Source organism: Thamnophis sirtalis, unplaced genomic scaffold, assembly GCF_051295495.1.
Source record: "Thamnophis sirtalis isolate CommonGarterSnake01/CBP01778 unplaced genomic scaffold, rThaSir2_p1.2 scaffold_1, whole genome shotgun sequence".
Taxonomy (NCBI): domain Eukaryota; kingdom Metazoa; phylum Chordata; class Lepidosauria; order Squamata; family Natricidae; genus Thamnophis; species Thamnophis sirtalis.
This window is the reverse complement of record NW_028261381.1, coordinates 13,095,149-13,383,506: the sequence shown is the minus strand read 5'-3', so window position 1 is coordinate 13,383,506 and position 288,358 is coordinate 13,095,149. Positions and strand designations below refer to the sequence as shown.

Genomic DNA, 288,358 nt, shown 5'->3' with positions numbered 1-288,358 from the left:
TGAATGTTTGCTCATGCTTGTAATGGTTGAGTTGTTTTACCTTGCTTGACATGCACAGTTTTGTTGGCCATTCAAAATGATGCCTCAAATCGTGACATTACTGCATTCTCTCTCTTAAAACCTCCACAACACAAACATTGTTAATAACTAATAATTTAAATCAAGTCACACTGCTGAATGATTGGATATATAACAGCCCACAAGATATTGTTAAAGGCTATATCCACAATTACAGTGCTGAACTAAATATATATTTCTATATCAGCATTTTATAAGCTATGTTTATTGTTATCTAATTATTGCGGAATAATTGAGACAGACAAATATTTGTTTCATCAATTATATTGATGTGTGGATCATTTCAAACTATGAAATGTTTCAAAGAATGCAAATTACAGAATATCTCATTGTTCTCATGAGAAACCTGTATACAGGAAGCCACAATACTGACAGAATTGCAGGATGGCAAAGAAATGAGATAAGGCTGTGTATTCTCCACATGTGATTACTGTAACACGCTCTACATGGGGCTGCCCTTGAAAAGCATTCGAAGACTTCAGTTAGTCCAGAATGCAGCCGCGTGAGCGATTGTGGGTGCACCTAGGTACACCCACGTTATACCTATCCTCCGCGATCTGCACTGGCTGCCCATTGGTCTCCGGACATGCTTCAAGGTGCTAGTCGTTGCTTTAAAATGGCATTGGACCTGGTTACCTGAGAGACCGCCTCCTGCCAATTACCTCCCAAAGACCGATTCGATCGCACAGACTAGGCCTTCTCCAGATTCCATCTGCCGGCCAATGTCGGCTGGCAACTCCCCGGGGGAGGGCCTTCTCTGTTGCAGCTCCGGCCCTCTGGAATGATCTCCCCGTTGAGATCCGGACCCTTACTACCCTCCCGGCCTTCCGCAAAGCTACTAAGTCCTGGCTGTTCCGGCAGACCTGGAGCTGTTGAAACATCCAGCCCCACTTTAATTGTGAATGTTCTTGTATTTTAAATTTTGTATTGTCTTATTTATTCCCCTTCCCTTTTTACTGTAAGCCGCCCGGAGCCCTTCAGGAGTGGGCGGCCTACAAAACTAATAAACTAAACTTATCTATTTAATCCATATGCCTCAAGATATATTAAGGGAAGCTTGATTGGAAGAAGGTTCTTTAAAATTGGAGGAAGAAATATCAATTACCTGTGCTACGCTGGTGACGTAACCCTGATAGTAAAAAATGCAAAGTATCTACCAACCTCTAGTAATAAAATTCAAACAGCAGAGTGAGAAAATGGGACTAAGATTAAATATGAAGAAGTCCAAACTAATGGAAACGGGTACAGTAACCAACCATAAAATCAACAAAATCATCAACAAAAAAATATTGACATAGAAATATCTATCTATCATTTAGGATCAACCATCAGTAGTAAAGGAACAAGCAGCCTAAATATACTCCACAAATTAGCACTAGGTAGAAGTAGCCATGAAGCCCTTAGAAAAGGTATTTGGATGCCATAATACATCTATACCAGTGGTAGTCAACCTGGTCCCTACCGCCCACTAGTGGGCGTTCCAGCTTTCATGGTGGGCGGTAGGGGTTTGCTTGTAACTCTGCTTTATAAATTTTATAAAGTAAAGTTACTTCCCTACTTTACAAATCACCATTACTGTGGAACCGGTGGGCGGTTAGAAAATTTTACTACTAACAGAGATACAAAAGTGGGCGGTAGGTATAAAAAGGTTGACTACCCCTGGTCTATACCTATAAAGATCAAAATAATGCAGGCATTGATATTCCTTAATGCAAGAGAAGTTGGACTTTAAACAAGCAGCATAGAAAAGGTATTGAAACTTTTGGAATTTTGGTGGAAGAAAATCGACAATACAAGAAAGCAAACCAAGGGATCATTAAATCAAACCTGAGTTGTCACTCGAGGCACAAATGATCAAATTATGCTACTTTGGATACATTATGTGAAGAAGATCCACTTTTCTGGAGAAGGAGCTGGGGAAAATGGAAAGAAAGAAAAGGACACCCAACAAAAAATAAGATGAAGTTTCTCTTTTATTACATTTGCCACAGATATGGATTCTGGCAGATGGCCCCTACTGTTTTAAGTCAAAACATTGGGGAGCTGGTCCATCTTTCTCTTCTTACTGGACTTTCTCTCATGAAGAAAAAGTTGGAGGAAATCCAGGCTTTCAAGCTAAACTGAGCCCAGAGTCCTGTTAAATGTCCATGTATGAAGCAAATCAACTATATCACTTGACATCTCGTTGTGAAACAGCTATGTTCTTTGCGATGTTGTCCATTATTATTTGGAACAAAAAAAACACAATGAAGATGTCCAAATCATAACCTCCCTGAAGCTCTGGTCATCTTTCTAAAGTTGCTGTACCTTATCCGCTTTTCCCCAATAATTATCCTATCAGTAGTTAGCTGCAGGTATTAAAAAGTGCTCAGGCTCAGCTTATATTCACTAACTCCAGCCTGTTGAGGCATATGGATCCCTCACCCTCATCCCTGCACTCAATTTTCTACCTGGATGGTCCAAATAATTACATATAGAACACATAGTTCTGGTTGACCTTGGGAAAAAAAACCTGGAAAAACACCTGGGCAATTAAGGTTCCTTAGGACAGTGGTCTCCAACCTTGGCAACTTTAAGACTTGTGGACTTCAACTCCCAGAGTTCCTCAGCCAGCAAAGCTGGCTGAGGAACTCTGGGAGTTGAAGTCCACAGGTCTTAAAGTTGCCAAGGTTGGAGACCACTGCCTTAGGATACCCAAGAACCTGGCAATCTAAAGCCAAAACGTAGCTTTGTTGATTTAAAATCTGCAATTACTTATTCGCTCATTTGTTTCTCATCTTACTCAACTAAGTTGGCCAAGTCATAGCTAGAGGAATGGATGTCACCAAATCTGGACTCTACATGTCTTAATGTGTAAGTGTTCCCTAGGTAGGGCCCTTTTTCACCCCTAAAAACACTTGATCGTTGATTTGCAAATTCAGTAGCTGTATCCCCTCCAATGGGATTGAGGTCTCCTTGGCTTCTAACCTAGCTTCTCTTTGTCTCTGATGGCACTTCTATTGCATGTCTTATATCACTTAACAACTTGGTGCCTTATCTATTTTCCAAAGGGAACTCTTTTTTTTTTTTCATTTTCAGTGGTTTTGACCAATTTCTGACCTCTGTTCATTTTAAAGTTTTGGTTACAAATTTCACTTTGCTTATCTGTGGCTAATGGGTTGATGAAGCTAATGGTCAGGGAAGTAGCATTATTTAGTGTGGGAAGTTATCATCCACCCCTCTCCCAGAAAAATGAACCATCCTAGGAAATATTGAAAAGGCAGAATATTTCTCTGGATATGAAAAGAAAGAAACATGTTTTAAAAGACAGAATAGTTGCCTGCCCATCCCCATTGTTAATGGGCTATTAAGAAGGCCAAGCTAGTCCCTTTTACATAATAAAGACTTCTCCACTGCAGCCCCAGTGGGGATGGAAGTAAAGTCATGATAATATTGGCCCTTTACTCAACTGACCACATGGAATCTGAGAACTCAACTAAACCTGGATTCAAAACACAGCCCAGAGAGTTGGCCCTATGGGAGTCTGACAACCAATCAGAATACATTTCTTACACAGGAACAGGAAACAGAGAGGTGGGACTGAACAGGCTATAAAAAGCCTAGCAAGCCCCTCCCTCAGCCCTTCTCTTCTTCTCCACCAACATTGAAGCATGTGATCACCTTTTCTGTTCAGGACTCAAGCCATGTGGTCCTGTCCAACAATAAACCATCTTTCCAAGCAGCCTCCATGTCTCCAGTGTCTTTTTCCCCACTTGGAGCCGAACCCAGAAGGACATTTCTTTCATCATTAGGAAGAGAGGAAAAAGGAGAGTGGTTTCACTATTTTTCTTCTCTCCTACCCTTGAGCAGAGTTGCTGAGATGCAGGGAGAGATATGCCCTGTCACGCCACGCAGAAAGGGAGGCCTCAATATGGCACCAGCAGGGATCCAAAAGTTGCCTGCCTTAATATATGAGCAAAAAGGGAAATTTGCCAACATGTTACTCAAAATAAACCTCTCCCATTTGCATTATTTAAAATACTAGGCTGTGTATTTATATTTATAGGGAATGTTTACAGCAGTTTCAGTTTTGTATAGAGATATTTATAAGTGCATGTAACTAGAGAGAGAGAAGAGGTGGGCATGAGGCTTAATCATACTTGGGGTAGAAACTATTGGGATTTAAATTAGTCACCAAAAAGTGACTGATGTCCCATTTTCCCTGTTCTGAGATTCAGAGACTAGAAACTGAGGATGAATTCCGAAGAATTGGACTTAACCACCCTAATAAGCTTTTCATAAAGCCTCCCTAAGGTAAGCATTAAACATATTTAAGCTTAGCGCTTGGAAAAGATGCCGACCCTTTCAAAATAGGTAACAATTGAAGCATAAAATAAATAATAACAACAACAGTGACAGCAGCAATGATCCAGGCTATATTTTAAACAGAAAAAAAGATTGCATTTATTCAAGTAATTCAAGGAATAATTTTCAAGGCGACCCACAGCTGCTGAATAACATCCCATTTCTGCCTCCTCTGCTTTGCTCTGAATGTAAATCTAATTTGCTGTTCTCTGGTAATACTCAGTCATAATAACCACCTACTTCCACTTGTGTGCAGCAAGTCCTTCTCGCAGCTAACACCACCGCCTGGTCATACTGAATCATCCTCTTTCTTTGGGACTCATCTTTGTAGCATTTATTGTCACTTGTCACTTATAAAGCCCTTCATGACATTGGACCTGGGTACTTGAGAGACCGCCTGCTGCCAATTACCTCCCAAAGGCCAATTAGATCCCACAGATTAGGCCTCCTCCGGGTTCCATCTACTGGCCAATGTCATCTGGCTACTACCCAGGGGAGGGCCTTCTCTGTGGCGGCTCCGGCCCTTTGGAACAAGCTCCCCGCAGAGATTCGGACCCTCACCTCTCTCCAGGCTTTCCGAAAAGCCGTTAAAACCTGGCTGTGTCGGCAGGCCTGGGGTTGATGAGTTCCCTTCCCCTCTCGAATCGTGTGACTGTTGGTTGTTTTTTAAATTCCCCTGTACCTTTTCTGTTGTAGTTTCTTTGTGTTTACCGTCCCCCCCCCCTTGGGTTTGTGAGCCGCCCTGAGTCCCTCAGGGAATAGGACGGCATATAAATAAAATAAACCTTCAACCTTCCATTTATGTATGCGCACTTAGATGGATACAAGCCTACACTGTGTGTGTAGCCTAAAATAACAGGGGCTACGTTTCTTGGGTTGGCCTGGGATGTGAAAATAGTATTTTGACTATGGCAGGGGACTATCTCCACCATCTCTGTTAAAAGCTTTAGATCTTGTTCTTTCAGTGGATGGATTCTAAGCCTTGAGTAGTTCCAATCTGCTTATGTTTTTTTCTTTCTTTGCGGAATTATTTTCAGCTCTTGGTAACACCGTTGTGTTCTCAGAATAGGATGCTACAAGACAATGCAAAACTTCAGGCAACAGACTGGAGAGGTGGCAAATCACACATCTATCCATAGCCTGGCTTGCTCCTACTGTGACCATCTGCAGTGTTGAGCAAGGGTAATGTGAGCCAAGTCGCTCACCACGATTTGCTCTGTGGATTCTCAGCAGGAGACCTTGGGACACATCCTCACGGCATCGTTTCCATGTCTCGGCATTTGAAGTTGCTATATGATCGTTCATTCTTGCCTCTTTGGAATGCTGGCAGGAACCCACCCCTGTCCTTTGGAACAGGACAGGGGTGGGTTCCTGCCAGTTATAACCTCTTCTATAGAAGAGGTTCCACAAATCTACAGTGCCGTTTAGAACCGGTTCCAGCTCCCTCCCCCGCCCATCCGCACATCATCAAGATGATGAGCAAGAGGATTCTGGGAGTTGAAGTCCACAAGTCTTAAAGCTGTCAAGTTTGAACACCCCTGTGTTTTTTTCTAAAGGGTTAGGGGTGCAAGGGTCTTGTAACTTGACAGCTTTAAGACTTGCACACTTCAATGCCAGAGTTCCTGAGCCAACATGACTGGAGGAGAAATTCTGGGAGTTGAAGTCCACAAGTCTTAAATCTATCAAGTTTTAACACCCCTGGGTTTTTTTTTCTAAAGGGTTAGGGGTGCAAGGGTCTTGTAACTTGACAGCTTTAAGATTTGCGTACTTCAAATGCCAGAGTTTCTGAGGCAACATTTTGGTTGCTAAGCAAGAGCGTTGTTAAGTGAATTTCACCACATTTTACAAGTTGGCCATGCCCACCCGGTCACATGGCTGGCAAGCCACTCCCACCTGGTCACATGGCCAGCAAGCTACTCCCACAAAGCAGGCCACACCTACAGAAGAGGTTCTAAAAAAATTTGAAACCCATCACTGGAACAGGACACCTCACGAATCAATCACTGTTACCTCCAGCTGACAAAAATCAGTATTCTGGGAGTGCTCCACCCCCTGATCTGCAGAAGCTCCTGGAATAACAAAAACCATCATGTTTCACACAGAAAGAGGATAAATTCATTGCCGTCTTCTCTCCCCATTCTTCCTCCTAACATTGGCAGAGATTCCTGCTGCTCTAAAGGGAATGCGGCCTCGATATTGAGATTTCATTCTTCCAGTATATATATTCCTATTGAAACCTGTGATGATGGCATAACATTACAGTTTTGCAGCCAGGCACTTTTCCCCAACAGCTACAACATAAGTTGTAGGTTGTAGTGTAGAGCCTATATGTACAGTTGATGTGAGAGTAGAGAATTATGATTTATCTCAGTCCAGTGCCAAAGAATAAATGTATGTTTAGAAAAGCAGGGTAAATATTAGTCAAAGTCTTTAATTTTTTTTATTATAAGCAGGAAAATTCTTTTCCAAGAATTGTGAAACGACCTAGAAATTGGCTACAGGGATTTAAGATACTTTAATCCATCTATAAAATTTGCTCGAGAGCTCTGAATTCAGTTACCTGGGAGGCAAGAGAAGGGGAGAATTCCTGCAGATGAAAATGCTTCAAGCAGAGTGGAGGTCTAGTACTTACTTCTCTAACCATTGTCAAACCATTCACTAAGGCTGCATTACTATTACTAGTCTTCTCACCGTTCCTATCACACTGCCATCTCCTCCCACTTATGACTGCAGGACTGTAACTTAGTTGCTTGTATCCTTATGATTGATATTGATAGTGATTGTTTCCTGATTGCTTATTTGTACCCTATGACTATCATTAAGTATTGTACCTTATGATTCTTGATGAATGTATCTTGTCTTTTTATGTATATTGAGAGCATATGCATCAAAGACAAATTCCTTGTGTGTCTAATCACACTTGGTCAATAAAGAATTCTATTCTATTCTATTCTATTCTATTCTATTCTATTCTATTCTATTCCATTCCATTCCATTCCATTCTATAGATATGTTTTGCCATGTCCAAGCTGAAAGAAAATTGTTTCAGCTATCTGGGGAAGATGACTGCAGAACATAGCATGGCATAGCATGCAATACATGGCATAACACAGTACATGTAAGTCAGCTGCTTGAGTGAGACTCACAGACTCTTAATCAGCCTGACGATTGTGGTTTACTCGATAAACTCATTATGATTGTCATATCAATCTACTATGTAGATGAAGTTTTGTTACATCGGTGAAGGAGTTGGTTATTTAGTTATGCCATCCCACTGTACAAAATTTTGAAAACTATCATCCATTCCCCACCCACCCCCAAATGTCACATAGCCTCTTTTCCTAGAACTCTCCGATCTGGGCAGTAAACACCTAGAGGAGACAAGATGACAACAGAGAGAGTTGTGTATCTCTTTATTGCTATCTAAATCAGTGGTTCCCAAACTTGGCAACTTTAAGACTTGTGGACTTCAACTCCCAGAATTCTCCAGCCAGCAGAGCTGAAGTCCACAAGTCTTAAAGTTGCCAAGTTTGGGAACCACTGATCTAAATGATGTGCAATTTTTTTCAGCTCAGATCTGATAATGGGCTTTTATAATTATAATGTGAGGACTTTTCATTATGTCAGAAAGTAATTTCCAAAATTTCCACTCTGTTCTGCTTTGATCAGATCCCTCCTTGGGAATTACATCAGGTTCTGCACGTAACTCTTTGGGAATAATTCAAAGAACCTGGAACAGATTCGGAAAAGGCAGCTGAAATAATCACGAGAGAAGAAACTAAACATTCTGAAAAGTGATTGAAGGAGTTAGTTATATTTAGCCTTGAAAAAGATGGCTGAGGGAGTCATTAGGATAGCGCTCTTCAAGTAGATGAAGGGTTGTCATGTGGACGAAAATCAAGATCTGTTATACAGAAGAGCTCTCTTACGTTATAAGAAGGCAGATTCCAATAAAATGGGAGGAAAAAGCTTTCTTAAAGCAATTTGACAGTGGCACTTATGACCCAGTACTCCATGGAAGTAAATGTATACATTAGATGTCCTTCAACAGAGGCTGAGCACCTATCTCTCTAGGATGCCCTGACTTGGATCTGTGCACCTAGTGGTCCCTTCCAACTCAAGATTCTATGAAAATCCTAAAATGTATTTTCAAAATATGCAGCCTTTGTTGAAAGGGTTATTGGAATTTGCCAACAGAGCACAGAGAAGCTCCACCTTCATGTCAGACATTGTGATGACTCCCGGTGGTGGGTTTGCACCGGTTTTACTACCGGTTCACTCGTGAGGTCTCTCTCTTGCATGCAACACTTCTGTGCATGCAGAAGAAGCGTCTGGGTGGGTGGGTGGAGCCTCCCACTGCCGCCACTACTGGTTTGGCCGAACCGGGCCAAACCAGGAGCAACTCACCTCTGATGACTTCCCTGGATGTTTATAGCAAGCAAGCAATAGTTAGACTTACATACCACTTCATAGGGCTTTCAGCCCTCTCTAAGCGGTTTACAGAGTCAGAATATTGCCCCCAACAACAATCCGGATCCTCATTTTACCCACCTCGGAAGGATGGAAGGCTGAGTCAACCTTGAGCCTGGTGGGATTTGAACAGCCGAACTGCTGAACTGCAGTCAGCTGAAGTAGCCTGCAGTGCTGCATTTAACCACTGCGCCACCTCGGCTCCCTAGATACCTCTAGATACCTTTCCCTAGATACCTCTCTAAATGTCACCTTGGGGGAGGATGAACCAGTTCCAAGCATGTCTGGAGGGGAGTTGGTCAATGGCTCCAGGCAGCCATCTGAGAGGGATTTGGCTGAAGCATAGCTGCAGTGGGACAGTCTGAAACGTCAGGTGGAGAAAGCATGCAGCTTCAACCAGTCAGTGATGAGTAAGAGGAATTGTCTTCTGCAACTAATCCATGAACACATAGGGCAGAGAAAAGACAGAAGCAGCCAAGGTCATCCACATACCTTGTGAGGAGAAAATCTCACCCTTCTTGTTGGGTTGTACCAGAAGGTGGCTTTTTAGACAGATGGAAGCAATGCTGGGAACAACATGTTCATTTCCTAGTTATGTGTTTTCTGGTCATTGTGATTCCTCCCTTGCTTTGGATTGACAGAATGCCTTGACTTGGATCATGCCTTGTGGACTTATTGGCCGTTGCTAGCATTGGTCAACTTGTGGCTCGACTTAATTGGGATAGTTCTGGGTTTTTGGTGAAGGGAGTGGCTGGGGAATGTTACGTGTGTGTAAATGGGACAGGACAGGACAGGACAGGACAGGACAGACATGTCCCATTGCTCTTCCTTCAGGCAACTATGTACACTGTGCATGGAGTGGCCCTTAGTGTACACATGTCCAGGTGAGCTGGTATGCCTCTGTTCCAGTGGTGGGTTTCAAAAATTGTTTGAACCTACTCTTTGGGTGTGGCCTCCTTTGTGGGAGTGGCTTGCCACCCATGTGACTGGATGGGAGTGGCTTGCCGCCCATGTGACCGGATATGAAGATGCTGACGACACTTGTCAGAACCACCTTAAATTACCTCACACACAGCACTGGCATGCAGAAGAATAGGATGTAAACTTGTTTTTTAAAAGGCATCTTTGGTTTGCGTTAAAACAACTTCAACACACGCAATGTTCTGATTGCACCACAAACGCAGTAGTCATCCTTACCTTTCACAGAGGCACTGAGTTTTATAAATATGAGCATGATAGTGTAGAATAATCATATCCAAGGACCAGTGGTGGGTTTCAAAAAATTTGGGAACCTCTTCTGTAGGTGTGGCCTGCTTTCCGGGTCCACTGGTGGAACCTCTTCTAACCGGTTCGGTAGATTTGATGAACCGGTTCTACTGAATAGGTGCGAACTGGTAGGAACCCACCTCTGCTCTGTTCTTAGGCGCTTTTCTGACTACACACTGTCATTTGCATTTCATCTGCAGTCATTGATTTTCATTCTCAACATATGAAAGAATGAGGACATTCCTTTACAGATGGTCAGGGTAAGTTGATAGGAAACTCCTGGAGTTCTGATACAGCACAAAGTCCTTCTAAAAGGTGTTGCATTTTTCATTAGATAGAGGGAGATACCTAACTTTGGGAAAACACCTTTTCTTAGAGTGGCAAACTAATTCTGTAACACTGCTTAAAAAACAGTGTGGATGCAGTCATCAAAAGTTGTACTTGAAAGAGCCTTTAGCTTTATACAGCCACTCCATTCATTTAATTAGCAATTATCTACATGCACTGAAACAACTGAAATTAAAAACATTGTTTGGTATGTGGGAGGGGGGGAGGAATAGCTGATCCTCCCACTCCCACTAACCAATTTACCTTATTTGCCTGATTTATACTGCTTACTGGACTGGAATGAAAAAAACTCACACAGAGAAAATAACCTGCAAATAATACATGGGAATCTTGGCTCTTCAACCAGTTTCTATTTGAAATCCTGAAGAGGTGGAGGGGGGGGGGATCTTATAGGATTTAAAATGACAGATACACAGTGATAACCCCACTGGATTCCTTCACTAATCATTGAAGATTTTAATTTTATAAACAGATTCTGAATTCCATCGTGTCAAGTCATATCAATCATTTTGAATGATTTCCCTGTCAGCTATTCATTAGAGAGGGATGCACACATCAGGGTGATACTCACTACAATAATGAAAACACCTTGGATGTCAGATCAGTAGTTTGCATTACAACCATATTACATTAACTGAGCAATCACGCCATTGGAAGCCCAGATACGAGTAGTAGAGTTCACAGATTGCACTAAAGATCATGTGTTCGGTTTAGCAACAGAATTGAATTTAGCCAATTGTGGCTCGTGTACCGAAATCATGATGAAACAAGCCAAAGCTGAGCTTGCTGTGTGAATCAGGTCAAACATTTGGATAGAATCTTTTTGTGTGATACCTGCAAAACAAAATCTTCCCATGCTGACTCCAGCATGAATCTCCTGCGGGGCAAAGCCCCACTTTCACAATTTACTATAAATTTAATGTGCACCAGGGGTGGGTTTCTCGCGCGGCGGCATCCTCGTGCATGCGCGCAGTGCACACATGCGTACTAGCACCTGTGCGATGCTCCAGCTGCTCCTGGAGGATCGCGCAGGTGCTGTATGCGTTCTGCGCATGCGTGGAAGCGCAGAACTCGTCAAAACCGGGTAAGAAACGCGGGTGGGCGGGTGGATCCTTCGGCGTTCCCGGAAGTTACTTACTTCCGGGTTCGCCGACCAACCGGTTCGCGGGGACCGCCGCGAACCGCCTGAAACCCACCCCTGATGTGCACGATCCCAGATTTAGTTCCTCAAAGGTGCTCTTAAAGGACCTCTAATCACAAAGAAGACAGCCTGTTTGATGTGGTTGTTAAGGGATCAGGCTAGAAACTGGGAGTTTAGTCCTGCTTTAGGCATAAAGCTAGCTGGGTCATCTTAGGCCAGTCACTCTTTCAGGCAAAGCAGGAGGCAGCGGTAAATCAGTGTGTGTGTGTGTGTGTGTGTGTGTGTTTATATTGATCAAATACTGGAGGTAACCTGTGGGAAATCACCTGTTGAAAGAAATGTCCTTCTGGGTTCAGCTCCAAGTGGGGAAAAAGACACTGGAGACATGGAGGCTGCTTGGAAAGATGGTTTATTGTTGGACAGGACCACATGCCTTGAGCCCTGAACAGAAAAGGTGACCACATGTTTCAATGTAGGTGAAGAAGAAGAGAAGGGCTGAGGAAGGGGCTTGCTAGGCTTTTTATACCCTGTTTAGTCCCACCTCTCTGTTTCCTGTTCCTGTGTAAGAAATGTATTCTGACTGGTTGTCAGACTTCCATGGGGCCATGCAGGGGGCTACTCTCTAGGCTGTGATGAGTTCTCAGATGCCTTGTGGTCAGTTGAGTAATATCCTTTCCCCCTACAGCTGCAGTGAGGAGAAGTCTTTATTATGTAAAGTGGGCTAGCCTGGCCATCTTAATGGCCCATTAGCTGGGGATGGGCAGAAAGCTATAGGCAACTATTCTGTCTTTTAAAACATGTTTCTTTTCACATCCAGAGAAATATTCTGCCTTTTCAATATTTCCTAGGATATTTCATTTTTCTGGGAGAAGGCTGGATGATAACTTCCCACACTACTAAAGGTGTACATGAGAAATACCACAAGTAATACACAGCTGCCATAACTAGCCTTATCCCCATGAATTTGTTCTTATGCACTTTTAAAGACCTCCCAGCGGGGGTCCTTTTTAATTTAACAAAACAGCAAATGAAAGGGCAATTCGATACAAGGTAGTCCTTGACTTAGGACCATTTGTTCAGAGACCTTTGGAATGACGAGAGGGACCCAAGTCCAAAGTTATGGTTGTTGCCATTAAAAAAAAACCAAAACAATTATTATTATTATTGCAGTACAAAGACAGCCCTATACAGCCCAGGCGCATAGTGAAGAGGGGTGTTTTGGTGTGTTCCAGATAAAGGAAGTGCTACTTTATGCTTTTTATTCCCCTCCGTCTATTTCGCAGAACTAAGCCTGCCCTATACATCACATGCGTGGTGCAAAGGAGCATTTTGGCATGGCTTTGGTCCCTTTAAGCTGCTTTCTGCATTCCCCCCTTTTTGCCATGCAAAGCCATATCGCCATATGGCAGCGGGGATGAGTGCACCTTGTCAGCAGCAGGAGCACAAAGTTAGTGGCAAAGGTCAGTTGGGGTGGAAGAGAGCAAAGTGGCAAAGATTCTCTAGTGGAGGCTAGTGAGAGTGGGAGGGAGTGGCTAGGACAGCCCTAAAGCTGTGTGGTCCTGAGGCTGATGGCTGTCCCGCAAAGCAGGGTGCAGGTAAGCCAAAAAAGCAGAGATGAGGGAAGGAGATAAGTTAGAAGGAATTGGAAGCAGTCCCTCCCATTGGGAGGTATTTAAAAGTGCGTAAAATAAATTCATGGGGATAAGGCTAGTTATGGTCGTGACCCGACAAATGCGCGAACGTCAAAAGCTCGCCGACAAAACCGCGACGCTAAAACCGCGATGTCAAAAGCGCACCGACAGAAGCGCGATTTAAGTTAAGGTAAGGTTTAGGGTTAGGTTTAGGGTTAGGTTTAGGGTTAGGGTTAGGTTTAGGGTTAGGTTTAGGTTTAGGTTTAGGATTAGGTTTAGAGTTTGGTTTAGGGTTAGGGTTACAGCGCGCTTCAGCGCTCATTCGTCAGCGTGGTTTTGTCGGCGCGGTTTTGCCACCGCGGTTTAGTCAGGCGCGCTTTTGTCGTTCGCGCATTTGTGGTGGAACCAGTTATGGTAGCTGTGTATTACCTGTGCTGTTTCTCATGTACACTTTTAGTAGATTTCTCACAGGTTACCTCCAGTATTTGATCAATATCATTCCCATACAATAGTAGAACGTATGGGAAGGGACATTAGATGAGGTATAGTTTAAACCAGGGGTCTCCAACCATTTCAACTTTAAGACTTGTGGTCTTCAGCTCCCAGAATAAGAATCTAAAATTCACTGTGCAGGAATCTATTGATTCAGAAAAGGGAAGGACATCGCTGTTCAGTTGCTTAACAACTCATCTTCTCACAAAGTCCTCCTAATCGCCACAAGCAATCTATGGATCTACTGCCATGAGGAGGAACCAGAAAAGCTTCTGGACCGGACAGAATAATGTTAAAATCCCTCATTTCAATTACATTATTTATTTCTACCACATTTATATGTCTGCCCATCTCGCAAAAAGCGATTCTGCGTGGCATATAAACAATTTTGAAGGTAGCTAATCATATTTTAGTCATAGGTTAGGAAAGTAAAATCTATTTTCTCTTATGACACATTTATTTGGGGGGAAATAAGATCATTACCCTTTATTAAGCATTAAGTAATGGTACCATGAAAGCTTTGGAGATTTTGTCCAAAGAATGCAAATTAGTTACAAAGACTGAGTGACAACGCATATATTAAAATATTTTTTACGTAAATGGTTTAATCCCAATGCCCTCAAGGTCTATTAAATTCTGGAGGCATTGAATATATTAGAGAGGACTTTTACTGAGACTAAATCAACCATTTATTGTTATTTTCCAGTTTGATTATGGAATTGATCGATGATTTTTTTCCAAATTGATTATTTTAATATACTATAAGATGCAAATAATACAATATATTATTTAGATGCCGTGGCATTTACACAATATTACTTAGAAATTTTAATGTTATAATTTTAGATGTATGTTGTATTTATAGTAAAAAAAGGGTAGTTACAAAGAATGCAGTTAAAAGGAATAGGGCAGTGATGGCAAATCTTTTGTTGGATACTTGCTTACGGCTGCTTTACTAAGCTTGCTTACTATCGGCTGCCATAGGAATGGGGGGGCATGATATTGGGGAAGGGAATTATATTGTACTGGAGGAGTCTTGTTCTCACCATCTTCTGCGCATGCTGATGGCTGATGTTTGGACTTGGTCAAGGCCAACCATTTTGCATACCAACTTGATGAGGCTGTAAAGAGCCGAGATGGCGCAGTGGTTAAATGCAGCTGTCAGCCTCTGCATTGCTGCTGCTTCGGCTGCCATTGAAACGGAGAGGGGGGGCATGGGATTTGGGAGGGGAATACTAATTGTGCTGGAGGGAGATTCTGGAGTTTCTGCTGCCTGTCTTACTGCGTATGCGGAGGAGGTTTCCCGCCAAGGCCATCTTGGTGATGCCTTTCAAAGTTATCTCACACCTGACACTTGGGAGAATTATGATTGGACTGTAACTGGGATGCCAAGGGGTGGGGAATGGGTTATTCTATATATCATTTGCTTTCGCGCCTAAATAATCAGTCTTCGCTTTGCTACGCTTCTGATCATTTATAATTAGTAAAAGTACACTTGATTTCTATCAATGGAGTCTCGTGGTTTTCCTTTCCTAATTAGCTAATGGAGGAGTGCTGACAGCAGCACTGCAGGCTACTTCAGCTGACTGCATTTCTGCAGTTCGGCTGTTCAAATCTCATTGGCTCAGGGTTGACTCAGCCTTCCATCCTTCCGAGGTAGGTAAAATGAGGATCCGGATTGTTGGGGGCAGTATGCTGACTCTGTAAACCGCTTAGAGAGGGCTGAAAGTCCTATGAAGCGGTATATAAGTCTAACTGCTGTTGCTATTGCTATTGCTATTTGAAGATGCCCCCCCCCCCCGTGACACCTTAGGGAGTTGCAGATTGGACACTGGGTTGGGGAATTGGGGGGAGGGTGCTGGGTAAACGTTTGATAAGTATATGTTCCCTTCTTTCTGGCTCAGATCGTGCTTTCCTTTTTCACTTCATATCTACTAAAAGTACTTTATTAACATGGAGAGGTTTTTCTTTCTTCGATATAGAAGGAGGCATGCCTGACATTAAGCAAGATCTCACTTCGCACCTAACCCGGAGTTAAAAGCTTCCGTGGGAAGAGCACCCAAATGTCTAATCCCTGCAACAGGCAGGAGAAGACGATGACAAGGGTCACAAACAGCCGAAAACCAGTTCCGTGTGCCTTTGGCATTTAGTCATGCTAGCCACATGACCATGGAGACATCTCTGGACAGCGCCAGCTCTTCGGCTTTGAAATGGAGATGAGCACCGCCCCCTAGAGTCGAGAACGACTAACACCTATGTGCGAGGGGAACCTTTACTTTTACCTATGAAGATTGCATAGCTGTCTGATAATTGGAAGATCACTGTCATGGGATTTTATACGAATAGAAAGGCAGCAAAAGTTAATGCAAAAATTGCAAAGGGAGGTTGTTTAAGTATGTCTGATATAATGTATTGTTGAAATCTGATTGAAAGAGTAGAAAAATTGAAAATGAGCAAAGTTTTCAAGGAGCAATAAGGTATAGGGGTAAAAATACCGCATTTTGGTTCTTAAACAGGTCACTGGGAATAAATGTGGACTGAATACAAAATCAAGTGACAACACAAAAGAAATATGTTGAAATAGTTGGTTCCTAAAGAAAGAATGAACGAGGATCAAACAACACAATAAATAGATGAAGGGGGTCAAGAGAAAGGGGAAATTTTTAAAAAGCTATGGTTTCCTAATTGATCTGTAGTTTCTTGGCCCAGGTCTGTTCTTGTCTCTTTTTGGATACTTAACAAAGAGTGATCCAGGCTAGAATCAAGGAGAAATTTTCTGATTGCAAGAACAATTGATCAGTGGCACGACTTGCTTAAAAAAATTGTGGGTACTCCATCACTGGAAATTTTCAAGAAGAGATTGTCTGGAATGGTATAGGGCCACTGGCTTGAGCCGTGGGTTGGCCTAGAAGACCTCCAAGATTCCTTCCAACACTTTTAATCTTCGTACTGTGTTCTGGATATTGGGTTTGCTCTTCACTAATCCCCCTGTTTTCAAAGATTACAGTCAGCAGCAATAAATCAGAAGGAGACTATAGCATCTTTTCAAACTAACAAACAGCTAGTTTTTGGGCTGGTCTCAAAAACCGCTACCAGAATCCTTTTGATTTTTGGCTATCCCGCAGCAATGAGGTTGTCTGGTTTTTTTTGCTGAAGGTGCTGCAATTCCAGAGTGTTCCAGTGTGTGGCACTAGTGAACCACAGATGGAAATATCGCTTGCTTTTACCATTTCACTATTTATCTTACTATTATGGCATTTAGAAAATCATTGAAAATTTCAGAAAAAATGAGATTTTGTAGACAATTAGATAACTAAGTAAGAAGAAATAAGAGTTGCGATTCTATGGGAGAAGTGTTGACTATTTTGATGAAGGTTCTGCTGCTTTGCTGAACTATAAAGCCAGACCGTGTTCCAGATTAACTCGCTGTCTCCTCCTCAGTAGTTTTTTAAAAATTATTTATTATTAGATTTTTTTTTATACTGCCTTTATTATTTTAGAAATAACTCAAGGTGGTAAATAAATGTACTATTCCCTCTCATTTTATTTTCCTCACAGCAACTCTGTAAGTTGGACGGAGAGAGAATGAGTTGCCCAAAGTCACCAAGCTGGCTTTCATGCTTAAGGTAGGACTAGAACTCACCATCTCCTCAGGCATTAATCAATAAACCAAAGTGGCTCTTCTTTAACTTGCTAAATTAATGTTGCTAAATTAATAAAAAATTCCCTCTGGGCTTATTCTTTGTTGGGCGTTTAAAAATTAATTTTGATTTGCGGTACATTCCTACTGGCATTCTGATTCTTTTTATATATATATATATTTATTCTTTTTCTTAAAAGAAAAAAAACAAAACAAAACAACACGTACAAAACAAAAGCAAGAAATAAAAATAACTTCCATCCATTTCATCAAGCATGTCGTTTGGTTACAGGCTTTTGTGCATCTATTCTTAAGATTAAGACTAACATCACTGGTTTTGCATTAAACATAACTGAATATTTCGCTGTCATTGAGCATTATGTGTTCAAATTGCCATTAATATTCTTTCATTTGTAACAATCCTTATTTCTTTGAATTCATAATTATTTATCAATTAACAATAAGTCTATAAAGCAGTGATGGGCAACCTTTTTGGCGTGGTGTGTCAAAAATCGGCAAAAAATCGAGCATAACTCGCGTTGTGTGTCACTTCGACAAAAACATAATTTTGCGCAATTTATAGTTGCTGCTAATGGTGCTCACAGTTCCCGTTGGCACTCCGCTGTTCCCTGCTGTGGTGCGGTCGTAACCGACAGTCCCAGGAGTAGACTCTCTGTGCCGGCCTGACTGGAGAGAGGCGCGCACTGTTCCCGCGCTCCTCTCCTGCGGGTCCTCCCTTGCCGCGCTGATGACGTGTGTGCACACGGCATGCATGCCTTACCAGCAGCCCCTGCGCTCAGAAAGGGGCGGCGGCGATACAGTAAGTGAGTGTGGGCGAGGGAGATCACACGTCCCGCCCCCCCCGTTCCTCCAGCACAGATTCTTTCATCCTCGGGGGCCGTGCAGGAGCCGAGGATGAATCGCATGAAATCCTGTGCGTGTCACCCCAAATGGCTACGCGTGTCAGCACTGACACGCGTGTCATAGGTTCGCCATCACTGCTATAAAGTATTATAAGTATCACCTATCTCCAAGGAGAAAAGGCGGAAATTAGAACAAAGAATCCCCATTAATTTGTAATATACATTCATATTTTCAATTGACCATAATGTCACCAATCATCCAGAGTTCCAAGAATAGTTTTCAATTGTTGGCATTCTGATTCTTATTTATGGGAGACGATATATTACAGGTTCCCAGAAATAAGAAATATTGTGCCTTTCTATAAGAAAAGAGACAGAACTGATCTGGTCAATTATTGTCTAAAACAGAGATATATGCAGCAAGCCAAATTTGGTCAAAATGATAAAACATGCATCGTGATAACATGATGCAAATACTGTCCTTTAAACTTTGCATGGCAAGCTTAAAACAAATGGAAAAGAGCTGGAATTTGCATTGCACATATTGTTATTTGTTCCCCATTGCCCCCCTGTGGACAGTTAAGGTTTGATGAGTTTGGTTACCAAATTAGACGTGCAGAATCTTTATTGAAAGTGGATAGAACAGATAAATATAGTTTTGTTGATTAAATGTATAAGTTGCCTATCTCATCGCTAAAGCAAGCAGGACACAGTGTAGAAAAATAGAAATCCGTGTCAAATCAGTGTGTTATCCATCACCAGATTAAAGCTCTCTTTGTGGCTTTTGACTTGATTCCCAGAGATAACTTTGGTGGAAACTGGAACATTTCTACATCTACTGACATCTGCTACTGTTAATTAAAATATTACAGAATGACATCTCAGTGTGAGTTGGATGTGTCAGTAGGATAGCTTGTCAGCTCCTATGCTTTTATAGACAGGAACAAGAAAAGGGTAGCTCTAGGCATATCTGCTATGGACATTTTGTCCTGTCCTGGAAAATTGAAATCTTAATTCAGTCATACTTGTCTATGGTTGTTGAATTTTGTGTTGGGGATACAACTCCAAAGCACCCACTCTTTGAACCTTTAATTCCACTGACCACAAGGGATATGAAGGGTAGAAACAAACAAAAAGGACATCCATTTTGTTCTTGTTGCAGTCACGTTCTCACTAACCTGCATGAAGCTGCCTCCATGACTGTTTCAGGGACATGGTCTCATGATATTTCCCTCTTCTGATACCCAACCCATTGAGAAGGCAACAAAAAGTTGTATTTAATTACTGTGGGGGTAAAGTGATGTTTTTCTGCCTGATCCCAACACAAATTCATTTGCTACAGGCAATTTGGTGTTGAAAATATCGAGAATTGTGAAGTCAGGGATTTGCTCTGCTCCTACTGACCATTTACATTGAAATGCCGTCTCTTTCAGGCTGCATCCCATTTCAGATGGGACTGGAAGAAGAACTGAATGTTTGACTTGTGCTTCTGGTTCTTAAGTTATCCTACATCCATAATTGGCTTGTGGGAAACTCCCACCCCCAATCCATAAGAATGAAATATTTTGGGAAATATTAAAAAAAAGGTAGGATAGAATATTTCCCCTACAGGAGAAATAGGGGAAATCTTAAGGGAGGCAGAAACCAGCACCAGTCTCCATGCCCCCAAGCAGAAACTGAGGAGGACAGCTATTTCAAAAGACCTTGCAGCAAAGTTTGACAGCTAACAAAGGCAGAATGGTAGGATTAGAAAGCAGCCCCTCACTCAAGATCCAACACAGGACGGAAGCCATTAGCCACAATAGGAATTGGCCAACACCCTTTCAGAACACAAGACCCTTCATTGCACCACCCCCAGAACAGCCCAAACATCAAAGCAGAGGTGGGTTCCTACCAGTTCGCACCTATTCGGTAGAACCGGTTCGTCAAATCTACCAAAACGGTTAGAAGAGGTTCCATCAGTGGACCCAGAAAGCAGGCCACACCTACAGAAGAGGTTCCAAAAAATTTTGAAACCCACCACTGGCAAGGATCTTGTAACTTGACAGCTTTAAGACTTGCATGCTTCAATGCCAGAGTTTCTGAATAGCTACTTGGACCGACCTAAGTACTAATTCATAATTTCATATCCGGTCACATGGGCGGCAAGCCACTCCCATCCGGTCAGATGGGTGGCAAGCCACTCCCACAAAGGAGGCCACACCCACAGAGTAGGTTCCAACAATTTTTGAAACCCACCACTGCTTCAAAGTCACAGAAACCTGTAAAGATCCATCTACTCATTCAACCATTTGGTCAGCTGCCCATAATCACATGTGGTTGGTGGTTTTGCTTCGTCAATAAATGAAAACCTTTCTTTCCAATCAGCCTCCAGCCTCCATTTTATTTCCAGTGCCTTTCTCCCAGCTTGGAACAGAACCAGATGGATTTTCCTTCCAACAGGCTGGGTTGCATTCCTACACAGATGTTCTGCTAAATACAGACCTCAGAGAATGAACTGGAGAATTCTACCCAAGGTTACCTCAAAATCTGCCTTACAGTTTGCTTGATGATATCTTTTCTTGACGAGTATAGAAAAGGTGTGGAAAGTAGCAGGCAATCTAGGTTTTAATCCCCCTGCACTGGTGAATTGACTAAGCCTATTTATTCAAAATGAACTCCTATAGTATTCTGTAGGGTAGATTCCCAGATAAATAGGAAAATGACTGCAACTTTGAAAGCTTAAAAAGCCCAAACCTATTATTTTCTCATACTCAGTACGGTACTTTTCTCAAAAATAATGTTTATTCAAAGCATTTTTTTAAAAAAATGTTGTTTATCCAGAATCAGTGTCTTGTAATAATGTTTTCCAATAAGAACTGTGTCTTTTAGATACAAAAAGATGAATAGAAGATATATTTGGAGGAACAGAATTGCATTTGGATTTGAGGCATTCATTCTTAAAATTCTTGTAGGAACCAGATTGAATGGAAATAGTTTGAGAAGAGACAGAGCTAATCAGCCATGTTGCCAAAATGCACTCTGACTTCCACTTCTCCTCCAGTGTATAAAGTGGTTGCTAACACACGAGAGAGTAAAGGCCACGTGGAGCTGTATACAAAATCTATGGGAAACATCTCTCTGGATTTCAAGATTTCAACAATCTTCACCTCTTTGTTTTTTTTTCTTGTTATTTTGAACTTAAGTTGCTTTGCATAAAGCAAAGCACTTAGACTTATATACCGCTTCACAGTGCTTTGCAGCCTTTTCTAAGTGGTTTACAGAGTCAGCGTGTTGCCTCCAAGAATCTGGGTCCTCATTTTACCAACCTTGGAAGGATGGAAGGCTGAGTCAACCTTGAGTCACTCAGAATCGAACTCCTGGAATGAGCAGTGAGTTAGCCTGTAGTACTGCGTTCTAACCACTGCACCACCACGGCTCTATCTTAATTCATTTGCATTTTACAGTCTGCTGGGACTTCAAAGAGCTTCTAGGCCAACTCCTTGCCAAGAAGGAAATCCACCGCTTGATTCCCCCCCCCCCCCCAACCCTTAAAATCCTCCATTAGAGTTATCTCCCACTCTGTTTTTAATCTGCTGTAAACAGCTTGGACCATTAGGAAGTTTTCCAGAAATGAATGAATAAATAATCACATCTTGTAGCTTGAACTCATTTTTTGTTTGTGTAATATAACAATCAAAATTACTGGCCTTAGATTTTTATCCCACCTTTTGTAAAGTATACAATAAATAATATTTATTTAATACATACATAAATATAAATAAAAAACTACTGAAGAAAAAGAAAATGATCCAGCTCCTTCACATCTTTCTCTTGGCTATGAACTATGTGCATACTTAAGATTTCTGTAAAACAAAATATGTCAAAGGAAAGGGTGAATACATATTTTATGTAAATACACACCTTGGAACATAAAATATTTGAACTTCAGCTAACACACACACACACACACACACACACACACCACAAACACCACACACACATTGAAGAAATGCTCAAATATAGCAATATTTCTATAAATTAATAAATTAATCTTGGTTGCTTTTATGTGATACTCTGCTGCCATGCAGTGGGGTAATGATGAAACTGGAGACTTGGGTTTTATATATTAAGCTATTGCATTGCTGTGAATTCATAAGTTACTGAGCAATATTATTAGAAGAAGTGGCTGACATAATGTAATGTATGGTAAACCTATGGGAGGGAGGAGATATTGTTGACGACTATATCTCACATCCTCGGAGTCATACACCCTCGTGACCGGACAAAAGCGCGCACGACAAAACCACGTCGCTAAAACCGCGACATCATCACCGCGGTGACAACAGCGCGGCAACAGAAGGGCGCTTTACAACAGCGCGGCGACAGAAAGCTGATTTAAGTTAAGGTAAGGGTTAGGGTTAGGGTTAGGGTTAGGGTTAGGGTTAGGGTTAGGGTTAGGGTTAAGGTTAGGGTTAGGGTTAGGGTTAGGGTTAGGTTTAGGGTTAGGTTAGGGTTAGGGTTAGGTTTAGGTTTAGGGTTAGGGTTAGGTTAGGTTTAGGGTTAGGTTTAGGGTTAGGTTTAGGGTTAGGGTTAGGGTTAGGGTTAGGGTTAGGGTTAGGGTTAGCGTTAGGTTTAGGGTTAGGGTTAGCTTTTGAATGCTAGTAAAAGCATTTTGCTGAGCACTTCGGAAGGTGCGGATTTGCCCTCCGCAGTTATGTCGGCGCGCTACGATCGCATTTTGCTTAGTGCTTCGGATGGTGCAGATTTGCCCTCCGCGGTTATGTCGGCGCGGAAAAGGGCTTCACGGTTTTGTTGGTGAACCATACACCCTTCTTCCGCTCACTTTCTTGGAGTGGAATCCACTGGGATGCAGACAGAAATCTTTCAAATTATGAAACTGGATGGATGTTCATGCCTCCAAAATAAAGTCTCAAGAATTAGGGAGCTCTCCAGAATAGAAATAAAGTCTCTCTCCCTCCCTGCCCCCTCTCTCTCTTCTATCAATCAATCAATCAATCAATAAGTGGACAATCCCAGATCCCACTCACAATTTTCTAATCTCCCAATGATATTTCTGAACACTTGGCAGCACCCAGGCTTTCTCTCAAATGGGAAAATGTAGAACACAAGGAACAACAAGATGCACACCACTGCATTTTGTATCAACTGCAGCTTCCAGATGCTCTTCAAGGGCAGTATCATGTACTAGTTACACCAAGGCCTTCCTGGCCATGGATACCATCTGATCTCTGAGTGCCACTCCTTCCAGGTCCAAAGATGACACTGGGAAAGGACCAGAGGGGGTATTCAGCAGGTTCTGACCAGTTCTGGAGAACCGGTAGCGGAAATTTTGAGTAGTTCAGACAGAGCCGGATTTAGATGAATAGAGGCCCTAGGCTATTCCTCTTATGAGGCCCTTTCACCTCCCATTTTTAAGTTTGTAAATTACATGAGAGACAATAAAATACATCATTACTGTGATATATCAATATATATCAATATATATAGCTGGCCTCGCGACGGAGGGCGGCTCTGCTCTGCGGCAAAGGCAGTGAGGCCAGCCGCCTCCCCTGCTGTGCTCAGCTGCCCGGCTCGGCCCCCTCGCCCTCACCTGCCTGGCCGCTGGTGGGCTCCACGTCAAGGGGGCGGCTACTGGGAGAGGCCGCACCTCTCGCCTGACCGCCGGTGCCGGGAACATGGGCGGGCTCCCCAACTGCTGCGGCGCTGGAACGATCTTAACCAATACATTTTTATGTTTGTTTATTAGTTATATGCATAGAATTTCTCCTTATTTTCGGTTCAGTGTTTTAATGTTCACTGTTTTTAGAATAGTGTGATTTTAATTTTGCTAACAATTTGAATGTAGGCCCCTCTTGATCTTGAGGCCCTAGGCTGAAGCCTAGTTAGCCTATAGGAAAATCCGGCCCTGAGTTCAGAGAACCGGTAAATGCTACCTTTGACTTCCCCTGGAGTGGGGAGGGAATGGAGATTTTACAGTATCCTTCCCCTGCCACACCCACCAAGCCATGCCCACCGAGCCATTCCATGCCCGCCAAGCCACGCCCATAGAATCTGTAGTAAAAAAAACTTTGAATCCCACCACTGGACAGGACCTCAGTAGCAATGCTTGATCCGCCTTTGTAAAACTGGAGATCATCAGCATATTGATACACCTCACCCTTATGGCAATGGAAAATCCCACCTGATAGCTTTATATAGATGTTAAAAATCAGTGGAGAAATTACTGAGCTTTGTGGAATCCTGCAAAGCAAAGCATGGGCTAGGGGCCGAAACCTTGAAATCAACACAGCCTGGAACTGATCCCAGAGGAAGGAGGAGAGCCAGTAGAGTGCATTACTTTCTACCCCCACCTCCTGTGCAGAAGGATACCATGGATAATGGTATCAAAAGCTCCAGAAAGCTCAAGAAGCAATAGCAGTAGACTTATATACTGCTTCATAGGGCTTTCAGCCCTCTCTAAGCGGTTTACAGAGAGTCAGCATATTGCCCCCAACAATCTGGGTCCTCATTTTACCCACCTCGGAAGGATGGAAGGCTGAGTCAACCCTGAGCCGGTGAGATTTGAACCGCTGAACTGCTGATCTAGCAGTAGCCTGCAGTGCTGCATTTAACCACTGCGCCACCTTGGCTCCAGGACACTACCCTCATCCCCTTCACACCAGGGATCATCCAAAAGCATGAATCCAATATTTGAGCCTGAAACCTGTCTGAAAGGAGTCCAGGCAATCTGTTTCATCCAGGGTCTCCTAAAGCTATTCCACGACTGCCTGTTGCACGATCACTTTCCAAAAAGGAAAGATTGGAAACTGGACAAAAATTGTCCAACGTAGTTTAGTCTAGTGATGTTCTTGAGAATGGGATAAATCAACACCAGCTTCAGAGATGAAAGGGCAGCCTCCTTTCTCAATGAAGAAATAACCACCACTAGAACCTAGCTACGTGTCATCACCTAGGAGATTTTCGCCATCGGGAGGACATGGATCTAATAGTCAGGTGGCTGACCTCACAGTCATGAGGACACTATCCACTTCCACAGATCCAACAGGATCAAATTCATCGCAGATAACAGAGCGAGATACATCTTGGGCACTTCGAAAGAACCTGTATTGACATCCAACTGGGAGCTGATCCAAGTCACTTATTATATGGGTAGTCCTGGACTTACCACAGTTCATTTAGTGACTGTTCAAAGTTACAACAGCACTGGAAAGAGTGACTTTTTCACACGACCAGTGCAGCATCCCCACGGTCATGTGATCAGAATTCAGATGCGTGGCAACTGCTTCATATTTATGACCACTGCAATGTCATTTGTTCAGCTTTTGTGACCTTCTGACAAGCAAAGTCAATAGGGGAGCCAGATTCACTTAACAACCATGTTATTAACGTAACAATTTCAGTGATTCACTTAACAACAAGAAAGGTCGTAAAACTCACTTAACGAATGTTTCACTTAGCAACATAAATTTTGGGCTAAATTGTGGTCGTAACTCAAGGACTACTTGTATTTACTAATGCAATATCTTGGGCGGGCTCCCCAACTGCTGCGGCGCTGGAACGATCTTAACCAATACATTTTTATGTTTGTTTATTAGTTATATGCATAGAATTTCTCCTTATTTTCGGTTCAGTGTTTTAATGTTCACTGTTTTTAGAATAGTGTGATTTTAATTTTGCTAACAATTTGAATGTAGGCCCCTCTTGATCTTAAGGCCCTAGGCTGAAGCCTAGTTAGCCTATAGGAAAATCCGGCCCTGAGTTCAGAGAACCGGTAAATGCTACCTTTGACTTCCCCTGGAGTGGGGAGGGAATGGAGATTTTACAGTATCCTTCCCCTGCCACACCCACCAAGCCATGCCCACCGAGCCATTCCATGCCCGCCAAGCCATGCCCATAGAATCTGTAGTAAAAAAAACTTTGAATCCCACCACTGGACAGGACCTCAGTAGCAATGCTTGATCCGCCTTTGTAAAACTGGAGATCATCAGCATATTGATACACCTCACCCTTATGGCAATGGAAAATCCCACCTGATAGCTTTATATAGATGTTAAAAATCAGTGGAGAAATTACTGAGCTTTGTGGAATCCTGCAAAGCAAAGCATGGGCTAGGGGCCGAAACCTTGAAATCAACACAGCCTGGAACTGATCCCAGAGGAAGGAGGAGAGCCAGTAGAGTGCATTACTTTCTACCCCCACCTCCTGTGCAGAAGGATACCATGGATAATGGTATCAAAAGCTCCAGAAAGCTCAAGAAGCAATAGCAGTAGACTTATATACTGCTTCATAGGGCTTTCAGCCCTCTCTAAGCGGTTTACAGAGAGTCAGCATATTGCCCCCAACAATCTGGGTCCTCATTTTACCCACCTCGGAAGGATGGAAGGCTGAGTCAACCCTGAGCCGGTGAGATTTGAACCGCTGAACTGCTGATCTAGCAGTAGCCTGCAGTGCTGCATTTAACCACTGCGCCACCTTGGCTCCAGGACACTACCCTCATTCCCTTCACACCAGGGATCATCCAAAAGCATGAATCCAATATTTGAGCCTGAAACCTGTCTGAAAGGAGTCCAGGCAATCTGTTTCATCCAGGGTCTCCTAAAGCTATTCCACGACTGCCTGTTGCACGATCACTTTCCAAAAAGGAAAGATTGGAAACTGGACAAAAATTGTCCAACGTAGTTTAGTCTAGTGATGTTCTTGAGAATGGGATAAATCAACACCAGCTTCAGAGATGAAAGGGCAGCCTCCTTTCTCAATGAAGAAATAACCACCACTAGAACCTAGCTACGTGTCATCACCTAGGAGATTTTCGCCATCGGGAGGACATGGATCTAATAGTCAGGTGGCTGACCTCACAGTCATGAGGACACTATCCACTTCCACAGATCCAACAGGATCAAATTCATCGCAGATAACAGAGCGAGATACATCTTGGGCACTTCGAAAGAACCTGTATTGACATCCAACTGGGAGCTGATCCAAGTCACTTATTATATGGGTAGTCCTGGACTTACCACAGTTCATTTAGTGACTGTTCAAAGTTACAACAGCACTGGAAAGAGTGACTTTTTCACACGACCAGTGCAGCATCCCCACGGTCATGTGATCAGAATTCAGATGCGTGGCAACTGCTTCATATTTATGACCACTGCAATGTCATTTGTTCAGCTTTTGTGACCTTCTGACAAGCAAAGTCAATAGGGGAGCCAGATTCACTTAACAACCATGTTATTAACGTAACAATTTCAGTGATTCACTTAACAACAAGAAAGGTCGTAAAACTCACTTAACGAATGTTTCACTTAGCAACATAAATTTTGGGCTAAATTGTGGTCGTAACTCAAGGACTACTTGTATTTACTAATGCAATATCTTGGGCGGGCTCCCCAACTGCTGCGGCGCTGGAACGATCTTAACCAATACATTTTTATGTTTGTTTATTAGTTATATGCATAGAATTTCTCCTTATTTTCGGTTCAGTGTTTTAATGTTCACTGTTTTTAGAATAGTGTGATTTTAATTTTGCTAACAATTTGAATGTAGGCCCCTCTTGATCTTAAGGCCCTAGGCTGAAGCCTAGTTAGCCTATAGGAAAATCCGGCCCTGAGTTCAGAGAACCGGTAAATGCTACCTTTGACTTCCCCTGGAGTGGGGAGGGAATGGAGATTTTACAGTATCCTTCCCCTGCCACACCCACCAAGCCATGCCCACCGAGCCATTCCATGCCCGCCAAGCCATGCCCATAGAATCTGTAGTAAAAAAAACTTTGAATCCCACCACTGGACAGGACCTCAGTAGCAATGCTTGATCCGCCTTTGTAAAACTGGAGATCATCAGCATATTGATACACCTCACCCTTATGGCAATGGAAAATCCCACCTGATAGCTTTATATAGATGTTAAAAATCAGTGGAGAAATTACTGAGCTTTGTGGAATCCTGCAAAGCAAAGCATGGGCTAGGGGCCGAAACCTTGAAATCAACACAGCCTGGAACTGATCCCAGAGGAAGGAGGAGAGCCAGTAGAGTGCATTACTTTCTACCCCCACCTCCTGTGCAGAAGGATACCATGGATAATGGTATCAAAAGCTCCAGAAAGCTCAAGAAGCAATAGCAGTAGACTTATATACTGCTTCATAGGGCTTTCAGCCCTCTCTAAGCGGTTTACAGAGAGTCAGCATATTGCCCCCAACAATCTGGGTCCTCATTTTACCCACCTCGGAAGGATGGAAGGCTGAGTCAACCCTGAGCCGGTGAGATTTGAACCGCTGAACTGCTGATCTAGCAGTAGCCTGCAGTGCTGCATTTAACCACTGCGCCACCTTGGCTCCAGGACACTACCCTCATTCCCTTCACACCAGGGATCATCCAAAAGCATGAATCCAATATTTGAGCCTGAAACCTGTCTGAAAGGAGTCCAGGCAATCTGTTTCATCCAGGGTCTCCTAAAGCTATTCCACGACTGCCTGTTGCACGATCACTTTCCAAAAAGGAAAGATTGGAAACTGGACAAAAATTGTCCAACGTAGTTTAGTCTAGTGATGTTCTTGAGAATGGGATAAATCAACACCAGCTTCAGAGATGAAAGGGCAGCCTCCTTTCTCAATGAAGAAATAACCACCACTAGAACCTAGCTACGTGTCATCACCTAGGAGATTTTCGCCATCGGGAGGACATGGATCTAATAGTCAGGTGGCTGACCTCACAGTCATGAGGACACTATCCACTTCCACAGATCCAACAGGATCAAATTCATCGCAGATAACAGAGCGAGATACATCTTGGGCACTTCGAAAGAACCTGTATTGACATCCAACTGGGAGCTGATCCAAGTCACTTATTATATGGGTAGTCCTGGACTTACCACAGTTCATTTAGTGACTGTTCAAAGTTACAACAGCACTGGAAAGAGTGACTTTTTCACACGACCAGTGCAGCATCCCCACGGTCATGTGATCAGAATTCAGATGCGTGGCAACTGCTTCATATTTATGACCACTGCAATGTCATTTGTTCAGCTTTTGTGACCTTCTGACAAGCAAAGTCAATAGGGGAGCCAGATTCACTTAACAACCATGTTATTAACGTAACAATTTCAGTGATTCACTTAACAACAAGAAAGGTCGTAAAACTCACTTAACGAATGTTTCACTTAGCAACATAAATTTTGGGCTAAATTGTGGTCGTAACTCAAGGACTACTTGTATTTACTAATGCAATATCTTGGAGTGTCCCTTAAATCAGTGTTTTTCAACCACTGTGCCACGGCACACTAGTGTGCCATGACATAGTGTAAGGTGTGCCGTGGGAGAATTACTTTATATATAGTCAATATAGGCACAGAGTTAAATTTTTTTAACATTTTCTAATGGTAGTGTGCCTTGTGATTTTTTTCATGAAAAAAGTGTGCCTTTGCACAAAAAAGGTTGAAAAACACTGCCTTAAATTGCCATGAGAACATCATTTATTGTACTGTTACATACCAATCTGTTCTGATCCCCCCTTCTCTGTCCAGGAACGAAAGCCACAAGCAAACATAAATCAGAATACTTTTAATCAGTTCAGGCTCTTGTTGGCTGCAAACCCAAAATAAACAAAGATAAGCATTCTGGCAGCAAGTTAGGCAGCAAATGCAAAAACAAACTCTCACAGCAAACCATTTCTCCAAGTTGGTTTCTCTGAATCATGAATGTGAACGAGAACATTGACTCCTGCAAACAGGGCAAGGCACAAACAGTCTCTTTTATAATCAGGAGAGGATTTTAATCAGCATCAGCTGCTCGTAATCATCTCCTGTAGTTACTCCGTTGTTCTTTAGGCTGAGTAGCCCTGCGTCTGCATGCATCCTGAAACAACTCCCAAATGTTTTCCTGAACATTCCCTTTGATCCAATGCTCTGCTGCCACCTGGTGGCCAACCAGTCTCTCCTCGCCTTGCTCGGAGTCTACACCCTGTCCAGGGTCCTCCACCTCCTCCAAGGCCGACTCATAAGACCCCTCGCTGTTGGAGTCTGGCGGCAACTCTAACGCCACCTACCGGGCCACAACACCAATCCCTTTAAATTTCTTTAAATATGCATATTACTTAAATAGACAAGATAGAAGAAAAGAATCAAGTCTGGTTACTTGAATAGTTTTCCTAGCAGGTCTTACCTGGTGTCAAATCTACTATTGTTTGGCCCTGGCCAAAGCCATTTTACTTTTATCCTGTCCTTCTCTTTCAGTATTTTCTTTTCAGTTTTATGCTAATAGTTTGTACTGGTTTTATTTTCATTGTTACTTTCTTCCGTATGCTTTTTTTTTTTAACTGCTCCAAAAATATTTTCATTGAGTTGCAGGCTATCAGCATTTAAGCAAGATCATTAGGGCTGGAATCGGGGCCTGATCTGAGCATTAGAGTCTCAATTTTAGAGTCTCAACCCAGGAATAAATCTTCATCAACCATACAGTAACAAGGAAAACCGTAGCAGCAGCAGCAGCAGCAACGTAAGACTGGTCAGGGTACGGATGTGAAATTTTCATTTAGCTCTTCCCAGGTTTTTATAGGTCACTGTAGCTTGACTCAGATTAAAAAGTAAAACCCTTTACTCTTTTGGTCAAAAATTAAATTTTAATCTGATCTATGTATTACTGTGGAATATGGAGGCCTGTTACAAGAGGTGGATTAACTAAGGGTCAATGCAGGACAGCAATAGGAAATCTTATTTTCTCAGATAAATTAGAGGTTACACAGCAAATATTAATATCCTCCGGCTCCCCTTTCCCAATGTAACACAAATAAGTGTCCTGCTTGTATTTCAGAAGAGGTACAGGGAGGCCCCAACTGATGACCACAACTGAGCCCAAAGTTTATGTTGCCAAGTGAGAAATTTGTTAAGTGAGTTTTCCCCCATTTTACGACTTTTCCCACCGTGTTTGTTAAGTGAATCGTTGCAATTCTTAAATTAGTAACATGGTTGTTAAATGGGTCTGGTTTCCCCATTGACTTTGCTGGTCAGAAGGTCGCCAATGTGGATCCCATGACTCCGGGACACTGCGACTGTCATAAACGAGTCCACTGTCAAGCATCCGAATGTCAATCACGTGGCCATGGGGATGCTGCACTGGTCTTCAGTGTGAAAATCGGTCTTAGGTCACTTTTTTGCCGTTGTAACTTCGAACAGTCACTAAATGAACTGTTGTATGTCGAGGACTACCTGTAGTCCTTGGGGGTATGATAGCATTCGGGACCACAATCTCCATCGCTCAGCAATGCAGTCATAACATATGATGTTATGTGATCATGTCACTGAGTGTCAGCAGTTGCAGCAGCCCCAATTGCATCACTGAATGACCTCAGTGCAGGATGTTAGGTGAGGATCTCACCCAGTGGTGGGTTGCAGGTGGTATGCACCAGTACGGGTGTCCCGGTGGCTGCCTGTAGCATACCGTTCCGGTATGGTGCTCTGGAGTGCCCGCCCATCGTCCTTACCTGTATTTGAACTCTTGGGTGCTTCACACGCGCATGGTGTGTACGGCACCTGCGCGACGCTCCACCAAGCAGCTGGAGTGTGCCGGAGGCGTCGCTGGAGGGTGGGCCGCATGTGTGTGCTGTGCGCATGTACGCACACACTGTGCGCATTCATGTGGTGGACACCGGGCCCCATTGCACCGTACTGGTTGCAACGGGATCCGGAACCCACCACTGATCTCACCTGATCATGACATCTACCTACCGCCAGGTTCAGCTTTTCCATTGTCTTGCCTTGTGGGAAGCCAGGAAGAAATATTAGAAATCATGATTATGTGACCACAAGGATGCTTCTGTAACTCCAAGACCCCTTTGTAAGTCTCCCTTGTTCATTGCCACTGGAACTTCGAAGAGTCGTGAACAAATAGCCATAACCCGAGAATTATCTCTATACCCCCCCCCAAAAAAAAACAACGCAAAAACAAATGAAGAGTAGCAGCTGCTGGGATGGTACATTTAACTGGGTTAAGAAAAATTAGTCATATGAATCCTTAATCTAATCAACAAATGATGGGGGTTGCTTTTAGTGCCAAACCATCTCCCCTCATCGGTGTCATGTGACAGGCTAAGTCAATCAACAGAACGTTAATTTCATTCCTTATTCCTAGATTTGCACTCTGAAAATGGGACTTCTGTAAGATCCCTTAATCTTTCTTCTCTAAGATTTCTTAAGGTATATTGGTCTCTTTACATTACCAAGCTGCCAAGCAAATCTTTCTTGTGACAGATCAGCTTGGCACCTTGGCCAGTGCTGAAGGAAATCCTCGCGAGGGCAACGGCAAGGATCAAAGGTTTTAGGTTTAGGTTTCGTTTTATTTATATGCCGCCCTATACCCAGCGGGACTCAGGGCGGCTCACAAACCCAAGAGGGGAAGGGAAACACAAGAACTTCAAATACAAGCATTTAAAATAACCAACAGACACACAATCGAGAGGGGAAGGGAACTCATCAACCCCAGGCCTACTGACACAGCCAGGTTTTAACGGCTTTTCGGAAGGCCTGGAGAGAGGTAAGGGTCCGAATCTCTGCGGGGAGTTCGTTCCAAAGGGCCGGCGCTGCCACAGAGAAAGCCCTCCCCCGGGTAGTAGCCAGATGGCATTGGCTGGTAGACGGAACCCGGAGGAGGCCAACCCTGTGTGATCTAATGGGTCTTTGGGAGGTCATTGGCAGCAGGCGGTCTCTCAAAGTAGCTTGAAGCGACACCTGCAATGGAAAAGCCAGCCCACACTTCTGTGATTTAGGGTGCTACTACAAGGCCCAAGATCACTTATGAAAGAGAAGTTGCTGGGACACCTTGATTTGAACAAGCCTAATGTGCAGTTGCAACTTCCAACAGAGTGACAGCGTGGCCGGGTGGAGGTAATAGCAACTAAAACTAATCATCAGCAGGCAGAGGGATCGACCTATAGCTAAGCTTAGAGCTAACAGCTCCATCTACAGTCCCCAGCGCTTTGGGGCACTGTATGCAGCGCAAACTGGTGCCTTGGTATCAGCTTAATCTTTATGAGGTCCTCTTATGATCTGTCTTCGAACAGAGGTTGCTGCATTCAGGAATTTTTAGGCTCTGAAAGCTCCAGAAAGCTCCAGTTAAGGCCCTAGACATGCATAGTATTGCTAGTCTGACTAAAAATAATCAAATACTAGGACAGTGTTTCTCAACCTTGGCAACTTGAAGATGTCTGGACTTCAACTCCCAGAATTCCCCAGCCAGCAAATGCCAAGGTTGAGAAACACTGTACTAGGACCTAAGGCACACTGAATGTAATAAGCACTAATAAGATAAGTGGAAATGTTAACCACAGGAATACAAACCAGTGGTCTGCTAAAAATTAACAGTTAGCGCTGGCAAACTCAAGGCTTTTATGATGAAAGGGATGTGTTATCTCATTCCCCCATTTCTTATTAAGAGTTTCCAACATCCGTTTGAATGAACTCAATCCATCACATTGGTGGCTATTTCCTGTTACACATTGTGGGAAGTTATCATCCAGCCCTCTCCCAGAAAAATGAAATATCTTAGGAAATATTGAAAAGGAAGAATATTTCTCTGGATATGAAAAGAAAGAAACATGTTGTAAAAGACAGAATAGTTGCCTGTAGCTTCCTGCCCATCCCCACTGTTAATGGGGCCATTAAGAAGGCCAAGCTAGTCCTTTTTACATAATAAAGACTTCTCCACTGCAGCCCCAGGGGATATGGGAGTAAAAGCATGATAATATTGGCTCTTTACTCAACTGACCACATGGCATCTGAGAACTCAACTAAACCTGGATTCAAAACACAGCCCAGAGAGTTGGCCCTATGGGAGTCTGACAACCAATCAGAATACATTTCTTACACAGGAACAGGAAACAGAGAGGCGGGACTGAACAGGCTATAAAAAGCCTAGCAAGCCCCTCCCTCAGCCCTTCTCTTCTTCTCCACCAACATTGAATCATGTGATCACCTTTTCTGTTCAGGGCTCAAGCCATGTGGTCCTGTCCAACAATCAACCATCTTTCCAAGCAGCCTCCATGTCCCCAGTGTCTTTTTCCCCACTTGGAGCCGAACCCAGAAGGACATTTCTTTCATCAACGTGAAGTAACTATTTCTAGTTTTTTTATTGTAACCTTTAAAATGAAAGAATAATTTCCATATGGCTATAAAGTGGGCTTGTAACTCCACCCTCCTAGGCTTCTTCATTCTGCCTCTGGAACAGGATCTATTAATAAATCAATTTGTGCTTCAATATAATTGTGCCTGGAACGTCAGTTTAAAGGTACCCTGAGAAAATTCTCTTTCACCCACTCTTGCTTAGCTGGCTCCTCAATTAAAATCTATTGGTGTAGATTCTATCTTCGCTATATGCCAGTGCAGGTAATCCTCGATTTACGACCACAATTGACCTCAAAATTTCTGTTGTTAAGTGAGACATTTGTGAAGTGAATTTTGCCCCATTTTCTTGTCTAGAAGACTTTTCTAAGTCTTCAGAAGGGCTGTACAACAAGAACAGGAGAATCTGGCCTCTGAACTTTGTTTGGAACTTTCTAGGCTGGTTTGTCTGCCATTCCCATGACACCTGCATCTCCTGAGCTTAAATTAATGTGGAGTAAAGAAACATATTGTATGGGAATACAGCAGGACAGAGATGGATGGATGGATGGAAGGAAGGAAGCAGAGGTGGGTTCCTACCAGTTCGCACCTATTCGGTAGAACCGGTTCGTCAAATCTACCGAACCGGTTAGAAGAAGTCCCACCAGTGGACCCGGAAAGCAGGCCACACCTACAGAAGAGGCTCCAAAAATTTTTTAAACCCACTACCGGTCCTTGGATATGATTATTCTACACTATCATGCTCATATTTATAAAACTCAGTGCCTCTGTGAAAGGTGAGGATGACTACTGCGTTTGTGGTGCAATCAGAACATTGCGTGTGTTGAAGTTGTTTTAACGCAAACCAAAGATGCCTTTTAAAAAACAAGTTTACATCCTATTCTTTTGCATGCCAGTGCTGTGTGTGAAGTAATTTAAGGTGGTTCTGACAAGTGTCGTCGGCATCTTCATATCCGGTCACATGGGCAGCAAGCCACTCCCATCCGGTCACATGGTCAGCAAGCCATTCCCACAAAGGAGGCCACACCCACAGAGTAGGTTCGAACAATTTTTGAAACCCACCACTGGAAGGAAGGAAGAAATGAAGGAAGGAAAGAAGGAAGGAAGGAAGAAAGAAAGAAAGGAATAAAGAAAGAAAGAAAGAAAGAAAGAAAGAAAAGAAAGAAAGGAAAGAAAGAAAGGAAAGAAGGAAAGAAAGAAAGAAAAAGAATTGGAGAAAAGGAAGAAAAAGCACTGCCATCATTGGTCAACTAGCCAAGTCCTAAAATTTACCTGGGAAAGCAGGCCTCTTTTTTTATAAGGAAGAAGCAATGGAGACACAAATTATAGGAAAGCTGACTAATAAGAAATAAAATCAACCCTCGTCTTCCATAATTTTTATTCAAGTTTAGTTTGATAGACCCCCGGGAAATAAAATTTCTCATTGCTTTTAGGGGGCCTGTTTCAGTAGGCTGGATGTTACATGATATTTCTGTATTTGCAGCTGACTCACACACTTTGATCTGCTTCCCCAGAAAAACCAGGTATTTTTCTCCTTGCATGCAGAGAAATCAAAGGAAAAGATGTGAGACCTTTCTGGCTCCTGATCAATCATCACAGCAACAAATCAAAGCCAAATCAACATTGATGCTGAGATCTGTTCTCTCAACCTCAGAGGTACATGTATATTTTGTGAAGCTCTGGAACATTTTATTTTTTATTTTTGTGTGAACCAAAATAAATCTCTTTTTCTTTTTGAACTACTTCTGTGGTGAGGAGAGAGAGAGAGAGAGAGAGAGAGAGAGAGTAAAGTTTATCTCTTTCCAACACCAAATTAACAAATATTCTACAAAGAAGGATAAGGTCAGGGCAGGAAACAAGTCATTCCAGAACAATGATGTGAAATATTATCAAAAAATAAGTCACAATAAGAAAAGGGCTTTGTTCTCTCTGTAAACTTTCTGACTGGATAATCTTACACATGTCTACTTAGAGATTAGCCTCCTGGAGGTAATATTCTGTCTGATTTATCAACAAAATTCAATAAACTGATGCTCAGACTTCATGATCAAATATCAGACTTCAACGTATAAATCAATTATGCCCTAACCAGTGGTAGGTTTCAAATTTTTTTAGAACCTCTTCTGTAGGTGTGGCCTGCTTTGTGGGAGTGGCTTGCCAGCCATGTGACCGGATGAGAGTGGCTTGCCAGCCATGTGACCAAGTGGGAATGGCTTGGCAGTCATGTGATTGGGTGGGCATGACCAACTTGTAAAATGTGGTGAAACTCACTTAACAACGCTCTTGCTTAGCAACCAAAATGTTGGCTCAGAAACTCTGGCATTTGAAGCACGCAAGTCTTAAAGCTGTCAAGTTACAAGACCCTTGCACCCCTAACCCTTTAGAAAAAAAAACCAGGGGTGTTCAAACTTGACAGCTTTAAGACTTGTGGACTTCAACTCCCAGAATTCCTCCTCTCACTCTTCATCTTGATGATGTGCGGACAGGCGGTGGGAGGGAGCTGGAACCGGTTCTAAACGGCACTGTAGATTTGTGGAACCTCTTCTATAGAAGAGGTTAGAACTGGCAGGAACCCACCCCTGGTCCCATATGGGCGTCTAGGGATATGCATTATATTACAGCTACACTGTCCCCCTCCTCTACACAGATGAATCAGGAGCAAAAGAAATATTGGCCAGGTTCACATATCACGGTACTCAGGTACTAAGTGTCACGTGAATTCAATAATTCAATATATTTTTTAAATTTTTTTTTAAAGAGCCGAGGTGGCGCAGTGGTTAGAGTGCAGCACTGCAGGCTACTTCAGCTGACTGTTAGTTACAGTTCGGCGGTTCAAATCTCACCGGCTCAGGGTTGACTCAGCCTTCCATCCTTCCGAGGTGGGTAAAATGAGGACCCAGATTGTTGGGGGCAATATGCTGACTCTGTAAACTGCTTAGAGAGGGCTGAAAGCCCTATGAAGCGGTATATAAGTATAACTGCCATTGCTATTGCTATAAAAAATTACTTTTTCACAACATGAGATATCAATCATTTTTGTCCAGGTGTTCAGTGTGCATATCATCTCATCTTTCCCTCATTGTAGCATCTAATAATGTAATATTTTGTTTTGTCTGTCAACATTCCCTCGGGGAATCCAGTTGCTCTGTTTCTCTATCAGTCTAATTTTACATGGTGACTCACATTCTTCGGTGTTCGGTATTAAGTCTGCCTTTTTGACTCGGGAAGTCTCCCTTTCACCTAAATCATTTCTTTTTCTTTTTCAAAATTCTTTCTAGAATTTTGCCGAGTACCATTACGGAAACGTTGGCAGGAGGACTGAGTTGCAAAACCAGAAACAAAACTTCCTAGAAGAGCTCATTTTCTCTGCAGGCTAATCACTGTAATTTAACAGTACCGAGACAAGCAATGACAAGCAGTGCAGTTTACTAAAAAATTGCCATAAAGTGTAACTTGATCTATTTAAAATATAGCATGTCTCTTTATATGTATTTACCGTGTATTTTATAGCCACGATTAATCACAGTCCTTAAGCACAAGAGCTACTTATTATATTGTTATTAATTAGGATCAGATTTGATCGGAGTGTGGTGACTTTGAGATCAAAAAGAGGAATGTTTAATTTTCTGGAAATCTGTAGGATATAGTGGTTAGATGGGGTGCTTCATGCTTCAGCTCCCATTAGCCCGCAAGCTTGGTGCTTGATGTCAGGCTAATTATTCACCTCAGTCTAATTTCCCTCACAATATCTTTATGAAGATAAACTGGCAGAAGGTTCCATGCTATCTAATATGGAATGGTGTAACTATGACAATATACACAATCCTTTTCCTGTGTCAAGTAGAATATTTGAAATGATTAATACTTCACTGTAGAAGGAATCAGGGTCACATATCTGTGAAATATAAAATCTACACAATTTCTTCCCGATGTCAGTTACTTGCTGGATGTTTTGGTTCCCACCTCTCAGAACTAATGAGATTCAGTGTGGGCACAAATGTTACAAAGGACAAAAGGAAATCACATTTCTTTACATTTAATAGATACCGGTGGTCCTCAACGTACGACCACTATTGAGCCCAGAATTTCTGTTGCTCACTGAGACAGTTGTTAAGTGAGTTTTGCCACATTTTACAACCTTTCTCGCCACAATTGTTAAGTGAATCACTGCGGTTGTTAAATTAATAACACGTTTGTTAAGTGGATCTGGCTTCCCCATTGGCTTTCTTGTCAGAAGGTTGCAAAAGGTGATCACAAGACCCCAAGACACTGCAACCATCATGAATAGGAACCAGTTGTCAAATGTCTGAATTTTTTTTTAATTGAAAATTTTTAGGAAAAAAACCTTTTACAAATATTTACCTCCCCTCCCCCGCCCTCTCCACCCGACCCCCCCCAACCTCCCCCCCCCGACTTTCCAGAACAAATATAGGGTATAAATCTTTAACAAAGATGTTCTAAAATAAACTTAAAGAAAGTTAGTATCATCTTTCATTTGAGCTTTAACTCCTCTTTTGTTAGGCTAACTCTATATATCATTCCTTGTTTCTTCAGTCATAAACTATCTGGAATTTCTTAGTCCCGTATTTATTTTGAATACAGTCAATCCATCTTCTCCACTCCAGTTTATATTTCTCGTCTGAGTGGTTCTTGAGATATGCTGATATTTTAGCCATCTCCGCTAAGTTTGTTACTTTTAATGTCCATTCTTGAATAGTAGGCAAATCTTCCTTCTTCCAGTATTGTGCCACCAACAGTCTTGCTGCTGTTATTAAATACAAAATCAAGTTAGTCTCTATAACAGTACAATCAGTAGTTATACCTAACATGAATAACTGAGGGGTAAACTTTATCCTTTTTTAAAGAACATTTTGCATAATCCAGCATATTTTTATCCAAAGTGCTTTAACCTTTTTACAAGTCCATCAAATGTCTGAATTTTGATCACATGACCCTGGGGATTCTGCAACAATTTTAAGTGTGGAAAACGGTAATACATCACTTTTTTCAATGCTGTTGTAACTTCAAATGGTCACTGTTCTGACCCCCCCCCTTGATGGCTCGTTAACAAACGCAGACAATTAAACTTAAAAGGACTTTGCTTTATCAGTTTTCAGTTCAAACTGGCTTCGAGCCCAGAAATAACATAAACATCACTCTCCGATAAGAATTCAAAACAAAACTCTTACAAGCAATATGCACTTCTTCTGAAGTCTTCACGGATCAGTTTACAAGAAACACCAAAGCACTTGTCCAAGTGTAACAGGCATAAATCACGATTAGTAATCAAACAATATTTTACCAAACACGGAACACACGAAGGAATGTTGACTCCAGCAACTGGGGCGTGGCAGCATCTGTCCTTTTATCCCCAAACCTCCTCCCACAAGCCCCATCTGCATCCTGAATTTTGTATCCCGAAAAAACTCTCAGCAGAACTGCTGAATCACAACCCTGAATTTTGTATCCCGAAAAAGCTCACAGCAGACATCTGCTGAGTCACAACAGGTCACTAAATGAACTGTTATAACTCAAGGAGTACCTGAATTCAGAGATACCAGCCTCTGTTCCTGAGCCTGCCTGTTGCTCCTATTCTTACTGAGAAAAAGAAGAAAAAAAGAGCTTGTAAACTAGACAAAAAGGCGGAAGGTCAAGATCAGGAAAGGATTTAGTTCCTTCCCTTTCTGCACCTCCTGCTCATATCTCAAGATTAGCATGTAGGTCACATCAGGAATGATTGTCAAACAAGAATATAGATAGAATTCTTTATTGGCCAAGTCTGATTGGACGCACAAGGAATTTGTCTTTGGTGTGTATATGCTCTCAGTGTACATAAGGAAAATAGAATACATTCATCAAGAATAAAAAGATACAGATCTGAACGGTTGTCAGCCCCTAGCACAAAGGTTAAAATGATAACTCCAGGGGTTTAGGACAGAGGGAGGGAGCTTGAGGCAGCTTGCTAGACCTGGAGAGCAGTCAAAGAACTGAAATTGGGATGTTCAGGAAATCCTGTGGCAAGAATGGATGTGGGCAGGAATCTTTTGTACTGTTTATGCTACAAATCTCTCACCATGTGCTCATCCTGGATATACCACCACTCACCCATGATCAGAAATTTGGGTAGATACCTAACTTCTCACCACTTGAAGTGGTAGCACATATGCAAAATAATTCAGGAAAGCCAAGTAGAATCTAAAAACAGATGGAACCCTCTTCAGTAAAAAAGCCACAAGAGGACAGCAGCAATTTTAAGATTAAAAGCACAGAGGAGTTTTTCAAACTGGAAGTCTTAAAATATTGTACAGCACAGGCAAAATAGGATTTCATCTCCTGCAGACAGAAAGAAAGAGATCCAGTTCTGGCTGGTCAGAATATTTTGAGTCACAAAATATTCCCTCCAATCCTGGGGGAAGGATATTGCAAAATCTCCATTCCCACCCCACTCTGGGGCCAGCCAGAGGTGGTATTTGCTGGTTCTCCGAACTGCTCAAAATTTCCACTACTGGTTCTCCAGAACCTGTCAGAACCTGCTGAATTTCACCCCTGGTCCCACTTGTGTTTCAAGTCTGTTATTGACACTAAAATTATATATACAATATTCATGCCACTGTCTATTGTTCAAAATAGTGCCAGACAGTGTACGCTATGGGGAGTGCTTGAAAATTGCTCTCTAGTTTGGTCACAAAGTGAATTCTGAGCTATTAGACCAATTGAGTGTTGCTTCTACAACCAAATTTTCAAAAATGCCGATCCAAATGAGTGTCCTCTTAGTCTTATCCTTAAGAAATTGCAAATTGTGAATCTGGTTCCAAAAGGATCTTGCAGCCCAACTGAGTCTTTTCAACCTAGATTGATTCTTTTACAAATTTGTTGAGGAGAAAGATAGTCTGGAAGCAGCTGATTAGCAAACTATTTCGGAATAAATTGGTACCAAACAGATAATCTGTTACTTTTTTTCTTCCTTGGGTTGTAAAATTAAAAGCACACTTAATTCATAATTATAAGAATTCAGTTTCAGTTTCAGTTTGACTTTATTTGTAGGCCGCCCTTTTCCCTGAGGGGACTCAGGGCGGCTCACAGAAACCAGGGAGAGGGGAATACAATACAATACAATACTAAGACAACAACACATAATAAAATAATACGCAACATGCATACAACATTCGGGCGGGGTAATGGTCCTTATCCCCAGGCCTGACGGGCGAGCCAGTTCTTCAAGGCTGTGCGGAAGGCCTGGACGGTGGTGAGGGTACGGATCTCTACGGGGAGCTCGTTCCAAAGGGTCGGGGCCGCTACTGAGAAGGCCCTCCTCCTTGTGGTTGCCAGCCGGCATTGGCTGGCCGATGGAATGCGGAGGAGGCCTAACCTATGAGATCTTATAGGCCGTAGGGAGGTAATTGGCAGAAGGCGGTCTCTCAAGTATCCAGATCCACTGCCATGTAGGGCTTTATGGGTGGTCAATAGCACCTTGAAGCGCATCCGGAGATCGACAGGTAGCCAGCGCAGCTCGCGGAGGATAGGTGTAATGCGGGTGAATCGGGGTGCACCCGCGATCACTCGCGCGGCCGCGTTCTGTACTAGCTGAAGTCGCCGGATGTTCCTCAAGGGCAGCCCCATGTAGAGCACATTGCAGTATTCCAGCCTAGAGATCACGAGGGCCCGAGTGACTGTTGTGAGAGCTTCCCGGTTCAGGTAGGGTCGCAACTGGCGCACCAGGCGTACCTGGGCGAATGCCCCCCTGGTCACAGCCGCTATATGATGGTCGAATGACAGCTGTGGATCCAGGAGGACTCCCAAGTTGCGAACCCTCTCTGAGGGGTGTAAAATTTGACCCCCCAGCCTGAGTGTTGGATTAATAGCCGAATTTTTGGGAGGAAAACACAACAGCCACTCGGTCTTTTCTGGGTTGAGCACAAGCTTGTTAATCCTCATCCAGTCCATGACGGCTTCGAGTCCCCGGTCCATTACGTCAACCGCTTCATTGATTTGGCACGGGGCGGACAGATACAATTGAGTATCGTCCGCATATTGATGGTATCTAATCCCGTGCCTACGGATGATCTCTCCCAGCGGTTTCATGTAAATGTTAAATAGTAGGGGGGATAAGACCGAACCCTGCGGCACCCCATATTTTAGGGGCCTTGGGGACGATCTCTGCCCTCCCACTAACACCGACTGCGACCTGTCCGAGAGGTAGGAGGAGAACCACCGTAACACGGTGCCTCCCACTCCCACCTCCCGCAGTCTTCGCAGAAGGATACCATGGTCGATGGTATCGAAAGCCGCTGAGAGGTCAAGGAGGACCAGGATGGAGGGATGTCCTTCATCTCTGGCTCTCCAGAGATCATCCATCAATGCGACCAAGGCGGTTTCAGTGCTGTAACCGGGTCTGAAGCCTGACTGGAAAGGGTCTAGATAGTCTGCTTCCTCCAAGGACCGTTGGAGCTGGAAGGCCACCACCTTCTCAACAACCTTCCCCAGAAAGGGGAGGTTGGAGACCGGGCGGTAGTTATTAAGGACAGCTGGATCTAGGGATGACTTCTTCAGGAGGGGTCTCACCACCGCCGCCTTCAGTGCGGCGGGGAAGTTCCCCTCCCGAAGGGAGGCGGTTACAACCGCCTGGATCCAGCCTCGTGTCACCTCACTGCAGTTAGAAACCAGCCATGAGGGACACGGATCCAAAGCACAGGTGGAGGAACTCACAGCTCTCATGGCCTTGTCCACATCCCCGGGGGTAACCTCCTGAAACTCAACCCAGAGCTGTTGAACTTGGTCCCCCTGAGTCTCGGCTGGAACTGCAGATGTGGAGTCCAAGTCCGTCCGAAACCGAGCAATTTTGTCCGCTAAGAATTGGGCATATTCTTCAGCTCTGCCCTGCAAGGGTTCCCCCGCCTCCCTTTTATTCAACAGGGAGCGGGTTATCCTAAACAGGGCGGCTGGACGGGACTCAGCGGACGCAACCAGGGAGGCTATATGTGATCTTTTAGCTGCCCTAAGTGCCCTAGTATATTCCCTGGTGCAGGTGGTTACCATTGCTCGGTTCGATGCGGACTTATCGGACCTCCAACGGTGCTCTAGGCATCTCCTCCGGCGCTTCATCTCCCGGAGCTCCTCGGTGAACCAAGGTGGTCTCCGGGATCCGCTGCCACGGAGGGGCCGCAGTGGCGCAATCCGGTCGAGGGCCTCTGACGCTGCCGAGTGCCACGCAGCAGCCAGAGTCTCTACCGGACTGTGGGTGAAAGTATCAGGAATAACCCCAAGCTCTGTCTGGAACCTTACTGGCTCCATAAGACGCCTGGGGCGGAACCACCTGGTCGGTTCCTCCTCCCTACAGTGGGGGTTTGGCCTCCGGAAGTCGAGCCTCAGTAGGCAATGGTCTGACCACGACAGGGGTACGATGTCACTCCCCCTCAGACCAAGATCACACATCCACTGCTCCGAGAGAAATACAAGGTCAAGCATGTGTCCCGCCGAATGGGTTGGGCCTCGGATTACTTGAGTCAAGCCCATGGCTGTCATGGAAGCCATGAACTCCTGCGCCCCATCAGAGTTTTCACCGAGCGTCGGCAGATTAAAGTCCCCCAGGACCATCAGCCTAGGGAACTCAACTGCCAGCTCGGCTACTGACTCGAGGAGCGAGGGGAGGGCTGCTGCAACGCTGTTGGGAGGCAGGTACGTTAGCAGCAAACCCACTTGACCCTTGAGGTCCAACTTTAACAGCAAAGACTCACACCCGACAATCTCCGGAGCAGGGACCCTACGAGGAACTAACGACTCCCGGATAACAGCGGCCACACCCCCACCCCTTCCCTGGGCTCTCGGCTGATGCAGCACCTGAAATCCTTCTGGGCACAGTTCTACAAGGGGGACTCCTCCCTCTGGGCCCAGCCAGGTTTCAGTAATACATGCCAGGTCTGCCCTCTCGTCTAAAATTAAGTCCCGGACGAGAGGAGCTTTATGTACCACAGACCTGGCATTTAGCGACAGCAGCCTGAGTCCAGGGTCCTGATTACTTACGCCATCTGGTCTCGGAGTGGGACTCACAGGGCCGGAAGGAGGGATCTCTGTAATGTAGCGAACCCTCCTTCCCCGGTAATGGCCTGCCCTGAAGTCCCCGCCATATCTGCCCCTCCCTGTTACGACCGTAATACCCCGACCCTCTCCCGTGTCTCTAGTTCCCCCAACCACCCCCATGGCCCCCACTTCTCCCGGCAGGTCCTCCGAATCAGGCATACTCATTCATTCACCCAAGCAGTCCCCACAAAAAGTTAAAACACATAAAAATACAATGATAATGGATAATAAAAGTGGGATCATTCACTCAAGCACATACAATCCCATGCACTCCTCATACCAGATAAAAATTGCGCGGATAAACGGTTGTGCAGATTGGTGAAGGCAGGATCTTAGAATTGGCCTTCTCGTTAATAAAGTCTAATGGGAGTCCGATAGAAAGCTGTAAATGGTCCAGAAAAGTATATGTCCAAAAAGAAATACTAACAATGTCCACTGGAGGGAGTCCAAGTTCTTAACACACTGTCTCTCTGATGTAATAGTGCTGGGTGATGGTAAAGGTTTCAGATAAATACCCGTAATGACCACTAGAGGGAGTTCAGTTTCCCAGCTAGCACAGCACTCCTGAGGCAGTGATAATTGTAATGGTGGCAGCTGATGGTAATGGCTGCCACAGGGAGTCCGTAGATTAGTTTTTCCAGTTTTTCTCCTAAGCCAAGCCAATAAATGGTCAGATCTTTTAAAGTCCTGCAAACACAGTGATGAAATCGTGGCAAAACGCCCTTTTAAAATGCAGGGAGGGATAGGAGCGAAGCTGTAATGGAGACAGGAAATCAATTCCTCTGCCTCCCGGTCCCAGTCCCAGTCCAGTCTAGGCATCTCTCCTGGGCCTCCCACTTCCTCTTCGGGGCATAAACCAGCCCCAAAATGTTGATCTATCAGTGAGGGGGTTCGGCACTCCTCCAAACGGCAGGGCCAAAGCCTCCGCCTCTCGCACAGAGCCGTCGCCGCCGCTTCCCAGCTGTTTAGAACGTCCGAGGTAAAGAGCCATGCCAGGGGGGGTCTTGTCGTTCCGGAGCTGTTCCTGGAGCCGCTTAAAAGCGGCCCCCACCCGAAACGACCACCTCCCTGGAAAGGCTGAAGGCTGATACCCAAAAGGAACCCCTCCGTTACCATATTTGGGGTCCTGGGCGCCACGGTTAGTCTCTTCTTGATCGCAAACATTCGGAGCGGTGGGGTTCGGCAGCCATTCTAATTCCCACGCATGCGCTTTAGAATCACTATTTGTCTCTTTGAAGGCATCTGTATATGGACTTGCCTCCTCCTCTTTGGATAATCTATACTGTTGTGTGATAATACTCCCTCTCCCCACTGGGTTGTCATTGGCAGGCAAGCTCTGAGATCACAAAGATATGTTGAAAAGAGCTTCCTGTATATAATTATTGCTAGAACAAGTGAAAATATAAAATCAAATGCTTAAGGGTGAAAATGTAAATAAGAAAACATTGACCTGGGAGTTAACCTCAGAAAATGCAATGGCACATATAATACTTATTTAGATTCAATGCTGGATTTTTGTTGAGAAATCCAAAGTTTAAGCAGCTGATGATGTTTTCAATTGTCCCGCTAAACATGAGGATGGTTATGGTTGATACTGCCATTATTACTAATGTATTAATGTCAAGTTGACATTTCTATCTGCTTCATGAATTTGAGGCAAAGAAGTTTCGTTGCCTATATGGTGAAAAGATTCTAATTAGGTTAGATGTGATCCCTTAGCCTTAGTCTCGGAGTAAACCTTATTTTCTCAATATGACATTTTAAGCTTTTATTTGCAAGCGTCGATACCAAAAATGCTATATTAGTTTAATGTGGCAGCTAAAACCCTTCTTTAAAAAATATATATCTTAAATATCTTTCATCATGCTCATTTAGGATAGTAATAATTTAAGCATTGTTCTATAAATGGTATGAAGAAGTACCTTCAACCTCTTGCCTTTTCTATGCCACTTTACCAGCTTATTCTCCTTCTTGAGTCTGTGGGTTGGACTTCAGTTCTCACAATCATTATTCAGCATGGCCAACAGATTGTGAAAGTTGAATCATAGGGTAGTTCCAGACTTTCTGATGTCCAGGTCTCTTAATTTTCACATTTGAATTGAAGCAAGACATGTGAGGGCAGATCTGAGCATCATTACCATGAATGTTACACATGCATGAGGACTGTGAGTAGTGCCTAATGTGAATCAGCATGCAGTCAGAAAGTGCCCTTCCTGGCCAATAATTAAGCAGAGATGTTTCAACTAATTTGTGTTGAACCGCTGCTGCTGACTAATATTGTAATCAAATGCTTCACTCTGCTTATTTACTTTCTCATTAAAACAAATAGTAAAATATAGCAATCTACAAGCTTTTCCTTTGCTCACCATGATGCCGCATACCCTACTCCTTTCTTGAGTCTTGTGTAGTATCACTTCGCCAGGAGACAATACAAGAGTTGAAAAGTTGACGTGTGAGGCCATACAGGCTACCCACTTAAAGAGTGCACTGTGAGATGAGGCTGCTTTTGTCGGTCTAGGACAATTGGCTGCAGCTACATGGCCCAGGCCACTTCATCACAGTCTTCTCGCCCCAGCCAATCCACTGCAGCCCCCCACTTAGCAATAGCAATAGCAGTTAGACTTATATACCGCTTCATAGGGCTTTCAGCCCTCTCTAAGCGGTTTACAGAGTCAGCATATTGCCCCCACAGTCTGGGTCCTCATTTTATCCACCTCGGAAGGATAGAAGGCTGAGTCAACCTTGAGCCGGTGAGATTTGAACCGCTGAACTGCAGCTAGCAGTCAGCTGAAGTGGCTGCAGTACTGCACTCTAACCACTGCGCCACCTTGGCTCTCACTTCCCTTCCTCAGGGCCAAAGCTGACCATCTCCTGCTGTATGGCCATGGTCTCCAAACTTACTGCTTGCAAAGAGAAATTCTTCATATGTACACAGACATTCGTCACACCTTCAGCAGAATGTTGAATGTTGATTTTTAATTTTATTTATATGCTGCCCTTTTCCCCCGAAGGGGACTCAGGGCGGCTCACAATTCAACCAGGGAAGGGGGATACAAACAAGAATTTAAAATGACATAAAAAACAATGCATGATTAAAACACAACAGTCATACCAATTCGAGACGGAAAACAGCTAGACTCAAGAGCAATAGTTGCTGGGCAGCAAAAGCATCAGTATCGGCTGATTGACATGGCACTCAAATTCATGCCATGTGAATCAGAACCTTTGGGTGGATCTCAAGCTGGGAAAGGTTATCCTATAATCTACCATTCACAAACTATTTGGTCAGAGTTATTTAAAAGGATCATTTTCAACCAAACTACTTTGTTTACCTTGAAACCCTTCTTTGCTCATCTTTGAAAATATGCTGATAGACAGAAGAATTTCTAATGGGTCTATACTTGAGACCTACCGTATTTACGTCAAATTTTAGTCCTACAAAAGAGCCCATGTATCACATTAAATTTCACTGGGTGTCTTCTCAAGGGGATACTTGATGGACATTCTTTTTTAGTGCATTAGTTTAATAATATTTAATAATGTTTTTATTGGAATTGATTAGCTTTGCTCAAAATCTATGGAGATTCTCAGTCATCCAGGTCATGGTTGTCCAAAAGGTGCTTTTTCAGGAGGCAACTGGACTTTCTTGGTTTTTCTTTAAAGACATTTTGCTTCTCATCCAAGAAGCTTCTTCAGCTCTGACTGGATGGTGGGGAATGGAAGGATTTATATCCCTTGCAGATAGCTGGTCATTTGCATCCTTTTAGAGAGCCATTGAGGCACTTGGAGGTTCATCTTGTCTCCTCGGGGTCACCTGAGTAGTGCAAATGGTTCCTGTAGTCTGCAATTTTTTTCCTGGAAATCCATTCATGCTCCTACACCATTTGAAGGATGTTCATCCCAAAGTGCACGGTTAAAAGTCAATGGCCTTTTTTTTCTTTGAAGACGTTTCACTTCTCATCCAGCTTCTTGAAGAAAAAAACCCAAGAAAAGCCCAGTTACCTCTTGAAAAAGCACCTTTGGGACAATCATGACCTGGATGACTGAGAATCTCCACAGATGTTTAGCAAGTTTCACTTTGGATGAACATCCTTTGTATGGTGAGGGAGTATGAACGGATTTCCAGGAAAAATTGCAGACTACAGGAACATTTGCACTACCAGGTGACCTTGAGGAACAAGATAAACCTCCAAGTGCCTCAATGACTCTCTAAAAGGTCGCAAGGAGTATAAATCCTTCCATTCCCCACCATCCAGTCAGCTGAAGAAGCTTCTCGGATGGGAAGTGAAACATCTTCAAAGAAAAACCAAGAAAACTCCAGTCGCCTCCTGAAAAAGCACCTTTGGGATATTAGCTTGACACTTAGCTTTTATTAGTTGATCATATTTTAGTGGGATAGGGTTGATTTTTAAAAAAAAAATATTGTGAGCTGATTTAAAAAGGCTTTTTGTCTGATAACAGAGTTTGCCTACTTTTTAAAATAAAAAGTAAATAAGCTTGATATTTTGAAGCTGGGAATAGACAATTCCCTCTGGATTGTGTGTGTGTGGGGCGGTTTCTGCTGCACCATCAATCTCTTGAGCTCTCAGTGTAATGGGATAATTATGTAGCAGTGTCAATGATTAATCAGGCCCTTTTCCTTGCTATAGCTTGGTCAATGTCATAAACATTCAGTCATTGACAGAAGTGCTCACACTTAGGCACGATTTGAAAGATCAGAATCTTATTCAAACACAAATGACCTTATAGTGTAATGGAGCATTGGGTGTTGCTGCTGGTAGCAAGCTAAAAACAATAAAAAATAGGAGGCATTTTTCCCCCCTACAGAGAAGAAATCAGTATCTTTTACAGCATCTATTAGTCATTTGTAGCTGTAGGCATCCAAACGAAAATAAATACTGGAAAGAGAAACAAGATTCATACTTGCAGTTTGTAAAATGATAACATTAAAAGCCTATAGTATATTTTATTCTGAGTTTAAAGGATTATCTACATTTCTCAAACTGATCATTGACTGAAATAAAATTCCTTCCTTCCCTTCCTCCCTCCCTCCTTCTCATATGATTTGGTAACTGTCATTTCTATTAATAAAATGTTGGTTTTTAAAAAAAATGTCCAACAAGATGCAAAAAAAGTAGTTCCCAAAATTATGCAAAAGAGATATTTGAGTCATGCAAATGTTGTATTACGTTAACTGATGCAAAAACTATTGCTTAATTGTAAAAAATTAACTACAGATAGATAGATTTTCATATTTCTTTAGAATTTTGAACCTTGATCAAGAATACCACATTTCCTCCTCCAGCCAAAGGAAGTCCTTGGAGATTCTCCAGAGTCCAGGCAATATACATTCATCCTTTTATATGGCAAAGAAAGTCATTTAAGCTCATAAAACCTGGAGTTCAAAGGAACCTAAGAGATCATCAATTCCCTTCATGCCACAGGATTCACTACACCCTGATAGAAGACTAGCCAACCTTAGTTTGAAAACTTCCGGTGAAAAAGAAGGAACCATTCCATGCGGTAATTTAGTCCACTGATTGACAGCTCCTGCTGTCAAGAGTTTCTTCTTAACATCTAATCTGTATCCACATCTTTGAAGTTTCATCCCACTAGTTCTGTTATTGCCCTCTGGAGCAAGTGAGAATCTGTCACAAGGGAAGGAACAGGACAACCTGTTAAGTCCTAGTTAAGATTTATTGCTCAAACCTATAGACAAGAATCTAGTCAACTAACGGTCAGTACTAAATTGACGCTAGATAAGAGTTAACGGAATTCAAGGGGTTGCTGGACTTGGATCCTTTGTGGGAGCATTATATTCCAGACTGATTCCTCCCTTGACTTTGCCTCCAGCTCTGCCTCTTCTTCTCCTACAGCAATAGCAATAGTTAGACTTATATACCGCTTCATAGGGCTTTCAGCCCTCTCTAAGCGGTTTACAGAGTCAGCATATTGCCCCCAACAACAATCCGGGTCCTCATTTTACCCACCTCAGAAGGATGGAAGGCTGAGTCAACCTTGAGCCGGTGAGATTTGAACAGCCGAACTGCTGAACTGCAGTCAGCTGAAGAAGCCTGCAGTGCTGCATTTAACCACTGCACCACCTCGGCTCTACAAAACCATCAACCAATGTGACTGCCTTTCAGATATTTGAAGACTGATGTCATATCTCCTTGCAACCTTCTCTTCTGCATGCTAATCATGCCTAAGTTTTTTAGTTGTTTCTCATATGATTTGGTTTCCAGTCCTTTCACTATCTTGGTACCCTTTCTCTTGATCTGCTTCAGTTTTATCAATGTATTTTTTTAAAAAATTGGGCTCTGCAGAACTAACACAATACTTCAGGTGAGACCTGACTAATGCAGAATACAGTGGGACCATTACTTCTTTATACTCCTCTTGAATCTCCTCAGAAGTATTGTGTTGGCTTTATTATCTGTTAGGTTGTAACTGTTGAGTCCTTGGACATACCGTGTTTCCCCGAAAATAAGGCAGGGTCTTATTTTCTTTTGACCCCTGAAATAAGCACTTGGCCTTATTTTTGGGGTGGTCTTATTATTTTTGAGGTGCAGGAGGTGGCAGGTGTGGCCACCTCATGGCTGCTGCTGTGTTGTAATATTTCCAGGGAGATCTTATTTTGGGGGGACGTCATTTTAGTGCATGTGCTCAAAAGCCCGATTGGGCTTATTATCCAGGGAAGTCTTATTTTCAGGGAAACAGGGTAACTATTCCTATAATTATTTCTGTATTATGGCGCAGGTGGTGGTTGATGTCAGAATTATGTAAACAGAATGTTCTTTTCAGGCAACTTGCTAAGAACAAAGTTACAAATATTTGTATCTGAAAGTGTCATTACAATACAGCGGTCTCCGTCTTATCCCAAACAAAACACCCTTCCAGAGAAATGTTATGATAGGAAGGGCTTTTAAGCCCTAGAAATATCAGTATTACAATTTCTTTGCCATTCATGTAGAATTATATTTTTACATATTTGTCCACATAACAGGTGAACACTTCCTGTACATGTATGCATATGTATATCTGACTACATGGATCCCATCATGATCTCCCCAGTGATTTGAACATGACGCAATGGATTTTAATGTACTAAAATATATAAGTGAAAAAACTCATTGTGCAATGCTGCTGTTTCTCAGCCACAATACACACACACCCCTAAGCAATGGTATCCTGTCAGGTGTGGCAACAGTTGTAGAAATAGCTACTGATCCATGATTAATTGCCTTTCTTGCACTATTCATGCCCCTTGCCTCCAACCTGATTTTTAATAGAAAGGATTCTTTCTTTTCAGATTATGAAACTTTCTCTGCCCAATAACTAACTTTGTTTTATCCTGTGAATCACCACTTTTATTTTTTCTGGCTAGGAAATAGTCAGCTGAAAGCTAGCACAATCAGCTGGTGGGAACTGTACAACAATATATCTTTCCTGTACGTACCATGTATTTCCTTTGCAGCAAGCAAATACATCCGCAGAACTATTGTAATTTGCTGGAATGTTGCTACATCTGAGGAAGTATTGATAAGGGAGAGAGAGAGAGAGATGGGGAGAAAATGAGTTAGTAACCAAATACAATTTGGATAGGAAACCAAGTATGCCAAAAAGCCAATGAAATTCAATAACTTGAAAAAAGATATCAGTGCCAATCATCTATTTTTTTTAAAAAAAACACAGTACTTTTTCATCAGTTTTGTAAAGAGATCAAGAATCTATATTGCCATTATTACTGAAACATTCTGGCAGAGACTTGAAATTGTTTGAAACATTTTGATGAAGGGATGAATATATTCTAATATATTCTAATATTCTAATCATAAGGAATGCATGCACATTTGTGTAGCAGCTACACCAGTTAGGAAAAAGATTGCCAGAGTTTACCAGCTTAGCAATACATACAATACACGTGACATTGTGGATATTGGTGTCAGGGCAACTATTGTGAAAATCTTCATACAAATCTTCACTTAGCCATGAAACTCTCTGAATGACACCTTGGGTCAACTTTTCATCTTCAACTGTAGAGGGTTGTAGTAGGGAAGGAGAACCATATATGCCATTGAACTTCTTAAAACCTAAAAGAAAAAGGGGAGGCATGTACAGTTAATACTTAAAGAACATACTTTACACATTTAAAAAGCATATTTTGCACTCGAGTAGAGAACAGCTTGCTTTTCTGCTAAATCAGAAGTCAGTCCAAATCCCGTAAAGCTCCCCTGTGCTGAATGGTATCCTACTAGTGATGTCCAATGAACCAAATACTCTGGTTGGCACAAAAATGCAAAATTGAAATGCAATATAAAACAACATGTTTTTATTTTAAGCATAGGCAATATGTGACCTCCAGATGTTTCTGAACTGCACTGAAGTCACCATGGCCAATGGTGAGGAAACACCAGTGTAGAGAAGGCAACAGGTTTACCTCCCTCCCCCTTGACTTAAAATGAGCATTCTGCCCTGTAACGCTAAGTTTCATTTGGTTTAGATTATTTTGAAATGAAGCCATGCACCAGTAATTTCCTCAATACTCAAAGCAGAGTACTTATTTACCATTAAATATTATAGCTACATAGTCACATCAGCAAATTTTAAGGCAAAACGAGAGCTTTGAAAGGAGTGTCAAAAGATTACGCTTTGTCTACATACAGCGGCGTTTTGCAGGCTAATTCATCCAGAACCAATGTTAGCTTACCAGATGTAATCTACTTTTATATACACATTTAAATCAGTCTTATGAGTACAGGCTATCAGGGAAGGTCAAGTCGATAAGATAAATTTATCAATGTTAAACGAGAACTTTCCCAATGAATGGACTGTGTCACTGTCTCGTGTGCGGAAGTGTTGCTACAAGAGTTACCTGTCATTGCTGTTCAATACTTTCTCAAACAGATTTCATTGGATAGGATGTAGTTGGGATTTGTTTGTTTTTACTCATATCTGTTAATATTTTTAGAGGTTTGCAATGTTGGAAGTAATAGGATAAGCTTAGTTAAAGTATTCTTCCAAGGACTGGAGCTTCCTTATAGGTAAGAGATTTTAACTCCTTGTTGGCTGGTTATAACATCAAGATTGCTGAACCCAAGGAGGAAAAAGGCCAGCATAATAATCTTAGTTTGTCAAGTCTGATGAAATTAGACAGTAACCTAGCACTATTAGCTAATACAAAATATTCAGGTCTGCCCCCCCCCCCCGGACTTGAAGTTACTCTTTATTTATTATGTAAATGTAAAACAAATATGTCAGTGATTTGTCCCCAACTAAAATGGCATGATCTTAGCCCAAATAATTACATAATTCATGGTGACCACTAGCATACATCCAATAAGGATTGTTCAATTAAAATTACACTCAAAGAAAAAGTACTTGAGATGTTTCCAGACATGTTGTTTATTATGAAAATGTTATGGCTCTTTGTGGAACTGAAGGCTAGAGATGTGTAGGAAGAAGTCATGACATTCTACCAATTTCACTGTTCCTTTTCTTGCCATAAAAATGGGAACAAAGATCAGTATAGCTGCATTATGGTTTGATTGGTGGGGCTCCAGTTGGAAGCATCCTCAGCCAAGCCAGCAGAACTATCTTTTTTTTGTCCCAAAGCAAGAAACAGAAAATTAATCACTGGTTGTTCTTCTTCCCTTTGCCCAGGTCATAACAGTGTGATGAAAGCAGAAATCTCACTTTTTCCAAGACATTTATATGATTATGGGCAATCTGTTATTATAGTTACAATTTAGAAAGTTATGTTAAAGTGTAATGACTTACACAGTCACCCACCTAAAGTACTTTTTAATCCCAGCTGTAGTATGCATTCCCTCACTTGAGAACCACTGATCCAACTTGGAACATGGGTCTTTGACCAACCTGTCAAACTCTAACAAATTTTTCAGACAAGTTAATATGGCAATTATTAATGTGTCCACAAATATTATTCAAGAGTGATTTTTCTTCTCATTGAAGTAACTGTCTTGGAAGCAACAAGATTTCAACAATAAGGTTGCTTAAAAATAACTGGAAAGCCAAAGAACTGAATATGATTATGGACATGAAGAAAATTCTTAATTGTAATTGAAGTAATAAAACAAATGTGTTCGTTTAGACTACAGCCACAGAGAGGTTGATTTAGATTAGAAAAAGTTCATGATTCAGAATTGAACAAATAAATAATGGCATAGGGAATAAGGGTTGTACTTTTAAGTTTTTATTTATTTATTAATAAATATAATAATAATGTGGTTTGTTGTACAGTAAACCAGCTGTTTTACTGGATTTGGCATTTTTATCTACCTATCGAACCCTTCTCAAGGTCCTTCTCACCTATCGAGATTAGGCAGGTGTTGATGTTTGATGGTGTTAAATATCCTTGTAGGATGTAAGCTGTTCTGAGTACAGCTGCCTTTTGAAATTGACTGATGGTGTGCAAAACTGTATAAAATATTGATGAAAAATTATCAAATGATTCAAAGTATTGATTGTACAAAGAAACAGAAGAAACAGTAGATCATATACTCTCATGCAAAAAGATCACACAAACTTTTTATAAACAACAACGTAAAACAGTTGCCAAAATTATTCATTGGATCATCTATAAAAATTATCACGTACCAGTAGTGAAAAAAAATGGTGGAAACATAGAATTGAAAAACTAGTAAAAAAATGAACAGATTAAAATATTTTGGGATTTTTGAATGCAGATTGCTAAATCTCTGCTCACAACACATTGGAAGATATATTCCAGAACTCTAAAATTACATAATGGTTTCAGGGATTTTTAGTTTGTAATGAATGGTTACATTTTTAGAAAACAGTGCTATAGATTTTTTATAGTCTTAGCTCTTACATTTCGCTGGAAAATCAGTATGTATGTCCACAAAAGAGAACATATATTCAACAATAGCTGTATTAAATTTAAGCATGTCATCTAAATTATAACTCAAGAAAGAAAGAAATCTAGATAGTTATGGATTGTCTAGTATCAAATGTGCGCATGTGCGAGACCCGGATGGCTGCCTGGCTTCTCGTTCCATAGAAGCCGGTGCTAAATTTTAAAGATTTCCAGAGCCTCCGGAGTCCACCAACAATATCAGCAAAGCCCCCTGGAAGGGCTTGGTCCCAGGAATTCTGTAAGGGCCAGCATTTCGTCGGCAGCTGCCTGTGGCTGTCCCTTGGAGCAGCGGAACCACGGCGGCTCGGATCAGCGATTTACGGCGTGAGAAGAAGATGGCGGCGCCGCGCTGCCGATCTCAGCGTTTTGCAACTTTGTAACTTCTCGCCGCTCTCTCTTTCTCTCCGCCGGCTTTGACGGACTCGGAGTGGTGTGGTGAGCTCGGGGGGCTCAGTTCTTTGTCATCTGAACAGCGGGGGTTTTTAGAACTGCCGGAAATCGTTGGGAGCTGTGGGATGGGCGGCTGGCTGTATTTGCCACCGCTGTAGCCCCCCCCCCTTCGGACTTCCCCCCCCCCCCCCGTCCTACTCTGTCCGTCCTACGCTGTTGTTCTACTGCCAGCTGCCTGCTTATCCTGTGGTCCTGCGATCCTCTGGGACGCTATCTGTTCGGCTGGGGATTGAATGGAGGATGGAAAACGGAGCCTTGAGTGGTTCTATTATTATTCTACGTTTGATCTGAAGAGAAAAGAGGCCTGGGCACTCCTCCTCCCCCCCCATCCTTTAGACCTTGCCGGTGAGCGCAGCGGCCGTAGCGGCAGCGGCCACATGGACATGGTGGAAGCGGAGGCGACGGAGGGCGTCCCGCGGCGGCTTCGGCGGCCTCGGCAGCGGCTGGGCACCCTTGGCGGCGAGTACAGCGGTCTCACGGTGGCACAGGGAGCGGAGACAGTTGAAGGTGTTTCGCGGCGGCTTCAGCAACGGTGGGGCTTTTCGGCCCCTTTTTTACAAGCTCTGAAGCCTGACGAACAGCTTGGCGGACAGTTTGGAGAGTTTGGGGAATTTATGGTGATTCTGACTGGGCTGACTATTTATCATCGTTGTTTAGAGTTGGGGAATTCAAACAGAGGCCTGGTCCGGCCTTGGCGAAGCGGGCGGCTGATTGGGTGTGCCGCAGCTGGAGCCTTTTCCGGATGCCTCCCCCCCTCCCCCATACTGATCTCAGCCTTACAGCAACACCATTGCTTTCAACAACATTGCTCCCCTTACCAATACTGTCCCTTCTACCAATGCTGTTACTGGTACTGTTACTACTCTTTCCAGCAATATAACCCCTTGTTCCAGCATTGCTCCCTTTACCAACGCTGCCTTATCTTTTTGACGCTGCTCTTTCCATCAACGCTGCCTTTTTACCAACATTGGTTCCCTGCCGCCTCGGACTCTGCTTACCAGATTTCCCTCACCTATAGACCTAGGCCCTATGTGCCTGCCTGCCTTAGCCCTGTCTATTACCATCATTACTACTGGTGCCTATCCCCAGAAGGAAACTTTGGTCTGGGCTGTGGATGGATAGTCGATGGCAACAAACTGAACTCGCACTTAAAAACTTTTTAATCAATTGCGCAACTATTTTAATTCTCACTCTCTCTTTGCTCTCATCTTTTTCTTCTTTCTTTGTATGGGCTATGCATGTGGTACGTATGAGATGAATGAATGTCCCACTTTTATGATTATATTGTTGTAAATTTTTGTGTTTTAACTATTACGTGGGGTCTGTTCGGGGGAGTGTATGAGTATGTGTGATTCGGAGGACCTGCCGGGAGCTGCGGGGGCTATGGGGGTGGTTGAGGGGACCAGAGACACGGGAGAGGGTCGGGGTATTGCAGTCGTAACAGGGAGGGGCAGATACGGCGGGGACTTCAGGGCAGGCCATTACCGGGGAAGGAGGGTTCGCTACATTACAGAGATCCCTCCTTCCGGCCCTGGGAGTCCCACTCCGAGACCAGATGGCGTAAGTAGTCAGGACCCTGGTCTCAGGCTGTTGTTGCTAAATGCCAGGTCTGTTGTCCATAAAGCTCCTCTCGTCCGGGACTTAATTTTAGACGAGAGGGCAGACCTGGCATGTATTACTGAAACCTGGCTGGGCCCAGAGGGAGGAGTTCCCCTTGTAGAGCTGTGCCCAGAAGGATTTCAGGTGCTGCATCAGCCGAGAGCCCAGGGAAGGGGTGGAGGTGTGGCCGCCGTTATCCGGGAGTCGCTAGTTCCTCGTAGGGTCCCTGCTCCGGAGATTGTCGGGTGTGAGTCTTTGCTGTTAAAGTTGGACCTCAAGGGTCAAGTGGGGTTGCTGCTAACGTACCTGCCTCCCAACAGCGTTGCAGCAGCCCTCCCCTCGCTCCTCGAGTCGGTAGCCGAGCTGGCAGTTGAATTCCCTAGGCTGATGGTCCTGGGGGACTTTAACTTGCCATCGCTCGGTGAAAACTCTGATGGGGCGCAGGAGTTCATGGCTTCCATGACAGCCATGGGCTTGACCCAAGTAATTCGAGGCCCAACCCACTCAGCGGGACACATGCTTGACCTTGTATTTCTCTCGGAGCAGTGGATTTATGATCTTGGTCTGAGGGGGAGCGACATCATACCCCTGTCGTGGTCAGACCATTGCCTACTGAGGCTCGACTTCCGGAGGCCAAACCCCCACTGTAGGGAGGAGGAACCGACCAGGTGGTTCCGCCCCAGGCGTCTTATGGAGCCATCAAGGTTCCAGACAGAGCTTGGGGTTATTCCTGACACTTTCGCCCACAGTCCGGTGGAGACTCTGGCTGCTGCGTGGCACTTGGCAGCGTCAGAGGTCCTCGACCGGATTGCGCCACTGCGGCTCCTCCGAGGCGGCGGATCCCGGAGACCTCCTTGGTTTACCGAGGAGCTCCGGGAGATGAAGCGCCGGAGGAGATGCCTAGAGCACCGTTGGAGGTCCGATAAGTCCGAATCGAACCGAGCAATGGTAACCACCTGCACCAGGGAATATACTAGGGCACTTAGGGCTGCAAAAAGATCGCACATAGCCACCCTGGTCGCATCCGCTGAGTCCCGCCCAGCCGCCCTGTTCAGGATAACCCGCTCCCTACTGAACAAAAGGGAGACGGGGGAACCCCTGCAGGGCAGAGCTGAAGAATATGCCCAACTCTTAGCGGACAAAATTGCTCGGTTTCGGTCGGACTTGGACTCCACACCTGCAGTTCCAGCCGAGGCACAGGGGGATCAAGGAGAACAGCTCTGGGTTGAGTTTCAGGACGTTACCCCCAGGGATGTGGACAAGGCCATGAGAGCTGTAAGCTCCTCCACCTGTGTTCTGGATCCGTGTCCCTCATGGCTGGTTGTTAACTGCAGTGAGGTGACACGAGGCTGGATCCAGGCGGTTGTAACCGCCTCCCTTCGGGAGGGGAACTTCCCCGCCGCACTGAAAGCGGCGGTGGTGAGACCCCTCCTGAAGAAACCATCCTTGGATCCAGCTGTCCTCAACAGTTATCGTCCGGTCTCCAACCTTCCCTTTCTGGGGAAGGTTGTTGAGAAGGTGGTGGCCTTCCAGCTCCAACGGTCCTTGGAGGAAGCAAACTATCTAGACCCCTTCCAGTCAGGCTTCAGACCCGGTTACAGCACAGAAACCGCTTTGGTCGCATTGATGGATGATCTTTGGAGAGCCAGAGATGAAGGACATTCCTCCATCCTGGTCCTTCTTGACCTCTCAGCGGCTTTCGATACCATCGACCATGGTATCCTTCTGCGACGACTGCGGGAGGTGGGAGTGGGAGGCACCGTGCTACGGTGGTTCTCCTCCTACCTCTCGGACAGGTCGCAGTCGGTGTTAGTGGGTGGGGAGAGATCGTCCCCAAGGCCCCTAAATTATGGGGTGCCGCAGGGCTCGGTCTTATCCCCCCTACTATTTAACATCTACATGAAACCGCTGGGAGAGATCATCCGCAGGCACGGGATTAGATACCATCAATATGCGGACGATACTCAACTGTATCTGTCCGCCCCGTGCCAAATCAATGAAGCGGTTGACGTGATGGGCCGGGGTCTTGAAGCCGTTATGGACTGGATGAGGGTTAACAAGCTTGTGCTCAACCCAGAAAAGACCGAGTGGCTGTTGTGTTTCCCTCCCAAAGATTTGGCCAATATTCCAACACTCAGGCTGGGGGGTCAAATTTTACACCCCTCAGAGAGGGTCCGCAACTTGGGAGTCCTCCTGGATCCACAGCTGTCATTCGACCACCATTTAACGGCTGTGACCAGGGGGGCATTCGCCCAGGTACGCCTGGTGCGCCAGTTGCGACCCTACCTGAACCGGGAGGCACTCACAACAGTCACTCGGGCCCTTGTGCTCTCTAGGCTGGAATACTGCAATGTGCTCTACATGGGGCTGCCCTTGAGGAGCATCCGGCGACTTCAGTTAGTGCAGAACGCGGCCGCGCGAGTGATCGCGGGTGCACCCCGATTCACCCGCATAACACCTATCCTCCGCGAGCTGCGCTGGCTACCTGTCGATCTCCGGATGCGCTTCAAGGTGCTTTTATTCACCCATAAAGCCCTACATGGCAGTGGATCTGGATACTTGAGAGACCGCCTTCTGCCGATTACCTCCCTACGACCTATAAGATCGCATAGACTGGGCCTCCTCCGCATTCCATCGGCCAGCCAGTGTCGGCTGGCAACTACAAGGAGGAGGGCCTTTTCAGCAGTCGCCCCGACCCTTTGGAACGAGCTCCCCGTGGAGATTCGTACCCTCTCCACCGTCCAAGCCTTCCGCACAGCCTTGAAGAACTGGCTCGCCCGTCAGGCCTGGGGATAAGGACCGTTACCCCGCCCGAATATTGAATGCATGGTGTTGATTTTATTATATGTTGTCGTCTTAATGTTGTATTCCCCCTCCCTTGGTTTTCTGTGAGCCGCCCTGAGTCCCCTCAGGGAAAAGGGCGGCCTACAAATGTCAATAAAACCTATAAATACAAATAGCTAATCATGCCCTCTGGGCATGCCCATCCATGCCCCACTGGGTCACCATTTTAGAGACATTTCTTGACCTAAACAGTGAAAGAGAATGAGCAAGGACAGGAAAAAAAACAGTGGGAGCAGGAGCAACTTCTGATTTCCTGACGGTTTCCCCATTGAATTTCCTTGTGCAAATCTGGAAGAGATCATCAGAAACCTTTTTTCTTGCCCTGTGTCCCCTCCCTCATCCCTCCCTCTGCCCTTCCCTTTGCAGCAGGCAGCTAAGTAATGCCTGGAAGTAATTTCTTGCCTATACACTAATTACTTTATCAGAATTATGCCATAAGTTGGGCATCTCAACATCTAGGGGCTGGTGGAACCACTGGATTCAAAGATCATGTTGTACTCTAGTAGGCATAATCAGTGACTCAATATCTATTTACTTGAGGACAAACTGGTATGTTGGCTCCCTGCCACCCCAGTCAACTTCCAAGTGGGCTCTTTACCATTCTGGGATATTGTTATGTTATGCACAATCCCAAACCTTGGACATCAAGATGCTTGGGGGCACCAGGATGGCTACAGAGGCATTACGGCTGATTTGTATTCCATGGGAATAGCAATAGCAATAGCAGTTAGACTTATATACCGCTTCATAGGGCTTTCAGCCCTCTCTAAGTGGTTTACAGAGTCAGCATATCGCCCCCCACAGTCTGGGTCCTCATTTCACCCACCTCGGAAGGGTGGAAGGCTGAGTCAACCTTGAGCCGGTGAGATTAGAACCGCTGAACTGCAGATGACAGTCAGCTGAAGTGGCCTGCAGTACTGCACCCTAACCACTGTGCCACCTCGGCTCTATATAGCTTCTCAGAAATAAGCATGCAGTTGTCTTTGCTCTATGTGGTTGTATCTTGATTGAACTGCCTTGGCTAACAAATCATAACCTGAAGGCAGTGTCTAATGATACAACTTCTTTTTTTCTTTGTCAAAATGTTTTTCTAAGTTAAGCTTTTAACAAATTTTAAAAACAACAACAACTCCAGAATAAAGATATAAAAAAGAAGAAGAAAGAATGTCTAAAACCATAAGTTAAAAATGTTATGGAAAATTTTTAGTGCACATTATCCCCTTTCTTTCCATTGGTTTTCCTGACCATTAAACCACAACCTAAATATGTGTACTCTACATTGAACAGGATCTACTTAAGTCATTTCATCAGCTATTTGTAGGTGTCTCGTGGCTGTTTTCCAAGAATACATCTTCCAAATGTTTAAATTTGCTTTCCTGTGCGATGGGTGGCATGTACTATAGTTATTCTGCTGACTACCGACTGCCAGCAGTTTGGCAGTTCAATGCTCCTTGGCTCAAGGTTGACTCAGCTTTCCATCTTTCCAAGGTCGGTAAAACAAGGATTCTGACTGTTGGGTGCAATATGCTGACTCTGCAAAGTGCTTAGAGTGCTGTAAAGCACTAGGAAGTGGTATATAAGTCTAAGCACCATTGCTATTGCTGCTGAAATTTCATTAGATTTTATTGTGGATATATACTGTATTTGCATTTTTATGTGTTCTTTTGCAGAAGAACACATTCCTTCCTTCATCTATCCTGTTTGAGTCTGGTGATCAGATTACCTTTCCAAATGTTTGCTTCTGGCATGTTTTCGAGGTTAAAATTGCCATGGTTACTGTTGAGACTTCTGTTCTCTTTCCTCTGAGGAATCTGTTGAAAGGAACTATTCCCAGAAGAACTGGAATAATCCTGTCAGATAATTGTAATTAGTACCAGTACTGTCTGTAAGTGTCTTTCTCTATGGGTGTATAGTTTTCACCATATGGAGTTAAAAACAACCTCAAGTATTATTTTAATATATCCAATCATTTACTGTCAAAAGCCACCTTGATAAATAGGATTTGACTGGTAGATTCATATGTTCTGAGAGCTACAGTATGTTCTACCCTGAACGAGAGGCAGATTGCTTAAAACAGTAAAATAAAAATTTGTATACCTTTTTCAAGTTAGTTACTAGTTTCTTCAACTTTTTGAAGATTCATCAAATACATCTGATGAGAAGATTTATATTTTTGTCTATTATTATTGACTATGCCAGAAAAAAACCCCTTCCACTTATCTTCCACATACATTTTCCACTAATGGATTAAAGTTTTTTCTTGCACTGCAAAAGAAAAATGAAACTCAACAAAGGATAATTTGCAATTTGGATTGCGTGGGCTCATCTATGGATGATATCCCCCTTCCCTGGTTTGAGTTGTGAGCCGCCCTGAGTCCCCTTCGGGGGAAAAGGGTGGCATATAAATATAATAAACAAACAAACAACAAAATCTTTCCAGTTAGAAAAACTCCTTGCATTGTCCAGAAACTTTTGATCCAGTAGAATTTGATTGATGGATCAGAGGTTATTTCTATGGTAGGTTCCTTAGTTGCTAGCTGGTGGACTCATTTAAATATTATTGGATACTAGTATGGTGATACTGAACATCAGTGGTGGGTTTCAAAAATTGTTCGAACCTACTCTGTGGGTGTAGCCTCCTTTGTGGGAGTGGCTTGCCGCCCATGTGACTGGATGGGAGTGGCTTGCCGCCCATGTGACCGGATACGAAGATGCCGACGACACTTGTCAGAACTACCTTAAATTACCTCACACACAGCACTGGCATGCATAAGAATATGATGTAAACTTGTTTTTTAAAAGGCACCTTTGGTTTGCGTTAAAACAACTTCAACACACGCAATGTTCTGATTGCCCCACAAACACAGTAGTCATCCTTACCTTTCACAGAGGCACTGAGTTTTATAAATATGAGCATGATAGTGTAGAATAATCATATCCAAGGACCAGTGGTGGGTTTCAAAAATTTTTGGAAGCTCTTCTGTAGGTGTGGCCTGCTTTCCGGGTCCACTGGTGGAACCTCTTCTAACCGGTTCGGTAGATTTGAAGAACCGGTTCTACCAAATAGGTGCGAACTGGTAGGAACCCATCTCTGCTGAACATGCAAAAAGGGCACAGCCTTAAGGAATATTACCTTATATTGCAATTTTTTCCATTCAAGAACTGTTTCTGATGAGAGAAAAAAATATATCCAACTTAGAGTGAAGGATAAATGTACAATTCATAATTTATAGGCAACATGGAATTATGCTATAGATATTTATGCTTCTGGCTCTTATTAACATATAGGGGATCCACATAAAGTAGAATCATGACCAGTTGAATATATAGAAACCAAGATGGTGCAACAAATAGAAAGTAATGGATTTTATAAATTTGCCTCAAAGAGGGTACTAATTGTACCTCAGAATTAGTTGAACCATTTCCATACTGAGCAGAATAGAAATCTACTTTATATATACATTTTCACCCTCTTCCCTCTAAGGTGGACTGTCAGACGAACAATGTCTGAATCCTCGGGGGGGGGGGGGACTCTTTTCTTTCTGTCCTGCCCATGTGCCAGTTGGCACATCCAAGTATAGGAGGTTAGCACCCACCCCTATCCTAAAAGAATGAAATAGTCTGAGAAATATTAAAAAGGCAGAATATTATGTTTTCCTGGATAAGAAATGGAGAAACATGGTTTTTTAGACAGGAAGAAGACTCACTCTTAATATCCTCCCCCACACTCCCCAGATGTCAGCAGATGTCAGCACTTAAGAGATAAAGAGATAGCTAGGTCTATTCATAAGCAAATGCTCTCACCCAAGATCCAACAAAGATAGGATTAGCCCTCTCCCATCTAGCAACAGCATGGCACCTAGGGAGATTACATCACCATGCAAGATTCAACCAAACTTGGGACTCAAGGCACTACAAAGTTATCCCTGCATGGCCCCATGGGAGCTGACAACCAATCAGAATACATTTCTTACACAGGAACAGGAAGCTCCAAGGCAGGGCCCAAATCTCTCTCTCCCTCCCACCTATGTGCCTTTTCTTTTGCCAGGATCTCAAACCATGTGATCCTGTCCACCATTAAGCCACCTTTCCAAGCAGCTTCCATGTTTCCAGTGTCTTCTTCTGGAACTGAACACAGATGGACATTTCTTCCAACACAAGTTCAGATGCAGCTTTTAGAATCTCGCTATGTATGAAGAGATGTCAAGGTTGCCAGTGAAGGTTGGGGGCGATGGATGACAAATGGAACACCATCAGGAGTTCCGCCTCCTTCTCCTGCCCTTGCTGGTTTTCCATATTTAAAGATAAACACATACATTGTTTTTCATATCTCACTTTTTGAGGTAATAATCATCTTCCTGACCAGATTTACCTACTTGTTTGACCTACCCTGGCTTCCTAGGTTGGAACTTTGGCGGAAGCTACGAAGCCTTCCAAAATGTTCTTAGAATGGCTGGAGCTTATTTTGCAGTAGATGCCTCCCTTTGAGAAACTTGAATGTTCCATGAAGTTTGCAATTTGGGCTTCTGCTAGTGGCATTGTCTATTTTCTCTCTGATATTTCTGCTTCATACCATTTAATTTGCATTTGGGGGGGGGATTTTTTTGACATTATTCTTCTGTCCTGACCATGCATTGGAGATTATGGTCAATCATCTGGAGTAGTGGCCAATGCCTTTCAACTCTTGAACTGATATGAGTATAGGATACCTAAATAAAATAGCTATAATGACTAATCATAGTTTTTCTGTTTATGTAAAAGTGCTCAAATTCTTTCTAGCAAAAAGGAAGTTCAATAGGGACATACATGACAACATTTAGTTAAACATTAAGCTATCTGATGTAGCACATTATATTTGTATTAAAGCTTCAATTGTCGTAGGTGCACAAAGCTAATGTAAACTATGCTCCAAGGGACTGGAACATGTGCTTATTCTTCCATGACTATGTGGTCTACTGATGCGGTAAGTATAAAGTACAAATGGTTTCTTCTTAACAAACAATAATCCGTGCTAAAGAGCACTATTTATTTCACGTTACAATGTTTTATATATGCAATATTCCTCAATAACATTCTGTTAATACTAATTAAATGAAGATTATATTTTTCCTAACAGCACTGCCTATTTTGTAACAGACAAGACGAAATTTGCTAGATTAGCATTCTACATGGCCAATACATTTCCTCTCACATTCTTACTGCTGTATTGTAAGGCCACGTCTATAGGGAAAGTGTTTATTCCATAACCACAAATAATATATATACATACATATACATAAATACATATGTAATATTTGTATGTGTGTAGGGGTATGTATGAAGTAATGCTGATAAATTATTTTACAGAAGATTACTAGTGTGAGGAAACAAATACTAATAGTCAATACTCAAAAATAAAAAGTTTTCAGGCAACTTTAAAAACATTACTACATAATGCCTCACATTGAAGCAATTATCTGAATTTTGCAGTCTAATTTTCAGAATCCATTCTTTTGCTTAATTAAGGAATACCCTCATTGCATCTTTTATGCGTCATATCATACATACCTTTTACAAAATGAACCTGTTGGCAATCTGCTGACAAACAATGACTTTGTAATTGTTGGATTTTTAATCTTTGTATGCCATCCACAGTTACAGTTGTGAAACGGGTGGTCATCACTGTTCCCTCTAAGGTGAGCGCCTGCGCGGCCGCGCACGTTGCAAAAAAAACCCACGCAGCAGTTTTTATCTGCCGCGCAGAGATTTCTTAAGAAAACGTGTGGAAGTCCTTTGCAGGCGGCTACAACTGAATCCGGCAGTGCTGTTGCTTGTTGGAGGAGGAGGAGGCGAACCAGCCTGCCACCACCGCCCACCGCCAGCCCCGCTGCTCTTCCCGCCCCCTTCTCAGCCCCACAGTCCAGCGGTCGCAGCAGAAGCAGCCCCGGGGCTCCGCTGCCGCTCCCCGCATTTTCTGGACAGGGTCTCGCAGGAAGGAATCCCCTCTCCAAGGGATTCCCGTCCAGAAAATGCGGGGAGCGGCAGCGGAGACCCGGGGCTGCTTCTGCTGCGACTGCTGGACTGTGGGGCTGGGAAGGGGGCGGTGGGGCTGGCGGTGGCCGGCGGTGGCAGGCTGGTTCGCCTCCTTCTCCCCCAACAGCACTGCCGGATTTCCGCCCAACGCTGCGGGGGCGCCAGCGGGAGCTTTGGCGGCTTCACCTCAGCCGCAGCGCTGGGCAGCAAATGTGTTGGTGCTGTTGGAGGAGGAGGAGGAGGAGGCAGCAATAGCACCTGAGGACAGGACAAGAAGCAATGGAAACTTGTCAGAAGGAGACTCAAGCTGGAAATAAGGAGAAATCTGACAGTAAGAACAATTAAAATCAATGGAATCTTAATTCATTTGCTACAGGTTTTCAAAAGACTGGACGGCCATTTGTCTCAGATGATATAAAGACTCCTGCCTTGGACAAGGGGCTGGACTAGAAGACCTCCAGTATCCCTTCTGATTCTATGATTTTAAAAACCACAAGCTTTTTACAGCTCGCTTGCAACTTTACCAAATTTAATTCAGCCATTTCCTTTTGTTATTAAATGGGTATTGCTAGTTCAATGCACATGCGCTCCACTTTTAAGATGCTGAAAAAATCCCCATAACCTGCAACAAAATTCATTCTTCCACTCTTATCTTGCCCTAACTTCTGATAGGTTCCTGAAATATAGATCTACAAAATTTAGTGAAAATATTTCTATCTATTTTAATACAGACTCGTAAAACAGATTGGGACAAATGACATTAGTGCTCTGGGATAATAGCAGGTTTACTCTATTTGGATTTTCAGATAAAAGGTATCTTTTGTGCTAAGTTCTAACAATGTAGTTCTCTAATGTAACTATGAAACAGTCCAAATATATAATTCCCCTCAGGGAGGAATTCTGGGAGTTGAAGTCCACAAGTCTTAAAGCTGTCACATTTGAAGACCCCTGGGTTTTTTCCCCCCTAAAGGGTTAGGGGTGCAAGGGTCTTGTAACAACAGCTTTAAGACTTGCGTGCTTCAAATGCCAGACTTTCTGAGCCAACATTTTGGTTGCTAAGCAGGAGCGTTGTTAAGTGATACTGATATTATATAACACTTTTAATTAAGCGGGTACCTTGAATAAACATAACTTTGAGTTTCAAATAATACTGATTTTGTTGTTGTCTTAGGTGACATATGTGAAAAAAATTCAGGTGCTCAGGCATGAAAATATGCCGCTCAAACACTATACTTTTCCGCTCACACTGAAAAAAAATTAGAGGGAACATTGGTGGTCATAGCAATTACTTAAATCAATCAATCAATGGCACTTAGCATCAGAGGTGGTATTCTGCTGATTCACCCAGGTTCGGGCGAACCGGTAGCAGCAGCAGTGGGAGCTCTGCCCACCTGCCCAGACATCATCACGGATGTTCTGCGCATGCAACAGTATGCATGGATGCACTCCCAGTTCTGAACGGTAGCGAAGGTAAGAGGATTTCATGCCTGGAGTCCATGCACATTTTACTCCACTGACCATTGCCGACTATAGGGGTGGTGCTCATCTCCGTTTCAAAGCCATTGACCCAGTGCTGTCTGAAGACATTTCCATGGCCATGTGGCCAACATGAGGTTATGAGGCTTTGCTATCTTCCTACCAAAATGATACTTATTCATTTACTCTCATTTGCATGTTTTCAAACTGCTAGGTTGTTAGTAACTGGGATGAGGATGGGAGCTCACCCGTCACTTGGCACTTGTGTCTCAAACCTGGCCTTCTGGCCTTTCTTAGCATATGATACACTCAGAATTTATATTTGGTCTATTCTATAGAAATTCAAATGTAAACCTCTCCCTGACTTCCCCTAGCAAGTAGCATTGGGTTTAGTTTAGTTTAGTTTATTTGTCTTGTATGCCGCCCATTCCCAAAGGACTCCGGGCGGCTCACAATAAACAAGGGAAAGGGGATAAATAGACAAAACAACACTTTAAAAATATGCAACATTCACAGTTTCCGTGAGGCTGGATATTTCACAAGCCCCCCGGCCTGCTGGAGCAGCCAGGACTTGGTGGCTTTGCGGAAGGCTGGGAGGGTAGTGAGGGTCCGGATCTCCACGGGGAGATCATTTGTAAAAATGTTGAACTGGTAGAACCACTTTATTCAGAATTATATATCATTGAGCTGAAAAAAGGAAAATGATAGGTCTGAGTATTTGAATCTGAAGATCAGCTAGCAAGTTGGAATCCCATAACTGCAGGATGCTGCAGCAAGTCAATTTGAATTGGTTGCCCATGGCACAAATTGTCATCATGTTACCTCAAGGTAGTGTCTTAAGTAAGCAAAAACAGGTTGTAAGTCATTTTTGCAAGGCCGTCATAACTTGAATAGTTGTTAAATAAATGGCTATAAATCAAGGCTACTTGTAATCACTACCATTGTTTTGTCTTATTGAGCTAGAGAATAGTTTTTGGCACATGGTATTGTTAATTACTGAATGTTATTAGTAATTACTGTTGTCAATGTCTATGTATCCTCAGTGTTAATATAAATATAGTGCAACTTATCAAGTTTCTCCTTGTCCCCAGAAGGTGGCAGCACTTTGAAAGTCAAACTGTAACTATGGTAACTGTAGGGTGACATTACAGCTGTTCATTCTATAACACATTTGAAATCAGAAATAGAAAGTGCTATATATGTAATATGTGCTCAGATTAAAACCTGCAGAAAACTGTTAACTCCTCTAATGCCAAGACATTTTGAAAAATATCAGTTCCACTCAGTAGACCAGATCACAAAATCAACTCTCCAGGAAGATTCAAACCATGCCTTGAGATAAACTATAATAACAGAATATAATCTACTGCAAATCTGTTTGTGTTTTATTTTCCCTCTTATATCCTGGTCAATCAAGAAGGTACCTGCCTAAGTGTCTTTGAATTCCAACTTTAAAAACACGTTTCAGTCTTCCTGGTTTATATAATATTTCTTGCCAAGGTCATCATCTCCCTGACAAACCATCATGTGATTATTTTCAGTTTGTCTCAACCTCTTCTCTGAAAGTCCTCCCCATTTATGCAATGGAATATTTTAACACACCTTATGCCTGCAAATTTTAATAAATTTTGCCCAGAATCATATTTTAAAAAAAATGTGAAATCTAACATCTGTATTCTGCTTCTAAACGATTCTCTACCTTTGTTTCCATTCCAGACAAATTCTCATCATTAAAAAGGGGAGGGAGGTTTATACAATGTATTAATAGAAATGGATTCGGAAACAGAATTAGTCAAAGATTGTATGATAAAGTGGGCACAAAATTTTGAAGAACCAATAATGTTGGATACATGGGAAAAGATATCGGTAAGAAATGTAAAATTCACATAAGCCCAAAATTTGAGAGAGAATTTTTATAAGATGTTTTATAGATGGCATTTAGATCCTAAAAAACTGGCCTGTATGTATCCGAATTTACAACCTAAATGCTGGAGATGTCACTGTGTTGATGCTACATATTACCATATAGGGTGGACTTCTAAAAAGTTTAAAGCATTTTGGATAAAAATATGGTGGATTATGCAAAATGTTCTTTAAAAAAGGATAAAGTTTACCCATCAGTTATTCCTGTTAGGTATAACTACTGATTGTACTGTTAGAGAGACTAACTTGATTTTGTATTTAATAACGGCAGCAAAACTGTTGGTGGCGCAATACTGGAAGAAGGAAGATTTGCCTAGTATTCAAGAATGGATATTAAAAGTTACAAACTTAGCAGAGATGGCTAAAATATCAGCATATCTCAAGGACCACTCAAATGAGAAATATAAACTGGAGTGGAGAAGATGGATTGACTAAATTCAAAGTAAATACGAGACTAAGAAATTCCAGATAGTTTATGACTGAAGAAGGAATGATATAATCGGTTTAGAGTTAGCCTAACAAAAGAGGAGTTAAAGCTCAAATGAAAGATGATACTTTTTTAAAAAGTTTATTTTAGAACATCTTTGTTAAAGATTTATACCCTGTATTTGTTCTGGGAAGTCGGGGGGGGGGGAGGTTGGGGGGGTCTGGGTGGGGATGGTGAGGGAGGGGAGGCAAATATTTGTAAAAGCCTTTTTTTTCAAAAATTTTCAATAAAAAAAGGGGAGGGAGGATTTTCAGACAAAGAGAGAGATAATAAATGTTTTAAGTATTACCTTTGTCAACTCAGTTCTTCGTAATATGGAATAATTACACTTTTGAGCAATATTCCCTAACATGCCCCAATTTTGCTCTTATCCTTTATAGGATATAGGGACTTTATAAAACTTAGAAACTATAAAGACTATAATCGGGAGACAATAACCAGTTGCTATAACAGTAATTTGATTCTGCAGTTGGATGCTGCAAGGGCCTTCTAGTGTGTCTGTCTGCCTGCAGTTCTCCTGCTGGTTTATTCTGCTGGTCTGACTCACTTTCTTGATAGATTTCTTTCTAACAAACTGATGACAGTCTTCTCATTTAGGCTTTTTTTTTTTTTTTTTAATAATCAGGGCTTTGACCATCACTCTGCTCTGTCACAATTTTTCCCCAAGCTGATGCTCTCCAGAACATATTGCAGTACGATTCCATTATCCCCAGTCAGCTCACTTTGATGACTCAATAGCATCTGTGGTGATCTTTTACCTGCAACCAAGAATTAAGATGATGGAAGGCCGTTCTGCAGGGAGACGTCTCAGGTGGCCTCTGAATGACTAATTTATTAGGGCATCAGCTTTCGTGGATTGTAGAAAAGCTGATGTCATAATAAATCTAAGTCTCGAGATTTTTCCGAGCTTTCACAGCAATAAATAGGCACAATTACTTATCATGGTAATCAAGAAAGGAAAGCAATGCATGGACAGCAGGGGTCAGGTATTTTCCTCCTGACCCCTGAAACTCTTGCTGGCCCTTTTCTGAACTATTTCTTTGGGCAATACTGTACTTTTCCCCATCCTTTGGGCAATACTGTACTCTTCTCCATCCCGTTCCCCATTTTCTCCTATCTTCAGTGAATGCAAATGACCAGCTGCCTGCAAGTATAAATCCTTCCATTCCCCACCATCCAGTCAGAGCTGAAGAATTTTCTTGGATGAGAAGTGGAAAACAAGAAAGTCCAGTTGCCTCTTGGGGAAAAAAAAAGCACCTTTGGGACTACCGGGACTTGGATGACTGAGAATTTCCATAGACATATATCCCCAGTGAAATGATGAGCCAGAAAGCTGACCCGTGTACAGTATTCCTGGTTTTAGATTGAATGCAACTTTAATCAGGTGTTCATTGCCACCTCTTCAGAGTATGCTGTGAAAGCTATCATGCCCTAGAGCAGTGTTTCTCAACCTTGGCCACTTGAAGATGTCTGGACTTCAACTCCCAGAATTCCCCAGCCAGCGTTCGCTGGCTGGGGAATTCTGGGAGTTGAAGTCCAGACATCTTCAAGTGGCCAAGGTTGAGAAACACTGCCCTAGAGCACTAAAGCCCTCTGAAGGGATCCGCGGGAGCAAAGAGCAGCCCCCCCCAATTCGCGGGACGCGTCCCTTGGCTCCGCTCTCGCTGCCCTTCCCCTCCCCTCCCGCTCGCTCAGCAGGCCCAGCTCCAAGTGCGCCACATCTTCCAGTCTCTGGGATGGGCGGAGGGAGGAGGAGGAGAAAAATAAAATGCTTCTCTTAAACGGACATGCCGGAGAGCCAATCGCCTTGGAAAGCGCCCGACGGTTACAGCCGCCGCCGCCCAATGGGGTGGGTCTTGAGGCGGAGTCCGTGGGGTGTGAGAGCAAAGCGCGGACGACTGGCGGCGGCCGAGGCACTTCCCTTCTTCGCCGCCGGAGCTGACGGACCGCCGCCGGGAAAGGCGGAGAAGACGAAAGGAGCTATCATGATGCGGCTCCGCAGCCCTGCGCTGCTGAGGGACCTGCTCTGGCTCAGCCAGGCCGGCACCGGAGGGCTCAGCTGTTGCCGTCGCTCGGCGCTGAGGTGGCTCCATCCCGCCTGGCCCGGCGTAGCCAGTAGCCGCTTGCCTTTGCGGCTCATGCCCGGGGCTGCCTCCGCCGCCGCCGCCGTTGCCTCCCGCTCCTTGTGCACCAGCTCCGAGGGCATCTTGGAGCAGACTGGCAAGGGCCCTCCGGCCCAGCAACCGCCGGCACCTACCGCGTCCGCCTTGATGCCCGTCTCGGCCCCCGGGCAGAACAGCCACAACGCGGCAGCAAGCAAGGAAGCAGGCGTCTTGGGGGAAAAGTGAGTGGCGGCGGCGGCGGCAGCGAGGGGCGGGCCGTTGGCGGGACCGAAAGCCAGCCCTTGGGAGACAGAAGGAAGGATGCTCCTGCCGGCTGGTAGTGGGCGCATGCCTGCCGGCGCTGGCGTCTTCCTCCCCTTGACATGTGACAGGATGCTGCCTCGTAAATGTCAGGACAAGATAGGGCCATCATCCCACGTGCGGGGTGGATTTCTAGGGAGGCAAAGCCGAAGATGGGACTGGGAGAGGTTGCCACGACAACCACGGGGAGAGTTGGGGGGGGGAGTTTCTTGGCCATCCCTTCCTTCCTTTGATGCAGTTTGTCCCAAAGGAGCTTTTTTTTTCAGGAAGCAACTAGGCTTTTTGGAGACATTTCGCATCTCATCCAAGAACCCTTCTTGAGCTCTGAATGGATGATGGGGAATGGAAGGATTCCCCCATCCAGTCCAGAAATTGTGGAGCTTCATCCCTGGAGGCTTTCAAGAAGAGACTGGACTGAAATAGTATAGGGTCTCCTGCTTGGGTGGGAAGTTGGACTAGACCGCCTACTGCCAATTACCTCCACCCGACCAATTAGATCCCATAGATTAGGCCTCCTCCGAGTCCCATCTGCCGGTCAATGTCGACTGGCAACTAGGAGAGCCTTCTCGGTGGCAGCTCCGACCCTATGGAACGATCTCCCCGTGGAGATTCGTACCCTCACCACCCTCCAGACCTTCCGCACAGTCCTTAAAAACTGGCTATCCCGTCAGGCCTGGGATTAAAGACTGTAACCCACCCAAATAGTATGAATGTCGTGTTTTTAATGATGTATTGCCTTATGTGTCAATTGTTTGTTTCCCTCCCTTCGAGTTGTAAGCCGCCCTGAGTCCCCCCAGGGAAAAGGGCGGCATATAAATAAATTACTCTAAAAAAAAAATTACTCTAAAAAAAATTACTCTCTAGATGACCTACAAGGTATTCAGCAGATTCTGACAGGTTATGGAGAATCGGTAGGGGAAAATTTTTGAGTAGTTTGGAGAACCGGCAAATACCACCTCTGGCTGGTCCCTGGAGTGGGAATGGAGATTTTGCAGTATCCTTCCCCTGCCATGCCCACCAAGCTACTCCCATAGAACCGGTAGTTTAAAAAAAATTGAATTTCACCCCTGCGTACAAGGCCCCTTCCAACTCTGTTAATCTCTATCAGTCAGAGCTGAAGAAGCTTCTTGGATGAGAAGCAAAACATCTTCAAAGAAACTCCAGTTGCCTCTTGAAAAAAAGCATCTTTGGGACAAGCATGACCTGGATGACTGAGAATCTCCATGGACTTTGATGCATTTATTTTCCTGGAGATTAAAGTCGCTTTCATTCTCTATTCAAAGTAAAGTGTATGTGGTGGTGGGAGGAGCACTGGCCCTGTGATGTTTTGGGCCTTGTAGCAGAAAAATGATCATTGGAAAGATCTTCTGGGCACTGATTTGGGTGGGTTTTACTTAATCAGTGGATAATTCCAATTAATTTATCTCTTAAGTTAGTGGGGGTGAAATTGGAGTTTGGGATAGTGTCAGCGATGCTTTAGTCTTGCTAGATTTCATTTTAAAATTTAAATGCTACTATTTATTTGAACATTTATATTCGAAATGTGACTTACTTAGAGATTTTATGACTTTCAGCTAAGGGTCATAAGGTGATTCATGAATCAGTCCTGTGAAAGAGTTCTACTGTTTTCAGTTTTCACTTATTTTATTGTAAGGGTTTATTAAATGATGTACAATTTCCTTTTTTTGGTACATATTTATGAAATGAGATCTAGGGAGGAGAAAACATTTCCGCTATGCAATGTGTAAAAGGGAATTCAAGAAACAGCAATCTAAAAATACCATGTTGGTGGAGTTTTTTAGAATTTTCCTACCCAGCATTTATATCTAAGAATTAAAATCTAGGGTACAATTAAACAGTTACAAAGGATTGTATCTGAAATGTTGAATGTAGCTTTTAAAAATCTTATAGTTGAATTACTCATTTATTAACAGTCTCATTTACAGAAGAGATAAGTAGTGAAATACACTTAGGTCATGTTAAAAATGCTCAGTTGTTTTCAATTTTTCTTCCCAGGAAAGCATTTTATTTCAGTCAACGTTTCTGAACAGAGGAATGTGCATTTTAATTATTTGTCCCTTCATATAAAACCACTGACAATTGACAACATGAATACTTGTGTATTGATTAGATTTTTTAAGGTAATACAGTTTTACATTTAAAAGCAAAACTGTTTTTACTACTTGCTGTGAATCTACTGAACTATGATTGCAGCTGCTATGGATATTTTTATGATTCATCTTTAAAATGGTTTTCAGGCCAATCAATGAGCAATGATCTGTCTGAGGGCGGTGGGGAGGAAGCTATTGACTCTGTTATTTCAGTGAAATTAATGTTAGAAAATGCAGTTTTGCCTGCAGTTTTGGGAAAATCATAAGGTTTGAGGAATTAAGTTCTTTGATTTGATTTGTTAATTGGATGTAAAATTCTGGCAGGGGAACTTAGAATTAGAACTCCAAAATTGGATATTCTAGCTCTCTATTCCATAATTCAGATATAAAATCAGTGGTGGGATTCACTTACCTTCCCCACCGATTCACAAATATGAGTGCACATGCCACATCTGTGCATGCACTGCCTTCGCATGTGCAGAAGGCCGTGCATTACATCAGAGGTGTGTGGGCAGAGCCTCCCGCATCCGCTGCTATTGGTTTGTCCAAACCGGAGAGAACCAACAGGGAACCTCCCCTCTATAAAACTAACTTTTACTTTTTAATTCTTTATAAAATTAGATTATGAGTTTTTGTTCAAGTGCTGCATCTCTTGAACATTTTAAACTTGTTAGTACTTTGCTGCTGCTAAAGCAGCTGGGCCATTCTGTTTAATACATTTCAGTTATATATATTGTCTGCAAATCTTGTAAAGAAATTATATTCAAAACACAACTCATTAGTAATCAACTGATTGAGAGTATTGATTTATTGTTTGGCCCAAGCATTCCACTAAAACATTTTCCTTCCTATTTTCAGATTTGGGTTATTCCACAATAGTAGTTTTTCATGGGATTTTGGATCAAAATGTACCTAGTAAGCAATTATTGACCAGATGCATTTGGCAGTTTTCGAGGCCAGAAATGAAGATACTTGTTTGATATCCTTAAAGCTAAAATTTCAGAAGTGTTTTACCACTCTAATAAGGCAATCTCATATTGTGCAAGGATGTTCAATAGACCGTAGCATACCGATAGAGGAGAATATTTGTAGCTCAGGGTTGAAATAAGGGGTCCCTACTGCTTTCTGAGCTTGGTCATTTCATTACCCAAACTAGGTAACCCAAATGAGCAGAAATTAACACCAAGATTAATGTTAGACCAACAATCAAGAAGCAAACAGTATCCCAAACAAGGAACTGTCAAAGAAGCTAACAGTAAACAGCCTAATCAAAGAACCATCAAGACCACTCCCACCAACACTGATAAGGCAAGAATAGAACTAGACTAGAATATAAAATGAGAGTAAACCCCACTCCCTACTAGGAACAGATTTCATGGACAAAGTTTTTGGCTTGAAAAGACTTAGATTTGGTGAAATGCAAACACTGTGCTCCAGCATAAGAACTTTATGCCCTCTATGAAACATAGTGCTGGTATCATGATTTGGCCTGTTTTGCTGGCTCTGTCTCAGGGGGGCTTTACCATCATCAGTGGAACCATGAATTCTAAATTGTCTCAGCAAATTCTACAAGAAAGTGCTAGGCTATTTGTCTGTGACTATATACTCAACAGAAAGTGGATCATGTAGCAAGACCACAACACAAAATACACAAGTCGTATAACCTAAGCATGATCAACAATTAAGAATAAAGTTAATATTTTGGATTGGCCAAGTCAACCTCCTGACGTTTATCCTATAAAAGTGGAGAAGGACTTGAAGAAGGCAGTTCATGTGAAGAAACAAAGCAACATCCCTGAGTTAAAGCTATTCAGTTAAAGGAACAGGCTAAATTTCTTATGTACAGGCCTGATCAACCATTATCAGAATGTTTAGTTGTATTATTGCTGCCTAAGGGTGGGATGGAAGGCACACCAGCAAAGATTATTTTTCTAACCTTTAGATGTAACTTTAGATCATTTTCCTCAATAAGTAAATGAACAAGTATAATATTTTGACTCATTTGTTGAATAGGGTTCTCTTTATCTAGTTTCAGAACTTGGGTGGAATGGACATTTTAGGGTATATTTTAATCTAATCAAGTATTTAATAGATAATACTTGTTAAACATGAATCTCAAGGTAATATTCATTTTGGTAACTTTAAACTTGCCCCAGAGACTTAATGGAAGCTTTAAATATTGAATTATGTCTACTGAAATTACATCTATACATTTAAGCATGTTTTACTCAAACTATTAAGGTATTTTTGAGAAAGATATCAATCCAATTAGTTTCTACAATTTCTTAAAAAAAAGCATAACTGCTAATCTCTTGCAATAGTTTACAGATGTACTGTGTCATAAAGAGAGTAAATTAGTTTTGTTCCCCAGTTAATAGTACAATCAGGGTATAAACCACGTTATTGTATGACATAAATAAGCTTTGGTAATGACATGAAAAATATTCAGAATAGCTATAATATCATCAGCAAATAAGGGTAATTTATATCCATTGCCATGTTTCACCTCATCTTAACATCTTTAGGGTCACTAATACTGTAGAAGAAAATCAGGGAGGCAAGAGGTACAATTGCCAGGCCCCAATTTCACTTGATAAATTGAGAGTTAACTCTTACTAGGTGAAGATAAAAATTTGAAATCCTGTGAACAAAAGATGCCCATATTTCTTGAACGGCTTCTATACAAGCCTCATAAAATGATAAAGGGAATGTGGACAGAAAATGATTGATTGTTGACCTGTAACAAGTCCTAGTTTATGAAAATTATGTACTATTCAACTGGAAATTTGTATCAATTTTTTAACATTGTTGTTAAATATAATATTGAATATCACTAATGCCGTTTTCAGCAGTTCAGTTCTTAGGTCACAGAAAAAGCTGTTTCTTGCAACATGGTATCAGACTATTGTTGCACATTTGTCTCTTTTAAAAAATCTGAATCAATTTAGATACTGACTATTATAAGTATTGTACCTTGTAGGCAAAATATTTTTCAAGGCTATTTTCTCAGGGTTACAGATGTCTGGAACCATAATAAGCTTCTTGAAGAGGAAGTGCACAAATGAAAAAAAAAAGGATGAATATAGGTTTAAACTGAAAGAAGCTAAATGTCCAAAAAATGAAGTACTCAACCTAATTATGCTAAGGTCAAAAAAAAGTATAACTGTTTTGAACGTCCTATAAGGCTAGGGTTATTGATCTCCACTTTTCGCTTTTCAACCTTGGGAAGAATTACATAGAATAGAAATGCCCCTATGCTTGCATTCATTATTAGAGAAAAAGTAATATCTGGATAAATCATGATTTTGAATCTATAGTATTTTCAATTTGATAGCTTTCTCAAAAGTTGTAAAATGGTCTATGATACTGGATTTCAATAATTTAATACATCCACCCACATAAATACATGCCTGTGAAGGATTGTCGCTTGTTTTTAATCTGTAAGTATCCGTTATCACAAATTTAAAATCAACTTGGAATGAGAAGACTTCCTGAATGTTTTATTCTTTATAGTTTAACAAAACCTTCTGCCACTCAGCAATTTTGAAAGTAAGTTAATATTTAAATTATTTCTGGTCAGTTGCCCATGTACTTGAAGTGGTTCAGTTTGTAGAATAAAATGAAGGTCTTCTAAGGTCTTAATTCTGGATTCATGAAAAGTAACAAGGAGTCTCTTCAGGGTTTTCAGATCTTTGTCAAACATAAAACCTGGAGCTTTTATTATTTTAAAGTTACCATGTATTCCATATACACCAGTTTTTAAAATTTCAAATTTACTGTTGTTGGGAAATAGACTGCCGTTTCAATATTAATTCAACGTTAGTTAATTGTTACTAGAAAAGCAATACGTTGAAATTAATGCAGGATTTTTATCCAATCTAGTGGAGCTTGGAGGAGTAGCAGGAGGAGGAGTCTTTAGCTTTTCTTGTCTGTCTGGGATAATCCATCTCCTCCCCCCCTCTCCATTTTCTGGAGAGAATCACCTTGAGGTGATTTAGAGAGAGCCGTCCTCTTCATTTTATGAGGCAGATGGCTAAAATATTACATCAGTGTTATTTAAAGTAACCTGTAAGTGTTTGAGCATAAATAATTTACAATTCAGCTATTTATATGAGTAACTCCATCCATAGGATCGGAGTGGGGTTAAAGAAAGCAAGTAACTAGAATGCCCTGAAAGCTGGAAGACGCCGATTTATTCCAAAGGTGCTTTTTCAAGAGGCAACAGGACTTTTTGGTTTTCTCTGAAGACATTTAGCTTCTCATCCAAGAAGACAAAGAAGCTTCTTGGATGAAAAGTGAAGGGGACAACCATGACCTGGATGACTGAGAATCCCCATAGACATGCCCCCTATTTCTTTGGGTAGTTGGTTCTGTTGTCAAAGTCCTCTTGTTAGGGTTGCCCACCCCCCCATCCTCAAATTGGTTGCAATATGCCTTTTCGTATCTTAAATCCTTTTTGTGTGTATGCTGCGTAATGAGAGAATGCTGCAGGTTTTGACCTCCTTCTGTATGATCGTTCTCATCCTCCCACACAGTTGACTTTTGTCAAGGCTAAATATTCCCAGCTCCTTTAATCCGTCTTCATAGGACTTTGCTTCTAGCCCCCTAATCATCTTTGTTGTCTTCCTCTAAATCCCTCTTAAAGTGTTGTGGCCACACAGTGTTCTAGTTGGGGACTAGTCGAACCGGAATAAAGTATAATGATTAATTCTGCAATTTTTAACTTGTATGTTTGTAGGTGGGGTCTAAACTAGCACTTAACTTTTTACAATCAAATCACACAAATATTAATCTGAGTACTTTTCACAAGTACTATGACGAACCTATATTTCTCATCTTAACACCTGTGCATTTCATTTTTTTACTAAATGAAAAAGTTGGGATTCATATTCATTAAATGTAATTCAACTGGCTTCTATGACTTGTCAAGATTATTTTGAATATGGTTTCTGCCTTCTAATACATTCAGTTTCTTATCTAATTTTGTGCTGTGTGGCAAATATGATAAGCATTCCCCTATCTGTTCATTTATGACAGTGAGAAAAATATGAAAGAATGTTGATGCTATTCTCCAATGCAAAGAAAAACTACTAATGAGCATTTTTGAGTATGATTTGAACCAGCTGCAAATTGACTGAACTATCATTCTATTAAGCTGACAAATACATAAATGGCATTTTTATTGAAGTCCAGATATACTATTTCTATAGTACATTATCCACACCTTTTAAGGAAATTGGTAGCTAATTTGTCAGCAAGATTTGTCAGACAAGATTCCTAATGACTCCTTTTATTTATTGATATGCTCTATTGATTATGATCTGTTCTAGAGTCTTCTCAAATACTGTTTGGATCAGGGGTCCCCAGGTCACAGCCCACTATCAGGCCGTGGCCTATTTGCAATTGGGCTGCGTGAGCAGCCTGCACATGCAGAACTCAACTTGTGCGAGTGGCAGACTGGTGTGTGTGCACATGTGCGCACAGCTGAACTTGCACGTTCAGCTGCTTGTATGTGCGGGCCAATCCACCACTCATGCGAGTTGAAATGCACACATGTATGCGCTGGCCCAATGCACAGTGTGAGTTAACCCGTGTGCATGCTGGCCTGCTGCTCGCACAGCCCTGTTCCTCTCTTCCATGCACCAGGGTGCCAAACTGCAAAGGTTAGACCTTTGGTTTAGATGACAGGCTGACTGAAGAATAGTTTGCTGCATTTTCCTCCCCCCCCCCCAGCATCTTATTTGCATTTAAAATGCATTAATAAAGAATTGTGTTTTAGATGTACAGATATTTCTAATTACAATGATTTTGAAAAAAATGAATTTTGAAATTTTACAGTTTAATATCATATCCATATATTGATGCTAATTTTTTTGAAAAATTACACTTTTAGAAATTGACAAATTTCATTAGAATTTAATAGTACCAGTAAAAGCTTTTCAATGTCAGCTCCCTAGTTTCCTTTTCCATATGAATGTAGATGTAAATGTTGTGCCTTCTTTCTACTGTATCCTTTACTGTTGGTTCTATTATGTTCCCCAGTGGCAGCATGTACTGTATATAAGAATAATCTTTGTTGTGGTTTGTGGATTCTTTTACACTTCAATTTTTGCTTTATCACACTTTTGTATGCAGAGAGGCCCAATTTAATGAATTTTATATGCAACGGAACAAATTTGCAATGCATGGTTCTGTCTGTGCATTGGTGTTTTTTCTTCTATGTAACCCTGTGCTACTCATCATCTTCTTCCTCCTGAAGGGAGAGATGGGAGAGAGGAAAGATCCTGAATTGTCCCTTAATGTTTCCTTTGTTCACATGCTCTGCTATCTCCATGCTGAACAGCTGCCTCTGATCTGTTGGATTGGGGTTTCACTTCAGCAAGTTTCAGAATTAGCCTGGATTGATATTTACATTAGAATAAACTATATCATAAATTTTGCAATATGGCAGTTGTTTATGGCGCCAGAAATTTATTTAGCTTCTTTACTACAAAAGTTTTGCATGAAATTCTACATAGATACAGTAAATAGCTAAAATATTCCCATAAAAAGTATTTCAAAGTTTAAATATAACACCACTACCAGCAACCCTACTTGCTTACCAGCAGGTGGGATCAGGAAGGGAAATTGCATTAAAAATGTTAAATTAATGGAAGAAACATAAATTGGCTTCTATGTTTGAAAGCATATGTTTTCTAGTATTGAATATGATCCAGGATTCTTTCAGTTGCATTCTTTGCAATTCCAATAAAGTAATACTAATCCTTCTAGTATTCCTTCATTTTAGTTTCATGTCAAATAATTAATTTTATGATGAAAGCCCACCACATTTTTTTGCAGTAATCGTTCTTTTGTATGCATTTTGTTTCTTATCAATCATTTCTTGCAGTTTGTCAGTCTACCAAATATCAAATATCAATTTACATATTTCTCATTAATGTAATGCCACCCACTTAAGTGGCCCTCTTCATTTAATTATTTTTATGCTGGTCCAGGGTATTTTTATGTATTCATTACATCCTGTTTCTACTTGTTTTGTTGAAAATTGAATTCATCTTCCAATACTTTTTTTCTTTTGTATTTTTCATTTTTTTCTTCAAGATCCATTCGACATTGCTAAATAATCATCTATCCCACATTACAAACTCATTGCTGTAATTCATAATTCTTTCAGGGTTTTTTATCATAAACAATCACATTTATTTATTCATTAAATTTCTACACTGCATATCTCATCTAAGTCACTCTGGTGATTTACAACAGAACATTAAAACTAATAGGTAAAGGTAAAGGTTCCCCTTGCACTTATGTGCTAATTGTTCCCGACTCTAGAGGGCAGTGTTCATCTCCGTTTCAAAGCCGAAGAGCCAGCGCTGGCCAAAAATGTCTCCGTGGTCATGTGGCCGGCATGACTAAACACCAAAGGCGCATGTAACGCTGTTACCTTCTCACCAAAGGTGGTCCCTATTTTTCTACTTGCATATTTTTATGTGCTTTCGAATTGCTAGGTTGGCAGAAGCTGGGACAAGTAACAGGAGCTTTACTTTATTCATTACGTGGCGCTAGGGATTTGAACCGCCAAACTGCCAACCTTTCTGATCGACAAGCTCAGCGTCTTAGCCACTGATCCACCTTGTCCCTTAATAAAACTAATATAAATACATAAATAAAAGTATATCTTAAAACAGTATTAAGAACAAGTTAAAACTTAGAAGTAAAATTAAATCAGGTTAAAAATTCAAATGCTAGGATGTTAACAAGGCAGTGGGATTATGTACAGGTCACCAGCCATCCCAAGGGCTGTTACAACATACCGTATTTTATACCCCCTTGCTAATTATAATAGGGAGTTTCCAAATAGCTTCATTGAGCTTTCATTCATTTCATTCTTTTGTCTCATCCAAACCCATCCATCTATATCACCTAATGCCATTTTTTTCTCCAAATTGTATGTATTCAGAATGTTGCATATTTTTTCTAAAACGTAACTCTGATTCTTTCATTATCATCATGCAACTATCATACCTCTGTGGATATGTGCTTTTATATGCATCCACTACAACATTCTTTTTCTATTTCCCATAATGCTATACTGGTTTTTATTTTCTTTGTCCAGCAGACAACTGGAATGGGTAACAATTGTAGCAGTAAGAAAAGTAAAAAAAAAGACAAAAAGGAACATTTGTGTTATTTCACATTAAGGTTTGCTACTCTATTTCTTGTCTTTGTCCTCCATATAATGACAAGGGAAAAAGAGAATGGGTGCTTTTTCATTTCATGTTTGCAGAAGTGTCATGGAAATGAGGGTAAGAGTAACATGGAATGGAGGGGGCAAAGAAAGAGAAGTTAAAGTTACTCAGTTGTTGCTGCCATTAGTAAAACCGGAGAAGATGGGAAGGTAAAGGGGTATACAGTGAGAAAAGACATTTGTCTTTAATTATAGTAATTGCAGTATATATGCTGGTCTATAATAAATATTTGATTTGATTTCTACTTTATTAAGACATTAATAAGGTTACTCTCCTATGTAGCATTTGAGCCAGATATCTCCTTAGAATCCCCAATGTATTTATGAGCCAATGCAATTATCTAAAAGCACTCAGTGTGCATGTTGTTCAATTGCTAAGTTGTGTTTGACTCTTTGCGGTCCAATGGACCATAGTTTCCGAGACTTTGTCCTCCACTGTCTCTTGGAGTTTGCCTAAATTCATGTTCACTATAGCAATGACACTACCTTAACCATTTCATCCTCTGCTGTCCCCTTCTCCTTTTGCCTTAAATCTTTCCCAACAACAGAGTCTTTTCCAACTCTGTGTGCATAGTGTTTTCAAAATACAGGTCTGTATAGTTCCAGAATTTTTGCAGTCTTTGCTTTTAGCTAACCTTGGCATCTTACTTACAGATTTTGCTGTCTCAGTATTAGTTTAATCAGTCTTCTGCTGCGGTCTTATTATAGGGCACAAACTTGTTACTTCTTTTCTAGCTAATGCCTTACTTCAAATGCTCTCAACTTGTTTAAGTAATGTTATTTCTTAATATAAGTCAAATTTGATATTTTGGAACTTGGTTTTAATATAAAGTGTTAGGGCCCAAACTTCATTCAGAACTGAGATTCAGAACTTCTTTAAAAGTCACTTTATGGCCTTGTAATAGATGTTTGAAGGCCAGCATTATCTTTGTTCTACCAAAATGACGTGCCGTGCCTTATGGCTTCAAATGAGCTTCTCTCTTTATTTTTTCAGTACAGACTTTGCAGTGAATAAACACTCACTTCCACATAGTAAAGATAATGGTGACAATGCCATGTCCACTTTCTGTCTTACTTCTTTTTGGTTATGCTGAATATGTATTTTTCTAAGTATTTAATGATGCTAAAACACTGCTCTTAGGCTAAACAAATATTACATAACATTATTGAGCTGTGAAATAGAGGGAGAAAAGCTTATACTGCAGTTTAAACTGATAAGCTTTATCCAAGAATAGTCCATTTGAGATATTTTCTGTAAGTAAAATAAATGTTTGCCATGCTTTCTGTATCAGCTAGTTCAGTGCCATAACTAAATACTGGGCTAATCTGGTTGATTTAACTGCAACAGATGTCAATGATATATAATCTATGAAGTTATTTAAAAACTACTTTAAGAAGTTGAACTAAGCCTTAATGTTTGAACATTTTAAACATGCACATTTCTTAAAAGTATATCTATGTTAAATGTTCTATGGAATTTAAAATTTGCAAATTAATCTTATATTTTACTGATTTTTAGTCACAAATTACCACCTGTATCAGTTTTTTAAAAAATTCAAAGAAGAAAACTTTGCATACTTAGATTTTTTTAGTTATCTAGCAAGGAGGCAAGATTGAAAGATTGAACTTGTGTATTAATTGGAAATTTACTATATAGCAAAATGTTGTTATATTGGCATATATAGTTACTTGTGTCCTATTTTGACAGAAAAAAAATAAAAATGTCTATGGAAGAACAAATATAGTGTTTAAATAATAATTAATGACACTATGTGTATGTGAAACTTTCACTGTAGGATTTATATTTCATTGTGTGTGTATATATGAAACTATGTTTCACTCTAAGATTTAATTAAGAATAGATTTTCATAGGAGTATATTTTATAGAATTGCATTGATTTAAGATCGTGACAAACTAATACTTGATTTCTCCCCCTATCTGTGTTCTCTCCTTAGTAAAGGAGGTTTGTTGCCTAGCTTGGAAGATTTGCTCTTCTATACTATTGCAGAAGGACAAGAAAAAATACCAGTTCATAAGTTCATCACAGTAAGTTTTTTATCATGTTTCTAATGAATGATGTGCTAGGTAAAAATAGTCATCTTTTTATTTTTGAAAACATACAGGTTTGGTAATGATCAGTTTATGGGAAGGTTACTAAAACTGAGTGTCACAGAAATTTTAAGTTTTAAAGAAGGCTGCCTTATCATTTTATTCACATTTAGGGAGTGTGGTTATATGTATTTTAAAACAAAACACAGAAAACAGAAATGTCTGTGAACTATCTATTGCAGTCTATTGGAAAAGAAGATCAGGTGGGAATCAGAACCGATGTTATGTGAATTAGTGTTCAGAAGAAGAAATATCCATGACGCCTTTTTTATTTTACAGGCTTTAAAATCTACAGGTTTACGAACAGCTGATCCGAGACTGAAAGAATGCATGGATATGTTAAGATTGACGCTTCAGACAACATCAGATGGTGTCATGCTAGACAAAGAACTCTTTAAAAAGTAAATACCTTAATTTATTTGCTACAACTTGTTTATAGTATGGAATAATGAGGCTAGTACAAAATGCTGTAAATGAGCACTGCTCAGAAATATTTTTCAATATTCAATTCCCCCACATCTGATTTCATGGAAAGAGGAAGAGCACAAAGGAGACCAAAAGTGTGCATTATGTCAGTAGTTGATATATTACCTTCAGTAAATGATATATTTGGATACAGTACTATTATTTAGATTTTAGAAGCACTTGTATTATCTCTGTAGTGAAAGACATATGGTATTTGTACTCATGTTATAATATTTTTTTTTGTATTTCACAGATGTGTCCAAAGCAACATTGTGTTACTAACTCAGGCTTTCAGGCGAAAATTTGTCATTCCTGATTTTGTGTCATTTGCCTCTCACATTGATGAGTTATATGAAAATGCTAAAAAACAGTCAGGAGGGAAGGTAAGTGTCTTATTAAAAATAATTGGTGGCAATATAGAGATGGCCAGCTGCAGTACATTGTTTGTGCCCTTCAAATCATCCTGAGATCATGCCACCAATCTTGGTAGAAAGATATAGAATGTTCTCCATATGATTTTCATTGATCTGTGGACTGAAGGATGGTTTTAAGTACAAATAATCTTCACTTACCAATTGCTCATTCAGCTTCTGTTCAAATTTATGGCAGTACTAAAAAAAAGAGAATTACAAGTGATTCTCAGAGTTGTTATCATTCTAATGTCTTGATGGTTATGTGATTGTGTTTTGGCATTTGGCAGCCAATGCATGCAATCTTTTCTGTATACTGTATAAAAGGCAAACACCACTCACTCATCACGAAATCTCCAGAACTGTAAAGCCTACAAATTTGAAATTTGGCACGTATGTTCCTCTTGGCTTCTAGGTGCTCGTTAAGAAAGGATTTTTCGAAATGACTATCAACTTATTAGTATTTCTTGTACAGTAATTAACACACTCTGATGCTAAGGAGTTCTACTCCCCCTTCCCACCTGAAAAGAACTCTGTTCCAACTGTCAGTTGCCTTGTATTAACACGCTCTGAAGCTAAGCGGTTCCACCACAAAACCGCGATGCCCTTATCCGCGCCGACATAAGTGCGGAGGCAAGTCCGCGGCGTCCGAAGCGCTAATAAAAAAACGACCCTATCGCCGTGACAACAGCGCGGTGACAGAAGGGCGTTCTACATGCTTCGTTCTTTGCCTCCAAAGGTAGCCCTCCTCCTCCAGCTGACAGCGGCAGCGGGCACGGGGCAAAGCGGGCTGCCCAGCAGCAGCAGCCCGCGGGAAGGGTCCAGCACAGCCGCGGGGGGCATCAGGAAGCGGAGGAGGACGCGGCAGCGGCGGCGGCTGAGGCTCTCCCGGGCCGGCGAAGCGGGCTTGCCCGGCGGAGGCAGGCTGCCCTCTTCTTCCTCAACATCATCTCCTTGGACGGGCGGCCTCCGCCGCCGGCGCCTCCCCCGGAGGAAGAGGCAGGGCGGGCGGCAGCGGCGGCTGAGGCTCTCCCGGGGCCGGCGAAGCGGGCTTGCCCGGTGGCGGCGGCCGCCCATCCAAGGAGATGTTGTTGAGGAAGAAGAGGGCGGCCTGCCTCTGCCGGGCAAGCCCGCTTCGCCGGCCCCGGGAGAGCCTCAGCCGCTGCCGCTGCTGCGTCCTCCTCCGCCGCCAGCGTCGGCGGCCCTGCTCGGCCCCCCCGCGGGCTTCCTGCTGCCCTCCGCGGCTGAGCTGGATCCTTCCCGCGGGCTGCTGCTGCTGGGCAGCCTGCTTTGCCCCGTGCCTGCTGCCGCTGTCAGCTGGAGGAGGAGGGCTACCTTTGGAAGCAAAGAACGAAGCATGTAGAACGCCCTTCTGTCACCGCGCTGTTGTCCCCGCGGTGATGACGCGCGATGATGACGTCGCGACTTTAGTGACGCGATTTAATCTCCGCTATTTTGCGTAGCGCGGTTTTGTCGTGCCACGAAGCTAAGCAGTTAAACATTCTACTCCCCCTCCCCACTGCTCCAACTGCTAGTTGCCTCACATTCCATTACCTCAGTTCAAACTGGCAGACATTCCACTGCTTCACTCAGGAATGGTCTGGCACTCCTTACAGTACTAAATGTCGGTACCTCACCAAAATGTCTATCTATTGAACTGCTTACGGACTCAAGGTGGTGGGAGCAATATTCCCGTATGTGTTTCAATCACCGACCACCACTGAGTCAATGGATTGTGAACCGAATTTCTCCTGCATAGCTCGATCACACAGTTTTGTCACGAAGCATGGGTATCCAGCTAGTATCCCATAGTCATTATTTGCTTCTTTCTTTCTTTGTTTTTCTTTGGAATCCGTTGGAGATTAATGTTTTTCCAAAGAAAAACAATTACCAACCTAATCCAAAGGGAGACTCCCTCCAAAAACTGAGACACAGAACAGGACAATGGCATCGCCCTCTTCCCTTACATCAAAGGCACCACAGATAAAATCAGCAAAATTCTCCACAAACACAATATCAAGACAGCCTTCAACACTGACCAAAAAATAGCCAATCTCTTAAGAAACTCCAAAGACAAGATCCAGCTAGAAAACCAAGAAGTCTGAAATACCATGCAAAATCTGCCCTGCAACATACATAGGACAAACGAACAGGAGAATAAATGCACGCATCACAGAACACAAGAACACAAGAACACAGTAAGAAAAAAAGGAAAAACTTTCTCCCTTTTCCAGCACCTTAAAGCTACAGGACATGAAATTAATTTTGAAGGAACCAGGTTAATCTCCAAAACAGAACACTTCAACAAGAGAATAATTATGGAAGCTATCAAAATAGAGAAACACCCCCACAACATGAATAAACGTGACGATACCTCCCACCTACCAGACATCTGGAAACCAGCCCTAGTCAACAAACGAGCACCACCCACCACCCAGGCCGTTACAACACAAAACAACAATGGACACACAGTCAGCACCAATCTACCAATCATGATACAGCCACACATCCAATCAATCCACTTACTGAAACAACCCCAGCACTTCACACACTCCCATCAAGATTTATAGAAAGACAGCAGCTCCGATCACATTTTAAGCCGAAAACACCAGCCTGAGGATGGCGAGTGAGACCTCGCCAAAATGTTGCCAAGACAATCTCAATCTTACACGGAAAACACACACAAATACATACATACATATATACACGCGCGCGCGCACACACACACACACACACACATCCAATATGCACAGAGGTATTATTCCCCCCTCTCAATCATTTTGTTGTTTTTCTCCTTTATGTGTACAAATAATTAAAGCAAATCCAATAGAATATTGGAATATTTAAGACAGTAAGTTAGTTTTGGTTATGTGTTGGATTTTTAATTATAACCAGTGAGTGAATGGTATTTTTCCCCCTTCTGTTTTTTGTAGAAGCAAGTATTCTGTCTCTAGAATATTTTTATACTTGCATGAAAGAACAGTCATAATATTATGTAAGATGCTATCATCTGAAAAAAAAACCCAGACTACGTTAATCATTTCATATAATACCTTTCTTATGAAAATATTTTTATTATATAGTCATTTTATTAAAGTTTGCAAATTACAATAATTAAAAACTAGTGTAAACTAAAAAAAGAAAAAATGGAAGATGCAAAAAGAAGAGAAAAAAGGGAAAAATAAAAAAATAAATAAAAATTGGAATATAATAAAGAAAAAATTACTTTTAATCACAAGTGTAAACAATTTTAGTAACTTATCACCTTCTTTTAAAATACAATAAATTGTCTCTTCTTCCCATACCCCTTCTCTTCTCTATTGACAAATCCATATAACTTTGTCATTTCAGTCTTTATGTCATCAAAAGTCCATTAAGGTAACAACATACCCATTTTAGTTTAGATCTAAAAAATCAATTTTCTATTCTTTCGTTTTACTTCTAATCAATTTTAGTCCATTCAAATAATGACACAGGTCTTGATTTCTTTTTTTTTTCTTTGTCCTTTCTCACAAGAATCCTCAAAACTTTAACAAATTATCCCAGCCATTCTCTTGGTTTGTTATTTTTATATCATTTTTAATTATTAGGACATCAGCTGGATTCTTTTCTAAAATCATTTTAAAGTCATTCATGTAGCCTATCATTTTAAAATATACTTTCAAATCAATCTTGATTGTGTCAGATAATACATGTTTCTTTTCTACAGCGTTTTTAAACACTATAGAGGTAGACACACTTAAGATTAATTTCTGTTCAAAAGTATTGTTCAATGTGTCCATAGTTAAAATATTTGCTTCATTGCATATTAGTCAAGTTTGATTCTTGTTCTTTAATTAAGTAATTAATTATTTAGCTAGTTTTTAAATTTTTTTATTAAATCCTCCCAGTTTCCTTTGGTGCGCAATTTTTAAAGTTTTATCTTGGTATGCTTTTTAAGCAATTCAAAATAAATGCAGTGTCCCAAGAAAAAGATTCTTCATAATTAATTTCAAAATCTGATTTCAAATTTATATGGACTGTTAGTCTCTCTGTAATTTTCAAATCAAAGTTTTAATTTTTTTGCTGTTTATTTCGGGAAAAATAAAGCAAGACCCTAAATTTGTATTTAAAACTTATTTCACTAAGGTTTGAAGGAAATTCGCCCGTGGTATGAAACCTGATGACCCCAAAGTATCTCATAGTTAGATTTCAAGCCATTTCCAAAAGTGATTAGAAAAGAAAGTATGCAAACTTTTGTCTGCATGATAACTCTGCAATTGATAATGTGTAGCATGCTACATTTTTATTATGCTTTTAGAAAGCTATTTTGGCTTATTCACATAATGTTGAACTATAAATCATGCCTTATAAAACATACTAGTTGGGATCAAATATTGACAGTGGCAGCATCTAACAACATTATGTGTACAGTAAAACTAGTCCTAGAGTGGCAGACCCAATTGGGCTGATAATAGAGACACCAGAGACTTGCAAATTATTCATTGATATATTTATGAAAGAAAAAGTGCAGCTAACCTTGAGTGAATTCTTAAAAATAGTTTCCATGAACTTTACAATTTTTCATATAAAGTGGACAAGAACAAAACCATAATGAACCTGTTTTTTGTTTTTGTTTGTTTGGTAGATTCTGCTTTTAAAAAATTGGGATAGTTTGGGGGAGACGTTAGATAAGTGTTTGTGCCTTTTAGTATTTTACTAGCTTTTTACTAGCTGGATTTCATGTATTCATTATTGGTAGCTATATAATCTAATTATTTTATATTGGATTTGTTTTGTGTAGGTTGCGGACTATATCCCACAACTGGCTAAATTCAGTCCTGATTTATGGGCCGTGTCTCTTTGCACAGTCGATGGGCAGAGGTATTGTAGCTTAAATATCTGAACCGATGAAATAATTTCAGTTATAGAAACAGAAGCAGAGACACCCTTTGAGGAGTTAAATTACAAATATAAGATAGTTCTGCATAATCCATGATGTATGTTTCTTATGGTACTAGAGAAAAGATAGGATTTTTAGTTCTGCTTAGAGCATTCCAATTTTTAGTAGAAAATAGGATGATGTTTCAGAAGTTAAGAGTTCCTTTTTTGAAATGATTCTATTACACCCCCTGTTCCTCAAAACAACGTCACTGTTGATAATTTACAGGCTTTTTGTGCATTGAATAATCCTAATTTAATTACTCATGCTATGCTACAATGTTATTAATTAGAGTTTTATAATCCATTCCTGGGGGTCATGCAAAACTCTTCACTTTTTTCACACACCCATATACAAATTGTCATGATTCCTTTCTTGATTTAGTGATATAGATATTACTGAATTTTATTGACATGCCCTGTTTCTCCAAGGCTAGAAAGCATAAAGCTACATTTTCACAAGCTAAAATCCAGTTTTGGACAAGAAATGGATTGTTGCAAATAATTATCCTTGGAAAATGTTATTCTAAAAAATAGAAGATACAATAGTATTAGAAATTACTTGTTAATGAGAGTTATGACAGATTTCTATGAACTATGAGAAATTAAAATTTATCTTGTCCACTTAATATTTTTAAATATGATCTGATTCACAGACCTTAAGCATGTTATCTTGGATCATCAGAAAAGGTCTTGAAAATGAAAAGGGCATCAAATATATAAGAATGTTTAAAGGAGAAATTAAAGTAGGAATTAACATGAATCTAATATAAATGCTCAGTGTTGTGCAATTCAACATATATTATGCAATTCTTGAATAGCCATTTTGAAACCACAAAGTTTTGTTTCCATAAAGATTTGAAGTAGTAGAAACTTTTTAGTTTGAGCAGATAATTTGTACAATTAGGAGAAAGAAATTCATTTTTTCTATTGGTTTTAATTATGCAAAGTGTCATTTGCTTATATTTGATCTTATTTGCACAATTTATTTAAAATGTTTTTAATGTTTGCTGCTCCATATAATATTGACATGCATGCTTAGTAAATATAAACAACAAAACATTTACTGGCTAAAAGGAATCACTGTTCAGCTTTGTTGAATGACCATAATTTCTGATAATATGATAAAGAATAATGACAATAATTTTTCTCTACATTATGCATGCTTCCATTGAATGATACAAATTGCTTATTATGTTTACTAATATTTTGTTTTGCTTTGTTTTATTTTATTACTGAATGTATACCCTGCCTTTCTATTCATACCATCCAAATTCTTTGGATGTTGAAATATTTTCATATGGTAGTTATCTCAATTCCTTGAATATTGAGTTTGTGTAGCTATTTAATATTAAGAAGATAACTTATTTATTTCTAAACCTATTTGCTTATGTTTACTCTGAGTATTGCAAGTCTCTCAAATAACTGTTCAGGATTTGCTACCATGCTTCCCCGAAAATAAGACAGGATCTTTTATTTTCTTTTGAAAATAAGCGCTTGGCCTTATTTTCAGGGAGGTCTTATTATTTTTGAGGTGCAGGAGGCTGCGAGCATGGTTACCTCATAGCTGCTGCTGTGTTGCAATATTTTCAGGGAGGGCTTATTTTAGCACATGCACTCAAAAGCCTAATTGGGCTTATTATCCGGGGAGGTCTTATTTTCAAGGAAATAGGGTAAGTGGTTTTTCTTTTATTTTTAATGTGGTGGAATGTGTTTTCCACCATATTAAAGATGAAATAGACTCTTAGGTGATCTTTGGTACAGCAGTGGTTCATAATTCCCCCCCCCCCAAGTCTTTGCTTTAAGATACACATTTTTTTATTTCTCAGGAAAAATGTGAGTGAATGCAATAAATAATATAGTATTTATTTTACAGGCATTCCATCGGAGATACCAAAGTCCCATTTTGTCTTCAGTCCTGTGTAAAGCCTTTGAAGTATGCTATTGCTGTTAATGATCTTGGTACTGATTATGTACATAGATATGTTGGTAAAGAACCTAGTGGACTAAGATTCAACAAACTGTTCCTCAATGAAGATGGTAAGTTATGTGTGCAATTATTATTTCTTAATATGATATGTAGTGAAATAGATTTGTGTGACAGAGGAGGTTAGTAGGTCTGGACATCACACGTTAAACTATTATTTTGTGCCTTACAAGTCAGTGTTGTCTCTTAGTCATTACCAGGACAAGTCTCTGCAGTTTTCTTGGTGAGATTTGAGAAGTGGTTGCTGTTGCCTGCTAACTAGGGCTGAAAGAGATTGATTGGCCAAAGATCACCTGATTGACTTTGCCTAAGGAGGGATTAATCTTCAAAGTCTCTACGTTTCTAGTCTGGTATCTTATCCAAATTGGCTCTCTACACCTTAAGAAGAATTCATCAAATTGCAACAGGTTCAGGAAGGATCATAAAGGATAATTGTGGGTCTAAAAATAAGTCCTTTGCTGGATGTTTTCAGCTAGAAGCTAAATGGATTTCTGTCAGAGATGTTTAATATAGATTCTGACACAGATCAAGGGTTTGGACTTGGTGGCCTAAATGGCCTATTTCAGTTCTCATTCAGATTATGACAGTTATGACAACATACTATTTCAAAAGATGGATGGGGAGTCTGTGGCTGGTTATATGTTCCTAAAATGCCTTTAGCAGACCAGGGCAGAATGGCAAATGGTCAGGAGTGCTAGGTTATTTTGTTTATAACATGTGAGGGGGCAGACTTAAATCATTCCAAATGAAACACAAACATACATTTTGGTAATGAGAACTAGCATTTGAGAATGCATTGTCACATAGCATATCATGTTGTTGCTGTTCTAAAATCAATGAGTATTATGCAGTGGTGGGTTACGACCAGTACACCCCGGTACGGGCTTACTGGTGCCTGCCGGGAGCACTGGCTACCGTTCTGGTACAGTGGTCCGGAGGGCCCATCCGCCCACCCATGCTCCTTACCAGTATTTGAGCTCTTTGGCGCTTACGTGCACGGAGCGTACTGCACCTGCACGACGCTCCCCCAAGCAGCTGGAGCATCGCAGGAGGTAGAGATGCATGTGTGCACTGCGCGCATCTGTGTGCATTCATGTGGTGGACGCCAGGTCCCGTTGCACCATACCGGTTGCAACGGGATCCGGAACCCACCACTGGTATTATGTATGGTATATTGTGTATGGTGCTGACCTATATGTTCAGTGCAAGATACATATTTTCCTTTATGAAGAAAATCACATTTCTTTTGAATTTTCTTATTGTCGGCACTTTCCCCCACTAATTCATCCACTGCAGATAACAGTACCGAATCAAAGAATTGCAAATGTTTTTGCAGTTGTTTGGAAACTGGTTCTGCTGTTCTGCAATTATTTCATAAAGTTAATTTGTGATCTCATTTGATTCTGTTCAGTATAATTCTGAACAGTATATTGAATGTATGGTGGAGAAGTGTGCATATTTCCAATCATTTTAATAGGATAAAATTAAGAGACTGCTTGGAAGATTATGCAGTGTTCCACCATGCAGTTGATTTCGTTGTATTTAACAGGAAATACTGCTGATTCAGAACATTAAAATGACTTATATCAGGTATTCAATCTAATAATAAAATTAATTCAATGACCTGCTACCTGCATTTTACATCAATTTTATTTATGCTCTGTAAATACTGTAAAGGCTCAAGAAATGTTTTTGGATATTAAATGGATGTGTGGCATTAGAAATATTTTCTTCCTTTCATGGTATCTTTCTCTTTGTGTGTGAAAGATTTTTCCTATACTTGAAGTATGGCATGTATAGATTTAATGAAAGATAGGAAATATTCATGAATTAGCTTCCAGAGATATCCCCAGAATTGTAAAATGAATCTGATACTTCTTTTTTTTTTGTAACACTATATACTCTTGGCAGATATTCACTAGTTCTATATTTTTTTTCTTTTCCTTTACCCCATACCTACTCTAAGGGTGTCATTAACTGTTGAATATAAACAACTGTTCCAAGCCTTGAGTTCCAAACCATTAGCTTCATATAACTAACTAAGCTTTTGAAAGCTAGGATACAGTGGCACCCTTGGCAAGATTCCATGTGTGCAAAGGTTTGCAGTCTGTTCCAAAAGACATGCCTCAAATGTTATGTCTAAAAATTACTACCACATGCTAGCTCATAATTTTATTCAGACTAGCGTGCATATGCTTTTATTGACCAATGCTAAATAAAGTATACTGGTATTTCTATATCAAAATGTCATCTTTGTTTTCAAAATACTGACCAAGAATGCAATCTTGAAAGTAGCTGAAATTCAGTATCCCTGCATTTGAAACCCTTTTAAATATTTTTGAAACCTTTGATATTTTTTTCAAAGATCCTTGAACCCATTTTGTACATGTTGTCTTAACCACTGATTACCAGCCTTTTTATAGGCAAACTAGAAGACAGTAACTTTTGTACTTGATATTGTGTCTAGGTCAATAGGAGCTCTTTTTTTACATACAGAATCATGTCTAATTGGTACAATAAAGCCCTTTCACATTGTACCTTAACTGGCCTTAGCAGACACTCCCTAGTTCAGTGTTTTTCAACCACTGTGCCGCGGCACACTAGTGTGCCATGACATAGTGTAAGGTGTGCCGTGGGAAAATTACTTTATATATAGTCAATATAGGCACAGAGTTAATTTTTTTAAACATTTTCTAATGGTGGTGTGCCTCGTGATTTTTTTCATGAAAAAAGTGTGCCTTTGCACAAAAAAGGTTGAAAAACACTGCCCTAGTTGACTGGGTAGGTACAGGCAGAAACAATTCATAGAACTATTGATCCTCAAGATACTCTAAGCCAGTGGTCTCCAACCTTGGCAACTTTAAGACTTGTGGACTTCAACTCCCAGAGTTCCTTAACCACCTTTGCTGGCTGAGGAACTCTGGGAGTTGAAATCCACAAGTCTTAAAGTTGCTAAGGTTGGAGACCACTGCTCTAAGCCACATATAAATAGTGACAGCACTTTGGATTACATTTGGAAATCTACAAATCACCAATGCAGTTCCTGCAGCAGAGTTCTGACGGGGCAGTTCTGTGACTAACCAGTGAGCACTCATGCCAATGCATTCTGGATGAGCTGCCATTGCCAGGTGATTGTCAAGGATAGACTCATGAACAGCCAATTGTAGTAATCTAATCAAAAGTTAGCAAGGGTGTCTTGTACCATGAAAGGCTATAGTTGGCACACTAGCCAAAGGTATGCAAAAGCCCTCCTAGCCATGACCACCATCTGCTCTTTCTGAGGGAGCACAGCTTCTACAAAAGCCAGAGATAGTACAGGTGGCCTCTGACTCAACAACCTTTCCATCTTATTTGGGCTGAATTTGTGTAAAAGATAAACCAGAAAATCTATTGAGTTTTTAAATAGCAAATTTTCATTGTTGATTTCAGATGATTAATGTTAGTAGAAATTTGATGGTCAAAATTGCCAAACTCTCTGATTTCATCTTTTAAATGAGCCTATAGAATCCTGAACGTATGTTGTTTGCATAACAACGTGCAAATGCCTAATGAACTGGAGAAAAAAAATGCAGATATTTAATTGTCTAAAGGTGAAGCATGATTAAATTGTCTGCAAGAAAATGTACATCTGGGAAGTGGATTAACTGTTTCCCTTCACGTTTGTGATTTCAGTTAAAAAAAACTTAGTAAAATATGGGATAATATGCGGAGATGATTTAGGTTAGTGACCCCAAACCTTTTGGGCACCAGGGACTGGTTCTGGGGAGAGGGTTTTTTCTACTGAATGGAGGGTGTGTGGTTTCATGTACTACTGCATCCCGCAGATGGGGCTTCATTTGTTTACATGATCTGGATTCTGGCATGCTGTAGACCGTTGCCGGTTTATAGACTGGGGTTGGGGAATCCCTGATTTAAATTGCCATGACCATGACCTGAGTTTGATAACAATCTCCCTTATTTTAACCAAATGACAAAATTAAAAGCATAAAAATGTATGAATTTGAAATATTTATCAAATCCTTAATTGGATTGAAGTTGTCCAACTAATAGTTATGAACAATCATAGTTGCTATTTCATTTTGGGATTGGATATACAGTAATATAAATGTTAGAATAAAACTGGAGGAGGATGTAAATAATGGGCAAAAGTTAATGTGATATTGGAAATCAGGTTAGTATTAAGCAAAGAAAGAAAACATCAGGATTCATCATCTTAATTAGATAGAATACGTATCTTTCTGTGAGAAAGATAGCTATGAATAGTATGACTAATTTGTGCGGAAGCTTTGTTCATTTAATTTATTGGGAAGATACATTTTTGTGATTAGATCCTTTTTTTATTATTTTGCAGACAAACCTCATAATCCTATGGTGAATGCTGGAGCAATTGTGATCACCTCTTTGATCAAGGTAAAATATGTACAGTGAATTATTTCTGGCTGTACTGTAAATAGTTTGTAAGAAATTATAAACAGAATTAGATTACATATAGACATGGGATTTTTTTCCTATATTGCTTCTTGCAGCCCATAGAAGCATCTAGTCATTATCACATGTGTGCCTCTGAAATTGTTTTCAGTGCTTGTTTTTCAGCTGCCTGTTGCTCCCCAAATTCAAAAAGGAGTTTTGGGATACGGAGCAAGATAATGTTTAAGGGGGAATGTTGCTGGTATGTTTCTATTTCTCTTTCCCCACCTCTTTCCCTTCTACTTTACAGTTTGAGACATTTTAATAAAATCCCAAGCTGCTTTTGAAACGGGGTTTGATAAAAGTTTCTTTCTTTGAAAAAATTAATATAAACATACCTTTTTAGGTTGTGGAATGAAATATTTTGATGTGAAAATATTGTATTAGACAAACTTGAGAGGTTTTTTTAAAATAAAGAATACCACTCACTGATAAAGTTATAAATTAAATCTTTTAGCAGTTTTAATACATAGTTTCATGTTTTGGTAAATTTATTTAAGAATGAGTTAGACTTATGCTTCTATTGAGAGAACTATTTTTTCATTAAATAATTCATTTTATATTTCAATTTATACATTCACCAGATATAAAGTTAAATCCCTTGGCACTTCTTTAATATTAAATATTGTTACTTTTGGAAGTAATACTTTTTTACTTAGAAAAATATATATTTAAAATGTTTGGCTTAATAATGAACAGTGTAGAGCTTTTAGACAGATTTCCAATTAAAGAATACATACTTTGAATTGCAGGTTATTGTTAATCTTTAAAAGTATATATTTACCGGTGTATATATTTATATATCACTAAGCTATCTCAGAAAGAGTTTTAAAGAATATTGTCCCTTCTCCTTAGTTTTGTAGTAGAGAAATCACAATTGAGATTTTAAATATTTGATTATATCATATCCTTATAGTTAATTATGAAAGGCTATTTTATTTTTGGCTCATGATTTTCTGCTTCTGTGTAAAAAAAATTCCTGCTTTAAACATTTATCTTTAATAGCTGTGGGTGAAGGAAAATGGCCTTAAATTCGACAGGTAAATTTATTCATGCTTATTTTTTTTCTGGGGGTTTAAATAACTTAAAATTCAGTTTGGCAATAAGATTTTAAAATAAGTGGTAGATAGTTCATCAGACAGCTCAGTGCATTTCTTGTTCTCACAATAGCCTTTTATACAGTAACCCAAGAAGTGCACACATATTTGGAAATTCATTTTATTAAAATTAATGAATTGCCAATCAAATGCATATTTTATTGACAGCCAAAAACTCACTTTAGGTTTCAGGCCAATACAGTATATTGCAGTTTTCCTTTTTACTGCATGCAGTCATAATATAAAAAGACAGCAACAATGTTACAAGTCAGTATTGATTGCATTAAAACTTTGCATGTAGTATCTGCATGTCTAGCAGACATAAACCACCATATTGCATCATTATTTGTTTATAGTGATTGTAAGACATTTATGTGTTATATCTTCTGGGAAGCTATTTTATAAAAGTAGAGTAAATTTCCAAGAAATTAAATTAAAATTAAAGTTTCTCATCTTTCCTTTAAGTTGATTTAAATCTTACTCTCATAAATTAAATATATTTTGAAGTGCTGTAATGTGTGCGACATTTTAACAGCCTCACAAAGTTATAGAACCTAGTTGTCCATTTTCATAGGAAACACCATTGTAAACCTTCTCTTTTTAATTAATTAGCTGAAAGCATTTCTGTCGTGTTCATGCACTGGTCAAATAAACATTTATGTGCATTTTGCATCTTCAATGGAAGATTAAATCGTAGAAATTCAGTAATTTACCTGGAAGAAAGGCAATCCTGAATTTATAACAATCCTTCCCAAAAGAAAGAGTAGACTCCGTGTATGTGTATGTGCACACATACACACACGTACATAAATTCTGTGCAATATCCTGTTTTCTCATTATATCAACCTAAGGTCCATTTTAATGTGACCCTCCCTCCCTAAAGCCTTACTCCAAACAAAGGTCTAGATCCAGGACAGAACAAAACAAAACCCTTCTAATTAAAGTTAATTATTTGTTTAAAAAAATGGGTATGTATAAAATTCACTTATTGCCATCTGCATATAGAACCATTTCCTCTCTCACACTGAAATTGTGCTTATATATGCGAACAAAATTTAGGTGAGGTGAACCTGTGCCAGAAAGCTCCCCCCATCCTCTGCAAGCAGGGGATACGTTTTAGGCTAATCTCCAAAGGTATTAATGTTTTTAGCAGGAACTTCTGCTATTATTTATATCTTCAGCTTTTCATATTTTGTTCTGTTCTTATTGCTCGAAAGTTGGAAAATCCCCTTAATTGACAGATTTGCAAGTGCATGTCACAAGTGCAGATGAAATTCTTAGGTATGCACAAATATTTGATAATAATTCTTACCATATTAGTGCAACATATTTTTTTACTTCATGGTAGCCTTTTCAATGAACTGATGCTTTAAAATAGCAAAACAAGGCCTGTTTAATCCCACTCATTTTGAATTGCAATCCAAATAGTTATACAAAGACTTAAAACGTGAATAGCTAAATTATACCCACCTATCTATAGGTCTTTTATTTGTATTCCATAGTGTTGCTAAAGATAAAAATAAGAATAAGTTATTTTCTGGAGCACGGTTCTCATTTTTGGATTATGCTTTCATCAACTTCCATAGCGACCAAGGCTAATAGGAGTTGGAGAGCCATAGGTTACCCCTACTGTTCTATAACATTTTTCTTGTCTATTAAAGAGGGGTTTACGTGCAGAGACACATCTTCTCCCTTACATCTTTCTTGCTACTATTATGGAAAAGGGAGTTTAAGATTTCTTTCTGGCAGCTTGCCAACTAGCTGGCTGGCAGTCTTTCGGTGAATAATATAACTGGGGAATGATATCACTGGGATAGCGGTACTAAACTTCTTATTAAGGCTACAGCAGAAACCTTCTTTTTCCAATGCAGTTGGACCCAAAATACCAATTGCAATTGGCATGTGGAGGAGGTCCCATTGGCGCCAATAAGCATTGCTTCTGTTTAGAATTGTAGCTGAGGCAGCTACAAAAGTGCCTCTTTTTCTATGTGCTGTAGTATAAGCGAGAATTGTGCTGCTCCCTTCCTCGCGGCCAATGGCAAATAAAAAATTAACCAGCTCTGAAATGTAAGATCTAGTCTAATGTATGGATGCAGCTATATTGAGGTTATAAAATAAGAAGGTGGGGTAAATTAATATGCCAAATCCAATCTAATCATCTGGCTGACTATGCAACAACCAATCATAATAATACCGTTGGCATTGACAAAATCACCACCAGTCAATTGGAATAACATACATCCTACAATGATACCTTTAATATTATTATTAAACAACATTTCTCTATCCCTTAATAGGCAGGCAAAAATGCCATAGCCAGTCTAAATATCTGGATCACTGTGCAATAATGGCAAGGGAGATTGTTCCATAGCAGGTGCTATGGCAAAAAAGATTCATCTTCTGGTCCCTCTAATTGTCATTTGCTGACCGATGGTAACCAGAATATGCCCATTCTGCTGAAAAACAATGGGAAAAAATGGTCCCATGAATAATGTGGTCCCAAGCCATCAATGACTTTAAAGATGACAATGAGTACTGATATATTTGGCATATCATTGGGTTTTTTTCTTTATCTCTTACTAAATAAATAAAGTTGAGAATATTTAATATTTTTAGTTTTGGCTTCTTGGCATATAATTATGGTATGGCCATATAGTTATGCCCATTGCTACCATCTCAGAATATAATTTCCTATATTTTTGAACAGGGCGTTTTAAGTTTTTTTCAGTCTGTGGAACCTGTAAAATATCTTTCTTGTGATCAAAGATTAGTATAAAATAAAATCCAATAGTTAAAAAAAGCAGATTGCATATAAAAAAGAACAAGTTGCAAAATCAACTGAGCTTATCAATTGGTCATCTGCATATTTTGCATATGAGGTAGCAAAATTTAGCTACATTTAGGGTAACGGGTATCCAAAAGGAGAATTTTTAATAAAATTGTGGAATGACCATTTAAGCAGCAAATACACTTAAATGTGGGGTTATGAATATGGGCTATGTGTCAGGAAAAATCAGGTAATATATTATAGTTTAACCCTTTGCTACATGGACAAAATCTTAGAAAATCATGCTGTTTTTTAAAAAAAAATAATCCAGAACCTCTGATCAAGAGGCAAAGCTCTATTGGTAGAAGATTAACTGTGCTCATGCCCTTAGTCTCTCAAAGAATCCATCAAGTTTTCATGGAACCATACAGTACTATGGAACAGAGTTTGAAAATATATTCTTTTAAGATGTTCACTTCTTAATTCATATGTGGAATCCCAAGCTTTCCACTGCATATATATGCCCTAATCAACTTGTGCTCTCGGTGAATTCACTGTGTTATATCTAGATATATACAGCTTAAATGAATGTGAAATATTGACTAGCTTTAAACATAAATGCTGTATTTAAAACCAGCAGTTGGATGTAAACCACTGTTGTTAAACTTAACACTTTCTAAGTTAGATTGTGGAAGAACTTGATGACTAAATCAAAGTATCTGAAATATGGTGGCAGAAAAACAATTTCTTGCAATGTTCTGCCATGGTATTCAAATATGATATGACATAGTATATAAAAATCATGGGATATATGATGCTATTAGAGAATAAAATTTCAGCACTTTCACTAAATTCATAAAATATGATGATTCCATATACCTATTTAGCTTTCTTGTCTATTTAGCTTTCTTGTGATAATAAGGAAGTCGGTTTGCCATTTTTAGAATTTTTGTCTCAAAATTATGTTAATAATAATATTTGATATAGTAAATCCCTTTAAAATATATTACCAATAAAGGTATTGTTATATATAAACCAATAAAGGTATTGTTACTTTACTCTACAGTCCAGCCCTTTATATTTTATATAGATAGGATATACACTATTTTACTATAATAAAACTAATTCGTTGAATAACTCTTCAGAAATAAGTTGACAATTTAGAAAATCCACACAAATAAATCATATGAACTGCTTAAATCAGCAGTTCTAAGCACAAATTTTAACATAATTTGATATTTGGTATGTCTCTATACTATCTTAAAATTGAAACATATACAATTATTTTATAATTTTTAAGTTCCGATTGAATGCTGGTAGATTTTAGTATACATAAAATATGATCCCTACTCCTTATTTAATATTAATATGAGTATAATTACATAAAATATGCATGCATGATGTGTCATTGGATGGTTACAGTCTTACAATAGTCTGTATTATAAGGCTTTTATTTTGTATATACACAATAGTGTGCATATACACATAAATATACATGCAAGCATGCACACTATATTGTAAGTGTGTATATGTATATATTATGTTTGTGAAGTTAAATATTGCATGGAACGTTTGTAGACAAAATAATTGCTTGTAAGTTTATAAGTAAGTCTCCACAGATTGGAAAAGTAGCCTTTCCAAAATAAAAGTTGCTTTTGTTCTTTCCATCTTCAAACTGAAGACATATTTTCTATATTGTTAAAGCGAGGATGTGGGAAATTAACCATTGCAGTATTTAGTATCCTAAATACTTTATTTTTATGTTTTCTTAAAGAAAAATGTGTCATGACCAAATGAAATGACATTGTTGGGAACATGGACTTTAGATGCTATTGGAAAAAATCCAGTATTTAAATGTTTAAATATGCTTATTTATACTTGTATTAATGGAATTGTAAAAAATATTGTTTTCTTGGGTATCAAAATACTCTGGAGCTTAAAGCCAAGAAAATTCTGAATATGATAAATGCTGAAATAAGTTTGCTTTGCTTATATGCTCAGACTCTTGCTTGGTTTATTGATTCTGCTAATGGTGTCAAAAAATTTATTATTCTGGGGTTGCTTTTTTAGGGGTGGGGAGAGAATGAGATGTTACTATTGCCTTGCATTAAGCATCTTTCTCCTTTTGTCAGATGTAGGGGAGAAATGCAAAACTTGTTTCAGTTTAATTGTTTTAACCATGCAACAATGATCAGTATAGCATCCCATAACTAATGCCGACCCCCTCCCAACTTTCCCAAGCAACATTCACTGTGCATTTAAAAGGTTTTTGTGGTTTAAATGTTGTTACATATTTTACAGCATTAGGATCTATGGAATATTTTGACAACTGCAACAGTTCAATGAAGTTGGTAATTTCTTCTTTTAATTATTTTTCATTGAACAGATTTGGAGTTACACTTTTTTTTAAAAAAAGTTTGTTTTTCTAATGCTTTTCAACACATTGCATAATCTTTTAGCATATGAAATAGCCTTTGACTCTATAGGTAGCAGCATTTTAATTTGATTGATGTTGACACAATAGTATGGTATTCTTTCAGCTGGTGATCATACGTGAATGACTGTACATCACTAGATGAGCTGGTGCTTGTGGCTTCACGGATTGTCTGCAAGGTCCTAATCCACTAGAATGGGAAATGAGGCTGGCTTTATACATTTCATTGAGTAGAATGCTGGTACATACAGGCTTCAAGGTTCCCCCACCCCCTTAAACTAACATTGTGAAAGTAATGTTTCATGGATTGTTTAGATGGGGCCTTTAAACTTGAATTTGTCTGCTTTAAAAAATGGTAATTCCAGTAAATGTTTAAATATCTAGCAGCTTAAACATTAGGGATACAGATAAAACTGCCAGAATATTGATACAATAATAAAGTTTGTTTCCAGTGTCACCTTAATCTCATTAAAAAAAAAACCACATCTGCCCTGTTTAGTCTCATCTCTATAGAACCTTTTAGCTATGATTTCATATTACTTTTTAAAAAAAATATGGATCTGGAAACCTAAACGTTTCTGAAATTAAAATACCAAATATAGGGGGATGGAAATTACACATGCTTTTTAGGGTATATTTTTTACTTGAAGAAGTAACCTTTTCCAGGTACAAATATAACAAGATTTTGATCCTCCGACCTCATTTAAGCCCTTTCCCACTTTGTGTTAAAGGCTTGCTCCCTCCCCGCATATTTTATATTCAGACTCTTTGCTTCAGTCAAGGTTCATTAATACACAAGCATGCCTATGTGCACGCAAATTTAAACTTTACACGTTTATTATAGCAAGTTTGTTATGTTTTCTTAATACAATCCTTTGAATTTAAGAGCAGCATTATGTTTCGCAGTCTACCAGGCTCTGTGCTACCAAACTGGGAGTCAGTAAATATTCATTATTTTGTGATATTTTTTCTACTCTTTTAAGTATTGAGTTTTGATAACTAAAAAAATGAGCATTTTTGTTATCCCAGTTTGTTAACATTGATGGCTGAAATATAAAGATACTAATAGGATGGGTTTTTTTTAAGTGAGAAGCATGCACATGCAGCTGTTTCTATCAGCACATTTAGTCATACCCAAACTTTATTTTAATGCAGTTGTCTTTTTATTAGTTCTACCTAGCATTTAAAATAGTTCTACCTAGCATTTAAAAGCTACCTCCACAAAGCAGTATTAACAGTATTAATTACAATAGCTTGTAATTCAGCAAAAAAATAATAATCATGAAAAATTAATGGATTTACTGATTACATTTCAAATAAAATTAGGTTCAGCTCTACTGTTGTACATTGGTAATGTTTTTAACAAGCAATGTTAAAGTATTGTAATGCTTTGTATAACAATTCAGTAATCTAACTCTAGGCATATAGACTAACAAATAAAACACTAGGCTAATAATCCATAATAGCATTTAAGTAACAATGAAAAAATTAATCTATAATTAAAGTTCCCTTGTATTAATAAACTTTGTAAATGTGTCTTCTTTCCTTTCAGCAAGGAGTAAATAATGCTGAGAAGTTTGACTATGTAAGCAAACCTTTTAATAGTTACAATTTATTTTCTGTAATTTTACAAAATATTTATAAACTATAGTGTAGCATCACTGGAGGCAAGCCTCACTCATTTTTACAGGTGCTTTTTTTTCTCTTCTGTGAAATTTAGAAGCATTTGCTTTTCAGTTTTAAACTAACCGCAGAATGTCATTGAATTTCAACTAGACTAATGTCTCAACTCAGAAAATGTATGTAGTATTTTAACTGAAGTTAAGATAAATAAATATTAATTTTTAATTTAAACTAACTATAAGTTTATTTTAGACATTGCAGTAAATAGTAATTTATATTAAAGCAGAAAATCTCTTCCTTCTTTCTTGTGGAATACATTTGTTCTTATAAAATGACAGCATTGCTTAATATCTAAATCTAACTTGGTTATTTGCACTGAATACTTACTATAAAGTGCTATTTGATACATTTTGAAAAAATAATCATGCTTTCTTTAGGTGATGCAGTTCATGAATAAAATGGCTGGAAATGAATATGTCGGTTTCAGTAATGCCACGTAAGTATGTTTCCTATATTAATTTTGACACTATGAGCAATAGTTAATATTAATGTTGTACATAACATTTTATTTTATTCGTCAGATCTTTGCTTCAGCTAGAACTTTGGGTATGGGAAAATATTTTCCTTTATGCTGGATTTCTTTTTTTCTCTCAGAAAAGTTTTATTTTTTTATTCTCTTACATACCATTTTAAATATACATTCACATAATTATTCTTCTTTACATTTATCATTCTCATACATTTATTATTTCATTTAATAGGTTATACATATACAGTTTGGGTTTCTTTGTTTACCATCCCTTCCTGTTGCAACACCACTTTATTTTCCCTTTCTTTTCTCTCTCTCTCCCTTCTCTACTTTCCTCCTTACTCCTCTGCTTTCCCTTCAACTAGGACTTTGGGTATAGGAGAAATATTTTCCTTTATGCTGGATTTCTGTAGAAGTACTTCACCTTATGGCACTGTCTGTTCCAAAAACCAAGGGAAAGGGGAAGAAAAAAATCTCCTTCCTTTCCTCCACTAAGAGTTGAGGATATAGGAGAAAGAGAGGTTATTTCTCTTCTACAAGTTTGGTGAAGACATCAATTTTGCCTCACCATTGTTGCCCCCTATAAACAACCGCAGCTCTCTGTAGAGAGAAAGTAAGTTCTTTCTTCCCCTCAAAACGTTTTTCCAGAAGCAGCACAAGGCGTGCTTTTCTGTAACAGTTCAGCTTATAACACAGCAGTATGAATTTGCTGTGTAATTTCTGTCTATTGGAGTGATGATGGATAACTTTCTGACTTATATTGCATTCCTATGTTTCTCTTAACATCTAAATAATTTCTATTGTATTCTCAAGTAGTTATAACAGATATATTATCAATATTTTAGTTCCATTACTGAGTTGTAACTTTATTTACAAAAATTATGTAGTTTAATACTGAATAGTGAATGCAATGTCTTTTGCATTGAGGCTTATAATATGCTACAGCAGTAATTTGTTCTTTTTAAGGTAATTTCCACACAAATAGTTTGTGCCTTCCCAAACTACACACGCTGCTAGAGTTAACAACAATTAAATATATATATATCCTATCAACTGCATTGTTAGTAAGTATTTAGTGTTTTGATGTCCATTTCTGTTCCTTTTCTCCCTTAGATTCCAGTCTGAAAGAGAGAGTGGAGACAGAAACTTTGCAATAGGCTATTATCTGAAAGAGAAAAAGGTATGCTTTTCAGTTATATTTACTCCCCTCCCTTAAATGTATCTAATGTCAATTGAACAAACTACAAATAACATTTTATTTCTTCATAATGACAGTTAAGGTAAATACAATATTGATATAATAAAAATGCAGCGATAGTGTAATCCTTCCATTTTGGTGTCTGTGATTTACACAAATTGATTGATGGGACCTGTACAAAGCCTCATTTAAAGTGTATATCACTTCTTGCATATCACGTTACTTAGCATGGCTTGCACTGAAGCCTTCAGTTTGTTTTCAAACAATGTGTTTTCCCAGTCTTTCTGCATAGAGTTGTTTTTGCACCTGGTTGCAGGTTCTCTATGTTCAGCATTATGATATTTAGCAACATCTTTATAAATGCTGGTGCTGAGGGAGTAAGCTTTCCTTTTCAGATGGCATGAATTGTGCCTTTTTGCTTCAGCAAATATCTCTTGTTTTGGATATTCCTTCAAGAGAGATCTTGTATCCAAAGTTTAGCCTGAGTCACTATTCTATCTCAGAAGTATCAGCATTCTCTGGCAAATCTACCCAACTTTCCTGGTTTTGGTGACTATGAGGAAAAGGGCAGGAATCATAACCTGAGTCAAATGCAAATCTAAGTAAACAACTACCGCATTTTTTGGAGTATAAGACGCATCAGAGTATAAGACGCACCAAGGTTTTGAAGAGGCAAACTAAAAAAAAAAGTTTTTGCACTCTGCAAACCCTCCCAAAACGGCCCGTTTTTTGTGAAAATGGGCCTGTTTTTTTCCAAAAAAAGGGCATGAATACCCTTTAGGAGGCTTGTAGAGTGCTCTGGCGGGCAAAAAGGAGCAAAAACATCCAATTTTTCATGAAAACTGGCCTGTTTTTTTGTAAAAGAAAAAAAAGGAGGGCATGGATAGCCTTTAGGAAGCTTATAGAGTGCTTCTGGGGGCTGGGAGGGATTAAAATTGAGCAAAAAAACCCAGGCTGTTTTTCACTCATTTCTGCCCTCCCCAGCTCCCAGGAGCTCTCTGAAACCTTCCTAGAGGCTATGCACGGCCATTTTGGTGAAGGGGGCGGGATTTCAGAAGGCAAAAAATGCTGTATTCAGTGTATAAGACGCACCCAGATTTTCAGTCTCTTTTGAGGGAAAAGGTGTGTCTTATACTCTGAAAAATACAGTAAATAGATTACCTCTTTAAAAAAATCACAATTACAAGCAAGCAACTTGTCATATATCTACAAAGAAAAATCTGTGGGTGATTCTTTTTAATATGCATGCATGAAACAAAAGATGGATATTCCCATTAGGTTCACAGAGATAATTACTGAAATCCTTGTAACATTACTCATTATATTAACAGTAGTTATCTTCCAGTTTTAGTATACATATGATAACCTTTATTGCTGTATCATGATGTACTAAAATATTCTATTATTTTGAAGTGTTTTCCAGAGGGAACGGATATGGTTGGCATATTGGACTTCTATTTCCAGGTAGCTAATTAATCTCTAGAATATTTGTTATCCTTGGAGAAGAATATATAGGTTAAAATTTTATTTATATAAATATTTTCACAGCAGAGGATCCAATCTTTTGTTTGGGCCAAGTATGTTAACTAAATGATTTTCCAATTGAATATGTTTTAATAAATTAGAATTTCTCATTCTCTGATCTTAATGCAAATTAAGAGTTGATTGCAATCCCTGACCTAAGAATTATATATTTTTGTAGTGAGAATGTAATATGTTTTGCAGCCAGTTTTGTAGTACTATTCAGAGAAGAAATTGTTAATCATATCCTTAGTACTTTTACACTGGTTAGGTTAACTAAAACATACTTTCTTATCATTAATGTTGTTTCTGATTAAAATATGAGATTTTCCCCCTACTCATTAAGTTAAACATGGTAGCTTTGAATTTTACACACTAGTAAATAATATAAATTGTCCTGGTTCTGTCACATTATTGTTTGTACTACTCATCTCTGCAGAAACAGGAATACATAGGTTTTTTTAATGTTTCTTTTAAAAATATCAGTCTTTTATCAATACAAGCTTCACTGATTAGCTTGTACTGATTAGAAGACAAGTTTTTTTTAAAAAAAAATTTACGAAGCTGTTTTATGAGTTAATCTTGTACCATGATAATCACTTTTATTTAAAAACTTTGCTAGCATCAGATGCTCACTTCAAGCTCACTGAAATAGGCCTTAATTCCCTAATCTGGAAACAGTCTATCTTCACATGCTGTATTGTTCATAGGGTAATAGGCTCTTTATGGGTTCAGGCTCCCTTTTGTAAGGTAGTCCTTTCATCCATTTAATTACATAGCCTTCTATTTGCATAGGTTGATCAATGTTTCCTTGTTCTCTTCATTTTTCCTAAGCTGTGCTCCATAGAAGTGACTTGTGAATCTGCTAGTGTCATGGCAGCCACCCTTGCCAATGGCGGCTTTTGCCCCATCACTGGTGAGAGAGTCCTAAGTCCTGAAGCAGTTCGGAACACTCTAAGTTTGATGCATTCATGTGGCATGTATGACTTCTCGGGACAGTTTGCCTTCCATGTAAGTGTTTGTTTAGAGAGATCTGTTATAAAAAATGTTTAGTAGTTCTTTTTAAAAAAAGAAAGAAATAACTTATTAAAACCAGTGCTAACAGCAATTAGCAAATTCACCATGGGCTGTAAAAGGCATTTCCTGTCATATAGGCTAGTTAGAACTCAAATGACAGAAATGAATCCAGAAAAACAAAAGTATTTTGAGATATCACCTAAATAATCCCTGGGATGTAAATGTACGCTAATTGATACATTTTGAAAATCTATTGTTACCTTGACAGATAATATGAATATTCAATGAATGCCAACTAAGTATTAATAAGTATATACTAACGGTTTAAATTGTGTGTTCATTTAGGTGGGTCTTCCTGCAAAATCTGGAGTTGCTGGTGGCATTCTTTTGGTTGTTCCTAACGTTATGGGCATGATGTGCTGGTCACCTCCGCTAGACAAGATGGGCAACAGCGTTAAGGGGATTCACTTTTGTCATGTGAGCAAGCCTCCTTACTCAAATTGTTACTAGTCTGTAGCTACAAGTATAATGATCATTAACATTTACACCTATCTCAGTGAAGGTAGGGAGGTTTGCATTTTTCTTGAGCAGAAATGCTTATGTGTTCATTGTTAGAATCAAAGCAGATAAAGATGGAAGATTTTTAAAGCAAAAGGATGGATAATTACACATCCCAACAAGCTACACACTAAGCAAAGATAAAAAGTAGGTGCATTTTGAAAGTGGAAGAAATGTTGACAAAATGCATGCATTTCTTTTCAATCCTGATTTGCCATTTTATTTTTCTTTTTGGTCCCCCTATATTTATAAGATACTTAGTAGTCATCTTGACAAAGGACTTTACTTAGAGTTATGTGTAATCAGTAATATCAGAGTGTAGCTGAATGAAACAGTCAGTTGTAAATTATGATAGCAATAGCAGAACAATAGCATTTAGACTTATATACCGCTTCCCAGTGCTTTACAGTCCTCTCTAAGCAGTTTACAGAGTCAGAATATTGCCCCAACAATCTGGGTCCTCATTTTACTGAGCTTGGAAGGCTGAGTCAATCTTGAGCCAGTGAGAATTGAATTGCCAAATTGCAGGCAGCCGGCAGTCAGCAGAAGTAGCCTGCAGTACTGCATTCTAACCACTGCACCACCACGGCTCTTGATAGTGGACATGAATATAAATATAACACAATGATGTTTTTATTATTGCAGGAACTGGTTTCTTTGTGCAACTTTCATAATTATGATAACCTGAGGCATTTTGCAAAGAAGCTTGATCCTCGGAGGGAAGGTGGTGATCAACGAGTAAGTTGAAAGTATTTTATAAAAGTAATGTGTAACATGTACATTATGCATAGCAACGTCCAAACAGGATTGGTCAATGACATGTATTATATCAATACTCTGAGTTGTGTGTGTTCAGATACAATTCGGACCATATTTGGCACATCTAGAACTAACTACTAAATACTAAGCGCTAAGCTATATTACATTATTCACTGGCTTTTACTGGTTTGTTTACTTACTGGTAGTCCTCAACTTACAAACCATGATTGAGCCAGAATTATGGTTGTAAGTCATGCCAGTCATTAAGGAACCTATCGTGTGACTGCACCCAATTTTACAACCTTTTTCGTTGTTGTTAAGTAAATGCCGTGGCCATTAAGCAGATGCTACGGCTGTTAAGTGAATTCATTGTACCCAATGGGCTTTTCCCCCCCCCTGGAAACTGGAAGCAAATGTTAGTTTCTGGCAAAAATCAGAAATTGTGGTCATGTGACTGCAGGACCCTGGCCAATGGCCATGAATGTGGGCCAGTTGCCAAACAGCCCAAATGCAATTGTGTTGCAACTTTGAAACCTTGTTATAAGTAGAATCTGGGGAGGTCTGCCGTAACTTCAGATGTAAGATGAAGACTACCTGTCTAGTAATAATTTGACATTTGACTGAAACTTTAGTTTAGTGAAATAATTGGCATTATATAACATACCTGAACGTAATATATTTAAAGTATCCTCAAACAAATCTGAGAACAGTCCATGTATCCTTACTAGATGGATTTAAAATCATTCTGGATTAAATGCGATGACGCAAAGCTAGCATATTCAGCAGTATATTTTCACTTCATAAAAATTTACAGATTTTGATCTTAGACGAAAAATAAAAATGTATATTTAATACAGATTACTTTTATTTTGGTAACACGTTTGATCCACATATTAGTGAGAAAATATCTCCAGTACTGTTCTTGACTCTCAGAGTAGCAGTGGGTAATCTCTTGCTTGTTGCTGAGTGGCTTCTTGGTCAACATTTTTTTTAAAAAGTGTACTGCCTGAGATACAGAGCTTTGTATTAACTTTCAAACATGTCAGTCAGCTTGCTGGTCTGACCATGGCTCTGATCCTCATTGGGAAGAAATCTGTATTTTTGAATGGCATTAATACCATTCGAAATACCAGCAGTAGTCATTACTTAGACTTCGGATTTCCATTTGCACTATAGAATGTGTAAGTTCACAGACAATTTTTATGTTTTGCCCTTTGGATCGAGTTTGGGATGGGAAAAAGATTGGAACTTAGAATTTTGGCTTTGTACCGTTAACATGTTTCAGTCCTTTACTCATTTCTCTAACGTTTTTGCTAAAGCTTTGGCATAAATAATTATTGCCATAGTAGTTTGAAAACCATATTTGTCTAAGATAGAGGGAAGGCTGAATTGTCCAACTTGAATTAAATTGGGAAAAGCTGGATTGTAGGAGTGCTATTAGCAACTCAGGAATTCTACTATGAAAGTTGCTGTATGGCTAATTAATACAATCAGCATCCTGTTATGAATGAATTGGGTTAAAGAAGTATTTCTTCCCTTTCACCAAATTAAATAAATTATTTACTGTAGTTTGAAATTAAAAAGTGTGTGGCATAATAATGTCAGGTTGAGAGAGATCTCTGAGAGCCAGCAACTGCTAATTGATAAATAAAAATAATGCTAGAATGTTTTATTTCATTGATAATTTAATGCAAACTATATGTTGCTTAAACAATTAGCATTCCTTTGGACCACTGGACTATGAGAGTCTTCAGCACGAACTTGCATTAAAAGAGACTGTGTGGAAAAAAGTGTCACCCGAATCAAATGAGGACATCTCCACAACTATAGTGTATAGAATGGAAGGCCTGGGAGAACAAAACTAGTGCACTGGGCTCTAGTTTCAGAGAGTTTGATTTCATTTTTAAACACACTCCAGTTTGTCTAGATTACACTCTGGTTTGTCGAGATATTAGATTTATTATTTTGACTTTGGTCAGTTGTAAATATGCTTGAGTTACCCCAAACTGGTATACCAATAATTTTATACTAATTGTTTTAATATTTTTTTTTTACAATTTGAAACAAAACTGAATGTCTGCTATTTAAACCTGTGTCATACTTAAGGAATGAATTGTAAAATGGGAATTTTAAGGGGTGCTGTAAAAGTGAGAAATCTTGCAATGCAATCAAAATGCAAATAGCATAATTGTTAACCAAGAACATGACAACCAAAGATATAGGAAAATTTAAGTCCTGGATCATAAGTAGATATTTCTTTTTATTGTTAATAATTCTAAAAATTACCTTTCATCTTTTTCATGAACAGTGTAAAAACCTGGTTCCATTTATTCCAATTAAATTCAGTTAATTTCAGTGTAACCGACTGTAAATGAAGTTAAGTGTTCAAGTGCTGCTTTGCAACACTAGCAAAAATAATTTTTATATAAAGCATATTTGTAAACTTATTAAGCTTGTGTAAAAATATCAGCATGTTGTTATTAAGAAAGCCATGTTGGATTAGACAAAAATTCGAATTCTAGGATTCTGTTTTTTCAATGGCCACTTAGCATTCTTTTGCTATTTTTCACTAGCAGTTGATATTGTAAGTCATTCTACTTCTGATATAAAAGGTAGTGTATAAGCAATTAGGACTAGCATCCAGTGATAGCCTCATTCTTCATGAATGTTTCTCATTCATTTTTAAAACCATAACAAGTTTATGACCATCCCTATATCTTAAGAAATAAATCCCATAATACAACTGCTCTGCTCTGTGAGGAATCAATTCCTTGTGTGGTTGGTGATCTTGGTTTCTGATATTATAAAAAGGAAGAAATAAATATTTATTTCACTGATTTTTATACTCTCTTTATTTTTACTTTTCTAAGCTAAAAACTTATATTAATATAATATTTTATACATATTGAACTATTTCTAGTAAATCTAGTAGTGTGTTCGAAAAACGTACTTTTATTGAGCCTTCAGCTTCTGAAAATAATGATTGTTTGATTTGTTTTTGCATCAAAAATCAGCTACAAAGGCTAGTTTCCCCTACTCAGTCATGTGTAATTTCAGTAGCCTACAACCCTAAAAAATTAGCACCCAACTATAGATGAGGTACAGATATGCTCAGGATCCACTGCCAAAAACCTCCATTTATTTATTACATTTATATGCTATCCATCTCCTCATGGGGCTGAATTTTAATACAGTTGCTTCTGTGTTGGAAGCGTATTGTGCTGTTGTAGGATATGTTTCCTCTGTCAGCCAAGCAAAATATAAATTACTGGGTCAAACTTTAATTTCAGCACAATTTGAGAGAAGAATCATAAATGCGGTAGGCTAGAAAAGAGATTTTCTTCCTCCACTTCCTAGCATTTTTCCACAAATGCAGGGATTGATTCCCCCCCCCCTTTTTTTTTGCATCAACTGAATATTGATGCATTTGGTCATGACAGAGTTGACCAACTGGCTTGTCACTTGATCCTAATGTGGACTGAGAGAGAATGAATGGCTCAAATTCATACAGTCTTATGTTTTCATGCCTAAACCAGGATTAGCACTCATAGTCTTCTGTTTTCCACCCTGGTGCCTTAACCACTAGATCATATTGGATATCATTTGTTTAGAAAACAAATAACACTCAATATAGATAATGCTGTGTTATATGGACCAACAGTCTTGATATGAGTAAATATTCTATATATTCATATAATAAGTGTTATCTATTCTCATGTCGGGTTCTTTCTATATTTACTGACAAGGCTTTTAGTCAACAATATTTTCTTCTGCAAATGAAAACTTGTGCTCAAGCTCAGTGTTAATTACTGGCTTTAAAAAAAATCAGCATGGTTATGGTATTTTCCTTATTTAGACTACTAAATATCTCAGAAAATTTTTAGGAAGGAAAATAATATTAGCGTGTTCTAAGCCAGGAGTGGGGAACCCTTTAGGTGTTGCTGAATTATAACTTCAACATCTCTTACAATGGGTAATGCTGCCTTTGTTGGGAGAATTGTAAACCAGTAACTTGGATGCAGCAAAGTTTCTCTATTCATAGCATGATAGATTTGGAAGGGGAGAAAGATCCCGTAGTCCAGGTCTTGCAGTGTACAATTCCAAGATCCTTGAGAGCGGGCTGTCTGACTAAGAGCTCAGAACCTTCATAGGCAGATCATTCCATTATTGTACAAATTCTATTTTCAGGAATTTTTCCCTTACATTTAAATAACAGTGCAACTTCTACCTAGCCCTGATTTTTGTGGCAGTGGACCATCTTCCCTAAAGCAATCTAGAGCAGGGGTCTCCAACGTTGGCAATTTTAGGACTTGTGGACTTCAACCAGGGGTGGGTTTCAAAAATTGTTCGAACCACCTCTGTGGGCGTGGCCTCCTTTGTGGGAGTGGCTTGCCGCCCATGTGACCGGATGGGAGTGGCTTGCCACCCATGTGACCGGATGGGAGTGGCTTGCCGCCCATGTGACCGGATGGGAGTGACCTGCCACCCATGTGACCTGGTGGGAGTGGCCAAGACGATGTTATTACTAGATATTACTAATTAATAGATATTATTAATATTACTAGATCATTATTAATGCATAGATAACTGTGGGACATTACACACCCACCCACACCCACAAACTATGACAGTGCTAGGAAAACACCAAAAAAATAAAAATCCCCCCCCCCAAAAAAGAAAGACTGCCAATGAAACCAGTTTTTTTTTTCCTAAGCCTAAGAACAGGAAAGACAAAGTCACTGGAATAAAAACCATCAAGGCAATGTGGAAAATTATAAAGGACAGGCACTCACAGAACCATCAACCACCTCAGAATTACCTAAACAAGTAAGGTGACCAGATTTTCAGATTGGTAAAGAGGGACACCATTGACCGTGGGGGGGGGGGGGAGCTAGGCCGCGGCAGTTACTGCCAGCCTGCAACCTTGCTAGGGATGTCTGGTCACCTTAATTATATACATCCTCTCTCTCTCTCTATCCATCCATCTGTCTATCTGACTGCCTATCTAGTTATGGTATCCCTCTCCCTCTTTCCCCCCTCTCTTTCTCCATCCATCTATCTGCTTGCCTACCTATCTCTCTCTCTTTCTCTCTATCCATCCGTCTATCTGCCTGCCTATCTGTCTATCTAGTTATGGTCTCTCTCTCTCTCTCTCCCTCTCCCTCTCTCATTATCATCTATCTCAGTGCTTCTCCACCTTTTTATAAAAATATTTTTTTATTTTTTTTGTTACATAGACGACACATACCCACAACAATAAAAACAAAACAAAACAAAAAGAAAAAAACCCATCATCACATATAGCATGTCGTTTGGTTACAAGTGTTTTAACATTTATCATTCTTATACATTTATTATTTCATTTAATAGGTTATAATATACAGTTTGGGTTGCTTTGTTTACCATCCCTTCCTCCTGTTATAACACCACCTTATTTTCCCTTTCTTTTCTCCCTTCCTCCCTTCTCTACTTTCTTCCTTCCTGCTCTCCTTTCCCTTCCTTCTTCCTGTACCTTTCTCCTACTCCTGCTCTTCCTCATCCCCTTCCTACCCTCTCTCCTCCTCTTTCTCTCCTTTCCATCCTCCTCTCCTTACCTCTTTCTTTTCACCCTCCCTCCCTTCTCTACTTTCCTCCTTCTTCCTCTCCTTCCCCTTCCTTCTTCCCTTCCCTTTCTCTTACTCCTGCTCTTCTTCTTCCCCTTTCTACCCTCTCTCCCCCTCTTTCTCTCCTTTCCATCCTCCTCTCCTTACCTCTTTCTTCTTTCCCCCATCTTCCTTTCATTCTCTCCTCCTTTCTCCCTTTCTCCCAACTCCCTTTCTGGGAGTTGAAGTCCACACACTTTCAAGTCTCCAAGGTGGAGAAAGACTGATCTATCTAATTCATATAATTATTTCTCCCTCTCTTTTTCACTCTCTTTCCAGCGCACACACGCAAATGCATAGGGCAGCCCACCTCACACACAGGTAACTCCGGGCGGTTTACGGGAAGAGGACAGCCGACCACTCAACCACGCGGGGGGGGGGGGGGCAGGATTTCGCCAAGAAAAGTTAACTTTCCTGCGAAAGGGGCCGGCAGCCTCTCAGCTCTTCCCGGCCGGGAAGACCTCCCCCCACTTCCACTCCTGCGACCCTCCTCCCGCCTCCTCGGAGCTTCAAGCAAGCTAACTGGGAAGGCTGGGGAAGAAGAAGAAACGGAGGCGCGAGGTCAGCGGTCCTTGGGGGCGTGGCGGAAGCCCTGCAAAAGCGCCCGTTCCCCAGCTCGGCTGCTGTTGTTGCTGCTCATGGCAGAAGGGGAGGAGGAGGAGGAGGAAGAGAAAGCAACGGGGCGATCCCTGCAGCCGCCGACGCGGGAAAGGTGCGCTTTGACAGGGCTGCCACAGCCCTGCAAAAGCGCCCGTTTCCCAGCTCGGCTGCCGTTGTTGCTGCTCATGGCAGAAGGGGAGGAGGAGGAGGAGGAAGAGAAAGCAACGGGGCGATCCCTGCAGCCGCCGACGCGGGAAAGGTGCGCTTTGACAGGGCTGCCACAGCCCTGCAAAAGCGCCCCTTTCCCAGCTCGGCTGCCGTTGCTGCTGCTCATGGCAGAAGGGGAGGAGGAGGAGGAGGAAGAGAAAGCAATGGGGTGATCCCTGCAGCCGCCAAGGCAGGAAAGGTGCGCTTTGACAGGGCTGCCACAGCCCTGCAAAAGCGCCCGTTTCCCAGCTCGGCTGCCGTTGCTGCTGCTCATGGCAGAAGGGGAGGAGGAGGAGGAGGAAGAGAAAGCAATGGGGTGATCCCTGCAGCCGCCAAGGCAGGAAAGGTGCGCTTTGACAGGGCTGCCACAGCCCTGCAAAAGCGCCCGTTTCCCAGCTCGGCTGCCGTTGCTGCTGCTCATGGCAGAAGGGGAGGAGGAGGAGGAGGAAGAGAAAGCAACGGGGCGATCCCTGCAGCCGCCGACGCGGGAAAGGTGCGCTTTGACAGGGCTGCCACAGCCCTGCAAAAGCGCCCGTTTCCCAGCTCGGCTGCCGTTGCTGCTGCTCATGGCAGAAGGGGAGGAGGAGGAGGAGGAAGAGAAAGCAACGGGGCGATCCCTGCAGCCGCCAAGGCAGGAAAGGTGCGCTTTGACAGGAATGCCACAGCCCTGCAAAAGCGCCCGTTTCCCAGCTCGGCTGCCGTTGCTGCTGCTCATGGCAGAAGGGGAGGAGGAGGAGGAGGAAGAGAAAGCAACGGGGCGATCCCTGCAGCCACCGACGCGGGAAAGGTGCGCTTTGACAGGGCTGCCACAGCCTGCTAAAGCGCTCCTTTCCCAGCTCGGCTGCTGTTGTTGCTGCTCATGGCAGAGGGGGAGGAGGAGGAGGAGGAAGAGAAAGCGACGGGGCGGTCCCTGCAGCCGCCGACGCGGGAAAGGTGCGCTTTGACAGGGCTGCCACAGCCCTGCTAAAGCGCCCCTTTCCCAGCTCGGCTGCCATTGCTGCTGCTGTGGGCGGAAGGGGAGGAGGAGGAGGAGGAAGATAAAGCAGCGGGGCGGTCCCTGCAGCCGCCAAGGCAGGAAAGGTGCCCTTTGACAGGGCTTCCTCTCCGGAGAGGTGTTTTTTAAAAAGAAAAACCCTGCAGGCACCCAGCGACAGGGGCTAGGAACCCGGAAGTTAATTACTTCCGGGTTCACTGACGAACCGGATCGCAAGAACCGGTGCGAACCGGTAGGAACCCACCCCTGACTTCAACTCCCAAAAGCAAAGCTGGCTGAAGAATTCTGGGAGTTGAAGTCCACAAGTCTTAAAATTGCTAAGGTTGGAGACCCCTGATCTAGAGTACTCTTTCTTGAGGCTGCCCTAATAGGAATGTCCTCCATTCCTTGCATTGTTACTTTTGTTGTTCTCCTCTTAATATATTTGAACCTCTCAGTATCCTGGAAATATGATGTCCAGATTTGTGCACAGTAGTCAGATTGGTACCATTGCAGAGTAGAGGAGAATAAGGATGCCATGTGCTTTGAGTACAATGCTTCTTCTAAAGTACCCAGACCTACCTTGGCCGTTGTAACAACTGTCTCACACTGTTTTCTCATGTTCATCCTGCTTTCAGTTACAATGCCTAAGCCCTTTTTGATAGTGTTCTTCCAAGCCATGAATCTCCCATTGTGTATATGTGCTCTGCATTTTTATTCCCCGAATATAATAACTTACATTTTTCACCATTGAAGGGTATTTTGTTCATTTCAGCCCAGTCCTCCAGCCTGTCCAGATTTTGCAAACTCCTTCTCTCATCCTGGGTGGTGGCCTATTTATGACATCTGGAAATTTGATCTACATGAGGAAAGTTTGGTCAATACCAGCACTAGAATGTGCTCTTGAAGCACTGAGGAATATAGGAAACAAAACTGCAGTGCTAAGTTACATTTAAAGAAGTTATGATTTATCAATCTCTACAACTCGTGCTCTTAGAAAAGTATCCATATTATAATGACTGCAATGTTCAGATTATCATGTCATTGGATTGGAAGTGATCCAGACAGATTGATAAAGATGAAACTGATCTGATTGGTTGGTTTTGAGTGGTGTCTTCAGTGTAATTTTTAAGAAAACTGCTTTTAAACAGAATGAAGCTTATACTGACATATTGCTGCCCCCATAAGACTTTTAATGTGTTGCGTTTGTATTTTGGATGTGGTGAAATAATTTACGAATCCTTGTTTTAAAAGGCATGGTAATTGGGGGTGGGTGGGCATTGTTAGTATCAAACTATCAAAATGTTATTTATGGTCCAAGGCCAAAACCAGAAAGTGAGAAAACAGACAATAATTAATAAAATGTGGACATTATATTGGACTAAGATGGGCAAATGATTTTGGCCATTTGATGTTACTAAAATTCTGTCCTCATAGTGCTTACGTAGTGACTTGGCTAAAAGTGGGAATGGTGATAAGAAATAAGTACTGTTTTTCTTGAAATGAGAAAACCTGTCTGAGTTTAAAATTAAAGTACTCCATTTTAACCTTGAAAGACTTCATAAGCTAGTAAAAAGTCTGTTTCAAATTTGATATGGGGTGTTTTGAATTCAGAGGAGTTCAGATTTGAAACATTCTACATCTTTCATCTTAAAGACTTCTAAATTATATCCACCAGAGAAATTACTACATTCCAGGAGAAATCAACATTAAGGGCAAGACCTCAAAAATTGACAGAATATTATTGTGTTTATTCTGTTATTAGTACAGCTTAATGCATTTGTGTTCATAGCAGTATCAGTTCTTCGTATTCAAACATTTGTCTTGTATTCTCCATTCTACCCTATGACATACTTAATATTTCATTAAAAATACAATGTATTTAAACTTTGTTTGATCATCTTTCTATTATTTTTTTTCTTCTGAGTTTTAAATATTTGTTATGTGTTCCCATTTTTCATTTAAATTGTATGTTATTTATGTACTTTGAGCCAATACACTTTGTATTATAATAAATTTTTATTTTAAGCAGAATATTTTGCATTTTTGTTCTTTTACATATGCAATCTAAGACATAATTTGATACCGAGAATGAAAAGCATTCTTGTAGATTTTGAATAAAAAAGATAAAGAGACACTTACTGTTTGCTTACATTATGTTTGGGTGTTATAAATTGATAACAGATTTTTGTTTTTCTTTTGGCAGTGCCTGCTGCCTTTCTTATCTTGCCACCTTTCATCAGCTTGGAGGGTGACTTGAAAACACATTTGTTTGGGCCTATAGCACAGCATGCTCTTGCTAGGCGCACAACTCCCCATCCCCACTAACTGCTGCTGTTCCCTGGACATGAGCAGAATATTTAAAGCATATCCAGGCAGAGAAAAAAATACCCTTGCAGAGGATTAGAGAAGCATATATTTACACACACACACACACACACACACACACACACACACACACTCATACTATAGAGCCGAGGTGGCGCAGTGGTTAGGGTGCAGTACTGAAGGCCACTACAGCTGACTGTTATCTGCAGTTCAGCGGTTCTAATCTCACCGGCTCAAGGTTAACTCAGCCTTCCATCCTTCCGAGGTGGGTGAAATGAGGACCCAGACTGTGGGGGTGATATGCTGACTCTGTAAACCGCTTAGAGAGGGCTGAAAGCCCTATGAAGCGGTATATAAGTCTAACTGCTATTGCTATTGCTATCACATGCTCAAGTAAAAGTGCCTTGCATACAGGTACCGATTGAACACTTTATATCTGAACCTATACATTGATCTTGATTCATACATTTATACATGCTTTAGGCCATCTTTATAAGATATGATTATTTGAAGGCATTTGCATGAGTAGATAAGAGCTAATCTCTCATGGATAAGTTTCTTTTGTTTTTAACCAAGTGGTTTCCAACTGCTGATTTTCTCTTTTTGGCAGTGAGTTTCCCTTTGTAAATCTTTTTTTTTTTAAAGATTCTGTCTGCCTGTATATTTTTGTGTATAGATACAGTATGATTCTTTTGAATCATAATCTTAGAACAAAATAAAGAGAGTTGTCAATCCTTTGAAACTACTCTAATAGATCGGTGTAATTGTAGTTAAATTTGAATATGACATATTTTCTGCATTAAATATTCTGCTTTTTGTGGCTTCTTCATAGCTCTGTCTTTTAATAGTGGTTTACTTTCACTTTGGAAAATGTAAGGTCTAGAAAAAGGACGTGGGTGGTGGTGGATGAAAAGAAGTCAATAGAAACACCTTGGAGCAACTACAGCTTATCTTTTTCATGTCTTGATTCATATATGTCATTGAGATTACAGTCCTCTACCCCCTTATCCAGGAAAGTCTATGCAGTTTTATAACTAAGAAGGCAATATCAATTATGACACAGAGTATTTTGTGATATTACTCTCTTTATTTCAATAAATACTTGAATTCACTCTATATTAGTTTAATAATTTATTTTGGTTTTTTGAATTAGTTGTTTGTTACAATGAGAAGATATTTATGAAATGTTATAAGCACAGAGAAAGATCCAGTATAGTGTAGTGGTTAAGGCATCAGACTAGAAATTGGGAGACAGTAAATTATATTCCTATGTTAGGCACAAAGCCAATTGGGAGATTTCGGGCCAGTCATTTTTTCAGCCCTAGGAGACGATGGCAAATCACTTCTGAAAAAGTGCTTTACAAAGAAGACAACAGCAACTTACCCAGACAGTCTCTAAAAATTGTGCCTAAGGACTAGACATAAATGTACAGAAAAGGGGAATCAAAAATCTAGAACTCTTTCCCACAAAAAATTTACCGTATATACTCGAGTATAGGCCGACTCGAATATAAGCCGAGGCACCTAATTTTACCACAAAAAAACTGGAAAAGTTATTGACTCGAGTATAAGCCTAGGGTGGGAAATGCAGCAGCTACCGGTAAATTTCAAAAATAAAAATAGATACCAATAATGTTTTTGAATATTTATTTCAAAGAAAAACAGTAAACTAGCAGTGTATTCAATGAAATACTTCACTCACCTCATGATGCTGATGTCCCACTGTGATGATGATGTCCCGTGCAGCCGCGGGAGCGATGTCCCGCCTCCTATGACACACGGCACAGTGATTCCTATCATTGGATCACTGTACCAGAGGAGGTGGGACATTGCTATGTGGCTGCTTGCCATAACAAGGAGGAGGTGGGACATCGTTGCAGAGCGGCAGGAGGGGGAGGAAGGGGAATCGTAAAACAGCCCTGCATTACATTAGAATGTGAGGAGGGGGGATGGTGCGCAGCGCGCTGCGCGGCAAACTGACACAGAGGGAGGGGAAACTCACAGGGGCGCCGGGCCATTCACGAGCGTCACCCAGCGGCATGGCCCCGCCCCTTTTTCTCCTCCATTTCGGGCAAATTTTTCACTGACTCGAGTATAAGCCGAGGCGGCTTTTTTCAGCCCAAAAAGTGGGCTGAAAAACTCGGCTTATACTTGAGTATATACGGTAGTTGTGATAAAACAAATGAATATTTCTTAAACTTTTGTACTGAGATCATTGTTGCTTTACTTATTTACTTATTACTTATTTATGCTGTGCCAAGTGCAACAAGATTCATTGGGTACTGATAGTATGCCAAGAGATTGGGGTAAAGAAGCAGGGTATAATCAGGGTATAATCACTGATTTGCAATGCAGAATTCCATAAATAGAAATGCACATTGCTTCCATATGCTGGATTTCCGTCGTTATTCAAATAGCAAGAATAAATGCTGCTTGGAAAATGTTGGGTGTGTATGGCAGAGATTTTGTCAGGTGTTTTCTTTGGTTTTCCTTTGTTGCTACTTTATTTAAGAGAGAACTCATGGATCACAATATTTAATTTTTAACAAGTAGGAAAAGTTATCCCAAATCAACTTTAAATCATATGACATCCAAGGATATTGGCTTAATTACTGGATTCAGGTTTAACGTTAAACTAGGCAATGGTTGCAGCATATTTTTTTTATGTTGACATTTACCTCTGGAGATGACATCTGTAAAAGTCCAAAGAGTTTTCAGCTATTTTTTAAAAAAAATATTAAGCATACTCTTCTAAGTAGTCAGCAAATTGCAAATTCAAAGTGGTATGTAAAGCACTGCTTAGCACATTTAATCAAAATCATAGCTACTTGTTTGACTTAGGCAAAGAACAAAAAAATTGCATATTCTTAGTACCACAATCATTGCATTGAGTTCCCGACAAAAAAGGGATGTGAATAATCCTAAATAATTATAGCATCATAAGAATAGATTTCTTTCAATACAAAGTATCAAATCATTTTTGAATAAAAAAATAATGGAATTATATTTGAAAATAACATATATCTTTATGTGTTTGTTCACTTGAACAATTCTACCATATTTTAAGACAACTTTTAACTAAAGGAAGTCCATTTGTCCCCCCCCCCTTGGGGAATTATGGATTCCTGCAATGCAGAATAAATTGTTAAATCTAATAGTTCATATTCAGTTAGACATTTCACCTATTTCATTAGAGATATGTGGATGGTCATGTCTGAATATTGCTTGCCCAATATATCTCTTATGTGTTTAAGGTACATGCTGCTACATTAATTTGATTCTTGCTTTTATTACCAAAAGCTATATCTCTATTCTTGCTTAAATTGCCAACAACAATATATATCGCTACATATCTTTCTTTATTAAAAATTTTAAGGGAAGATAAAAATTAACAAGAAGTGATGTTTAGAATAAAGGAAGAGAAAAAGATAAAGACAAAAATGCAGAAAAAGAAATAAAATATAAAAATGATTTTATTATTTTCTTTTACAAAAGTTATAAATGTATATTAACATCTTACATTTTCTATATATTTTTTCTAATTATGAAAACCATATTTCATTTTTTTGTTTCACACAAAAAGTCAGGAGTTTTTAGTCAACATTAAACTTAGACAATATTTTGTCTCTAATTAAAGTTGTCAATTTTGGCCACCTCAGCAAGTTTCATCATTTTCACCATCCATTCCTCCATTGTGGGTAAAATTGACTCTTTCCACCTTTGTGAATATAATAATCTTGCTGCAGTTGTCATATATAAAAAAACACTCCCATGTTTTTCTCCAAATATTAATCAATTGGTCCTAAAAGAAAAATTCAATTCAATTGCATATTAATCTTTACAATCTTCTGTATTTAATACATATATTGTCTAAAAGTTTCTAGCTTTTTTGCACTGAATTGATAAAACATCTCTTCTTATGTTTTCATTTCCAGCATAAATTCATAGTACCTTTATACATTCTATACATTTTTTCCAGTATCATTTATCAACGATACATCATTTTATAAAAATTCTCTTTAAGCCACATATTCTCCCATTGTTCTATTTGTAACCTAAATGTTTAGCCCATAGTTGTCCAACCATTTGGCTTGCCTGGGCCGGATTGAATGAATTGTCTTGGGTTGCAAATAAAACATGCAATCTAGTTAATGTGTATAAATAACAGACTTCCTTTATTTTTTAAATATTTTTATTTTATTTTCTTGTGGTGCTGCATTACTTGTTGTCCAGAACCACATGCAGGCCACGGGTTGGGCATACCTTGTTTAGCCCATTTTATCATACCTTCTTTCATTTGTTCTTTTTCTGTTTCAAAGTTTAATAGAAGTTTGTACGTTTTATCAGTAATGTGTTCATTGTTTGTATACATTTCTGTTCCAAATTCAGTCTTATAATGTTCAAAACCAAAAATTCTTTTATCGACTTTAAATCTTTCTAATTACTGGACATAAGAAAACAATTGACATGTATACTCTTCTATCTCTAGCTGTTCTTTTGATTTGATTTTACATTTATCCTTGTCAAAATTCTATTATAGCCAACAGTCAATATCTTCTGGCCAATGAAATTGTATTCCTTCATGTGGCCTCAAAAATTGAATTAACCTTTTATATTCACGTCAGTGGTTTCACATTGATTAATGCCATCACTTGCCATATGTTCACTTGCATTTATGTTCACCAAACAACTCATTTCTGTACTCTTTAGAATTAGGTGGGACTTTAAGCACAGAGGCAAACACAATACACAAATTCAGCTGCTGAGGAAACGAACCAACATTAATTGAAAGTACAAAATCATTTAAATAATGTCAGGGAAATAGCAGTTAGCAATAGCAGTTAGACTTATATACCGCTTCATAGGGCTTTCAGCCCTCTCTAAGCGGTTTACAGAGTCAGCATATTGCCCCCAACAACAATCCGGGTCCTCATTTTACCCACAACAATCCGGGTCCTCATTTTACCCACCTCGGAAGGATGGAAGGCTGAGTCAACCCTGAGCCGGTGAGATTTGAACAGCCGAACTGCCGAACTAGCAATCAGCTGAAGTAGCCTGTAGTACTGCACTCTAACCACTGCGCCACCTCGGAAACCCAAAGGTTTCAAAAGTAACTGGACTTTTTTTTTTCTTTGAAACATTTAGCTTCTCATCCAAGAAGCTTCTTCCATTGGGGAAATTTATTGTTAGGAAATTCATTCTCCCCTCACAAATCATCACACATGTATAAAACGTTAGCAATAGCAATAGCAGTTAGACTTATATACCGCTTCATAGGGCTTTCAGCCCTCTCTAAGCGGTTTACAGAGTCAGCATATTGCCCCCAACAATCCGGGTCCTCATTTTACCCACCTTGGAAGGATGGAAGGCTGAGTCAACCTTGAGCCGGTGAGATTAGAACCGCTGAACTGCAGATAACAGTCAGCTGAAGTGGCCTGCAGTACTGCACCCTAACCACTGCGCCACAAACACTCCTGAAGTCATGAGAGGATCTATGATATTGGTATGAGATAGCAGGTATAAAAATATTTGCAAGCTGAATTGAGGCAATAGCCCAAACTTGCTCATCACAACAACAACTGAGGGAGTCGGGTCTGTAAGTTAGAAATGAACTAGGTTAGGTTTGATCTATCTCCTGCTGAATCCTAAATTACATATACAGACTTGTACATAATCTTTTTAGGTTCCCAGCTAGAGAATAATTATTTCAGGAAACAGCAGTTGATTTATAACATAGCTAGCCATTATAATCTGGACCAAACTTGTTTTCCAAATGGAGTAAAACTGAATGTTTGCAGTGTCACCAGGTATTTCTCATGCACTATCTTTGACCTTAGTTTCTTTACATAATTTCTTAAATTCCAGGTTTTGATTTAAGAAGTTTGGTAGATTTTATTTGGGGGGGGTTCTTTCTATCGTGCTCGACTAAGCCGCGCCTGATTAAACCGCATCGCTGATGTCATCAACAGGGCGACAACAGCCAGCGCGGAGAAAGAAGGGCGCTTTAAATAGTGCTTTGAAAGCAAGCCGATTCAACTTAAGGCAAGGGTTAGGGTTAGGGTTAGGTTTAGGGTTAGGTTAAGGGTTAGGGTTAGGTTAAGGGTTAGGGTTAGGTTTAGGGTTAGGTTAAGGGTTAGGATTAGGTTTAGGGTTAGGTTAAGGGTTAGGTTAAGGGTTAGGTTTAGGGTTAGGTTTAGTGTTAGGTTAAGGGTTAGGTTTAGGGTTAGGTTTAGGTTTAGGGGTTAATTTTAGGTTTAGGGTTTACAGCGTGCTTCTGTCTCCGCGCTGTTGTCGCCCTTTTGATGACGTCAGCGACACGGTTTAGTCGAGCGTGGTTTAGTCGAGCACGGTTTTGTGGTGGAACCTCTTTCTATATGGAGGTATTTTAAATCACAACTATCCTTCCAGATTTGCATAAAATTTAATGCTAAAACTATGTAAAGTAATAGTTTTGTCTTTGTCAGTATGTTTAATAATCAACAACTTTCTTACTTCACCTGCCTTGATTATGAAAGAAACTGGTTGTCCTGTTTGGTACCACAAAATAATTATACATTTTCCCTTCGGCTAAAGGGACACTTGTTTTTGTTCTGCAGACCTATATAAAAACATAGTGTATATTACTCATTTACTTATGTTATTTTGAGGATATTTTGTCATATTTACATGGAGTAATTCTCCAGGGCATTATTTAGGAATACAAAAATTGGGACTGATCAGCACTTGAGTGCTCTGGAGACACCCTGCTGACCTATTCAAGAGATAAGCTTTTCCTGAAGAGGTTCACAGAGGAAATACAAATGCCTGCAGAAGAAAAAGCTTTAAACAAGCATGCATGCATTAGGACCGTTTGCAGCACCGTAACAGTCATTTGAATGACGTTATTGGAACTATGGCATAAGCCATAGTTAATTGTGTATATTCATACATAAACGCTCACTGAACATTTGTTAAATTGATTGAAACACTGACAACTGGGATAGCTACAATATACAGTAAAATAAAAAAATCCAAAAGTAAAATCAAACATTAAAACTAATGAAAATGAATTAATTTGTTTTTTAAAAAACTCTGTTCCTTGCCTTTTTAAAAGACAAGTTAAAACCTTCAAACAGATAAGTATGGTCCAAAAGGCAAGATGGTGGCCACCATTGTGCAGTTGAAGCTCCACCCACTTTTTAAACTGTAGCTATTCTCTTGACATTTTTAGTACACTGTGGACACCCACACCCTCAACTTGATAAAGCATACATTACAAAAAATTCATAGCTAAAAAGGAGTCTCACCTCTAAGTTGGGAGATGAACTAATAAAGGGAAACCTCCTCAGATAATCTCAAACAGCAGGCAGTGGGACCAGCGGGTGGAGGGGGTGTGTGAGGGAACGGGGACTAATTGATAGACAATGTTTGTAAGACAAATACATATAATCTTACTATTTATTCATATATATGTGAAATGCAGAAAAGATTTTGGCAGCTCCGAGAGAGAAAACATATTTCTTTGCCTCACATCTAATAATATCACACTAGTGAAATTAAGGGGTGGTGGTGATAAATGTAAATTATTTCTAGATTTTATTGCTATTCATTTCCAGACTTAGAGGCCACCTAAGGTCTTGAAGACTCTGGGTGGGTTGCAAATAAAAAGGATCAGAGATACAATAAAAAAGAATCTGTCTGACAAGAAAAATAGTCCACTGGGTCCGTTCAAGAGATATAGTAAACCAGGGGTGGGTTTCAAAAATTGTTCGAACCTACTCTGTGGGCGTGGCCTCCTTTGTGGGAGTGGCCTGCCAGCCATGTGACCTGGTGGAAGTGGCCAAGACGATGTTATTACTAGATATTACTAATTACTAGATATTATTAATATTACTAGATCATTATTAATGCGTAGATACCTGCGGGACATTACACACTCACACCCACACACAAACTATGACAATGCCAGGAAAACACCAAAAAATAAGCATCCCCCCCCCAAAAAAAAAAGACTGCCAGTGAAACCAGTTTTTTTCCCTAAGCCTAAGGATAGGAAAGACAAAGTCACTGGAATAAAAACCATCAAGGCAATGTGGAAAATTATAAAGGACAGGCACTCACAGAACCATCAACCACCTCAGAATTACCTAAACAACGAGGGTGAAACACACTAAATCTGGCAAAGCTGCCTTGCAAGAAACCTGACCTGCCTTGGAGTCTGCAGCAACTTGCACAGTAAAGGCAATTAAGAACTTCTCTCGCTCGTGAGATTTTCTTTACTGTGCAAAGGCTTGCTTTAAGGCTGCAGGCTCTGAGGCTGCAGGCACCCAGGGAGGGGGGCAGGGGGAAATGCTGCCCATCTGTCCCCTTCCAAAGCAACCTTGCAGGCTTTCAAGATCACCCAGAGAGGCGTTTTTTAAAAAGAAAATCCTGAAAAGCCACAAGATCTGGAGAGACGGGCAGTCGGTCTTTTTTGGGGGAGGGGGGAATCCCCAGAACCAGGAGCGCAACCTGCATGGCTTGTTCAAAGAGCAAAAGAAAGGGACAGGAGAGGAGTTCGGCTGTTTGAAAAGCCCTGCTTGGAACTCCTCTCCTGTTCCTTCTTTTGCTGTTTCTACATGCCGAGTGGGTCGTGCTACTTTGTCGGCAAGGGCGCTTTGCAGCGACCGGCCAGGAGCGCTACCGGCGTTCCGGGAAGTTAATTACTTAGAGGTTCACCGACCATCCGGTCCGCGCGAACCGGGGTGATCCAGGAGGAACCCACCCCTGTAGTAAACAATGACAAAAAGCCCACACCCTCATAACCTACCCTAACACGAGGCCTGGAAGAACAACCAGGTTTTAAAACATTTTCTAAACATCACAAGGATGGGGATTATCAAACATAAACTTACTATGTATTTCTGGACAGATCTGCAAAAAGTAATGGTTGTAAAAAAAAATCACAGAGATGCTTGGAACTCTCATCTGTTGGGAGGGTGATTTTACCTAAATTGACTTCAAGAACATAAGCATTGATAAAACTATAGACCAAAAAAATGACATGCTTTGAGAAAGAGATATTTCAGTTTATCTCTTCGAGACCATCTGTCAAATGTGAAACAGATAACTTTAAGTGAATAATGGGATTAAGGAAAGGAAGTTACCCAGAGCTATTTCAGGAATCTGAAAAGGAAAGCTCATTCTTATTCTCACGCACTTGTTCTGATGGTCCTTCCTAGTCGATTAATTACTTAACTGTGTGAGGACCAGTGGAAAAATTAGTTTTTCAGTGCCATTATACATTTTAACAAGGCAGTTGTTAAGTGAGGATTACCTGTATTTAGCTTGGGTAATGAACTAAAGATTTTCTTGTAAAAAATTGCATCCAAGATCCCTGTCCTAGAGAAGTACCACATTTCTCACATCTTTTGTAAGCTAACAGCTTGACTAAAAGACATACATACTTTTGGATAAAGAACAATAATTTCCAAGGAGGGAGGAGGTGTTATGGGAAGAAGCATTGAAATAGCCTGGGTCCAACTTTATAGGTTTTAAAATCTGCAGTTTATTTCATCACAAGCAGCTTGATAAGCAACACAGCACTTTTAAGATTATTTGTAATGGGATATCTGAGTTCTTCAAGAGATCATTCTATAGCAACCGGGTTTTAAGAAAAGGAATACATCATATCTATCTGGAACTGTGGCTTCTGAATCTTAATTCCAATTTCATCCCTTCCATTATTGACTCCAGATAAGTAGATATTCAGGGAGGCACATGACACAGAAATAGACATATTGACAACACCCTGACTAATCTCATGATTTTCTTATAGAGACTTAAGTACCATTTGAGACAAAATGAAGCTCTGAGGACAACATCTTAATGCCTGTTTAAAACAAACTCCACCCTGAAAGATAGAAATGGGACCACTCAAAGCAGTAGCTCCTCTTATCTTGAAACCTTTCTCAACAGGAAAGCTGTTGAGAAAATCAGAGTTACCAACTCCTCTGTAGATATTCAGAGAGACAATCCATCAGGTCAGTCATGGATACTTCAGTCCTGAAACCCACAGTCAGTTTGAAATGGATCAAGATAATCTGCCTTTTCTAGCCCTGCCCATAGCTCACAAGACTAACCCTCTTCTTACTTTACCTAGCTATGGATTTTTAGATGTTTAGACATTGGTTTATCATTTCCTGGCTCTGAAATGGTTCACCGACAAAAGGACGAACGACAAAACCGCGCCTGACTAAACCGTGTTGCTAATCCTTAACCTAACCCTAAACCTAACCCTAACCCTTAACCTAACCCTAAACCTAACCCTAACCCTTAACCTAACCCAAAACCTAACCCTAAAGCTAACCCTTACCTTAAGTTGAATCGGCTTTCTTTCAACGCGCTATTTAAAGCGCCCTTCTTTCTCCGCGCTGGCTGTTGTCGCCGCGTTGATGACGTCAGCGATGCGGTTTAGTCGGGCACGGTTTTGTCGTTCACCCTTTTGACAGGTCACGCTCTGAAATATCCAATGTAACTGCTATGGAAGAGAACTAACAATTGCCTCAAATATGCCTTCTCTTGATTTCTCTTAGGGAGGGGTTTACGATAGTATTACCCAATACAACTGTCATAAATCCCCGGTAAGAAGCTACAAGTCAAATTAGAGCCCTACAGGACGAGTAATCAAAAGTATGGCTCTGTCCTTACCTCGCCAAATTTGAATCCAGTGCAACTATACAATAGTTGTGAGGTTAGCCCTTGAATTAACTATTCATTGGTGGCATCCAAACTGACTCGCCACTCAGTTAGATAACAAATCTGTACCAGAGGTGGGTTCCTACCAGTTCGCACCTATTTGGTAGAACCGGTTCGTCAAATCTACTGAACCAGTTAGAAGAGTTTCCACCAGTGGACCCGGAAAGCAGGCCACACCTACAGAAGAGGTTCCAAAATTTTTTGAAACCCACCACTGGCAAGGATCTTGTAACTTGACAGCTTTAAGACTTGCATGCTTCAATGCCAGAGTTTCTGAATAGCTACTTGGACCAACCTAAGTACTAATTCATAATTTCATATCTGGTCACATGGGCGGCAAGCCACTCCCATCTGGTCACATGGGCGGCAAGCCACTCCCACAAAGGAGGCCACACCCACAGAGTAGGTTCCAACAATTTTTGAAACCCACCACTGATCTGTACCAACTCACAGACATAAGGCTCTGGAAGAAAAATACAGAGAAAAATGCTTTGTGCTGCACATTGTAATGTGAGATTCCCCAAAGTGCTCAATTTTGGGAATACAAGGGTTAATGGGACTATCTGAGGGGTCAATTATTGTCATTGTTATTGGTGGCACTATTAGTTAAACTAGTATTTATTAATACTATAATGCTTTCATGTAAATGTTTGGGGGTTTATGAACAATTTGAAACTTTATGAGGGGATTGATAAACTGAAAAAAAATGGAAATCCCTGCTCTAATAACATATACTGTACCTTCAAAAATCTTTGTATTGCACCTCAACTAAATGCATGGTAGTTCTTTCTCCATTTGCAATCGTTTTGTAAGCCTTGCTGTTCCAGTTCCTGAAGCTCATGGGGCCATCTTTAGCGCAGGTCAGAGAGGGTGCCTCCCAAAGACCCATTAGATCACACAAAGCAGGCCTCCTCCAGGTTCTGTCTACCAGCCAATGTCATCTGGCCACTACCCGGGGGAGGGCCTTCTCTGTGGCGGCTCCGGCCCTTTGGAACGAACTCCCCGCAGAGATTCGGACCCTCACCTCTCTCCAGGCCTTCCGAAAAGCCGTTAAAACCTGGCTGTGTTGGCAGGCCTGGGGTCGATGAGTTCCCTTCCCCTCTCGAATTGTGTGGCTGTTGGTTGTTTTTAAATGCCTGTATTTCTGTAGCTTTTATGTTTTTCCCTTCCCCTCCTTGCGTTTGTGCGCCGCCCTGAGTCCTGCAGGGAATAGGGCGGCATATAAATAAAATAAAACTCAAACTCAAACTGCTTAGAAACAATAGTGTAGCAAATCCTTTAAAAAATCCTCCATTTTCATTTATCAACCAGGGCAACTTTACTGTAGCTGTCCTGCTTGCACGCCCACCTATTAATTCACTGGTAAACATTTAATATTTGTCTAAACCTCCACAATAGTGAGACTTGTATTTCTAACACATTGAGAAGACAGATGACATAAATACCCTTTTTAACATACTATTTAAATCTGCAGTTATTATTGGAGATACAACATTGTTTACAGTAGCTTTTGCTTTTTTGAGAGCAATGGCAAGCAGTGGTTTGGCTTACAGGCTATTTGTATTCATTTCTAATTGCTATTTCTGTGGCTGCCCAAACATGTTAGATTCTATGTGCCAAAAAGAATTAATATCAGCAACATGGATAGTTAAAACAGTGCAAGATCAGAAGATGTGGAGATATCTGGCCCTTGGAATCACCAAGAGTCGGACACGATTGAATGGATAACATCATCATCATGGATAATTAAGACAACCAATAAAGATGGCGAGATTGGGAGATAAAACCACAAAAATACACAAGAACCCATTCAGATTGAATAGTGGACTCCCTTGTGTCCAGGGAATGTTTTCTCAGAGAGCAAACACAGCAATTGTGACAGCTTGTGTAATAGGCACAATATATAACCACTTGTGTTGGGTATTTTAAATTGTAAAACATAATTTCTTACTCAGAAAGTCCAAAAGCGAAAATATATTAATGTAGTGTGTTGAAGAATATGTGAGGCTAAAGGCATTCACTGCAATGCAAAAATGATATATTATTTCGTGACCCGTCAAAACCGCGCTCGACTAAGCCGCGCCCGATTAAACCGCGTCGCTGACGTCATCAACAGGGTGACAACAGCCAGCGCGGAGAAAGAAGGGCGCTTTAAATAGCGCTTTGAAAGCAAGCTGATTCAACTTAAGGTAAGGGTTAGGTTTAGGGTTATGTTAAGGGTTAGGGTTAGGGTTAGGTTTAGGGTTAGGTTAAGGGTTAGGATTAGGTTTAGGGTTAGGTTAAGGGTTAGGTTTAGGGTTAGGTTTAGGTTTAGGTTTAGGGGGGTTAGGTTTAGGGGGGTTAGGTTTAGGGGTTAATTTTAGGTTTAGGGTTTACAGCATGCTTCTGTCTCCGCGCTGTTGTCGCCCTGTTGATGACGTCAGCTACGTCATCTGTTTAGTCGGACGTGGTTTAGTCGAGCACGGTTTTGTGGTGGAACCATATTATTTAATAGTTGCAATCAGCCATTTGCAAGGCAACATAATGCACAGTCTAACCATAGAGATCTTAGACTTCCAATAGTCAAAGCTCTAGATTGGGTCTGTCCAAATGACAGACCATTGTCTGCCAAGAATCTCTGTGTGGCATATTAGTGCTCTTTAAAAAATAAATCTGCTGCTGCCAATCATCAGCACTATCAAGAAGGATCTACTGCCTTGAAAACCTGCCAATTCCTCCAGGCCTCATCACAACACTGTCAGCTCCATCGCTCTTGTAGCACCACTACATCTGTTCAGTACTCCATTCTTTGTGACCCACAGTTATTTTTAATTTGTCATTGTGTCCCTCTTTTTCCTTTATATGTTGTGAAAGCTTGTTTTAGATCAGTGTTTCTCAACCTTGGCAACTTGAAGATGTCCGGACTTCAACTCCCAGAATTCCCCAGCCAGCGAATGCTGGGAGTTGAAGTCCGGACATCTTCAAGTTGCCAAGGTTGAGAAACACTTGTTTTAGATGGACAAGAAAAACCGGACAAGATAGAAAGGAAGTTAAGTGAAAAATGAGAGCTTTTCGAAGAAGACAAATTCATTAGGAAACCTTAAGGAATTGACATTCAGGGAAGAACTTAGTTTCTGCGCCAATCTGCTTCAGCTTCTGTTGATTTTGAAAGAGTATGTATGTCCCTTCTGAAATTGAATTTGGTAAATCAGTAAGATGTCAGCCAATAAAAGGGGGAGGGAGAAAATCTTCCTGGACTGGGGGATAATCACACCTGATTGAGAGACTAGGATCCCTTGCTGGATATTAAAATCAAGAATATTTTCCCCACAATTCCCACGACTCTAGTTATTCCTGGGTGCAGACATTTTGCATCAATTAGTGGCAATTCTTCTTGATACCTTTGAAATTCAACCTGACTTTTTCCCCTTGATGATCCCGAGTATATGTAATGAGGATCACATTAACAATAACAGAATAGCACTGTATCACTATTAATGACCCAGATTTTACTTTGCTGCTTAAACTTCAAAGACCTCTGGAAAAGCCATACTTGGGGGAATCAGCCATTCCAAAGAAGGGCAATGGCCACCAGAAATGATCACCTGTCACCTCCTTGCCTTGGTTCCACCACAAATGCGCGAATGACAAAAGCGCGCCTCACTAATCCGCGGTGACAAAACCGTGCGACGAAGGAGCGACGAATGAGCCCTGAAGCGCGCCGACAACAGCCTAACCCTAAACCTAACCCTAACCCTAAACCTAACCCTAAACCTTACCTTAACTTAAATTGCGCTTCTGTCGGTGCGCTGTTGTCGGCGCGCTGTTGTCGACGCGCTTTTGACATTGCGGTTTTAGCGCAGCAGTTTTGTCGGCGCGCTTATGACGTTCGCGCTTTTGTCGGGTCACGCCTTGCCTTCTACCATTGTATATATGCATAAGACAGGAACTTCTCTAGTCACTTGGATCAAACAAAGTTTTAAGAGTGACCCGTGTAGAAGTCTCAAGTACTGTAGCCTATTAATTCCTATGTTGTGATTCCTGAAGTATCTAATAGTAACAGCTTTCATTCCAATTGATGAGGCAGACACACATGAGGATGGAGCTTCTTTACATGAATAAATAGGGGCTTGTCCCTCTAAACCATGCCATCTTCATCCTCTCATCATTAGTAGTTCATCAGTTTTCAAAAGAATTTGGAACGAGCAAGAAAAATGTTACCATCTTCTGACCTTAATAATTAACATTCAAAGAGATTTAGAAATCAAAAGTGTTGCAATATCATCTTCCTGTCAGATATTCTTGGCTTCCAGAAATTCTGCTCTACTTTCATTAATCTTATTGGACTGAGGGCCAGAAATAGCTCTATAATCTACTGTGGCTGATTTTATTGCAACTGGCTTTCTGTTTTCAAAAACCACAATGAGCTAAATAACTTTTTCTCCTTTTCTGACTGCCAATGCACGGATAAATGCTAGACAAACTTAATTCCCAACAAACTGTTTTTTTTAAAAAAAACTCTAGACATTTCCAGCAAATTCTGAATGTCTGCTTCCAAAATATTTCCTCCTGAATAGTGCAGCCAGCAATGAGAAATAAAAGTTGCCCCCGTCCCGTCCCCACACAGCATTTTAAAGTGATATCTAGGCCATTTGTAGGGAAGCTGAGGGGGAGAATCAGACTCACAGCCCTTATTGAGAGTCTCTGAATAGATGTCACCAGGCCAGCAGAATGTCAGAATCCCACCAGACCACTGGAAAGGGCTCAGGAGCCTTTCCCGGTTTAGCATTCATTCAGCTTCCCCAACTAAACAGTCCAGGAATGAAGAGATAGTGTGCGCAAATCCCTGCTTTAGGCAGCCCATTGAAACAATGGAGGAAAAAAATACACCCCAAAAGCCTTTTGGATGAAGTCATTGGTTTTCAATGAACAGACAGCAAAGGTTTTCCTGTTTTGTTCTTCCAAGCTTTGTAGCGTTGCAAACAAATCCATGCATGAAGAAGCTGAATGTTAGGCTAGCAAGTTTTCTTTTTAGCTACTCTGACTCCAAGCATGGATGAAACATAATCCAGGTTATTAAATGTACTGGAAAATAAATTCTTTCCCCCTTTTTTTTTAAAAAAAGAAACCCACAGTAGGTATGTATTGCTGATTAAAATCCTGGAATTCTTGGGGATTGCCTTTATTTCACTATTGGATGGAGGGACTTAATTACAAATGTGGAATATTCATAGCCAGCCCTTTGGTCCAACTCACAGGAAACACATTCATCTCAGAAAGGATAGGATCTATTCTTTGCATAGCTGAGTTAATCCCACTTTGAGCTGGATTATGGAAGGCATCTCCTGTTAATAATAGGTGCAAAGTCCTTGAGAGGGCACCAGCTGTTGAAGCATTTCCTACTTCTGGTTGCTTGCTCCCAACCGAGTTCACTTGATAGCTTATGAATTGGGCTGTGGGCTTCATATGCCCCTGAAATCAAGGATGGTTTTGTGAAAGCGATGCCTTTAAAGAAGGCCACTGTTTTAGTTAGAGTCAGTCTCTGTTTCCCCAGTTTTTTTACCTGGGTTTGTACCCCAAAGAGAAAGTTAAGGATGTGTAACCTACAGCAGCCAAGGATAAGTAAAGTGAGGCTACAGTCTGCTCTCTTATCATGCTTGGCTTAAGTTTCCAAAAGAGACTTTTTAGACTTTTTTTAAAAAAAAGGAAATTCGAGTCTGCAAAACAAAATAGTAACTTAACATTGTATTGGTTTACAAGCTTTAGGGACGCAGTGAGTCAGTGGCTAAGATGCTGAGCTTGTCGATCAGAAAGGTCGGCAATTCAGCGGTTCGAATCCCAAGTGCTGCATAATGGAGTAAGCTCCCATTACTTGTCCCAGCTTCTGCCAACCTAGCAGTTCGAAAGCATGTAAAAATGCAAGTAGAAAAATAGGAACCACCTCTGGTGGGAAGGTAACAGTTCTGCATGCGTCTTCAGCATTTAGTCATGCCGGGCACATGACCACGGAGACATCTTTGGATAGTGCTGGCTCTTCAGATTTGAAACAGAGATGAGCACTGCCCCCTAGAGTCAGGAACGATTAGCACATACAGTATGTGCGAGGGGAACCTTTACTTGGTTTACAAGAATGCTTCTAGAACCCACAGATGTGGATCATAAGCATCCATGAAGGGGTCAACAAAGGCAAGAAAGCAGCTGAAACCCCACAATTGAAACCGTGCCTCTTTTTTAGATATATTCTGCATGCAGCATATGTTTAACAGGGTTAGAACTTTGACTGCATGGCCATGGCCATCATCTTCATTGGTTGACTGTTCCTCCCTGCAAAATCCTCTTCCCACTTGTGTTGCTGAGGAGCTCCAGAGGAGCTAGTTCGCCTTCTGATAAGTGGTGTTGTGATTCACTACGCTTACATCCCAATTGTTTTGTGAATAGGTAAAGCAGCTCACAGCAGCCATTTTGGAATCGCAGCCACCAGATCCTTTTTAGGATTCCCCAAGGTGACCCAACCCAAAACAACAGAATGTGCTTACTCAATGAATTTAGTAAATTGGGACAAATTATAAATTATGAATGTTCAGGAACACCACACTTTCTTATTAATATTAAATATTTGGCGTGGATTAGGATTCCTTTGTATCAAGAAAATTCGAACGAACGCTATGCCAGTCTGTGAGATAAGTATAAATCCCTCTAATCAGACATTTATTTGTTCTGCTTCCCTTCATTTGACAGAGTGATGAAATGGAAAATCTAGTTTCTGTGTTTAATCTGAAATCTAAAGGACGGGAACATTTCCTAAGAGCCAAAAGAGGAGTTGGCAAGAAAGCAAAGCAAAGGTTAAATGGCTGAAATGGCAGACATTAAATTGTTAGAAAAGTAATTCGGCTTTAAGAAAGACAAATCCATACTAAGGATTTCTTTTTATCTGTGTAGAGCTTCAGGTTGGGGCAAAGAAAGGGATAATTCAGTTTTGAACACAACAGGGAAGTGTGTTCTAAAGACATTTATAAAGACTAGCCGACCACATTAGGCATTACAGTCATATCTTGATACTTGACTGCTTTAAAACTCATCAGATTTCCTACTGGACTCATTTTTCACACAAATATTTATTTTATTTCTTTTAAAAAACACAAATATTTCATCATTCGTCAATCATTAAAACATTGAAGTACAATTTTTTTTGTATGCCCCTCCCTCCCTCCACCCCCCAACCCCCCTCCTCCTCCACCCCCCCGACTTCCCAGAACCCGTACACGGTATGGATTTTTAACTAACACAGTCTAAAATCTATTGAGAAAAAAGAAATAAAGAAATTAATGACATTCTAGATTGACCTTAGCTTCTTCTTACTGAACTAACTTTTAACAGTTTAAATCATTTCTGATCTTAAGCATAGGCTAACTGGAATTTCTTGGTCCCGTATTTATTTTGTATATAGTCAATCCATTTTTTCCAGTCTCGTTTATATCTCTCATTTGAGTGATCTTTAAGATATGCCGATATTTTAGCCATCTCGGCTAAGTTTGTGACTTTTAATGTCCATTCTTGGATTGTAGGCAAGTCTTCCTTCTTCCAGTATTGCGCCACCAACAGTCTTGCTGCAGTTATTAGGTGAAGAATCAAGTTAGTCTCTACTACTGTAAAGTCAGTACATATACCTAGTAAAAATAACTGAGGAGCTACTGGACTCATTTTGATGTGAAAACTTTGTCTCAGTACTTATCATTTGTTTGGTACTCGACACACAAGGTAGACACTTGTCAGTGAGAGCTGCCTCATGACTCACTACCATTTTGGTGGAAACCAAAGATCATGCGGTTTGTTTCGTACTTGTCGTTTTTAGTACTTGTCACGTCTCCTGGAACCAATTAACAGAACTAGTTGAGAATTTCTGAGCAGCTTCTTGGAAGAAAGTAACAGGAAAAACTAGTGCTTTCTTGGATCAATGTAGTCTGCCTTATTTATTTAATTCTGTTTATTTAAAATATTTATGTTGCCACCTATCTTCTAATCTCCAAGGAATCCATATAATGAGTTATAACATCCATTAATTTTTCAAAAAAACATCTGTGCAGTAACTATATCATAGCAATATTAAGAAGCGGTATATTGAAAAAGCAAGAAAATTAACTCGCTGATTGATAATTGGCTTTGTATATCATGCGTCAATAACTCAGTTTGTCTCAATTTCTTGTTTAACATGTTGTTTTCCATATCTTTTTGAACTCCTTTTTCTGTTATTCTCTTGCAAATTTAAGTAGCCTGCCAGGCAATTGTTTTGGTTCTTCTGTGCAAGTACAAATTCTGATTTTCAGAGGTCAATGCGTTTCTGAGTACCATTTCAGTTGAACTAATTAACATTAATTCTGGGACTAATTTAATCCTGAGTTTTCAAATAATAATATTCAAAACCTGCCTCCTTTTATAGCCTACACATTTACCGTATAGCATTTTTAGTATTGTGGGTTGGTTTGAATTTCTTTATTATGGGTTTGTTCAACATTATTTTATAATGTCCTAGGTGAGATGATTCCTATAAGATTCGTGTTTCATAGAAACTTCAACTTTTTACAGCTTCTATTCTCTGAGCAATATAAGTAAAGAAACTGCTAGGTTGCTACTCCAGAAGGTTAGAAAAGGTTGAAATTCTGGGCCAATTTTATTTTAATTAACTCGGTCTCTGGGAAACACTAAAGCTTTGTGAATGTAGTGTTATCTCATCTGCCTCTACTAATTTGTCCTTGACTTTGGGTATCTAAGGCAAAACGGACAAGGGCTGTTTTATCTCTTATCTGCCCATGCAAATAAATAAGCCACATTTTGAATCATGTTTACAAATATATCCCGTTTTGGTAGTGACTGTAATTTCCCACATCCTTGGATTTCATTCATGGTTGCAAATTCTTCAATATATGAGGTATAAGACAAAGAACTGAGCTGTTTAGGAGCTACACATTGTTTATGATAGGAGCTGATTGCAGGCCGTAACAACTGGCAATTTGGCAGCAATACATGTAGCATTTTGTAGAAATGCCAGAAAAAAAAGACCAGCTCCAAAACCAACTCATTAGAAGGAAGATTAGGAGAGAATTCTTTCCAGCCTCTCTTGTCTCCACATTGGGGTAGATAGGCAAATAGATGTCCCAAAGATGCTTATTCAACAGGCAACTGGACTTTCTTGTTTTCCTTTGAAGACATTTCCAAGAGCCAAGGTGGTGTAGTGGTTAAATGCAGCACTGCAGGCTACTTCAGCTGACTGCAGTTCTGCAGTTCGGCTGTTCAAATCTCGACGGCTCAGGGTTGACTCAGCCTTCCATCTTTCCGAGGTGGGTAAAATGAGGACCCGGATTGTTGTTGGGGGCAATATGCTGACTCTCTAAACCGCTTAGAGAGGGCTGAAAGCCCTATGAAGTGGTATATAAGTCTAACTGCTATTGCTATTTTGCTTCTCATCCAAGAAACTTCTTCAGCTGAATAAGCTTCTTTGATAAGGAGTGAAACGTCTTCAAAGAAAAAACAGTTTCCCTCTTGAAAAAGCACCTTTGGGACAACCATGATCTGGATGACTGAGAATCTCCATAGACATTTAAGCAAATAGATATTATTTATTTGCATGATCATGATTTTCATGGAAAATATTGGAGTTTCTCCGACAATCGCAGTAGACTCTATAAAATATATAATAATGGAGATGAGCTCAATCACAGAAAAAAATGGCCTTTTTCATTCTCAAACTCCTCCACTCAGTCTAGATGGCTTCATGTCTCTTTATATATGGAGAAGGGGACTGTCCCTTTGTGCAAAAGAGAAGCAGAGAGTGATTTGGCATGAAGGACAAGCTTCACAATAGGGAAGGAGAGAAATCAGGAGAGCATGAGTTCTAGTCCCACCTTTGATATGAGAGCCAACTTTGGGGCTGTCATTCTCTGTCAACCCAATCCACCTCACAGGGCTGTTGTTGTGAGAAAAATTGAGGGAGGAGGATCGGGTATGTTCATTTCCTTGAGTTATTTTTTAAAATAATAAAAGGTGAGAGAAAAAAAACACAAATAAACCAGATGTTTCTGACCTCACAAAGAAGTTCTACCAGACCGTTTTTCCAACCTTGATACCGCATAGGACTTTAAAATCCCTCACCTGGAGCAAAGGTCTCAACTGATTTTCATAAGCTTATACAAGCTCTCAGACGAGTTAATGAACTCTCACAAGATCATTTAAAGATATTTGGCGATTCAGCATGTGATTTTCTTTTTTTAATGCCCAGGCCATTGCTGGATGTTATCTAGGAACGGGAGTAGTTCCTGAGGGTGGGAAACTCTACTTGCATAAAATATTTTATTTTGTGAAAGGAATAATCTTGCCATAATTTAGACCATAACACATTGTTGTGAAGCACAAAATGGCCAAAGTTAAGTAGATCAGTTGTCATCATAAAAAACAACAACCACCGTAGACCTAAAGTTTACATCCTGTCCCAGAAACAATTTGCATAGAGCCGCGGTGGCGCAGTGGTTAAATGCAGCACTGCAGGCTACTTCAGCTGACTACAGTTCTGCAGTTCGGCTGTTCAAATCTCACCGGCTCAGGGTTGACTCAGCCTTCCATCCTTCCGAGGTGGGTAAAATGAGGAGCCGGATTGTTCTTGGGGTCGATATGCTGACTCTGTAAACCGCTTAGAGAGGGCTGAAAGCCCTATGAAGCAGTATATAAGTCTAACTGCTATTGCTATTGCATTTGAAGAGTGAATTATCTCTTGGCTTTTGTTTTTTTCATCTTTACGAGAAGATAGAAGTGAACAAAAGATGACTACTTTGTATAATTTATACATAGCTCTGCATCTGAAATGCTCTTCACCTAATCAGATGGAATTACGACAAAGTTCATCTACATCAGGCATTTCCCACTTGTACCCTGGGCAGCTAGTAATGTGGCCCCACAAGATCATAAACTTTTAATATCATTATGTGATTTATGTACATTAAAGAAAGTGTGTATTTTATATGTGGCCCAGGACAATTCCTCTTCACTCAGTGAAGCCCAGGTAAGCCAAAAGGATGGATGGCCATGATCTATGTATATGCAAGGAGGTCTTTTGAGATGTATCACTTTCCGAAACACTGTAGTAGAATATGTATAACCCTAAATTGGCCTTTAAGACCCAATCAGGTTGACAGAACGGTTTTAGGTATAACAACGGTTATATTATATCTCCTTTCAAATTCCCCCAAAAGCCTGCCTCAAATCAGAAGCCTCTGTAACAAATAGAATGACAGTAAAATGACGCACCTTTTAATGTAAGCCACAAACCTTTGGGAAGGACATTATCACCCACACATTTTCCGCCTATGCCAATAACTTCATAAATATTTTTTTCCTTTCCTTTCTTTCAGGTGAAGTCTGTCATCAATCTTTTGTTTGCTGCATATACAGGAGACGTGTCTGCCCTTAGAAGGTAAAATCGATCTTAGAAGGAAATGTTTGCTTGAGACGGTTACACTTTTAAAAAAACATCTCTGTTGCAATTCCCAGTTCCCTTGCAGAAGAGAGTTGATTTCTTAACATGCCCATGTATCTCCCCTGCTCCTCCAAAGTTTTCTTCCATTGTGAAGACAGAAAGACCCCCCAAGTCAAGCTTGATTACTGCTAACAGCGGGACTTACACACACACAACACACACACAAACACTGCTGATTGTGGGGCATTTTAATTTCTTTCTCAATCTACTACCTGGCTCAAATTGCCTAAGGCTTTTCCATTCAAGCACTGTCTGGATTTGATCTGCCTTGCTTTGGAGGAATCCTGTCAGCCTTAGTCTAGACAGAAAGCACAACCAGATAGATTAATTTTACTTTATTGCAATTCTGTTACATTAACAGAATCCTGCGAGTCTCAAAATGCATCTCTCTCTCCCAGCCGTAGCCCCATTTTTACAGACCAAGAAACTCTTCTGAGATGTTTGCCCTGCCCACATTCCTTTTGCATGCTAAACTGCTTCTTGTCTGGTTGTGGCTCTTCCTCCTGTCTCCTAAGGTCATTCCCACATATTATCTCAAACCTGCCAAGCAGAGGTAGTTTTCTACCTGTTTGGACTGGTTCGCCCAAACCGGTAGCAGAAATTGTGGGTAGGCTTGCCCACCCGTCCTGGCTCCTATTTAGGGCCATTTTTTCTGAGCAAAGCGCATGCGTGGAAGGCCGGGCACATGTGTGGACATTTGCAAACCAACCCCGCTGCAAAGGTGATTTAAGCATTACTACCTGCTGTCCATAGACTGCTTGTCTAGTGGGGAAATCAGTTCAAAATATATGTCAACTGCTCTGAAAGCTGGAGGTGGGAAGTGGGACATTTGAGAAGCAGAACAGTCAGATCAGAGGAAAATCTAAGGAAATGGGCCATAGTAAAAACGATGTGGTTGTTCTGCCTTTATTTTAGCACCTTAGTTGATCAGGCTGCCTCTGTATTATCCCAGTGATTGAAATAAATAAAAATGGATTGCTTGGTTACTCTGGAATGCTTGGAAACTTACTGTGAACTCAGTCTGCCCAAGGCCCCCAGATTTTGCTGAGTTCCAAATAGAGTAAACGCCTGTAAGCTGTCTTTCTATATATGGCTGTCTGATGGCTGGGTAAGCCATTATTAGTTAAAGAAAAAGAGGATTTGATACAGTGGTGGGTTTCAAAAATTGTTCGAACCTACTCTGTGGGTGTGGCCTCCTTTGTGGGAGTGGCTTGCCACCCATGTGACCGGATGGGAGTGGCTTGTCGCCCACGTGACCGGATATGAAGATGCCGACGACACTTGTCAGAACCACCTTAAATTACCTCACACACAGCACTGGCATGCATAAGAATATGATGTAAACTTGTTTTTTAAAAGGCATCTCTGGTTTGTGTTAAAACAACTTCAACACACGCAATGTTCTGATTGCACCACAAACGCAGTAGTCATCCTTACCTTTCACAGAGCCACTGAGTTTTATAAATATGAGCATGATAGTGTAGAATAATCATATCCAAGGATCAGTGGTAGGTTTCAAAAATTATTGGAACCTCTTCTGTAGGTGTGGCCTGCTTTCCGGGTCCACTGGTGGAACCTCTTGTAACCGGTTTGGTAGATTTGACAAACCGGTTCTACCGAATAGGTGCGAACTGGTAGGAACCCACCTCTGATTTGATAGCAAAAGGAGATGTTGAAAAAAGGAGAATTTGTAGATGGATGATAGACACAATGGGACGGGGAAAGAAAGCATGAAGAACTAAAATTAATTCAGTGCTTGGTTCAGTTTTTCCATTTTTCTCTATTCCAGCTTAACCACAGTTAAGCATAATCCTAATTCTGGAGTTCTAGCATAACGTAAGAGTGAAGAAGACTTCCAATTTTAATCAGGACTGAACAATAGTCCAAATATTGTGACCGAGGACCATGCTACAATGCAGTTCCCACCATGGGGCCAGAGGAAAGAGATTTCCTTGGCATCCTGTGGGCTCCATGCCCACCTGGCATTTTTGGTTTGGTTGCTGTCTCTAACAATTCTTTTCCAATGGGCAAGCGCTCCATCTCATGGCAACCAGCTTTAAACAATCCTGATGTGTCGTTGGGCCAAATGTTTAGGGGCAGCCGATAGTTTAGCTCTATGTTATTTGTGATCAGGTTCTTCTCTTCCATTTTTTTTTTTTTCAGATTTGCCTTGTCGGGTATGGATATGGAACAGAGAGACTATGATTCTCGAACAGCATTGCATGTAGCAGCTGCAGAAGGTTGGGACCATGAATATATAAACTAGCTATTACATTTGGTATGGGGAATATAATGAATTTATGCACTTATATCTCTTTTTGTATTTTAGGTCATGTAGAGGTAGTTAAGTTTTTGCTGGAAGCTTGCAAAGTGAATCCTTTCCCCAAAGACAGGTGAGCATCTGCATGAAAAGTATAGTAGATAATTTTTTACGGTAGTTTTGTTAAAGTGATGCGTGCTAGCACTGGCTTCATACATAAGCAGCATGCTCCAAGAAATTCATACCCTAAAAATCTGATGTTTTTCACAAAGTGTAATGAAACTTCTGCCCCTTTAAGTTAGCCATCAATTAAATCTCCTGGGTCAAGTTGTGGAAATGGAGCAAGCCTTGGGCTTCTGTGCAGAGCAAAACATGGAGTCCTTTGGGTGGGAGATGTGAAGCGATCAAAGGCAACAGTAAAGTTTATGTGGGCCTGTGTTGATTCCTGTCAGCTGCCTGGATAAGTCTCTGCAGTTTTCTTAGCAAGATCTCTGAAGTGGTTTGTCATTGCCCTCTTCCTAGGGCTGAGTGAGAGTGACTGGCCCAGTGTTCCCCCAGATAATGTAGTTAGATCTTAAATAAACATACTCCAGAATATTATTTTGTCAGCATGCATGCCTCTCCTTGCAAATTAACAGTTACCCCGTTTTTATTGAGCTTCAGGAGGCAAGTCTGAACCGCCTGAGTTCACTGGATTTAAGTTCATCTAAATGAAACACTGAGTTGGAGTGCCCCACAGTTAACATTCCTGAGATGCGTATGTGCAGTTACACCATTCTTGGTTTACCAAAATTAATCATTAGCTTTAATTTGAATTTCTCCTTTAGTTTTATGGCTTTTCAAGACTGCTGCAGACGGAACAGTCTCGTCTAGCATCAATTCATTTAGCAAATAGGAGTTAAAATAAACAAACCTGGAGACCTTAGAATTGGGTCATATTAAGTGATATTAAGACTTCCGTTGGGGATAGAACACCACCTTGGAACAAAAAATAATCGGTAGTGGGAATTGGGCAGTGGGATGTTCAGGCCTGGTGAAGTTCACTTCCCCCCCCCCTCTCTCTCTCCCTCCCTCCCTCCCTCCCCCCCTCTCTCTCTTTAGCACAGCAGCTATTTCTTAAATGCCTGCTTCCAAATTATATATCATAATTTTCCTAGAAAGGCAAAGTATTTTAAGAAGCTTCTATTTTAAGCTCAATTGCCATAAACAAAAAAAAAATACAAAATATGGATAAATTAAAAGGAGGTACTTCTTTTGGTTTTGCAAAAATAGTGAATGCCAGTTCAGATATAGTCTAAGACTAGTAATTCTGGGCAATTGTCTTCGTCAAGCCAACCAGCCTAGGTTTCTGGATAGCATGACAATCATTAAGCTATCCCAAATAATTTCTGGAGCCAGTTTGGTGTAGTGGTGTACGTTAGAAACTGGGAGACGATGAGTTCCGGTCCTGCCTTAAGCACGAGGCCTGCTGGGTAATTTTGGGCCAGTTCTTCTCGCTCAATCCTAGGAAAGCAGGCAATGACAAACCACTTCTGAAAATCTTTGCTAAGAAAACTGCTAGGACTTGCTCAGGCAGTTGCCAGCTGTTGACAATGATTCGAAGCTACACAATTAATTAATACTAATACCCCAGATTTAATAAGTTGGTAGGAAAGATTTTTTTTAAAAGTCTAGAAAACAGATGTTGCAGTACCAAATGACAGCAAAAGAGAAGAGAAAGAACTGGAGAAAATCCCAATATACAAAGACCTGCAAATAGAAGTATACAATGACTATGGCAGACAAAAGCAAAGATAGTACTAAAAATAATGGACATCTTGGGTGCAATTCCATATCATCTGAAGCTCCACTTGAACACTATTGGCACTGACAAAATGCTCATCAGTCCATTGCAAAATCAGCTTTACTTGGAACAGCTTACATCCTTGTGATGATACTTTTATCCCAGGTTTTGGGGGAGGATTTGATAGGTGGATAAAAATGCCAAATCCAGTCTAAACCTCTGGTAGTATTATCTGGCTTTGTCAAATGACAGGCAACGTTGTTGATTTGCTTCATTGTCCAGGAGAGGAAGACAATGATCTAGGTATAGAAAGGCAATATGGGGTTGGGTAATAAATCTGTTAGAATAGGCTGTCCTCAAAATCAGAATCAGATAGTTTTCTTGGCTGATGTGGGGCTTTTTGATTCACAGTCAATGATATCATAGAAACCCTGAAAGATATCTGGGGTAGAGAAATGATGTGAGTAACTGCTCCTGCTTGCGAAGTCAAATGCGTTATTTGATTTTCTGAGGGATCGAGACCATAAAGCAGCAAGACCAAATAATAGACAGTAGAATAAGATTCAGAGGAATCCAGTCAAGCAACAAACAAAGCTCACATTAAAGACTGTGCTTTGTCTTTAGGGAAGAAAAAATCGTCGTTCTTTGCTGTTACCATTGTATCCATTAATCATCCCATTGTAAGACGTCGCTTACATCAAAGTCCTAATAAAGCTTAAGAAGACATTGCAGTTGTCTTCAAAATTGCATTTGCTAAAGCCTGAGATAAAATTGTTCCAGTTTCATTCATTTTTCATTTTCACTTTATTTGTATGCCGCCCTTTTCCCTGGGGGGACTCAGGGCGGCTCACAGTTCAAAAGGGGGGAGGGGGGGACACAAACAATTTACAACATGGAGACAAGATGGAGTTTACTTCAACCTGGACTGTTTGGTAATAGCAATAGCACTTAGTCTTATCTACCGCTTCACAGAGTCAGCCTATTGCCCCCAACAATCTGGCTCATTTTACTGACCTTGGATGGATGGAAGGCTGAGTCAACTTTCAGCCAGTCAGAATCGAACTGCCGGCAGTCAGCAGAAGTAGCCTGCAGTACTGCATTCTAACCACTGCATCGCCACAGTAATAGTGGTTCTTATGGTACACCTAGGATTTTTGCTGTCCTTCCATCACATTAAAATAGGACTTGACATGCATTCGTTCAGACTGAAGATGAAGAGAGGATACTTGGTAGTAGCACAATACAAATTAAGTATGATTTACCCTGATTAAGCTACCCAAGACTGGCCTGGCCAAGTGAGTACAGAGTGTTTCATTGAAGGAAGGAGCTGAATCATCAGATTTCAAGAGATCTATTGTACAGAAGCCCATAAAACAATGTTAACTTCCAGTCAGTCTCTAATATGTAGGGAGACAAGCTCAGCTGAAACTCCATTTTGGGGAGCCAGATGGGCACCCACTTTTCAGGGAGGGGTTTTCTCTACAGGCAGCATTCATTTTAGAAGCTAAACAGAGAGAGGTGTCTTCATTAGAAGGGGAGGATAGAAGTCTTTGTATAAAATACATCACCGTGTTAATTTAGAGCCTGTTAGAGATTGAGATGCCTTTAACATACCTACCACCTCGTTACATTTTCTTCCAGATGGAACAATACACCTATGGATGAAGCTTTACACTTTGGACATCATGACGTCTTCAAAATTCTTCAAGAATATCAAGTTCAATACACCCCTCCAGACAACTCTAGTAATGGAAAAGAAAGTCAAACTGTACAGAAAAACCTGGATGGCTTACTATAACACTCTTCTGACTGAGATTCCATGTGAATAATCTATTTAATTGTGGGAAATGATTATGAAGAGTGAGAGTGTTTCTGTTGGATAGTGATGTATATTTTCCAGAGTACTGCTTTGTTCCAATGTTACAGCAGCTTTCTTTGTTGCACACAAAAGACAATAGTTTCTTTTTCAGAAAAAAATAACTATTCATAATGTGAGCAATATTACCTTGTGCTACGTGCAAGTGATAGAAATTATTGTCGGCTATACGCACAGGGGTTCTTTTGGGGGTGGCGGGGAAGGGAAATCTCCATGAAGCTTTACTCCATGGTCATACTCATGAAGCACTCCAAATATTTTCCCACCATACCTGCTTTCATCATGTAATTTCGTATATATGGACTGACAGATGCTGCCTAGGCTTAACTCTTGTTCCAAGTGTGTTTTTATCAGGGAATCTCTTCCAAGGTTTATTTGACCAAGCAATGTAGGAAAATGTAAGGCAAGAATATTTCACCTGTAGACTCTTTGCCCTGCTTCCCATCCCACCACCCTTCCTCATTCAACTGGTTGAAAGTTTTCCCCTTGGTGAACTGTGACCAATGGCGAAACATTGTGATCACACCTCATTTGGTTTGGTCGTAAACTGTATGTATACATGCTAAGCTGGATGTTGCTTTGTGAACACGTGCTAAAATTCATTTATGCTAAGACGATTTTTTCAAATGGGAATTCACCTTTTAAGTAGATGGCATCTCAAGGTCATTTTGTGTGTGTGTGTGTGTGCCTTGTGCCCTACTATTTCATTCACAGGGACACCCTCCTTCGCATTTGTCGTTTCAGTTAAAAGTTTGGCCATATTGACCCCGTTGGATTAACCTTCACTAGAAAAGTTCACTTGCAGCTGACCAGATTTTTTGCTAGAGCAGAACATTGGCCACCCTTCATATCCCAGATGCCATTATGGAAAACTCATTAATTCATACCTCCTGTGGCCAAGCACATAAATAGTTATTTTGAAAAAAAATGTTATCTATATTGTGCAAAGTCGGGAATGTTGCTCCAGACACACAGCCCCATTGTAAAAGTGCTAGAATGTTTGTTGACCAGTCAACATTTTAGTACGTTGTAGTTTACTTTATTATTTTTGCTTTAAAACCAAATAAAAATGGTGAAGAATATAACCAACACATAAAAAATGGCCATATTACCTAACAGCTTATTTTTCCCGTAGCCATTACCAAAAAAACAAAAAAAAAAAAAAACAAAACCCCCACCACCCAATCCTTACTTAGCACCTACCAATCTCTTGCAACTATAGTATAGCTTTTCCTTCTTATGATTTGTATTTCATAAGTCATTGTAGCTCCTGGAGTTAGTTTATATAAACTATGTATATGTACATTTACATTATCTTCACTTCAGTTCTGCTGTTGCCTTTCATGGTTTCATTCCAAAAATAATGCAACAGTGAATTTTAAAGATTTTATTTATTACATCTACAAGTGAGCTTTATTTGTACCTTAGTACTACAGTCATCTTATTCTACTATCTATCTCATTTGTGTGTGCGTGTGTTTGTGATGCAGTGGACTGGCACCATTTTTAGCTTCAGGGCAGGATTATCAGTGACTTTACTGACCTGATGAGCAATTGTGACTGATTTGGCTTGACATTTGGCTTTATTATAGGGAATAAACCATGATGAATGTATTCTTTGCTTGTCACCATTTTCCCATGACTTAAACTTGAGTGTAACCATTCTGAAGGTAAGATTTATTTTCAGGATTACAAATCCAAATGCGTTGCATTTTAAAATAATAAATAAGCCAAATAAAATAAAGTTAAATAAATAAAAATAGAAAGCTTGCATTTTTTTTTTCATATTCAGTCTGCATTTTGTGAAAGCATACTGTGTTGTAAGGTTGTCAATTGTGGCACCATTGCCCTAAAACTTAAGTTAAGTCTACCCTTTTGTTCTTAATATATAGGTGGGCAATATTTGTTTTTCTAAAGAAGCATTTGGTAAATTATGGGAGTTACGTACACCGTGTTGCGGTTAATGGGACCAGCATGAAAAAAAGTTCATAGAAGACTGCAATAAATGCCCTTTATTAATTACTTAATGATACTTATGATCATTACAGGCAACATGACACAAAATATACCATCTTGAATTTCCTAGCACTTTGATAATATTTGTGTGCAGAACCTTCTTTCCTTCAACAACAAAGACCACATTACACACAATTTAATACTATAACAAACACCAGCGGTGTTCACTCGGATTGTTTTTGCCAATTTCTGTTAAAAAGCATGGGAAGCAGTCTAGGAAAAAATATGTTAAGCCTACCAGTTCTGACCTGTTCGATATGTGATTGAAATTTATTTATTTATTTATTTGTCTTGTATGCCGCCCACTCCCGGAGGACTCCGGGCGGCTCACAAAAGACAAGGGAAAGGGGGAAAACGAGACAAAGACAACATATTAAAAACAAAAACCAACATTCACAATTTCCGTGGAGGTAAATGCTTCTCAGCCCCCCCCCCCCTCCCCGTCTGCTGGAACAGCCAGGACTTGATGGCTTTGCGGAAGGCCGGGAGGGTAGTAAGGGTCCGGATCTCAACAGGGAGCTCGTTCCAGAGGCCAATGACCTGAAGAGGCCAAAAAGATTCAGGGACACTTCGCTTCAGGATTTATATTATATTAGACCTTGCCTTTAAAATCATAATTATTTTTGTGCATGTGAGAACCCCCTTATTCTCTTATCCCTATTCTCTGCACAAGTAGGGCTTTCTGTGCAGCTTCAGAGATTTTAAGAGTTGCTTTTCTCTTTCAATATTTCTTGGGAGCTAGTAACTTGACCAGCAGTCTTTCTCCTGAGATCACCGATTACAGTGAGCCAGCACCATCTTATGATCTGACAAAAGAAGTGCATGTGTAAGCTGGAATTAATTACAGTGTTTGAGAGTTACTGTTAAAAGGAATGTTAACTTAGACTTTAATATTTGAGAGAGAAACAGGGGCAGAAGGTTGAAATTATTACAGTCTTACAGAAATTACTTCGTTTTTACCTTTTATCCATCAGAAGGGCAGCAGAAATTGTTGGATTGTACTGACCAACTAGAGTAGGGGTAGGGCCCAGCAACTCCTAAAAGTTGAGTGGTATAGCAGCAGAGGTGGGTTGCTCCCAGTTCAGCCCAGATCAGGCGAACTGGTAGTGGCGGCGGCGGGAGGCTTCGCCCACCTGCCCAGACGCTTCTGCGCATTCACAGAAACGTTGCGTGTGCGAGTATAAGCACGAGCGAACCAGTAGTGCCGGGATTTGTAGCCGAGGTGGCGCAGTGGTTAGGGTGCAGTACTGCAGGCCACTTCAGCTGACTGTTATCTGCAGTTCAGCGGTTCTAATCTCACCGGCTCAAGGTTGACTCAGCCTTCCATCCTTCCGAGGTGGGTGAAATGACCCGGACTGTGGGGGCGATAAGCTGACTCTGTAAACCGCTTAGAGAGGGCTGAAAGCCCTATAAGCGGTATATAAGTCTAACTGCTATTGCTATTGTTATTGTAATCGACCCCTGTGTGGCAGCAATAACTACCAAGCATCTACCCCAAGATAAAAAGATAATCCTAGATTGTTCGGACTCAGAGGCCCTCCAGAGGAGTTGGAGACCCGTACCTTTTCACACATGGGTCCAACTGAACCTAAGCAAAATTATATATGAAAGCTGAAAATATTGTTGAACACAACACCATGAAAACAGCTATGTACAGGATTACTAGATAAATATTTTTAGTAGCAAGTAAGCATTTCTGAAGGTTCAAGCCACTTTTGCCATACCAGAGTATACAACAGAACAAGCTATAGAGCCCCTTAAGAGACTTAAGTGATGAGATTCCTACGGGTTCTAGGAACTGCAGGTAAAGAGGACACACTCGGATTTTATGCCAGCTGGCCTGGCCAGGGTTCTGTACACATCTGTAAGAAAGAAAACATAGATGAGCTACCAGGTTAAAAAAATCCTCACCACTCCATGCAATCAGCGTTGCAGACAAGATACAAGCTTTCAGGATAACTTAGATCACAAGTGCACTTAACATACAAGCTGGGCCGTTGTAATTTTGACTTCAGGTGGAAGGTCCTAACTGGCAGGAAGAGATAGAGGGCTGAAACCTCTTAGGAACAGCCGAGGTGGCGCAGTGGTTAGGGTGCAGTACTGCAGGCCACTTCAGCTGACTGTTATCTGCAGTTCAGCGGTTCAAATCTCACCGGCTCAAGGTTAACTCAGCCTTCCATCCTTCCGAGATGGGTGAAATGAGGACCCAGACTGTGGGGGCGATATGCTGACTCTGTAAACCGCTTAGAGAAGGCTGAAAGCCCTATGAAGCGGTATATAAGTCTAACTGCTATTGCTATTGCTAAATAAAGTACCTGCAGAATTCATCAATTGCTTTGTGTCAAGGAGGACGTAATTACATCATAGACTGTACTATTCATCAAGGATAGCCATAGTGCTTATGCATCTCTTGGTTGGAGATGACAGGCTTGTTACAAAAGCAGCTTAATCCATTGTTAGACCATAAAGCAACCCAAATGTCATTTACTCACCATAATTTCCGCAGAAGATACCTCTTGCACTACTTGATCAAATTCTTCTGGGGACATAGGCAGAAGGGCTTCGGGGCCAGGCAGTCTGGAAGGGTGACTGAAGGATAGCAAAGGACAAAAACAATTAGTTTCTAATGAATTTGGGACATGATCCGTTAGTCCTGGCACAACAATTGTCTCCACATCCCTATTTCTAGGCTTAGCCTGTGGATAACCATCACTATCGCCTACAAACCATTCTCATTTCAATCACAGCCTTCTCGCCACACCGAAACACAAATGACTTGCTTTGAGCCAGCAGCCTATTCAGCCTGTTAGTCGACATCAAACCAGGTTTCTACCGGAATCTATTGAATGTTTATTAAAGGAGCAGGGCAGGCACACTCGCATTTCCTGCTCGAGGCAACACAGAACTTGTGCTTTAGGATTTTCGCAAATAAATTCAGCAAGGTGGCGGCAAGGATAAAGTACCTTTATTCCAGCGATGTCACTATTTTAGCCAATTCAATTTTTTTAATATAAAAAAAGTTAGGTTTGTGAATATTTTATCCCCAAAGGCCATCATGCACAAAACGTACAGGTGAAGACAGCTGGATGCTAAGGTTGCTATATTTGTGATAGAACTTATCCTCCCTGCTAGCTTAAAGACCCTGAAATACTAAACCTGCCCATGACTTATGGCAGTGGTTCCCAAACGTGGCAACTTTAAGACTTGTGGACTTCAACTTCCAGAATTCTCCAGCCAGCTCTGCTCTCTCTCTGGCTGGAGAATTCTGGGAGTTGAAGTCCACAAGTCTTAAAGTTGCCAAGTTTGGGAACCACTGACGTATGGGGTTGCGTTACCCCAAAGGAGCTGCAAAATAAACATTAAATGCATGATTCCATAAACCTGCTTAGGCTTTTTCCTTCACTGTCACATAGCAAAAGGTTCCTTTTTTTTCTAAAACATTGCCGACTGTAGATTCTTCAGACAACCCCTTCCCAAATTAAAAAAAAAACCTAATCTTTGTTCTCTGAACCAGTTAAAATCACATGCAAATTTGATACGATTAAATTTCCTTTTGGTTTTCCTGGCAGATTCAGAACAGGTGGGATTTAAGGAACATTCTTAAATTGAAATCTCTCTGCCCACCTACAGCCAACAAGGTCATCCAAGGCCTGTAAAGAGCTATTCTTTCTTCTTCCACCCCCCCAAATCCATACGATGCACATGATTTCCTGTACAGGTAGTCCTCGCCCTAACAGTTCATTTAGTGGCCGTTCAAAGTTACAATGGCACAGAAAAAACGTGACTTCAGACCATTTTTCACACTTATGACCACTGCAGTGTCTCGGGGATCCCTTTTGCAAACATCTGACAAGCAAAGTCAATGGGGAAGCCAGATTCACTTAACAACCATGTTACTGACTTAACAACCGCAGTGATTCACTCCCAACAAACGTGGCAAGGAAGGTCGCGAAATGGGGCAAAACTCAATTTAACACACATTTCTCACTTAGCTACAAGAAAGTTTCAGCTCAATTGTGGTCTTAAGTTGAGGACTACCTGTATACTAGTCCGATTTATTTGCAGGCCAATTGTTTTAAGGATCTTTTACGATAGAAAACCAGCTTACAATATTATGATCATTACATACAAACTGGGCAAGGTACAAATGCATAAGCGTTGTACATAAGCCCTGTCCATATGTTTAGCATCTAATTTAGGGACGGGTTTAAAAATATTTGCAGGAAGGGAATTGTTTTATTGGGTTGCTGTGAAGAGGACATTGCAAAAAGCCAGGGATGATGCAGCACAGAAGAAACATACAGCCAACAATTGAATTGAGGGGGAAACGAATAGAGACTTGACATGGGAGGCTAGCATGTAGCAGTCAAGCAAGAGTAGAAAGTAGAAAGGAAGGCTATTGAAAGCTGTGGCACGACATAACCGCGAAAGTCAAAAGCGCGCCGACAACATCGCGGCGCTAAAACCGCGATGTCAAAAGCGCGCGACAACAGCGCGCCGACAGAAGCGCGATTTAACTTAAGGTAAGGTTTAAGGTTAGGTTTAGAGTTAGGTTTAGGGTTATTTTTAGGGTTATGTTACAGCGCGCTTCTGTCGGCGCGCTGTTGTCGCGCGGTTTTGACGGCACGGTTTTGTCACCGCGCTTTAGTGACACGCGCTTTAGTCGACCGCGGTTTTGTGGTGGAACCACTGAAAGCAACCAGCCAGCCTTTTCACTGTGAATGCTCTGCTCACCATCCTCCTCCTCTTTAAGGACCCTGACCTGGGACGACTCCTTGCCATTTCAATCCCTCCCCTTCACCCTCCCCACAACCCACCTCTTTCTCCAGCTAGTAAATTATAATATCGCTGCCAACCTTATCACACACTCAGCTACCCTGAGGAAGTATATAAATAAACTGAGGAAGTAAAAAAAAAAAACTCTTATTAAAAACCAGAGGCAAATTATATCATTATCCAAAATCCACAACTTTTATTTTGACATGTGATGCAAGAACAAAGTGTGGGCAAGCAGAGGTCATGCCCTGCAAACTTGATTATCGGTGCTGGTGGTAAGGGGGGGGGGGGGCGAAGGGAAGGTGGTCCAATCTTAGGTTGCAGAATCAGTACAGGCATAAACCAAGACCACCGTTTGGCTATGCTGGTTCCCAGAGGCCACGCTGAACGTACACGACCGTAGCACCTGAGCAATCTTGGGAAGAATGCTTCTAATTCTGTCACAGTGTGATATTGGTCAGTGCTAAAGGTGACACCCCAGTACTTTCAAAGTGTACTCTGTTCTCTTCTTGGCAAACTCACACTTCAGATACAGAGATTAGTTCAGTTTTGATGTATCCTTTGGCTCCACTAATCACATCCATGGGCTCCGAAGCTAGGGAGAAGCACAGAAAAAGTTTATTTTTGCATCTGGAAAGCAGGAAACACTCAGACTTAAGCTAATGTCTAGACCAGAAGTTCTCAACGGGGGGCCATATGATCCTTCGATATTTCAAGTGGCAACTGGTGAAAAATATATGTCTGTCTCTACATGGGGCAGCCCTTGAAGAGCATTCGGAGACTTCAGCTTGTCCAGAATGCAGCCGTGTGAGCGATTGTGGGTGTACCTCGGTACACCCACGTTACACTATCCTCCGCGAGCTGCACTGGCTGCCTATTGGTCTTCGGATACGCTTCAAGGCGCTAGTCGTCACTTATAAAGCCCTTCATGGTATCGGACCTGGGTACTTGAGACTGCCTACTGCCAATTACCTCCAATAGACCGATTAGATCCCACAGATTAGGCCTCCTCCAAATTCCATCCACTGGCCAATGCCAATTGGCGACCACCCGGAGGAGGGCCTTCTCTGTGGCTGCTCCGGCCCTCTGGAATGAGCTCCCCGTGGAGATTTGGACCCTCACCACCCTCCAGGCCTTCCGCAAAGCCCTTAAAACCTGGCTGTTCCGACAGGCCTGGGGCTAATGATTTTTTGTCCCCCCTCGAATGGTATGGTGGTTAAGTGTTTTAAATTGTGGTATTGTTTTGTTCGTGTTCTTTTTTCTTATTTATATCCCCCCCCCCCCGACTTGGTTGTGAGCCGCCCTGAGTCCCCTCCGGGGAATAGGGCAGCATAGAAATATAATAAACTCAACTCAACTGTCTGTGTGTGTGTGTGTGTGTGTGGTGTGTGTGTACATAAAGTGCCAGGGGACCCTTAGACAAGCGTCTATTATACTGGAAATAGTGTCTTGTTGACACCAGAAAATGCACCTCTTACTGTCCTATATCCGTGGAGGTGGCACCGATGCAATGATTGAGAAACACTGGTCTAGACAGCTCTCCCAACTTCCATTTATATTAATTTAGATGAGTGCAAAAAGTAAAAGAAAAAAAGCTTCATAAAAAAGAATTCTGGCCACGAGGCAAACATCTTTCAAACTTTTATCAATGTAGACATGAGCCAAGCCCACTTTTGAACAACAAAACTGAAAGCAGCTTGTGTGGCAAGCAATGCTTTCAAATGAAGGTCAGTGGATGTTTTGCATGGCAGCAATCTTACTCCTTGCCCACCCCCCATGTCTAGATTCCAAAGAACTCTTGTCGGATTCAGGGGTAGAAGCAGGGAAAACTGAGACTCCTAATGTGGTCTCCAAGGGTATTGCCAAAATCGAGGCACACAAGCATGCACATCTGGACGTGAGACCGTTTACCCTTGTGAAAAAAGAAGAGAGAAAACTACTCACACTCTTTGGGTCTGGAGTAATATTTTCCGAATGCATTGTCTTTGAGAGTGCCTGGATACAGGTACTTCAGTGGGTTCTCGGGAAAATTCTCTGCGGCCATCACTTTGTAATTTCGAATGATATCTGGTAGGCTGACTGCAGAGAGTTCCTTTTTTGTATAAGGTTCCACAGAGTGGAAGGATTGATCTGGGGCAAGGCGAGATGCATTGGGGGAAAAGAAACAGAAGATAAATGTTACAAGTTTTTCAATGTACAACGAACATATTTTTCAATTATGGTTTTATGGTTTTATTATTTATAGGCCGCCCTTTTCCCTGAGGGGACTCAGGGCGGCTTACAATATATAGGGAGGGGAGTACAAGACAGTAAGACATAAAACAATACATAGTAAAAATAGTATACAACATTCATCATTCGGGTGGGGACGGATTACGATCTTTATCCCCAGGCCTGACGGGATAGCCAGGTCTTGAGGGCTGTGCGAAAGGTCTGGACGGTGGTGAGGGTACGAATCTCCACGGGGAGATCGTTCCAAAGGGTCGGAGCTACTACTGAAAAGGCTCTCCTCCGTGTAGTTGCCAGTCGACACTGACTGGCGGATGGAACTCGGAGGAGGCCTAATCTGTGCGATCTAATAGGTCGCAAGGAGGTAAAGGTGCTTTTTTTCAAGAGGCAACAGGACTTTCTTGCTTTTTCTTAGTAGACGTTTCGTTTTTCATCCAAGAAGCTTCTTCAGCTCAATATTTTTCAATTGTTTTATTTGGGGTTGGCTTTTAACAGAAGCTTGACAATGTAGAAATTTTATCAAAAACTCTTGCCAGAATTAGAGCAATGAAGTTGCTAGAAAGTCTATAGATGGAAGATGGTAAAATTACAGGATTACCACTGTTCCTTCTAGTTCCTGATTCACACTTTATATTCTCTTTAGAATTTCTTGTAATCTGTAATAATTTGAACCCTCTCCAGGATCTTTTCTGAAATTCTTTCAGAGAGCTATTTGTCTGTAGCAGACCACTGCCATCTTGTGGCCTGTCCAGAAATTGAATTTTCTTTTTAATTAATTTGCCACCTATTGTATTACTGTGATCTGAGCAGAATATATTTTATATCCTTGGGCATGGAATTGTTTGCATGTTAATATTTAGGCAGAGTTTTATTTTTTTTAAAGAAAAAGTTGTATTTAATTTATGTTTTGGGAGATGTGGCCATCTTCCTGGGGGGAAAGGTAGAGAAAGTACTGAAACTTACTCATCAAACCTCAATGCCATAGAACCAGGGAATAACTATACACATTACCGTATTTTTCGGACTATAAGATGCACCAGTGTATAAGACGCACCAAGATTTCTAAGAGGTAAGTAAGTCCTCTCCAGCCCCCAGAAGCATGCTGCAGACTACAGCAGGGGGAAGGCTAAAATGTCTCCGTTTTGGGATGTGGGGGCGGGGCTTTGGGAGGCCAAAAATTGCCGTATTTAATGTATAAGCCGCACCAACATTTCCGTGCTCTTTTAGGGGGGAAAAGGTGTGTCTTATAGTCCGAAAAATACAGTATTTAAACTTCTGCACTTTGACTTTTTAATGGCCAGAAAGGCATAACAGGATATCAGTCAAATTTCTTTTCTTATAACTAGGGTTCTCAACTGGGGTTCTCAATCTCCCAGAAATGGCGGTAGCAGGAACAACAAAGTTGGTACTTCAGTGCAGGAGGTGAAGTCAATGTGAAGACCAAGAGGACTTCTGACCAACAAAGCTCTGAGATCTCCAACCCTTCACCCCAGTGGTGGGTTTCAAATTGTTTTGGAACCTACTCTGTGGGTGTGGCCTCCTTTATGGGAGTGGCTTGCCGGCCATGTGACCTGGTAGGAGTGGCTTGCCAGCCATGTGCTTTCGCTCTCTCTCTTTCCTTCCTTTTGTCTCTCTGTCCCTTTTTTCTTTCATCTCTCTCACTTTTTCTTTCTTCTTTCTTTCTTTCTTTCTTTCTTTCTTTCTTTCTTTCTTTCTTTCTTTCTTTCTTTCTTTCTTCCTCTTTCTCTCTCTGTGTGTGTGTGTGTGTGTGTGTGTGTAGCAGTGGTGGGTTTCAAAATTTTTTGGAACCTCTTCTGTAGGTGTGGCCTGCTTTCCAGGTCCATTGGTGGAACCTCTTCTAACCGGTTCGGTAGATTTGACGAACCGGTTCTACCGAATAAGTGCGAACTGGTAGGAACCGACCTCTGCTTCACCCTATGGGTTCCAAGCATTTTACCGCAATCTCAAACATTTGCTTAATCTCAAACATTTGCTTAAACATATATTTATGCAATTCAGGCAACCATGAATTGAGAATAATTTTGGATTTATACAGTTTACATGCACAAGCATTCACTAAGGACTGCATTTGGGATTGTTGCAGATTTCCTTCCTATACAATATTCTATTAGGGAAGCCTCAGGACCTAGTAGTATTTTCATTCAAAATGATATGATTAATTAAGTAGCTCTGTGGATTTTAATTTGATGCTTTTCCTTCTGTAGTTTTACTTCTGTTCTTCCTTCAGTAAGTATTATGAGGCTGTCCCTGCTACTTTTTTTTTTTTTTTTTAAACTGGATCCATTCTCTTCTGTTGAGGGGTTTCTGGAACTCAAATTGTCATGGTAACATCTAAAACAGTTTGTTGGTCTGAATGCTTTTGAATGTCCACCTAACCTTTGCCGGAAGAGCAAGGTTGGGCTCTCCTAGTGCTCCTGTCCTTCTTGTTGGCACAAAGTAGGCCAGGACAGCATCCCTGCCTGAATTGTTGGAAGAAAGTTGCTTCCCTGTCATGGCCTCTGCCAGTCATTCTTGAGAGCTCATGGGCCCTGGCCTGACTCAATATTTATTTGATGGATTTTTATGTATGAGTAAAATATGTAAGAGAGAGATTGAGGGAGAGAGAAAAATGAAAGATACCAAATTTACCTTGCTTCCCCGAAAATAAGACCTCCCCGGATAATAAGCCCAATTCGGCTTTTGAGTGCATGTGCTAAAATAAGCCCTCCACGAAAATAGTGCAACACAGCAGTAGCCATGAGGTGACCATGGCCGCTGACTCCTGTACCTCAAAAATAATAGGACCTCACGGAAAATAAGGCCAAGCGCTTATTTTTGGGGAAACACGGTAGTTATCTCCAATTCCATCCGCCAGCCAATGTCGGCTGGCGACCCCCCCGGGGGAGAGCCTTCTCTGTTGCAGCTCCAGCCCTCTGGAATGATCTCCCTGTCGAGATCCGGACCCTTACGACCCTCCTGGCTTTCTGCAAAGCCACCAAGTCCTGGCTGCTCCAGCAGGCCGGGGGGCTTGTGAAACATCCAGCCCCGTGGAAATTGTGAATGTTGTGGTTTTGTTTTTAAAGTGTTGTCTTTGTCTAGTCTTCCCCCTTCCCTTGTCTATTGTGAGCCGCCCGGAGTCCTTCGGGAGTGGGCGGCATACAAGACAAATACAATACAATACAATACAATAATACAATTTTATACAAAGAAAATCTACACATAACCTTGAGTAGATAAAGAGAATGCTATTGCGTTATTCCGCTATACTGAATAATATGAGATTTTCTTAAACAAAGGCAACTATGTTCTTATCCCATAGAGTTGTGGAAATTAATAAGGATTTAAACTGACTGGGAGAAACCAGGTCTGAGCTCGTTAAACTGTGAAATTTTCCAAGTCGGAGACAAAAATTTCCTTCCTAAAAGCACAAGAGCTCCAAGCACAAAGGGGATTCGCAGGCTCGTCACAACACAAAGTCTTTCCTCTAGGTTTTACTTACCGTTTGCTGGTCCTTCCACCCAGGTGAAAGTGATTGCTCCGTCTCGACTACTTTCACTGAACCTCAAAAGGAACGTCCCAGTCTCCATATCCTTAAGCAGCATGCGCTCTTGGTCCTTGCTAACAAAGCCCATGATGTGCCTGCAACATGGGGAAGAAGAACATTATTCCTATCAAAGGAGGGCCTCTGCTTTTTAGAGCCGAGGTGGCGCAGTGGTTAGGGTGCAGTACTGCAGGCCACTTCAGCTGACTGCTAGCTGCAGTTCGGCGGTTCAAATCTCACCGGCTCAAGGTTGACTCAGCCTTCCATCCTTCCGAGGTGGGTAAAATGAGGACCCGGATTGTTAGGGGCGATATGCTGACTCTATAAACCGCTTAGAGAGGGCTGAAAGCCCTATGAAGCAGTATATAAGTCTAACTGCTATTGCTATTAAACGCGGAACTAGGATCTTGCAGTGTCTTTCTGCCAAAAGGGGGAAGAGGGAGCTTAAATATTCAAGGACTGCATGACCCCGGTGGCAGGCCTCCCCGTATATTATAAAGCTATGAGAAAGTCCCTCTCCCCATGTACACAGAAAGAGTTTGGTTCTTAAAGGGAAGAATTCAGAAGAATTCCAGCAAGGGAACTACAGGTAATCCTTGACTTACAACAGTTCGCTTAGTGCAGTGTTTGTCAACCTTGGCAACTTGAAGATGTCCGGACTTCAACTCCCAGAATTCCCCAGCCAGCAAATGCTGGCTGGGGAATTCTGGGAGTTGAAGTCCAAACATCTTCAAGTTGCCAAGGTTGACAAACACTGGCTTAGTGACTGTTCAAAGTTATAACAAAACTGAAAAGAGTGACTTATGACCATTTTTTCACATTTACAACCTTTGCAGTATCCCCACGGGCACGTGATTTACATTTGTTTGCTTGACAACTGACTTATGCTTATGACGGTTGCAGTGTCCCGGGGTCATGTGATTCCCTTTTGCGATCTTCTGACAAATCAATGGGGAAGCCGGATTCACTTAACAACCATGTTGCTAACTCAGCATCTGCAGTGATTCACTTGGCAAGAAAAGACGTAAAATGGGGCAAAACTCACTTAACAAATGTGTAACGTAGCAACATAAATTTGGGGCTCAATCGTAGGTCGTAACGTTAGGACTCACCTGCAACAGTTCTACTTTCAATCTAACTAACCTTGCTACTGCAAGGTTGCGCCGAGGTGGCGCAGTGGTTAGGGGGAAGTACTGCAGGCCACTTCAGCTGACTGCTATCTGCAGTTCGGCGGTTCAAATCTCACCGGCTCAAGGTTGACTCAGCCTTCCATCCTTCCGAGGTGGGTAAAATGAGGACCCGGATTGTTGGGGGCGATATGCTGACTCTGTAAACCGCTTAGAGAGGGCTGAAAGCCCTATGAAGCGGTATATAAGTCTAACTGCTATTGCTATTGCTACTGGAAACTCTGCAAGATTAATTCTGGGTAAAATAATTTACTTTTCCTTCAGGCAGCTGCCTACATCCTGGCAACACATTTTATGTTGTGCCATTAAAAAAGCATTTGGCCACGCTTGTGGGTTTCATAATAGAGGAAGATTGCTGTTAACCTCATTAGAAAATGGTCTTTTAGGCTTTGCAGAAATCTAGAGGCACTTTAAAAGAACAGTGGAAAAACACTATAATGGTTCTTTCATTGTGACGTTAACTTTATAATCCATCCCAGATTAGTCTGAAACTCCCATATCGTTTCTCTACTTCTTCTAAAGCCTTTTTACATGCAGCAGGCATATGGAACAATGCTCTTTCTTAAGCACCATCATAACATCCCACATTGAAACTGCCCAGGTTCCAAGTATGGAAGAACCCTGTAAGTTGCCATTAGCGATGTAGTTTCTATTAAGGGAAAGAAAGCAGAAGAAATATTTCCTTTCCTGGCAACAGCACTGCAGACTCTCCCTAAATCTACCATGAAGCCTCAAGCCTGAAGAACAGATTTTCAAAACTAACAGGGACATGGAGGGAAAGAGAAAGAAACCTCATTGTGCAGAAGAAAAGAAAAACAGATTCCATTCACACACTACAGGATTCTTCCTTTTAGGGTTCTAAAGTTAATAAGAGTCCAAGGGAGTCTTTTTTTTTTAATATTACTGGCTGTAAATATAGTTTGACTTCAATATGTTGTGAAGTCCATCTGGAATCAATCCGGATTTGTTTGGCTTTCTTTTTGGGCCCTGAGCAAAACACACTTACCCATCGTTCCAGAGGCAGATCAAGTGTTTCCTGATCAGTTCAAGGATCCCTTCAATCCACAGCCAAAAGGCAAAATTTTTATCATTCAGGTTTTCCTGAAATCAAGAAAAACCAAAAGCTGAAGTGGTAAAAAATTGCTCACGGATTTAGCATCAGTCATCCCAAGGGTGTCAGTTTTTAATTTAATTTTCATTTCTTGCCACTTGCTTGGTGTTTTCACATTTGTTTGGTGTACTCATTTTTCTGAATATTTAAGAAAGGGGTGTCCAAATGATTAATAAGTTGCAGCTTCAAGGCCTCCATTATCCCAAAATTCCTGTCCTTCCATTTTTTCAAACCATGCTTCCTACAATGAATATTAGACTGTGGAGTCCTTGATGCACTCTGAGTTCAATTGCCCTTTTGCAGATTTTTTGTTACTCGAGTAGATAACATCTTCATTGAATTAAACCACCCCCACACACAAACTCCCCCCCCCCAAGTGCATCTAGAAGCTAAAAGCTTCCTTTGTTTTCTGTTTGCAAGAGAAACCTCCTATGCACTCTTATTTTTGTACATGAGTCGGTTGTTTCTCCCGAGAAATCCTCAAACAGCAAAGGCTTTATTAAAATGTCATGGGAAACATCTATTAGCCACATTGAAGGTCAAGTTGGACACCAACGTCTGTTCTAGGTATCGTCTTCCATGGCAAGCAACCACTAGAGTGGAAGACAATTCAGCAGTCCCAACGGAAGGGCTAGGAAACCAGCGCTCATCCAGATAGTATTAGATCCCCATCTCCGATCAGCTCAAGTTGGTATGGATGCTTGTAAGGACTGCTAATTGTGATAGCAGTTCCTCCCAATTTCAGCTCTGTTCTTTTGCCATCCATTAAGTTGTTCCAGAGACAGGGTCCCATTTCTTGCTGTTGATACTAAACCATAATAGGTGGGTCTATACATCACATGAAGCCTAAAGGAAAGTTCATCATAGACTATACATAAACTGGAACAGCCTATAATCATGTCTACATCAGGGACGTGCAGTCAGGAGAGACAGGAGAGGCAGAGCCTCACCACTGTCATCATGAAAAGAAAAAAAAATGTAAAAGGAAAAAGGCAAGAGCTGAGGTCAGGCTGAGCTAGTTGCTGCCAGAGTGACCGTGGATGACTCTGCTTAACTGTTCAAAAAAGCCTCTAAAAAAGCGCCCTCTACAGGAGGAGGCAGGAGAACGACGTGCCTCATCTAGTCTGACTTTAGGCATTTTATGATCACTCGAGCAGAGTTAAGCAAGGATTAAAAGCCGAAAAATTCCTGACTCTGGCAGCAACTAGCTCAACCTGACCTCAGCTCTTGCCTTTTTCCTTTTACATTTTTTTTTCTTTTCGTGATGACAGGCAAGAGCAGAGTTGAAATCCTCTCAGAAACAGCTGGAAAAGGTACCTGTGGGTGGGAGGGAGGGGGAGGAATTCAAACTTCATCCTCAAGTGTAGACTCCCCCCGCCAAGTGTAGTTTAATTGCAGACAGAGCCACTTTGCCTGTTCAAAAACACACACACACACAGTTGGATAAAAATATATAAGCCCAGCTTCACTGATTACAAGTTTGAAAAGGCAACGTGGCTCCGCCTGCAGTCAAAGGCTCAGATAGGCTCCCCTCCGGCTTCTCTGCCTCTTTTCTCACCCCAGCCTGCAAGCAGGAGGCGAGTGGGTGGGTGGGTGGGTTTTATTGCGTTTCAGGCATTTCCCACCCAGACAGCAGGCTACATTTGCAATGGTGGAGGGGAATTGAGGGAGGGGGTATGGCAAAGGAGCTGCTTTCAAGCCATTGGAAAATATATCCAATCCAACTTCTGTGTTTGTGTTTGTTTGAGAGAGAGTGAGTGAGAGAGGGAAGAGGGTAGGAGACAAAGTCCAATCCAACTTGTCTGTGTCCGTGTGTCTGTTTGAGAGAGGGGGAGAGGGAGGAAGTAGGGGGAGGGAGAAGAAAAAGAATGAAGGAAACTTTTCCGCAAAGGAGAAAAACAAATGCTGTCACTTTAAATTGGAACTGAGCATGCCTGGCTGTGGAATTCTGGGAGTTGAAGTCCACAAGTCTAAAAAAATTTGAAACCCACCACTGTGTCAGTGCCTCACCAGCCATAAACCTCACCGCACGTCACTGGTCTACATTGATGGAATGTAAACGCTCCAAACTATTCAAGAACAACATTTTTGTTCTTACCCCAGGTATGATTCAGCCAGAATCAAGAATAATTCAGATGCACTCTTTTATAGTAGGAAGAAAATCCAACGAGAAATGGTTTATATGAAGTTACATTGATTTCCATAACATTAGCTGAGGAACAGCGACTCATACCTTGCAGAATCTTGCCCATGAAATAAGGCCATCTGGAGTACATCCATTTGCTAAAAGGAAAAACAAAACCCAAGATATTTCCATCAGGTCACTAACATTTATGCATTTCTAAAAAGAGCCGAGGTGGCGCAGTGGTTAGGGTGCAGTACTGCAGGCCACTTCAGCAGACTGTTATCTGCAGTTCAGCGGTTCTAATCTCACCGGCTCAAGGTTGACTCAGCCTTCCATCCTTCCAAGGTGGGTGAAATGAGGACCCAGACTGTGGGGGCAATATGCTGACTCTGTAAACCACTTAGAGAGGGCTGAAAGCCCTATGAAGCGGTATATAAGTCTAACTGCTATTGCTATTGCTACTGTACCAATGCAATGCTGAGATTAAATCCCATGGAAAAATTATATTTTGAATTTTAAGTATCGCTATCTAGAAAAGGTCTGAGGAACATGCAGCTTAAGGACCACTTTCCTCAACTTGTTCCCATCCAGATGTGCAGGCCTACCCAATACCCAAAAGCCGTAAGACATCTATTCAATTATTAGTGCATTGTTCATGACTGATTTTGAAGAATGTATGGAGTTGGATTTTAAATTTATATTTCATAAATTTGGAATCTTCAATTCAGCATTTCCTTGGCTTGTGGGTTTTGTTTTATTTTGTTATTATCCTGAGAGGAGGTCTACACATTCTCCATCCAAAAAGATTAGATAAAATTAAAACCAGAAGCCAGGGAGAGCTAAAATCTCTCATCACCATGCCTTTATGCCAGGGGTGTCAGAGTCAATTTCATTGAGGACTGATTCAGGGTTGGGTTTGATCTTGGGGAGCCGTGGCCACCTCGACGTCACTCAGAGCCGAGGTGGCGCAGTGGTTAGAGTGCAGTACTGCAGCCACTTCAGCTGAAGTTCAAATCTCACTGGCTCAAGGGTGACTCAGCCTTCCATCCTTCCGAGGTGGGTAAAATGAGGACCCAGACTGTGGGGGCGATATGCTGACTCTCTAAACCCCTTAGAGAGGGCTGAAAGCCCTATGAAGCGGTATATAAGTCTAACAGCTATTTCTATTGCTATGTCAAGAGCAACTATGGCGGCCCAAGCGCTCTGCCAGCGAAAATGACCTTGGGAGGGTCACACACGGCTCTCCCGACCTCAGTTTCCACTGGCAGAGGGTTGCAGGAGGCCGTCGCATCTGAAATCAGAGCTCAGGAGGGCTGCATGTAGCCCTCCTAAGCTCCGTTTTTGCTGGCAGACGCACCATGGGCTGGTCCTTCGGTGTTTCCGGGGGGGCTCCATGGGCCAGTTCTAAGCACCCCATGGGCCAGATTGGGCCCACAGGCCTTGAGTTTGACACCCCTGCTCTATGCTATATAGCCAAGAGGTTCCACTACTGAAATTATTTCCATCTTTTGCATTTTGACCTTTTAATCACTCAAAAATGAACAAAAGATGAGAGGCTAATCATTAATCATTGCAAAATGGACAAAAGATGAGAGGCTAGCTGAAAGATAGGTGGTGGCGGCAGGAACAATTAAGCACTAACTCTAAAACCAGAATCAATGTGAAGATTCAGAGGGCTTCTGGAAATGATGATTTGAGTCTCGTTCCAGTTTTCACTCTATAGAGAATTTATAATGCCACTTACAGGGAAGAAGAATGAGGTAAGGGAAGGTGGGTAGAGGGGGGAGAAAAAGAAGAAGAGGAGGGAGGAAGAGAAAGAAAGAAAAGGAGAGAAGGTAGGAAGGAGAAGAAAAAGGGTAGGAGTAGGGAAGAGATAAGGGAAGAAAGAAGGGGATGGAGGCAAGGAAGGAAGGAAGTAGAGAAGGAAGGGAGGGAGAAAGAAAAGAAAGAGAAAACAAGGTGGTGTCTTAGGAGGTGCGAAGGATGGTAAACAAAGCATTCTAAACTATACCTTATAACCTTCCAAATGGGATAATAATAATGTAAGAATGGCAAAGAAAAAGAATAATTATGTGAATGTATATCTATAATCTGTATGTAAGAGAACAAATGACAGTAAAAATATATAGCATAATATAGGTAAATAATATCTGGTCATAAGTAGCTAAGTTTAAATAAATAAAGAAATGTACATACAAATGGATAACGAATTATGAATGAAAGATAGAAATGTATAGTAGGGAAAACACTAACTGCAAAGAAACCGATCGGAACTGCTGTATGATATACGATGGAACTTGTTGTTCCTATGTTGTTTTTAAGTTATGTGTTGGTTTTTGTTGATGTGTTTATGTGTTTAAATAAAAAAAATTATCACCCTATAAGGCCACTTACGAAGCAACTTCTCCCCGATCATTTCCAGCTGATCTGTACTGAGTCCCCTTTTTGTGACAGAGGAAAACTGCCAGCTCAGCACTTCAGAAAGCTGTGACCATCTTGCACATGGTGGATTAAGGAAGAAGGACAAATTCTAAAATGGAAGCAGATTAGGATACATGGAGCAAATATCTCTCACCTTTCTTTTAAGGAGTTCGGGTGACGTTTCCACTTTCCTGCACTTCTGTGAGGTGGACAGATTGTCTACTGAGCTTATGTTTCATAACAAGGAGAAGGCCTTTTTTTGGTAGCTGTGTCTGAACCCAAGAAAAACCTATGCCACCTGCTTACCCATAAACCCTCCAGAAGCTACTTTTTAAGCGTGACCCGACAAAAGGGCGAATGACAAAACCGCGTCGCTAAAACCACGACATCATCAACGGGCCGACAACAGCGCGTCGACAACAGCGCATCGACAGAAGGGCGATTTACAACAGCGCGTCGGCAGGGCAATTTAAGTTAAGGTAAGGGTTAGGTTTAGGATTAGATTTAGGGTTAGGTTTAGCGTTACGTTTAGGGTTAGCGTTACGTTTAGGGTTAGGTTTAGTTTTACAGCGCACTTCTGTCACCGCGCTGTTGTTGGCGCGATTCAGCACTCATTCGTCGGAGCGCTTTAGAACACGCAGTTTTGTCACCGCGGTTTAGTTGGGCGTGGTTTTGTCGTTCGCCCTTTTGTCGGTGAACCCTTTTTAAGAATGACTTTTGGAAAGACAGTTACTCACTTAAATACGGCATCTTTAAGAGCTTGATGTTTGTAATAGGTTTTAAAAGCAACTGCTTTGAACTGACCAGATCTGAATGAAGAGGAAGCTGGCTATATAATGTTTTAAAGGAAGAACAAAATAAATGGGGACACTAGAAGGTCATTTAATGCGCTTCAGGAATGAGATGGGATCTGAATCTACATCAGCACCATCCTGCTCTGAAATGCCGTGAGGCATTTCCAACTGACAATCTCCAACGTCTCTGGTTTTTAACTTCTGTCGTTTGGAAAACAACAACAACAACAGATGGGCAAAGGCATTCTAACTACCACACAGTGGCGCTTGTGACTGGCTGAGATTTGATGTTTAAGTAGGAAGTTTTGCCACACAAAATGCGGCACTCAGATGCTACAAGGAGCACTGTTAACTTGGCAAAAAACAATCTAGGATTGCATAAAAAAACTAAGGAGTATGTTGGCCACTCAGTAAGTCTAAACCAGGGGTTCCCAACCCTTGAGTCGTGGCCTGGAACTGGGCGGTGGGCAACTGGGCAAGGGCACATAATTCTATTTGTGCATGCCCGCCACTTGTGTGGAACCATTCCCCTCCCCCCCCGACCGCCACTGGTCTGCAGAGCTGGAAAGGTTGGGTGTGGACCACTGGTCTAAACCAATCCATGATGCCAAAGCAAGCAGTATTAACAAATCTAAAACCAGATACTAACACACTCAGTAATCAGACAGTTGTACTTTACTTGTAGAAAAAAAAAATCAGTAGAAATTTCCAAAATTCCTTGTACTCAATCACAAAATCAGAAAACTCCACTCTTATTAAGCAGTTTCAAAGATATGAAGATTCCTGTATTAATTCATTTTCCCCCCTCAAACAGAAAACCAAACTATTTTTGTTCTCTTTTTTCAAAAAGTGGAATATTTTGGAATATTCCAAATTTTGGAAATATCAATGATTTGATAGGAATAGGCATGCTATCTCCCCTCTTTCAGAAATCAACCATTTTTACCTATATAATTATAAATCAAGACGTTTTTCAATATCTCCTCAAAAAGCCATATAAACATCAATTTTGTAATAAACAATGAACATAATAAGCTGGATTTTTTTTGGTGAACAGAAAAAAAGCAACTATAGCAATAGTGCATCTATTTGATCTGATTAGAGAATTCATATTTTCCTACCAAATATTAAAGCATTTTATGATATAAAATGCTTCCAGTGCAATGTCATAAATTCTGTTATGTTCGACAAGACTAAATTCCTTGTAAAAGCATTTATGGCAGAAGCTTTAAAGGGAGCCAGACTGAATGCAGGGATTCTTAGCAATTTCAATCTTAGAAAAGGTGCTTGTTAAGTTACCTTTGGTTCATTCATCAGCATATTGTACCATAAAATGGAAGCCCATCCACTTGGTAATTGACTGACATTTGAGATCACAACAATTGGAAGGGAATGGGTCTGGGAAGGGAAAATCACAGAGACAAGTTAAGCAAATATTCATAAATGGCAAATATTCCACAGGCAGAAAAAATGAAGCTAGATTCACATATCACATGGTCATGGCTTTTTAAATAGTTTTGAATACGCTAGGAGTGCAAAACCACTTTATAATCCGTATACGTAAACTGTGGATTCAGCCAAAACTTCTATCCAGCCTCTCCAAGTATTTGGCTTTTAATTCCATCCTCCTCTGCCATACAGAGAATGACCATTGACTTACCTGAACGGCCCTTCTATGTGCGCTGCAAGGGGAATCCAAGCATGGGTTAACTTTGTCCATTAGCCTAGAGACTGAGTTACGTAATTGTTGACCACGCCCACTCTGACTAGGGTAGTTCAGTTTTGTACGAAGGCTCAGCCGATCCAAGAGAAGCAAAGGAATCAGCAGACTAGAAGGTAAGTAGGTAAGTAAACACAATACGTGTGTGTGAGATTGAGACAGTGCCAGTGCCTGGACCAGCCGAAGCCAAGGGTGGGTTTGGATTCCCCTCACAGCGCGCATAGAAGGACCATTCAGGTAAGTCAACGGTCATTCTCCTGTGCGCTGGTTGGGGAATCCAAGCATGGGACATGCCAAAGCAATGAGTTTCAAGGGTGGGACGCAGGCTGGTCAGGGGCCATGGATGATGCTACAACCCTCTGTAAGACGCGTCGCTCAAAGGAAGCCTCCGCCGAGGCATACATGTCCACTTTGTAATGACGGATGAAGAGCGACATTAATGACCAGGTCACCGCCCTACATATGTCCTCCTCTGAGGCCTGTGTTGCCCATGCTGCCGTGGTGGCTGCACTCCTGGTGGAATGGGGAGGGTGCCGGTCGAGATTGGGATTCGTATGCGAGGGCAATGCACGCTTTCAACCAGCGCCCAATGGTGTTTGAGGACACCTTCTGTCCCATGGATGCCGGCTGGTAAGACACAAAAAGCACCTCTGATCTCCTGAATGATGCCGTGCACTTCACATAGTGACGGAGCACCCTGCGACCATCAAGATGGTGCCACTTCCATTCCTGAGGGTGTGACGGATTGGGACAAAAGTCTGGAAGGATGAGTTCTTGCGCCCTGTGGAACAAGGAGTTAACTTTTGGCAGGAATGCCGGGTCCAATCACAAGATGACTCTGTCTTGATGGAATATACAGAGATCCTCCCGTACTGAAAGTGCTGCCAGTTCTGAGAGTCTTCTAGTGGATGTAATCGCCACTAGAAAAATGGTTTTGAGAGTCAACAATCTAAGACTGACGGTACGAATGGGCTTGAAAGGCTCAGCCATGAGAGCTCTAAGTACCAGGAGCAAATCCCATGTAGGGTAACGGTGGACTACTGGTGGCTTGAGGTTAGATGCGCCCTTCAAGAAGGACTGGACCCTCGGATGGTGAGCAAGGGAATATCCCTGGGCGCCTCCCACCACAGTCGATAATGCCGCAATCTGTCTATGTAGACTGCTGGACATTAGCCCTTTATCCAAACCCAATTGTAAAAAGTCTAAAACCCGTGGAACAGGAGACTTAAGTGGGTCCACAGATACTGTCTGGCACCACCTGCAAAAGGACTGCCAGGTAGCTTCATAAATTCGTGTCGTGGATGGACAGCGAGCAGCTTGGATCATGGTGATGACCTTGTCAGAGAAGTGCTGACACATCAGGATCGCCCGCTCACGTGTCACACGGCTAATTGTAGCAGCTGAGGGTTCAGATGGATGAGAACCCCCTGCAAGAGCATTATCCGGTCGTCTGGTATTCTCCACGGTCGGGAAATTGAAAGATGGACCAGGTCGGCATACCAAGGGCATCTGGGCCACATTGGCGCGACCAAGAGAACTTCCACCTGCTCCAAAAGAATCTTCTGGATGACCAGCGGTATAAGTGGGAGAGGTGGGAAGGCGTATAGGAGACCTTCCGGCCAGGGGCTACAAAGGGCGTTGGTGCCTTCTGCTTCCAGAACATAATACCTGGTGAAGAACCTCGGCAGGTGTGCGTTGTACAGTTGAGCAAAGAGGTCCACCTGGGGCCGACTGAAGCAGTGAGCCAGTTCCTGGAATAGAGTCGGATGGAGCTGCCACTCCATCTGGTCTACTGTGGTTCTGCTCAGCAAATCCGCCTGTACACTGGCTGTGCCCGAAATGTGCTCTGCCCGGAGGGATAACAGGTGAGTCTCCGCCCAATGGTGAAGACGTTCCGCTTCCAGCATCAAGGCCCGGTGGTTGACATGTACCTTGGAAGCTACATTTTCTGTGAGAACCAACACGTGCTTGGTCATCACCAGGTCTCGAAAGTCGCAGAGAGCTAGCAGATCACTCAAAGCTCTAGCCAGTTGATGCTGTTCCTCAATTCCTGGGCGCTCCAGCGACCCTGTGTCACTCGGCCCGAGGCATGGGCTCCCCATCCGAATAGACTTGCGCCTGTTGTTACTACAACGCGATCTGGCTCCTTGAAAAGGCACCCCTTGAGGATTTTGGAAGAAGTCCACCAGCGTAGCAAATGAAGCACCTTGGGAGGCAAATGGACCCTGGTCTGTGAGTTGCTGGTGTGAGCCCTCTGAAATGGGAGCAAAAACCACTGGAGAGGACGTGCGTGAAACCTCGACCATGGGACAACGTCTATACATGAGATCATCTTCCCCAGAAGCTGGGAGAGGACCATGAGGGCATTTGCACCTGACTCACCAGGGTCTGAAGGCTTTGGCGTCTTTCCTGGGAAAGCGACACCATGCACCGTTCAGAGTTGATGACGGTCCCGAGATGGAGGAGGGACGTGGTTGGGTGCAAGTGGCTCTTTGGAAAATTCAAGAGGAGCTGTGGAGTTGTAATGCTTCGATCGTGGTCTGCAAATCCTGTCTTGCCATATCTGGGGATGACAATAGGATCAAGATGTCATCTAAATAACAGTTGACCCTTATCTGGATTGACCAGAGGGATGCTGCTATTACCGCCAAGAACTTCGTGAAGGTCCGCGGGACCGATGAAAGGCTGAATGGCAGGGCACGGTATAGGAAATGGCGCCCCAAAACTGGAATTGCAAGAACCTTCAATGTGGTGGGTGTATCGGCACGTGGAGGTATGCCTCCTTGATGTCCACAGAGGTCAGTAGGTCGCCCTGCCGGATACAGGCCAGAATGCTCTTGAGCGACTGCATTTTGAACCTCTGGTATTTCAGGTAGAGATTGAGCCATCTTTCCCCGTCTGGAGGGGAGGGCAGAATGCCAGCAGCTGAAATGACACAGCTGACTCACTCAGAACTGCGCTGCGACGCCAAGGCTCCCAAAGCGCTGGAAACGGCGACCCATGCCTAACAATTGTGTCCACTCCCGCCGGAGGCAAGGTCGCACTGCCTTTCTCGGCAGCAAGCAAAGAGAATGGGAGGCAGTACCAGCGGGTTTTTGGGCCCCGTGCCGACACGAGAGCGGCGAACCGACTCTCACCACGGCCACTTATCAGGGAAGAGAGTTTTTTTGCGTCTCTCTAAGGCTGGACTGAGTTAAAAACTGGACTACCCCAGCCAAAGGAGGCGTGGTCAACAATTATGTAACTCAGTCTCTAGACTAATGAACAAAGTTAACCCATGTTTGGATTCCCCAAGCAGCGCACAGGAGAAGATGAGAGTTATGGCTCTAAACCAGAAGTATTGAACTCAATTTTATTGAGGGCTGCATCAGGGTTGTATTTGACTCGGGGGTCGGTGGGGCAGGGCAGGGCCAGGATAGGCATCTGGGCTCTGTTTTCAGCCACAACAGCCTCCTGCAGCCCTCTGCCAGGGAAAATGGAGCTCAGGGAGGCTGCACACTGTTTTTGCTGGCAGAGGGCTGCAGGAGGCCATCGCAGCCGAAAACAGAGCCGGGGGGCACTGCACGTGGCTCACCCAAATTCGGTTTTCCCTGGCAGAGGCACCATAGGCCAGTCCTTCACTGTTTCCAGGGTGGCCCCACGGGCTAGATCTAAGTACTCTGTGGGCCGGATCCAGCCCACAAGCTTTGAGTTTGACACCCTTGCTCTAAACCAACAGAACTGAAAGTTTGATATCAGACTGTTAACTTCACAATATACAATGATGTCATTTCATCATTAGAGCCATTCAGGATTTAAACAAAACACAGATCTTCGCATCATCCAAAGATCTGAGCAACAGCTACAAAGAATAGGGTAATGAAATAATAAAAACTAATTAGAAGGTCACATTGAACATCTTTAGCCTAGCCCCCAAAGAAGAAACAGAGGTTTGGGCTTTAGTTCCAAAACATCCTACACCAATCAATACAGTAAGCCAGGCAAGGACAATCTGACTTTAGATGTAAGGCTGCTTTAACCACTGAGGACCATTTTTCCCAAATTACCACATGCCAAACTTTTCTTAATTTTACTTAAGACTTGTGTCCGCATCATAGAATACAGCAACAAGGACTGTGCATTGAAGAAGCAATGATTATAGCCACTCTCACTTTCCATTTATCAATTCAGTGAAATGGACAAGAGCAACCAAAGTGAACCATCCAATTGCTTTTGAGGTATGACAACATCATCTCACAAACATGATCATTAATCGGCACCATTTACATTAAGACATTTGACGTAATAACTTCTCCTGTCCTTTGTATGGTAACCCTGACATGCACACCATCACTTCCGGTAATAAAAACAGCCTCCAAAATATTGCATCCAATGGTACACTGCAGCAAACATTTTGGTGCTTCTGCCATGATCATGTGATGGGTCCTGTCATTGGACACTGCAGACCTAGAAGGGCAGCCTTTCCTGCTATGGCACTCGCCCTCTGAGGTTACATTGGCCCCATCCTATTGGTTTTTAGAAGGGTCTGATGATGGGTTTGCTATGGCGCCTGGGGATCTGGTAATGGAATGCAGCCCATGGTAACAACACTGTTTTTAAGATGGATTGCCCTCGCCTGCAGAGGAGGTCTTGTTTTAATGGTTTTTAGAATAGAATTCTTTATTGGCCTAGCGTGATTGGACATACAAGGAATTTGTCTCTGGTGCATACTAACAACCAAGGGATAAGTCACGGATCATAATTTGTTAAGATCCAATCACTTTCATTTCATTTCATTTATTAAATTTATAGGCCACCCAATCCCGGAGGACTCCGGGCGGCTTACAAGGAAAGAAGAAAAAAGAAAAGCAAAATAAGTAAAAAAATAGTTTAAAATTCACAACACACATACATTCTAATCGGGGCTGGACCTTAACACTAAGGTCAACAGCCCCAGGCCTGCCGCAACAGCCAGGTTTTAACGGCTTTCCTGAAGGCCATGAGAGTGGGTAAGGTCCGGACCTCTGGGGGTAGCTGATTCCACAGGGTCGAAACAGCCACAGAGAAGGCTCTCCTCCGGGGGCCCGCCAGCCGACACTGTCCGGCTGATGGTATCCGAATGAGGCCCACCCTGTGGGATCTTATCGGCCGTTGGGAGATGTATGGCAGTAGGCGGTCTCGCAGATAGGCTGGTCCTAAGCCATGTAGGGCTTTAAAGGTAATGACCAACACCTTGAATTGCATCCGGAGACCAATTGGCAGCCAGTGCAGCTCGCGGAGGACAGGTGTAATATGGGTGTATCTCGGTACACCCAATATCGCTCGCGCGGCTGCATTCTCGATTATAAGTCATAAATCATAAGATACAAACCACAATTGATAAATCATAATATACCCATAGGAGAAGGTTGTAGGAAAGATGAGTGGTGAGAAAGGTGCAAATTTTAATTATTATTTTTTAAAATTAAAAATAGTTTGAATTGCTTTGTTTGTTTGCATTTTTACTGTACGAGCCACCCACAGACAAAAATGTGAGATGGGCAACTATACAAATTGAACAAACCCGTGGCCGTAAAGCCTGCACACTGCGTTTTGCAGCCCTTGAAAACTCTTTTGACTAAGAGTTTTGACTGTTAATCAAAACTGTTGACTCTTTCTGACTGTGAAAAATTGGTAGCGCAGCTTCCTGGTATTTTGATCTTAGAAACTAATAAATGTTGTAATAATCCTAAAATAATTCTATTAGAGATGCGTCACCTGCAAGTGAAATGACCATCCTTACTTTGTCATCTTTGATCTTCCTTCAAATGTCAAGTGTGGCCCCTTGGCCACCAAAAGATTACCCGCTTCTTCTGAAATGAAGTTATTGATATGCTACTTTATGCCTTTAATTTTTAAAATCTACTTACTTCCAATTCAATTACAACTGTGTTCTGTTCCCATTTTGTCTCAAAACAGAGCGAATGGAGTTCTTCGGTTACAATGAGAGGGCCCTTAAAAAACAAGAGAGGAACTTTAATGTACTTTACTAACTTTAGCTATTTGACAGCCTTATATTTTAGTCTTTCTAATATAAATAGCTTATTTATAAAATAGCTTATCTATAAAAAGAGAAAAATTGCAATCCCAACTGAAATTAATTACAGAAATTAAACAACCCCTTCTAAACTATTAAAGCAGCAGTTATAATCTGGAACTTTAGAAAGAAGAATGAGACTTATTAAGAAGGAACCTTTGCTAATAAATTGACTTTTAGGGCTTTCTTTAAGCACTAAAAGCAATAGCAATAGCAATAGCAGTTAGACTTATATACCGCTTCATAGGGCTTTCAGCCCTCTCTAAGCGGTTTACAGAGTCAGCCTATTGCCCCCAACAACAATCCGGGTCCTCATTTTACCCACCTCGGAAGGATGGAAGGCTGAGTCAACCCTGAGCCGGTGAGATTTGAACAGCCGAACTGCAGAACTGCAGTCAGCTGAAGTAGCCTGCAGTGCTGCATTTAACCACTGCGCCACCTCGGCTCTAAAAGCACCAATATGGCCTGACAGCACCAAATCAATTTCAAATAACAAGGCATTCTATTACCTATGGGGGTCATTAATCAGTTACTTTGTTAGATGTGGGGTCATTACAGGGAAATCCCTTTCATTTAATGCATTAGGTACCAAAGAAAGTAAGAAAGGGTCACCTTGTTCCTAAAAACTGTGAACAGGGGTTTCCAAATCGGCAACTCTTAAGACTTGATGACTTCAATTCCCAATTTCAACTCCCAGTTTCTCAGCCAGCCATAACTGACTGGAAAATTCTGAGAGACTTGAAGTCCACAAGTCTTAAAGTTGCCAAGTTTGGAAACCCCAGCGCAGAATAAGGATTTAATCTTATCTGTTTTGAACCTGTAAATAGGTTAGAACAGGAGCGATCAGCGATGAGGTTTGCAGGAATTCTGAGGTGCGTCTCAGGAAGGAGATGACAAATCTTAGTACTCCAGATGGCATAGAGTGAAATTGATAGGTGGAATTCTCATCTGAATTAAGGCAAACCCAAGATCTGATGTAGATATAAATTCTTAGCCAATTTGGAGTTGGGATTCCTTTTTATCCCATTTTTAAAAACCATTCAAGTATCTTTAAGAGCATCTTAAGGGATTAGTATCAAACTGTTCTATGTGACAAGTTGAAAAAAAAAAGAACGGGTGAATCTATTGCTATTAACACAATTAGTTCATTGATTTAGTTTGTCACACATGAGATAACAGGTATAAGTATAAACATGGACATGAGCACATGAAATGAGTACAAAGAAATGGGGACAGTAGGACAGAGACGGTAGGCACACTGGTGCGCTTATGCACGCCCCTTGCAGACCTCTGATGCACATATTGGCTTTTGTTTCTGCAGCATGGAAGCCTAAAACACAGAATTCTGATTTAGGAGTTTTTAAATAAGCTATACAGATTCACTAAAGTGCTAAGGCATATTTTCCTTACCTCATTAGATCTTGAAACATTCTTCTGCTCTTTTAATTGCTGCAAAAGAACAGAATTTGGTTAAACCACATACCTTTCAACATTTTTTTATGCATGGTTCAAACATTTCTTGCTCAGTGTAGCCCCTTTCACTATCTTCCATATGTTATGGGTCCATTTCTTCATATAGGACAGTGATGGCTAACCTTGTCATCGCGTACCGAACGTGTGTGCGCCCGCACCCATAATGCAGTATGAGTGTAACCCCCTCCCCATACTCCTCCTGCGCATGTGCACACGTTCCCCCCCCCCCGGGGCAACCCATTTTGGGCCTAGTAGGTCTCCCTGCAACTTCCTGGGAGCAAAAATGGGCCATGGGGGGCAGGCGCACCCTCTGCATTCATGGCAGAAACCTGAAAATCAGCTGGCTGGCGGGAGGGGCACATGCATGCGCAGTGTGCCCACAGAGAGGGCTCTGTGGGCCATCTGTGGCATGTGTGCCATAGATTTGCCATCACGGATATAGGAGTATCCCACATAAATCCATTCCAACTATATAGGCAACTTTTAACAATTTCCCTATAAACCCACCAGGATGAGATTCACCAAAAGGCTTCTGATAGAAAACTGAACAGCAGATTGAATCAATCAATTACTGGTATTATAAAAGTGTATCGTGGAGATTTTGATTTTTAAACTTTTTAAACTGCAGAAAGAAGAATGGGAATTATTTTGAGAGTAACTCACATTCTCACTATTTGAACTGGCAGATAATATTAATAAATCAGATTCTTTTCAAAAAGATTGTCTTTTATCTCAAATAATTAATTTGTTCAACCCTGGGGGTGGTCTGGGTATGGATTAAACCCCGTTTCCTGAAAGATTAGATGATGCCTGGCTGCTATATGTTTTTAATCTTTGTTTTATATTATGTATGTTGTGTTTTTTTGTAAACTGCTTCAAGCCACATAAAAGTGAGGAGGACAGCTATATATAAAGTAAATAAATGTCACACACGAGATATGAATTGTGCAAATGACAGTTAAAAAGACTACATACAGGAGTCTTTATCTATTATCTCAGCTATCCCCTTTGCTTGTAAATATTAGACCTGCTAAGTAATTTTTAAAGTCACAATATAGAAAATGTGAGCAGTTTGATTATCTGTGCATACACTGCAGGGGTGGGTTTCTCGCCCCGTTCCAACCGGTTCGGTTGGAACGGGGCCGGCGGCGTCCTTGTGCATGCGCGCAGCGCATGCATGCATACTAGCGTCTGTGCGATGCTCCAGCTGCTCCTGGAGGATCGCACAGGCGCTGTATGCGTCCAGCGCATGCGTGGAAGCACAGAACTCGTCAAAACCGGGTAAGGAACGCGGGCGGGTGGGCCCTTCGCCGTTCCCGGAAGTTACTTACTTCCGGGTTCGTCGACCAACCGGTTCGCGGGGACCGCCGCGAACCGGTTGAAACCCACCCCTGATACACTGCAATAACCTATCCTTATAACCTTTTGGTTTTACTTCAAACTATCTCTAAACTATAACCAAATTGTAAGTTATCAAAAAGAAAGAAAGACAATTTCATTTAGAGAATGATTAAAAGATAAAATACTACGCATTTCAGACACCAGGCAAAACCTGTTCCCAAAAAGGTTTGACAGAGTACTTAAAAAAAATAACTGCAAATGTGTCCAATAACTGATAAATTGCTAAGAGAATCATATTAAGAAATTTTTTGAATCTAATGAAACTCACAACTGATTACTTTAAAAAGTAAAACATCTCCAGTAAATAATATTACTCCTACTCCTACTCCTAATAATACAAGAATGGATATGATTCAAGAACAATGAATTCTGAACCAAAACAAATTCCCACTATTAGATCGCTGGGTTCCATTACAAATGGTCGCTCTGGGTCTAATTCTACAAAATGGTGAAAAGTACTAAAACTAAAGACAAAAGGAAGAAGGACAAAAGGATAGAGAGAACTTGAAATAATCTTTGAGTCCATTCAAAGAAGGATAAACTGTCATCCCTATTCAAAGTTACCGTATTTTTTGGACTATAACACTCACTTTTTTGTCTCCTCAAAGGGGGTGAAAATGTCTGTGCATCTTATAGACCCAATATTGCTGAAGCCTCGCTGAAGCCTCGTCCACCCGCCAGCCATTTTTTTGGCCTCTGCATGCCCCTTTTTCAGGCCTTCTTTCGACCTGTTTTTGAGGCTTTTTGGGCCACTTTTGAGGCTTTTTTCAGCCTGTTTTTCCCCCAAAAAATGGACCTAAAAGCCTCAAAAACAGGCCAATAAAGCCTCAAAAACAGGCCAAGAAAAGCCTCAAAAACGGGCCAAAAAAGCCTCAAAATGGATTTTAAAAAGCCTCCAAAACATGCCAAAAAGCCCCTAAAACATGCCAAAAAAGCCTTGAAAATGGGTAGAAAAAAGGCTGGAAAAGGGCCAAAAATGAGGCGCGTGGACGTCAAAACCATTTTTTTTTGTTTTCCTCTTCTAAATTTAGGTGCGTCCTATAATCTGAAAAATATGATATAGGACACTGCACAAAATAGTTCTTACTTCAGAGCCAAAATCTTAAATCATGAACTTCTCCCCCATGTCCTAATGAATGGAAATCATGGTAAGAAACCATTTGTAGCATAAACTGACATCCTTGTCTCAGTCAGGGATCACTAGGATAAAGTGCTTTTAACTGGAGTTGACTATTTAATTGAGTTCATTGTAGGTTATTGTTTTTCTTATTACGGTTTTTATTTGTTGCCGTTTCTCTCTATATTTATATTATTACGCTGCTCAGTGCTATCCAGAGTCTACAAGATTGAGATAGGCTTCAAAAGGTTTAAATAGCTCTATAAAAAAAGCAACACTAAGTGCAAAAAAGATAACTAGCAAGGAGACAAAACGACTTCAGCATATCAAATAACACAGAGGTGCCAGAAGCACCTTACCAGGTGTCTAAATTCTGCTGATAGGCTCCCATTTGACTCTTCCATGTTCAATACTTTGGTATTTGTTCCCAAGATGTTGAATTTTCTAAATCTATAAATGAGACAAGTAACAAACCAATGATATAATCCTATTTGTTGTTCAACAAAAAATGCAAGAACAGGCACAAACTGATTGAACGTACCCTTTCACTGTGACTTTCTCACTGACGTCTCTGCAAAAGAAAAAAAAAGTCAGTTTATAAAGTGACAAGGCAGCCATTGTTCTAGAGCAGGAGTGTCCAACTCAAGGCCTAGGAGCCATATCCAGCCCTCGGGGTGCTTAAATCTGATCCATGGGGCCACCGTGGGAACAGCAAAAGATCGGTCCACAGTGCCTCTGCCACCAAAAATGGAGCTCGGGAGGGTCGTTCACAGCCCTCCCGAGCTATGTTTTCACTGGCAGAAAGTTGCAGGAGGCCATCGAGGCCAAAAACGGAACTTGCAAGGGGCATAGGGGACCCTCCCAAGCTCCATTTTTGCTGTTAGAGGGTTACAGGAAGCAGTTGCAGCCGAAAATTAAACTCGGGAGCCCGTTTTTGCTGGCATAGTGTTCAAGCCACCAGAGGCACCCCGGACACAAGTGATGTCCAGCTGGCCACATCCCCCCAAGGTCAAACACAACCCTGATGCAGCCCTCAATGAAATTGAGTTTGCCACCCGTTCTATTTGTTGTTTGTTGTTATGTCGCAAAGTCGTGTCCGACCCATTGCAATGTTCCTCCTGGTCTTCTTGCCTTTGCCATCCACCGTTCCATAGAATTTCACAATTATACTTCAGTATTCTCAAAAAATAATTCCATTAAACTTTTTTATCAAGTTATCTCTATGTAATCTGGAAAAATCTCCACCTTTTTCCTTTCACACTTAACTGCTCAGCTTAAGGACACTGTGAAATCTGCAGTTGTAAGAATTTTCTGTAAACCAATTCACACATCATTCTCACTTAAAAGCTTGATGTGAAACTGGAGCCTCTTTCACTTTTCTACAACGGTCATTTTTTGAAACATTTGGCATCCAGTACAGAGTGTGGTTACTTTTAAATAAATTCATGAATTCCTTAGCTCACTGCAATCAGAATGAGAGCCACAGGATCTGTAGCTATTATTGTTACATTGATGGGTGAAATGCTATTCCTGTTATAGTTTCCAAATCACATAGCATATATAAAGGCATTTTTCTTCAAAGCAATGGAGTCATCCTGGCACCTTAAATGAACATTTTATTTTCATTTAAACAATGGGAAATAACATTTTTATGGGACATCATGAAAAAGGTTAAGAGCTGTTCAGCAATGCCTTGAGAGTTAATAGATCTTCCTAAATGGATGTATTTAAAAAGAGGCTAGAGGGACATCTGTCAAGAATGCTATAGTACTGAATTCCTTAACTGAGCTGAGAAGGTACTAGGTCAGGGGTCCATAACCTGTGTGCTGTGGCCTAACGGCCACTTGAGCATCCAGCTGATGCACACATGTCTGCACATGTGCATGGCCCCAGAGCCGAGGTGGCGCAGTGGTTAAATGCAACACTCCAGGCTACTTCAGCTGACTGCAGTTCGGCTGTTCAAATCTCACCGGCTCAAGCTTGACTCAGCCTTTCATCCTTCCGAGGTGGGTAAAATGAGGACCCGGATTGTTGTTGGGGGCGATATGCTGACTCTGTAAACCGCTTAGAGAGGGCTGAAAGCCCTATGAAGCGGTATATAAGTCTAACTGCTATTGCTATTGCTAAGTGTTGCATGTGACTGCAGTCCACCTCGCGTGAGCCTCGTCACGGACATTCAGGGTCCCACACGTGCAAGTCTTGTTGCAAGCACTTGTGGCCCAACTCACACGAGCCTCATCAGGAACATCGCAGGCACTTGCCTGTCTGCACATGTACCTACCCATCCCTCAAAATCATCCCCTCTCTCCCCCCCCCCCAGGTAGCCAACCCAGAAAGGTTGGGGAACTCTATACTAGATGATCTCAAAGCTCACTACAAATCCTTACTATCAAGATTTTTTCCCAGATTCTCTTGTTTAAAAATAAATTAAAAGTATTTAACCTTGATGAAAGAGGGGTAACCAAAAGCTTTAGCTACTATAACTAACTAAATAAAAACTGTACAACTGTAAGAAATGGAAATCATAGGAGTTCGCTACCTGCCAGATATAGGTTGCAACAGAGTGTAGTGTCTAAGTTTGGAAAGTGTGGAAATCAAAGATCAGGGATGAAGATCACTTACTTATCAAACTGAACTTGCACTTTCAATTTATAATTCAGCTCTTGGAGCTTCACCAGCAATCTGGAAATTCAAGCAACACAAAGGTAAGAATAAAGAAAAAAATATGTGTCCTGTCCTGATTATCTTCCTTAAGCCCTTCAAGAAAGCATTTTCCTTATGTACAGCATAAGGTCTCATTTGGATCTTCGCAACAGAAGATTCTCTGATTCTTGAAGATCACAATAAACAGAAATGGGAGCAAATGAAATGATCCTTTGGTGGTGGTGGTGGTGGGGGGTTAACAGATGGTGAGGATTATGGGGAGGGCTAAGTGGTGGGATTCAATTTTTTTTACTACTGGTTCTGTGGTGGGATTCAAAAATTTTTACTACTGGTTCTGTGGGCGTGGCAGGGGAAGGACCTTCTCTGGGTGCCTTCAGTGGGAAAATGCCGGCTGGCGACGCCTAGGAGTAGGGCCTTCTCTGTTGCCGCTCCAGCCCTATGGAATGAGCTGCCCCCAGAGATCCGGGCCCTGCCCACTCTCATGGCCTTTCGCAAAGCTATTAAAACCTGGCTTTTCCGGCAGGCCTGGGGCTGTTGACCCCTTGATTGAGGTCCAGCCCCCTTTCGATTGGGTGTTTGTTGTGTTCCTTTTTAAAACTTTGTTGTGTCCCATTGTTTTTAAAAATTCTTTTTAAATTTTTTTCATTTCTGTAAGCCGCCCGGAGTCCCTCGGGATTGGGTGTCATAGAAATTCAATAAATGAAATGAAATGAAGGATACTGTAAAATCTTCATTCCCTCCGCACTCCAGGGGAAGGTTACTGCAAAATCCCCATTTCCTCCTAATCAGCTGGGACTCGGGAGGCAGAGAATGGGGGGGAGGGGGGGGTCAGAGGTGGTTTTTACCGGTTCTCTGAACGACTCAAAATTTCTGCTACTGGTTCTCCAGAACTGATCAGAACCTGCTGAATATCACCTCTGGGAGGGCTGCAGAAAGATTCCCTGTCCCCTTCTGCTCAAATTCTTACAAAATTAAAAAAACTTAATAGAAGAGACTCTTTGTAGCTCAGGGTTGACATGAGGGGTCCTTGGTGTTCTCTGAGCTTCCTTGTTTTCTTGCAGACGTTTCATTACCCAAACTAGGTAACAACTAGCACTGATGGACGTTACCTAGTTTGGGTAATGAAACATATGCAAGAAAACAAGGAAGCTCAGAGAGTGCCAAGGACCCCTTAAGATTAAAATAAGCATCTGTCATCAGTGGAGGCACCACTGAGTTGAAAAGCCATAATGTGCACACCAACCTAGTATTTTATTTATGAGGTAACTGTAGGAGCCAATCCTAGTGTGATTAAGCATGGGTAAGAGCTCTGCACGCAAACTCATTCAATGCAATCCCTAGATGCATCTGCTAAAAACATATGGAAGACAACTGAGTCTTGCTCCCATATAAATAGATGAAGAATTGTATCCCATGGCACCAGGGGTGGGTTTCTCGCCCTGTTCCAACCGGTTCGGTTGGAACGGGGCCGGTGGCGTCCTCGTGCACGCGCGCGGTGCACGCATGCGTACTAGCGTCTGCGCGACACTCCAGCTGCTCCTGGACGATCGCGCAGGCGCTGTATGCGTCCTGCGCATGCGTGGAAGCGCAGAACTCATCAAAACCAGGTAAGGACCGCGGGCGGGCGGGCGCACCCTTCGCCATTCCCGGAAGTTACTTACTGCCGGGTTCGGCGACCAACCGGTTCGCAGGGACCGCCGCGAACCGGTTGAAACCCACCCCTGCATGGCACGGATGAGATCATATGAAGCTATAGTAGGTTTCACTTTGGTTTCATGTGTTTTGCAAAATCCAGCCTTTGTGATTCCAAGGGAAGATCTATGACCTATCTCTGCTTGAGGTGTGGAGCCAATCACGAAATGAGCCTAAGAAACAGAACTTGAGTTCCTCAATATCTTCAAGAGAAGAAACAGCAGAATGCAGAATCAGGTCTGCAGCAAAATCTACATCTAAGTAAATGTTACCATGCCCTAAAATATTGGCAATTCGATTTAAAATGATATTCTGCCGAGAAACACTTTTTTTCCCAGTATGTTGTTAGGATGCCGCATATTTTTTCTTCCTAATTGACTAAACTAGGAAATCATAAAAATGTTCTGAAAGAAAGCAGTACCAAACCATTTCGGTAAACTTGCATGGATCAAACTTGACTTAAGATTAAGATTTAAGATTTAATTTATTTGTATGCCGCCCTTCTCTGGGAGGGACTCAGGGCAGCGAACAACTCAAAAGGGGAAAGGGGATACAAACACAATACACGTAATTAAAATACACAAGAGTCATACGGCCATACAAGTCGAGAAGGGAGGGGAGCTCATAAACCCCAGGCCTGCCAGGTTTTGACGGCTTTCCGGAAGGCCTGGAGAGGGGTGAGGGTCCGAATCTCCGCGGGGAGTTCATTCCAAAGGGCCAGGACTTGAGGGAATCTTCCCTCTTACTTTAGTTCGGAATTAATCACTCCCTTTAAAGTTTTTTTTAAAAACCACCATACATGAATCACATCAGGTATAAAACAATTTACCTCAACTTTACTGTAAATTGTACTCCAGTCTTCAGAACCAACGGCCTCTGAGGATGGGTAGGCATGCAAGGCTGTCTTTCTACAACAAAGGAGCTGGACAGAGAAACAAGAAGTACTGTTGAATTGTTTCAAAAAGGGAATAGAACATTATGCCAAAAATGAACAGATCCTCAATCTTCTATAATGCAAATGTGAACATTAAACAAATAATTCTTTTCAAATTATTTATTTGGAACAAACATCTGGCATTCTAGGAACAAAATTTATATAAACATATATAATCTCTAAATAGTTATATAGTTATATAATCTCTAAATAGTTAAAAATAAAAATATAATTTTAAATCAAATTGTATTAATACATTTCCATGGTTCTCTAAACCAGCTGACCTCAACCGTTGCAGCTTGGTGGCTCAGCTTGCGCGGGTAGGGGATGAGGGGAACCAAGCCATGCCAGCAGGGACTAGCCCATAGGTGCACACAGATTGACTCTGTGAGGTGTGCTGGTGCGCATGCACATGCAGCTGAACTCCAAGTTGAGCTGCCTGCACATGTGTGGTGGCCCATCAACCACGTAGGTTGAGCTGAGCATGCGCCCGTGTGCACTGGCCTGTGGCCCATTTGCGAATAGTCCACAGCCTGGTAGTGAGCTGCGGCCTGGGGGGGGGGTTGGGTACCCCTGCCCTAAACAAATCTTCCCAATCCACAAATTTTTGTCTAGGTGGGGGAAGCCTGGTCCATCCCTTCACAACTCTTTGGCATTTTTCTTCTAGTCTTCTAGAACAGTGGTCTCCAACCTTGGCAACATTAAGACTTGTGGACTTCAACTCCCAGAGTTCTTCAGCCAGCAAAGCTTCAGCCAGCAAAACAAAGCTGGCTGAAGAACTCTGGGAGTTGAAGTCCACAGGTCTTAAAGTTGCCAAGGTTGGAGACCACTGTTCTAGAAGACTCTCTATAGTTTGTAAGGAAATCACTAACCGTAGGAGACACCTTTCAATTTCTTTTAAATTTGATTCAAATCTAAACTTATCTAAGTGTCAACCCTGAAGCCATTTTGGAGCATCTTCATGGCTGTCACAGCTATGCTGGTTGGAGCTGTGGGAATAGGAGGGGGGAATAGAGATAGCTGGAGACATGTAGCCAAAATAAAATTATTTCTCCAGGGGACCAAGGACGTTCTCACCAGGTGCTGGGGAGGCGTAGACTGAAACCAACTGGAGTTGGATCTGTGACTGGATTGGACCATGTGCTGGACATGTGGACTGGGGGAAAGGAAATTGACTTAATTTGGATGGGGAAAACTGCAGGACTTTCGGAGTCAGGTTTTCATCAGATGTGCCAGTACGACATGCCTAATAAATGTGTACTTTGAGGAACACCTAGGCCTCAGAGGTCCGACTGGGTTGGATCTGTTACTTGGACCCTGACACTAATTTAAACAAAACTGCATGATTTCAAACAAAAATCATTTCACTAGATAGGTCTGCAAAGACTTTCTGGGAATAATGTGACTGCTCACATTTCAACCAAATAATGTAATCAGCAAGATAAAAGGGGCAGATACTTCAGTTTGGATGGCAAGATGAAATACGCTTTTCTAAACAAGGAAATGCCCATTCTGACCCATCTAACACAAGAAGAAAAATACCTTTGAATGAGTTGCTTGAAGAGACTCCATGTCCGCTCAATAAGCCCTTTCTTCTGTTGGGTAATGGGATCGGTGTCATAGGTGAATTTCTGCTCCAGCTCCTCCAGTTTTTTAAGCTGTTGAAGAATCTGCTGAAGACTCTCAGCCACTGAGGTAAACCTATCATTGCAATGATTGGATGTGAAGATTGCTACATTTCTCCTTAGGTTAACAAGCACAGAAACCAGCAGTCTTTAATTGTTTAGGGACAACACTAACTTTACAAGGCTCTTGAAGCACATATCTCAGAGCATTCATGGTATGCTTGAATCCATATACAACTGTTTGGACCCTGGATTCCACTTCTGAATCACAAGCCGTCCAACCATTAGTAATGTCCACTTCTTAGGGACATGAGTCACTTAAGGAGTTTGCCCAGATGTAGAAATGCAACTGTTGGAACATTTGCTGAGAAGTTATTAGACCTGGTACCATTGGTAGTGTTGGAATCCAAGTGTCATAATTCTCAAACAGCACAGTCAACGCAGTGCATTTTATCAACAGAAGAATATAAGCACATATTTTAAAAATGTGGAAAACATAACAAGAAAAGAGGAATAGCAGAATTCTGACACTTCAGGAAGGTCCTAGTTTTCAGAACAGAAAGTTTTCTGTGGAAATTTTCGGGTACTTTCCCCCTTCTGGTTGAATTAATTCTGAAAATTCCCGATTGTATTTGCCATGCTTCAGAGACCTACCAGTTTTGAAGCTGATCTAGACAAGCGTTGGGTGGGCCGCCAATGCAAGCCATCTGTTGCCGATGCTTCCATTCAACCAGCTCTTCTGTTATCAGAGCATTTTGGGTATTTTCAATCACAGGCAATGAAGAAGATATCAAGTGTAGCACATCCTAGAGAGAATCCAGCAAGAAACATATTCAAGCCATTACCCTACTTTTAGATTGATCCTGGCAAGTTCCATTTGAAACGTCAAGGAATGTATATCTTCAATTTTTTTAAAAAGAGCTTTAACATTCACATGATGCATAGTGGGAATTTCCTAGAATATGGGATGATGTTCTAATCTTTAGCCAAGGGACATACTTGTGTTGCAATAAATGCATCAAAAAGATGCAGATGCAACCCTCCACACCCTAGACCAGTGTTTCTCAACCTTGGCGACTTTAAGTCCCTTGGACTTCAACTCCCAGAATCCCCCAGCCAGCAGAGCTGGCTGGGGGAATTCTGGGAGTTGAAGTCCACGGGACTTAAAGTCACCAAGGTTGAGAAACACTGCCCTAGACTGTAGAAATAACTACAATTTATTGGTAGAATTTAATAGGTAGAAACAACACAAGGAAGAAGCACCAGGTACAATTTATGTTCTAAGTTCTTGACTGAATTGTGGAATATATAGCTAACAAATAAGAGGAACTAGAAATCAACCTACAAAGTAAGGAACCTTTCAATTTTTTAAAAGCTGTGGCAGCCAAAAAGCAGCAGTGGATAGTGCAGTGGCATCAATAAACAAGGCAGGAATTGAAATCAGAAGGAAGACAAAATGAATGTTAAATTTTTACTTGTCAACCCTACCATGTAGTGCAAGAAATCAATGCCACAGGAAGGCTACTACTTTTTAAAATACTAGCTATAGCTAATAGAATACTGTAAGTCTGATGGAGCTTTATTGCCCCCGTCTCTATGTTCAAATGAATTAGGGAGCTGAAGAGCCTGAAGTGCTTTCATATTACCTTCTGCTTTGTTTTTGTTTTTTTTACGTAAGCCCTGTTTTTTTCACTTAAATGTTGCTTACATCTGGCTTATCTCAGTCAAGGACAATTTATCCTCTACACCAGTGATTCTCAGCCTGTGGGGTGTGTGTGTGCGCGCGCACGCACACATTATCATCACAGGGAGGCCTATGAAGGTTTGAAGAAATGTTATGATTTAAATCTTGAGTTAATCTTGGGGGTCCTTGGCTATGGACTATGGCCACAAAAGGTGTTTACAAGGGACGGGGGGGGGGGGTCCGTGGTGAAGAAAAAGTTGACAACCACTGCTGTACACTAAAATGGAGAACAGCAATGATGGTGGATTGCACTACTGTGGCATATGGATTTTAGTGACCTGAAATAGCTGCTGTTTTGCTAGTGTGAGTGAGTACAAGGGGAGAAGCTGCTCAATGCTGGCTTTGAATGGCAGCTGTAATATCACAAGGGCTGATGAGCCAACCTTGCTGCTAGCCAGCACTGTTGTGGCAGTTCCAATGATCAAGCCTGCTCCTCTTTAGATTTTGGGGACTAGATACGGTACCTGAGGGGGAACCCACCTCCTCAATTGCTGGGGAACATGCTGTTGGCCTGACTAAAAACTGGAATGGGAGAAGAGGATTGCATGGAGTGAATCAAGAGGCTACAAAATAAAGATGGAGAGAGAAGTTAAGTGTGAAGAGGAGTTTTTTGGTTCCTGGTTGGGAAAGGGAGAAAAAAAGATTCACAAGGTGGCTTCAAAAAGGAAAATGAAAACCCAGAGGGGTGAGAACTCCTCCCCAAAGGGGAAGGAGACCTGGCTGTCCCTGGGGAAGGATTAGGCAGAAGACTCAGATAAGTTTTTTCCCCTCTGTGGAGAGCCAGTAGATGTTCTACTGAGCAGAAGGTCGAACCAATGGAAGCCCAAATTCCAGCCCATCCTTTTTACCTGCTCTCTTGTTAAAACACAGAAGAGGGGGAGAGAGTTGGAATGAAAGGGGAAGAAAACAGCTAGCAGGAGAACTACAGGGGGACCTCTGTCTCTGGGAGTGAAACCTAGAAAAGCTGTTATCAAGTGAACACCAAAACTATATTGTAAAAACTTGTGATAAAAGCCCTCACTGTAGTAACAAAAAAGGCCTCCACTGGCTTATTTATTTGTGCCCTTTGCCAGCCTTTGCAAGCTAATCTTCAGTTCAAAAAGAACCCTGTTACACTGTGGCAACCATCTCTGAATGAATTTCCTTGTATGTTCTCTTTTTCCTTGAGTTGAAGGTGACAATCATGGTACTACATCCTCTAAGACAGGGGCATCAAATTCGATTTCATTGAGGGCCACATCAGGGTGGTTTCACCTCGGGGAGTCCTGGCGGTGTGGTCAGGGTGGGCATGTCCAGCTCGACGTCACGTGTGTCGGCGGCGCTTGTGGTGGCCTGAGCGCTCTTCCAGCAAAAACGGGCTGCCAAACTGTTTCCAGCTGTAACGGCCTCCTGCAACCCTACTGAGCCCCGTTTTTACTGGCAAAAGGCACCACAGGTAGACCTTCGTTGTTTCCGGGATGGCCCAGCGGGCCAGATTTAAGCACCCTGCAGGCTGAATCTGGCTCATGAGTTTGACATTCCGCCCCTAAGATCATCTTTTCCCAATAATGCTTAGGTTGAATTGACAGGCAGTGACTGCTTTAAAGGCTCCCAGTAACTTCCAAAGCTCATGATAAATTAGAATTTCCCTGGTCCTATCCTCTAACTATTATACAACACTGTCTCACAAACACTTTGGACTCCAACCATCGGTTCTTCACATCCTTTAAAGGGAGGGGAAACAAAACAAAAAGTGCCTGCTATTTAGACCAATGAACAATCATAGCTCTCCAAAGAAACTCGCTGCATCACCTGTCTCTTATTGTGAAGCTGCAAATACATGGTGTGGAGCTGTACTTTTTCCTTCTTATAGTCATCCTGGGTCATGTTGTGGGATTCACATTCTGCAAAAGAGATCATGTCAGAACTTTATATGTCTTTTATATGTAAAATAGCAGAACTGTAAAAAAACAACAAGGAAATAATCCAATAAACAGTATCAAAGTCCTCTCTGGTATAAAGGGAGTGAGGCATCATCGTGACCATACACAATTTTCCTTTTTTTGGCCAGTCTTTAGGCAAGACACGGTACAATCATTACTTGATGAGCCGAGGTGGCGCAGTGAAGAGCCGAGGTGGCGCAGTGGTTAGGGTGCAGTACTGCAGGCCACTTCAGCTGACTGTTATCTGCAGTTCGGTGGTTCTAATCTCACCGGCTCAAGATTGACTCAGCCTTCCATCCTTCCGAGGTGGGTGAAATGAGGACCCAGACTGTGGGGGCGATATGCTGACTCTGTAAACCGCTTAGAGAAGGCTGAAAGCCCTATGAAGTGGTATATAAGTTTAACTGCTATTGCTATTGCTACTTGCCAGTTTCACCATTGATTTTGCTTGCTGGAAGCTGGCTGGCCAAGGTCGCAGATGATAATCATGTGATCACAAGATGCTGCAATTGTCATGTGAGCTGGTTGCCAAGCACCCAGAGGTGGTATTTACCAGTTCTCCAAACCAGGTCAAATTCCCATTACCAGTTCTCCTAAACCAGTCTGAACCAGCTGAATACCATCTCTGGCTGCCAAGCACCCAGATCACAACCATGTGACTGCAGGGATGTTGTAATAGTTAAGTGCAAGGACTGGTCATAAGTCACTTTTTCGGCATCATAACTTTTAACAGTCCCTAAATAAATGGTCAAAAGTCAAGGACTACTTAGAAGGCTACCTCGCCAAAGGACAAGACACTAGGAATGTCTATGTGAAAAAGCAAAGCATTAAGGGAGAAACGTACTTAAATCTAGGCCAAGAATAGGCAATTTGCAGCACTTCAGATACTGATGATCTGCAACTCCCAGAGGAGGAATTAAAATATGGCATTCCAAATATTAAAGAGCCAAGGCTTAAAATTTGCAACAAGATCCCATGGATTCTGACAATCTGGAACTAGGGATTAGATTATAATGTCTCCCATCATGGTAATGATGAGAGCCAAGGCTTTGCAGGGCGAGACCCCACCAAAATCCAAGCTACAGACCATCAACTGAAACTGGAGGGAGATGGAATACAGGAAACCACTGAATTCAATACTGTTCAGAAGGCTTACACCTTGCTGGTTAACTTTTCATAAGAATGTTACTTAGGTCTACCGCATTCTGCTTCTTCTCTTTGCTGGCATCCTGCCATAAACGCAAGGGGGGGGGAAGGAATTTGGGGTAGTTCGGGTATGGGAATAAGAAGACAAATGGCAGGGGAGATACATTGATAAATATAAGAGGTGCCAAACCGGAATAAGCCAGCCACCAGGACACCTGGCCTGGGAACAGAATGTGAAGCTACATCGAGAGGCACCAAGCATCCAAGCCGTTCCCAAAACATCAAAACGGCCTATCATTGGACAGGGGACAGGTCAAGGGGGGGCAGGGAAAGGGGGGAAGAGTATAACCTTTGCACAGGAATACTCAGATCTAGCTTTACTTTCACTGCAACCACTTAACTTTTATAAAAGAACCTATCACTTCAACCAAATGGAGTCGAGGGTCTTTCTTTCCTAAAGACCTAAGTTGGGGTAGGTCTGACACACCTCACTCTTTGTGCTTAGATTATTTTGCCTGTTTTATGTTAACCAAAACCTGGTCATCCTGCATCAAAAACTTTGGGGCTTTGATGAGAGAATGGATGCTGTAACTCTGAATGGTACTTTTAGCTCTAATAGGACTAGTGAAACAGTTTGAACCTAACTCTGATTTTAAAACCTGGATTTTCCAATATGTAAATTTCTTTATTGCAACTCTAACTTCTTAAGCAATGAAGACATTCAACAAAAAGAGCTTAGCTACTGCTTCCATTGTTTGCTTTGAGCTCAGGATGAAAAATAAATGAACAGCTTATTTGGAATTCTCCATGAAAGAGTATTAAGAAGAAGTCAAGTTTCATTCCAGTTGACCATAGAAAACTCAAAATTGGGATGTTTTGAGTTGTTTTGTTCTAAGCTCAAAGGGAAATGTTGGGAGTTTGTTTCAAGTCTAGTTCAGTCAATCTATCCCCAGGTAACATACAGCTGGGAGAGAATGGATGTTGTAATCCAACACAAGTGGACGTGGAGAGGAACCAAGCGAGGGAGGATAATTTGGGTTAACATGAGTGCAAGCAGCAGATCTTGATGTTTGTAAGATCTGGACTTTCACAAAATGGAAACCAAGTCTGTAACAAATGTTTAACGGACTAAGATTTCAACTGGACATAATTTCATTGTCAGGGAACAACGTCTAACATAGGAAAGAACAGATTTCATTAAAAAGGCTAGAAACTGGCTCCTCACCTCTGACTTGAAAGGTTTTAAATTTGAAATCATATTCATCTTGAACATCCTCGAGATTTTTTATCATTTGCTCTATTTCCTAGAAAACAAGTAAGCTCATCAGACATTCAAAATCACTTAAAAGCAAAATGGTGGCATTTATCAAAAGAAATGTAATGACTTCAATGATTTATTTTACTATACTGTTATCAAAATAGGCCTTTGCTCCCCTATTTTATCTTTATTACAAAGTCTTCAGATAGGTTCAATCAAAAAATATGGCCAAAGCCAGGTTGGCCAGTGAATTTCAGGCTTATCAGAGTAATAGATATGAACCAAAGGATCCTTTGTCCCAGTTAAACCAGAATATTCACTGGAATAGTCAGGAATAGAAACCTGCTGCTGTCTTAATATCAACCACTGATTATACTGAGGTTTGGATAGATTTAAATTCAAGATCTCTGGCAAATGCTACCTTGTAATAGGCATCAACTAAGTTCATCAGGCTGGAGAAGGCTATGTTACATGTATCCCTTTCCTACCTCTGTGAGTGTCCCACAATCAACTGGTGCTAAAAAATATGACTACTCTACAAGTTCTGTCATGTGACAATAGAAGTAAGTAGATTTTGATAATAGCGTTGGGAGACTAAAATCTGTCCATTGTTCCCAGACAGCCACTCAATCCTTCTTCAATGCAGCTTCTCTCTGCACATTCCCCAATCTCTGCATCTGAACCAATAATGCATCTCCCTTTGGGTTATGATATGGCAAAAATTAAAAAAATCCCAAGGACCAACTCTTTTAACGTACTATGACACGGTTCTTCACATTTGTGACTTTAGCGTCCAACTCTTTCACTTTGCTCAGCATCGCAGAATTTTGTACGCTGTCTACTTGCATCTGGAATTTGAAATGAGAAAAAAAATATATCAAGAATTAAATGTATCATGATGTAGAATCCATCCTCATAAGGAAAATCTCCACAGCAGGAATATTTCATGACCTTTCTTGGGTTAGTTCCTTGCTTTCCATTCTGAGGAAATGCTAAGTTTGGGTAGACATGTTAATATTTGAAAGTGAAGTCCATCATCTGTACTGAGGCTGCACAATGTTCAATACAGGATGCTCTCTTCCAGGCATATAGAAGATAACCTACCTGATCTGTGGCCTCTGCAGCTTTAAGGATATTCCTTTCTTCTTGGAGACATTTGGAGATCATCAAGGCCATATATGTGGGTTCTTCCACAAAAGTATTCTGGATTATAGCATAAAATATAAGTGAGGGACTTACAGGGTGGATAAAAATTGATGATTTTTTTTTAAAATAAAAAAATCAGGTTTATAATTTTTTTATCAAATTTATTTTAATAAAATGCTTCTAAAGTAAAAAATCTATCTAAAGATAATTTTCTATTTAAGATACATTAACAATCTCCCCGTGGAGATTCGTACCCTCACCACCGTCCAGGCCTTCCGCACAGCCCTCAAGAACTGGCTAGCCCGTCAGGCCTGGGGATAAGTCTACTTTCGCCCCTCCCGAATGCTGAGTGAATGTTGAGTTTTACTGTTTAATTTATTTTTGTTCACATTTCTTTTGTATTGTCCTACACTCCCTTTCCTTTTTGATTGTAAGCCGCCCTGAGTCCCCTCAGGGAAAAGGGCGGCCTATAAATGTAAAATGTAACAACAACATTAATAATTTAGTTTATTCAGCCTGAAATGGAGCTTAGTTATGTAGCATGAGGCTGTATGTTCTGCAATATTTACATTTTTGGTAAACTCATTCAATGAATCCAAGCTCTGAAAGCTGAGATAACATGCGCCGCATTGATGCATTCACACAATTTCATAGTAACCATGAGATAAATCATAAAACAAAGTTCAGGAATATTCCTTTATCCCATTTTTTGCAAATCTATGTACACTACAAACTGTACGATTGTTTGAAGAGAAATGCATCTATCTACCACCAGGCTCTTAAGTGTGAGGAGGAAGGGCAAGCAGTAAAAATGAAACCTTCTAAGCAGCTTATAAATATAATATTAAAGAGCACCTGTCATTTCAAATCCATCATGGCAGCGCCTGTTAGCGGACATCCACTTCCTGCCTGCCTAACTTGTTGTGCCACTGCCACATCACCAGCTGTCCCATTAAAGTGAATGGGACTGTCGGTGAGTCAACAGCGGATCAGAGGAGAAACAGCTGTGGGACAGAGATGACAGTTGCTCTTTTAAAAAATTATGATTTAAATCGAGTTGATTTAAGTCAAGCCTTTTTACTAGTGATTTAAATCGTGATTTAAATCAAAAATCACCCTGTGGACTTCCAATATTTTTTCAATATGCTCACTATCCCAGAATACCATGAAAGCAGGCCTCGAGCCTACACTCTCCGTTATGTATTTCCATTAAAGATATGAGAGTCAGAATCCTATCACAATTGACATATTTGTAAATCCTAGTATCACTTTTTTCTCTAAGACATCCTTCAAACCTCGGAAGGGATACTTGATATTCAACTGCTGCATACTAAGAAATGCTTTCTGTTACTGCATTTATTAAAAAGCAGCTCCTCAAGTTTAAAGCTGAAAAAGGAGTGTGTCCGTCACACCAGAAAAAAAAAATTAATGAGAGACAAAGGCCCTGTGTAAGATCTAGCTTCCCACCATCCAGCCAAAATTTCCTTCTTCGTAATAATATATGCGTGTATCACACATGGAGGTATGGTTATGAGACGCTATACTACAAAAATGTCAAACAAAAATGACATAAAAGAATACAACACTGAAGACTCAGAAGCTTACAACTGTAACAAACAGTTATAAGCTATATGAACATACATTCCCTTTCTTCTTTTAAGGAAAAATTATGATGGAAGATAAAAGATAAAAGAAAGGGAAGGACTCATTCATGGGCTCATTGTTATATTCTGCTTAAGGATGGCACAGCAATTTAAAAAAAAACAGTTCATTTCATTACACTGTAGAAATAATCCTCACACTACCAACAGAATTATTCTAAAATATTTTCACAAAGGCAAATTAGAAAATGCTGTTGTACACTGACATGGAGGTTTCGTTTACTCTTTCTGATGTTGTGTTGTAATAAGAAATTGTTCTCCTGGGTAAAACGGCTATATTGATCATCCAGCTGTGACAGAAGATTCTGGAAGAGCAACGTAGCCATCGAAAAATCTTCAGCAGCATGGTCCCTAGAGGAGGAAGCGTGCGAACAACAGCTTTAGCATATCTTCCATCTCTTTATATTGCACAAACCCCAACATGCTTGAAAAACCCAATTTATTTATTTTTTGCCCTTCTGCTTAACAGTCACAAACTGACCCAACTTTCCAATAGTCCCCAATGTACTCTACAGGTGAAACTCGAAAAAGTAGAATATTGTGCAAAAGTTCATTTATTTCAGTAATACAACTTAAAAGGTGAAACTAATATATGAGATAAGACTCACTGGATGCAAAGCATGGTAGTTCAAGTTGTGATTTGTCATAATTGTGATGATTATGGCATACAGCTCATGAAAACCCCAAATCCACCATCTCAGAAAATTAGAATATTACATGCAATCAATAAATATCGGACCACTTGAAAGTATAAGCATGCATATGTACTCAGTACTTGGTTTGGGCCCTTTTTGCAACAATTAATGCCTCAATGCGGCGTGGCATGGAAGCTATCAGCCTGTGACACTGATGAGGTGTTATGGAAGACCAGGATGCTTCAATAGCGGCCTTCAGCCCTTCTGCATTGTTATGTCTCTCATCTTCCTCTTGGCAATGCCCCATAGATTTTCTATGGGGTTCAGGTCAGCCGAGTTTGCTGGCCAATCAAGCATAGTAATCCCACAGTCATTGAACCAGGTTTTGGTGCTTTTGGCAGTGTGGGCAGCTGGAAAATGAAGTCAGCATCCCCATAAAGCTTGTCTGCGGAAGGAAGCATGAAGTGTTCCAAAATCTCCTGGTAGACGGCTGCGTTGACCCTGGTCTTAATGAAGTACAGTGGTCCAAAGTCCTGTTGCTCAGTGGTCCAAAGTCCTCTTTTCTAATGAGAGCAACTTTTGCCAAAAGCACTAAAACCTGGTTCAATGACCGTGGGATTACTGTGCTTGATTGGCCTCTCCATTCTTCCTCCATACTCTGGGTCCTTGGTTTCCAAATGAGATGCAAAAGTTGCTCTTACACAATAGCTTACACAAATTAATAAATCTTGGCTTTCTAGCCTTACCAATCTTGGCTTTCTAGCCACGGTGCCAAGTATTGCCTGATCTCCATGGGAAAGTTATCATCATAGAGCTGATGCACATGTTCCAAGAATTTAGAATCCAGCTGTTGCAGTTTGCACCACTGACTCATCCTGTGGAATCAAATGTAATTAAATATAGGTTCTATTTATTATTCCATGCAATCAGTAAAATTTTCAATTAGTTAAGAAACTCCATTATCTGAAAGCAAATTTCCTTCTTTCTTATTTACATAACCCCACACTAACACACAAATCCTCTTTCATTAATGTTAATCAGTGTGTGTGTGTGAGAGAGAGAGAGAGAGGGAGGGAGGGAGGGAGGGAGGGAGGGAGAGGGAGGGAGGGAGGGAGGGAGGGAGGGAGGGAGGGAGGAGAGAGAGAGAGAGAGAGAGAGAGAGAGAGAGAGAGAGAGAGAGAGAGAGAGAGAGAGAGAGAATGAATGAATGAATGAATGAATATGTTACCACTACCCATCATTTGTTCCCAGAATTGTCCTATTTGGAAATAAGACTAAGGACTCAGGGTAGCAAATTAGCTCTGAAAGTTCTTATTAATAATACAGGAGAAATGTAAGATACAGGAAAAATAACTATTAAAAATCCAATCAATGTAATGTTATTCTCAGTGGACCAAGAACAAGCCATCATTACAACTACCAAAGGGGAACCAGTTGGTCCAACAGTTGGTCTAACAGTCATTACGGTAAGTGCAAAGGCTATAATCAAATATCAGGTTTTGGATTCCTCTTAATAGCTTCTCCTAAACAGCACCAAATGTTACCAAGATTTCTCCCAAATTATTCTAAACGCCTTCCCTTCCCCCACCCCCAATGCCACTTTCAAAAATAATCTGCAAAATTCAGCTGCAGGATAGCCTGGTGAAAAGCTTGGGATTTCACAGTTCACAAATGACCCAGTTATTTCAGGTAGGCAAGAATTTTTTATTTTTATTTTCTGGGACTCCATGATCACGCAGACTGGGACTGCAACATGAAATTAAAGGATAGATTGCTCCTTGGGAGGAAAGCTATGGCAAACCTAGACAGCATATTAAAAAGCAGAGATGTCACCTTGTTGACAAAGAAACATATAATCAAAAGCTTTTTCCCAGCGGTAATGTACGGCTGTGAGAGTTGGACCAAAAGGGAGGCTGAGCCCCGAAGAACTGAATTATGGAGTTGGAGAAGACTCTTGAGAGCCCTTTAGACTCCAAGATCAAATCAGTCAATCCTAAAGGAAATCAACTCTAGCTGTCCTTTGGAAGGATTCAATTCTGAAGCTCAAATACTTTGGCCACCTAAATGACAGGAGGGGCTCATTGGAAAAGACCCTGATGGTTGAAGGCAAACGGAGAAGGGGCCGGTAAAGGATGAGATGGTTAGATCTCAACAATGCAATGGACATACATTTGGGCAAACTCCAGGAGACAGTTGAGGAGTGGGGGGCATGGTATGATCATGGGATGAATCAAACACCAGGCAAATCGACCCTCCTGTCCTGTTTGGCAAGGAGGCGTCTAAACTCTGGCATGGACAGGGGGTTCTTCTCCACAGCCAGCTTTTTTCAGCCCAGGCTGCAAATCGAGTGCAAACATTGGCAGTGTCGACTATCGCATTGGTCACCAACTGGTGGTCCGTGGACCACTGATGGTCCGCAAGAAAATGTCGGCGTGGTCCGTAGAAAAATTATTTGCAGTTTCTAAACGTTGCACTAAACACTATTTATCTTTTTAAAAACTTCATATTAGTGGTGCAGGGGATTTAAAATTATGAATTTAGGGGTCCCTGAGCTCCGAAAGGTTGGTGACCTTGGAGGACTAGCGCACAACCGTCTGCACCCCTGCCCTAACCAGCACCAGCCCATCTCACGAATAACAAGCTTAATAATCCTAACAGAGAAAGAAAGAAAGAAAGAAAGAAAGAAAGAAAGAAAGAAAGAAAGAAAGAGGCAGGGAGGAAAGAAGGAAGGAAAGAAGAAAGAAGTTAGGAAGGAAGGAAGGAAGGAAGGAAGGAAGGAAGGAAGGAAGGAAGGAAGGAAGGAAGGAAGGAAGGAAGGAAGAAAGTAAGGATGGATGGATGGATGGATCACCTGGCGACCGATAATAGGATTTTGAGGTCTTGAGATTCCAGGTCTTCAGATGCAACCCGTGGAAGATCTTGCAGGGAGGCATGCAAAGCTTCCTGCACGAAGGCTACACCTAAGAACGCCGACTTAGGGCAGACCTACCTGGCGCGTCCAGAACCTTCAAAAGAACCGGAGACCCCGAACTCTCTCCAGCCTACTTGATTTCCGATAAAACGAAAGTACCTTTAAACGGGAAGTAGCGAAGCACGACAGGAGGGCTTGGACCAATCCGCGATAAGCTATTTGAGGGAGTGGCCAATCAGAACCATTCGGTTCCAAATGGCTGTTACGGGGAGGTGTCCTCCTCCCTGTTTTCTATAAATCGGCACTAGGACGGGGGGGGGGGGAGAAAAAGAGGCGGGGGGGTGAGAAAGTCGCGGGCTTTGTAACCTTTGAGGCCAGCGACCGTTTTCATTTTCGTTTGAGAAATAAACAGTGTTTACTCGATTTGAAAAGGTCCTCGGCCTGCATTGTTATTATATGCACCATTAGCTGGGCGTGAAATCCTATTGAAGGCTATATGGCATTACCTTCTGCGACTGACTTGGTGAATGCTTATTTTAGAAAGATGCGTGCAGGAAATTGGGCACAGATGCAAGACAGTTTCAAGAGAGAGGCAGGCAGGCGCGAACTTGGATGATAAACAGTATCCGGAATATTTTTTCAGAGGCACTAAGGCTTCCCAAATGAATGCCTGCTATATCGACACATTGGTGCCTCTAAGGCAGTGGTCTCCAACCTTGGCAATCTTAAGCCTGGAGGACTTCAACTCCCAGAATTCCCCAGCCAGCTAAGCTGGCTGGGGAATTCTGGGAGTTGAAGTCCTTCAGGCTTAAGATTGCCAAGGTTGGAGACCACTGCTCTAAGGCAGGTGTCTTCAAACTTGGTAACTTTTAAGACTTGTGGACTTCAACTCCCACAATTCTCCAGCCAGTTTTTGTGTCTGAGGCCCGATGCTGGGAAGCCTTTTTGTATTTTTTTTAAAAAATATATTAAATTTTAAACTTTCTCTTTACTCTTTTCATTTCTCTTATGCTTGCTTTTTTATCTGTCTACTTAAAAAAAATTAATAAAATTAATTTAAAAAGTCACACACACAAAAATAGCTCCACTGAACCTAAACATTCACCTTAGTTTCAACCTTTGGAGAGTATATATCGCTGTGAGGTGATTTTTAAACCCGATACTCAGTTGAGGAAGAAGGTGTCATCTCGGTCACTGAAGAAAAAACACCTTCAGCCACAAGCCGTGATGTTACCCTTTAATCAACCGAAGTCGGCCGCATACTACACCAAAACCAAGCCAAAGCCCTTTCTTGCAGAAAATCCCAATTCACACTTTGACCAGCAAGCGGCTTAAATTCTCCCACACATCCTTATAGCAAAACGCACATAGAATCCAAACTGGAACTTGGAATCTAAATTTGCAGCCCAGAAAGAGGAGAGGAAAAAATGACAGGTGTAGATTTTCTTTGTGCAATTTACGTTCGCTAGACGATCCGAGGTCATTTACACCAGCCTGGCGCCTTGGACTACAACTCCCATGGCCAGGCTGATGGAAGGTTGCCCTAGTCCAGTGTTTCTCAACCTTGGCAACTTGAAGATGTCTGGACTTCAACTCCCAGAATTCCCGAGCCAGCATTTGTAACTCTGAAAAAACGATCATAATTGACATTTTTCAGGGCCGTTGTAACTTTGAATGGTCACTAAATGAACTGTTGTAAGTTGACTGCCTGCACAAGATGTTGGTATGTCAAGACTTCATCAGCAAACTCTTGTGTCACAGCATATCTGCAGCCTAAGATTAACTCCCTGCAACTACATGGTAGGACTGACTCTTGAAGAACAGTGCTTAAAGTTTTCATTGCACATTCCTGGGCTCAAAAGCAGAATGTGTGTTTCCTACAGATAGTCCTCAACTTACAACTGCAATTGAGCCCAAAATTTGCACTGCCGAGCAAGACAGTTGTTAAGTGAGTTTTGCCCCTTTTATGAACTTTCTGGCCACAGTTGTTAAGTGAATCACTGCAGTTGTGAAGTTAGTAACATGCTAAGTCAGTGTTTCTCAACCTTGGCAACTTGAAGATGTCTGGACTTCAACTCCCAGAATTCCCCAGCCAGCATTCGCTGGCTGGGGAATTCTGGGAATTGAAGTCCCAGACATCTTCAAGTTGCCAAGGTTGAGAAACACTGCCCTAGTCCCTTTGCCAAGGGACCAAGGTGGCGCAGTGGTTAAATGCAGCACTGCAGGCTGACTGCTAGATCATCAGTTCAGCGGTTCAAATCCCACCGGCTCAGGGTTGACTCAGCCTTCCATCCTTCCGAGGTGGGTAAAATGAGGACCCGGATTGTTGTTGGGGGCAATATGCTGACTCTGTAAACCGCTTAGAGAGGGCTGAAAGCCCTATGAAGCAGTATATAAGTCTACTGTTATTGCTATTATTATTGCTACTGTTATTGCCTGCTGGGGAAAGATTACCAGCATCTACTTGTAGCCCCAAAGGTGCTTTTTTTTTTCCAAGAGGCAACTGGACTTTCTGTTTTTTTTCTTTGAAGACGTTTCCCTTCTCATCCAAGAAGATTCTTCAGCTCGAAGCTTCTTGGATGAGAAGTGAAACGTCTTCAAAGAAGAACCAGAAATTCCAGTTGCCTCTTGAAAAAAAAAAGCCCCTTTAGGACAACCGTGAGTGAGCTGGACGACTGAGAATTTCTATAGACTCCTACTGCAGCGTGATCAGTTTTATTTCTTCCCTGCACCGGATTTCTCCGGAAAATATGGAGAAGCCGGGAAGCTTCGGTTCTCCCCCTTCCCCCTACAGAGACTTCATGCGAAGGTAAACATTTTCTTGTCTATCTTTTGACCCCCCCCCCCAATCCACCCAACTTTTATTCTTTTCCTTAATGAAGAAAGGCGGATCTGCGGTCAGTTACCACGGTGGCGGGAGGGGCGAGCTATACCTAGAACAGCCTAAACACGTGTTTTCTAGGAAAGAGAGCCGGGTCTCGGAAAGCCGCCTGAAACGAAACTGAAAGTTAAAAAAGGATCTGGAAAGGAGGGGCGGGTGGCTTGGCGCTTTTTTCTTCTTCTTTTTTTTTGGCAGAAGGGAAAAAGAACGTTGCTTTGCCAATGTTTCCAATCTTTTAACACAACTTCCCTCTCTGCATGGGCGTATTAAGATTCGGCGAGTCCCATAACAATCCTGTCGAGACGGCGAATGAGAAAATTGACAAATGAGACGACGCGTTGTGATTTGCCTTGTCTGCTTGACCATAGATGGGGGCATCAGGCTTTGGAAGGGAGGCGCTCCGACTTATTTGTACTGCACAGGGATCGCTCTCCAACATATATGAAGTATGTATCATGTACAGTAATCAGGAATAAAGGCGAGAGTCTGAGCAGGTGGATGCTTTTTGCTCACCAATTTGGACATCTAAAAAGTTCTGCACCCTTTGAAGTATCAGCCTCATGTATTACACAGTTTCTTTGTTTCAGAGTGTATAATGGGTACCTTGTATATCTATCTATCTATCTATCTATCTATCTATCTATCTATCTATCTATCTATCTATCTATCTATCTATCTATCTATCTATCTATCTATCTATGATTCAATCTACAACTAAGGAGAAATTTCCTGATAGTTAACCAGTGAAATGGCTTGCGTCCAGAAGTTGATGAAGCAGGTGGTCCATCACCAGGTTATTAAGAAGTGATTTGTCTGGAATGTTATAGGATCTCCTGTTTGGGCAGGGGGCTGGACTAGAAGACCTCCAAGGTCCCTTCCAACCCTACTGTTCTGCAGTCTGTATACCTTTTGCCAATAAGTGATTTAAAGTAAAACAGACCTGCATGAAGGTCCCTAAAGGGATGTTTTATGTAAATTATCAGTTTCCTTTTGCTGCTTGATCAGGTGGGAAGTTTCCATACCAGCAGATTTGAAAGATGTGCAAGGCTAAAGTTTAGAGTTATCCTCTTAATCAGAACCAACACCTCAGCATTTATACACACACACACACACACACACACACACACACACAGACATGTTGTATTTGTGCTGATAAATAAATAAAGGGAGACTAGTATAGATCTATTTCAAGCTATTTAGCTCTCATCAGCTAGCCATACCCTTACTGGGAATCGAATGGAAGTAGTGATCTTCCTCCCATATTTGGGCATACCGGGGGTTGTAAAATAAATCTATCTATATCTATCTATCTATCTATCTATCTATCTATCTATCTATCTATCTATCTATCTATCTATCTATCTATCTATCTATCCATCCATCCATCCATCCATCCATCCATCCATCCATCCATCCATCTATCCATACATACATACATACATACATACATACATACATACATACATACACACATACACACACACACACACACACACACACACTTTTACCCAGCTTTTCTATTATCTCCTTGCTCAAGTGAATATATTAAGGACTCACTATAACATGAAGGTGTTAGCAAATACTCATAAAATAAAGTAATGCCAATTGTATAGTGCAAGGAAGGCTGTTGGACAAAGAATTCCCAGTTTATAGATATAAGGCTCCAGTCTCTTGAAATTCCTGCTGAGAAACATGTATCTGTTTCTTATCCCAAATGCCATAAGAGAATGTCTGTGGGAATGGGAAGAATTCTGCAAAATATCCCAATCTCCAACTATTTCCTTTCTAGCTATTTGCCTTCTTCCCTTACTTGTAGCCCCGAGAACTCAAATAGGACCGCCTCCTGCCACATACCTCCCAACGACCTATAAGATCTCACAGATTGGGCCTCCTTCGGATACCGTCGACTGGGCAATTCCGGTTGGTGACTACTCGGGGGAGGTCTTTCTCTGTAGCTGCTCCGGCCCTGTGGAATGATCTCCCCGCAGAGATCCGGACCCTTCCCACTCTCTCGGCCTTCCGTAAGGCCACTAAAACCTGGCTGTTCCGGCAAGCCTGGGGCTGTTGACCCCAAAATATGGTCCAGTCCCACTTGAAAGTGAGCGCATGGTGTGTTCTTAAATCTATCTTTTCTTTTCTCCTATTTTTTTTTTTAATTTGTATTGTTAGCCGCCCGGAGTCCTGCGGGATTGGGCGGTATACAAATGTTATTAAACTTTGAAATAGGTTCCATTTGCTGATCTTACATCTTACAGTAAAGGGAAATGGGATGCGGCATCCTACCTAAGGTATGTTCCCCACAATGTTTCCTCCAACTAGCCCCTCCAGCTATGTTGCATTATAGTTCTCATAATTCTCAGTCAGTGTGACCACTGGCTGTGTACAGCCTGGGAACACATAGCTGTATCAATCCAAGGCTGTTATACCAAATGGTGGAAGGATGAAGCTAAGATGGTCAGCTTTTATGTATCCAACACTTACAAGTTTAGCAACAGGGATTGACTGGACAGTTTTGACTCTCGTGAATGAAGGCAAATATACGTGTCCAAGGACAATGTTGGAGGATCCAGTCTGGGTCGGTCACCCGAACCCAAGATTTAGTTTTCCAAGCTTTTGGATTTTTGCTGGAGTCTTTTGACTCTTTCCAGGACAGGAGAGATGCCAGGATGCCACAGTGCTCATAATGAACCAGCTACCATTTAGTACTCCCCCTTCCTAACTAACAGAAGAGCGGACATATCAGGTCTTGTCTGATATGTGCCTCAATGTGCCCCCTCATTTCACGTGGGGTAGGGGGAGACTCCATTCTTCTCTGTAAGAACATAGCACTGCTGCTATTCTGGCCTGTCTGGTGGAGACCACCAAACTCCTTGCAGAATTGGACCTTTGACCAATTCTGCTATTCAACCATTGCATCAGAATAATTGGAGCTTACTAGGAAAAAATCATATATCTAGATAGGGGAAAATATAAAGCAAGATAAGGGTTTTATTCCTAAATATGACAATAAAATGGAGTTGCTAATTGGTTGAACGTAACAATGGAAAGATAACTAAAAGTCCAAAATATATGGAATATGGATAAATGCGAAACTGATATGGGGAGGTTGTAAAGCAGAGGTTTGTGTTTCACTTTTATAGATGAGAATTAAACTGAGTTAGCAATAGCAATAGCAGTTAGACTTATATATGGCTTCATAGGGCTTTCAGCCCCCTCTAAGCAGTTTACAGAGTCAGCATATCGCCCCCACAGTCTGGGTCCTCATTTCACCCACCTCGGAAGGATGGAAGGCTGAGTCAACCTTGAGCCGGTGAGATTAGAACCGCTGAACTGCAGATAACAGTCAGCTGAAGCGGCCTGCAGTTGCGAATTGACTGAAAATGACAACAGAAGGATAACTAAACATGGATTAAAATATATGAAATATGGATATATATATAGATAGAATTTTTAAGATGATGAATAAAATGAGATGTTTGCTGCTTGTCATTTTACATAATAGATTAAAGGAATTGTAATGAACATTGAACAGTGAAGTTTGACATTTATAGACAATTTAAGGGTAATCTAATCTAAGATATGGAAAAATGGAGAGGGAATATGGAATATATCTACAATGGGAAATTACTGAGATTTAAAGACAGAATCACAAATTGCGGAAATGTAAGGATGTATAATTATATAAAGATAATGATGAGAATAGCTGGAAATTGTAACCAGGTCTACATCTCGGCCAAAATTAGGCTGGGGGTGGGGTTTAAAATAAAATGACTATATATGTATACTTTTTTGTTCTATCTTTTTTTTAAGAAAGGAGGAGAATATATGTTAAAATTAAATATGTATATTGAAAAGGAATTATAAATACCATCAACATAAAATGGAGCTTGCTCAGAAGCTGAAATACACCAAGTAAATGAGATGAAGAATGGGAAGAAAAGGAGAAAAGTAATGGAAGAAGAGAGGAATAGGAGAGAGGGCAAGGAAGGGGGAAGAGGAGGAGAGAAAGAAGGAGTGGAAAGGGGGGAGAGGAGAGAGGAAGAGGAAGTAGAGTAGGGAAGGATGACAGAGGGAAGAAAGGAGGTAGGGAGGGGAAGAAGAGAGGGAAAAGAAAGTGATGGATAAGGACAAATATGGTGTACGGAGAGCAGAAGAGCTAATAATTGTGTTTTGGGAGTTGATGGTAAGATGAATTGATGTAAAGAGCCAGTGGTGGCGCAGTGGTTAGGGTGCAGTACTGCAGGCCACTTCAGCTGACTGTTAACTGCAGTTCAGCGGTTCTAATCTCACCGGCTCAAGGTTGACTCAGCCTTCCATCCTTCCGAGGTGGGTGAAATGAGGACCCAGACTGTGGGGGCGATAAGCTGACTCTGTAAACCGCTTAGAGAGGGCTGAAAGCCCTATGAAGCGGTATATAAGTCTAACTGCTATTGCTATTGCTAAACATTTAATAATACAAAATGATTCTGGCTATGCAATAGTATACATGTGATTATATGTTATGAAAATGGAAAAGAAATTTACTTAAAAAAAAGAATAATTGGAGCGGAGAGACCAGGTGAACCAGAAATTTTTCAAATGGCATAATGTACAGCCATGCAGAGAAATACTGTGTTTCCCCAAAAACAAGACAGGGTCTTATTTTCTTTTGACCCTTGAAATAAGTACGAAATAAGTACCCCGAAATAAGTACTTGGCCTTATTTTGGGGGAGAGGTTTTTATTTTTGAGGTGCCAGAGGCAGCAGGCATGGTCACCTCATGGCTGCTGCTGTGTTGCAATATTTTCAGGGAGGGCTTATTTTCGGGGGAGGGTATATGCACATGCACTCAAAAGCCCATTTGGGCTTATTATTATTATTATACAATTGTATCACAGCGGCCAGTTGTTTCGCCGGATTTGGCATTGGTTACTAGTCGGGCCCCACCCAGGGGCCTAGGACGTCGTAACGTATTTTCGTAATATACGTGCAGATCCAAGCAGTGCGGCTTTTTGCATTTGACTGATGGTGATTTTGTCAATTTTTAACTGTTTTAAATGTAATTCAAGTGCTTTTGGAATAGCACCCAGTGTGCCAATTACCACTGGAATTACCACTGCTGGTTTGTGCCATAGTCGTTGAATTTCGATTTTTAAGTCCTGGTATCTTGCGATTTTTTCATGTTCCTTCTCAGCGACCCTGCTATCACCTGGTATTGCGATGTCTATGATTGTGACCTTATTTTTCTCAACCAGTGTGATGTCTGGTGTATTATGTGCCAGTATTTTGTCGGTTTGTATACGGAAATCCCACAAGATATTATTATTATTATTATTATTATTATTATTATTATTATTATTATTTTAATCTGGAAAGGTCTTATTTTGGGGAAAACAGAGTAGATTTCAGCTGTGGTAGTTGATACTTGGAGCAGAACTTGGAATGGGCAGTAAGAGAAAGGTGGTACTGGACCTTGGTTATCTAATGCAGAGAAAACACACTTATGCAAGCAGGTTTGCAACCCCACCCCGCACACCCTGTGAGAAAATGGCTTACCTGGCATAAAAGTTTAAATTTACAACTGAGACGCAATTAGCATTTGGGACTTTCCTAGTTCGCTACTTTCATTATTACCCATTGTGCTGCCTTAGTGTTTTGAACGTTGCTGACCAATCTTTCTATCAGCGGCAAAAATTGACATACTTTTCTTTGTAATCGCAGTTTATGAAAAATAGCCTTTATGGGAACCTCTGAAAGCGGAGATCCCTTTGATGGTGATAACCTTGGCAGTCAAAGCAAAGGAGACGGCACTTTCTTGCAGGCCGTTGCTTCTTATAGTCAGTTGGTCTTGATAACTTCTGTGAAGGGCTCCTCCCATCTGGCTGATCATAGCAAAAAGGGATTTTCCAGAAGCACAAAAGAGTTTACAGTACTGAGAAAAATCAGGACAGCACAAGAACCTGACCTACTTGACACAAAACAGTCACGCTAAAGTCAGCCAACTTTGCTTTCTCAGCATTTGAAGTTTTGTAGGCATCATGAAAGAGAACATTTTTTATTTCTATGGCTAACAATTGTTCTGCACAATGAGATCTTAGAATGCTGTTGGTTTTGCTGTACTGTACCGAGCTATTCTATAATAATAAAGTTAAGAACCAAAACAATACATTACTGTATCATTTTCACCTCAAAACATAGTTTATCTCAAAATTTTCCCAGAGGCAAAGCGCAAATAAAACAATTTTGGCAAATTGATGATGAAGAGATCCTTTTTCTAACTGCCCGAAGGGCCCAATTCTAGATACACTGCAATTTGCTTTAAACTAGTTTCAGGCCTGTTTGAAAGTCACAATAAACCAGCTTCACTTTGAGTTTAGATGTAAACTGTAAACTTTGAACCTTCACAGCGGTAAACTTTAGGGATTTTCATAAAGTCATATGTCAAAAAGGCCAAATGCCTTCCCCTTTATGCACTCTTCACTTTAGAACCTATGAATAGTTTTCATAGCAAATTTGTCTTTCTTACTATTGCTGCTGCTTTTGTAAGGAAGTCATAATTGTTAACACACATTGTACTAAACGGAATGTCCTGATATAGAAACCCCTTGTGTGACAGTCAGTGACTTTTATCATAGCAGTGGCAAAATTTAGATGAAGATTCCCATGGCAAAGAGTTTGATAAGTGGCATAGATTAGATGGTTGCTTCCAGGGGTGGGTTTCAACCTGTTCGTGGCGATCCCTGCAAACCGGTTGGTCGCCGAATCCGGAAGTAAGTAACTTCCGCGAAGGGCGTGCCCGCCCGCCCGCGGTCCTTACCCGGTTTTGACGAGTTCTGCGCTTCCACGCATGCGCAGGACGCATACAGCGCCTGCGCAATCGTCCAGGAGCAGCTGGAGCGTCGTGCAGACGCTAGTACGCATGCGTGCACCGCGTGCATGAGGACGCTGCCGGCCCTGTTCCAACCGAACCGGTTGGAACGGGGCGAGAAACCCACCCCTGGTTGCTTCCCTTCTTTACTTCACCCCTCAAAATGATCTTTATTGTCTCATAAAGACAGCCTCTGCAAAGACTAGTAAAATGACCTGTGATAAAATCAAATGAAGACACCCCCCCCCCCTTTGCTAGAGTGGCTTTTCTCTAAAGATGGTAGCTAACCTTGAGTTAGGGTAGCACAGTGAGAAGGAGAAAGGCTCAAAAGTATAACCTGCTTGGTGGTGGTGGTGGTGGTGGTGGGGAGAAGTAATTGGGATTTTCTTTTTTTGTAAAAATTAAAGAAAGATAAGCTTGCACTAGTTTGAGTGTTCCTTAAAATGTTAAGAAACCCATAATTAGAGGGTGTTCTTGGAGTTACAGGTAAGTAATTAAGGGTGTCTCATGTTGAACTGGGAAGTGTACTATTATCTCAATTATTCCTGTCATTCCTAGTTCTACAGAATCATTATGTGATTGTAATTTTTTTTATATATATTGGGGAATTGTAAGAATGGGTGGATTGGAGAGCTATAAACATCATAAGCAAGCGAAAAAACCAAACAAGTAACTCAATAAATAAAGTTAGAAAGTGTTTATATAAAATCAGATTTTTGTGCAACAGCATTGGAAAAATATAGCATAATCATGTAACATGTACACAAGTTTAAAATATTGGGAAGAATTTCATTTCCTGATGAGGAACATCACTTTCTGAGGAAACTAGATAATCTAGGGATTATCTAGTTTCCGCTCTGGATTTCAGATGACTGTTAATTTAATTTTGTTATTACAGTAACCTGGCTTTAAATACAAATCTACAATATGATGTGTTTCACTTTCAATCACACTGCTGTTGAATTTCCATAATATGCTGTCTTGAAACTTTGTCACTTGTAAACAATTTGGTATAAAAGCATATTGAACTATCACAAAAAATTAGGATATATTGAAAAAGCCTAATTTTGTTTTGTGGATTGGACTAAGCATCTGACCTAAACTATTAAACTATGAAAATATTGCATTAATCTTGCATTTAAGTAACTTGGGTATCTCACTTCCTATTCTTCACACATGAAATAATGTTTTTATTTTCAGGTTTGAATAAATCAATTTCTCTAATATCTAAATTTCATTTCATTTTGGAAATGAAAAATATCTTAATTGAATAAGCCACAAGTGGATAGATCCATGGAACAAAATTTTGGTTAATGTGATGTTCAATATATACATGATAAATCAGATTAAATTAACATTAGAGTTTGTGTGATATGCGAATTCAACCTAGTTATATCAATGAAAGTTTGAATAGTACAATATATGAGATTCATTCTAGCCATGTCAAACCAATATCTGAACCAGATCAAATATTTTTTTAAGCAAATTAGGAGTTACAATCAAGATGAGAATTCTGTATATCGCTTGGGAAAATATATTTACAGTATAGGAAAATTAAGAACATTCTCTTATAAACACATATTAATACACACAAACTTGTTCATTTGCATTTCAAAATCTTCAGTATCTGAATGTCATTCAGCTGTATACGGAGAATTCAACTATAAGAGAAAAAAGATACAAGTTTGTTGGAATTAATAGATTTTTTTTTCTTAAATGCAATGTGAACCGCAGCTTCTTAAAAATAATTATAATCCCAAGAGGATTCAATTTATTCTTGTAAGTAATTTAAAAAAAATGAAAATGCCATGGACATAATGATTGATACTCCTTAAAAGTTTAAAAGACATTGGATTTGAGTGACTTCTCAAAGAAGCTACTTATTTTAAGTAGTATCACAGATGTCTTCAATCTCATATCGGTCATTCCGCTTATCTGAATGGAGAAAAATACTCAGGCATTTTGTGTCGTTGTGTACAGCATAGTGAACATGGACAGGAAAATGAAAGTAGGGAGACGTCTGAGGAGGAAGATAATAGCCAAGCATGGTAAAGGGAAAGGCTACAAAACCATCTCCAAACAGTTTCATGTTCCTGTGATTTTGGATGTGAATATTATCAATAAGTTTAAAGTCCATGGGAATCAGGTAGTCAGCCTCCCTGGATGTGGCTGCAAGAGGAAAATTGATATCAAGAGAAAGATTGACTGATGGGAGAAAGGACCAAGGAAAACTTCAGAACAGATTGTGGCTGACCACCAAGATGAAGGTACAGGCAGTCCTCAACTTATGACAATTGAGTTCAAAATGAGTTTTGCCCCATTTACCTTTCTTGCTTCTACTGTTAAGTGAATCACTGCAGTTGATAAGTAATTTGTTTGTTAAGGGAATCTGGTTTCCTCATTGACTTTGCTTGTCAAGAAGTCGGAAAAGGGGATCACATGATCCTGGGACACTGCAACCTTCATATATATGAACCAGTTCCCAAGCATCTGAATTCTGATCACATGATCATGGGGATGCTGCAAAGGCGATAACTCTGAAAAACACTCATAAGACACTTTTTTCAGTGCTGTTTTAACTTTGAAGGGTCACTAAATGAACTGTTGTATGTTGAGTACCACCTGTACAACAATATTGAGTTATACCATCCCACACTGCCTGAGTGAAAATGGCCTTCATGATAGAAGACCTCACTTCTGAAAGACAGACACAGAAAGGCCAGGCTGGAGTTTGATAAAATGCATGTTGACAAGCTACAGTCCTTCTACAGACTTTGGGCAGATGAAACAAAAGTGGAGCTTTTAGGTAGGTCTCAGCAGCTCTAGGTTCACAGAAGAAGAAGAAGAAAACAATGTCTTTAAGGACAAAAACACCATCCTTGTTGTAAAACATGGAGAACGCTCCCTAATGTTATAGGGTTGCTTTGCTAACTCCAGCACTGAGTGCTTTGAATCTGAGCAAAGCACAAGAAAACTAGAAGGTTATCAAGGCATTCTGGAGTAATGCTCCAGTGTTCGAAAGCTCTGTGTTAGTTCTAGGTCATAGGTCCTTAGGCAAGATAATAATTTAAACCAGTGTTTCTCAACCTTGGCAACTTGAAGATGTCTGGACTTCAACTCCCAGAATTCCCCAGCCAGCGAATGCTGGCTGGGGAATTCTGGGAGTTGAAGTCCGGACATCTTCAAGTTGCCAAGGTTGAGAAACACTGATCTAAACCATATAGCTAAGAAAACCAAAAATGGTTAAAAAGCAAACATTTGTTTGTTCTGAAGTGGCCTGCTATGAATTTGGATCTGAATCCTCTAACCAGAACGATTTGTTCAAGAACAACGGGACAAATTGCCAGTTGAGAAGTATGGAAATTTTATTCAGAGTTGCAGGAAGTACATTGATTGCAGTTATTGCCTCAAAATAGTGTGCTGCAAAATATCTATGGAATAGGTTCAGGGTACCAGTAATTATGTCCATGCCATTTTCATTTGTTTTATTAGATAACTTTGGGTTGCGATGACAAACGAGACTGGAATTTCCATTGCTAGGCAGTGCAGTTATAAAACCCGATATCACATGAGTGCATGATTTAGTAATAGCAATCCCACAATTTTTGTTGCTGTCATAACCCAAAGACCACATAAGTCATTAAATGAGAACCTCATGTGACCGCAATGTGAGAAGACATAGCAGTCCCAGATAAGCAGCCTGATGAGCAAGAATTATGGCCAAGTGGGTACTACAGAGTGTGAGTGGGCCAGTAGTTGCTACAGGTGGGTGCTATGGAGGGTGAGCAAGTGCCACAGATAGGAGTTTCTTGGGAGAAAAAGTGGCAGGAGCAGGAATGGCTTGCAACTTCCTGCCGACTTCCCCATTGACTTTCTGGAAAGCTGGCAGGAAAGGTGATAAATGATCACATGACTGCGGGAAGCTGCAATCATCATAATTGAGAGCTGGTGGCCAAGTGTCCGAATCGTGGTCAGGTGACTGCAGGGATGCTACAATAACCACAACTTCAAGGACAAGTAGTAAGTCTCCCTGGTTCAGATCCTTCGTAACTTTGAACAGTTATTAAACAAATGGCTGTAACCACAGGACTACCAACACTTTCAAGAATATGTTAACTTGTACATCAAAACTGAAGTGTCTACTGCATGGGCTATAAAATAACATTGGTGGATGCCATTTACTTATGTCAGTTTCAACTTATTTCATTGCAAATTTGGATTCTTTGTGAAAAAAGTAGAAGGGTACCAAAGGGCACGATATTTGTATCTGCATCTGTAGAACTTAAGATAAGCAGAAAACAAAGAAGGGTGAAAAGGATGGAATGGGAGGGAGGCCCTCACAACAGTCACTCGGGCCCTTGTGACCTCTAGGCTGGAATACTGCAATGTGCTCTACATGGGGCTGCCCTTGAAGAGCATCCGGCGACTTCAGCTAGTCCAGAACGCGGCCGCGCGAGTGATTGTGGGTGCACCTCGGTTCGCCCACATAACACCTATCCTCCGCGAGCTGCGCTGGCTACCTGTTGATCTCCGGGTGCGCTTCAAGGTGCTACTTGTCACTCATAAAGCCCTCCATGGTAGTGGATCTGCGTACTTGAGAGACCACCTCCTGCCAATCACCTCCCTGCGGCCAATTAGATCGCATAGATTAGGCCTCCTCCGAGTTCCATCTGCCAGTCAGTGCCGACTGGCAACCACACGGAGGAGAGCCTTTTCAGTAGTAGCTCCGACCCTTTGGAACGATCTCCCCGTGGAGATTCGTACCCTCACCACCGTCCAGACCTTCCGCACAGCCCTTAAGACCTGGCTAGCCCGTCAGGCCTGGGGATAAAGCTAATTTGTCCCCACCCGAATGATGAATGAATGTTGCTTACTATTTTACTTCTATGTATTGTTTGTGTCTATTGTCTGTACCCTCCCTTCCTTATTTTATGTAAGCCGCCCTGAGTCCCCTCAGGGAAAAGGGCGGCCTATAAATACTAATAAAATCCTAAAATCCTAAATCCTAAAACCAGAATAAAATAAAGTAGCTCTGGCAGGCAGGTTGTCTGAAAAAGTAGGTAGCATTTGGGCTAAAATATGTTTTGAATAAACAACTTCCATAAACATTTCAAATTGCTATTACTGCATTCAGAATGATGTTATACGTGCCCATCTCATTAGCTTCCAGAGAAGGAAACTGAAATTAGTGAAAAAGTATTTGAAATCTGTAAGAAGTAAAGGTCTGGCAAGAATGACAAATTGTATTGTTTAAATTTTGAGTCACTAATAAACTAACAGGATAAAAAAAAAATAAGGAAAATGAATTTCATAAATAAAAGCAATGCTTTCTGTCAAAAAGTATTTCTCTCTGAAGAATTGTTTTTTTTAAAATAATACATTCCAATTTTTAACCAATATATTTTATCTAGTTTTATCAATTTTTAGTTTTGTCTAGCATCTGTCTATTTTATCTCTGTTTGTTAGCCCAGGTTCTAAGCTTCTAAGCTTTTGAATAGTTTCAGCATCTCATTTTTAAGGAATCCACCTGAAATAGTAATCAAGCGCTGTTAAATCTTTGGGGAAAGCTTCAATAATTGTACTGAACCACCAATGTCCTTAAATTGGTCGGAAATCATTTGAGTTGCGACAGCCCAAAATGATTGTGATGTAACCTGAGTATCTGCCTTTGTAAATGCACCTTTTGCTATATTTCCACTTTCAGTTGCATTTACTTGTTTATAAAATGATTTTCACCTTCCTGAATTGACTTTTTAAAGTTCTGTATATTCAAGTTGCTATCATTCCCCCAATAAAGATATTCTCAACGGCAAACCTTAGCGATGTATGAAGAATCAAACTAAAGAAATAGCAGCATTTGCAAATCGACACTCTTTTATTAAACAGTTATAACAATAAGCTCTGATAATTAAAATAGCTTATTATTTCTCACGAATCAGTCATTTTTTCAGTACCTGCTTGTAAAACCATGGTAAATGGTGGTAGATTTTAGGAGAAACCCTCCTATACTACCCACCTCTTACAATACTAGACAACGTAGTATCAACAGTACACACCTTAAAGTTTCTAGGTTCTATCATATCTCAAGACTTAAAATGGACACCTAACATCAAAAACGTCATCCAAAAAGCCCAACAAAGAATGTTCTTTCTGCGCCAACTCAGAAAGCTCAAATTGCCCAAGGAGCTGCTGATACAGTTCTACAGAGGAATTATTGAGTCTGTCATCTTGTTTGGCTCTGCAACCAAACAAGACAGACACAGACTTCAACGGATAATTAAAGCTGCAGAAAAAAACACTACCAACCTGCCTTCCAATGAGGACCTGTATACTCCATGAGTCAAAAAGAGGGCTGCGAAAAATTTCTACAGACCCCTCACATCTTGGACATAAATTGTTTCAACTTCTATCCTCAAGACGATGCTATAGGGCGCTGCACACTAGAACAACTAGACACAAGGAGAGTTTTCCCCCCGAATGCCATCACTCTGCTAAACAACTAATTCCCACAACACTGTCAAACTATTTACTAAGATTGTATTACTATTCTTCTTCTCATCCTTCCCATTACCTATGTCCTCTCACTTATGACTATAACCTTGTTGCTTTTATCTTTACTATTTATATTGTTTTATAAGGTTTCCTGGTATGATTTGATTGCTCATTTAATATCCTATGACTATCACTAATTTATGTACACTGAGAGTAGATGCAGATTGTAGATTGTAGATAGATTGTAGCTAAATTTATTTATAGGCCGCCCTTTTCCCTGAGGGGACTCAGGGCGGCTTACAACGTATAGGGAAGGGAGTACACACAATGACATATAATAACAATACGTAATTAAAAATAGAAGCAACATTCATTCATCATTCGGGAGGGGACGGATTATAATCTTTAACCCCAGACCTGACGGGATAGCCAGATCTTGAGGGCTGTGCGGAAGGTCTGGAGGGTGGTGAGGGTACGAATCTCCACGGGGAGATCGTTCCAAAGGGTCGGAGCTACTACTGAAAAGGCTCTCCTCCGCGTAGTTGCCAGTCGACACTGACTGGCGGATGGAACTCGGAGGAGGCCTAATCTGTGTGATTTAATAGGTCGTAAGGAGGTAATTGGCAGGAGGCGGTCTCTCAAGATGCACCAGACAAATTCCTTGTGTGTCCAATCATACTTGGCCAATAAAGAATGCTATTCTATTCTATTCTATTCTAAAAATAAAATAAAAAGAAACAAAACCTGTGCAACTTACAGCAGTTTCCATTACAGAAGGGCTCAAGTGTTCTCTCAAAACAGCATAAACACTTGGTGACATGGGAAGAAGATCTGATGGAGAAGGTGGATCTGTGGAATTATTCAGACTTCAAAAAAAAAGACAATTATGTTTAGTGAGTGAAACATGATATACTTTGTAACACCTTACTTTTATTGTTCTCATATGTTTGCAATGTCTTTCCTTTCATCCCATCGCCCCATTTCTCTCAATCAAATTAATTTTTTTTTAAAGTTTGGTTTTTTTCAGTATGTTTTAACATCTCAGTTAAAGAACAACATCCTGCAGCAAAGTTTGCTAAGTTTCCTATATTAATTGCTTTAGAAAATAACAACTGAAACAAATAAGAATGATTACTCACATTTTGGAGACTGGAATGAAGACAGAGGGGACATAACCTTTGGTTCCTCCTTCTGTAGGTCTTGATACTAAATGTGAAATATGATGCAAGTTAAATCTGGATCATGACTAAAAATGTGTAGGAGATTCTGGGTATGTAGGAGGATGTCACTTCACACATTTAGCTCAATTAAGGGAAGGGAAGACTTCAGAATAATTTCTGACCTTCATTAGGCTGAGAGCTGTAGTGCTTTCCAAAAGCTTTGTCTTTGGGGATATTGGGATAAAGATACTGCAATGGGTTCTCAGGAATGTTATCTGTCGAAATAACTTTGTAATCTCGTAATATGTCTGCAAATGGCAGGGCTGTTAAGCGGCCTTTGTTATATGGTTCAACAGAGTGAAATTTCACTTCCCCTGCGAAGATAACAGAGTTGTTAATAAGAGGATAGAGTTCTAAGGAGCACTATAATATATGGTAATCAAATTAATAAGAGGATAGGTTTGCAGATTTTGCAAACGAGTAAACAAAAAGGACAAAGCACAACTTGAACATAAAATGCCAAATCCACAAATACTGCCAAATCGAATCAAGCATCAGAAGTTCAGCATGTCAGATCAAAGGATCAGAATTCTTTTGTATCTATCCACAAAGGATTTAAGGAATCAGAAAGGAAAGATGAAGATAAAATGAAGCGCTATGTATTTTAGCAGTACAGAACTTACCATTTTCAGACTGGGATACCCAGGTAAACGTAATCCCTCCTAAATTACTTTCACTAAACCTCAGCAAAAACGTCCCAGGTTTCTTGTCTTTCAGCAAAGCTCGCTCCTTTCCTTTGTTCACAAAACCCATTATACACCTGCAAACAGGATAGGAAAGTACAACTTTATATGGATGCATACCAGGGGTGGGTTTCAACCGGTTCGCGGTGGTCCCTGCGAACCGGTTGGTCGGCGAACCCAGAAGTAAGTAACTTCCGGGAACGGCGAAGGGCGCGCCCGCCTGCCTGCGGTCCTTACCCAGTTTTGACGAGTTCTGCGCTTCTACGCATGCGCAGGACGCATACAGCGCCTGCGCGATCCTCCAGGAGCAGCTGGAGCATCACGCAGACGCTAGTACACATGCGTGCACAAGGACGCCGCCGGCCCCGTTCCAACCGAACGGGTTGAAACGGGGCGAGAAACCCACCCCTGATGCATACGTGTAGAAAAGGACTGTGGAATTCACCTAGGAAAATGTTATATGATAATCCCAGATAATTTCTGGTTGGCAGACAAAGATCTACAGGATTAATCAGTCTTACAGTCTAACAAAAGACCACAGATGATTATGGAAGTGGCCGTGGAGGAAGGAATTTATTTTTCAATTGTCATTGACACAAATACAGGAATGGTATTTTGTCTGGTAGCTGAGCAGGTGACAACATTTAACTATTTTTGGCTGATCTGGAAAAAAACTGGAAAAAATAATCATCTGATTATTACTCAGATGAGAAACCATCAAGAACGTCCCAGTTTGCAGGCTACATTGGGAGATTAACAACAACAAAACATCCTGGAAGAAGCAGCAAGAAACCACTTCTATACTGCTGCCAAGGAAGCTGCATTGATACGGGCACAAGTTTCAACGTGTGTTTGAATTTGAAAGAGAATCTGCTTCTTTCTCCAGGTAGAACAAAAGCTTCTTTTTGTGAACCACTTCCTCGATCTCCCTTCCTCTGCCATTGCATTTCCCACCATCATTAATGTCTCCCAAACCTCTTTAAAAAAATAAGTAAATACTATTGGAGGATTAATAATAGTGATACTTTCAAGTCATATGCTAATTGGTCCAAGCTTCTGCCAACCTAGCAGTTTGAAAGCATGTAAAAATGCAAGTAGAAAAATAGGAACCACCTTTGGTGGAAGGTAACAGCGTTCCGTACGCCTTTGGCGTTTACTCATGCAGCCACATGACCACAGAGACATCTTTGGACAGTGCTCGCTTTTCGGCTTTGAAACAGAGATGAGCACCGCCCCCTAGAGTCAGGAACGACTAGCACGCATGTGCGAGGGGAACCTTTACTGTTAACCTATTACTGAATTATTTCTGCAGCAAAATATCAAGAATATTACATTTCGGATTCTGATCACAGAATTCTGCTAAGTGCAAATTGGATCAAGGTAACAGAACCAGAATTCGGCCAACTAATTCTTCCCTATGGATTTGCTGACTATCAATTATATTTATCTTTTTTTTTTTTTTTTTTTGCACAAGCAAAGCTTCTCCCCCTCCCCGGCTATACTTTTGCAAAAATGCTGCTTACCCATCAATCCAAAGAGGAAGAATGTGTTTTTTAATCAGATCCAAGATTGCTTCAAGCCACGCCCAAAATGTAAATGATTTACCAGGCAAGTGTTCCTGTTTACAAAATGAATTTGGGTATAGTATAAATGAAACAATATATTTAAGTACAACATCAATAAGCTCACATCATTTAAGTCATTTACAAAAAGGTTGAAATATAAAGCACACAGCACTCTACTGCCATTTTCCATCTAAAGAGGAACTATTGCTGAGTAAAGGTAGTCCTCGCTTACCAACCACAATTGGGACTGAAAACCTGAACTTGTTAGTCAAATCATTGTGGGTTATTAAGTGTGACATCACAGGACTGCCACTTGGGACTTCCTGCCAGCTTCCCCATTGACTTTGCTTGTTAGAAGTCAGCAATGAATTGTAAATGGTCACCAGTTGCAAAGCACTGACATTGAAATCACGTTGATTGTATGGATGCTGAAAAGCTGCAACTTTGAAGATCTATTGTAAGATTCCTTTTTCAGCACCATTATAACTTTGAACAGTTGCCAAGCAAGCAGCCAATAAGCAAAAATTGTAATCTCTCACAATGATTTTTAAGAGGGCTATATATTCATTTATTATCATGAAAAAAACCTAGATATATTATATCTACATACAGGGAGTCCTTGACTTACAAGCATTCAGTTAGTTACCATTCAAAGTTACAATTGCACTGCAAAAAAAGTGACTTATGACTGTTTTTCACACATATGACGATTGCAGCATCCTAATAATCATGTGATCAAAATTTGGTTGCTTGGCAACTAGCATGTATTTATGATGGTTGCAGTGTCTTGGAATCATGTGATCACCTTTTGCAACCTTCTGAAAAGCAAAGTAAATGGGGAACAACCGTGTTATTAACTTAACAAGTACAATGATTCTATTAACATCTGTGGAAAGAAAGGTCATAAAATTGAGCAAAATTCACTTAATAATTATCTTGCTTAGCAACAGAAATTTTGGACCCAATTGTTGTTGTAAGGTTGAATTACAAGGACTACCTATAATTCTAAATCTATTAAAGGAGTTATTAAAAAAATGAAATAAGTTTTATCTGGCAAGACTCTCAAACGAGCCATGATACTTAACGTATTGTCTTCAAGGTGCTTATAGATCAGTTTTATCTATTCTAGCTAGCATCTTCTGTACCTGAGTCAGATGAAATGATCAGAATTTCCCCTCTTTTTAAAACAGTGACATTAGCTCTGTACAAGTGTTCCTTAATAGTTGCATTTTTTAATAACAGTAATCTTTAATAGCTGTATTTCACTCTTGGGTATCACTCTAAGAGGTCTCCATTATGCCTTTTAAAATACATATGCCTTTTCCTAGTAAGAACTCAAACTCACCTAGCTGAATACTCTTAAGTGTTAGTATATAGTCAATGAGGGCAATGAATTTTACAAGTCAATATTTTTTTCCAAATATTTAAACCAATATTTGGTTTAAGCAATAGTTTGATTTTTTTTTTGCAAGGCATAATATATCTTAGGCTCTTTCTTTAGAATTTCAGTTTACATTCCACACAGACAGAACCAATTCACACTTGAGCAAAACATATTTTTACCAGTCCTTGTCGTGTCCCTTTTTGAATTTCACAAGATTTTGATAGTTCTTGATTAACTATTTTTTGTGCTTTCTGAGAAATGAAATTAATGTTACTCATTTAATAGAATTATCTTCAAGGTTCATATATTCCAGAACTCCAAATAAAAAAGTCCACTTCAAACTTCCAAAGGCCTTTTCTCCATCTTACAGTATCAGAGAAGCTTGTTTTTCATTATGTTGTTCCAAATATTACAAAATATCCAAATCATTTCTATTATTATCTCATAATTGTCTTTTGAGTTTAAAAAAAATCCTAAACAGAAACTAGTTTTGCTGGTTTTGCTCAAGTGTTTTATGAATGTGTCTTCTACAGGCGTTTCCAGTATTTTTTAAGAGGAAAAATGTAAACAGTGTCAGTCTTAACTTTTCCACTGTTCCTTTTTAAAAACATTGTCAATACATTTAAAAATTGCTCTGTAGCATTTAACAAGTAGTTTCTTTTCCAAATAGTACAGCTACCCATTCACTCCCGAAGCAAGGTAAACCCACTAACCATTGTATTTGCAATAGGGAGAACGCATTTTAACAGTAAGGTTACTTATAGAAATTTCACATAAGGATACAAAAAGGTTCTAAAGACAAAAATAATACCCTTATAGAAAGGTCCTGTGATATTGCAAGATCAAGCTTATATAATAAAAAAGTAGGAAAGTAACATTTTGAAAACGAGATGTATTAATGACATCCAGTACCTTACAGAACTTTGACCATGAAAGCTGATAATCACCAGAAGTAATCTGTTGCCCTAAAATATAAATAGAAAAAAGTGTGGGTAATGTCTTTCAAAAAATTCACTTGTTTTCAAATGAAGTCATGATAGTTTAAAAAGAGAAACCTGTTTTCTTAACTGGAACTTCAAAGCAAAGACTCTTTTCTACTACTCTTAATTGAAATTTAGATTGTTTAGATTTAGATTTAGATTGTTTATTTGTATGCCGCCCTTTTCCCTGGGGGGACTCAGGGCGGCTCACAATCCAAGTGGGGGAAAAGACAAACTTTTACATATAAGACAATACATGATTAAAACGCAACATTCATACCATTCGGGCGGGTTACAATCTTTAGCCCCAGGCCTGACGGGATAGCCAGATTCTAAGGGCTGTGCGGAAGGTCTGGAGGGTGGTGAGGGTACGAATCTCCACGAGGAGATTGTTCCATTGGGTCGGGGCTACCACCGAGAAGGCTCTCCTCCGCGTGGTGGCCAGTTGGCATTGGCCAGCGGATGGAACTCGGAGGAGGCCTAAACGATGAGATCTAATGGGTCGTGTCCATGTTAAACATTGGATGGGACATTGTATACATACTTCTTTAGTCTGATAAGGCAAAGCACAGTCTTGGTTCCCACCTGTTAGCTTTTCTGCCAGCATACCGAGTTGATCTGAATTCAGTCCACGGCCAACATATGATGAAAACTGCCAGCTCAGGACTTCTAAGAGTTGACTCAAAGTGACAGGGATTGGATTATTAAAGAAAGCCAAGTTCTGCAGCCAAATAAAAATTAATACAGAATATGATTAGATCCATTTCTTGTTTTTGTGTATTACTATAAACTGCTGGGAGCCTCTGAGGGCCCAACGATAGGGGAAAGAATAATAATTATATTTAAATATTGTGAAAATTCAAGGCTTTTAAATAAAGTCAAAAGCCCTATGTAGTTCATTTTTGGAGACTCTGGAAGGAAACCGTCAGTTGCATAATTAAAATAAGGATATTAGTAGGTTTCAAATAATATGGTGATGTTTTACAGTTCAGAAATTTTAAAACAAGTCTTTTTACAGGCAAAACAGGCAGTTATAATTCAGTTTTACTGTACAATGTTAAATAGCTGAGGTGGCGCAGTGGTTAAATGCAGCACTGCAGGCTACTTCAGCTGACTGCAGTTCTGCAGTTCGACTGTTCAAATCTCACCGGCTCAGGGTTGACTCAGCCTTCCATCCTTCCGAGGTGGGTAAAATGAGGACCCGGATTGTTGTTGGGGGCAATATGCTGACTCTGTAAACCGCTTAGAGAGGGTTGAAAGCCCTATGAAGCGGTATATGTCTAACTGCTATTGCTATTGCTATATCTTTGTCTTTATGCAAATGGCTGGCTGCAGGTCTATGGTGCTTTTAAGTCCATAATTCTTCTTGTAGTGCATGTAGTAATTTTTATTTTGTTTTATTAATTTCAGCTATGAAATATGCAATAGTAAGCTTTACTGGCTACTGCAGTCCTAAAAGACAACATGCACTTTTGAAAACACCTTTAAATTCATATTTTTAATTTTACAAACAAAACAAAAAGTGAAAGACAGTGCATTTGCACTTCTTCAAAAGGTCAAAAAAATAGCCTTCAAAAATATCTATATTAGGGCAAAGGTATGCTCATAAATGAACAAGAACATAAAGAAATATGGAGGAAATTATCTATTAAAACACACCTATTTTAAAAAATGTGGAGCATAAACATGCATAGATTTTGTAAATGGAATAGTTATTTCTATTTGCAAAAGAGGTTTTGACCCAGGGAAGGCTCCTCGGGAAAAAATTAGCTGAAAGTCATATATACCTATTAATCTTTTCTGCTGATCAATGAACTACAGGTAGTCCTTGACATATGGCCACAATTGAACCCAAATTTTCTGTTGTCAAGAGAGATATTTGTTAAGTGAGTTTGGTGTGACCTTTCTTGCCACAACTGTTAAGTGAATCCCAGCAATAGCAATAGCAGTTAGACTTATATACTGCTTCATAGGGCTTTCAGCCCTCTCTAAGCGGTTTACAGAGTCAGCATATCGCCCCCACAGTCTGGGTCCTCATTTTACCCACCTTGGAAGGATGGAAGGCTGAGTCAACCTTGAGCCGGTGAGATTTGAACCACCGAACTGCAGAACTGCAGTCAGCTGAAGTAGCCTGCAGTGCTGCATTTTTGAAACCCACCACTGGTCCTTGGATATGATTATTCTACACTATCATGCTCATATTTATAAAACTCAGTGCCTCTGTGAAAGGTAAGGATGACTACTGCATTTGTGGTGCAATCAGAACATTGCGTGTGTTGAAGTTGTTTTAACGCAAACCAAAGATGCCTTTTAAAAAACAAGTTTACATCATATTCTTATGCATGCCAGTGCGGTGTGTGAGGTAATTTAAGGTGGTTCTGACAAGTGTCATCGGCATCTTCATATCCGGTCACATGGGTGACAAGCCACTCCCATCCGGTCACATGGGCGGCAAGTCACTCCCATCCGGTCACATGGGCAGCAAGCCACTCCCACAAAGGAGGCCACACCCACAGAGTAGGTTCGAACAATTTTTGAAACCCACCACTGACTCAGCTTGTGAAAAAGGTAATTGGCTATGCAAAATGTACCTGGAGTTCACTTGTGGACAAGTTGTACCAGATGACGGAAGCCCAAGCATTAGGCAATTGGCTGACATTAGAAATCATCACCACTGGTAAACAGCTTGTCTATTGAGAAAGATAGATGAAGAAATCAATGTAGATACAGAACAGAGCAAGATTTAATAGCCTGGGGAATAGATTGCAGTTCCACAACAACTGCATTGTGAGAAGTTAGAAAGGAGAATATGCTGAGAATATGCTCTCTCAAATTTTTGCAAGGATTGACTATTGAAAACTGGATATACAATACAGTTCACCGACAAATGCGCGCCCAACAAATGCGCGCCGACGAAACCACGGTGACAACACAGTGATGTCAAAAGTGCGCCCACTAAAGCGTGTTGACAAATGCGCGCCTACAAAAGCGCGCCATCAGAAACAACACGAAAACAACGCAAAAACAACATTAACCTAACCTAAAAACCCTAATCACGCTTTTGTGGGCGCGGTTTTGTCGGTGCCCTTTGGTGGGCGCGCTTTCGATGTCGCGGTGTTGTCGCCGCACATTTGTCGGGCGCGCATTTGTCGGGTCACTATACAATACAATAGAAGAGTTGGAAGGGACCTTGGAGGTCTTCCAGTCCAACCCCCTGCCTAGGCAGGAAACCCTATACCATTTCAGACAAATGGCTATCCAGCATCTTCTTAAAGGCTTCCAATGTTGGGGCATTCACAACTTCTGGAGGCAAGCTGTTCCACTGATTAATTGTTCTAACTGTCAGGAAATTTCTCCTTAGTTCTAAATTGCTTCTCTCCTTGATTAGTTTCCACCCATTGCTTCTTGTCCTGCCCTCAGGTGCTTTGGAGAATGGTTTGACTCCCTCTTCTTTGTGGCAACCCCTGAGATATTGGAACACTGCTATCATGTCTCCTCTAGTCCTTCTTTTCATTAAACTAGACATACCCAGTTCCTGCAACCGTTCTTCATATGTTTTAGTCTCCAGTCCCCTAATCATCCTTGTTGCTCTTCTCTGCACTCTTTCTAGAGTCTCCACATCTTTTCTACATTGTGGCGACCAAAACTGAATGCAGTATTCCGAGTGTGGCCTTACAAAGGCATTATAAAGTAGTATTAACACTTCACGTGATCTTGATTCTATCCGTCTGTTTATGCAGCATAGAACTATGTTGGCTTTTTTGGCAGCTGCTGCACACTGCTGGCTCATATTTAAATGGTTGTCCACTAGGACTCCAAGATCCCTCTCACAGTTACTACTATTGAGCAAGGTACCACCTATACTGTACCTGTGCATTTTGTTTTTCTTGCCTAAATGTAGAACCTTATTCTTTTCACCATTGAATTTCATTTTGTTAGATAGTGCCCAATGTTCAAGTTTGTCAAGATCCTTCTGTATCTTAAGCCTATCTTCTGGCTATTTCTGCCAGCTTGGTGTCATCTGCAAATTTGATGAGTTCCTCATTTATTCCCTCATCCAAATCATTGATGAAGATGTTGAAGAGTACTGGGCCTAAAACAGAGCCTTGGGGTACTCCACTGCATACTTCCCTCCATGTAGATGCAGTTCCATTGAGGACTATACATTGAGTGTGGTTGGTCAGCCAGTTACGAATCCATCTGGTGGTGATGCTGTCTAACCCACATTCTTCTACTTTATCTAGTAGTAGGTTATGGTCTACCTTATCAAATGCCTTACTGAAGTCTAAGTAATCTATATCGACAGCATTCCTCTGGTCCACTAATTTTGTGACTTTGTCAAAGAATGCAATAAGATTAGTCTGGTTTAATGATCTGTTTTTGAAAAAAAAAACCTTGCTGGGTTATATTTAAGAGGTTATGCAAAGGTAACCTAATTTACCTCGTAAGCAATTTTGTATTCGAAATAAATTAGACAACTGCTAAAGTACCATATGCAAATGGGTTTTTGTGCTGGGAATTTACAACTAATGCAGTTAGTTTTGTTAGCTATTTAATTTTCAGTTTTTGTTTTCAATGTGGGATGAGAAAGAAGAAGTAAAGGGCAAATTTAGCTGAAGGAACAAGTCTGCATAGAGCACAAAATTCTAACTGAACTCTTCAACCGAGTAGTTGGTTTTCAAGTTCCTATTCCTAGCAGAGAATCTAGGTCACTTTGTATCAGAAGTTACAGATGCAAAAAAAACTAAGAAATGAAAACCATATAAGATCTCTTCATGCTATTTTATAATCCCTCCTATATTTGGCTCCAAAAACAGGTACTTACTCGTTCGAGCACCACACAGTTGGCAAATACAACACAATTCATTATTTTGTAATAACATTGTAACAGACAAGTCAGGGATTTTATTGTAATGAAATATTAACCATTATGGCAGTATTATAGCACCTTATAGCTTATACACATTATAAAGAGCTTCATTGAATCTGTTCAATGACTCATCTAATCTGATCCTTTGTTGACAATGATAATAGGCAAAACTTTCCAAGAGTTTTACTGCAAATAATGGTTTGCATGTTTCACCTCCAATTAGAAAAAAGAAAATATGGTATTGTTTACCTGCCAAGAGTATAACTAACTATTTAGGAATCCATTTTTGCTTAGCTGACATGGCTCAGGCAGACAGAGTTGTCCCTTGATAAAACAAAATTAATCATTGCTCTATTCACCAACAATTAAGAATCAGGCTTCAGCAAATAATTTTTTTTAAAAAAAACACAGCAATTATTTGCAATTAGATTAGCCTCTCTTTCTACATATTTAACTGATAGGTCAGATTACATTTTTGGTTACTTGGGAGAGGCACAGATGTCTTCAAAACAGTCTTATTTGATCAGCTGAATATAATCCATTAGCACAATGCTAGTGAGTAGTATGCATTATTTCTAATTCAAATATTTCCCCATTCAGTCAGCCTGGTTCAAAAACACTTACTTCCAAATCTATAGTCAGCCCACATAAGCAGATCTGTGTTTCAAAAGTGATTGAATGTAGTTCTTCAGTTACCATTTGGGAAATCTGAAAAGAGGAATAATAGTTTTTAAATGACATGGATTAAAACTGTTAAAATAGAACCATGATGGCACAGTGGTTAGAGTGCAGTACTGCAGGCTACTTCTGCTGACTGCTGGCAGCCTGCAATTTGGCAGTTCAAATCTCGCCAGGCTCAAGGTTGATTTCCATCCTTCCGAGGTGGGTAAAATGAGGACCCAGATTGTTGGGATCAATATGCTGACTTTGTAAACGGCTTAGAAGGTGCTGTAAAGCATTGTAAAGCGGTATATAAATCTAAGTGCTATTGCTATGCCTGCCTCATAACATTTAGAAATATTTAATTATTTTGCTAAAGCATAATGGTCATGGCAAAAATCTTGTTCATATCCTCAAATCACAGAAGTGGAACTGAAGCTGAGCACAACAGTACATTTATTTATTTGTATATTTATTAAATTTAAACATAGTCCACCTTACTCGACAAAGGGACCGTGGTCATTGCATAGAGTTATATATTAATTTCAAACTCAAATGTGCATATTACAGATACTATTCTGTATTTTCATTTGGTAAATTACAGGTGACAAAAAAGACCAGAAGAGGGAGCCACAGAGCTATTTTCTTTCATTAAACTTAAATGGGGATAATAAACATTTTAGCAGTAACATTTTAGTATGACTTTGTTATTTAACAACTGGTTATTCAGATTCTTAGATTCCATTTGTACAATTTTTCTCTTCAAAAATAGTCTTTTGTCTGAATTTAGGGTGTTCATCATTAAGACAGATTTACCTGCCTCCTCCGTATTCCATCGGCCAGCCAGTGTCGGCTGGCAACTACAAGGAGGAGGGCCTTCTCAGCAGTAGCCCCGGCCCTTTGGAACGAGCTCCCTGTAGAGATCCGCACCCTCTCCACCGTCCAAGCCTTCCGCACAGCCCTGAAGAACTGGCTCGCCCGCCAGGCCTGGGGATAAGGATAGTGACCCCTCCCGAATGATGGATGTATGTTGCTTACCATTTTAGTATTTGTCTCTATTTCGTTGTCTGTATCCCCCCCCTTCCTAGTTTATGTGAGCCGCCCTGAGTCCCCTCAGGGAAAAGGGCGGCCTACAAATTCCAATAAACTATAAACTATAAACTATAAACTACCTGTCTTTGAACAAGTACATAATACATTGCAACAAATAGTAAAAAATTAGTAAAACATGGTGCCATTATATGTGTCTGGAATCAATTTAACCATTTTAGGTTGTTCCTTCTTAGATAATAGGCCTTAGAAAATATTAGCATTTATGTTTCAAATATTGCAGCATTATTTTGTTCCTTAGATAATAGGCTGAAATGCTATATAGCGGTAATGGTGAAATTGTGGTGCCCACCACCATAATTTAATGCTCCCCCGTGCCGTGCCCTCTGTGCATGCATGCATGACAAACCCCCTGCCGCTGCCCCACGCATGCGCGCAAGGCTTTCTTGCAGCCTGGGTAGGGCGAAAACTGCTTTCCCCGCCCCCACCAGAGGCCCGAAACAGCCCATTTTCTGACTTCCGGTGAGCCCAGTAGGTCCGCTTTTCACCCTACCCAGGCTCCAGAAGTTTTCTAGGAGCCTAGGGAGGGTGGAAAATGGCCCAACATGCAAACCGGAAGTCGAACTTCTGGTTTGCAAGTTTTTTGCTTCCGGAAGGCAAAAAGCAGCCCAACGTGCAAACCGGAAGTCCCTTCCCGAAAAATGGTCGAAAATCAAGGCTGAAATTCATCTGGCCAGCACGCACATGTGCGCTGGAGTTGACAGAGCAACGCCATGTGTGCCCTCAGAAAAGGCTCTGCCTGCCACCTGTGGCCCGCGTGCCATAGGTCGCCATCACGGTATATAGTATTATTTTCTTTGATCTAACAAAAGTTAATAGGATTATGCTACAGCCAGAGCTCAGTCCATTATTTCTTCCTACCTCATTTCCTTTGTTTGCGCCACTTGCTTTCATTTCTTTTGGCTGCTAAAAGAATTAAAACATAAGACCAACATCAATAGGCAAAACGTTTATTCACAGAAATGTTTAATAATGAGATTCAATATTTACCAATAAATATTAAAGTAAAATGATATGGGCGATTGATGCCTATCGTTTGACTTCTCTGAAATGTATTTCATTGTTTTTGAGTAAACCTAATTCAGCTACTTCTAAAAATTGAAAAGTACACCAACAACTCCCATACTATATTTTGCTATGATTATTAATTTGTCTGGTTTGCTTTTATTCGGCTGCTTTATAATGTTTACATATACTTCCTTCCCATGTATAATATTTTGTTCTTAATAGCCATTAAAATCTATTACTAGCAAGCTAACAATACTGGGGGAATCTCTGGGCTGAAGTATTCTGTATCTACAGGTAGTGCTTAACTTACAATCACAATTGAATCCAAAGTTTGTGTTGCTAAGCCAAACATTTTACAATCCTTCTTGTCACCGTTGTTAAATGAATCACTGCAGTGAAGTTAGTAACAGGGTTATTAAGTGAATCTGGCTTCCCCATTGACTTTACTTTAAGGTCGCAAAAAGGGATCACATGACTCCAGGACCCTACAACTGTCATAAATATGAACCAGTTCCCAAGCATTTGAATTTCGATCACGTTGACCATGGGGATGCTGCAATAGTCATAAGTGTGAAAAAACGATCATAAATCACTTTTTCAAACGGCCTCTAATTGAATTCTTGTAAGTTGAGGACTACCTGTAATTTTACAGTTCATAGCTGTGCATTTTGAGTGCATAAAAATAAATTCTCCACAGATATTATCTTCTCTCAATATTTGGAACAACTTCATAAAAATCCATAGCAATAAAAGTTTATGACAAGCGGTGCTTCCTTCAAAGGGAGCCTTTTCTGCATCTCCCACCTAAGCATCTGTGGATTGCAAAGGGCAAGTCTATCTGTTAACAGCAGTTTAAAGGAACATGCCTCATATTTTGAGAGTATAGGAAATAAATAGAAAAGTGCCAAGGAGGAAGGGAGGGTTCTTTTGTTTCTTTTATTGTTGTTGTTTTCAAAATCTGGAGAAAAACAGAGAGTACGGTGAAAAGGTTTATTGCTTGTTCTATACAACGTAAGTAAAGAATAAACTGACCACTTCCTTATGAAGAAGATAACTAGAAAGATAAGGGTAGTGTGGGGTGGATAGAGGGAGAGACATTTGACACTTGGATAGAATAAAACAAGAGAAAAGAGAGAGAAAAGAATATAGCACATACAGCTAAAATAAAACTGAAGAGAAAGTCTTGAAACTGCTTGTGAAAGCTGAATAGTAATTCCATTATTAAATACCAAGCAGGAGTTTTGTTAACCTACTTTTCTTAAAAAACAAAAAAACAAAAAAAACACCAACTCATCATATCCTGGACTTTCTCATCATAATGAGAAATAATATTTTATTTGTTCATATCAACTGATTCTTTGAGTAAAAGTCATACAGAAGTGTTTATCGAGTAGGATTACTATATTCCAACAAACTACATTACTATGAAAGAATAGATGAGAGGTGAGTTCATAGTTCAACATAATGTGGTCTAAATAAAGCACATTCAGTTGGTGACAACAAAATCTTTTTTTTTTTTAAAAAAAAATCTACTCTGTAGATAAAATTGAAACAAATTCTATTTCTGTCAAATACAGTTTTGGTTTTGTTAAAATAATTCAGAGATATTTCTTTTTTAAAATAATAAAGAAAAGCTATGAATTGCGATTTCCACAGAAGCTAATTATAGTCTCAGAAGATAATTCCTGCATACAGAGAGGATATGTTCTATGCAACTCAGTGAATCTCTCTGTATTTTTACCCCTCAAAGGAGGAAATGCAACGTTGTCTTTGTATTTAAGGATGCATTTCCATATTTGAGGTGCAGGGTTGTTTCCCCACAAAAAGAATTATTTGGCCCCTGTTCATAAATTTGTTTTTCTTGTTTACTTTTAATTTAAAAGTAGCTAGATTTGCTCCTTTCTTCCTCATATCTCTGAACTCTCAAACAGAGGCAGACATTGCAGCAATATCTATTATGCATTTATATCTACAAAGGATATTAAAGTATAAGTACAGGGCGGGGCATAACCTTTTCCTAGGGGGTCACAGCAACACTTGTAATAACAACACAAATAATTCATACACCATTCGAAAGCCCATCAAAAACTGAGTTTATTGACACGATTTAATAGTCAGTATGACCACCATTAGCCCTTCGAACAGCATTCAAACGAGGTGGATAAGAACACAACAAATCTTCAAACAGTTCCGTTCGATTTTCCAGATTTTTCAACACAGTTTCCAAATTCATTCTCAAAGTTTCAACCGAAACAAATTTAACATTTAATAGCTCATTCAATTCAGTTTTTTATGGGCTTTAAAATGAGGTGTCGCGGAAGTTGTAAACTGCTGTCGATCTTGCTGTGACCCCCTAGGAAAAGGTTATGCCCCGCCCTCTGGAAAATCTGGAAAATCGAATGGAACTGTTTGAAGATTTGTTGTGTTCTTATCCACCTCGTTTGAATGCTGTTCGAAGGGCTAATGGTGGTCATACTGACTATTAAATCGTGTCAATAAACTCAGTTTTTGATGGGCTTTCGAATGGTGTATGAATTATTTGTGTTGTTATTACAAGTGTTGCTGTGACCCCCTAGGAAAAGGTTATGCCCCGCCCTGTAAATATATTTTACATATTTCCAGTTTTCGTGTTTTTTCCAAAAATAAAAAACAACCATTCTTTTCCTCATTTACAATTTCTAGAAAAGTTACAACCTCATGCATACCAAAACACATGAAGACTCAACACAGACTTTCAACACAGTCTCCCCGTGGAGATAACAAGAACGCTTGTTAAAGAAATGCCTTTTAGAGAAATACTTGTTCCTTTCTGATTAGTAAGGCCACTTGACAATTAAATTCATATTTCTATTTAATATACTTTAATAATAACATTAATAAGACTATATGAGCAGCAGGAGGTAATAATTGCTATTGCTATTGCTGTTGCTATAATTAAAGGAACCAATGCTGCTGTTTTTCTCTTCCTAAAGAGGCGTTTTCTTTTGAGTGATTTCTTCCAATTGTGCTAATAACGGAGGAAAAAAAGTGCAGGTCCATTGCCATATTTGCTCTGATCTTATGAATTATCCACACCCATTCCACAGTTCACCCATTCCTCATCCCTCAAATACTTTGACCACCTAATGAGAAGGAAGAACTCATCAAATACTTTGGAAACCTAATGAGAAGGAAGGACTCACTGGAGAAGAGCCTAATGCTGGGAAAGATTGAGGGCAAAAGAAGAATGGGACAACAAAGAATGAGGTGGCTTGATGGAGTCACTGAAATAGTCAGCATGAACTTAAATGGACTCCAGGGTGGTGGTGGTAGAGGACAGGAAGGCTGGGAGGAACGTTGTCCATGGGATTGCGATGGGTTGGACACGACTTTGCAACTAACAACAACAGTTAATGCTAGAAACCTATAAAAGTTAGATGCAAACATGCATCTAGTTATTGGTCACAGTTTGAACCTAGCTGGCAGTGGCAGGGATTCAATCAGTACACTGCTTCTAATTAAGTTATACCAAGATCAATGGAAACTCTCAGTATACAATTAACAGGAATGCCATATCCATAAATGTTGAGAAGCAAGCAAGGATTTCCAATTCCTGTGCCAAAATAAAATAAAAAAGTGATTTACCAAATGTCGAAATTCCACTGAAAGGTTCCCGTTTGCAGACTCATCCATGTTCATTGCTTTTATATGAGTCCCACACAGAACAAATCTGCGGTTGCTAGAAAACATATCCCAGTAAGATTGAGAACCGCAGGTAAAATAGTAAGAAGCAAAGTGTAATTATACTTAAAACTCCATCATTTATATTCTCTTACCTTATAGTACAGGCATTCCTGGGTTTTAAAGAAACAAACAAAGCAAGTTAATCTTGTGACAGTCTTCGAACATACAAAATGTCTTTAATCAACTGAATCGTTTCCTAAACTTGCTATATGCAAGTTTACTACTGAAATCTCTTCGGGCTTTACAATAAAAACATACAATGTAGTGAAAGCAAATAGGTTAAAAAAACAAATCTTCACCAATTGAAAAAAAGCATGCGTTTAAAAGCCTTTTAAAATAATCAAATCCCATTACAGAAGCTACGCTTTTAAAGCTTTTTTAAAAAGCCAATAGATATGCCAACCATCTGAATGGAGCGCATGGTTGGGATGGCTTCGGAAAAGATCTGAGTTACTAAGAGAGGAATCTAGGGGAAATCCTGGGGCACAAACTGAAATGGATAAAAGATTCTGTGGGTCAATGCCTCAACGTAGGGAACCAAAGTGAGAAATCTCAGTCTAGAAGCCTTCCCCAGTTCCCAGTTCCTTCTGGGAGAATGTAACTCTATGCCAGGGGTATCCAATCTTGGCAACGTTTAGACCTGTGGACTTCAACCCTTGATGGCTGGGGAATTCTGGGACTTGGTCCACAAGTCTTAAAGTTGCCAACGTTGGACATTCCTCTAGAGCCTTGGAACTGTTGATCGTCGGGTGCACTTCAAGGTTCTACTTACCACCTATAAAGCGCTCCATGGTAGTGGATCTGGCTATCTGAGAGACCGCCTTCTGCCAATTACCTCCCTGCGTCCCATCAGATCGCACAGGGTAGGCCTCCTCCGAATTCCATCCGCCAGTCAGTGCCGACTGGCGACTACGCGGAGGAGAGCCTTCTCAGTTGCAGCTCCGACGCTATGGAACAACCTCCCCGTGGAGATCCGTACCCTCACCACAGTCCAGGCCTTCCGCACAGCCCTCAAGATCTGGCTATCCCGTCAGGCCTGGGGATAGGATTTATTCTCACCCCGCCCGAATGCTGAGTGAATGTTGTGTTTTATGGTTAATTTTTTTTACTCACGTTTATCTTTTATGTTTTGTCCTGCACCCCCTTCCCCCCATTGTTGTAAGCCGCCCTGAGTCCCCTCAGGGAAAAGGGCGGCCTATAAATGTTCAATAAAATCAAAAAACCAAAACCAAACTGTGTCCCCTCATAAAGAGCATCTGCTGTCGAAGTTCAAGATGTCAGTGGCTCATCAGCATTTTGTCAGTACAGAGCTCTGAATCATATAATAATATTTCCCACAATCTTTCCTTTTCAACTCAGACACTCAAAAGCACTGAAGGCAAAATCAGTCTGAAAAGGCCACATTTATAATAGAACGCTTAGGAATTTGCCTAGCAGTTTCCATGGCCATTACCACTGTTGATAGTTGCCTGAGATGAAATATCACGAATAATCTGTGGAAGTTTATTCAAACATTGCATCTTTAAGTCTTCTAGAAACACCAGCATTTTATTATACCATAATATACAGTGGTGGGTTCCTACCGGTTCACCCAAACCGGTCCAAACTGGTTGTGATTTGGCGGCCTGGGTTGCTGGAACCGGCAGTGACCAAGGACTGCTATGGCTCCAAATCAGTTCTCTGGGCGGTGCCATAGGCGCCATCTTGTTTTTTGCTTCTGCGCATGCACAGAACAATTTTATTTATTGCACTGTGCACGCGCACGCATGCGGAGGGGGTACGCCCCCATGAGCAAACTGGCAGTAGTGACTGCCGGAACCCACCTCTGCTACTATAATTATCATGGTTATCATAAGTCTGACTAAAACCTGTCATCAGCTTCTTCTATAAAATCTAACAAGTTATGAGGTTGAACTTCAAGGGCATTCTTTGGCTTTTCAACTTTGTGCTTTAGGATGCTGACGTCTCTGAATTGCAGGTTCACACCGCAAACAACATAAAGGGAACTTCAATCAAAAATGTCTAGTTTTGTGGTGGAGCAACAACAATGGCTCAAAGCAGTGGAAAGACTTTCATGAGCCTGAGTCTGATGATTCAGTTGCCAACTACACTTATGTGTTGACTTGTTCTTTTATTAATCATGCTCTTTAGCGTGTTTTGATTTTATGCTGATTTTCTTCTTACCATGAATGTTTTAAGCTTCTTTTTCTAAACTGTGTTAACCCCCGATGAATGTTGGGTTGTAATGATAAACAAATAAGCAAACAATGCCATCCTATTACATTTCTATCACTCCTTTGTCTTATTTTCTTAAGTCTCTACAAATCCATTTTTGTGCCTTAACAGGAAGTGTCTAAATATTTATAGATGCGTGATAAGGAGACGATGGTGGTGTCCAAATTTGATTAAATAGGGATCAAATGAGGGAGGGTGAGAAGGAAGGGAGGGAGTGGACTGGGAGAGAGGAGTGGTAGAGGGGGAGGGGAAGTAGGGTAGAGGGGAATGATGGAGGGAAGATAGTAAGTTGGAGGGGGGCGGAAGAAAGAGGTGTATGGATAGCGGAAGAGGTATATTGGGTTTCTATTTGAGTTTGAGTTTTATTTTATTTATATTTCTGGGGGTATTGCTGACAAGAGGAACTGCTGTGATTATTGTTTAATGTTGTATGGCCCCGGTTATGCACAGTATATATGTGACTGTATGAAAATGAAAAATGGAAAAAAATAAAATAAAAACATTTTAACAACAAATTTGATTAAATAAATAAAAAAAAGTTACATTGGCAATTCATCTTTCATTTTGGCAAGAAAAGACTACAATGGGCTCTGAAGAAAATATTTCAGGAACAAAACAACAATAGAAGCCTGAACAATATTTAAAAGAGAGATACAGTAATATTGGGATTTGCATACAAAGCTAAACCATCTTTTTTTTTAAAAAAAATGCTTCGTTAAATGTAAATTGAAACAAAAGTGTTGTTCTGATCATTTAAAAATCTGAAGCAGATCGACATTTGGATTTATTGTCAAGTATTTTCAAAATATCATGAGAATTTTTACTAAATATTATAATGATCTATTTTTTTAAAAAAAACTTACGTACTTGTCAATAGTAGCTTTCACTTTAATCTGGTAGTTCAGGTCTGGCAATTTAATAAGTAGCCTAGAAAGTTAAAAGTGTGGAATTTAATATGGCTGAATTAAAGTAGGACATAACCATGGATGCACTAACTAATTATTATAGTCAATAATGCCCGTGACCCGTCAAAACCGCACTCGACTAAGCCGTGCCCGATTAAACCGCGTCGCTGATGTCATCAACAGGGCGACAACAGCCAGCGGGAGAAAGAAGGGCGCTTTAAATAGCGCTTTGAAAGCAAGCCGATTCAACTTAAGGTTAGGGTTAGGTTTAGGGTTAGGTTAAGGGTTAGGGTTAGGTTTAGGGTTAGGTTAAGGGTTAGGGTTAGGTTTAGAGTTAGGTTAAGGGTTAGGATTAGGTTTAGGGTTAGGTTAAGGGTTAGGTTTAGGGTTAGGTTTAGGGGGGGTTAGGTTTAGGTGTTAAGTTTAGGTTTAGGGTTTACAGCGTGCTTCTGTCTCCGCGCTGTTGTCGCCCTGTTGATGACTCAGCGATGCGGTTTAGTCGGGCGCAGTTTAGTCGGGCGCGGTTTTGTGGTGGAACCAATAATGCCACCTTAAAATTCCCGCATACCACTCTGGTTTTGAATAGAAATAACAATAAATATTACTAATCTTAACAATTTGTGCCATCAGATAAATGCTGATGAAAATACAAATGTATGCCAACAAGTAGAAAACTACAGAAATGGAATATAATAGGGACAATAAAATTAGCTAAAGCAAGGGGGGAAATGATTTGGCTTGCTTGAAAAGCTCAAGTTGTAACTTTAACTTCCCGAGTCTTTGTATAGATTAGAATAACTCATTTGGAGGCTTAAAAGTTATCTAAAAACGTTTTCCTCCCGAGAGGAAATTGTTACACAAAAGCTAATGGAAGGTTCATGCACCTGTTTAGGAATTTGGTCTAGGGCAGGAGTCTCCAGCATTGGTAACTTTAAGCCTGGAGGACTTCAACTCCCAGAAGTTCCCAGCCAGCTTTGCTGAAGTCCACCATGCTGAAAGTTGCCAAGGTTGGTCTAGGGCAACAGAGAGGTTTTAAGAAATATGCCAAAAACATTAAATCAATCAAATAAATGGCAAACAACAACCTTTACTCACCGAAGTTTAACGGTAAACTGTATCATCGTTTTAAGAACCAAAGGTCTCTGAGGATGAGTTGGCATGGAAGGCTGTCTCTCCACTATAAATGAACTAATGAGAAAGGAAATAAGCGACTGCAGTTCACAAACAATCCTGGTGAAATATTACAAAACTAACAGCTTCATACGTTCAAGATAACATGAGCAACTGAAACCCAGTTTTCAGAAAATTTCTTGCACAATGAAAATATCTCCATGACTGAGATGAAAGTGTATTAAATAATAGTTTCAGATACAGCCTCAGTTGAAAATGAAAATTAACTTATATACCTTTGGAAAAGACTGCAAATTAAAGCATTTATTATTTCCGACAAGTGAGGAGTTTGTAAAGGAATGGGGTCTCCTTCGTAGGTGAGTTTTATCAAAAGTTCATTCAGCTTCTCCAGCTGCCTTCTTAGTTGAAAAAGACTGTCAGCCAACAGTGTGAAACTAAATAAACACAAAAAAGAGATACAAGTAATTAAACTTTGACTGGGGCTAGACCAGAACATTCTTTACTTTAACGGTGCCTCCCCTCCCGTAATGAAAGGCTACATGATGTTATGATGTTCAAGGGCAACAATGTTCTTTTGACACCTGCCACCGAGAATACCACAAGTACCGTTTTCCTTCCTGCTATGACAAAAAGGCCCGCTTTTTAGCAAGCAATTTTCTGCTCTTTCATGACAAAGAAAATCAACTACTGAATTAGAATTCTTCTTATGGCGAATGATAAAACTAGACTTGCTCTCCCATCTATGCTTAGAAAAGTATTCAGGGCAATTTATGTCCAGCAATTCTCTGCTTCAAATGAAAACAGCCTTAATTCTGTTTTATCACAGGCACAATTCTGAAAGCAAGTCAATTTTGCTCAATTCTTAATTCATGTTCTTCTATAGCAGTCTTTCCCTAACCGACCCTTCAAGGAGAGATCTGCTTTTATTCTGAAGACCTAATGAAATTATGAGTGTCAATTTACAGTGTTATAGGAAGCTATTAATGTATATGTGCGTATGTGCTTTATTTGTGTAGTATTAACCTTTTGAGATACTTAAGATGATACATGAAAATGTAAAAAGTAGGCATTATTTCCTAAGTGCATTGTTAAAAATCCAGAAATGTCTTTTGTCTGCCAGCCAGATGTATTTTTCAAAGCAAGGTCAATATTGTAAAATTTAGTTGGAACAGCCTATCACAAAAGTGTTGTTTAGCTAGCTTGCATTGAAACGGCAGTGTAGAAATACAAACTACAGCTACACTCTTTTGTTGGAACTACAAATGTAGCCTAGAAATTGAAAGCTGAATTGCATTTGTTCTGCAGTCCAGTTCCAGAGACAACAAGTGACAAAGAGCATGATTGTTCCTTAAAACAGTACTCTCTGGGTTCATGGTTAAAACCTATCGCCTGATGGGACCCAGAAAGCATGCTTTTTCTGTTGCTGTTCCTGCCCTCTGGAGCCTCTGAAATTTTTCACTCAGACCTTCAGCTTATCTGGATAGTGGGGTCCTTAAGCCTCACTTGCCTAAGCAATATTATTATTATGGTTTATCACACAATCATCCAGATGATTAGATGGGATTTGGCATGATTATGATGATTATTAGTTGCTTAGTCAACTAGATTATTATTCTGTATCACCCGGGATGGGCTGCTGCTGGTTTGCACGAGTTCAGGAGAACCTCTAGCTAAGAATCTGCCCAGTTTAGAGAACCCAAAAAGTCCACCCCTGGCTGGCCCTGCCCATCTTGCCCCGCCTCACCCACCCCTCCCCTCCCAGGAGTGGCCCGTTTGGGACACCAGGTAAATACAGGACCCGCATGGAGGCTCGGGGAAGGCAAAAAAATGGGCCTCCTGGAAGTTCTGGAAGCCTTCAGAGCCCAAGGAAGGCCATTTTCACCCTCCTGGAGGCTCGAGTAAAGGCTCCAGAACCCGGGGAGGGCAAAAATGCTTCCCCTCCGCTGTGGTGCAGGAGGCTGACTAGGCCATACCCACCATGGCCAGGCCCACCCAGCAACCGGGCAGAGAACCCATTGCTAAAATTTTTGAAGCCCATCCCTGTGTATCACCATCATTTTATTTAATTGCTGTTTGCTGCCCAAAGCCATTTTGAACTACTTTTGTCATGTTTGGAGAATCTTCCTTACAATTCAGTTCCCTCCCCACTTCCCATTAGAAAGTGCGCTGCTTGCTGGGCTACCAAATCATCATAGCAGAGAGATTTCACTGTTGGCTAACACCCTCACAACGGCTTCACAATTTGGTACAAAAACATCGTATGATTCAACTTGGGGCCTTTTAACTTTTATTTTACTGCTAAACGATTTCTAAGAATCTGAAGAGTCAGAAACAGAGATCATTTAAAGAAGCTTTACCTGTTGCCAACCAATACCTCTTTACACGATCTCCCCTTCTGAGTCTCCCGATTCTTAGAAATTGCTTAACGATAATTTCTGTTAATCTCTCAGAAGAATTTTTTTTTAATTGACTAAACTGAGATGGAAAAGCCACACAGCATCACACTTCCTGTTGCGCTATAGAGAGGAACTAGTGATAACACTTTACCAGTTTTGCAGCTGATCAAGCCCACTGTGGAGAGGGCCTCCAATGCAAGCGATTTGTTGCCGTCTCTTCCAGTCCAATAGCTCTTCTATTAATATGTTATTCACCAAGGCATCAACCTCCTTTACTATTTGTGCCATTTTACTGAGAACTTCCTATAAAGAACAGTAGTTAGGAACAGTAAGAGAGAATTCATGAATGGAGAAACATCGAAGTGATTTGTATAACAACCTAAAGCTGTGATATTCTTTAGCTTAATTTATACGCATAGTTTGCTGTTGGTTAATGTATCACCATCCAGCATCAAAGCAGTGGTTGGTTTAAGAAACCTTTCGTCTTCCAAGAAAGCAACCTGAGTACAAGAGTGGCCACAAACCAAAGCTACTTCTTATTGCTTCTGTGCCTTTAACTTTAATTTAAACTTTAACTGCTTTGAAAGGAGACACAATATGGAGAAAAATAGCAATTAGACTTATAGCAGTTAGACTTATATACCGCTTCATAGGGCTTTCAGCCCCCTCTAAGCGGTTTTACAGAGTCAGCATATTGCCCCCAACAACAATCCGGGTCCTCATTTTACCCACCTCGGAAGGATGGAAGGCTGAGTCAACCCTGAGCCGGTGAGATTTGAACAGCCAAACTGCAGAACTGCAGTCAGCTGAAGTAGCCTGCAGTGCTGCATTTAACCGCTGCGCCACCAAGCCTTCCATAGAGTTGTATGTGACTCCTACCCCCATCCCAACATGGAGGGGCTTTTTAAAAAATTACATAAAAAATAAACCAATCAGAAAGTGCTGCCCAGTCAGAGCATTCACCACAAACATTGCCGAGAGACTAACTGAATCCAGAGATCTGCATGGCTCTCATCTCACTGGCCTTCAAAAACCTACAACCCTGTTCCTCTATCAGAGAATTTGAGCATTCATAAATGCTCAAAGGTCATAAATTAATGAAAAGCCAATAAGAAGTTCTTAAAAAATGGATTGACTATATACAAAATAAATACGGGACCAAGAAATTCCAGTTAGCCTATGCTTAAGATCAGAAATGATTTAAATTGTTTAAAGTTAGTTCAGCACGAAGAAGCTAAGGTCAATGTAGAATGTCATTAATTTCTTTATTTCTTTTTTTCAATAGATTTTAGACTGTGTTTGTTAAAAATCCATACCGTGTACGGGTTCTGGGAAGTCGGGGGGGGGGGGAGAAGGAGGGTGGTTGGGGGGGAGGGTGGAGGAAGGGAGGGGTATACATTAGACTAGACAAGAATTTGGTGGTAAACTAGAATTATTTTGACACACAAAAAATTGTACTTCGATGTCTTACTGATTGAGGAATAATGAAATGTTTGTTTTAAAAGAAATAAAACTTTTGAACACAAAAAAAGAAGTTCTTAAAACCATGGCCCAGGTTTAAGAACTAGTTGAATTGGTCTTTTTTTAAAAATGGAATTAGTTCTTAATCTGCAAATAGAAAAAACACTTTCCATAATGTCCTTAAGTCAGCAGAGTACATAAATGACAAACAATTGAACCAACCTTTCTCTTGAAGTCTATTGTATTGAGCATTTCCTGCAACATCAACATCTCCTGCTTCATGATGGGACTGTTTTTGTCATTCTGTTCTAAAAGGAGATATGTAGAATAGGTACAAAGCTTTAGAGTGGGGAAACCCATCAAAATAGCATGTGCAAGTAGTTTTAAGGCAGCGTGTTTTCATTTTTTTCCTATTACACTTTTACTTTGCTTGCAACTCAGGGCTGGGTTTCTTGCCCCGTTCCAACCAGTTTGGTTGGAAGGGGGCCGGCGGCGTCCTCGTGCACGTGCGCAGTGCACGCATGCATACTAGCGTCTGTGCGATGCTCCAGCTGCTCCTGGAGGATTGCGCAGGCGCTGTATGCGTCCTGCTGCGCATGCGTGGAATCGCAGAACTCGTCAAAATCGGGTAAGAAACGCGGGCGGGCGGGTGGACCCTTCGGCGTTCCCGGAGGTTACTTACTTCCGGGTTCGCCAACCAACCGGTTCGCAGGGACCGCCACGAACCACCTGAAACCCACCCCTGTTGCAACTAATGTAAGATAAACATAAACATGTATCTCTCAGTAAGTTTATAAATACATTCCGGTGTGCTATCTAATGTATTATGTCTTTCTTTGTCCAAGTTTGTTTTAAGAAAGGAGTGAACATTAACCAAAATCAATACCCTGTCAATATTCTGAATATTTAGTCTAGTTTTTTTGGATTTTAAAAGTAAATGCCTCCCCCCCGCCCCCAATAATAACTAGACAATAACTCTTTTTGGTCTGAAAGCTCTGCCTCTTTTTCTCAGTGATGGATAAAACCAGGTTGGAGAGGAAATTTTGAACAAGAAGACCTTAAAAGAAAAGTGTTAAGGACTTCTTCCTGCCCAAAGTCCTTTTTCTCCCATAGCTGAATTTCTGAAGGAACAAAGCCTATTATGGTTCTCCTAGGCCAATGACGACAAACCTTTTTGGCACTGAGAGCTGAAAAGGGAGCGCTTCATATGCATGCTTGTCTGGGACGCGACCCGGAAGAGGAGCTGCCCAGGGGGCATGTGCACACTGTAAAATGAACTTCTGTGCATGCGTACTGGCCAGCAAGTCTTCCAGTTACTGCTACGCATACGCATGTGCCAATCAGCTGGCTAGAGCGCATGCTCACGCCGGAAAACAGAAGATCACCTCTTTCAGTTTCCGGCACTATCGGATGCACAAAGGACAACTGATCATCATATGCACGTGCACGCCAAAAACCTGGAAGAGGAATGGATGACGCCACGCGTGCCAGGCAACATGGCTCCATGTGCCACTTCAGGCACCTGTGCATCACCGCCTAGGCTGTATGTATTTTGGAGTATGCAAATATGGAAAGTTTGTCTCTACTTCTAAATGGGGTGATTCAGAGAAATGAACCCATTGCTGTTTTATCATTAACAATTCATTCTTTAGTTGGACTGAACCATCCACAGTAAAAGACAAACTACATGGAACTCTTAAATACCCCTGTATTTTCCTGCCATTTTATTTAATTTTTTTTAAAAAAGCTTAGGATTGTTACAGCTGCAAATTCACACTTTCTCTTCTAGCCACAACCTGGAATCTTTTATATTTGGGCAATATATAACTGCTGTTAAATACATAAATAAAGAATTCCATTAAAAATTAATTAATTAAAGAATCTTCTTTCTCCTGTTGGTCTGACTGTATCTTTCTAGAGTTCATTTAAATAAAAAATTGAATTATTCATGCAAAATATTACAGCCACAGTGTGACTTAAAGATTAAACTGATAAATCATGAAGATGTACAGTATCATCATACATAAATGCATACCACTAATTTCAGGGATACCTATTTCCAGGTTAAAATGCAGAGGGGCACAATCTTAGCTGGACTAATATTTTGCTGGATGTAGCCATGTAGCCTAAAGAATATATTAGGCTAAGAAGCATATTGGAATTTATTTTGCATGGAGTATGTATCAATAGCAGTCTGAGTCTTAATGAAATCCTGCCCCTTACTCCAAAAAGAAGACTGAGGGTGTTTGATGAAAACCTATACCCTAGGTATAGAACTAACAACCAATTTTTACAAATATGCAAGATTGAAAATCACAATTTTCCCTTCATAGCACTGCGTGGGAAAGCTTACCTATGTTGCACATAGTTTTAAATCTGAAGTCAAACTCCTCTTGCAAGTCTTCTAGATATTTGACGTCTTGTTCTGTTAGCTGTTTTCAGATTAAATGCATTTAGTAAGTGATCTAATAGTTTATAGCACATAGCAAACAATAATGACATTCCCTAAAAAGCTTTAGTTTCACTGAAATGAAATGGAAATGCTACAGTTGCTATCTGCTTCCTTAGTGGGAAAAATAGCTGGGATTACAAATCATACTAAAACAAAAAGTGGATTGATTTCTACCCAGCCAACCAATTTTCGTTTATTCAGCAAAACGCTGTAATTGTACACTAAGTGTAACATGCTGTGGATATATAGTGCATCTCTGCATGTCTATTCAGAAGCAAGCCCCAATTTGTTCACTGGTGCTTAGGCTTAGATAAGCATGCACAGAACTGCAGTCTTAAATTTCTCTTTTGTGTTTAAACAAAAAGTACAGCTCACACCCTAGTTTCAATGAGGTTTTTCAACCAGCTGAATTCAAGAGGGCAATATCGTGCATTTAAAAGGATTTTGCAGGGGTTCATAATTCCAAAGAAGCCTTCCCAGACTTGGATTAATTTTCCAGCTCCCAAGAGTATCGTTGAAACAGAATTAGTGGACAGCATTCTCAGGTACTGGGATATAGTTGCAGAGAAACTTTCTACCCCTGATACATTAACAACAATAGTCAAAGCTCTGAATGGGGACACTCAAATGAGGTATGTTTCACTTGTACTGTACCTTAAAAAGGGCAACAATTTCTATCATATATCATCTCATTCTTCTGTACATGTGGATCTAGTTTCAAATCATGATACTTAATACATATAAAGAAAATTGGTACCACTATAGTTAATCCCCAACTTACAACTGTAATGGAGCCAAATTTCAGTCCTAAATCATGATGGTCATAAGCTGAGGCACACATACGACCAACCTGATTTTACAACCTTTTTTTGCGATGGTTATTAAGCAGCCATTGGTTGTTTCTTGAGTCAATGCATTCCTATGGTTGTTTTTTGCTGGAAAGTGGGTGACCACAGGGTGTGTGTTCAACTGTCTGAATTCCAGAACTGGGTTGTAAGCACCTTTTGGGGTGGGGGGGTGTCCGTTGTAACTTTGAACAGTTGTTAAGGGAGGACTTACTTATATATTAGATCTTCGATGTATCAAATATTAAATGCACAAACTGTAACAACTTGCCTGTGTACTGTTCTTAATTTCAGAACCCTTGAGCTCGATTTTTCTTTGCCTTTCTGAACCCAAGTAGCTTTGTAGTGACTTTTCTAGTGGTCCCTAGAAAAAGAATTATGACAGGTCAGTTTATTAATACAATCCCACAGCACAGATTATTTAATGGCAAGTTTTAGTGAGAGGGGACGGAGTAAATTCAATAAGGCCAACTGACCTTTGGTAATAGTTCAGCTTTCTCAAAGGCAAAACACAGATGTGGGAATCACTTACAAAAAATATTCCTGGTAAATGGAGAAAATTGGACTGCCACAGGTATAATAATTGTTTATCTAAAAACAGCTCAAAGGAAAGTTTTAAAAATGATGAGTGGTCAATGGCAAATCAAGATATGTTTAGGAACCCAAGACTACTGAATGGTATTTTAATGAATTTAGGACCAATGTTCCTCTGAACCTTGAGCCGGTCTTCTGAAATATTAGTATATTAAAGTTTTGCAAATTTGATGGCTGCGCTGGCTACCTGTCGATCTCCGGATGCGCTTCAAGGTGCTATTAGTCACCCATAAAGCCCTGCATGGTAGTGGATCTGGATACTTGAGAGACCGCCTTCTGCCAATTACCTCCCTGCGACCAATTAGATCTCACAGATTGGGCCTCCTCCGTATTCCATCGGCCAGCCAGTGCCGGCTGGCAACTACAAGGAGGAGGGCCTTCTCAGTAGTAGCCCCGACCCTTTGGAACGAACTCCCCGTGGAGATTCGTACCCTTACCACCGTCCAGGCCTTCCGCACAGCCCTCAAGAACTGGCTAGCCCGTCAGGCCTGGGGATAAGGATAGCCGCCCCTCCCGAATGATGAATGTATGTTGCTTATTACTTTTATTATATGTGTCTACGTCATTATTTGTATTCCCCCTCCCTGATTTTATGTGAGCCGCCCTGAGTCCCCTCAGGGAAAAGGGCGGCATACAAATGTTAATAAACATCTAAACATCTAAACATTAAATCTATCTCCTCTTCCTCATCTAGGTCATTATCATAAAATTACCTGAACTGGCATACTTGCTGAAGCCAATACTCTTCTTTCTTCTCTTAAACAGTTTGAAATAACCAGTGCTATATGTAGAGGGTTACTTTGATATTTTGCCTGAAAAACAAAGTTAAAGAAACATAAGAAAAATCTAATTCATATCCTAATAGCAAAAACCAGCCACGTATAGTAGAAATGTCATGGACTCATTACAGAAAATTCATATCCATTCTTGATATGTATGCAATATATATGATTGCATACATGAAGTCAGTTTTATGAATCGTAACATTTCTCTGCATATCCATAATCTTTTCTATCGCTTCTTTATTTTCCCCATTTCATTTGTGCTGTTTCTCTCAAACTTGTATTTGGTTCTCTAACAAAAGGTAGATAGACATTCAATATCTGAAGTTTTCACCACCATTATATCCGCATTCTGCAGTAAGTTTCTTACCCGCTTAGTCTTTCATAAAAAATGCTTACATGAAGCTCACAAGATATTAAATCTTTTAAGGGAGTACAGCTGGGACATTTTACCAATGAATTTGGGTGATTGTTATATGCACCATTGAAATTTTGATTTCTGGCTTTTAAAAAAATCTTTATATATGTTTTTTTTTTTAATCCTCTCTTTTCCTAACTTTCCACTCTACCATTTCTCCCATATCAGAACTGGACTAATAGAAAGGTCTTTGACAGGCACAAAATATTGCAATAGCACTTGGACTTATATACTGCTTCACAGTCCTTTACAGCACCCTCTAAGCGGTTTACAGAGTCAACATATTGCCCACAAGAATCTGGGTTCTCATTTTACCGACCTTGGGAGGATGGAAGGCTGAATCAACCTTGAGCCTGGTGGGATTTGAACTGCCAGCAGTCAGCAGAAATAGTCTGCGGTACTGCATTCTTACCACTATGCCACCATGGCTCTTAGTATCTTAATGTAAGAACATGGATGGTGCCTTGTTGGATTGGACCCTTGATCCATCTAGTCAATTAGTTTGTTCTCATAGTGGCCAACCAATCATACAAGGAAGCCCTCTAGTCCCCCAGCAGATGGCCTCCAATGGCACTCTGGCTCCAATGGAATGTAGTAAGGAGGTTGATTTCCAGGAGGGGGGGGTGTTGTCTTCCAGAGGAGTAAGAAGAAAATCAGTTCAGAGAGAATGAAGAAGCCCCTTTCTAATAGTTCATATGCTTTAGATGAGACAGTATATAGAATAGAATAGAATAGAATAGAATAGAATAGAATAGAATAGAATAGAATAGAATAGAATAGAATTTTATTATTTATATGCCGCCCTTCTCCGGGAGGACTCAAGGCGGCAAACAATTCAAAAGGGGAAAAAGGGGAACATAAAAACAAAATACAGATAATAAAAATAAACAACAGTCACACAACCATACATGTCGAGAGGGGAGGGAACTCATCACCCCCAGGCCTGCCGGCAAAGCCAGGTTTTGACGGCTTTTCGGAAGGCCTGGAGAGAGGTGAGGGTCCGAATCCCTGCGGGGAGTTCATTCCAGAGGGCCGGAGCTGCCACAGAGAAGGCCCTCCCCCGGGTAATAGCCAGATGGCATTGGCTGGTAGATGGCACCCGGAGGAGGCCAACCCTGTGAGATCTAATGGGTCTGTGGGAGGTAATTGGCAGCAGGCGGTCTCTCAAGTACCCAGATCCAATACCATATGCAGTATATGAAATCTGTCAAGCAAACGTTTGTCTATAAGCGTTAAACAATAAAAATTCAGCTTGGGAGATTTACCATGTATTATTCTTGATTTTGAGCTTGACACCTGCTGCCATCAAGAGAGCTAACAGCTATTGATCCTCAGCAGAAGAGATTGAATTATCCTTGTGTATTTAAGATTAAGGTTTATGGCTTTTAGTTTAGTTACATCTCTAACTTATGGAGAAGTATAATGCTGAACAAGATTCAGACACACCAGAGAAAAATTGATTTTGCACATCATGTAAATGCACACATAACTGAATATATAATTTGAGTAAAAATCTTATCTCTGCAACCCTTTGTCTATAACAAAGCCCTGCTGCTGTTCCCAAATTTTGCTCATTGCCACCATTTTGATTAGAATTCTAACAAACACCTCAGTTAATGAACAAATCACTCCTGTAATGTTCTGTGTTTGTTATTGCAATCTTTCTGAAATCTTCTGCAACTTTCTATAGGGGAACCATAAAGGACTTTTTCCAATTGTCAGGCAAAGTTAATCTTCACATACATTAAAAAAATAGTTTCATATCCACTCCATAAACAAACCACATCCATATTGTAACATTTTTGTGGCTATATTACAGCTCACCCTTTTTTCAATATTCTATCATCATTTATTACTTCCTTGGTCACTGACACTTATGGCATAGCATTCATTCCAATTTCACACTGCTACGCACCACATTGTAGTGTTTATATAATGGATATGTACAGTAGATACTCTATTAATAATGAAGACTGCATAGTTTGTTTTGGAAAGTATGCATGTTTGCAGCTTCCTTTACATTTCAAAATGTAAATCTTCTTATTTTGAAACTGAAACACACATGTAGCCTTATTATTAAATATTGCTTTACCCCCATAGCATTCAGTAGATGCTATGATTATGTCACACACATAATGCATATTATTGCATAATAATGCAAATCAAACAATATGCGTAATTTGCATTACAATGAGTTGATCTCACTTTTTCCTTGACCCCCTCCCCAAAGACATAATGACTCTATTATAACTTTTCTACATGACTGTCTTGGTATCTTTTCTATATTCTGGAGTACATTTTTGCCATTTATCTGATTTCTTTTTCTACCCATGTTTGATTATAAACATCATGCTGAAAAAGAATAGTTTAAAATTCAGTTTGTTTGATCAAATGTTTAAAATCAAAGCATCCAATAATTCCTGAGCTCTGGTTGGTATAAATATCCTTACACAAAACCTTATATAACAGAACTAACACCATAATTGGTGCAGGAGATTTCTTTGTGATTCTTTCTTAAACTCACCTGAAGAATTTTCCTGACTTTCTTTAGGTTATGTATCAAAAGGAGATTCTTCTCCTGGGAAACGCGCTCTAAATGCTCATCCAGTTTTAGGAATAAGTTATGCAACAGCATAGCTGCTGTAGACTCATTGCTATATGCAGACTCCCTTCGCAAAAGGAAATAGATAAGAACAAAGTACATATATCAAAAATAGTAATGTTTTCAAAATCATTTGTTCAAGAGAAATATTAGGCTCTAAATGGGAGGCCTACAAATTGGTTATACAGATTCCATTTTTATCTCAAGAAAATATTCTGTATATAATATAAATTATATACAGAATATTATTATAACAATAACATTATAAATTAAAATAAAATTATATAGGCAAATAAAGGATTAAAAGACCTAATAAAATTCTCAGTTTAGTTTTTAAAAAGGTCTCTCTTCAGTTTTAAATTCAGCACATGTGTATTTAAAGATACAATATTTGCATATTTGTACTTATAGTCAGTATGTAAGTATACGTTTACCTTTTCAATTAAATGTTATTGTATGTAGTTCTAAAATTAAAATGGAAAACTAATAAACTATTTATGTAAATTAACATCTAACCATAAATGGGAAAATATTATCAATATACTATCTTCTGTCTCTGTAGATGTGAAGAAAGGACAGAGAATTAATTTCAAATTAATCATTGGAATTAATTAACAATTGCTGATATGTACTATTGAGAATTTTGAATCTGGATACAAAAGTATTTACAAAAAGAATTACCATACACTTCCTCTAAAAAGAATCCTCATGGTGCATATTATAAAACAAAATATTTTATAGTTTGACATGTTTATTTCCATGTATCTTTCAGTATCAAATAAACATAATAGAACGGCATTATTCCAATAATTAAATGGGTTAATATGTTCCCTGAAAGTTGTTTGAAGGTAACAAAATGGCTATAACAATAACAAAAATATACAAAGAGTGAAAACATTAATTCATAAATATATGGTCATATTTCACTATATACTTTCCAAATCATGCTTGATGGAGTAGGCTTACTGAATATGAAATTATGTAAAATTATAGTATTATTAATTCTGTAGGTTTTCAATTATTATCTCTATTGAATGTTTACTGGTTTAATGCTGGTTAAACCTGTACAGCCACAGATTGTGATGCAAAGCAACAATATTTTATTTTTACTTGGATAATAAAATAACAATATTCCCAAGAAGAGGATAGGGTGTTCTGCCCAGGAAGCTATACATCTTGGCAGCTTGAAGATGTGTGGACCTCAGCTCCCAGAATTCCCAACCAGCAAGTTGTTTCAGTTTCAGTTTATTGGTATTTGTATGCCGCCCACTCCCAGAGGACTCTGGGCGGCTTACAGAAACAAGGGAATTAAAAATTAAAATAGAAATAAATCATTTTAAAATTACGCAACATACATACACTTAAAATGGGGCTGGATGCTGATCAACAGCCCCAGGCCTGCCGGAACAGCCAGGTCTTAGTGGCTTTACGGAAGGCCGGAAGAGTAGTGAGGGTCCGGATCTCTACGGGGAAATCGTTCCATAGGGCCAGGGCAGCAACAGAGAAGGCCCTCTCCCGGGGGGTCGCCAACCGACATTGACCCGCCGATGGTACCCGGAGGAGGCCCAATTTGTGTGATCTAATCGGTCTTTGAAAGTTGTGGAATTCTGACAAAGGAATTCTGGAGGTTGAAGTCCACACATCGTCAAGTAGCCAAAGTTGAGAAACACTCAGGGGTGGGATTCTACTGGTTCGGGCAAACCGGTAGCTCCGAAGATCAGCTGTGAGTGAACAGGTTCGCTCCGACCTTCAGGTGGGCCCACCCCTCCGCCCCTGGGCTATACTCACCTATATTTCCTTGTTTTTTAGCCCAGCTGATAGGCGCGGCAGAGTGGATAGCTGCGCCTCAGTTGTTTTCCTGTGGACTGCACACATGTGCATTGCGCGCATCAGGCATATCAGGAGCACGCTCAGCAAACTGGTTGTTAAACCGGTAGGATCCCACCCCTGGAAACACTTGTGTACAACAGTAAATATAATGCGATCTATATCTGCTTATTCAGCAGTCCCCTAATATTCAAGGCAGAAGAGAAAAGGAAAAAAAACATCCAAACTTACCAGTCCTGGCTTTCGAGCCACTGTGCTAAAAGATGTCGAATTTCCATGGGAAAGATGTCATCGTAAATCTGGTCTATTTGCTCTAAAAAACAGGGTTCCAACTGCTGCACTTGATTCCACTGCGACATGCTAAAAAGAAATAGGCTTTTTCAAATATGTTGGGTTGCAATTTCCAGAATGGCTGGCCAGTATGGTTCGCAAAATTGCCAGCTAACAAAAACTCAGAGTGGACTTAAAAGCCATTCTCCTTTTCCAGGCAAATGAAACTTGCTGGTTAGAAATAAATAATATATGAAAGCTTGAAAGGATCTGAGCTTTTTTATATTTTATCCCAGTTTTTTTTTTTTTGTATTAAGGAAGTTATATTGTTGAGTTAACATTGTCTACCACTTTAAGAAACTTATTAATTGCCAAAATAATTTCATACATTGTGCAATTTTGGCACTGTAAATGTTATGGGTATAATTCCTGCTACAGTCTTAAAGATAGTAACAGTCCATTATTCCTGCTTAAAATCTCTACTTTTAATTACTTTATTGTAGTGCATGATGCTTAGAAAGCAGTATCGCAGGCTAATTCTACCGACTGCCAGCAGTTCGATCCTGTCCGGCTTAAGGTTGACTGAGCCTTCCATCATTCCAAGGTCAGCAAAACGAGGACCCAGACTGTTGGGGGCGGTATGTTGACTCCGTAAACCACTTAAGAGAGTGCTGAAAAGCACTATGAAGAGGTATATAAGTCTGTGCTGTTGCTGTTGCTACTTCATCATTCTGCAAACTTTGTTTTATAGAGCCGAGGTGACGCAGTGGTTAGGGTGCAGTACTGCAGGCCACTTCAGCTGACTGTTATCTGCAGTTCAGCGGTTCTAATCTCATCGGTTCAAGGTTGACTCAGCCTTCCATCCTTCCGAGGTGGGTGAAATGATGAGCCAGACTGTGGGGGCGATATGCTGACTTTGTAAACCGCTTAGAGAGGGCTGAAAGCCCTATGAAGCGGTATATAAGTCTAACTGCTATTGCTATATCTGTGTGTATTATTCAAATATTTCAAAACTCGGTGCAGGCTGGGAGCTATGCTTTCATTGTCATGAAGAAAAAAACAGCAGTATACAATTCCTGAAGCATCAACAGTAGAAAAATAGAGAAGATTGCAAAAAATGTTTCTGAAGCACACCCTGGAGTTCTGTTGCTGAAACCCCATATTTAGGATTGAAAAACAATACTTGTTACTAGTCAGAATATTAACAAAATCCAGCTGACATTGTTTATTATCCTTGTATTTTGGTTCATCAACCTTATTCTGTACACAATAGCTGTCAATTAATTCCCCTCCCCCCCCCCCGCCGCCTTGCCTACAGTGAGAATTACAGTTTAATCCATCATGGACTACAGTTTAGTCCATCACTCTCTCTCAACACAACACAATGTCACAGGATTGTCATTGTGGGCAAAAAATAGGAGGCAGGAACACTAGGTATGCACACTGTCTGGGTGTCACAAAAAATAAAGATGAATACATTTGTTAGGGAATAAAATCCTAAACAAATAAATTAACCATGTCACACGTTTAATTATGACAGGCAGCCATGTACATTTTCTAAATGAATGGATTTCCATTACAGTGTATGCCTCCCCCTGTCCCTCAGCTGTTCTTGGCCTTTTTTACACAAAAAATTCCACATGTAAATACAGTCTGGTTGAACAGATGCCAAGCATACAATAGGATTCGGGTTTAGGAGGGAGATTTGCATGGGACATTCAATGAAATTTGGTGAAACAATGACCTGGCAGTGAAAAAGTGATTCTCTCCCCACTTTTCTCCTGCCACAATGAGCCCTGGGTGTCAAATCATTCCGGTACCCACTGGCCAACTTAGGAACAGGAGGGGAAATAAAGTAGCTGGATGATCTGACGTCTCCGGATCACCAGAATGTGGCACTGACTGGATGATTGGTGAAGTATATCAGATTTCATGCTCAGGAAAACCGCCATGACTTGTTCCCTGCTTAAAGGTAAAATCACTCCATTAACAATGGAACAGCTGGACAGATCATAACCCGCAACACACCAGCAACCAGATGACTGATGAGGTCTGTCAGTCTATCTCCATGGTCAAAACTGTGTTGGGAAAAGAGGGGAAATGCTACTTTAAAACTGGAACAGCAAAGGGTGGTTTTAAGCCTCCTCTGGTATTGGCTAGGGGTGACACGAAGGCAACATTGTGAGGACATGGCATGAAAAAAGAGATCGTGCTGTGATTAGATGCAGCTGAGGAAAAACCCACTCTTTTTGATTCCCAACTAAAGGGATGTTAAGGATGACTGAGACGGGTTTTCCCAAGATGACTTAAAATAACATGATAATGATTTAAATGGCAGGTTGGCACAGCACATAACTGCTGTTCAAATGCCTTGGGTCAAAAACGTTCATTGTCTATAATGCAATTACCCACAGTTTGAGTTTCTCCTGTTAATCAATCGGATGCCAATGCAGCTTTTTCAAACAGAAGATTGATATGCTCCCTGTGCCCTAGATTTGGGAGTTTTCAAATATTCTTCAAAGTCAGCTTTATGTACAGAACATTGAAGTAATTCAGGTATGCTGTAATTGAAACATAATTTGAGCTGAGAAGCCACGAAGTATGTAAGAACTGTATCTGTAAGTGGAATCCCAAAGGTGCTTTTTCAAGAGGCCACTGGACAATAGGAATCGGATTTACAGCGGGAGGAGGGAGATTTGCATGGGGCATTCAATGAAATTTGGTGATACAGTGACCAATGGTTTTTCTTTGAAGACTTTTCACTTCTCACCCAAGAAGCTTCTTCAGCGCTGGATGAGATGTGAAATGTCTTCAAAGAAAAACCAGAAAGTCTAGTTGCCTCTTGAAAAAGCACCTTTGGGATAACCATCACCTGGATGACTGAGAATCTAAACTATAGACTATAAGTGGAATTTTTGAGAGTGAATGGAATACTACAATAAAGGATTTGTTCAAACAACAGTTTTATTCCAGATTCTATCATGCAGGAACCACCTCTTCCTGCAATGAGATTCTACTTGGTTTGTCCATTATTAGGTACTCTCATTAAATAGGATGAGCAAGAGTCAAACACACATGTATTTGACATCTTATCTCCAAAACCACTCAAGCTGCACATGCTAAAATTCATCCAGTTTAAGTGGACAAGCAAGAGTTAAATGTATACCTCTTAATATTCTAATAGTAGCATCCAAATCAAAATGGAAATGCAGATTTTAGAAACTGGTCATAACAAGATGCTAAGCACAGACCTGTACTACTAGCTTGCATGGAATAATCGCTGTGGTAACCCTGTGGTAAAGACATAAACTTTTTACCATTTCACTGAACAGACTCGAATATCAATTTGATTATATTTCTCCCAACTTTTTCAACTCTATGACTCTAGCCATCTTACTTCCTAACTTTGACTAAGGTTTCAATAGAACAAATGGCACAGAAGACATTTCCAAAAGTCATTAGAAAGGCATTTTGGATGGATTAGCCTCCCAGAGTAGACCATCTTGCCTCTGAAAACACCACAAAGCCTAAACGAAAAACACGTATCAACGGGTAATATAGAGTTGTTCCTAATTTTATCTTAATTGTTTTTCTTCCGGAGGAAGAACTCGTAGACTGAATATAGCTTTGTGAAAAGTAGAGCCAATGACTTCAATAAAGATTGAAAATAGGATGTGGAAAGAAGATACCATCAGACAGTCGCTGTTATTAATATGGAACAAAATTAAACACGACCACTACACCAAAATACCCATTTGGCTATCTACGATGGAAGCATACATACATCCAAATTTAATTAATATGGAAAATATAGTTACATATAAAGAGTTATTGAACAGACATGGGGAGATTAAAACTAGACTAGAATTGACATCACAAGGGGTACAAGTAGAATGGTGGTCTTATTTACAGATACAGTCAAGGTTTGCACAGGATAGGAAGAAGGAAGGTATTGCCAAAGACTACACAACATTACATAAACTTTTGATACAGACAGAAAGCAGGCTGATTAAAGTGTTGTATAGATTTTTGTTGGAATACAAGCTAGAGGAGGAGTATGTCAAAGAAACGATGGTTGCCTGGGCAAAAAATTTCGGTTACAATGTGGAATTGGCTAAGTGGGAAAAACTTTGGATACTTAATCAGAAACTAACAATGGCTACAGCGTATAAAGAAAACCTTTATAAGATGTTCTACAGATGGCATCGCCCTCCAGCACGGCTCTCCAAAATGTTTAAAAATCTGGACCCAAATTGTTGGAAATGTAAAAAAACACCAGGCACTTTTTATCATATGTGGTGGATGTGCAATGAGGCAAAAAATTATTGGAAAATGATTCAATCATGGTTAGAACAAATGGTGGGAGACCAAATTTTGTTTAAACCGGACATTTTTCTCCTAGGTATAATACCAGTGGGGTTTAAGAAAGATACACTTTATTTAATTATTCATGTACTAACTGCGGCGCGCATAACTTATGCACAATATTGGGGGGGGGGGAATACACCATCAGAGCTAGATATAATCAGAAAAGTGTTGGCCTGTGCCGAAGCAGATAGGCTCACTCTTGAACTTAAAAATAAAGGGGAATCAGAATATTTTGAAGTCTGGAACAGATTTTATGACTGGTATAAAGACAAGGTGACAAGACTGGAACAAACTGTATATACTGTGATTGGACAGAAGGATTGATAATGTATTAAGTAGGCCAATTGTCAATAGTTGTGACTAGCTGTATATAATGTGAATGTATAGTCACTCCGACTTTGCGCTACTGCATTGTTTTAAATGTAAAAATAAATATATATTGGGGGTAAAAAAAGAAAGAAGATACAATTTGTTGTATTCTAAAAGGAAATGATAAGTTACTAAAATTGTCTATACTTGTGGTGATGAAGGTTGGAAGTCACTTCTTTATATATATTTTTCTGTTTCTTTACTATATTTTTATTTTGTTTTCTCTTTTTAGTTGTGTCTAAATTTTGTGAAAGTTTCCTATCCCTTGCAGCAGTATGCTTTTCCTCACAAATTGTAAGACTTGGGACAATTCTCCAATCACTCCAGCAAGATTTTGGGAAAGACATAGCTGCAAGGGATAGAAAACTTTCACAAAATTCCTATTAAATGCATGTTTATATTTGACACGCAAATTCTGCAGTTTATTTTAGGTCTGTTAATTTAGGTAATTTGATTCTTATTGATACTTGTATTGGATAGGGCAACATAATCCACTGCAGTATTTGATGGCCTGTCAATTTGCTGACAGAATCATTGTGAAAATTATATGGATTAACATAGTAGGGCTGTAGTAATTCATTGTGATTACACGTTCATTGTCTCATTACAAATGCATTGTGATTACAAATCTCATGGACCAGTCAGGAGTTTAAAATGAAAAAGTTGCTTTAAGCTCAATATTTTAATATAAGTACTTATAGAAACTCTAGATGATTCTGTATCATCTTTGACTGACACATACACACACACACAATCTAGAAAGAATAATATTGAACTCCGAAAAGAACTACAGTATTGTTTTATCTGTAAGAAATTATGTACAAAACATTAGCCAAACAGTAAAAAAGCAATTATGAATACATTTACTTTCTGTAACCCACTAAAAACTACATATACTACTATGCATAAAATCACATACAATATTTGATATGTCCAGTGGAAAAGTAAATCATTCTATTCAGAAATAAACTCTACAAAAGTCAGTGGGATTTAATCCCAGAGGAACACACAGAGCATTAAGAGTCTTATTTTTGTTTATTACAGTATATAGTTAATATGCTTGTTTGTTTTACTCTGCACAGTACAATTGCATTGCAAGGAGAAGCTTGATGTTTTTTCTAAATAAATAATTTCAATTATGGCATAATCTATAGTGAACCAAGCCATTCACAAAAACATTTGTGATTGTAATTCTGTGAGGAAGTGCAACTCTATTAAATTATGCACTCAAATGGTTTTTGCCTAGGTTAGGAGATAATCTTGCAATTTTTAAAAGTACCATGACTCCATCAATTACCATCAGTCAAAACATGACATCTCATGAAAGAAAGTAGCAGAACTCAACAATCTTTGACCACATTAACAAAATCATTGCATTACAATCAGCATTTATGTGTGCGTCTATGCATATATGCCTTCTAGTCATCTTTTAAAAAAATTCTAAAGTCATATTTTGACTGAGTGACTGTCTGGATTAATCCCTACAGTTCTTTTGGCAAGATCTGCAGAAGTGGCTTGTCATTACGTCCTTCTATGGACCAAACTGGACCAAATTCACAGATCTGGCTTTGCGCCGAAGGAAGGCAAGACTAGAACTCACCATCTCCTGGTTGGTGCCTTAACCATTACACCAACCTGGCTCTTACTGCATCAAAATCATTACAGTCTAGCAATTTCATGTACTCTACACTAGTTAGACCACACTTAAAATATTGCTTCCAGTACTGGGTCCACAGATTAAAAGGAATTTAAAGAAATGGGAGTAGATTCAAATGAGACATAGCAAAAAGTTAAGAGGCTTGAAAACAAAGTTCTATACAGCACAGAGAGCTACAGGTTTAGTTTGTAAAAGGAAAAAGATGATAGGAGATATGAAAGGAGTTTATAAGTATTTAAAGGGCTGTTATTCCTGTGAAAAGCAGGGGGAACCTGTTCTCTTTTGTAAGCAGTACAGAGTCCAATGAATTGAAATTAAATGAAATAATTATTTCATTTATTCATTCAACATTAATTAAATTAACTAAAAATATTAATTAAGTATTAATTAAATGAAATAAATGAAAAAGAAGACTGAAGATTGGGAGAAACTTCTTGATAGGAAGAGCTGTTCAGCAATGGGTCCAGAATAGTGCTTACTGAAAGTCTATGGAGACTCTCAGTCATGGTTATCCCAAAGGTGCTTTTTTCAAGAGGCAACTGGACTTTCTGGTTTTTTCTTTGAAGGTGTTTCGCTTCTTATCCAAGAAGTTTCTCCAGTTCTGGATGAGAAGTGAAACATCTTCAAAGAAAAACCAGAAATCCAGTTGCCTCTTGAAAAAAAGCACCTTTGGGACCTCTCTTACTGAAAATTTTAGAAAAAAGACTACAGTAGATAGCCCTGTTAAGGATATGATTTAATGGATTCCTGCATTTAGCTGAGGTCCAACCTTAGCTAAATGCCGGAATCCATTAAATCATCCTCTTAACAGGTCTTAAACCCATAACCCATAAGATCCTTCCAATTCAGGCCCACTGCCCTTCTATCCTCTAATGGTATCACGCTAGATCTGGCAACTCTTAGCCTTAGCATGAGCTAAGCTCATCCTCAAACCCCCATAACTTTAACCTTAAAACTGTCTAGCGTGGACCTCACCCCTTTCCTAAGAAGTCTGTAAGGAGGCATGCATAAAGGCACCAACATGCCTCCATCCCTGTCCAATTGTCCCCATTTATTTGTACCAATTTCCTGTATTCATGTCTATGAATATACTTATACCTGTTATCTCATACATGTTTGACAAACTAAATTAAATTAAAGATAGATAGATAGATAGATAGATAGATAGATAGATAGATAGATAGATAGAAAGATAGATAGAAAGATGGATGGATAGATAGATAGATAGATAGATAGATGGATAGAAAGAAAGAAAGAAAGAAAGAAAGAAAGAAAGAAAGAAAGAAGGATGAATGGATGGATAGATAGATGGATAGATAGAAAGAAAGATAGATAGATAGATAGAAAGAAAGATAGATAGATAGAAAGATAGATAGATAGATAGAAAGATAGATAGATAGAAAGATAGATGGATAGATAGAAAGATAGATGGATAGATAGAAAGAAAGAAAGGTAGAAAGATAGATAGATAGATAGATAGATAGATAGAAAGATAGATAGAAAGAAAGATAGATAGAAAGATAGATAGATAGATAGATAGATAGATAGAAAGATAGATGGATAGATAGAAAGAAAGAAAGATAGAAAGAAAGAAAGATAGATAGATAGATAGATAGATAGATAGATAGATAGAAAGATAGATAGATAGATAGATAGATAAATAGAAAGAAAGATAGATAGATAAATAGAAAGGTAGATAGATAGATAGATGGATAGATAGAAAGAAAGAAAGAAAGATAGAAAGAAAGATAGATAGATAGATAAATAGAAAGATAGATAGATAGATAGATAGATAGATAGATAGATAGATAGATAGATAGATAGATAGATAGATAGATAGATAGATAGATAGAGCAAGCTAACTATAGATGGTGGGAGATCTAAAAATCGCCAGAAGTCTTACCAACTGTCCCTACGAGTTATTCCCAAGAAGCACCCCCAATTTATCTAAAAAACAAACGTGGTATAATTATTTCTTAACAACCACGTCTAGGATTGCGCCACGAACTCTCCTTTCGCTGGTTTTAGAAAACGGGAGATGAAAAACGGTCCACGGCAGAATAAATTATCTGGCGGAATATTAAAGCCCCGTCTCGGCCAGAAGGCGGATTTTACTGTGTGGGTTTTTGCAGTGCTCCGAACTAGGGGAAAAACCGAACGTGCGCCGGTTCCTTCCAGCCGTGCGCTTCGGTTTGGCTTCCATCCCGAGATGCCGCTTCTGCTAATGCCAGATCTCACACACACATACGCACACGAGCGCGCGCGCGCCTCCCCTGCTTTACCTGGGAATTCGCTCGGCTGCACCGACTGCGCCAGGTTGCGCGCTCCCCAAGGGATGGGTAGAAAGCCCTCCGGTCCGCGCTCTTCCCGGTCCCCCCCGCTTTGGCTCCTTTGCGGCTGCTCCCAGGTGCGAAGCGACGCCACCCCGCAGATACTTCGGGTGCCTCCTTGAAAGTGGGCGCGCGCGCGCTCTCTCTCTCGATTCGGGGAACTTTCCTGCGGGCAACGTCACCCGGGGAGAAAGCGTGAGGGAAGGAAGGGGCGGAGGAGAACGCGCGAGGGGGTAGAAAAGAGGGGAGTTCCCCCCCCTCTTTCCTCGGGCCTTGCCCTTTGCCGAAGTCTCCGCTGCCTCGCAGCGTTACTTCCGCTGGAGTTTCTGGGGTTCTTCCCCCTCCCTCCTTCCCTTGCCTCGCTTTCTCCGCGCGTCTTCACGCACGCTCGGCGCCTGGGTGTCTTCGAAGCTACAACGCGCCCAGCAGATTTGACTGACCTAAACTGACCTAGGAGAAAGGCCCATTGCCGTTCAAAGCTTGCTCCTCCGTTCCCCAAGTTATCCCCTCGTGCAAATTGCTAAAAGAGGTGCGAAGTGTTTCTTTGGGTTCAAGTGCGCTGTGAAAATTGTAGCTCACCGCAGTGAGAAGTCCTCCCCTCCCCGGGGTGATAGAGACCTGTTGTGGCTACAGAGTGAGGGGAAAATATTCGGCTGATAACCTAAAGGAAACTGTCAAGACAAGCAGGAAACCAAATGATAAAAAGCCCTTTCCCTGCCTAGCCAGAATAGCTTAATGGACTGAACTTTCTGGACTTTCTGGACTTGAGAGACCGCCTTCTGCCGATTACCTCCCTCCGACCGATAAGATCGCACAGACTGGGCCTCCTCCGAATTCCATCCGCCAGTCAATGTCGACTGGCGACTACACGAAGGAGAGCCTTTTCTGTTGCAGCTCCAACCCTGTGGAACGATCTCCCCGTCGAGATACGCACCCTCACCACCGTCCAGGCCTTCCGCGCAGCCCTCAAGACCTGGCTATCCCAACAGGCCTGGGGATAAGCCTCTAATTTGCCCCACCCGAGTGTTGAATGTTGAATGCAAGTTGTGTTTTTATTATTTTATTTTGCTCACATATTGTTTATTTTGAATTGCACCCCCTCCCTAATGATTGTAAGCCGCCCTGAGTCCCCTCAGGGAAAAGGGCGGCCTATAAATCCTAATAAAATACTAAAAAAATACTAAATACCACATGTAAAGTACAGGTAGGTAGTCCTTGGCTTACAACCAAATTGAGCCCAGAATCTCTGTTGTTAAGTGAGACATTGGTCAAGTGAGTTTTGCCCCCATTTTACCACTTTTCTTGCCACAGCTGTTAAGTGAATCACTGCAGTTGATAGCTTAGTAACCGGGTTGTTAAGTGAATATGGTTTCCCCGTTGACTTTGCTCGTTAGAAGGTCGCAAAAAGCGAGAATAGAATAGAATAGAATAGCTTTATTGTTATTTTGAATATATATTAATTGGCATACATTAAAATGAAATTTCACCGCATACAAGAATCACCACCACCTCCAATATACACTACATAACCATGACAGAATAAACAAACAAGCAAACAAACAAACAAATAAATAAATACAAATAAATACAGATATCCTGGGCACTGCAACTGTTGTCCGTTGCCAAGCATCTGAATTTTGATCACAGAATCATGGGGATGCTGCAAAGGTTGTAACTCTGAAAAACGGTCATGATTGACATTTTTCAGGGCTGTTGTAACTTTGAATGGTCACTAAATGAACTGTTGTAAGTTGACTGCCTGCACAAGATGTTGGTATGTCAAGACTTCATCAGCAAACTCTCTGTCACAGCATATCACAGCATATAAGAGCCAAGGTGACGCAGTGGTTAAATGCAGCACTGCAGGCTACTGCTAGATCAGCAGGTCAGCGGTTCAAATCTCACCGGCTCAGGGTTGACTCAGCCTTCCATCCTTCCGAGGTGGGTAAAATGAGGACCCAGATTGTTGGGGGCAATATGCTGACTCTCTGTAAACCGCTTAGAGAGGCCTGAAAGGCCTATGAAGCGGTATATAAGTCTACTGCTATTGCTATTGCTATTGCTATATTGCTATATCTGCAGCCTAAGATTAACCCCCTGTAACAGGGCCGGATTTAGATGAAAAGAGGCCCTAGGCTATTCCACTTATGAGGCCCTTTCACCTCCCATTTTTAAGTTTGTAAATTACATGAGAGACAATAAAATACATCATTACTGTGATATATATCAATATATATCAATATATATATCGCTGGCCTCCCGACGGAGGGCGGCTCTGCTCTGCGGCAAAGGCAGCGAGGCCAGCCGCCTCCCCTGCTGCGCTCAGCTGCCCGGCTCGGCACCCTCGCCCTCACCTGCCTGGCCGCTGGTGGGCTCCGCGTCGACGGGGCGGCTACTGGGAGCGGCCGCACCTCTCGCCCGACCACCGGTGCCGGGAACACGGGCAGGCTCCCCAACTGCCGCGGCGCTGGAACGATCTTAACCAATACATTTTTATGTTTGTTTATTAGTCATATGCGTAGAATTTCTCCTTATTTTCGGTTCAGTGTTTTAGTGTTCACTGTTTTTAGAATAGTGTAATTTTAATTTTGCAAACAATTTGAATGTAGGCCCCTCTTGATCTTGAGGCCCCTAGGCTGAAGCCTAGTTAGCCTATAGGAAAATCGGGCACTGCAAGCATCTGAATTTTGATCACAGAATCATGGGGATGCTGCAAAGGTTGTAACTCTGAACAACGGTCATGATTGACATTTTTCAGGGCCGTTGTAACTTTGAATGGTCACTAAATGAACTGTTGTAAGTTGACTGCCTGCACAAGATGTTGGTATGTGAAGACTTCATCAGCAAACTCTTGTGTCACAGCATATCTGCAGCCTAAGATTAACTCCCTGCAACTACATGGTAGGACTGTCTCTGGAAGAACAGTGCTTAAAGTTTTCATTCCCTATTTTGCCACATTCCTGGGCTCAAAAGCAGAATGTGTGTTCCCTACAGATAGTCCCCAACTTACAACTACAATTGAGCCCAAAATTTGCACTGCCGAGCAAGACAGTTGTTAAGTGAGTTTTGCCCCTTTTATGAACTTTCTGGCCACAGTTGTTAAGTGAATCACTGCAGTTGTGAAGTTAGTAACATGCTAAGTCAGTGTTTCTCAACCTTGGCAACTTGAAGATGTCCGGACTTCAACTCCCAGAATTCCCCAGCCAGCATTCGCTGGCTGGGGAATTCTGGGAGTTGAAGTCCCAGACATCTTCAAGTTGCCAAGGTTGAGAAACACTGTGCTAAGTGAATCTGTTTTCCCCATTGGCTTTGTATAAATACGTACCAGTTGCCAAGCGCCCAAATTTTGTTCACGTAACTATGAGGATGTTGCAATGGTCATGTGAAAAATGGTCATAAGTCACTTTTTTCAGTGCCGTTGTACAGTCAGTAAATGAATATTTATAAATCAAGGACTACTTACTATATAACTATGTGGCTCTGGGCAATTTTGAGAGGAAAAATGAAATAACTATAACTCTTAGTCTTTTACTCAAGTTGATATTCAATACAGATTCTCGTAGAATTCATTTTTGGTACACTATGTTGTAGCCAAGAGGCATTAAGCTACATTGCATAATACGTAGCACATACCACTATAAGAGACCTGGCTACTTTCCTTCTATATTTTGCTTTGATATATTCCATGATAACACAATTCATCACAACTATTTTGTGAGAGACCGCCTCCTGCCAATTACCTCCTCGTGACCTATCAGATCACACAGATTAGGCCTCCTCCGAGTTCCATCCACCAGTCAGTGTCGACTGGCAACCACGCGGAGGAGAGCCTTTTCAGTAGTAGCTCCGACCCTTTGGAACAATCTCCCCGTGGAGATTCGTACCCTCACCACCCTCCAGACCTTCCGCACAGCCCTCAAGATCTGGCTATCCCGTCAGGCCTGGGGTTAAAGATTGTAATTTGTCCCCACCCGAATGATGAATGTTGTTTCTATTTTTAATTATGTACTGTTCTTATATGTCACTGTCTGTATTCCCTTCCCTACAAGTTGTAAGCCGCCCTGAGTCCCATCAGGGAAAAGGGCAGCCTATAAATAAACTTACAATTACAATTACAATTACTATTTTGACATTTTGTGGCAATATGTTCTTTTAAAAATAATTTAGAAGTTTTATGATTAATCATGAACAGGGTCTCTTATGTTTTAATGTAGGAACACAAAAATGGGTTTTGTTAAATTTTGTTCTCCCCCCCCCCCCCCCCGCAAAAAAATATTGCATACGTTTAACCAGAAGCAGGGCTGGATTTTCCTATAGGCTAACTAGGCTTCAGCCTAGGGCTTCAAGATCAAGAGGGGCCTACATTCAAATTGTTAGCAAAATTAAAATTACACTATTCTAAAAACAGTGAACACTAAAACACTGAACCGAAAATAAGGAGAAATTCTACGCATATGACTAATAAACAAATATAAAAATGTATTGGTTAAGACCGTTCCAGCGCCACGGCAGTTGGGGAGTCCGCCCATATTCCCGGCACTGGCGGTCGGGCGAGAGGTGCGGCCGCTCACAGTAGCCGCCCCGTCGACGTGGAGCCCACCAGCGGCCAGGCAGGTGAGGGCGAGGGGGCCGAGCCAGGCAGCTGAGCGCAGCAGGGGAGGCGGCTGGCCTCGCTGCCTTTGCCACAGAGCAGAGCCGCCCTCCGTCAGGAGGCCAGTTATATATATTGATATATCAATATATATCACAGTAATGATGTATTTTACTGTCTCTCATGTAATTTACAAACTTAAAAATGGGAGGTGAAAGGGCCTCATAAGTGGAATAGCCTAGGGCCTCTTTTCATCTAAATCCGGTCCTGACCAGAAGTCACACAAGAATAAAGATACAAAAAGCAGACTTTAAAAAAAGAGTTTTAAGAAAAAAATATTGTAAAGAGAAACAATACATTATTCCTTTTTCATCCCTTCCATTTCCCCAAACTATTGTTACTTAAATACTAGCTTTAACATTAAACGCTGAAGATTATTGCTTATATCTATTTAAGTTTCTTCTTCTGTTATTTTTAAATAGTCTCTTAACTGTTTTACTAAAAAAAAAACATATTCCCAATATCCAAATTTGCCTTGTTGTGTAATGTATCAAATATAATGGAGCAATTCTTCCTTAAATTTGATTAAACTTCTGTTACGATTATATGCGGTCAGTTTTGCTGCCTATTCTCAAATTGTGGTCTCCCACTCTTGTATTGTTGGCAAAGTTTTCCTTTTCCAATATGCGTCAGATTTGTTCATGCCTCTGTCAGCATGTACCCTAGTACATTGTAATACTTTTGGTTTATGCTGCCTAGAATTATTCCTAATAAAAATAATTGTGGTTTGAATTCAGGTTTTATTTTTTAAAATTCTGAATGCTTCAGTGCAGTTCCTTCCAATCGTTTCAAGGTTTTTTTACATTACTATTAGATGTGAGTAAAATGTTCCTTGTTAATTTGCAATTTCCAACGTTTATTATTATATAATATGTCCATCTTGATAATCATTGATGGAATTATATATCATCTGTACAACATTTTGAACCAATTTTCCCTCAAATTATAGCTTGGAGTAAATTTTATTGATTCCCCCCCCCCCATAGTTTTCCCCATTGTTGTACTGTAATTACTTTTTTGAGGTTTTGTATCCATTTTGTTATTAAATTCTTACGTACTACTACTATGTGCAAATTATGGGCCTCCAGTTTCCCTGACTTTGTTTCTCCTCCTATCTGGTAATAGAAAAAAAATAATAATTTCCCAATGTTGAATGATGTGGGTTGGAGAAGTGTTGTGGCCCAGCAGGAGCCGTTGGAGCTGCCACCAGACTCTGACAGCAAGGGGCCCTATGAGTCAGCCCTGGAGGATGTGGAGGACCCTGGACAGGGTTCCGACTCCGAGCAGGGCGCAGAGAGACTGGTTGGCCACCAGGTGGCCTGAGCCTTGGATCAGTGGGGAGGAGACAAGGGAGAGTGATCCAGAAACCAATAGTGAGTTGTTCCAGGATGCACGCCGTCAAAGGGCTACTCGGCGTCAAGAACAACTACGTAATTTCAGGAGGTAATTACGCTCAGCTGATGGTCATTAGGCTCCTCTCCAGACTATAAAAGAGACTGCTTGTGCCACACCCTTCTTGCAGAAGTCAACGCTTTGACCTAAAGAGAAACAAACTTGGCAGGCTGGATTGCTGCCAGAGTTTGTCTGAATTGCTGCCAAAGTTTGTCGGCCTTGCTGCCAAGGTCCTTACCTGTTTGTTTACTTGGCTTTCAGCCACCAAGAGACTGGACTTGTTATTAAAGGACATTCTCATTTAAGCTTGTCTCGGCATTCGTTATTGGACGGAAGGGGTCAGAACAGAGAAGTATAGATAGTTGTTCAAAATTGCAGGTTTAGCCACCCTGTCAAATTGTCCAATTAACAGATTGCAGCTACAGAGGCAGTATGAGTGAAGTATACCCTATGGTTTAATCTTATCAGTCTTTTGATGTAGTCCAGACAAGAAACCAAAATCATGAAAACTAACATTACCTTTATTGTAAGGTTACAGTATCTTGCCAGTCTGAAAGTATTTCCCCACTCCTCTGCCTTTCTTTTCCACAGAACTATGGAAGGTCCCTTCTGGGACAGTTTCTCCACCCCCATTCCTTTTGAGAGCTGAGATTTCACTCATCAGACCACTGTTCTTACTGTGGCTCCTCTTTTTGTCTCCCAAGGTTATTCTCAGAGCCCATCCTTCATCTGTGCTTGTGACCAATTTGCCATTTCTGATCATGGATCTTGTATTCTAGAATGACGGTCTACGGCTACGTCGAATGGTGAGTTAAACCCCTATCAAATTGCGGTTTTGAAGGACTGTGTGTGATTAAATGAGAAGGAGTCCCTCAATGCAGGGCAACCTCTCCTCCATGCCTGTGGCCAATGAGCCAGACTATTTTTGAAGAGAAGTCTAGCATTCTTGTGAGGGGTATTAAATCCCTATTACAAAATAGACTTGCTTACAGGTAACAGGCATGAAGGAGGAATAAAATAAAACAGAAGGGCACTAAAGAACAAGTTGTGTCTTCAACAAATGCTAGAATAATCTATCACAGTAGTTTCCAATATTTCTGGCACTGGGGTTCAGAAAAATTGTCTTCCAAGGACTGGGAGGGAATGGTTTCACATGCAACCTAGATCCTGCGCATGCCCAGATGAAGCTTCACTCACTCGCCAAATGCTTGTACGGCCCGGTTCCTAACAGGCTGTGGATCAGTACCAGTCCATGGCCCAGGGGTTGGAGATTCCTGGTCTTTGTACCTGTTGTATATCCAAACTAATTCTAATCTACCCTAAAGGGCCAGCAACAGTCTATGCTGCGCCCTGATCTTTAAAAGTACCAAGTGACCAAGAAGTTCCATTTTAGTCTTATTGCTGGTAATACCTGGTGAGGCCATTGAAAGGAATATGCAGTATGATGCCATTCAACCACTGAAATACTAATACTTTAAAATGTAGCCCTGTATAATCCTTACCAGTTTAAATAGTGGAAAGCTTGTTTTACATCTAGTGCAGTGGTGGTTTTCAAATTTTTTTACTACCTATTCTGTGGGCATGGCCTGTTTTGTGGGCGTGGCTTGGCGGTCATGTGACCAGATGGTTGTGGCCAATTTGTAAAATGTGGTGAAATTCACTTAACAATGCTTTTGCTTAGCAACCAAAATGTTGGCTCAGGGACTCTGGCATTGAAGTGTGCAAGTCTTAAAGCTGTCAAGTTACAAGACCCTTGCACCCCTAACCCTTTAGAAAAAAAAACCCAGGGGTGTTCAAACTTGACAGCTTTAAGACTTGTGGACTTCAACTCCCAGAATTCCTCCTCCAGTCATGTTGGATCAGGAACTCTGGCATTTGAAGTGTGCAGGACTTAAAGCTATCAAGTTCAGAGGTGGGTTCCGACTGGTATGCACCGGTATGTGCGTACTGGTAGTGGAAATTGGGCGTCCGTTTGCATACGGGGGCCCCCCGGAGGCCCCATATTGGTATGGTCCCTCCGCCTGGCCTACCCCCCTGCCTGCCCATTCGCTGCTCTCTCTCTCTCTCGTCCCGCCTGTCCGCACCATGCTTGCCCCACTTTCTTTGCTGGAGCGGAGGACTCGGCTGTATGTGCTTCCTTCTATTTGACAGCTGCGTGGTTTCCAATGGGGTGCGGAGAAATTCATGCATTAGAGAGGGAGGAAAGGCAGTCCCTAGCAGAAGCTCGGCCTGCCAGGGGAGGGACCGTACTGGTACAGGACCGCTGGGGGGGTCCGGTATGCGAATGGATGCCCAATTTCTGCTACCGGTACGCACGTACTGGCACGTACCTGTCGGAACCCACCTTTGATCTAGTGGTAACAGAACTATGGTAGCAGCAACAAATGATGATAAACTGGCAGAGCCTAGGTTTGTTTCCCTCTTTGTAGCAGGGGGACTATCTGTCTTTCAAGAAAGAGTTTAAAGGGAGATCTAGTTCTCTTTCATCCAAGTGGCAACTCTTGTTTATAAGGAACTGTATAAGACCTGTAAGTACTAGGAAAGCGTTGATCAGGTTTTACCCAGATTGTTTGGGGGAGAAAAGGGAAAATTTATTGAAAAATAGGAACAGCTAAATAACCTGCCTCAGTTGTGGGTTGGAGATGAGAAAAAGGCAATATCATAAGGAATAGAGGGAAAGTAGTTATAAGGGTTAATTAATTACTTATAATTAAGTAACCTCCCAAAAAGTGTTCATAAGAGGGCTGAGCAGAGAATGAAAGAGAAAAGTCACTCGCTTTTAGTACTTATACTGAATTATATACTGACTATTTTTATCCTTACACTATATCCTATTTTTACGCTGTGTCCTTTTTTTGTTAGAGATATGTATGGTAATTGTTTTAAAAGTTCATAAATAATAATATAATGATGCACTTTATGAATAGAATGAACATAGGCATTTTACATGTTTATGTGAAGATGTGAGATAGGGAACTGACTTGATAAGGAATAGAGTAAGTTAGAATGAAGGCTGCAGATTATTATATTATACACATGCACACAATTCTCCCCCCCTCCTTCCCCCATCTCTCAATTTGTTGTGCTATCTATCAACAAAAATTACCAGCAGAGGGCTCACAGCACCATTACACTACTCTAATACCATATAGTAGTTTCTATATTAATTTCTCCCAATCACTCTGTCAAAGAACCTGCCGCCTGAACCCCCTTCTCCCTTTTCGAAGGCTGTATATGTTCATAGGAATAATTATTTTTATATTTATGAGTTATAATAAATTCTGATGGTAATAAAGATTGCAGAAATACTATTGACAGCATTATTTTACTGCAACTGTAAAATAATGATTGAAAGTTAACTGGGGCTGGAAGTGTGTGATACAGTTCAAATACATATTTCCTCTTAGCCCAAATCAAGAGATCTGTCCCAATAAAGATTACTCCGTCAGTGTTTGTCACTAAAGGAGTAGCTTTTGTCTAAATCCCCCCCCCTGAAAAATATCTCTCCCCAATTAACAGAAGAGAGCTTATTACTACAAAATGTTATTCTGTTTTACTTGATGCTGGTTCTTAAGATCAGTTTGGTGTGTTGTGATTTAAGGCATCAAGTTAGAAACTACCGTAGGAGACTGAATTCTAATCCTGCTTTAGGCCAGTCCTAATAATCTTGCTAAGGGAACTGCCAGGACTACTCTAGGTGGTCACCAGGAATCAAAAACCAACTCAAAGGTATTCATAGGTATTCACAAGCATTATTAAGGCTTAAATTGTCAGACTGAGCATTCTATTGAAGTGCTCAGTTCTTTTGTTTCATTGAATTTGACTAAAGACTGGCAGTTCCGTGACCCGACAATTGCGCGATAGACATATGCATGGCGACAAAATAGCACCGATTAAAACACGACGTCAAAATCGTGCCGACTAATTCGCGACGATAAAAGCGCGATGACAAGCACAATAAAATCAAAAAAATTACTGTTACTGTTTGATTAGCGAATTAGTTCAATGTGATCACACACCATTTAAAAACTCATTTTTAGGGTTAATTTAGGGTTAGGGTTAGGGTTAGTTGCACGTATTGTTGTTTGTTGATGACACGATTTTGTCGTCGCGCATTTGTCGGCGCACTATTGTCGAAAATCAATTAGCGATTTTGTCAGCACTCATTTGTCGCGGTTTTGTCGGCACGCATATGTCTATTGCGCATTTGTCGGTGAACCGGCAGTTCTGCTTAGCCGTTTCATTCTTCTCCTTTTGTCATGTAGGTTCTTCTGTGATTTGGGAAGACAGTCATGTCCTGTCTACATGTCTGTGTATTACTAATGACAGGCAAACTATTTCCTATTATAGTAGTAATAGCAACAGTATTTTATATGCTATGCACTTAGACCTTAGGTCCAGTGCAGGCAAAACAATAAAACCCACAAGATATTATAAACCAATTATCAATAATGTAACAGTATAATCAATTTAGAGACATAATCAAATTGACCATTGATTTTTCTTATTGAAGCATACAATGTAAGACACCACATAGCTAATGATTTCATGTTATCAGAAAAAGCTAAAATCCAGATGAAAAGATGAACTTCAAAGCCAGAACTTGAATTAAACCCACTTCACTTACGCCTTTCAGTCACAAAAAAGTGGGAGAATTAAGAAGAGTCATTGTATTACTATCCCATCGCTTGCCCAGAGCTCTTCCTGTAGGTAATATGAACAGAAGAAATCCAAAGTTATCTCAACAGCACCATCCCTTGAGCCAGCTGTTTACTTCTAAAACTCTCAATTCCTTCACTGTGTGTTGACTTTCCATCAGAAGTACAGATGAAAAAAACACCTGTACGCCTATAAGCCTCATTGCTCATAGTCTCCCAATACTGTTTTCAGGCTCTTTGTTATCATTTGTCCCAACATGAAAGAGGAGAAAGAGATAACAATCAGTGAGCCTAATTATTTTGGTAAATCTCTCTGTCACATCTTTGATCTTTGCACCTAGGAGACCGGCATACTCCCCTCAATATATTGTCTGGTTGCCAATATATTGTCAGTTGATGATTCTGTGCCTCTGAGAAGTGAGTCACCAATCACCAACACATGCCTTTTTTCCTTTGAACCTGAGTTACTTTACTTTTTGGCATTGGGAACTTGATGAAGACCCATTTCCAGATTTCTGCATGCTTTCTTCCAGGGGAAGATAATGAAAAAATGTCAATAGAACTGGGTTTCTGTAATTGTAATTGTTCAGTACTGCTGTGAGAACTGGATAAATGTTAGAAATTCAGTGAGGGAAAGCTAGAAGTGAGGAGAAGGAGAAAGAGATGGAGGAAAGATAATTGGTATTGGTACTTTGGTATTATAGAGGAGCCACTGAAGATAATTTACAAGATGAGGCCATAAACAGAAGAAAGTACATTAGCCATAAAGGAAGTCAGGATCAGCTAGATCAGTGGTGGGTTTCAAAAATTGTTCGAACTTACTCTGTGGGTGTGGCCTCCTTTGTGGGAGTGACTTGCCACTCATGTGACCGGATGGGAGTGGCTTGCTGCCCATGTGACTGGATATGAAGATGCCAACGACACTTGTTAGAACCACCTTAAATTACCTCACACACAGCACTGGCATGCATAAGAATATGATGTAAACTTGTTTTTTAAAAGGCATCTTTGGTTTGCGTTAAAACAACTTCAACACACACAATGTTCTGATTGCACCACAAATGCAGTAGTCATCCTTACCTTTCACAGAGGCACTGAGTTTTATAAATATGAGCATGATAGTGTAGAATAATCATATCCAAGGACCAGTGGTGGGTTTCAAAAATTTTTGGAAGCTCTTCTGTAGGTGTGGCCTGCTTTCCAGGTCCACTCGTGGAACATCTTCTAACTGGTTCGGTAGATTTGACGAACCGGTTCTACCGAATAGGTGCGAACTGGTAGGAACCCACCTCTGAGCTAGATATGAATTCCAGAGGATGCTGTAAGTCTTTATATGCACAAAAATGGAAAAGTTCTAACATACCCCAGTTAGTGAAGATGACAGAACTCTCAGAGATGGCAAAATTGACTAGAGAAAGAGCAACAACATATATCAGGGACAGGAAACCCCTTAGGAACTTTTTTTCTGAAAAACAGAAAAATGAACTTGTAATTTGTGGATTTGGAGATTAGGGTAGTTTATGGCAAGAAGGAAGTTATGATGTCACTTTAGAGAGAAAGGGTAAAATATAAATACACGTATAACGGTTGTTAAAAAGATTGGAAGCCACTTCTTTATAATCTTTCCCCCCTTTTTAATTTCTTTTTCTTTTCTAAGTCATTTTCTGCCTTATTTGCTCACTGTAGAGATTCTCAGTCATCCAGCTCATGGTTGTCTCAAAGGTGCTGTTTTTCAGGAGGCAACAGGACTTTCTTATTTTGTTTTTCTTTGAAGGTGTTTTGCTTCTCATCCAAATGACCAGCTGCCTGCAATACCCCTGTGGCAATACCACAGCTGGCCATCTGCATCCTTTTAGAGGGTTGTTGAAGCACTTGGAGGTTTATCTACGTCCTCGGGGTCACCTGAGTAGTGCTAATGGTTCTTATAGTCTGCAATCCCTCTGGAAATTCATTCATGCTCACACACCATTCAAAGGCTAAGAAGCAAAAAGAAGAGAAAAACAAGGAAGTCCAGTTGCCGCTTGGAAAAAAAAAAAGCATGGGACAACCATGACCTGGATGGCTGAGATTCTCTACAGACTTTTAGCTATGCAATTTGGGATGAACGCCCTTTGAATGGTGTGGGAGTAGGAATGGATTTCCGGAGGGACTGCAGACTATAGAAACCATTTGCGCTACTCAGGTGACCCTGAGGACACAGATAAACCCCCAAGTGCTTCAACAATTACTGTAACGCGCTCTACATGGGGCTGCCCTTGAAGAGTGTTCGAAGACTTCAGTTAGTCCAGAATGCAGCCGCGCAAGCAATTGTGGGTGCACCCAGGTACACCATTCAAAGGCTAAGAAGCAAAAAGAAGAGAAAAACAAGGAAGTCCAGTTGCCACCTGAAAAAAAAAGCACCTTTGGGACAACCATGACCTGGATGGCTGAGATTCTCTACAGACTTTTAGCTATGCAATTTGGGATGAACGCCCTTTGAATGGTGTGGGAGTAGGAATGGATTTCCAGAGGGACTGCAGACTACAGGAACCATTTGCGCTACTCAGGTGACCCTGAGGATACAGATAAACCCCTAAGTGCTTCAACAATTACTGTAACGCGCTCTACATGGGGCTGCCCTTGAAGAGTGTTCGAAGACTTCAGTTAGTCCAGAATGCAGCCGCACGAGCGATTATGGGTGCACCCAGGTACACCCACGTTACACCTATCCTCCGCAAGCTACACTGGCTACCCATTAGTCTCTGGACCCACTTCAAGGTGCTGGTCGTTACCTATAAAGCCCTACATGGCATCAGACCTGGGTACCTGAGAGACCGCCTCCTGCCGATTACCTCCCTTAGACCGATCAGATCTCACAGGTTAGGTCTCCTCCGGATTCCATCTGCCAGCCAATGTCGGCTGGTGACTCCCCGGGGGAGAGCCTTCTCTGTTGCAGCTCCAGCCCTCTGGAATGACCTCCCCGTGGAGATCTGGACCCTTACTACCCTCCCGGCCTTCCGCAAAGCCACCAAGTCCTGGCTGCTCCAGCAGGCCGGGGGGCTTGTGAAACATCCAGCCCCACGGAAACTGTGAATGTTGCGTTCTTTTTTAAAGTGTTGTCTTTGTCTATTTATCCCCCTTTCCCTTGTCTATTGTGAGCCGCCCGGAGTCCTTCGGGAGTGGGCGGCATACAAGACAAATAAATAAAATAAATAAATAAATAAATAAATAAATAAATAAATAAATAAATAAACAACCCTCTAAAACAGGGCTGTCAAACTCGCCTATGGGCCAGATGCATCACACACTGGCCAGGCCCATGCCCAGTTTAGCGAAGGGGAAAAAAGTCCCGATACGTCACACCATGACAACTTGAGTTTGACCCGCCTGCTCTAAAAGGATACAAATGACCAGCTGTCTGCAAGGAGTATAAATTCTTCCATTTCCCCACACTCCAGTCAGAACTGAAGAAGCTTCTTGGATGAGAAGCAAAATGTCTTCAAAGAAAAACAAGAAAGTCCAATTGCCTCCTGAAAAAAAAAAGCATCTTTGGGATTACTTATACACTATTTTCCTTGTTTTCTTTTTAAATATTTGTATTGTTTTATCTTGTTAAAATTTTTTCAATAAAATTTTATTTAAAAAAAGGAATTCTGGAGGATACCAGGTTTAAAAAATGTCCTTCCCCCTATTTGTCCCTTCTCTAAGGACTGGGCTTACTTTCTTCATATACAGTATGCCCTGGCACTTGGAATTCTGAGTAGCAATTGGTCATAATATTGGGTTTAATTTGCAGTTTTAACAATTGTAATTGCCACTCTGTTGTATTTATTGTTTTTTATTATATCTTTTTTGGGGGGAGGGAATTGGTAAAGCAGCAGGATTTGGGATACATTCTCTCATTTGTTAATGGAAATTTTAATGCTACTAAATTTAGTGCTCTAAAATAATAGTATTATACAAAAGCATATCTATGATGTATCTATCATCTATGCCAGATGGTATCATATTCGGAACCACATGCCTCAGCCTGCTATGTGTCACTCAGTTGTGATTCATATGAGTTTTAGAGGAAAGAAAAATCAAATATGTTTCTGAATGTTACATTGCTTGCCAATTCCTCTTCTACAGGTTTGAAAAAAAAAGATTAAACTACACTCGCCTATGAAGATTAATAGATATCTCCCAGTTTAGTTTAGTTTAGTTTAGTTTAGTTTAGTTTAGTTTAGTTTAGTTTAGTTTATTGGTCTTGTATGCAGCCCATTCCCGAAGGACTCCGGGCGGCTTACAATAAACAAGGGAAGGGGATAAATAAACAAAACAACACTTTAAAAAACACAACATTCACAATTTCCGTGGGGCTGGATATTTCACAAGCCTCCTGGCCTGCTGGAGCAGCCAGGACTTGGTGGCTTTGCGGAAGGCCGGGAGGGGTAGTAAGGGTCCGGATCTCCACGGGGAGGTCGTTCCAAAGGGCTGGAGCTGCAACAGAGAAGGCTCTCCCCCGGGGAGTCGCCAGCCGACATTGGCTGGAAGATGGGATCCGGAGGAGACCTAACCTGTGAGATCTAATCGGTCTATGGGAGGTAATCGGCAGGAGGCGGCCAGTGCCTCATCCTTCACCAGAACAAAAGTTAAATTTAACTTTTGGGATCCTTTTGACCTGAAAAGGAAGCTGCCAGTTAAAGCAACTGAGATTTGTTTACATTAGCAGTATGTACTTTAGATTCTCTTAAATTTTAAAGGAGGAAACAGAATGACTCTTGAACAAATAACTGCATTACCTTGTCCCTCTGGAATTTTGTGACTTTGTAGTCACTGTCTCTCAGTCCAGTTCATCTCACAGAATTGTTGTTGCGGAGAAAATAGAAGGAAAGAGTATTATGCATGTTTGTTATAGCAATAGCAATAGCAGTAGACTTATATACCGCTTCATAGGCCTATCAGGCCTCTCTAAGCAGTTTACAGAGAGTCAGCATATTGCCCCCAACAATCTGGGTCCTCATTTTACCCACCTCGGAAGGATGGAAGGCTGAGTCAACCCTGAGTTAACCTGAATTAACAAAATTTTACTTTATTAATTAATAAATGTGGGATAAAAATCTTATAAACAAATAATAAAACTATGTTGTGTAGAGATCAGTCAAGCATAGATACACCAGTACCTCTGTTAGGTTAGGTTAGGTTAGGTTAAGTTTATTTATAGGCCGCCCTTTTCCCTGAGGGGACTCAGGGCGGCTTACAACTTATATAGGAAGGGGAAACATACAAAAACATATAGGACAATACATAATTAAAAGAGTAAAGCAACATTCATTCAACATTCGGGCGGGGATGGAATATAATCTTTAACCCCAGGCCTGACGGGATAGCCAGGTCTTGAGGGCTGTGCGGAAGGTCTGGAGGGTGGTGAGGGTACGAATCTCCACGGGGAGATCGTTCCAAAGGGTCGGAGCTGCTACTGAAAAGGCTCTCCTCCGCGTAGTTGCCAGTCGACACTGACTGGCAGATGGAACTCGGAGGAGGCCCAATCTATGCGATCTAATGGGTCGTGAGGAGGTAATTAGGTGACTTATGAAATGACATCTATTGAATGTCTGCATGGATTCATCCCTGTTCAGTACAATATCAAGTTGAAGGGTCAAAGCAAACTAGGAACAAATAGTTTCTGACCTAATAAGCAATTCGAGTATTTTGGACTAAACAAAGTTTTTTTCAGCATATGTAGCAGACACCCACTAGATGGCAGCAAGACTACAAAGACATTTATAACTTCCTGCTGCCATCTAGTGCCATCTAGAATTATGCAGTCAGTTTTGGTAATCCTAGATTAATTTATATTATAGAGCCATTACAACCTGAAATGTTGTGAATGTAACAATCCTGTGAATGCTATTAGATTTAAATTTGGGATTCTGCTTGTTCTAACAGGTGCATTCTTAAATTTATATGCCACATATAAAATCTGCATATTAAGCTGCCCCAAGAAAGCTTAGATTGATTACTATCCAAATTTTTTCAAAGTTGTAATATCAAACAAATGGTGCTTGTTAACATGGTGATTTTGCTGCATCTTGTTCAGATACACACAGTGGTAAGCAACCACTTGACCATATATAGAAACAATGCTTTCCACCTTTGTATGTTCATTAAGAATGTTTTTGCTTCACTTTTTTCTTCCAGATTCCCATTCTCCTTTGGATTAAAGGCATTCTGCTAATAGACACGGAGTTCATAGTGCAATGTTTTCTTGAATAGCAACTACAAAAATGGACTTCTCCCAATGAACTTGAAAGTTTTATTAAAAAACAAACATGTAATTTGATGTCATGCATTCTAGATAAAATCAGAACAGGGGCTTTCTTTGAAGTGATATTAGCAAACATTATAAGCGTTGCAAATGCAAGAAAGAACAAGCACAATTTGGCAAGCTTGATCCAGGGCAGAAAAACACTTCTCAAATAGAGTGTGGTTTGAATGACATAAGTGCTGTGTAATGTAGGAGGGGCAGGTGGATTAATGCAATGACAGTGGCTGTGGCTGACTGGACCAGCACTTTTCTTCACTGCGCTACATTTTTAAAAAAATCTATTTTAAAAGTAGATTCCCACCCCTATAATGGATGCTAACATAGGTCCTATTTTTAGAAAATCCACTTTGATACTTGTGGGAAATGTATGCCAGTATATAATGGAACTTTTCTTTGTATCTGTCTAAAACTTTTTTAAAAAATCCTATTCTTTAATATATAGGTTAAAGAACACATTTCCTGAAGATATTCTAGCTGTGGTTGAGACTTGCCATTTACTAATCTTAATTTTGTTCCAGAAGATGTGGCTATGGGCAGCCACTCAGAGGACAGGAGTGGGTCTCTCCCAGTTCTCCCTAGAGGACCTGTCATGTATGTGATAAAAAAAAATTGATAAACCACACATTGAAATTTTTAGACACTTTTTTTCTTTAACATTTTGCCCTGGGCAGGCTTCCAAGAATTAATGCACTCTGCTAGAATGGAGCTGCTTTGATGTTAAATTGTACAAACAATTTTCCTGCAGTACTGCTTTAGGTTTTGGTACATAGCAGTTAGACTTATATACTGCTTCATAGGGCTTTTAGCCCTCTCTAAGCGGTTTACAGAGTCAGCATATTGCCCCCACAGTCTGGGTCCTCATTTCACCCACCTCGGAAGGATGGAAGGCTGAGTCAACCTTGAGCCGGTGAGATTTGAACTGCCGAACTGCAGCTAGCAGTCAGCTGAAGTAGCCTGCAGTACTGCACTCTAACCACTGCGCCACAAGTGGATTGATAATAGAAGGCAAAGTAATAGTAATCGGAGCCTCACTAAAGAGGGAAGGACTTTTGCTCCATATTCCACAGTGCATAGCTAAAGCCTCTTTGCTTGAGACAATGTAATGGAACATATAAAATCCATGTCATGTATTTCAAGCAGATCTCAGTCTACGCAATTCAACTCTCTTGCTATTGTTATTAATTTTTAAATTACATACAACATACAGGTGCAGGTAGATGGTTAAGTGCCGACTCCAACTAGGGAGGCCCAACATCAAGTTCATCCTTCAGCATAAAAGCTGAATCTTTCTCAGAGGATTGTTTTGGGGTGGTGGTAGAATAGAAGCTGGGTGGGGGAATGAAAACCAGAATATAGATATTGTAAATAAAGTTAGATGAGAAAAGAAGCAGGAGATGCCTTTCCTATATAAAATACCTTGTTCCTTTTCTGTTTAGTTATTACAGCATTTTCCCATTAAGAATTTTTTAATGAAAAGACATTGCTGTGAATGACAGGTAACTATGAGGAGGTATTCAGCAGGTTCTGACCAGTTCTGGAGAACCAGTAGTGGAAATTTTGAGCAGTTCAGAGAATTGGTAAATACCACCTCTGACTGGCTCTGCCCCCATCTATTCTCTGCCTCCCGAGTCCCAGCTGATCGGGAGGGAATGGGGATTTTTGCAGTACCCTTCAACTGGAGTGGGGAGGGAATGGAGATTTTACAGTATCCTTCCCCTGCCACACCCACCAAGCCACGCACACAGAACTGGTAGTAAAAAATTTGAATCCCACCACTGAGATAACTAGTACCTTTTCTTAGCTTCAGGGGATCATCATGCATGGTTTCTTTTGTACAAGAAAGAAGAATCCAAGTCATTTCAGGAAAGCACCCTGCCATTCAACAGTGAGCTAAATGTGATGAGTATATCCTGTAAGTTCTTGTCCAGTGAAACCTGAAAACAAAGCTATTCTCTCATGCTGTTGACAACCAAACAACACTGAACTTGCTAGCGTAGCACAATGCAAATATTCTTAGATCATTTTAAAGATTAGACTCAGGGAGTTAATCATGTGTGACAGGAAGCTTGGACATGATTTACAGCACCTAAAAGCTTGCACTGTAACTGCTCTGTACTGCTCCATGTAGTGTATATAATAGTATTAGGTTGTCATTAAACAGTATGCTGTGGAAAACAAGCTATGTAGTTCAGCTGGGACATTCTGCAGAATTATAACCAAAACGGACCACTGTAAAAAGCTAAAGGCTTGGGGATCCCAGAATCAATCTGACTATCTTTTGTAAAGTTCATTAAAAATATCATTGGATTCTGATAACTCAGGTAAAAGACCTTTTCAAATAATTCCAAATGGTTTAATAGCTTTTCAACGACCACTGGGCAATTTTTAGAGCAATCTATTTGAATTGAAAGTTCAGAACTAATTTGGTAGAAAAATAGAAATTTCTAAAAGGCTTTATGTAACCACTAAATTTCTGATATTGGCAAATATATCAACAATGTCAGGAAGAATAATAATGGTAAGGCGATTGACCTACCATGAATTAAAAATGCCTTGTGGGAGCAAAGGAAGGTATTGTTGTGAAGTTATTCATTCACTAAGAAAGATTATTCTATTTCCCCAACCATTTAATCTTCTAATAACCCTTGGTCTTTTGAATGTGTTTCACTATAAAATTCAAAATGCAAACTCTCTTGGATCAACAAAGCAAAGAACTTTACAGGACCAAATAATATTTGTAGTATGTAAAACATTCTTTAAATTTTCTATGCCCACAATCTCTATGTGGGTATATGCATAATTTGGTCTTTCTTTCTTTCTTTCTTTCTTTCTTTCTTTCTTTCTTTCTTTCTTTCTTTCTTTCTTTCTTTCTTTCTTTCGTCATATTTATATAGTGTATAGTGCAGGTGATGATCCTTTGAGAGCTGTACGCAACAAGATTTCGTTTTGATGTATGCCGTTTAGTGTATATTCAAAGTGACAATAAAGTTAGTCTAAGTCTAAAGGAGAAGAAGATGAAGCATCATTTTTCTGATAGAGAACATTGTGTAACCCTCTATTGTGGGTTAGTTTAATCTTAAAACTGCAGTGGAAATAAATTTTATAGTCATTTCTCAACTAATCACATTGTATACCACTGCATTAGAAGAAAACACAAACTAATGATGGATGCTTTGTTTGCATGATTATTCACTTATTAACAGTAACTGGTCAATAAGATTTTGAGGTACCAATTGCACTGGTTATTAGTCCCTTATCAATCTAGTTCAAAACATCAGCGCTGATTTTTAAAAAAATATCTGAATGGCTTATCAGGAGAATAGATAATGGAATGGCTCCATAGCAGTGTGTGCTTGACCCTTATATAGACAGTAGCTGCTTTCCTAATACCAGTTGGATACATATTTTGAATTTGGCTAATAAGGAAGATAGAAAACCTGGATATAGGTGTTATTAAACTGGTAGCTTGATGTTAAAACTAATGTGGATTATAATAATAAGTCAGTCAGTTAGTATAAAGAATAGTTAAGAAAGCAGGTGGCTCCAGCTGTAGCTCAGTGTTTACTCATCATTTTTAAGTCCTGTATTTCTATGTCCATTTAAAGACCTATGTGAATTTGCACACTCATCCTGCTTCTATAACTTTTATGTATCTTTTAAAATAGAGACTCATTGGGGTGCTGCTATGTTTGATATGGGTCAAGAAATTCCCGTGGTTTTATATTATAAAACCAAATCTATGTGCCTTTAATCTCTTATTTTATTGAACTGTCAAAAAAAGAAAACAAGTTGTTATGACTGTGGGAAATCAAATAAATGCAGGTTAGTTAATATTAAAAAGCTTTGTCACTGAAGTCTCTGACATGTAATTCCAACACAGACCAAAAAAGGAAGCTTTTTGGAATGGGAAAAAATGGGAGCAAGTGATTAAGGGATATGGTAATGAGTGAGGAAATCCAGGATTAAATCTATACTCTTTGCAAGTGTTTCACAACCTTCTCAGTTTGAAGATGTGTGGAGTTCAACTCTCAGAATTCCCCAGACAGCTCACACATCTTCAAATTGTCAAGCTTGAGAAACACTGCTTTACTGTATGATTCCAATTCACCCTGATGACACTGATGATTAAATTATGGTATGCTTTCATGTAATGCAAAATCAATCCTGTGCATTGATGCAAAATTGTAATTCCTCCCCCCCCCCAGTTTTATAGTAATCAGTCTGTTTCAGATAATCGGACACAATCAAGCAACTGTTTCATGTCTGTTAGTTATGGGTGTAGCTGAGAAACTTTTCATTTCATCACCAGCATGAATTGGACAGAAAATAATTTGTCAGTCTACTTGCTAACTGTTTGCTCAACTCATGCTGTTTTGGCAGGTTATAAAAAGGAAATAATCACTTTACCTTTCTACCTTCCCAGAATTTCTGCAACTGTGGGGAGTTACACATTTGACTCACCCAACAGACATCTGAATATTTATCACTTTCAGGTTTTGACTAATGGCAAGACGAAGGAGCAGCATTTCCTTTCCAGAGAAAAGGATTCAAAAGGAATTAAATGAGCCGTGTTGAAAATAAAAAATAATACTGCCCAGAGTTGCCTTATAAGGAAGATAGGTGCAATTTTTTAAAAAAATTAATAAATAACCTATGTTACTTCTATCCTGTTTTTCTGGGTGCTTTTGCACCACTCATGGTGAGTGAGGCATTTAAACCAATACAAGGTATTATTAAAAAAATGAAAATTACACAGATAAAAGGGAATATATGAAAAAACAGGTGCAATACATAAAAATGTCCATAATATTTTACAGTACCTTCCTAAATAGGACAGTAATTCTGATATTTTGGTATGAGCTGAAACACCCTTTATGTCTCTATTCTATCTGTCATAAAGAGTCAGATTATGACAGGTATCAAGTTAGAAACCAGGGGACTGTGAGTTCTAGTCTCATCTTTGGCATCAAAGCCGTTCAGGTGATTTTGGGCAGTCTATCTCTCAGCCCACAACATCAGGTTCAGGTGACAAGCTAGCTTATCAATTCCAGTTACAAACAGGTTGATTTGAAAAAAGTGAACCTTCGACTTGCAGGCGAATGCTAGAAGAAAAAAAAACATATTTCTATCACAGCTGGAATATAAAAACAGATTTATCAGGATGTGGACAAACTGGGAAGGGTGAAATTATTCTAAAGTACTTGGGACCTAAATTAGGCAAATAATTGCTTCTTAAGCAAATGCAAAGTTGTGTTTGTGGCATACATAATCTTCTGGTGGTTTTGGAAGGATTCCAATATTATAAATAAGAAGTTACATTCAACATCCACTCCAGACTTTTTATTGAAGCTGCTCCTTATTTTGACATTATTTTGAGAAGGGGATAGAAACACATTTTCTGTTTTCGTCTTCAAGGACAACACTTATGGCCCAAAAATTAATGGAAAAAATCCACAAGATAGAAATCAAGCCACATCTTTCTCCAGATAGAATTTGTTTATTTATATTTAAGGCAGTAAAAGCTAACAGACTAAAATGCAAGGAGAAAAACACAGAGAATTCTAGAAAAACTAAAAATACTAGCAACTATATTCAGTTGGGGGATAAATCAAAGGATAGTTCCACTTGTCAATTTCAACTGTCAATGGCTATGTTTGCATGACTTGGACTAGTTATGTAGAGTCACTTAGCAACAGTCTATTTTTTTAAAAAAGTAACACAATTGTTTGTGTGTATATATTGTTTTTATTAGTTGCGAAGTCTTGTCCGACGCATCGCGACCCCATGGACAACATTCCTCCAAGCCTTCCTGTCCTCTACCACCACCACCACCCCGGAGTCCATTTAAGTTCATGCTGACTATTTGCCCTCAATCTTTCCCAGCATTAGGCTCTTCTCCAGTGAGTCCTTCCTTCTCATTAGGTGGCCAAAGCATTTTAATTTCATCTTCAGGATCTGACCTCCTAAAGAGCAGTCAGGGTTGATCTCCTCTAGGACTGACCAGTTTGATCCCCTTGCAGTCCAAGAGACTCGTAGGAGTCTTGTCCTCAGGTGCTTTGAAGAATAGATTGATCCCCTCTTCTCCATGACATCCCTCCAAATATTAGAAAACTACAATCACCCCAGTCTTTCTCTTTGTTCCTGCAACCATTCATGTTTTAGTCTTTAGCCCTGTAATAATCTTTGTTGCTCTTCTTTGCACTCTTTCTAAAGTCTCAACATCTTTTTTCTATCATGGTGACCAAAACTGGATGCAGAATTCCAAGTATGACCTTACCAAAGCATATAAAGCTGTAGTAACATGTTACATGATCTTGATTAGGCTCTTCTCCAGTGAATCCTTCTGTTGATACAGCATAGCTGGCTTTTTTGGCAGCTGCAGCATACGGCTGGGTTTATATTTAAATGTTCATGTTTGTCAAGATCCTTCTGGATCTTGAGCTGTCTTATGACATGTTGGCTATTCCCTCCACCTTGGTGTTGTCTACAAATTTGATTATTTCCTCTTCTATCCTCTCCTCTAAGTCATTTATGAAGATGTTGAAGATTACTGGGCCTAAGAGAGAACCTTGGGATTCCCCACTCCATGCTTCTCTCTATGTAGATATAGCTCCATCTACATGTTGATTGTGGTTGGTCAACTAGTTACAAATTCATCTGGTAGTGATGCTGTCTATTTTGCATTTTTCTGTCTTACCAAGAAGTAGGTTGTGATATTCTTTGTCAAATGATTACTATCTATACAGCATTTCGCTGGTCCACTAATGTAGTTACTTGCCAAAGAATGCAATAAGGTTTGTCTGGCATGATTTATTTTTGACAAAGCCATGTTAGTTTCTAGTAACAGTTTATTTACAATAATTTGCCTCAGTCATATGATACTGGGCAATGCACAAAATAAAAACAAACAAACAAATTATACTACAATCAGTGCAACATACAAAAAAGTGAAAACAATTAAAATTTTGTGTATACAGCTTTTTATTTTCCCTACAGCACAATAAAGTACATTTTTATTCAGAATCAAGTTCACTTTCTCTCCATTGCATAATATGGCAGCCTTCATCTACCTTCTCCAACAGCAGCTCTGGTTAAGGTTTTCGTCTTGTGAAAATAGAGCCAAGTTTAAATGTTTTTTTAAACACAAATTTATACTCTTTGCCTCTAAAGTTGCTTCCAGAAGAGAAAATGTTTTTAAAAGAAACACAATTCTGAATTTTCAAAAAGGCTTTCCTTGTGCAATCTGAATGCACGAATCTTTTTCAAACCTTGTTGGAAAGGCTCTTCAGGTTGAACATGACAGAACTAGAATTGGCATGTTAATTTTTACATATTTTACTACATTTGTATCCCACCACACTCAACTCAGCTCTAAGTGGTTACTTCCATGCTAAGGTTAAAAACTTAAACTAAAGCTTCACAATGAAATAACAAACAAAAATAAAAGCTGCACTGAACAGATTTAAAAAGCTTTCATGAAACTCCATGTTCAACTGCTTCCTGAAAGCACCAAGGAGTGTATCAATTTGAGGTACTTCCATAGGACTGGTCTTGCCACCAAAAAAACCAGGGCTTCATTGCTTTCGCTCTTTTATTTCCTGATGATGGGGCATCAGGAATATTTTCTCTAAATGATCTAATAGGGCAGGCCAGTGCAGATTGGAACAGACTATCCTATAGATACCTAGGTGCCAAGTCATCAAGGGTTTTACAGCAGAAATCAGCATTTTAAAGAGCTGGTGATTAGTGCTCTAATTAAATTGAAGAGTCATAAACTAATCCATCAGGGTGGATCCTCTTAAGCCTAAAACACGTAACACATATGCAGCCTAAATAGATCCTGATTTATAAGGAAATGTGACTGAACCCTAGGAAGTTTACTCTCTAGTCAAGATACGAGGGACTAGCGCATATTAAATTAAAGCTAATAGGACCTGCTTCCAAGTAAAGAAAAACTTTCTAAGATTAAGTTGTCAGTCTATCAGATTTAGCACAAAGGTAAAGTTTAATAGATTATCATTATTAATTATTGTATGACACAGTTTGGAGTAGTGGTTAAGGCACCAAGTTGCGAATCAGGAGACTGAGTTCTAGCCTACTTTAGGCACAAAGCCAGCTAGGTGACCTTGGGCCAGAGGTGGGTTCCTACCAGTTCGCACCTATTCGGTAGAACCGGTTCGTCAAATCTACTGAACCGGTTAGAAGAGGTTCCACCAGTGGACCCGGAAAGCAGGCCACACCTACAGAAGGAGATTCCAAAAATTTTTGAAACCCACCACTGGTCCTTGGATATGATTATTCTACACTATCATGTTCATATTTATAAAACTCAGTGCCTCTGTGAAAGGTAAGGATGATTACAGCGTTTGTGGTGCACAACACACATTGCGTGTGTTGAAGTTGTTTTATCGCAAACCAAAGATGCCTTTTACAAAACAAGTTTACATCATATTCTTATGCATGCCAGTGCTGTATGTGAGGTAATTTAAGGTGGTTCTGACAAGTGTTGTCAGCATCTTATATCCGGTCACATGGGTGGCAAGCCACTCCTATCCGGTCACATGGGCGGCAAGCCACTCCCACAAAGGAGGCCACACCCACAGAGTAGGTTCGAACAATTTTTGAAACCCACCACTGCCTTGGGCCAGACACTCTCTTTCAGCCCTAAGAAGCAGACAAGGACAAACCACTTGTGAAATATTGCTAAGAAAGTTATAGAACTAATTTAGACTGACCTGGAATCACATCCAAAAAAAAATGTTAATTATATTCAGTGGTAGATTATAGAACACCAGCTTACTGTTGCATATTTTGCAAAGGGTAACATTAAAAAGGTCATTTGTGTTTTGTATTTCAAATGGAAAAGACTCATGCACAACTTTGAAATCTTGATTTTAAGTCACTTGTTCAAGTCAAATAATTTGTCTAGATTTTTTTTTTGTATTCAGTCTTGAGAATTTTGCAAAGTGTAGACAGGATATTTCCCAACACAGTCCAAAAGGATTTCATTTCTTGAATATCCATCCATGACTTATTTAGATATCACTTTCTGATAACAATAATTTGGGAGAACTATGGCCGGAATGTATTTCTTATAGATTTCTTGAAATATTTGAATGACCTATGGGAAATCAGAAACAGAACACAGAATTGGCCCATTGGTCAGTTTTAAAATTGACACTTCTTAAATAAATTAGTTTCCAAGCTTTAAAGACTTGCTATTTTTAAGTTGCTTCTAGTAAAATTACATATATATTATAATACCTCTAGATCCCTGTCTATCATGAATCACTACAGCTAGAAGATTTGCTTTTATATTGTAAAAAATCTTATTTAAAAATAACGATAGAAAATCTTGCAATCTAAATTTATTTTAATAGAACTGCTGTAACAAGAGATATTAAAATAAAAAGGGATTTGTAATTAAAATCTTGGATTTCAACATCATGTTTTGCTACAATTTGCCTTCCTGTGTTTTCTTGACTAAGCAACATTGGTTGGTTTAATTGGATGGCTTAATCTATAGGGTAGAAGCAGTTGAAAACTGCCAAAAACCCTATGAAGTCTCCCTGATGCAGGCCAATATTTTAGCATAGGTAAAATCAAGTTAGTGTACTTTGGTAGTTTCCAGAATTCCCCCCTCCCAAGGCTTAGATTATGTCTTCAGCCAGTACAAGGTCTCATTCCTATATGCAGGGAAATTAGAATGGATCATGATTGCTTATAACAACACTTCTTCATTGATACCTTTTCTATATGACCAAATCACTACCAAGTCATCACATGCAAAGCATGCAGACAGTTCTGTATTATTTTTAGAAATAGCATGTTAGAAAAGGCATGGGTGGGTCCTGTTGTATGAGCCACGGTGGCGCAGTGGTTAGAATGCGGTACTGCAGCTACTTCTGCCAGCTGCCTGCAATTTGGCAGGCTCAAAGTTGATTCAGCCTTCCATCCTTCCGAGGTGGATAAAATGAGGATCTGGATTGTTGGGGGCAAGTATGCTGACTCTGTAAAACAATTTAGAGAGGGTTGTAAAACACTGTGAAGTGTTATATAAGCCTAAGAGCTATTGCTATTACTAATTTCTTATTGGAAGCCTTATTTCTTTATTATGTTCCAATGTTACATAATGTAATATAATTCATAATGCCATAAACATCGGATTGGAAAACAGAATGCAAACTATTGCTCTGATCCACCATCATCACTCTTCTTAAATTCCCACAGCACACTATATACAAAAATTAAAATGTTAGTATAATTCTCTTACTGTTTAATCACAATATAAGTAGAGTTCTTTGAGAATGTCAATTTGGTATAGTAGTAGAGAGCCGCAGTGGCGCAGTGGTTAGGGTGCAGTACTGCAGGCCACTTCAGCTGACTGCTATCTGCAGTTCAGCGGTTCAAATCTCACCGGCTCAAGGTTGACTCAGCCTTCCATCCTTCCAAGGTGGGTGAAATGAGGACCCAGAATGTGGGGGCGATATGCTGACTCTGTAAACTGCTTAGAGAGGGCTGAAAGCCCTATGAAGCGGTATATAAGTCTAACTGCTATAGTTAAGGCAGCAGGTTAGAAACTGGTCTGGGAGTCAAGTGAGTTTTACTCCATCCTAAAACCAGCAGGCCTTGGCCCAGCCACTCTCTCTCAGCCCAAGTAACCTAGCAATGGCAAAACCACTTGCAAAAAAAAAAACTTGCTGAGAAAATTGCAGGGACTATATGTAAGGGACATACAAAACAGACATGTTATTTTTCACTTCTATGCAGTTATTTCAATAAAACACTACAGAAATGCCAGTCTTCCTTCCAATGGAATCTAAAACAATTTGAGAAGAAGAACCATCTTAAATAAAACAGTCAGAAAAAAAAACCCTACTTATTCAAAACGGGCAATGAAAAAAAATTGAAAAGAGGTCCCAAAGCCATAAAATGGATATTCTTATTCCATTCATCTACTTATGAAGCCCCAATGAATTGAGTAGGCAGCCTTTCGGAGGAAGCCTTACACCAGTGTTTCTCAACTTTGGCAACTTGAAGATGTCCGGACTTCAACTCCCAGAATTCCCCAGCCAGCATTCGCTGGCTGGGGAATTCTGGGAGTTGAAGTCCGGACATCTTCAAGTTGCCAAGGTTGAGAAACACTGCCTTACACGAATGATGGACCTCCTCACTCATGATCCCCAGGAAAGTCGCCTTGCAAGGCTGCATTTCCTTTTATTTTATGCACACTGAGAGCACATGCACCAAGGGCAAATTCCTTGGGTGTCCAATCACACTTGGCCAATAAAGAATTCTATTCTATTCTATTCTGTTCTGTTCT

At 40.6% G+C, this 288,358-nt stretch overlaps 3 protein-coding genes across 9 annotated transcripts; 1 reads left to right on the top strand and 2 right to left on the bottom strand.

Moving 5' to 3' along the window:
* The first annotated feature begins 72,010 nt into the window (after nt 1–72,010).
* On the top strand, nt 72,011–149,830 carry GLS (glutaminase). 5 transcript variants are annotated; one of them, XM_087707801.1, is made up of 19 exons: nt 72,012–72,489; nt 84,884–84,974; nt 85,317–85,438; nt 85,756–85,885; nt 89,264–89,290; nt 90,696–90,775; nt 92,709–92,872; nt 97,171–97,229; nt 105,137–105,169; nt 105,645–105,703; nt 106,850–106,916; nt 108,348–108,398; nt 109,290–109,466; nt 109,818–109,949; nt 110,676–110,768; nt 142,634–142,695; nt 144,922–144,998; nt 145,088–145,151; nt 148,443–149,830. In XM_087707801.1, exons 1-19 carry the CDS (start codon nt 72,131–72,133, stop codon nt 148,597–148,599), a joined length of 2,004 nt encoding a protein of 667 aa, XP_087563927.1. In that variant the 5' UTR covers nt 72,012–72,130; the 3' UTR covers nt 148,600–149,830. The 5 variants fall into 5 exon arrangements, with proteins under 5 accessions (XP_013916392.2, XP_013916391.2, XP_013916393.2 ...); XM_087707806.1 differs by lacking the exon at nt 89,264–89,290 and having other exon boundaries at nt 72,013–72,489; XM_014060917.2 differs by lacking the exons at nt 142,634–142,695; nt 144,922–144,998; nt 145,088–145,151; nt 148,443–149,830 and adding an exon at nt 118,987–120,380 and having other exon boundaries at nt 72,011–72,489.
* A 1,570-nt stretch (nt 149,831–151,400) lies between these two features.
* On the bottom strand, nt 151,401–200,134 carry STAT1 (signal transducer and activator of transcription 1). 3 transcript variants are annotated; one of them, XM_087707780.1, is made up of 24 exons: nt 200,059–200,134; nt 197,816–197,944; nt 196,641–196,785; nt 194,732–194,830; nt 194,386–194,475; nt 193,595–193,673; nt 191,093–191,184; nt 188,212–188,363; nt 187,475–187,633; nt 185,828–185,920; nt 183,265–183,324; nt 181,184–181,213; nt 181,002–181,092; nt 178,062–178,100; nt 176,485–176,568; nt 170,176–170,274; nt 168,056–168,191; nt 165,770–165,819; nt 163,432–163,526; nt 161,197–161,336; nt 157,413–157,598; nt 155,991–156,063; nt 153,185–153,281; nt 151,401–152,554 (listed from the first exon to the last, which is right to left on the bottom strand). In XM_087707780.1, exons 2-24 carry the CDS (start codon nt 197,941–197,943, stop codon nt 152,519–152,521), a joined length of 2,253 nt encoding a protein of 750 aa, XP_087563906.1. In that variant the 5' UTR covers nt 197,944; nt 200,059–200,134; the 3' UTR covers nt 151,401–152,518. The 3 variants fall into 3 exon arrangements, with proteins under 3 accessions (XP_087563906.1, XP_087563919.1, XP_087563912.1); XM_087707793.1 differs by lacking the exons at nt 196,641–196,785; nt 200,059–200,134 and having other exon boundaries at nt 197,816–197,941; XM_087707786.1 differs by lacking the exons at nt 151,401–152,554; nt 153,185–153,281 and having other exon boundaries at nt 155,737–156,063.
* A 10,821-nt stretch (nt 200,135–210,955) lies between these two features.
* Nucleotides 210,956–260,264, bottom strand: STAT4 (signal transducer and activator of transcription 4). Its single transcript, XM_087707774.1, has 24 exons — nt 259,998–260,264; nt 251,283–251,411; nt 249,147–249,291; nt 246,136–246,234; nt 245,100–245,192; nt 243,885–243,963; nt 241,754–241,839; nt 240,222–240,373; nt 237,950–238,108; nt 237,639–237,731; nt 236,506–236,565; nt 233,496–233,513; nt 233,305–233,398; nt 229,534–229,578; nt 227,527–227,610; nt 224,624–224,722; nt 222,618–222,753; nt 221,965–222,017; nt 219,627–219,721; nt 218,044–218,180; nt 217,543–217,734; nt 217,340–217,406; nt 216,958–217,066; nt 210,956–211,369 (listed from the first exon to the last, which is right to left on the bottom strand). The coding sequence occupies exons 2-24, from the start codon at nt 251,408–251,410 to the stop codon at nt 211,343–211,345; spliced, it is 2,250 nt and encodes a 749-aa protein (XP_087563900.1). The 5' UTR covers nt 251,411; nt 259,998–260,264; the 3' UTR covers nt 210,956–211,342.
* Between the last annotated feature and the right edge of the window lie 28,094 nt (nt 260,265–288,358).

What these genes read in the sequence shown, in the direction of transcription:
- STAT1 (XM_087707780.1), bottom strand. Translation starts at nt 197,943, where the DNA reads ATGAGTCAGTGGTGCAAACTGCAACAGCTGGATTCTAAATTCTTGGAA. An exon ending in CAGCAGAATTTAGACACCTG is followed by an intron (nt 178,101 to 181,001) that starts GTAAGGTGCTTC and finishes GTTCTTTTGCAG; the next exon opens with CAATTAAAAGAGCAGAAGAA. An exon ending in GATCGGGGAGAAGTTGCTTC is followed by an intron (nt 165,820 to 168,055) that starts GTAAGTGGCCTT and finishes TTTTCCTTTTAG; the next exon opens with CAAATGGATGTACTCCAGAT.
- STAT4 (XM_087707774.1), bottom strand. Translation starts at nt 251,410, where the DNA reads ATGTCGCAGTGGAATCAAGTGCAGCAGTTGGAACCCTGTTTTTTAGAG. An exon ending in TAAAACTATGTGCAACATAG is followed by an intron (nt 241,840 to 243,884) that starts GTAAGCTTTCCC and finishes ATCTCCTTTTAG; the next exon opens with AACAGAATGACAAAAACAGT. An exon ending in CATGGTCAAAGTTCTGTAAG is followed by an intron (nt 219,722 to 221,964) that starts GTACTGGATGTC and finishes TTTTGTAAACAG; the next exon opens with GAACACTTGCCTGGTAAATC.
- GLS (XM_087707801.1), top strand. Translation starts at nt 72,131, where the DNA reads ATGATGCGGCTCCGCAGCCCTGCGCTGCTGAGGGACCTGCTCTGGCTC. An exon ending in GACAAAGAACTCTTTAAAAA is followed by an intron (nt 85,439 to 85,755) that starts GTAAATACCTTA and finishes TGTATTTCACAG; the next exon opens with ATGTGTCCAAAGCAACATTG. An exon ending in GTCATCAAAAGTCCATTAAG is followed by an intron (nt 89,291 to 90,695) that starts GTAACAACATAC and finishes TGTTTTGTGTAG; the next exon opens with GTTGCGGACTATATCCCACA.